The sequence below is a fragment of the Lutra lutra genome, chromosome 7, assembly GCF_902655055.1.
Source record: "Lutra lutra chromosome 7, mLutLut1.2, whole genome shotgun sequence".
Taxonomy (NCBI): domain Eukaryota; kingdom Metazoa; phylum Chordata; class Mammalia; order Carnivora; family Mustelidae; genus Lutra; species Lutra lutra.
In genome coordinates, this window is record NC_062284.1 from 47,499,923 (window position 1) to 47,785,855 (window position 285,933).

At 49.2% G+C, this 285,933-nt stretch overlaps 3 protein-coding genes across 15 annotated transcripts in view; 2 read left to right on the plus strand and 1 right to left on the minus strand.

Moving 5' to 3' along the window:
- Nucleotides 1-104,077: 104,077 nt before the first annotated feature.
- SMAD3 (SMAD family member 3) lies at nt 104,078-222,175 on the plus strand. Of its 5 annotated transcripts, XM_047738477.1 has the most exons (10): nt 160,576-160,757; nt 160,937-161,030; nt 195,961-196,154; nt 196,322-196,453; nt 197,812-197,886; nt 200,644-200,694; nt 210,333-210,545; nt 212,452-212,589; nt 215,018-215,162; nt 217,666-222,175. In XM_047738477.1, the coding sequence occupies exons 2-10, from the start codon at nt 160,999-161,001 to the stop codon at nt 217,787-217,789; spliced, it is 1,104 nt and encodes a 367-aa protein (XP_047594433.1). In that variant the 5' UTR covers nt 160,576-160,757; nt 160,937-160,998; the 3' UTR covers nt 217,790-222,175. The 5 variants fall into 5 exon arrangements, with proteins under 5 accessions (XP_047594432.1, XP_047594435.1, XP_047594436.1 ...); XM_047738476.1 differs by lacking the exons at nt 160,576-160,757; nt 160,937-161,030 and adding an exon at nt 104,078-104,835; XM_047738479.1 differs by lacking the exons at nt 160,576-160,757; nt 160,937-161,030 and adding an exon at nt 118,385-118,501.
- Nucleotides 222,176-227,961: 5,786 nt separating this feature from the next.
- Nucleotides 227,962-278,037, minus strand: AAGAB (alpha and gamma adaptin binding protein). Of its 4 annotated transcripts, none has more exons than XM_047738485.1 (10): nt 277,880-278,037; nt 260,274-260,461; nt 260,033-260,129; nt 259,611-259,700; nt 256,166-256,249; nt 236,021-236,103; nt 235,047-235,143; nt 230,892-230,996; nt 230,375-230,424; nt 227,962-229,717 (listed from the first exon to the last, which is right to left on the minus strand). In XM_047738485.1, the coding sequence occupies exons 1-10, from the start codon at nt 277,950-277,952 to the stop codon at nt 229,640-229,642; spliced, it is 945 nt and encodes a 314-aa protein (XP_047594441.1). In that variant the 5' UTR covers nt 277,953-278,037; the 3' UTR covers nt 227,962-229,639. The 4 variants fall into 4 exon arrangements, with proteins under 4 accessions (XP_047594441.1, XP_047594440.1, XP_047594439.1 ...); XM_047738484.1 differs by having other exon boundaries at nt 230,375-230,497; XM_047738483.1 differs by having other exon boundaries at nt 234,996-235,143.
- Nucleotides 277,953-285,933, plus strand: part of IQCH (IQ motif containing H) — a 189,211-nt gene continuing 181,230 nt past the window's right edge. For 4 of the 6 annotated variants that reach the window (XM_047738468.1, XM_047738469.1, XM_047738470.1 and 1 more), the window contains exon 1: nt 277,953-278,270. In XM_047738468.1, the coding sequence (XP_047594424.1) occupies nt 278,220-278,270 (51 nt within the window). In that variant the 5' untranslated portion in view covers nt 277,953-278,219. The remainder of the gene's footprint in view (nt 278,271-285,933) is intronic. The other 2 variants (XM_047738475.1, XM_047738474.1) reach the window with 2 other exon arrangements.

Genomic DNA, 285,933 nt, shown 5'->3' on the forward strand with positions numbered 1-285,933 from the left:
TCAGGAATGGAGCAGGGAAGGACTAGTCAGTATGCGGAGGCCTGGGGTTTGTGACTACAGTGCCTGCTTCCAGAAGACGGGCCCGCAGGAGATGCCTGCCATGGGGGTCAGAGAACTGCCACTCCCAGCTCTGGTCCTAGTGGACCACTGACCCAGAGATGCGCTCCCTCCTTCCCTCTTCTTCTCTCCACACAGCCATTGCTTTTGTTAATATCACTGAACAGAAACCAAAGGAGTAAAAAATTACGGCCTGGCCCCAAGGAGCTCACAGTTTAGATTTTAAAAAGAGAAAGAATGAAATCTAAATACAGGTGATACTTTTTAATCATGGTAAAATACACATGAAACAGATCATTTTAGCCACCGAAGCATGCATGCTGTATAACCATCACCAGCATCAATCTCCAGAACCTTTCCATCTTCCCAAACTGAAACTCTGTCCCCATTCAACAGTAGCTCCACGTTCTCCCCTTCTCCCAGCTCCTGATATCCAACATTATGCTTGCTGTATATGTATCAGATCTGTGTATTTGATTATTCTAGGTACTTCCTGTACACGGAATCTTGCTGTATTTGTCCCTTCATGTCCAGCTAATTGGGCTTTAGCATGATGCCTTTGAGGTCCATCCGTGTTGTAGCAGGGGTCAGAATTCCATTCCTTTTTAAGGCTGAACAATGTTCCATTGTATGTAGAGACCACATTGTTTATCCATCATCCGTGGACGGATGTTTGGGTGGTTTCTACCTCACACTATCGTGAATGCTGCTAGGAACACGTGTATACCCCTATCCATTTGAGACCCCGCTTTTGCTTCTTTTGTGTATACACCAGAGGTGGAGTTGTTGGATTAAATGGTAATCTATGTTTAATTTCATTTTTATTTAAAGATTTTATTTATTTATTTATTTTAGAGAGGGTGAAGGGCAGGGGGAGAGGAGGAGGAGAATCTCAAGCAGACTCCCCATTGAGCACAGAGCCTGATGTGGGGCTCGATCCCCTGACCCCAAGATCATGACCTGAGCAGAAAGCAAGAGGCAAGAGTCAGACATTTGACCAACTGAGCTGCCTAGGCACCCCCTATGGTTAATTTTTTGAAGAACTGCTGTATTGTTTTCCACGGTGGCAGTGCCGTTTTACAGTCCTGCCTATGGTGCACGAGGGTTCCAGTCTCTCCACCTCCTCTTTTGTTTTCCTGCTTTTTGATAATAGCTGTCCTGATGGGGTGAGGTCACATAGCTCAGCTTTTGAGCCAAGGCAAATTCCTGTGAAAATTAACCAGCAGAATAAGAACACAGCAGAAGGCTCAACAACCATGAGGGAGAGTGGGGGACCATGCAGACAGTGGGAAAGAGGGGTGTGTGAGGAGTGAAGGATGCCTCAGATCCAGGAGAAGGTGACACCCTAGGGGGCAGGGACCTTCGGGGGTGGGGATCTGGCCTTGGTTGCTATCTGGGGGAGGGAAACTGGGGCTGGGGGAGGGGAGACAGGTCATGGGTATCGTGGGCCAGTGGGGAGGGCCAGGCATTCACAGGTGGGCCCTGTCCCAACTGAATAACATTCCCACCTCAAGCTCACCCAACTTGTACCCTCTCCATGGATCTCACTGTCCTTGGCCCATCCCACCCCTCTTCTTTCTCTTTCTCTTCCAATTATATTTCCAGTGCCTAGCTCAGAGTTTGCACACACCAGGACCTTAGTGAGTGTTGTTGTTGTTGTTGTTGTTGTTTTTAAGATTTATTTATTTAGGGGGAGGAGGAAGGGGAGGAGGGGGGGAGGACGGGCAGAGGGAGGTGGAGAGAGAATCTCAAGCAGACTCCCCACTGAGCGTGGAGCCCAGCACAGGGCTCCCTCCCAGGACCGAGCCACAATCAAGAGTTGGCTTCTTAACCGACTAAACCACCCAGGCGTCCCCTTAATGAATGTTTGTTAAAGGAAGAAAGAGAAGGTGGCTGGAAGCACGGCTGTTAGCCCCCCTTTGACAGACCAGGAAACTGAAAGTCAGGCTCATTCCATAGAACTGCAGCCCTGGCTGGGTTTTCATGACGCTCAGTGCCCCAAACCATCCCCCTGCCCCGCTCTGCCACTCCCTCCCTGGGCCATACTAGCTGTTTGTAGCTCCTTAAAAGAAACTCCATGCAGAGAGGACGCAATGATTTTCCCCATACCCAAACCTTATAGGAAATAATTACAGGAATTAATTAATTAACAGCAGGAAATAATTGGGTAAATTACTTTCACTTGCATGTATGTAACAGCTTGTTGGGCGGGGGGAGGCCCTGCGTGCATGGGAGGGTGTGGGAGAGTTAGAGGGAGGCCCCAGCAGCCCGAACGGTGGGCACAGAGTCATCGGTCTGCTCCGCTCTGCCATTCATGAATCAGGGTCTTACCTGGAGAGGACTTCACCGAGTGTCACTGGGTGTCACTGGTGTCACTGAGGCATTTAAGCCGGACCGTGTAACCAGGTGGCTCTGCATTCACCCAGACTGATCCGCAAGCCGGAAGGAACTGCGTTAACCAACTGAACTGTCTGGAAATCCAGCATAATGAACACCCCAAGGTGTCGTCTTACTAGCTTGCTGTTGCCTGCCTCTACTTGTCACCATTCACACTTTTCTTAAATTTCTTGAGTGGGAATGTTCCCATAGATGCGGGTCTGGGGAAAGAGGACTCAGAGTCTTGCTGCCCGTGAAGGCTCAGAGTCTCAGAGACTTAAACCATCTGGCATCTTCCAAGACACATTCACCTCTGCTGCTGAAGTGTTCTTTTTTTTTTTTTTTAAAGGTTTTATTTATTTATTTGACAGAGAGAAAGATCACAAGTAGGCAGAGAGGCAGGCAGAGAGAGACAGGGGGACGCAGGCTCCCCGCTGAGCAGAGAGCCCGATGCTGCTGAAGTGTTCTTAGTAAACCGTGTCAGGGAGGCAGGGCAAGGACGACTTTGAGATGTGGCAACATGGCTGAAGAAAAAGGGGGTCATGGGTGTGGTGGCAGAATGATTCCAAAGGCACATTTCTCTTTTCGGGCTGTTGCTCTCCTGTGGTGTGACCCAGAGAAAGTCACTTCACCCACTTTGGGTCTCGATTTCTGCAGTGGACCGTCCCCCAGAAGTACCCTGTATGTACTCACTGCCCCTCCCCCATGCCAGGATTTCTCCACCTTAACACTATTGGCATTTGGGGCTGGAGAATCCTTTGTGTGGAGGCTGCCCTCTGAACTGGGGGCTGTTTACAGCACGTGTCCTTGGCCTCTGGATGCCAGCCATCCTCTTACCCCACCCCCCCCACCTGACACCGCAGATGTGCCAGCCAAAATTGTCTCCAGACATTGTGCCAAGTGTCCCTGGGGGAACAGTTGCCACACTGAGAACCACCAATCTGTACATAGGTGTGGGCTTTGGGTAGAGCCGCTCATCTATTTCTTAAACATCGTGAAGCAGGTGCTGGTGCTGGAAATCCCAAGTTGCCTCTCTTCATGGGGTTCCCAAGTGTAGCACGGGAGTCAGGCCATTGGGGGGATGATAGTGGGAGAGCATGAAGCACTCTGGGAACTGAGGAGAGGGCCCTGGAGGAGGAGGGTCCCAGCTGAGTCCTGGTGAGAGGCACCTGTGTGATGTGCTCTCATCCTAAAGTCTTCCATGATGCCCGACGTTAGATCAGCTCCCTTGGTCTGAGGCACTCAAAGCCCCAGGCCAAAGTCAAGAATGTATTCTGGGAGGCACAGACAATAGGTTTTTGTTAGCCATTAACAACTTGGTCTGGGCCAGTTCTGCAGGATGAACCCCTGCCACTTGCTGGCTTCCTTCCAGGCTTAGCTAAATGGCCACCTGCTCCGTGAACTTCCATGGAGGGCTTAGGTAAAATCGGTCCCATGCATCTCACCTCCCAGAGCCTACAGGAAATGAGACTTACTAAGTTAAGATGAGAGCAGTGCAAAGTGAAACTTTCAGCCTCTCCAGTACCTGGAAGGGGCAGCCCAGGTAGGGCAGTGCGTTGGCGGCTGAGTCCTAGGCAGCTGGGCACAGGAAATCTGGCTTTGGGGATCTGGGGCCTGGAGACTAACTAGAAAATCTGGCTTTGGGGATCTGGGGCCTGGAGACTAACTAGGAGGAAAGAGGAGAGGAAGGTATCTAGCCTAAGCACCATCTTCCTGACAGTGTTGTCATTTACTGATCCTGAGGTTACCCACACAAGAGGGCACACTTGATGTAACTGTCATTCAAAGTGTGGCCCAGGGGCCAGAGGCATTAGCGTCATCTGGGAGCTGGTTAGAAATATACAGTGGCCCCAGTGCTGGACCTATTTAATCAGAATCGGCATAGTCCTAAGACCACTAAGGACTCACATGTGCTCCTAGGTGCCCCTCTCCATGCCAGACATTGGAGAGGATACAAAGTGGGCAGGTGCACCTCCCCACGGTATTACCTGCTAGAGTCCCATGGCCTCCCCACCGGCCCCCTACTCTCTGAAGGGTGAAATCCAAATCCCTTTGCCCATCAGTGAAAGCTCTTGGCAATCAAAATCACACAACCCTTCCCAGACCTATCCTTCTGAATGCCCCTCCAGGTACCCTGGGCTCTTGCCAGAGGAAACAGTGAGCAGTTTGTTAGCACCGGCCTTGCCTTCCAGACTCCACAGCTTTGTCCAAGTGGCCTCTCTGTGCCTCTAAAGCAGTCTCCTGAGTCTAAAATTGCCGGGTTTACTCAAGGGTCACCTCCTCCTAGAAGCCCATCTTGGCACTGCTGCAGAGTGAGCACTATCTCCTGTGACCTCTCCCTGCCTGTGGCTGGCCCCTCTCTGAGGATCGAGTTCTCTCTCCCCTGTCCTTAGCCATGTCCCTAACCCTTTGGATCTCTGTTGTGACCTCATACAGATAAGCCATGTAGGTTCAGAGATGTTAAGCCACTTAATCCACAGCACACAACCAGTTAGATAGATGCTAAGCTGGGAATCAAACATCTATCCACTGACTCCAAAGTCTGTATCTGTTCGCTATGCCCTGAATGAGTCTCAGAAAATCCATAGTTCTCGCTGTGCTCTAACAAGCAATGCAAAGCCAAGATTTAGAGGCATGAAGAGCACGTGGAAGTCACTTGGTCCAGCTGCTCATTTTTCCTGGGGGTAAACTGAGGCCTAAGGAACGAGAAATGACTTGCACGGGGCTGTGGTGGGGCTAGGGCTGGACTCTGGGTCTGGGTGACATCGAGGCCCCATTCCTTTCCTCTGGGCCAGACTCAGGGGAGTGAAAACCCATGGGCTTGGGTAATCGGGAAGCCATTCTGGAAGGGTAAGAAGAGGAAGGAAGTTAACTGGGCATCTCCTTCATACCAGGCAGTTTGCCCTCTCATTCAGTGCCTGCAACAGCCCTTCGGATCATCCCATTTTCCCAAGTTAGGGAAAACTGTGGAAGTCTTGGCAGGAGCAAAAAAAAAAAAAAAAAAAAAGGTTACTGGATGTCCTGAATAGTATGCCTTTATGGGCAATCTGTGCATCTTATAGTGTCAGAGGTATTTTACAACTAAGTTGTAGAAAACTGATGATAATGCAAATGATTCTTGTCCGTAGACTTGCAGATAAGTTGTGTCTGTTGGATGCAGATGACTACTGCCTGAAGGGTATTGACCAGCTTGGCACTATTTGTAAATCCATTTCAGATTCTCCATATGCATGCTCTTCGGGTCCTTCTTAGAACCAGTGTTTTGTTTTTTTTCTTAAGAGGCAAATTTGTTCTTTTTTTTTTTTTTTAAGATTTTATTTATTTATTTGACAGAGAGAAAGAGCACAAGCAGGGGGAGCAGTAGAGGGAGAGGGAGAAGCAGGTTCCCTGCTGAGCAAGGAGCCTGATGGGGGACCCTGGGATCATGACCTGAGCCAAAAGCAGAGGCTTAACCATCTAAGCCACCCAGGCACCCATAGAACCAGTTTTTAATACCTTACCGGTTTCCTTATTAATTAGCGAGTTAAATAAAATCTTTTTTATATTTGTGCATCCTTTTTACTTTTAGAAAACTGTTCTTTAACATAGAATTGTTAAAAACAAGACAACAGGCCTCAAATGGAGTCACTTATGCTAAGCCCCTCATACCAAACCGAGGCTTAATTAAAGTTTCGTCTTTCTCAGAAATGGAATCCTAAACCAGTCAGTCAGGAATTACCTGATCAGCACTAGCAACTAATCTGCCTGATAGTTAGACCCTCGCTGTCTCCTAAAGGAAAGTGACCTTGCCATAACCGATTCCTTTTTGCTCCTATAACTTCCTTGTTTGCCATCCCTTCTGCCTAGAAAAGTCCTTTGTTTTGCACAGCTCCTCAGAGCTCCTTTCTGTCTGCTGGATTGGATGTTTCTTGATTCATGAATCATTGAAGAAAGCCAATGAGATCTTTAACATCTACTCAGTTGAATTTTGTTTTCTAATAGGACAAAACTTAAAGTGTAAATACCTTGCCCAGGGTCACGGCTTGTAAGAGCGACAGTCCAATTTCAAACATTTGATCCTTTCTGCTACGCATCCCCTACCCAACTTGACACTCTTTCTTCTTACAGCTCCTGGCTTACAAGGGGTACAGCTCTGTGGCCTCGTTAGCTTCTCGGAGCTTCAGTCTCCTTGATTATGGGTTGAGAATGTCAGATCTCCCCCGCTTACCCCCCTTAGTCTCCTCGAGTCGTGTCTACGGATGTACTTTGGGAAAGGTGAAGGCCCACGTAAGTAAGTGTATTATGATAAAGGTGGCCCGTGGCTGAGGACTTGGGATTGGATCTGAGGGAGAATTCTGCCACTTGGCAGCCCTATGACCTTTTTCAAATCATTCCATCCTGTCTTCCTGTCTCAGATCATCAATCCATGGAGCTGTTGGGCTTGCCCTGCCCCCACACAGAGATGCTACAAGGAGGAAAGGGCACGTTAGGTGCCATGGAGAGGTTAAGCCCTAGTGGGTTGGGACTGTCCTCACTCTGACCACTGTAGAGGGTGTGGGAGACATGAAGTTGGAATGCAGGAGCTCCTGGTCCTTCTCCCAGGCTCTTCCTCTGGGGGCCAAACTGAGCTGCCAGGAGGGAGTTCCTGCATAGGGCTCTCTGCCCCTTGCCTTCCCCTCTACCTCCCTCAGCCAAGCCAGTGGCAGCTGTCAAATCTACCTTCATCTGGAGGCACTTTCCCAATGAAAGCTGGGGAGCCAGACCCACTGCTGGGCCAGCGAAGGTGCTCCATGATGACCTCATTCACAAAACCCTTGGAGCAACTCCTATGCACGTCCCCATTTATTTATACTCACTCGATGATTCTGGAGCTCCATCCAGCCTGGATGTTTCTCCAAGATGGCTTTGTAGCAGGTGGGAGCAGGTGTGGAGTTCCTGCGAGGTGCAGGTATGCAAAGCAGAAGGAAGGCTTGGTCTGGTCCCTCCCGGTTCCTGTTCAAGAGCACATCCAGAACCTCAGGGTCAAAGGCAGGCAGAGCACATCAAGTCCAGAGGGCGCTGCTGCTAGGTTATCAGAGACACCTGGGGAGCTTTTAAAACTCCAGATTTGAGGACTCAGACCCTCTAAATCAGAGTCTGAAAGGGCAAGCCATGGCAAGCTTTATTTTTAAAATCTCCCCAGGGGCTCTTGGTGCCCAGCAGCCTACTTTGGAAACCACTCTTCTAAAGTAATCTTCTTTCTCTGAACAAGGAGGAGCCCATGACAGAGGGGTTAAGCCGAGTGCCAGGGTCACTAAGGCTGTCCTGCATTCCCCTTTGGATCCATTGTTCCAAAAGGAACCGTTCTTAAGGGGTTGGCATTTTCTTGGAGTGAAACTGCTTGCAGGAACTGCTGCAGGGGGTAGAGGAATGGGGAAGGAGCTCTTTGCCGCATTCCAGAACAGATCTGGCTGTGAACAAACGAGAAAAAGCTTAAGCGTAAGCCGGGCTGAATGGATAATTAAACAGATAGCAAAATGGAATGCAGCTCCACACACCTCCTGGGAGCTGGCTGGGGGAGATAATATGCTTTCCTGTTGTCAGAAGGCACAGGAGGAAAAACAACTGGGCCTGGCCGTTGGCCATTTAACAATATTGCTTTTGTAAACAAGTTGAAAAATCCAATAACTGTAAAACTTATGGCATGTCCTTAAAAGCCTGTCGCTGTTTTTGCCATAAATGGATGAGTGTTTCCGATTGAAGGTGTTCTAATTAAACAGTCCACATCCCCAGGGCGTTGAGGTCATCCTTGGGAAGGAGGGTCTGATCCCTTCTGGTGGCCTCGGGACCTGGGGTACGGGTGCAGCTGTGGCAGTGTTTGGTTTCCTTAGTCATTGTGCTGTCTTCCAACTGAACAGCTTACCTCCTGCCTGTGTTCTACAGCTAGAGCTACCGCCAGAGAACATTCCAGAACAAACGCAAGGAGGCGAACTTGGGATCTGGCATGACAGTAATGAGTGCTGACCATGGGCCGCTCAAAGAGGTCAGCCCTTCACCTAGGAAGGAGGAAAGGCTGTTCAAAGAAACATTTGGTGGTAGAAGCAATGCAGTAGGAGAAAGTGTAGAGTGGCCTAGAGGAGTGTGCGCATGTGCGTGCGCGCGCGCACACGCGCACACGCACACCCTGATAAGGAAACCAGAGGGAGAGAGCCAGACATGAGCAAGTGGAACAGACAATGTAAGGTGGATGCTTTGAGGTTTGGGGGTTTTCGTGGAGGAATCACAGCAACTCAAGGCTGGATGGGATTCCAAAAGCCATTTGGCCCACCAGCCAGCTCCCACTTTCAGCTTCCCCTTGAGGAATCGGGGCAGACTTCATAGGTTAAGGGCACAATGCTTGACAAGGCTCTTACTCCAGATACCCTCTGCCAGTTCAAGGATCCCTTGGGCCACCCTCACTCCGACCAGCCGGCTACAAATTCAGGAATTCCCAGAGTTCCCATGACCAGCCTCAGATCAGTAATTTGCTAAGAAGACTCACAAAACTCAGGAAAGCACTGTATTTATGGTTATGGGTTTTTTTTTTTAAAGATTTTATTTATTTGACAGAGAGAGATCACAAGTAGGCAGAGAGGCAGGCAGAGAGAGAGAGAGGAGAAAGCAGGCTCCCTGCCCAGCAGAGAGCCCGATGCAGGACTCGATCCCCGATCCCAGGACCCTGAGATCATGACCTGAGCTGAAGGCAGAGGCTTAACCCACTGAGCCACCCAGGTTCCCCATGATTATGGGTTTTTAAAAAATTATGGTAAAATATGCATAACATAAAATTTACCACCTTATGTGCTATGAAGTATGTAAACCTGGCGATTCAGACCTGTACCCTGGGCCTACTAATACATTATATGTTAATAAAAAAATAAAAAAAAATAACAATTTAGAAATAAATTTAAAATGAAATTTGAAAAAAAAAATTACCACCTTAACCATTTTTAAGTTCAGTAGTATTACATACATTCACATGGCTCTACGGCCAGTCTCCAGAAATCTTTTCATGTTGTAAACCTAAACTCGATATATCCATGAAACAACAGCTCCCCGCTGTTCTCGTCCCCTGGCTCCTGGGAACCACCCTCTACTTTCTGTCTCTATGAATTTGACTATTCTTAGGTACCTCATATAAGTGCGATCATACAGTATTTGTCTTTTTGATGACTGCAGTTTTAGCAAAAGTTTGCAAACCTGAATTGGCCAAAGGGAGAGACACATAGGGCAAGGCCAGGAGGGTTCCAGATGCAAAGCTGCTCTGTCCTCAGGGGTGTAGTACCCTTAGCACTTTTGACAGTTGGAACAGGTCACCCAAGCTCGGTATCCAGAATTCTTCTTCTTCTCCTTCTTCTTTTTTTAAAAAGATTTTATTTATTTATTTGACAGACAGGTAGGCAGAGAGGCAGGCAGAGACAGAGAGAGGAGGAAGCAGGCTCCCCACCGAGCAGAGAGCCCGATGCAGGGCTCAATCCCAGGACTCTGGGATCATGACCTGAGCCGAAGGCAGAGGCTTTAACCCACTGAACCACCCAGGTGCTCCCAGAGTTCTTCTTGAGGCTGCATGACGCAGGCGTGATGGAGTGAATCACTGGTCACGTGATCGAACTTAGTCTCAGGTGCCCCCTCTGAGGTCAGGCTGATACCACATGACTCAGAGCTCCAGCCCTCTAACCCATGGGGCTGGTCTTTCTGATGGAGCCCGCCCCTCTCATCTGAGTCATTAGCATAAACTATGGAGGGGCCCACCATGAATCACCTCATTAACATAAACAATTAGGGAGAAGGTCTGGGGATGCCTATCATGAGTAATGAAGAAATATGGTGGGAAATACCAAGGGAGTAGACATTACCTGCTAGGGCCAGGGGACACAGGCTGGCCCACGTCTTTATTACACACCCTCCCAACTTTGTTGCCCTTAACCTGACACTCACACAGGGCTTCCTGGATGACCAGTGAGCCATCTGTTGACGAACAGGCTGGGGACCCAGGGCTCGTCATTTAGCTCCTTGTGGCCTTCCGCGTGCCTTCACCTCTCTGTTCCCTGTCAGCTCCACAAGAGCAGGATGTTTGTCTTATGCCCTGGTGAACCCCCAAGTCCTGGCAGGGTGCCTGAAGGCACATAATAGAAGCTCAATCAAGTATTTGTGGAATGAATGAAAATACTTCAGTCAGGATACCTGCACCAGGAGGACTGCTGTCAGAGTCTGATGTGAGGGCCCATGGGGAGCTGTCAGGTGACAGGCAGAGTTGAGGGACAGGAACTCTCTCTTACCAGAGCTGTGGTTGTGGCCATGTTAGCCAGGTAACTGGTGTAGCCTTTGCTGAGGAGCTTTCTAGAGATTTCCTGCTTTGACTCAGCAGAGCAACTGAGGGAGGCTGACCAGGTCCTCTGACTCTTATGGGAGATCTGGGGTTCTTTTTCTAACACCTCACCAGAGACCAGCCCAGTTTCCAAAATGATCTAGTTCCCTGGAGAGCAGGTGGGAGAGGCCAACTGGCTTTTCCTCTCACAGGACAAGGAACAATAGGAAAACATGTTGCCTCCTGGTTCTTGTCAGGTCTTTTCCTATCCGTATTCTGGACTGTTTTTGGCAGATGAGGACACTGCAGCTTGGAGGTCAAGGTCTCATGGTAGCAAGTGGGAGAGCAGCCCATCCAAGAGCCTGGGCTGGCCTGGGGTGGACAGAGGCTCTGGAGTGGGCTGAACAGTGGCCCCCAAAGACGTGTCCCTGTCCAGGAAACTGAACGTGATCTTATTCGAGGAAAAGGGTCTCGGCAGATGTAATTAAGTTAAGGACCTCAGGACGAGGTCATCCTGCGTTATCCAAGAGGGCCTGAAACCCAGTCACACATGTCCTTATAAAAGACACACAGGGAAGAGAGAGGGAGAAGAGGGGACGGCCATGTGTAAATGGAGGCAGACATGAGAGGTTGCAGCCACAGGCCAAGGAACGCCTGGGGCCCTGGGAAGGTGGAAGCAAGGATGGACTCTCCCCTAGAGCTTCTGGATGGAGTAGGGCATAGGCTGGCTGACCCCTTGACTTTGGGCTTCTGGCCTCCAGAACTGTGAGAGAATAAATGTCTTTGTTTCAAGCCACCAAGTTGGTGGTGATTTGTTACAGCAACTACAAGAAGCTAATACAGAGACCTAAACTGTACCCCGTGGCCTCCCCTCAGGATGGATCTAAAGAGGGACTAGAAGGGAAACCTGGGTGGAGGGGACAGTGAGAGACTACGACATGTGTGGGGCAGTCTGTCCAGCGCACAGACTTCTCCCTCTTCTTCCTGGTGGGACAAGGCTTAGGACCTCTGACCACTGCCTCCCAGGAAAGAGACCTCCTCCTGGTAATCTAAGCCAATCACAGAGAGCCTTGTCTCCTTTGCCAGTGATTGGTTAAGGGGTGGGCATGTGACCCCCCCCATCCTGTCCAATGAAACACTAGAGGGAAAGTTCCTCGCATCTGAAAAGGGATATAGGGAATCAGATAGTCCCCTCATGTTCTGCGGGACTTGTCAGGAGGTGGATGGAACCCCAGCAGCCACCTTGTGATGATGACAGTGAGCTGGCTTGTTCAGGATGGCTGAGGGCAAAAGGAGAAGGGCAAGTGTCTGACTCCTGAGTATGCCTTCTGGCAGCCTCCAGACTTCTTGTAGTGATGATAATAAATTCCTTCCTGAACTTCTTGGGTCAGAGATTTCTGCAGTTACAGCCAAAGAACCTCCACTCAGTGTTTTCTTTTTTTTTTTTTTTTAAGATGTTATTTATTTATTTGAGAGAGAGAGCATGGACAGGGGGAGCAGCAGAGGGAGAGGGAGAAGCAGACTCCCCACTTAGCAGGGAGCCCAATGCGGGGCTCCATCCCAGGACCCTGAGATCATGACCTGAGCGGAAGTCAGATGCTTAACCCACTGAGCCACCCAGGTGCCCATACCCAGTGGTTTTTGAAGATATTTTCTTTATCAGATCTCACCATGATAACATTTTACATTTGAACCTGTTACACAGTCATGTATAGAACTGAAATAATTCACAAGGTAGTCTGAAATATTTTTTTAAAGTTTATTTTAGAGAAGAAGGAGGGGCAGATGGAGAGAGAGAGAGAATTTTAAGCAGGCTCCACCCCTGCACAGAACCCAGTGTGGGCTCAATCTCACAATCCTGAGATTTTGACCTGAGCTGACTGACTGAGCCACCCAGGTGCCCCCTGAAATTTTCTGTTTTCTATTTTTTGTTTGTTTCATTGCTAGTCACAATCTTGTAAACTGATATTATGACCTCCTTTTGGTAATGACATACAACTTGAAAAACACTATGCTAAAGATCCAGAAAGAGATGCCAGAGAGAGAGAGAGAGAGAACAAAAGGAGGCAAGATCCCACAGACCCGGCCCAGACCCTGAGATTTTACAGACATCACCGAGGTGGCTCTGGCACAAAGAAAGATGGATGGAGAGGGAGAAGCACAGAAGAGAGATGGCTGGGAAGAACGAAACATAGAGCCACTCACCTACAGACGCCAATGAAACATCCTCAGAAGGCAGAGAAGGAGACAGGTGACAGCAGATGGAAAACATAGAAGCCCAGGGACGGAAAATCTAAAATGAGATGCAGGGACAGAAACAGAGGCCTGGATAGAAGCATCTAAGACTGAGTTGCAAAGACATGGGTCCCGGACAGCCAAAGGGGATCGGAGATGGGCGTGGGCGAGAGCTGGGGTCTTGGAGAGCAGAGAGGCCAGCTTCCCGGCTGGGTTTGGCCACTGAGAGCTCTGTGGCCTTGGCTAAGTCACATGGCCTCTCTCAACCTCTGCTTCCATCTCTGAGAAGAGGAGGCAATGATCTTTCACATGAGTGTAGAGAAAGTGACTCTGGGGGTACTAGGCTTTTCCAGTGTCTGAGGTCCTGTCCTCAAAGACCCCTGTGCAGGACCGGATGGCGACTCTTAACTGCCACCCACCTAAGGCGTCCCGAGTGTCCCTCCCCAAACAGTCCCCTCCCCCACGCCTCTGCCCAAAGGAGGGAAACCCATTTCCCTAGGAACAGCTGTGTTTCCTCAACAAACAAATGTTCCCTTTAAACGTTTCTGAAGAGGAGCGGATGGTAATGAGCGAACATCTGGCCCATCGGCACACTTTTGTTTTTGGCAGCTCCGGAGCCCGCCAAGTGACTATTCCCTAATGTTCACCACGTCCCAGCACCTGCTATTCCCAATCAGGCTTGTACCACTACGCCTCAATTAAGAGCAGATGCGGGGCTGAGCGCAGGAGGAACAAGAAACCCCCTTCCCAACGCCCCTCTGCTCTGCTCCAACTCCAGAGAAGTGGTCTGAGAATACCAAGGGCACCGGCTTCTGCCTTTGCCCTGCCTCCCTGCCTCCCCTGCCTCTCCCTCCGTCCTTCGCTCTCTGCCTCCCTCCTTCCCGCCTCCTTCCTTCCTCCCTTCCCTCTTTCCCTCTTTTCTGCCTTCTCTTCTCCCCACCCCTTCCTTCCTGCCCTCCCTCTTTGCTTGCTTGCTGCTTTCCTTTCTTTCCACCCTCCTCCTTTCCTTCCCTCCCCCAGCTACCCTTGCCGCAGCCTTTGGGGATACACAGATCTGAGTGAAGCGTCCTTGCCTTCAAACTGCCCACAAGATTCTAACCGACACACTTCCTTACAACACAGGGGTTGGCAAAATTGTCGCTAAAGGGCCAGATAAGGGGCATCTGGGTGGCCTAGTCAGTTGAGAACCCAACTCTTGGGTTTCTGCTTAGGTCGTGATCTCGGGGTCTTGAGATCAAGCCCCACACTGGGCTCTGCACTCAGCACGGAGTCTGCTTAAGACTCCCTCTCCGTCTGCCCCCCGCACCCCACTTGCATGTGCTCTTTCTTTCTCTCTCTCAGATAAATAAATAAATCTTTAAAGGGCCAGATGATAAATCGGGGGCTCTGTAGGCTGCACAGTCTCTTTCACAACCAATCCACCCTGTACTTGTGGCAGAAAAGCAGCCAAGGGCGATAGGTACGGGAATGAGCATAGCTGTGTTCTAATAACACCTTATTTTCAGGAACGCTGGCGGGCTGGATTTAGGCCTCAGATGGGAATGTGGTGGCCCCTGTTATAGTCCAGCACCCTAAACTGAGTAGTCACATCTTGGGGTATCTGCTATAGCTGGCCCCCACCCACTGTCTGACCTGAGCCCTACCGGCCTCCCTCCCAGCCACAGAGCGGCTCAGCTGATTGGACCAGGGTGACACCTAACCCATGCAGGCCGGGCCACTCAGAGTCCTTCCCCCAGCTTGGGAATTGGGCCGAAGACCGATCTCACTGGGAGCTGAGCATGGCATCTGCCTCCCACCCCCCGTCAGAGGAGCAGAAAGGGCCACGTTGCAGAGCATGCTAATGGGGCAGGCCCCAGGGAGAGAGGCGGCCTGGAATCCCCATGCCCTTCCAGACTCTGCCCCATCCCTTGCTAAGCCCTGACTATACTCCAGCCCTGTGTTCCCCGAAAGCCCCCCACCCCGGGTCCTTATTAAAAAGTCTCCTTTTCTGTTTATGTTTGTTTAAGTTGGTACCGGTCTCAGATCATCAAGTAAGGCATCCCGAACCACTTTCTGTCTCTGCACGCCCTTCGTGCAGCTACTGGACACATGCCCTGGGGGGAGATACAGGTGTTAGTGGTATGTCCTTGCCCTTCAGCAGCTGGTAGGGAACATGTCCATAGTGGAGATCAGCATCCCTGTTCCTCACTCCAGCATAGCCCACCATGTGCTGATGGGGAGTGGGAGTGGGGGAATCCCAGGGCTTTGGTAGGGGAGAGGGTCCCCTGCCTAGGAAGGGGGTCTTGGGGAATAAGTTGACTTTTCAATGAAAAATGAGGGGGAGTGGCTTGAGGAAAAGCAACATTCTCCCAAGTAGGTTCACAGAGCGCCAGTCCCAGGAGGAATTTCATGGGATCCATTTTTCCTTAGCCATAGACCCAGGAGGTGTTACCCAACCAGGTGACAATGTGCCCCCTTAAAGTTGCTCACTCTTCCCGGCTCCCATGCCATCAGGGTGATCATAGAACACACGTCTGGCCAATGAGATGTAAGCAGAAGTCTGCTGGGGGAAGCTTCTGGGGTATAAAGGTTCAGACTCACCTCTGCTCTTTGCCTTTCTCTTTCTTCTTGCCTGGAGTGTGGCTGTGGTGCTAGAAAGGGCTGTACCATTTTGCAACCGGGGAGATGGGAGCTCCGTGTTAAGGATGTCAGAGCAGGAAGCTAGAAGGAGCCCGAGTTCCCAGTGCCATGTCTGAGCCTTCACATCGGCCCTGGGCTGCCTCTTTCCATACTGGGTTCCAGCTGCTCATGGGGGGATGTAGTGCTCTTGCAGCTGAACATATTCCGAACTAGTGCACTGTTCTGTGGTAAACAGAGACTGTGTACAGATAAGGTTGGGGCATGCCAGTTTCCACTGTCAGAGATTCATAAAATAGGTCATTCAAGCTCCAGGAAATCCAAATGTAAAGATCACTGCTTAACTCAATGTTTCCCAAGATGTTTGTCCACCAGCAGCTGTCCCGCCTCCTTCCAGGACAGCTGTGGAAGTACTATGGAATACACTTTGGGAAACAAGCTATAGAGGAAAGAGTATGGGGCTTTGGAGTCCAGGAAGATCTGGGTTGAATGGAGTGTGGCTTTGGGCATGACATTGAACCTCTCTGATCCTGAGGTTCCTACGCCATAAAATAAGGGCAGGTGATATGGATAAAAGATAATCTGGATAAAGGTCCTGGCACTGTACCTGGCTCCTAGTCATCAGCCATTCTCATTAACCACGGGTCATGGTCGGAGAATATGGCATTGGACGCGGAAGACTGTGGCCTGAGTAATGGCTCCAGCACTTCCTCCTGTGACCCTGGGGAAGGGACTTGCTGCTCAGATCCTGTGTGTTCTGAACCATAGCACAGAGCTGAGAAGGTCCACGTGGGGGAGAAGGTGGCCTGTGAAGATGTCTGGCCCAGAGAGAGGGCTCACCCAATGTTGGAGTTGTTGTCTGAGCTCAGGCCTGTCCGCCCTCAGCCCTGCCACCAGCCCCTGGCTGCTGACTCTACTTCCCCTACTCCCCGGAAGGCGACACATCCAGCATTTAGCTCAGGAGCTGGGGCTGGATTGCCTTTGATTTTTCATTTTGTCAACTGCCTGCCTTCCCTCTCATCCCACCTCCCATTTTCCTCAGGGATGGCCATTGGGACCCTCAGGAGAACCCCCAGCTCCCGCCTTTCCTGGGGTGTTCCCTGCCCCTCACATCGAGGCCCAGCGAGTGGTGGCGTCCCTGGCACTGCCATGGGGGGCCTTCGGGGATCACATCCCTTCTGTGTCTCAGTTTCCTCCTCTGTAAGAGGAGGGAATTGCTGTGTGTAGTCTTTTTTTTTTTTTTTAAGATTTATTTATTTATTTATTTGACAGAGATCACAAGTAGGCAGAGAGGCAGGCAGAGAGAGAGAAGAGGAAGCAGGCTCCCCGCTGAGCAGGGAGCCCGATGTGGGGCTCGATCCCAGGACCCTGAGATCATGACCTGAGCCGAAGGCAGAGGCTTAACCCACTGAACCACCCAGGCGCCCCGCTGTGTGTAGTCTTAAAAGTGGGGATGAGGACACGCTAAGACTTGCTTCCCAGGGATGTGAGGACGATGGGTTGAGAAAAACTGTAAGTGACAACACGACATTCACGGGTCACTACTGTTCATCTTTTGTCTGACTTCTCTTTCAAGGCCTTTTATGTCCTCAGGTATCCCCCTCTGCCCCCCCCACCCATCCCCGCCCCAGAGCCCAGATGTTCACCTTGCGTGGAACAGCTGCGGCGAGCACCTTCCCAACTCTCTGCAAGGCTACCAGACCAGCCGGAACCGCCCACCCTGGGCTTCCTCTGCGCCTTTCCCCTGCCTGTGCAGCCCCACCTGCCGCCCCTGGAACTCAGCTGTGCAGGCCCAGCCCTGCGCTGCTCCAGTCCTGCCCGCAGCCTGGGCATGGTGGGAGGCCCCGTTCGGCTCAGCCCGGCACAGACTCTCATCCTGCGCTTAGGTGGGCTCCCAGCTTGGGCCTTCACCTCTTCCTCCTAGCCTTTCGCACCCCACTCAGGGCCTCTCACCGCAGGCCACCATGGGAAAGGTCCTTCTGCCAACTGGCGAATTCCATGGGGACGTTGAGAGGGTGTTTGGGGCCGGGAGGGATGGGTGTCAAAGAGGGGCCATGCTCTGGGGCTTCTCCGGGGCAGAGAAAGCACAGGCTGCAGGAGCAGACCAGCTCTGAGATGACACCCCAAGGCAGGGCCAGCTCTAGGGGGCTCCTCCTGCTCTGTCCCTCCAGGCCCCACTCGCTCACACCAAGTTGGCTGCGGGCAAAGGAGGGTCTACCTTCAGGGCCAGGTAGAAGGTGGAGGAGAGAGAATGCAGGAACCCAGTATGGGGTGGGGAGGGGGTCCCTGCTAGTCAGGGTCCTACAGCAAGGCTACTGGTTCCGGCCTCCCTGCCCCCTTTGCCTTCTGATGGTTGGAGCCAAGGGCTCCCCAAAGAAGCCACTGTGGGGAACCACATTTCTCACTGTCACCCCCACCCCCAGGGCTTCGGCTTTGGCTCCAGGCCCTGGGCAGGAGGGGCACCCCGGCTGTCTCATGTCTGTGTTCACTGTGTGAGAGGGGCAGGCAGTGTCCCGGAGAGACGGCCGGCCAAAGACACGAGCTGCCAAACTACCTTCCCAATTTCAAGGCCGCTGGAGGCAAGGCGAGGCCCTGGGGTTGCTGTGCCTAGGATTGGGGTGTCAGCTGGGCACCTCTGCTCCCCCATAAAGCTCAGAGCTACCTTTCCCAGAATCCCCTTCTCTGCAGGGCGTAAGTTGGCACGATTTGCAAAATGGAGTCCAAAGTTTGGGGTCAGGCCAAGCACACAGAGGTGCCCCAGCGGGACTGATTGTCTTCAGTCCCCTCCTATACCATGTCCAGCCTGTCTTCCTGACTGCAGGCCTTGCCAGCTATCAGCGGTCCCCAGGCCACCACCACACATGCCTCCACAGGGCAGCCACTGCCCAGAAATCTCTCCATGGTCCCCCTTCTCCAGTTTCCCCACAGGCTGGGGCCAGCCTACTGCACCGGGGCCTGAATCCCTTAGATGCCCAGGGAATGAGCAGCACAGCGGGAATACGGTTCCTCCCAGAGAGGCTGTGGGGTGCAGGAGTCAGAACTCAGGCTGACAAACCCCGGCCCCAGTGCCTGCCCCCTGTAAGAGCTCAGTGTCACCGCCTCCTTCCTGCTCCCCATAGAGGTTCGGGTTCCCCATCCAGAAAATCTGGATCATAGCAGTTCTCTACAGGGTTTGAGATCCTGTCATAAGCCCCTGGCCATGGAAGGTTCCCCTTAAAGGGTCCATGGTACAATTAACTCTTATTATACAAACATTCACATTACTGGTTTTCTAGAACCTATGCCTTTTTCACAATGAATGTACTTTTGAAAAATATCAGTAAAGAAAACGAAACACCAAGTATCTGCTGTGCCCAGCCCTGGCTTCTTCTGAGCCCAGCCCCTCTTTGAGGAACTCACTGAGTTTCTGTGACTGGTCTGAGGTGTCGTCTATGCTTGGGTCTAAGACGTGTCACAGTTCTTTACTTTCCTAAATCAGGCTCAGCCTGAATGCCCATGCCCCCTGTACTGTGGCTCTAAGGGCCACTTTTGTGCATTTCTACAGCCTCCTATTTTCTTCTTACTCCCTTCTTAGATCTTACAGGAAGTCTGGTCACATGGCGTCTTGGAATATAGTACAGGGCCTGGCTGTGGCTGTTGACAATGTTACTGCCCCTTCCTCTGCCTGGGGCCTGGTCTTTTTCCTGTGTCCCCTGCTGCATGGGGCTGGCTGCCTTCATGCTCTACTCTGTTGGCTGAGCCCAGAGCCACCAGAGACCCTGTCCAGTCCCCTGACCCCCACCACCAGCCCATCAAGGCCCTGCCTATATAGGGGAGCAGGCATAGGACACTGCTTAGGAACTTACAAACTCCCATCACCTCCACCCCCAGCAAAGCATGGAGAGGCTCTCATCACCTTTCAGGTACTCCTCACCAACCATTTCACCCTCAAGGCTCTCCCCCACCACCCCCAGTCCCTGGGGAGATACCAGATCTACTCCCAGGATGGACCAGACCTTGTGACAGCCTCTGAAACATACAAAAGTCACTCTGCCTGCCTCTTCCTGACCCTGGAACCCAAAGGTTTGGGCTCCCCTTCCCAGGGAGAGGGAGAGAGAGCTTGCATTTTCTTCCACCACAAAAATATGATACTAAATCTTTTTCCAACAAATCACTTGTAACTTCACTGCCAGCCACCCAGTGCCTACCCACCTAAGATGGGCTTAGCTCCCCACTCAGAATGGGATTTGCTCTCTGTGATTTGCTAAGGGCCATGCCAAAATGAGTTCACACCCCTTGCTCCTACAAGTGTCACATCCAAAGTGGAAGGCGTGGGAAGAAAGTACAAAGGCTTAGGATCCTGGGGGCTTTCAGGAGTCCATTAAGATGTAAGCCCCCAGGTGGCAGGGGCTGTAACATTTATCCCCCACTTGGGAGATTATTTATCCTTGGTTGTGACCAAGCGATCTATCAGAGAGAAGGAGGGGTCATTCGTAATTGTGCTGGGAAACAAGTGTAGAGCAGGCCTTTCCCGGGCAGCCTTGGACTTGTGGTTACCCATTTACAGAGACCTAGGATCTATTCTTTTATCTCCTTAGCTTCTGTGAAGTCTGGGGAAGTTTCACGATCTCTAGACTGCACATGTGCAGAAAAAAGGAAGTGAGGTTGAGAGTTGGGAGGTGATGTGCCCAAAGCCAGGGGGACAGTGAGGGTCAGCTTCTGGCTTTCCAGCTGGTCTCTGTCTTCCACAGCCCTTGTCTCTGGCCTCTCCCCTCATCAGGCTGGTTCCCAGCTCCGATGTCTGTCCAGAGAACCTCCTAGGGGTCTGGTCCTCAGGGTAGGTCCCAGCATCCTAGCATCTGGGCCAGAAAGGGACACATCAGGAACTTTGAAAGCGGATGGCACAGGGATCTTTATGGTGTGGGTGAGGAGAAACTCTGGCTGGAGGCCGGGAGCTAGATGAGATGGCCTTCTTCTAGGACCCTGACCCCTGGGAAGAGTAAGGAACTCCTAGACTCCACCTGGTTGCCGAGTGCCGCATTGTGCCATAACCACCACAAGAGGGCGCCCTTGCACCAAAAAAGACAGACCTTCAAAAAGTTTTCCGAAGCCACAGAGCCAAGAAAGGCCTTTTCCACTTTTTGTTACTTGTTTGTCTTCTTTTTATTATTATTATTATTTTTTTATTTTGAAACAGTATCACACATGAAGGAAAGTTGCACGTGCAATACAGGTAATTTTTGCTTTGACCCATTAAGAGTAAGTTGCTACAATAATACTCCATGTCCGCCAAATTCTGGTGGGTCTATTTCCTACAAAAAGTGTGTCCTTGTTTGCAGAAGGTACACCCTAAAGGAGCTGGTGGACTTGGGCTAGCATTGCAGCAGCTTACTCTCAAGGACGTACCCTAACCACAGGACAGCACAGTAACTCAGAAACATCACTGCTACCCAATCCGGAGCCCCGTTTGTGTTTTGCCAGGTTTCCCCATGATGTACCTTGTAGCAAAAGTGTCCTGATGAGAAACATTCCTGAACTTCATTGTCAAGAGCCATTAGCCTCCTTCCATCTAGAACAGTTCCTTGGTATTTCTTTAACTTTTGTGACCCCCATCCTGCTGGGAGATGTCCCTCCATTTGGGGTTTTCTGACACTGTTCGTGATTGGATTCGGGTCCTGCAGACAGTGCTGTCCTCTGATGCTGGCGAGTCTTCATCGCTCCTACCAGGTGGGGTGTGACTTCCGTGTGTCTCATTCCCGAGGATGTTCACCTTGAGCCCGTGAGTTGGGTGCTCTCCGCCAGACTTCTTCACTGCAACGTTATAAAACTGATGAATGTTTTGTGGGAGGTACTTTGACATCACGTACCTGTCTTGTTCAATTTATTTGTTCATTTACTTATAGGAGTGGGGACTCATGGTTTCTCATTTGATTCACTGGGTTATAATCTGTTACCAACATTACAGAATTGGGTGCTCAGATGGGCCCAGATTTGCCTAGTGGGAGCACCTTCGGGGTGTCCTTTGGACACATCTCCATCATTCTTTGAGCACTCCTTTGCTTTCTGGTACCACAAGATGCTTTGCTCCCATGGACTTCTGGGTTCTCAATCGTGCCTTCCCAGCTCCCGAGCTGGACTGCGAGACTCTAACTGGGCACCGGGGAGAAGCTCAGAACATCTTTGACAGACAGATAGGTCTTCCCTGCGGAGGATGTGCCATCCATCATTCCTTCTGCACACCACAAATGACAGTGGCCCCACCAGGAATTTGAGACTGAGAGCCTACTGACCTCATCCTGCCCCCCCACCCCCACCCCGAGAGCCTTCAGTCAGCCCCAGGCTGCTCCGGGGCCCAAGGCAGCCCCTGTGCAGAGGTGGAATGGTGTCAGAGAAGGGGCTGGGCTCTGGAGCAGTCATGAATGTATGAGTTCCCAGCTCTGCTGCTCCCTTGCGTGGCCTTGGGTGGGCTTCCAGCTGCTGTGTCTACAGACGTGAGATGGGGAGGACTGGTGCTCTTATCCTGTTTCCAGGTGTTTCTCAGTCCCCGTGTGGTTGCGGCCATGTGACTAGTTCTGGCTGGTGACTTTTTTAAAAGATTTTATTTATTTATTTGTCAGAGAGAGAGAGAGAGCACACACGCAAGGAAGCGCGCGTGCAAGTGCACCAGTAGGCAGAGTGACAGGCAGAGGCAGAGAGAGAAGCAGCCTCCCTGCTGAGCAAGGAGCCCGATGCAGGACTCAACCCAGGACCCTAGAATCACGACCTGAGTCGAAGGCAGTGGCTTAACCGACTGAGCCACCCAGGGGTCCCGTGAGGCGCTTTGAGTCGACCTTGTAATCCTGCATGTAGGATCCTCTAGAGCCCTCCTCCCTCTGCTGATGTGGTCAGTGTTGTTTTGGATGGAGACTGCTCCTTCAGGCCGTGTCTCAGAGTGAGAAGGAGGGTGAGGTGTCTCAGAAATCCCAGCCCTGAGAAATCATAAGCGAGGGACAAGGCTGGCGTCAGCCATGGGAATGTGAGGCTTCTTTGTTCCTGCAGCATGATCCAACTTTCCTGACTGAGCTACCCCACAGAGCTGTGAGGGTCTGGCAGCAATGTATGTGGCTGTGTTCTGGGCTCTCTGTGACTCAATAAATGGGATCTTTTGAGGGGGGCTCAAAGGACCTGAGAGAGAATGTGACTCAGGCAGCCCATCCCACATCAGGCGCAAGACTAAGATCACTAAGGGATTGACATGGCCACTCTTGGGGGCAAACAGACCCACATTCATTCAGCTCCCACCTTGGTGCGGGGCTCACTGATGTGCACTGAGCAACACTGTGTGACAGGCCTGGGATGGGTGCTCATGACATGAAGGAAGAGAGCCGTGGTCTGTTTGGGGTCACAGACACAAGGGACCACGTCGTATGATGAGGCAGGTGACAGGAGGAAGCAGTAGGCCTGACATTTTGGAGTGCTGGGTCTCTCAGAGACTGCAGCGAGAGCATGGGAAGTCCCACAGGCATCTGTGTGCACACCCACACATTTCTGCAGACACTTTCGGGGGGTTCGGGCCCAGGTAAAAATGCCTGAGCCAGGGAAGCCCAGAGGCCTATGTAGGTGACAGGTACCTGGCCATGTGTGGTCTTGAAGCCACCAAGTCTGAGTTCCTACCCCCAGGAGCTTTTTGTCTAGGCATGGGGGAGAAAACCCGCCACTCAGGTGAAGGGTGGGAGCCTCTGGGCATGTAAATCCTGGCTTGGGTTTGGGGGGAATTCAGAGAGGATAGCCAAGTGGGGGTGGTACATGGGAACAGATCACCTTGAACTTCACATTCACTCATCTGGTCAGTCTGAGAAGCCCCCGAGTCTCCCCATGCTCACTTTGATGCTGGTTGGGGTGGGAAGAAGCAGTGATTGCCATCCCCCCACCCCACAGGGGTAGAAATCTGAGGCCTAGAATGGGGAACGATTTCCTCAATTCAGCTCAATGGCACAGACCTTTTCTGGCGGCTCCCTCATGCCCAGCCCTGTGGCAGGTGTTGGGTGTCTGACCACCACTGGGGACCTGCCATGTGAATAATAAATGAAGAACAAGGCCAGTGTGGAGCTGAGAGGGACGGTGTTCCTGTGGGGAGTGGAGGACAGTGGAGGCTGGGCAGGGTCCCCGCAGCAGGAGGGCTTCCCCTTTTAGGAAAGGCCTGTCTCCTGGCACCTGACCTGGAGCTCTGGGGGAGGGTATCCTCACCACTCCCTCCCCCGAGGGCCCGGACCAGGGGGCTCTCATTTGATCTCATCCCCCATTTCTATCGCCTGGTTGTCTCTGTAATGTTTTTACCGAGCTGTGACCGCATCCTGGTGTCTATCCTCCCAGCATTGCTGGGAGCCGTCCATGAGGACCTGCAATCAAGCCCAGGCTCCGCCCCTACCTGGCCATGTGACTCTGGGCCTCGGTCAGCTCATCCATGAAATGGGGATAACACAGACACTTGCCCTGCTGGCCCCACAGGAGCCTTGTAAGGCTCAAATATGGACGTGGGGATGAAAGGCCTCCCCCAGCTTGGAAGTCCTATAAGAACGGAAGTTTGTTTCAGAGTTCATTCCTATCTTTCCCAGGGAGTTAGGCAGGACAGATCATTTTGTCCCCATTTTACAGATGAGGAACCTGAGGCACAGAGATGTTAAGTGACTCACCCGTGGTCCCGCAGGCAGTGAGTGGCCGAGCCAGGGTCACAGGGCTATGAGTCTGGTCTCATCTCTTCTTCGCCAATCACTTCTGCACAAAAATCTCCACAGAAGAAAATCTTGGTGACTTCCACCCAAATGGGGGTACTTCTACCTTGGGGTTCACTGTCCTGGCGGCAAATGAGTGGGTTGGGGGCCATTGCCCAGGAGTACACACAGGAGGCTGAACCTCAGTCCATCCTGACACACTGGCGTTCAGGGACGGAGGGAAGCCCGGGCTGAGCTGCAGCCAGCCTCTGACAAGATGTGGCAGATGTGGTCAGTGTGCCGCACATTCTAGCAGGCTCTGGCTGTGCCCATCATGAAAGGGGCCTTGCCCTCTACTCCATGGGCCCAGGAGCCGGTGACTCACAGCACCCTTGGGTCTGTGGTTGTGAAGTGTGTCATTCCTCCATATGGGCCTCAAACGCAGCCCCTGTGCAGCCATCTGTGACTAAGCCCACCTTAGTCAACAAGCAAGGCAACAGGCTGGGGACATGTGGGGGAAAGCTGTCGAGGATATTGGGGGGCTGTGTGTTTTTTCTGGCACTGGGCTCAGTGACTAAGGGAGGCCTGCATAACCATAAAAACAACCCATCCCTCTTATGCCATCGTGATAGGCTTCTGAACGTGTTCCCACACAGGATCTCGCTGGTCACCGTGGCCATGAGGTCAGCCAGGACGGGCAGGTCTGTTCACTGCGGGTGCGAGCACAGAGATAGCGAGCGGGCGCATGGGGCCACCCACTCCAGTCCCATGTCTGTGGCAGACGTCACTAAGCAATCATAGCCCTCTTTCCAGTTTGGGGATCCTTTCCCACATAGCCCTCTAGGCAGAATCGGTGGGGGACCGCCAACCCTGGGGCAGTGTGTGGAGCAGGTCAAGGGTCTGACCAGCTGGGTGACCTGGGGCAAATCTTGTTGGTTTCCCGTCTGAGATGGGAAGATGGACCAGAAGTCCTGGTCTCTGTGGAAGGCTCTGTTGATGAGTCCATTCTCGTTCTTCTCTACTTCCTTCAGCCCCATGTAGCTCCGTCTCTCGTTGCGTCTGAGGGATGCCGTTATGGTCTCCTTTCTGGCTCCAGTGTGTCGTAGGAGCTCACCAGCACGCCCTTCCTAGAGCTTTCTGTTCAAACACTCCTGAAGGCTCTTCACAGCCTTCCCAAGACATCCCAGCTGCAGAGTGTCCATGACCTAGCCCTTCGGCTCATCACCCAGTGCAACTCCCAGACCCCCTTCACTCACGTTTCAGCCAAAGTGAATGCTTGGTCCTGTGGGTGGCCCCCTCTGTCCCACCCCTGGGCCTTTGCCCATGCGGTCCCTTCCTCCCGGGGAGCCTGCCCTCCCCACTCCTGTCCCTATCTACTTCTCAGAACCTTCCCTGCCTTCAAAGGCCATCTTAGCAAATGCTGCCACCCCCCCTTAACCACTTCACGGATTCCCTACAATAGGGGGTGCTCTCTCCCTCCTATAAATGTCAGCGTACTATTTTTCTATTCCTCTTCCCACATACCTATTCCTGGCTCTCCCTCAACCTTCTGACTTACTCTGGAAATTCCAGGTGACTCACAGCCAGCTCTGTGTACAAACAGAAGCTTCACCTGGCCTGTCCCCTTTCCTTCCCCAACAGAAGTCACGACGAAGGCATTTTCTGAGACCTCCTCTGTGCACCAGGCAGGGGCTCTAGGCTCCCTTGGTTATTCTTTCTCCCTCGGGCGGGGTGGCTTCTCTGGAGAGGGACCACCTTTGTGAAAGTCTGGGCCCTGGGGGAAGAGGAAGACTGAGGCCAATCAGGGGACAGGACTCTCCCATGTTCTTCCTTTGTGAGACATGGTGAGGACCCATTCACTGCCCCAACTGTGGGGACAAGGCGCTTGTAGGCCTCTGTGCCTGTGCTCAGGCTGTTCCACCATTTGGGCTGTACTTTCACTCCCTCCCTACATCTAGATCCTCCTGACTCAGTGCCACCTCCTCCAGGAAGGCCTCCCTGACTGCCCTACCTGGAAAGGACCTCTGCCGGCAGACTCCCTTAGCCCTTTCACTGTGCCTGTCACAGAGGGATCATCCAGCACCACCTCCCCGTGTTCAGGTGACGGCACTGGTCCCAGTTCAGGGAGGCCTTTGAGGTCAGGGTCGGTGTCGGAGCTTCCCTGACTCCTCTGGACTGAGACATACAGACAGGTGGTCACCCTCCAAGACCTGTGGCTCCAGTTGAACAGTGAGCATTCAGCGGAGGCTTGAGAGAATCAAGTCTCACGATGCCCTCTTCTGAGAGGCCGTCTCACCCTCAAGCCACCAGGTGAAGGGTCTAGAAAAGCAACTGAGGCCCGAGGAAGCAGCTGAGAAAGATTTCAGGCCCCACCTCTCCCCCTCCCGGCTGACTGGGTTCATGCCGAATTCTAGGGTGTGATCACGAAAACCAGCCCTCCTGCAGGTTTTTCTCGGGGTGGAGCCAGGTGGCTGGGCTTCCCCATGACTGCCTCCCACGTGTGACCCCGAACGGCCTCGGGCTCTTCCACCTGGAGCAGAGACGGTGTGCAAAGAGGCCAGCCAAGTTCAAGGGGCTGCGTGATCTTGCCGGGATGGAGGGTCTGCGTTCCAAGCCTGGCTGTGTCGACTGACCAGCTGGTGACAGTGGGTAAGTGGCTCAGTCTATCTGAGTCCCCATTTTCTGGCTTTTAAATGAAACTAGGCATCACAAAAAGACAAGTCCTATAAGATTCCTGGGGCCTGAGAGCCTAGGGTGGTCACCCTCGGAGGGGCAGGAAGTAGGGGGTACTGCTTGGGCCGAGTTTGTTTTGCGGGATGAAGGTGTCGTGGAGACCGGTCACATAGTAGGGTGAGTATAGCTGACACTCCTGAACGCTACACTTCAGAATGTCTACGATGGTGACTTGTACTTCACTTAACCTCAGTGCATTCGTTTTTAAGCTAAAAAAAGGATCTGGGAGAACATTTACATCCTGGGGTGGTTGTAAGACTTCAGTGGGACACCCCCAATCGGTTGCTCTGCAGGTACATGGTGTGGAAAGGTCACATAATGATTCCTGCACCTTCGGGCCCTTTCCCTACAAAGGGCAGTCCCTGCAGCTGTGGTGGTTCTCTGACTGCTCGCCGTGGTGGGGGTGAGCTGCTCAGCAAAAGTGGTATGCAAGTGGAGTCCAGGTAGCTAAGTGCTGCTGTGGAGGTAGCCTTGGACTCTCTTCTCAGTTAAGGGACAGTGGTTTCTGAGCTGCACCTGTCCTGTCCCACCACCATCGGCTTGTGTCTTCTTCCTTCTGCCCGTGCACCCAACAACCCACTGGGACCAGGTCCACAGCGCCTGCCTCCCTGGCAGTCCTGTGGGCTGCAGGAGCTCCCGGGCGGGACTGAGCAAGGCAGGAACCAGCAGGAGGACCAGGGGCCCCAGTTTGCTGTTTTCTCTGGACTCAGGCCCCTATGAGCCCTGGGAGGGCAGCTGGTGGGGAGAGCTCAAGGTTAAGGGCAAAGTGAGGGCGTCCGGGGAAGGCGGGCTCAGTCCTGCCCTCCCTCCTCTGTGTGAGGTCCAGATGACCCCTTTCAGAGGGTCCTTGTGATAGTAGATGACAGAACGCAGGGAAGGGCCTGGAACACAGTGAACCCTCAGCAAACTGTAATTTCTAGAAATTGTTAGTTTTTGAGTGTCTAGTGATGTGTATATAATTTGTTTCTGAGAGAGAAGGATGGGGGTGGGGGAGGAGGGGAAGGTTTCCAGGCCCAACCACAGGAGCTGACTCCTTCCTGGGGCAAGGTACCTTCCACACTTCTCCCCACCCTCAGTCACGACTCCTGTCAGAGCAGGTCAAGAGGTTCAAAGACCCAGTTCCCCAGAACCCCTGGGGAGCCCCCCAGAGGACCCCACCGCCCCCAGCTAGTCCTCTCTCAGTAGATAGAGGCCTGGAGGCGGGCAGGGACTCCCCAGGAGCTGAATCTGTGGCCCAGGGCTCTCCCCTCAGCCCAAGAGGAGCCCCCTCTCGCTCCACTGCCCACATAGAGCCTTGGGCTCTGCCCAGATTGCCAGATGTGGTTTGAAAGCCGGCTCCAGTTCCTCTGTCCCCGGGGAGTTCACTCACCTCTAGGAAGTCTCAGTAAAGAGGAACCCTCTACAGGTGTCCAAAAGCAATTTAGAAGTGACAGCTTCCTAGGAGCAGTCCTGGAAAACCCCTCGCAGGACAGCCTGGGTCTCACCTGGCAGGCGAGGGTGGGGAGGACCTGTGGTACTCAGGTCTCTAATTTCCTAGGAACTCTCTAGGAGAGAAAACCAGGAGGTTGAAACCCAGCGGGGCCAGTGTTCAAGTGAGACAGAGCCAGGATAAGTGCCCCCCCCCGACCCCCAGTTTCCCATTTGCATGACAAATTGTGCAGTTGCAACAATCATCATTTTAAAAAAGAGCTAATATTTCTTGTGCACTTGCTGTGGGTTATAACACTGCCCCAGATGCTGAGACAGAAACGATCTTTCTCGATGTTTATCACAATAGAGTCGACACTTCTACTCGCTCTGTTTTACATGGGAGGAAACTGAGCTCAGAGCAAGGAAACCAAGCCACGAAGCTGGCAAGGGGAGGGTTGGCATTTCAGACCCCCCTCCACGCCCTATAAAAGTCTGATGGGTACAGGATATGAACCACCGGCTCAGACACTTCTTATGGGGGTCAAACCAGTGTGTGCAAAGGCACTCGGGAGACTGTACATGGAGTTATTAACAAAAGAACAAGCTCCTTCTCTAGAATGTCTCAGAACAAAACATAGAACCAGCCCACTTTTTCTTCAAGAATAGCCAGTAGGGACCACCTTCCCCGAGGAGGCCAAGGAAGGGGCTAGTTTCAATGACGACCGTCTCAGAGGCCACGCTGGAACCGGTCAGCATTTCTTCGATCTGGGTAGAATTCATTTGATCCACTTAGATTTAGCCTGAATCTAGTTTTTTTTTTTTTTTTTTAAAGATTTTATTCATTTATTTGACAGAGACCACAAGTAGGCAGAGAGACAGGCAGGGAGAGAGGAGGAAGCAGGCTCCCCACTGAGCAGAGAGCCCGATGCAGGGCTCGATCCCAGGACCCCGAGACCACGACCTGAGTCAAAGGCAGAGGCCTTAACCCACTGAGCCACCCAGGCGCCCCCTGAATCTAGTTTAAAAGGTCCAAGTTAGGGCACCTGGGTGGCTCAGTCAGTGAAGCATCTGCCTTCAGTTCAGGTCATGATCCCAGGGTTCTGGGATCGAGTCCCGAGTCAGGCTCCCTGCTCAGAGGGGAGTCTGCTTCTCCCTTTGCCCCTCCCCCCACTTGTGCACGCACGCGCGCTCTCTCTCTCTCTCTCAAATAAATAAATAAAATCCCCAAAAATAAAAAGGTCTACACTAGTGTGATCCGGTCAAATAAATCACTTTAGAACCCGTTTTTCTCCTGATCTGGTCAAAATCAGAAAGAGGTATAACCAGCTCGGACTGGTCAGAAGCGGTTTGCACCTGTTGTGACTGGTTCGATGCAGTCAAATCCTGTCTGAAATGGTCCTAACCCCCGGCTCCTGTTTCTACAGGAGCAGCTCTGAGAACATGTTAGAAGTTGGGACGCAGTGGGCTCCGACATGGAAGCGAGGCATAGGCAGGTCAGGGCAGTGAGAGCCAGGTCTGGCCCTGCCTGGGGAGGGCCTTGGATGCCAAGCTGGAGAGCATGTGACATCAGAGCCACACTCACACCACACATCACTCCCTCTTCCCCTGGAGTGTTGCACAGGCCACATGCCTATAAATCAATTAGCCTTTTGCTCAATGATTAATGGGAGGGAAGTTTTCATCACTTGTTCTGGGTAAATTATTGCATATGGAAGCACATCTTTGAATTTTTTTTTATTATTTTTATTAACATATAATGTATTATTTGCCCCAGGGGTACAGGTCTGTGAATCATCAGGCTTACACACTTCACAGCACTCACCATAGCACATACCCTCCCCAATGTCCATCACCCAACCACCCTCTCCCTCCCCCCACCCCCCAGCAACCCTCAGTTTGTTTTGTGAGATTTAAGAGTCTCTTATGGTTTGTCTCCCTCCTGATCCCATCTTGTTTCATTGAGTTCTTGCTGGAGCATGAGATTTCCTGGAGAGGGTTCCCTGAGGAATGTGGAGCCCCCTGCAGCCCTCCCATGCCCCAACCCCCCGCCATGTGTACCCCATTCCCTGCCTCCCCCCTTGCTTGCCTCCTCTTGCCCTCCCTCCCCAGCATTGTCTCTCCAGGAGTCTCCGAGGTATCTTCCCAGGCCAAAGGTCTCTCCAGGGCCCAGGAGTAAGGAGGGCTGGGGGAGGTGGTGTTTGCCAAAGCCGGGGCCAGTTGTGCCTTGTAGACATCAAGTGTGATGGGGAAGGGAGAGATGGCCCAGCACAGAGACTGACGTCTCACCATGTGGGGCAGGCCAACCTACAGACAGGGAGCTGGGAGTGGCGAGGGGGTGAGCCTCTAGGGGGCTTCTGAAAGGAGGAGCAGGTCTACACAGCCGTGGGTGGCCCCAGATAGGAGTCCAAAGTAGAAACCCAGATGGATAGCAGTTTTGGGGAGGATCCTTTAGAATGCACATAGGCCCAACCCTCCTTTTCCCAGAGCTCCTGAGTGGAAGGGGCTTGTTCCAGGCCACACAACTGGGACAAGCGGCCGCTCCAGCCCCCTGTCCAGAGTGCTGCCTCCCCCAGGAAGTGGTGTCTGTTTTCAGGGCCCTTCCATCCATGCTGCCCATACCTGAAGCACAAGCCTGACCCCTCTCTAAGCCCCCCTGAGGGCCTGGGAGCTCCCATCAGCCCCGGTGTCGAAGAGCACGGGCCCTGTAGGCCCTGGAGCCAGACAGACCTGGATCTGAGTCTGTGACCCTGTTTAACTAGCTGAGCAGCCTTGGGCCAGAGTATTCACCTTTCTGAGCCTCAGCTTACTAGTCCACAAAATGGGGATAATACTAGAAGTCAGCTCATAGGATTGTTGGGGAGTTTAAATGAACTAATAAGCAAAGTTCATGCTACAGTGTCTAGCCTAGTGGTTAGGCTAGTTAGGCTAGTTAGGTTAGGCTAACCACTAGTTCGTCTAGTGGTTAATGAGTAATACTGTTAACACCTACTGCGATGATTGTTACATCACTGAGCCTCAACTCGGGTCATAGAGGCACTAGAAGATGACTCTGAGGACCTGGGTTAGCACCATCTTATTTGATGGGTGGCTGAGTGGCCTCAGTTTGCCCATCGGTAAAAGGGGGATAAATACCTCTGCTCTGCCTGCCTCCCAGGGTTGTTGTAAAAATCCAGAAATGTGAAAGTGCTTCAAAAACTGATTATTCTGGGGTCACCTGGGTGGCTCAGTCAGCTAAGCATCTGCCTTTGGCTCAGGTCATGATCTCAGGGTCCTGGGATGGCGCCCCATGTGGGGCTCCTTGCTCAGTGGGGAGCCCGCTTCTCTCTCTCCCTCTGCCCCTCCCCCTGCATGTCCTCTCTCTCTCTCAAACAAATAAAATCATTTAAAAAAAACAAAAACAACCTGGCTATTCTGGGGGACATGGAGATGTCAGCTCACTTCTTTTGGGATGCTTCCAGAAATGCAGTCAGTGGTCAGGGGGCCGCCAAGTGTCAGCCCCTTTAGCTGGGCTCAGTTGCAGACACCTGTCACACCCCAGGCCGGGCCTCCTCAGTCAGCCTGCAGCCAGGGACTGAGCAGGGGGAGGGCACAAGGACCCAAGCATTTAGGTCCACAAGGGACACTCTGTTGGGCACTGGCCAAGCCTGCATCCTCAGGCTTGTATCAAGGTTCACCTCTGCTCACTCCTCCTTCCCCCCTTTGTCTCTCTCACACACGTTGACCCCTCATAACATCTTGCACCCCAAACTTCACCTTTGACTTCTTTTGGGGAACCCAGCCTACAAAAAACTGTATACCAAAAAGGTTACCTTGCTAAGGCCACTATCCTCATTACACAGAGAAGACAGCCCCTGGGGCCTGGACCAGCCACTCCCCAAAATAGGCCCTTTCACATCTGGCTCAGATTCCTAGAAATCTGGAAAGATGGTTCAGCTTGGAGGGAGGCTGTTTGAGTAAGTTCTGTTCTAGTTGCCAGTAAAGCTTCCATGTGGGGTGGGAGGTGAGAAGAGCTCCACGCCTAAACACACACCTCTTTCTAGAAGGCCCCTGCTGAGCGAGCCTGGGCAGTGAGGGCGTCATGTATGGGGACGAACTGATTCTTGGTTACCTATGCCCCTGCTCAAACCACTGATCTCTGCCACGGCCTGTAGAGTCTTCCCGACTCACGGTGACATGAGGCAATGATGAGTGGATTTTGGGGACGTGATTATGCTGATCACAATTGTCTGTGATTAATATGACTGCATAACACTGACCATAGGTTGTAGTTTGTTATCTTTTTAAATATCCTCACTTGGCAAAAGAAACTTCACCCTGGAAATCTAGGTCTGGGCACCCCTGAGGGGTCCCAACTCTCCAAAGGAGGCTCCCTGTGCCACTGGTGGTGAACAGCAGAGGGTTAGCAGCCCCCTGACCTTGGCCTAGCAGTCCAGCTGGGCACCTTTGCCCTGGCCATGTCCGGGGCAGCCAGTGGCTTGCTGACTGTTCTTGCCGAGAAGATGGAGCTGTAGGTGGGAGTGACCTCAGGCCCCTTGCCCCTGTAAGATGCCCATGGTGAGCTTCTCAGAGGAGAATTCAAGGAGAAGGGGCTGGTAAGGACAGGCAGGCCAGAGGCACCTGCCCCTTGGACCCCTTCCTTGGGTCCCGCCAGAGAAGGCGTGAGGGCCAGAGTGGGTCAGCGGCACCCCCTGCATGAAGGGCGAGTCCCCATCATCACTCCTGGACTAATTGCCGCCCCGCCCGCCCGCCAGGTGCCGGCCTGCGTGTCCCCAGCTCTGGGGCTGCTATTAACGACATGTTGCAGCAGCTTTACGAAGCGTGGCTCGGAACAATTTTACACCTCATTTGATTTATGTTCCCGGACTCGCTCCTCTCTCAGAGGCTCCCTCCCTCTGGAGAGACAACATGTGTCATCCACGCCGGCCTTCTTGCATTCCCCCAGAGCCAGTCCCTGTGTCGGGAGGGGCCTGCCTCAGATTCTAGATCCTGAGCAAACAGCTCCGTGACCCTGCTCTTCTTCCAGGGCTTTCTCGCCAGATGTCCCTGAGCCAGGATGTCTGGGTGGAGGCCTTCACAGGTGGGCTTCGTAATGACAGAAGCCCGAAGCAGGGAAAGTCCCTGGGGATGGGTCACCAGCCTTCCCCGCCCCCATCTTACAGATGGGGAAACCGAGGGCCGGAAAAATCCTCCGTATCTTCAAGGCCCTTCTAAAGGTCACATTGCCAGTCTGTGGCAAACACCCGGCTCCCCCCTCAGCAGTAAAGAGGGCTGGGTCCTCACAGGGAGTCACCAGGTCAGCCGTGAGCTGGACTCTTTGTCCAGACCGTGTCTTTGACCTCGGCTGAAGAATGGACAAGGAAGAAGGCCATAGAGCCCACCTCCCTCATTACAGAAGGAATAAAGGCAGGCTCAGAGAGGGAGAGGGACTCCCTGAAAAGCACACAGCCAGTAGCATGCAGGGTCTGGGCTAGAACGAGACTTCACAACCCTAGGATCTCAGCACCTTCTCCTGAAGAGGCAAGAACATTTCTACAACTACCTTTTCTCATTCACTCGCTTTTGAATGAATGTCTCCCAGGAGCATGGCTGGGTGTTAAGCTCAAAGAGCATGAGGATGGACCAGAAGGAGAAGCCCCTGGCTGTCACAGCCCAGTGGAGCGAGGCAGTGGGGGAGCCCACCCCTCTGCTTGGGGAACTCCTCCATGCTGAATCTTGCTTGCAGGCCAAGCCCACCTCCCACCACAGAAGCCGGAAAGGCCAGTAACCCACAATCTCAGCCTCCCTTGAGATAACGTGAACAAGGTTTGACCAGTTAGATACACCTCTCCCAGTGTCTACTCAAGCTGGTGACACAAAGGGGACAGGGATATTCTTGGCTGCCACAGGGCTGGGGCAGTTGCAGTATGATTGAGTGCCCTGAGGCCAAGGCAGGCTGAGGTCACTGCGGAGACAGGCCCCAGCATCCCCCTGGCCAGCTCTGCCCCTCCTGTGGGTGGTATTTCCCACCAAGGTGATGCCTTAACCCACCTGGAGGACAGATGAGGATCTCAATATTCTTAAAAAATAAAATTCTTGGGGCGCCTGAGTGGCTCAGTCATTATGCGTCTGCCTTTGGCTCAGGTCCCCATCCCAGGGTCCCAGGATCAAGCCCCACATTGGGCTCTCTGCTCGGCAGGAAGCCTGCTTCCCTTCCTCTCCCACTCCCACTGCTTGTGTTCCCTCTCTCGCTGTGTCTCTCTCTGTCAAATAAATAAATTAAATCTTAAAAAGTAATAAAATTCTAATTTTAAAAACTTCCAAACATATACAAAAGTAGAACAGTACAAAGAACCCCCACATACCCCTCACTACGCTTCAAAATTCACTGACGTTCTGCCATTCTTCTTCATCTCCCCTCCTGCAGAAGCCCCAAATGCCTTTTTCCTCAAAAAGCGTTCACAAAGAATTCACTTTTCGGAAGAGTTTTATATTACAGAAAACTTGAGCAGACAATTTACAAATTCCCACAAACCCCATCCCATACCCAGACTCTCTTATTATCAACACCTTATTTTAGTATGGTATACTTGTTAAAGTAATGAACCAATACTGGTATGTTCTTATTAAATAAAGTCTATACAGTATCAGATTGCCTTAGTTTTTACCTAATACCCTTTGCCTGTCCAGGATCCCATGCCGGAGACCCTATCCCAGTTGGGGTCTTTTTGGGCTCCTCTGGGCTGTGAGAATTTCACTTCCCTTGTTTTTGATGATCTTGGACAGTTTTGAGGAGTACTTATCAGGTTTATTGTAGGATGCCCTGCTCTGGGTACTTGTCTACTGTTTTTCTAAGGATTCAATCAGGGCTATGGGCTTGGGGGAGGAAGGTCACAGAAATAAAGGGCTATTTCCATCATGCCATGGTAAGGGCACTGTACTGTGATAATGTGATACAGTAAGAAATACCTATTTGGTCTTATCCTTGGTTGCTGATGCTGAGCTCCTAAAACCCTTACACTTTTCTGAGTGATAGGAACCCCTTCTGCTATAACATTTAGCCTTCATCCATGGTTCCCAATACAAGAGCTTTAAGACCCTCGGAACAGTCCTGAGTGGTGAGTGCCTTTGTATGCTGACCAGATGACTGTGGCTGGGGACCCCTAACTAGCGTCGGGATGAGGGCTGGTTGCCAAAAAGACCAAGCCAAGATTGGAGGGTAGGAATTTCAGTCCCTCCCTGCCCCCACCCTCTGGGGCAAGGAGAGGAGCTGGAGAAGGACTTACTTACTAATGGATCATGCCTAATTGTTTAAACCTCCGTAAAAATCCCTAAACTGTGGAATTCAGGGAGCTTCCAGGCTGGTGAACACATCCATGCACGGGAATGTGAGTATGGGAGGGACCCAAGTATGTGCCTTAGGATCCTTCTGGATTTTATTCTGTGTACCTCTTCATCTGGCTGTTCCTCTGAACTCCTTACAATATCCTTTATCGTACCACCTGTAAATGTGTTTCCCTAAATGCTGTGAGCTGTCATAGCAAATTATCAAACCTGAAGAGAAGATAGTGGGAACCCTCAATTTGTAGCCACATCAGACCAAAGCAACACGGACACCCACTCCTTGTGATCGGTGTGTGAAGTGGGGGCTGTTTGGTGGGGCCGAGCCCTTAACCTGTGGCATCTGCGTTAACTCTGGGTAGTTAGTGTCAGAATAGAACTAAACTATAGGACAGCCAGTCTTTGGTGTCCGTAGAACATTGGAGAATTGCTTTCTGTGGAAAATCCACACCTTGGGTATCAGAGGTGTTGTGAGGACAGAAACAGTTTTTTCTTTCACAGACTTCCCTTGTTTTTGATGACCTTGACAGTTTTTTTTTTTAAAGATTTTGTTTATTTATTTGACAGACAGAGATCACAAGTAGGCAGAGAGGCAGGCAGAGAGAGAGGAAGGGTAGCAGGCTCCCTGCTGAGCAGAGAGCCCAATGCGGGGCTCCATCCCAGGACCCTGAGATCATGACCTGAGCCGAAGGCAGAGGCTTAATCCATTGAGCCACCCAGGCACCCCGACCTTGATAGTTTTGAGGAGCACTGGTCAGCTCTGTTGTAAGAAGCCCCCGTCGTTGGAATTTGTCTACTGTTTTTCTCATGACTATACCAGGGTTATGGGCTTGGGAGAGGATAATCACAGAGGTCGAGTGCAACTTTCATCACAGCACACTAAGTGTACGTACCATGAACATGATTTATCGTCGTTGGTGTTGGCCTTGGTCACCTGCTCATGTGATATTTGTTAGGTTTCTTTAGTGTTGAGTTACCTGTTTCCCCCTTTCTGTACTGGACTCTTTGGAAAGAAGTCCCTTTACACAGCCCACAATTAAAGAATTAAGGAAATGTGCTCCTGCTCCTTGAAGACGGAGATTCTACATAATTTATTTTATTTATTTTTATTTTTTATTTTATTTTTTTTTAAAGATTTTATTTATTTATTTGACAGAGATCACAAGTAGGCAGAGAGGAAGGCAGAGAGAGAGGAGGAAGCAGGCTCCCCGCTGAGCAGAGAGCCCGATGTGGGGCTCGATCCCAGGACCCTGGGATCATGACCTGAGCTGAAGGCAGAGGCTTTAACCCACTGAGCCACCCAGGCGCCCCTACATAATTTATTTTAAAGCAACTTCCAGACATCCTATCATTTCACCCCTAAGTACTTTAGCACGTATCTCTGACAGATACAGACTTAAAGCCCACACATTCGGCTGCGTTACCACCGCCCCCCAATACCACCGACAGTGATCCTGTACCATCTGATATCCAGACCATGCTCAGTCTTCCCTGATTGTCTAAACAAAAAGTGTTTCTATGCTTGGTTTATTCAAATTAGAATCTAAACAATACCCACTTGTTGGACTGGGCTAACATGCCCCAAATGTCTTTCCGTTTATAAAACTTTTCCTTCCTTTTTGTTTTTGGTTTTGTGTCTCTTGTTTCCTGAAGAATTAGAGTCAGTTCTTAAGAGAATTTTCAGCCTCTAGTCTTGGCTGATTGCAGTTTCACAGTTTTGTTTACTAGTCCCTCTGGCCTCTGCATTTCTTGGAAACTGGTGATATCAGAGGCTCAGTCAGATTCAGGTTCATTATTCTGGCATCCTATCAGGACATATAAAGGTCCAGCTGTCCCCTGTTTTCATGGTGCTGGGAATGACCAGGAGTTGACACATTTTCCGCATTTCTGCTCATGGGCTTAGCTACTGCTGTTCGTCAATGCCTAGACCCATAGCCTCTCCACAAATTCCGTTCCTTCTTAAAAAGAAAAGTCAGTTTCTGTTGCTCAGAACTAAGAACTCTGCTGGATAAACTCTGCTGGATAAATCCAGGCTGGTGCTTTGGGAACTCAACCTGGCAAATGCCTGATTAAGTGTCTTCTCCTGAGGTGGACGTGGGGTAGAGTTCAGAGAGAGGTCTCTGGAGCCAGAACTGCTTGAGTTGAGATCCTGCCTCTACTGCTAACTAGCTGTAGGGTCGGGGCAACTTTCTTCAGCTTCTGTACCCCAAAAATGAGGATGCTGCTGATGGTAGCAGTGCTTACCTCATGAGGTTATCATCAGAACTGAAGTTGCTCATAAGTGCACGGTGCCTCGCACACAGCAAGCACTCAATAATTGCTACCTGCTATTACAGGAACACGAAAAGTTTTTTATGTTGTTTCATCTCCTACATCTCTTCCTTCCCCCTCCCCCTATCTCCTTAGGTCATTTCACCCATCTCTGGGGGTTGGCTGTCATTTCACCTCATAACTCAGTGTCAAGAACAACCTCGACTGAGAGAGACACCATTGACATAAATAAGTGTCTTCGTGTGGAGGGGGGCAGCCTCCAGGAAATGTAAACTTTGGCTCTAAGACGTACCCATTTCAGAACCGTTGAAGTCAAGGGCGCGTGGGATTTGTGCTTAGAACTGAAACAGTTTGATACGTTCTGAGAACTTCCTCAGCCTCACTAACTAAAACAACCCACCCCCCTGAGGTTAGTGGAACTGGGGTTGTGGCCTTTTCTACTTGTGGGGCTTGATTTGCATACCTGGCTGTGTATGGCTTGGGCGAGAGACACGAGGAGCCCTGGTTCTGTGCTAAGTGCTCTGGGTGTTGGGAACCAAACAGTACCAGGAGGGAAGTAGATCTGTCCCTGTCACCCTTGGGGGAACATCCCCGGTTGGAAAAAGAGCTCACTCGTAGGTAAGGGGGTCAGTAGACATGGTCTGTGCCCCTGGACCACCAGGACAAGGCTGAGAAAGCAACCCGATGCGTGTGTCATAGAGTGGCTGTTCCCAGATACAAATCTGACGGACCTGGTCGCTTTCTGTAAAAGAGTTCTGCAGCATTATAATTGTGGCTAGGGAGTTCTCTAGGAATCCCACTTCTTAAGGGCCAGTGGAGAGAGATCCATGGGTAAAAGACAACAAGTAGTAGCTCTCCAGCACTATGGCTGCACTCAGGGATGCCCTCCCCTCCCCCAAGGACAATGGTGGAGAGAAATGCTCCCAGTGTGAGAACTTTCGAATATGTTCCTCCAGGACAGGATTAATGGTTTGGCCAGAAACTTGGAAGAACACTGTTGGAAATTTGATGGCAAGGAGCTCTCCAACTGGTCTCAGAGGTGAAGGCATTTGTGTCCTTTATGAATGCTCATGAAAGAATCTCAGTGCAGTGTGATCTTAGTAATATGGTCAACGAGATGACCCATTCTGTGTAAGTCATTGTGCTCGTACACAAACCAGCCGTGACGCATGGATGTCGGTATTTCCTGGACACAGCAGCATGGACTTCTACTCCCCAAGACCAGTCTGGCTACAGGCACTGTTGACTACCCAGCCTACCTCCCAACAGCAGAGACCAGCCCAGAGCTCCCAATGTGGCACCACTCTCCGGAGACACCAGCCAAATACCGGGGGCAGGCCCATTCCATTGGACCACTTACGTTACGTCTTTTTAACTAAAATAGGTGTTTATTCTTTTTTTTTTTTAAAGATTTTATTTATTTATTTGACAGAGAGAGAGCTCACAAATAGACAAAGAGGCAGGCAGAGAGAGAGAGAGAGAGGAGGGGAAGCAGGCTCTCTGCTCAGCAGAGATGCGGGGCTCGATCCCAGGACCCTGGGATCATGACCTGAGCCGAAGGCAGAGGCTTTAACCCACTGAGCCACCCAGGCGCCCGAATAGGTGTTTATTCTGAATATGGATTTGTCTTCCCCGTCCACAGTGCTTCTGCCCACATCACCATCCGTGGGCTTACAGAAGATCTTATTTACTGTCATGGCCTTTCACACAGCATTGCCTCTGACCAGGGAACTCATTTCACGGCTAATGAAGTACATCAGTGATTGGGCTCATGGCAGTCACTGGTCCTACCATGTTCCCCGTCTTTCTGGAGCATCAACCTAATAAAACAAAGGGGAGGGCCATTTGAAGATCTAGGTTTGGAGCCAGGCAGACCTGCATGTGAATTCTGCCCCTGACAAGTACAGTTACGGACACTGGGCGAGCTACCTCTGTTTCCATGTGAGGGAGAAGGCACACTAAAAATACAGCAGCTCTGCTCTTCAGTCTGAACAAATAAGCAGAGGTATAATCACAGGTAACAAATAATCAACCTGAGAGTTAGCCTCACGGATGTTCATCACGGTGTTGTTTATAGTCGCAGAAGAATGGAAATGACCTAATAGCCATTAATCGAGGATGGCCTGACAAATGGCGAGGCCTCTGTTGAATAAGAAGCCATGTAGCTGTTAATGTGTTCGAGAAGTATTTAACAAAATGGAGAGAGAGTCATGGTATACTACTAGGTGAAGAAAGCAAGTTATTTATGAAAAAGCAAGCCATTTTTGTGTTTTTAAAAAAGATGTATGTCGGGGCGCCTGGGTGGCTCAGTGGGTTAAGCCGCTGCCTTCGGCTCAGGTCATGATCCCAGGTCCTGGGTTCGAGCCCCACATCGGGCTTTCTGCTCAGCAGGGAGCCTGCTTCCTCCTCTCTCTCTCTGCCTGCCTCTCTGCCTACTTGTGATTTCTCTCTGTCAAATAAATAAATAAAATCTTTAAAAAAAAAAAGATGTATGTCATGCATAAAACTCATGCTTAAATGATAGAATTCTCCCTGGGAGATGGGAAATTGGGTGATTTTCATTTTTTACTTTTGTATGCCATGTTTTCCAAATATGTTTTATTTTTTTTTTTTTAAGATTTTATTTGTTTATTTGACAGAAATCAGAAGTAGGCAGAGAGGCAGGCAGAGGTCAGGGGGAAGCAGGCTTCCTGCTGAGCAGAGAGCCTGATGCAGAACTTGATCCCAGGACCCTGAGATCATGACCTGAGCCTAAGGCAGAGGCTTAACCCACTGAGCCACCCAGGCGCCCCTCCAAATTTGTTTTAATAACTATATGTCATATTTGTAGTATTAGAAAAAAAAAAAACAAATGCCTCCTCCACCTCAAAATGAAGTTTTTAAGGTAGAGAGGCAGAGGGAGGGACTCTGTGGGCTCCATGCGCCCTATCCCAGGCTGGCTTCTGCACTTGGAGGATACTGGCTGGTGGTATGATTTCGGCTGCATCATTTCTGTGACCTCTAGGTCACAGCGGTTCCTTGGCCTAACTCCACCCCTACCCGGGTGTTGCCCAGGATGCTGGGCCTGTCATGGCAGGGAGAGAATTCCCTAACCCTAGACTAGTAGGATGGGGAATGGCCCAGCAGCCACCTCCACAACCAGGACTGGCTAGGCCACACCCAGAGCATCCGACAGGAATGTGGCAGCCTGGGAGGGACGGACGGGGCTCCGACACCCCAGGCCTGCGAGTGTTGGCGACGGTTCACAAAGACACTGGACTTCAGTCTGGTGGACTGAAAATATTTTTCAATGGAGCCCCAGTATTTGACTGGAGAAACAATAATATTCCTTCTCTGGATGTCAAACATCCGGATAAATAGAACCCTTTTTTTTTTCCCCACCAGCTCTCGTCCCTGAGTGTTACAAAGGATGCTCTGACATAAATTTTTGGAAGGGACTCACCTCGCCAGGGTGAGGGCCAACAGGAGCCACAGAGAGTGCTTATTTTTAAAAAGAGAGGGAAGTATGTGGCCCCCTCACAGGTTTGCTCAGAGGGCCTGGCTTCCTCAGAGGGGGAGGGCAGGGGCTCGTGGGGCCTGCCTTCTCAGCCAGGGAGGACTGAGAGTGTGTGGTAGGTGTCCAGGCCCCTTCTCTGGCCCTGGGGGGTGGGGAGAATGTATCATACCCAGAGCTGGGGTCATGGGTGCAGCCAGAGTCAGGAGCAGTGTGGCAGTAAGGAGTAGAGAGGGAGGTCAAGGGCAGGCATTGATTGAGGAACTCCCACTGTTTTCACTCAACTGGAACCCAGAGACTGCCCAAAGACTCCCAAGCCACAGAAAGTTGATCTCCCCCAGCAGCTGGGCAAATCCAGTGGATCTGGCCAAACCTTGAAATTAAATGAAGGCATCTCTCACTAGTCCTCCCCCAAATATAACTGGCATTTGGGGGATCCATTGGGGGAATTTATGGGAAAGAAGGTAGAGGAGAAAATAATCCTACACATTCCTCAAGTTGAAAAGTGAATCATGAGAAGCTTTCTAATTCTGTAGGTTCCATTGAGCATCATCTTGACCCTGTTCAGCCAGTGGCTGGGCTTTCTGTCCCCTCACTCACTGCCTGTCTCCACAGAGCACATACCACCTGCTTCCTGACACATGGCCGCTCTGCTTGGGTTTCTGGACCCCGCTCCTCACCACCAAAGGGCCAGGGTATTTTTTTTTTCCTTCTTCCAACATTTCCTCCAGATCTGGCTCATGCTGAGGGCAGACTGCTGGCCTGTCTTTCTGTCTGATGGGACATGGTGGCCTTATCTGCCCAGAACCATGCTCTTCCTCTGGAACGATCACACGCTCACAGGCAGAGCAAGTCTTCACTTGAGGATCCTTCTATCATACCTGATCCAGAGGCAAACTCCACTGCTTTGATGTGATGGGATAAATTTGAGTCTCTTCCCTGGAAGTCTTGGAAAGCCTAGTTCAGGCCCCCTTCCGTTCGTGTGGACTGGACTGAACCCAGGCCTCAGCCACACACGGAAATCCGACTCCTCTGCAAAGCTTCCATCAGGCCGCCCTGTTCCACATGGTCATTTCCTCTGCCGGGTTCAAACCACCTTGCTCTCTTTGTTGGACCATTGCAATGGCCTCCTTCCCCTTTTCATTCTGGTCTCCAGCTGGTCTACTCACTGTGCAGTGGTTCTCTTGCTTAAAACTCTTCCAGGGTCCGCTATGGCACTCGGTTCCTCGCCCAGTGGCCCCGCCAGCATCCATTGCTTAGAGCTCGTCTGCACCCATGAGCCTCCGTACCACAGCTTGCCACGCTGGCCTTCTCTCATTTCTCTCTGTGCTTACCATTTTCCTGCCTCAGAGCCTACCTCACTACTGTTCCCACTGCCTGGAACTCCCTCTTTTCACCAAGAAGCTGGCTCCTTGCTATGCCTCCTCCATCAAGTCAAAGCTTTAGAAAGGCTTTTCCCCACCATCCGAGCCAAGAAAGTCCCTCCTAGCATTCTCCTCTGTCCCCTCATGGCACTTCCCATACTTTAACATGGGCATCTAACTGGGCATTCACTGGTTTGCCATCTGTCTTGACGGCTGCCCCATGAGCCCTGTTCATCTATCTGGGGCATCACCCACTACGATTAAGAAGTCCAGAAGTACTTCCCGAGTGAGTAGGTAAAGGAAAGAAAGAGAGTGGGATGCAGTATTCAAAGGACACCGGGGAGAGAGTGGGATCGAATAACACGAAGGTGGACCCTTGGGTTGGACGGGCCCTGGCTAGCACCTGGGCTCAGTGGCATTTTACCTGTGTGACCTTGGGCAAATTACTTAGTTTCCCTGTGCCTCAGTTTCCTTATCTATAAAATAAAGCTTAGAGTAATTTCCTTGCTAGATGGCTTTGAAAATTAAAAGTAAGAAATGATGAGACTCTGACCCAACACCTGGCACCAAACAAGTTGATTCATTCATCCACAAAATGCCTATTGAATATACACAGGGAGGGGCGCCATGGTGGCTCAGTCCGTTAAGTGTCCGACTCTTGATTTGAGCTCAGGGTCCTGGAATCGAGCCCTACATAGGGTTGCCCACTGGGCAGGGAGTCTGCTTGTCTCCCTCTCCCCCTGCCCCTCCTCCTGCTTTCTCTCTCTCTCTCAAATAAATAAATACATCTTCAAAAAAATTTAAAAAGAGAAAGCATATAGACGGCGGGATCTGTGTTTGGGCCTAGGGGCTACACAAGCCCTTTATTCATGGACCATTCAGAGACTCTATAAATTACAGCTATTCATGGTAATAGTACTACTGCTACTACTAGTAATAATAAACAGAATGGTAGGAAATTCTCTAGCCAGAGTGAATGAGCCACGCCTGATGGAAGGCGGCCCGGGAAAACCAGGAGATGAGAGAAGGGAACAGGGTGTGAAGAGAAAATACAGGAGCGAGTGTGTGTCGTTTACTATAAATTATCCTTTGATCTTTCTTTCACGGTTGGCTTAGATTTTCCATTTAACTGAATTCAAGAATTCTCTGTCTAAAGTATTCATTCCCTGGATGGATAAGTGCACGTGGGTTGCTTTCAAGAGGGAGGGGCTCTGAGGGGAGCCTGGCATTGTCTCTGCCCTCAAGAGGCTTACGAGGGAACAAAAAGGATCCTATCACAAGGCAGACTCCAGAGAGACACACATGGGGGACAACGGGCATTCTGAGACAGGAGCCGTCAGCTTCATGGGGAGGTGGCATTGGGTTAGACGGAAGGACGCGTGAGAGACAGAAGGAGGGAAAGAACATGACATAGGGAAAGAAGCTTGGGATATGGAGCCGGACAACCTGTTTCTAAACCCTGGCTTACAATTTGCACCTAGAAAAATCACAGTTTTTCTGAGCCTCAGTTTTCTCACCTGTTACACGAGGATAATAATACCTCTATATTGTGATTATTTTGTGCGGTGATCTTCACACACGCGCGCGTGCACACACACACACACACACACACACACACAGGCTTCCCAGGAAATGTCAGAGCTGTGGGGCCGAGAAACACTTCCTTCTGGGGAGCTCACCAGCCAGCTTGTCCCCACGACTGTCCTCCCTGTGCAGGGAGAGAGAGAGTCCATAGGCCCCGGGGGGCATGTGGTTCATGGTGGTGATTTGTGACCCCGGTGAAGGCGGTGGTGCCACACCCTGCTCGGCTCACTGCTCCACACCCACCCACTTAACCCATCCGAGATAGAAATGACAATTCCCAAAATCCCAAACCACTCCCATTTCCAGTCAGAGGAGTTTCAGGAACCCTAGGCTGGGCCCAGCATCTGAGCCAAGGTGGGCCATGAGCCCAGGCTGCCAGAGATGCCAGTGGGCTGAAGTCGGGCTTGGCAGAGACTGGCTAGCGGTTCACCGAGCCCTCTGCCTCCTCTTCCTGGGCTCCCAGCTAGACTCAATCCTTGGAGCTGGGTGAGTCCAGGCAACACGGTTCTGATCAGTGAAGAGTGACAGAGGAGTGCTCTTTCCAGGCCTGACCAATTAAGGCCTGTCATGCTCTTCCTGTTGGTCAGGTGACAGTGATCCCCCCCGACATGACTCTGGAAGCCATTTTAGAAGATGGCACGGCCACCATCAGTGGCCATCTCTGACTTCGTGGACAAGGATGTCTCCACATTCACCACATCTGGACCCAGGCTAGAAGTGCCCTAGATGGAAACTAACTTCTTTTCTGTTCACCCATGATATGTTTGGGTCTATGTTTCACAGCAGCAATACCTAACTAATCCTTCAGGGTGGCGGTATCTTACCTGAGGAAGACCAAACCAGGAAGGGCCAAAAAGCAGATCTAAGTCAGCATCCTTGTGAGGATGCAAGGTGTTGCAACCAATGTGCCTCGATACTGAACAAGATCTGTGGGGGTGTAAATGGAGTTGAGCGTTCGGACCTGGGCAAAGTCAGGTCAGCCGCGAAGGGAGGTGGGTCACGGGGCTGTGGAAAGCATCGCGGTTGTGCCCAGCCTGTCATCACGGTTCACGCTGACTTCAAAGTTGTGGCCATTATTCTTGTACTTGCGCCTGCTTCCTGCCTGGCTTGTTCCCCCTGCCCTTGACCCAGCCCCTGCCTCAGGCCAAAGGCCAAAGTCCCAACTGGGACCCCATATCATTTTCTTGGGCCCTGGGCCCTGACATGTACGTGATGCAGCCTGGTGGCCCCAACTGTTTTATAGATGAGGAAAAGCAGACCCAGAAAAATGAAGGGACTAATTCATAAAGCCCAAATTGATCTTTCCACCTGGTCTTGGCTAGGGAGCACAGTTTCCAGCAAAATCCTGCCTTTTGAATGTCCCGGCCAGATCCTCCCCCAAAGGACTGCTTTTCTGCCCCCTTCCTCTCTTCTGGCAAGCTCGATTTCCAAGCCTGGCCATTGAGAATTAAAAGGAGCCGGTTTCTTCTGGTCCCAAAGCAAAACAAGCTGGTCAGTTTTCTGTCGGTCCCGAGGCAGCTCCTCACTGCCCTGGAGCCAAGCAGACACTGGCCAGTCTGTGCTCAGGGCTAAGGCTGCAGCACCCACCAGGTGGTAATGACTTCTCGGAGGGAGCTGGCCTCGGCTCAGACCGCTTCGGGTGGGGGCAAAGGAAGCCGAAGACAAAACTGGGCTTCTCGTAAAGGTCTCATTCTAAAAATAAAGACGGAGTTAGCCTAGCGAGTGTCTGCAGGGATGCTTGTCTGAGTAGAGGAGTGTATTACTTAGTCTGGGTTCGCCAAAGGAACAGAACTCATAGGGAAGGTAGGTAGGTGTGTGTGTGTGTGTGTGTGTGTGTATGTATGAATTAATAGGAGATAGATACATGCGTGTGTGCATACGCGTACGCACGCACACACACAGAGTATTGTATATATAATAAAGAGTTGGCTCACCTGGTTATGGAAGCTAAGAAGTCCTGTGATGGGCAGGCAGCAACTGGAGACCCAGGAGAGCCTATGGGATAGTTTCAGTGTGAGTTCAAAAGTCCCAGAACCAGAAGAGCCAATGATGTGAGCTCCAGTCTGTGTCCAAATCTGAAGGCAGGAGGAGACCAATCACTAGAGCAATGGCAAGCGCAGAGAGCAGATTCTCCTTTACTTTGCCCTTTTGTCCCATTCACGCTTTCAGTGGATTGGATGAGGTCCGCACATGCTGAGGAGCGTAATTTGCTTTATTTAGCCCTATTGATTCAAATGTTCATCTCGGCTGGAAACAGCCACACAGACACACCCAGAATAATGCTTAACCAAATATCTGGGCACCCCCACTGGCCTGTCAAGTTGACACATAAGATTAACATCACAGGAAGGGATAGAGCCCTGCAGAAGTTCCTGAGTAGGGGAGCCAGACTAAGAGTACCAAGCAAGCTTTCTCCTAACAAGCTCTGTATCCCGACAAGATCAAAACTTTGAGCTTTTGATAAACGCATTAGGACAAGGAGGTCCTGAGGACTGAAACCAGTCTCGGGTCTAGTTGAACAATAAAGACAATTTGGTGGTTTGTGTACCTAAAAATTTCAAAAGAGTGCACTTCAGGAAAGGCTTGATCCAGTGGCTCAATGATGTCACCAGGAATCCATTTTCTTTTTGGTCTCTCTTTTCTGTCCTCCATGGAATCACTGGGTTGTCAGAATTACCAGGAAAAAATGACAGGATGTCTAGTTAAGTTTCAGATTAACAATGAATTCTTTCCTTTAGTATGAGTATGTCTCATGCAATATTTAGGACATATTTAACCAAAAAATGATTTGTTGTTTATCTGAAACTCAGATTTCACAGGGTGTCCTGTATTTCATCTGACAACCCTATGCTAAGACTAATTGTCGCTCTCCCTCTCTCACCCTCTCTCTTGTTCATGTTCTCTATTTGGTATCTCCTAGATGAGCGAGGACAGTGCTTCTCCAGAGCCTCAAGCAAACACCTCTTTGTATCTTCTTGGCTTGAAATGCCTATTTCCAAACCGGTTTCTGGGACTGGAGAATAAAATGAACTGATTGACTTGGTAAGGAGGCTACAGGCCTTTTAAGAAAGAAGAAGAGGGAGAGCAGACCCTTGAGGGCACCCAATCGATATCTGCTCTGGTGGGCTTTCCAGTGTCACCCACAGAATCCAAGCTCCTCAAGGTCGGATGGCACCTAAGGCTGACTTAGTCCAACCTACAACACGATGCCTGAATCCCCCTTACAGTATCCATCTTTATGTTCATATCTCTACCGACTGGGAGCTCCTCTCTTCCAACAAACCCCTTCCATCTTTGGCCAGCTCTGCCTGTTGGAAAGTTGTGGCTAGCATCTTTTTTTCTTGTATCTCCCACCCACTAATTGCTCCATAGCGCGATCTACAGGGCAGTTTGCTAAATCAGCTCTGGATGAATGAGCGCCTGCTGCACTCCAGGTCCTGGGCTGTGGGCCCTTTCATAGTTCATCTCATTCCATTCTCCCAGCGCCTGTGAAATAAGCCAGTCCCTTTTGATGGATACAGAGGCTGGGAAGTTAAGCCATTTGCCCTGATGACACAGCTTGCGACAGAGCTGGGTTTGAGCGCAGTATTTCACACTGGGTTTGAGTGTGAATTCCAGTGTCCCACCTACCTGCCCCTCTGCCATCATGAGAAACCAGCCATCTTTCAAGTATCTGATGACAGTGTCTTTGTTCCCTTGCTAGCTGGGGGCGTTGCTCTTCAGTCCTTAAAGTTGGTGTCCCGGGTGGGACATGCTGCTTAGATGCGGTCAAGGGTAAAAGAATTGGGGAGGAGAAGCAATCAGTCCAGAGAGCCTCAGATACAAACCACTTACCAGTTGATGTCATCCACTTGCCCGCCCACAGAAGCTGAGCACCTGGTGTGTGTGCAGATACTATACGAGGCATTATAGGGAGGACAGATCATCTGGAGCTCATGGCCCAGAAGGGGAAACCGATAGAAGACAAATAATTACAGTAAAATGTGATATAGGTTTGTTTGAATAGCGACATGAATAGAATGCAGAGAGTCTAGTGATGGGGAAGTCGAGAGGAAAAGGGCTCTCCAGGCAGGAGGAACAGCCCAGGCACAGTACAACGTGGTGAGTTCCCACATTCAGACAGGGGACTGTAGGAATGCCTGGATGTGAAGATGTTTGGTGGAAAGACTGCCATGGACACGTTCCAGTAGGATTGCATCGACAGGGAGGACCTGTTCTTCCCAAGGCTCCCCTGGCCTGGGCCTTCCTCCTTGGATCCCCATACTATTTCTATTGCAAACCCTCTCTCCATACATTTCAATAAATCTGTGCTTCAGTTCCACATAGGAAACTGTTTTATGGCATTTGAAAATACCATAAATGGGCAAAGGACACAGGCTGGTTCACACAAAAAGGAATTTGGTTAGTAAACAGGCATGAGGAGGCAGTCAGCCTGGCCAGTAGTCAAAGAAATGCAAATTAAAACAACTGAGGCGCACAGTTCTACCTATTAAGTGAACAGCCATAACAAAAAGGTTTAGATGATTATGTTCCATTCCAGGGAGGTCTGGGGGAAAGTAATAGCTCTGATATTGTTGGAAGCAGGACCAGCTGTGTGATCTGCAGGCCTGGTATAAACTGAAAATGTGGGGTCTCTTGTTCAAAAATTATTAATAATTTCAAGACCACAGGAGCAGAGCATTAAATCAAATGCTGGGCTCTTCTAAGTCCTCCTTGGTGGTTGTTTAAATGGGTATAGCCCTGTTACAGGAAAGGAGGTGTTCCTTCTCCTGCCCAAAGCCAATCCCTCCACCAGTGTTTCAGATCTTATCCCCTTCCACCTACTCAGGGACCTGGTTATGGATGGTTACTTCTCTATTGACACTTACCCGCCTGCTCTCAACCCAGGTTCTCCCACCAGCACTCAACATACACACAAGTCTTCTTTTCTGGAAAGAAATACAAAACCAAAAACCCTCCCTCAAGCTCTCACTCCACTCCCTCCAGCTGTCCTCCTACATCCCTCTCTCAGCAACCCTTCCGGAAGGGGGTGTATGGACATGCCATCCCCCTGTCCTTATGTCCTAGCCATTTCTCCCTTCTGCTTGTAGCCATCATTAAAGGTCTTGCCAAGGTCCACCATGGATCTGAATCCATTTTCTGGGACTTCCCAGCAGCCCTTGACACTAGTGACCCCGCTCTCCTTCCTGTAACACTTTCCCCTTGGCTTCTGTGACATCATGTCCTCCTGGTTTTCCTCCCATATCTCTTTCAGTCTTCTTGGCCAGTTGTCTTTGGCATGAAAGTGGGAGTTCCTCACTAACTTGGTCTAGACCCCACTCACCCTCAATCTTTCTCCTTTGATAAGCTCCTCCACACCTGTGGCTTTAGTCCCTATCTGAACGTGGCCAATTCATAAGTTCATGGCTTGGACCCAAATTCTGGTCTGGCTTTCAGACCCATGGTCCAACTGCCCATTGACAGCTCCTCTTGCATATCTCAAAGACACCTTGAACTCCTTATGTACAATCCCCTACCCCAGTTCTGGTCCACTTCTATCGTTCCATGTATCAGTGATCAGCACCACTTTCATCCTGTTCCTCACACCAGAAATCTAGCCATTGTTCTTATTTCCTATCCTTCCTTTTCCCCCACGTCTTAAATCAGATCTACAACCAAGTTTTGTCAATTTTACCTCCTCGATATTTCCTGCTTGTGCCCACTTCTCTCCATTTCTATTCCTACTCTCTTCATCTAAGCAGCTACCATCTTCCATCTCAGCCACTGCAGCAGCTGCCTGTTGGTGCCCCCCATCTCCCTGCTCAAACTCCCTCCCATCACGGACTACAGCCAGAGTGATTATTTTGAAGAACACATCCAGTTCAAGAGGGTCCCACTGCTTTCGGAATAAAGACCAATGCCCTTCCCATGACCCACAGGCCCTGCCTGGGTCTTGCCCCTGGCACCCCCAGCTTTTCGAGCTCCAGCTATTGTGGTTGTCTTAACTCTGCCAAAACCCATTCGTACGTGCTGTTCCTTCTGTCCAGAATGCTATTCTTTCCTCCCCTTTGGTTTAATTAGCTCCTAGTCATCCCTAAGTTCTTAGCTCAATCACTTTTTCCTTAGGAAATCCTTCCGTTAACCACCAGCCCATGTAGGGTTCCACCATGAAATACTTTTACAGACCCATGCCTGTCTCCTTAGTAATGCTTAGCGTGGCTATAATTTTATCCATCTGTGTAATATTGGTTTGACCTGATTGAGTCTGTCTCCCCAGCTAGAAAGTAGGGCTTATGAATGCCGACTCTATATCCTTCCTCACCATTGTAATCCCAATACTTAGTCAATGTCTGGCAAGAAAAAAATGCTCGATACATATTTGGTCAATGGATGAATGGAAATCCATTTAGCAATATATTTTGAGAGCTATGGAAATGTTCATATGTTTTGATCCAATAATCCCTCTTCTAGGAATTTATCCCAAAGAGTAATCCAAAAAAAAAAAAAAAGAAAGAAAGAAAATGTTTTATACATGAAGATATTAACTACATTTTTTCCAGTAGGTTATTTTTTTAAAACCTACAGATGTCCAGCAATAGGGGCTATTTTAAAGAAAGGTAGACCCACAAAGTAAACAACACGGTCATTTAAAAGTCATTATGAAGGCTAAGTAGCAATATGGAAAATAGTTTATAGTATTACAATTGTTTTTCAAAAGCCCAATCCAAAACTGGAGTTTTACAACTATGGAGAAATGTTTTATGCATGCAGACAAGTACCAGATGGGAAGGAGGAAAAATAAATGAGTTGATTTGTAAAAAAAAAAAAAAAAAAAGTGGATCATGATTGAATTTTCCACTTCATTTTGATTTCTCTTAGTGTAGTCGTATTGGTTTGGCTCCAATCATGCTTTAATGGATTTTGTGAGTTTCAGCTAGCAATCATAGATTGAAGAAAGCAGCCAGGTTAAGCTAAAGATCCACCAAAGCACAAACTCCTAACAAATAATGTTATTTTAGAATGACCTCATTAACCACTTCTGAAATAGACTTCATGATGATTATACTCATGTGTATAATATCTTATGAATATTCATATGCATGTCTTTTTGTGGACATGTTCTTGTTTCCTTTGGGTAAGCACCTAGACGCAGAACAGCTGGACTGTATGGTAGGTGTGTGTTTAATACATCACTATGAACCAGTTTTATCTATTTTTAAAATTATATTTTGAAAGATTTATTTATTTACTTTGTTTTTTTTTTAAGGTTTTATTTATTTATTTGACAGAGATCACAAGCAGGCAGAGAGAGAGGAAGGGAAACACACTCCCTGCTGAGCAGAGAGCCCAATATGGGGCTCAATCCCAGGACTCTGGGATCATGACCTGAGCCGAAGGCAGAGCTTTAATCCACTGAGCCACCCAGGTGCTCCAAGGTTTGTTTATTTACTTTACAGAGAGAGAATGCTGGGGGAGGGGCAGATGGAGAGGGAGAGACAGTCTCAAGCAGACTCTGCGCTGAGCATGGAACTCGACATGGGGCTTGATCCCACCACGTGGTGATTGTGACCTGAGCTAAAACCAAGAGTCGGATGTTCAACAGACTGTGTCACCCAGGTGCCCCTAAAATTATTTCATTTTTAAATAACAATTTTATACAGTGAAGGCATATACTGGGATGTTTTTGTATGTATGTTTATGAGTCTATGTACATACATATATATGCACACATATACACACCAAAATGATTACTGTAGTCAAGGTAGATCATATGTTATCTCCTTAAAAGCTACCTTTTTTAGGGACACCTAACGACTTAGTTGTTAGGCATCTGCCTTTGGCTCAGGTCATGATCCCAGGGTCCTGGGATTAAGCCCTACATTGGGCTCCCTGCTCGGTGGGGGGTCTACTTCTCCCTCTCCCACTCCCCCTGATTGTGTTCCCTTTCTTGCTGTGTCTCTCTCTGTCAAATAAAAATCTTTAAAATAAATAAATAAATAGTTACCTTTCTAAAATGTTGTGAGGAAAATGTTATGAGACGGAAAATCTACTCTTAGCAATAGAATAGTCCAATATTCAATACAGAATGATTAACTACAGTTGCCACGCTGTATATTAGATCTCTAGACTTAGTCATTAGGATCTACCTGCTACTTTGTGTCCCTTGACCAACATCTCCCCATTTCCCCACCTCCCTGCCTGTGATAACCACCCTTCTACCCTTCTAACTTCTGCTTCTACATGTTTGACTTTGTTTAAATTTCACATGTAAATGAGATTGTACAGTATTTGTCTTTCTGTGCCTGGCTTATTTCATTTAGCATCATGTCCCCAAGTTCATCCACATTGTCACAAATAACAGGATCTCCTTAAAAAAAAAAAAAGATTTTATTTATTTATTTGTCAAAGAGAGAGAGCAAGAGAGCACAAGCAGGGGGAGCAGCTGTCAGAGGGATAAGCAGGCTCCCCACTGAACAGGGAGGCCAATGCGAACTCAAACCAGGCCCCTGGGATCATGACCTGAGCCAGAGGCAGCTACTTAACCGACTGAGCCACCCAAGCATCCCAGGATCTCCTTTTTTTTTTCTTTAAACGCTGAATAATAGTCCACTGTTTATGTGTATGAGATATATATATATATATATATATATATATATGCACACATACATATGTATGCATATATATGGACATATACACAAATACACACATACACACACATATAGATCTCCCCACATAGTTACATTTTTTTGTGTGGCGAGAGAAAAAAATACATATGACAAACACACACAACGACTAGGATGGCTGCAGTAAAAAAAGATGGACAATATTGTCTCACCAACAACGTTGGTGAGAAAGCAGAACTCCCTTGCATTGCTGGTGGGGAGGCAGAATGACACAGCTGCCCTGGAAAACCATCCAGTAGTTCCTCGGAAGGTTAGACACAGAGTTACCATGTGACCCAACAACTCCCTTCCCAGGTATATACCCGAGAGAAATGAAGACACACATCCCCACGCAGATTTGTACGTGAATGTTCATAGCAGCATTATTCCCCAAAGTGTCAACAACCCAAATGTCCATTAATGATAAAAAGATAAATGCAATGTGGTATATCCTTGCAATAGAGCATGATTTGGCAATAAAAAAGGAAGTATAGAGCTCCAACATGGATGACCCTTGACAACGTTATGCTAAGTGAAAGAATTTGGTCACAAAAGACCACATATTGTATGAGTCCATTTATATCTAGTGTCCAGAATAACCAAAGCTATCGGAACAGAAGGTAGATTAGTGGTTGCTTAGGGCTGGGCATTGAGTGGTGGTGGAGGGGAATGGGGAGTGACAGCTAATAGGTATGGGATATCTGTGGGGGAGGGGATGAGCATATTCTAGAATTAGATTGTGGTGATGTTTGCACACCTGTGACTATACTAAAAACCAATGAGTTGTACACTTTAAGTGGTGGATTATATGACAAATGAATTATACCTCAATAAGACTGTTAAAAAAAAATCAGTTGACTTATATATGTGGGTCTATTCCTGGACTCTTTATTCTTTTTTTTTTAAAGATTTTATTTATTTTTTTGACAGACAGAAATCATAAGCAGGCAGAGAAGGAGGCTCCCTGCTGAGCAGAGAGCCCGACATGGGGCTCGATCCCAGGACCCTGAGATCATCACCTGAGCCGAAGGCAGAGGTTTTAACCCACTGAGCCACCCAGGCGCCCCTGGACTCTTTATTCTTGACAGCAATACCAAACAGTGTTGATTACTGTAACTTTATTGATTTGGAAATTGATTTTTATAATTTCAACATCTTTTTTCTTCTTTTACAAAATAGTTTGGGCCATTATAGGTCTTCTTTAGAGCTGCCTTGCCATTTCCTACAAAAAAGCCAGCTATGGTTTGACTGGAATAGCACTGTGTCTATAGCTCAACTTTGGGAGAACTGACACTTCAATAATATTGAGTCTTCTTTTTTTTTTTTTTTTTAAAGATTTTATTTATTTATTTGACAGACAGAGATCACAAGTAGGCAGAGAGGCAGGCAGAGAGAGAGGAAGGGAAGCAGGCTCCCTGCCGAGCAGAGAGCCCGATGCGGGGCTCGATCCCAGGACCCTGGGATCATGACCTGAGCCGAAGGCAGCGGCTTTAACCCACTGAGCCACCCAGGCGCCCCAATATTGAGTCTTCTGATCCACGAAAATAATCTCCATTTATTTAAGTCACCTTGAGTGTCTCTCAGCAATGCTATCTAGTTTTCAGTTTATAAGTCTCGCACATCTTTGTCAAATTTATCCCTAAGGGTTTCATATTTTTGATGACACACAAAGTTTTAAAAGAATTATATCAGCAGAAATACTGACTGTTTAGGCTGAAAGGGACAGAGATAGTACAAAATGAAAAGAGTCCATTTGGACTCCTCACATTCTACTGGCAGGAAGCAGGCTGACAAAACTACTCAGCTGCAAACATGTGCTTCTCTTTTCATTAAACCATATTTTTGGTTTTTTTAAATTCCTAGTCACTCATTGCTAATTTATAAAAATATAGTTGATTATCAAAAGCATTAACGTCGTATTCTGTGAATTTCCTAAATTCACTTACTTGTTCTAATAGGTTTTTTTTTTTGTAGATTCCTTATAATTTTCTACGCAAATGATTATGTCATCTGCAAATTAATAATTTCACTTCTTCCTTTCCAATTTGAAAGCATTTTATTTCTTTTTCTTGCCTTATTGTATTGGCTAGAAACTCCACTACAGTGTTGAATAGACATAGTGGACATACACATCCCTGTCCTATTCTAGATCTTAAGGGAATACATTCAATGTTTTAACATTATAAAATCATTGGTAGCCAGTGTCCTAGATCCTCACCAGATCCTCACTAGATCCTCACTAGATCACATAAGTGATCCTCTCTTATCTAGTATCCATGTCCTTGCTAGTCTTTGTGTATCTGGATTGGTCTGTAGGACCAATAGAATAATGAGAATGTGGCTGTGTGTGAATTCAGAGACTGGACAGTAAAAAGCCACCGTGGCTTCTAACTTGGTTGCTCTCTTTAGAATCAATTCTCTTGGGTGAAGCCAGACGCCATACCAAGCAGCCCTATGGAAAGGCCCATGTGCCAAGAAACTGCGGTCTACTGACAAGTACCAGTGAGGAATTGAGCCTTTAGCCAACAGCCGTAAGAAAGATGCCAGATTAGAGTGAATCCCCCATCTTCATGACCAGGAATCTTCATGACAGCAGCCCTAGACAATAAATAGGCCACAACCTCATGGGAGACCCTGAGCCAGGACCACCTAACTAAGCACCTCCAGACTCCTGACCTTCAGAAACCATGGGAGATGGTAAGTGGCTTCTGTTTAAGCAGATCAGTTTTGGGGTAACTTGTTACAAAGCAGTAGATAACTGATAATGGTTTCGGTGCCTGGAAGTACGCTGGGGCCATCAAACAAAAACTCAACATTTGTGAGTGTTTTTGGAATTGAGCAATGAGCTGGATGGAGGTGGGAGGACCTTGAGAAGGCTACTGGTGGGGGGCTTAAGGGCAAGTGAGAGCATGTTCTTGGAAATTGGAGGAAGGGGGATTCTTGATTTGTAGTTGGAGAAAGTTTAGCAACACTGTTCCTCCAGTTCTAGGCAAATGAGCTGGGTAATTGGGCTGAGGCGACTTCACCCACACTCTGGAAGGTGTTGCCTGGTTGGTTCCCTGCTGCTTGTAGTTAAAATGCTAGAGGAGAGACATCAGCTGAAGGAAAGATTGCTTAAAAAAATTTTACAAAAGGAGACAAGACTTGGTGTTTGTGAAGATTTCCAGCTCTTGAGTTATCGAACGATGCCAAGATTACAAAATGGCTTCTGAGGGTCGTTCGAATACAGCTATCTCTCAGGAAGTCACGGTCTAAAGATGAAGTCAGAGAAGGGTATGTCTGTGACATCCTTTCCTAACACTTAGAAAGATCAAGGGTAGCGCCGGTAAGTGCGAGCCTGCAGCACGTTGCTCCTCTCAAGATTTTAAGGGTGTGACCGGCTCAAAATGAGTCACCAACTGGGACAAGATTCTGGAGCCAGACTTTTGGTTCAGGTGGCAGGTGACAGTGAGAGGGGTGTGTGGACAGGTAAAAAATTTCTAGGGACTACCATGAGAGCAGAGTTTGTGGCCAAGAACATGCAGTTGTTCTAAATCCCAGTTCTGCCTCTTGCTGGCAAGGTGACCTTGGGTGAGATATGTGGTCCCTCGGTTTACCCAGCAGTAAGACAGGATCACAGTATACACGTTACAGAGCTGTTGTGAGGGTTTAAGTGGCTTAATACCTATGAGCAGCTAGAACAACTCCTGATGCACAGACTGGTAAAGAAGGGGTAGTCTCCGTTATCATTTGGAAAGGTCAAGTGAAAAAGCCTGTATTTCTTACAGTAAAGCTGGAGGTGGCCTGCACGGTTCTTTGGACACCCAAAGGAACTATAACCTTGAGATGTTGTCACGGGCTACGGAGGCTACCACAAGCTAGCTAGACATAGCAGTCACTATGGGAGGCTGCTGTGTTGTGAAAACTCTCAGAATCAGATAATCAGAGCTAGAAGGGGTTTTATGAGCTCCTCCAGTGTCTTGACTTTGGTCAGAGGAAGTAGCTCAGAGGGGAAGAAACACAGCCAAGCAGAGCAGAGCCAGACCTAGCACTAAAGGAAAACCCACAGTCTCCCGGTGCCTGTAGCCCAAAAGTGGGCCTCAGCAGCCCCCTGCTTCTCTGTACCGATCTGGGGGAGGCCTGGTCAAAAATGGCCACTCCTCACTATCAGAGAAGGGCTGAGATCATCATAAATGTTCATATATTTTCTTATACTTTTAGCTAGCATTTATGACACAGTTGTTATGCCTTAGTCACAATTATATTAGCAGAAGCCAGGTTGAGACAAAGTGATAATTTCATAGAGGTCAGCCTAATAACATTTCTTTAATCGTGATAGAACTCAATGAAGTAGATAGTCTTACTATCCCCATTTTACAGATAAGGAGACTGAGGTGCAGAGAGATTTACTTACCCAAGTTCAGACAGCTGGTAAGGGATGGAGCCAGTTTACAAATCCCAGGGGTCTGACTTTAGAGCCCATGCTTGCGAACCCCTTCTCTAGACACCAATAGTCTCGGGGGCCAGACCTGGCACCTGACCCCCAGAATCAGGGAACCAGCTTCCAGCAGGGAATTAGATCAACCTCACCCTCCTGGGGCCTTATCGGAAAGAGTGCCTGCAGGAACAGGCCTGTGATCTCACGCTGGCGGGGCTTCGGGAGACAATGGGACAACCTGTGAGCACCAGGCAAGACCGTGGAGACAATGTTCCTCTCTAAACACCAGCCCCCGGCATAACAAACTTCCACAGCACTGAAGTCTAAATATTGAAATGGAGCTTCCGTGCGTCGCCACGTGCTGTGAGATCTCAGGGGAAAGGAGGTAGCTGCTGCTATTGTCTGGATTCCCCAGAGGGAAGATCTGAGGCTGTTTCTCTAGTTCTGCAAGATTTCCGCCGCCTCTCTCTCTCTCCAGCCCCGTGTCCGAAAGAGGGTTTGTTTGATGTGAGCCAGACCGGGGGACCCCCAGCATCCCACTGTGATCTTTGCTGGTCTGTAGCAAAACAAGAAAATAAGGACAACGTGGAGAGTTCGCCCTAAACCTAAAAATATTCTGTGGTCAAGAATCCCATTTATGAGGCACAGCTTCCTTTTCATGGCTCCTGAACGGGGGTAGGGGTCACTCCATTGTCGTCTCTGTGCTGACCCTCTTCCTCTTCTCATGCATGCTCTGCTCTGCCCTGCCTTGCCCAAGAGCCAAAGAGTGGTTTATCTCAGTACCAGCTCTGTTTCATGACTTTCTGGTCTGTTTCCACTGCTGACTTCTCCACCCTCTCGATATTTCTTTGTTCACCTTCTCTCAAGGGAATCTGCTTGACCCAACATGCCTTTTACCCCCACGCCGTCTCACACTTCACTGGCCAGCCAGCCAGATGGCCACCCCTGGTTCAGTCGGCTGGTGGGGCCCAAAACATGGTTGCCCTTTGAGCAGGCAGCAATAGTGGGTCAGTTCCCCTCCAATTTATTGTGTTCTTTTTTAAAAATATTTATTTATTTATTTGTCAGAGAGAGAGAGAGAGCGAGCACAAGCAGGCGGAGGGAGAAGCAGGCACCTTGCTAAGCAAGGAGACCAATGTGGGACTCGATCCCAGGACCCTGAGATCATGACCTGAGCCGAAGGCAGAGGATTAACCCGCTGAACCACCCAGGTGCCCCAAAAGTCCTGTTTGGATTTGTATTTCTCAGCTTCAGAAAGGCCCCCTGGAAACACAAGGGGTGCCAGAGCAGGTCCGGCTGTGGGGAAGGTAGCCAAGGGGCAGACTCACCCCAACGAGGCAGGATTCAGCCCGACAAGGTGGTTGCTGAGGCCCAGGAAGACACCCATTGAGCTGTATTTTGGAAGAAAATCTGTAAGGCTTGGGGAATAATTGGAAATATGGAATGAGCACGAGGGAAGATGGGTGGCAACCTTGTTCACTGAGAAGGAACACAACAGGTCTGGGAGATGAAGGAGAAATGGGCGGTTCCTCCTGACATGCGAACGTGAGACCGCCTGCTGCATGTCCCCACAGCGAGGTGGCTGTGCATGTGTGAAGGGTGGGAAGGAAGTCTGGGTGGGAAGCGTAGCTGGGAGAATCATTGCTGGGTGAAGCCGGGGAGTGACTTCACCTGGGAAAAATGGCCTGCACAAGTGACACGTGACAAATGCTTACGGGATGAGCGAGGGGACGAATGGGTGCATGAACGTATGACCAAGTCCTGGCCAAGACTCGGGATTCACTCATGTTTCGCTCCTTTGCAAGTGACGCAGCCGCTCACTGAGCCCCTCTATGATGAAAAGCACAGGATGGTGAATGGAAGGAATACGGATTTTGAAGGCAACGCTGAGTTCAACTGCAGGGTCTACGAGTTAGTAGCTGTGTGCCTTTGGGCTTTGCCCTTAACCTCCTGAAGTCTTTGCTTCGTCCTCTCAAAGTGGGTGTAATGACCCTTCCGTCATCAGGCTACTGTGGATACTACACTAGAGAGCAAGAATAGAGTTTCGAGCACAGGGTTTGGTATATATCATAGGCACTCAAGAGCCGTTACAAACTCCTGCCTCCTCCTGAAACAGTCTTTGAAATTCTGCAGGGCATTTGGGATAAGAGTATAAGAGTGATTCTGAGGATGTCATCCCTCTAGCCCACGGCTCTCAGAAGGACTCCTTGATTGTGTAAGTCATCTCATCCAGAGCTAACGTCAGAAGTCTAACTTCAAGGCCAGGATCAAAGAGTTCTCCTGCTCTTCACCCCCACCCCCTGCACAGGCCCTCTGTGGCAGTCATATGTTCTCACTCCCCTATGGGTGCCTCCCTCTTGTAGGACTCCCTTAAGCCCCAAGGGTATGCCCACTCCCCGCCGCATCGCCCAGGGAACCTTCCTCCCACTGCCTGCAGCCATGCAGCTGCCATGTTCCAATCCGAGGCCCCAGTTTCCAAGCCGTGAAACCCTCCCATGTGCTGAGAGCGCCCATTCTGGTCCATGGACCAGTGCTGCAGAGACAGAAAATGCACAGGAAAGGGGGTTAGCATCATTTAACATCAACATTCAATACCTAAACACCAGTTTACTTCAAATCTTAAGATTTCTTCAAAGAAGATTCTAGAACCCTGTTGAGAGAAATAAAGAAGGCAAAAATAAATGGAGGCCTGTCCACTCCAGGTGAGAGAATCACAAACAGCAAAGCCAATACTTCTTAAATTCTAGATAGCTTTAATGCACCACCAGTCAAGGGTCCCAAGAGATGCTTTATAAAACCTGATAAATGAATAGTGATGTTCAGTTACCAGATTAAATAGTTTAAAAGACTACAGCTTCCCTTTTAAAGGGTATGATAGTAAATTTACCCTACCAGATTTCATTAACATATTACAAAGTGACAATTATCCAAACCATATGGTAACAATGGGGGAAAATCAGCAGAAGTAATTAAACAATCCAAAATCAATCCAATAAGTAGTAAAACTACAAGTAATCCAACAGGGAGGAAAGGAATTACTATATAATAAATGGGAGAGAACCATAATGCGTACAGAGAAGAGTTACACCTTCTACTACTACTTTCCACAATAAATTGTAGATGAGATTTTGTGCATCTCTGAAAAAACATTAAAAAACCCCAAGAATCTGCAAGTCCATGTTCATCACATTGGAAAAGAATTCATTACCAAAGACTAAAAAGATTTTCAAGTTAAAGAATAGGAGACTTTTGTTGAATAAAACACGGGATAATCACAAGAGGAAAATAACAGCCTGGAAAAAATAAACCACGGATACATCGAAAATATATTAAATTTTGCTTTTTCACAAAAAGCTAAAATCAGTGCCTAGATTCCACTCGAAAAGCAGCAAAAGAGATGAACAGACAGTTTATACAGGAAGTACAGATGGTAGATCAAAATGTGAAAAAGTACATAACTTCACCAGAAATGAGAAAAATGCAAACAAACCAGCTTTAAGGTATCAGCACAAGCTTCTCAAACTAGTCAAAATAAAAGAGCAAAACACTGTGTTGGTAGAGCTGAGGGAAGCAGGGAGGAGAGTTCAGGAAGGTTCAGAGCAGGGACCTGGGAGCCAGATGGCCGGGTTAAATGCCAGCTCTACCATGTGCTTTTCTGAGGCCTACAGCAAGTCACTTCAACTCTGTGCCTTGGCTTTCTTGTCTATCAAATGAGATTTGGATGGATGGATGGATGGATAGATGGCTGCATAGATAGATATGCTTGGAACAGTGCCTAGTACATAGCAAGTGCTATAAAATTGTTAGCTGTTGTTCCTGGGGGTGGGGAAGGGACTTCCCCATCATTTCCTCTCAGTTGTAGTGGGAAGGCCATGGACTTTGGAGCCAAAAGATCATTCATTCAACAGATATTTACCCAAGGCCAGATCCGGGTGCAAATCCCAGTTCTGATCATTATTAGTGAGGTCATCTTGTGAAAATTACTTAGCAAGACCTAATCTGAGCTTTCTCCACCTGTAAAATGGAATGGCACAATCTGGAATGGCTTAGTCTGGTTTGAGGGGTGAGGAGATGCCACACCAAGTAGCTGGGATGGGGTCTGGCATGCGGAAGTCCTAAATACATCTTCGATTCCTCACTTCTACTCCTAGAACTTCCACCCAACTCAAGCACCCACCCTGTGTCTGAGGTCATGGCATCCTGCCAGCTCCACCAGATTCAGATTCTTAGATGGCCCAGGGCTCACCAAGCCGCCTGCCTCTAAGATGAGTACATCAAAATATCGTCAGCAATCCATAAAATAAAAGTTGCTGTTTTGGGGTCCCCTGGGTGGCTCAGTTAAGTATCTGTCTTTGGCTCAGGCCATGATCTCAGGGTCCTGGGATCCAGCCTGGGAGTCCGGGCATTGGCCTTCCTGCTCAGTGGGGAGTCCACTTCTCCCTCTTCCTTTGCCCCTCCCCCCACTCATGCACACACACGCACGCTCACACTCTCAAATAAATAAATATCTTTTTTTAAAGTTGGTGTTTTGATAGGCCACAAAACGTACTCGTAGGTTGCATATACAGCTGCTTATTTCTGTATTTTCTCTCTCACTCTTGCTTTCTCGTTTTGGTCCCCCTGTTGCTACTGGCCTTTTTCGGGCGGCTTAGCCAGCCTAGCGGGTAATCCCAGCCTACTGCCAAATCATCCCTGTTCCATGGGGAGGACCATAAGGACTTTAGATTCCTCCCTCCCCGTGGGTATTTGCGTTTAAGTTGTGGGGAACAAGGGCTCCTGGGGACTGAAAGCCTGGCACAGAAGGGCATCAGTAAATATTTGTGGAATGAAAGTATGAATGGATACATGCATGGTCTCTGAATGGTGGGATTTCATCTGGGATGGGAGGCAGAAGGGGTAGCGCTCTTAAAGGGACAGACAGTGACCAGAACACCTCAGATCACACGAGAGGGGTAAACCGCTGATATTCACAATACCTAACAGGTAGAGAAGCACAAGTAATGACCATGGGCCCGGAAACCCCTACAGGGCTTTGCTTGTGGGTAACGGGAGGCCCTGGGTCCCAAAGAGAGGGGATCAGGAGAGAGGGGGCTCTGGGGCTTTCCAGTGGCTTTAGCACCACTGCAGGTGTGAGAGTAGCTCAGTGATCCCACACCCAGCAGGCTCTGAGGGGTTTAGGAGGTTGCATGCCATTCAAGAGACACCTGCCACTTCCCCTCCCTGGGCCCCAATTTCCTATCTGTGAAACAAAGACTTATTAACCTTGCAGATCCACTCCAGCTCTGACTGCCTGTGATTTTACTAGAAGAATAACCATCGGTAAAAGGCAGTGCTCTAGCAGAAAAAGCACATGCTTTGAGGCTGGAAGACCCAGGTCACATCCCAGCTGTTACTTCCTGTGTGACTTCAGTCCTAATCGGTTAACTTCTCTGAACCTCGGCTTTTTCATTCATTCAACAAATGCACACCGAGTACATTTTGTGTGCGCGGTCCTGGACATGTACTGGAGAACAAGACTGGGTCCCTGCCGGCATGGAATTTATTTAGGAGGATCCTCGGAGGCAAAGTGACAAAGACAAACCCAAGCCAGCTTAGGCAAAACCAGAATGTATTATTCTTAAGGAGGTAGGCAAGTGTGGCGCCCCCCGCCCCCACCCCCCACGGAAAGCAGCCAGCCCAGAGCTCCACCACCCGCTCTCCTGCCCCCAGCATACCTGTTGCATTAGTCATTCATTCTCTCTCCCTCTCCCTATGTCCCCCCCCCCCCCCCCCCGCTACTTCCAGACCTTACTCCTGTGGTCCTCCGTTGATAGGACATCCCAATTCTAAATTCTCAAGAAAGAGAACCTCACCGGCCCAGCTGGAGTCATCTGCACACACCCCTGATTCGATCACCTGGGACCGTGTGGCAAAGCCACTCAGTACAGACATGGCCTCAGGGACTTCTTAGGTGACCAGGGAAGGGATCCAGGTCCCAAAGAGAGTGGGGCTGGTGGATCCTGGGGTCCACACCACAGCATTGCGGAGCCACCGGGAAGATGAAACAAAATTTCACGGACGGGGCAGCAGGGGGTTGGCGGATGTGGATGGAGCTCTGGGCTGCGCCGGCCGCCGTCCTAGCTGGTGCTGGGCTTGGAGGGAACATTATTGTTAATGGCAATGTTTTTCATGTCTCCAGATGCTTTATGTCCATTTTTTCCAGTCACTTCCTCCTTTTGCCTTGATTGCGCACTGCACCTCTGGCAGTTAGTGCGGCACACGCGGCGCAAGCCTGGCCTGCACGCGGTGGCCGTGCGCTGCGCCCCTGCGCGAACGTTCTCCCATCCAGCAGTCAGCATTCCACGGCCGGCAGGGCGGCGGCTGAGCAATGAGCTTTAGCTCCTTTTGACTCAGTTCTTTGTTGGAGAACTCGTCTTTCCCCCTTTGCTTAGTATCCAGGGGTGCTCAAGAATTCGGGGACCAGGTTCAAGTGTTCCCACCTGAATCTAATGCACTGAGTATCTCTGAGCCCCTGACGTCCCTTCCCTGGGGCTTAGTTTCCCCATTGGCAAATGGATCTGTCTACGGTCATGAGGAAAGGCCTGGCTGAGGTCAGAGATGGGAAAGGGCTTTGGCAAGGCCAGGCCGCAGCCCTGCCCCCCGCCGGCCACAGGGGAATCTCAGCCCCACTGAGCTGGCCCCTGCGGCCTGGAGGGGAAGAGAGCAGAGGCCTTCCGCCCAGCTGCTCCTTGCCCTCCAGAGCCCCTCTGCCGCTGGCCGGGACCGATGACTTCACCGGCTGTGTGGTTGAAACCCGAGCCTCTCACTAGGGGCTGAGCAGGAAGTTTTTTTCCTGCGGTGGGAGCTTTTGTTCTGCAAGCCTTGATCACTGGGCAGAGGAATTTCCAGCCGGTTGACGTCAGCCCAGACTGGGGCCAAGCCCAGGGGACTTGTAGGGGGGATGAAGGAGGAGGGCTGCCCAGAGGTCATAGGTGCGTGGTTTCAGGCACTACACCCGGGGGATCGTCTCTCTTCCTGCCTTAACCAGCTGCGCCCTGGAGGCAGCTCCCCTCCATCCACTCAGGAGGAGAGCCCTGGGGAAGCTCATTCGCCTTGAAAGTATAGAGAAAGGTGGGTGGAAAATGGATTCTAATTCTGATCGCCTACTTCCTGTTAGCTGAGTGCCCTGGGCTAGGCACTTGACCTCAGTGGGACTCAATGTCCTCACCTCTAAAATGGGAACAGTAGTGCCTCAGATATCCTGATAGGGGATATTCAGTGTACAGCATTAACAGCTACCTGATATGTAGCACAGTGTATAGCAAATGCCCCCTAAAGATGAGCCGTAATTTTTGTTGTTATCTCTCCAGTGAAGAGGAAATGAGATGCCATGTGTGAGGCATCTAGCAAAAAGTCGAGCTCGAAAACAGAAGCTCCTCTTGCTCAGTAAGAGATGATACTTTTCTGCTAAAGGAGTCTGGCCATGCTTTCCTCCCGAGGATCACAAGCCTGACTGTATTTGTTTCCTAGTGGCTTAAACAACAGAAGTGCATTATCCCGCAGTTCTAGGGGTCGGAAGTGTGAGGTCAAGGTGTTCTCTAAGGGCTAGAGGACGGGATCTCTGCCAGGCCTCTCTGCTTGGCTTGTAGACGGCCGCCTCCTCCCTGTACATCTTCACCTGGTCTTCCCCCTTGTGTATCTCTGTGTCCAAATCTCTTCCTATAGGGATACCAGTCATACTGGATTAGCTCCCCCGTCCTGCCCATGACCTCATTTTTAGCTTGGTTACTTCTGCCAAGACCCCATCACCAAATAAGGTCACATTCTGAGATACTGAAGGTCAGTTCTTCAACATGTGAGTTTGGTGGGGAGGGGGGGAGGGTGTACGTATTCAGCCCATAGTAATGACCTAGGGGGAAAAGGCCATGCTTAACTGAAAGGTGGCTTTCACAGTTTTTAATGCTAGAATAGAGAAGATAGTTTGGAGCTGAAAGGCCTCCTTAAAGTCTGTTACACCCTCCCTGGAATGTGGCTGTTAATTTTAACAATAGTGTCAAGTCTTAAAAGCATTGGAACCTAGTTGTGGGGCCCAGATAATTAAATGACTTATTTTCTACCTTACACTTCCTGCTACCCATCTCTCATTTCATCTGCCAAAATCAAGTGTGAAATCCAACATCCCCCAATAAAGCTATGCCATCCTTGAATCCCTCGGCAACAGAGTTGGGTAGGAGGAGCACTGGATAGGGAGTTCATGGACCTCAATTCTATTTTTTGCACTTGCTGTGTGGCCTTGGGCATGTGACCTCCCCTCTCTGAGCCTCAGTCTCCTCCACTGTAAGATGCGTGTGTGTGCACGCGTGCGCACGCAGATGTGGGGAGGTAGAGGCCGAGGGGTCAGACCGCTGCTCTGGCTGGAATGCCATGGTACAAGACAGGTACATCTTCCTCAAGGGGCAAGGTAAGTAAGCAATTTGGAACGTCACTTTTAAAGTCCAGAACACACAAGCCCCTCACAGAGTAGCAGGCAAAATTGCATGGATCTTGAAGCTAAAACACGAGTCCTCAGAGAAACCCTGGGCTTGCAGTGGCTGCTCCAATGCTCCCCTTGGACCCCTGATCCCTGGGGTATGTGCTCTTTCCCGGGTGTCAAGAGGGGTTCTTCACAGGGAAGGTTTGAGATGCCTTGGGCTAGGATCGGGCAGAAAGGTTTCAGAGCCCACAGAGCCTTGAATTGGAACTCCCTCCAGCGCGCAGAGGAGCCCCAGGGCAGCTTTTGTTGGTGGCCATGGTCCTCCCCGAGCAATAGCAGGTGCGCTGAGAGGTGCACACAGCCCAGGTGTGCAGACGGCATGGGAGCGAGGAAGTGCAGTCAGCGACAGGAGGAAGCCATCTCTGGCCGCTCTGTGGGGAAACGTCTGGTCTTGGGGTTTCCCCCATCTTCAGTTCCTCTGTAGGTCAGCCAGCATGCCAGCAACTCGAAATCAGGAGTGTGCCGTTCCTTCAAACTCCAGCCCTGTCTCCTCGCTTCCACAGGGAAGCTCCTCAAAGGTGGGGTCTGTACTCACCTCCCACTCCCCTCTCTTCCCGGTGTATTCTAGCATCTGCTACTGACTTATTGCGGGGGGGGGGGCGTTGCTGAGTGTCCCCTGGTTCCCAAGGCGGTGGTCCTCCTCCATCCTCAAGGCAGGCTTTCCTCCTTCCTCCCCAGCTGCTCCTTCTCAGCCACCCTGCAGCTTGCCCCTCCTCAGGCTGCTCCTGCTCTGCACACCTTCCCTGTGCCACCTCCCTGGCTCCCCCAGCTCCAGCCCCGTCTTTACCTTGAGGGCAAAACCGCCAGTCTCCCTCTCCTGTTCAGAGTTCAGCCCCAGCTTCCGGCCTAGCCAGCTGGCTTGCTCCTGGACACCCTGTGGCCTTTCAGATCAGCAGGGCTCAGATGGGGTCATTGCCTTTACCTGGACCCTGTCCCTCCACCTGTGTTGCAAAACACCGGAGCCTGGTTTGGATTCAGAGCTCCATGGACTCTGAACCGGAACATTTTGCCAACACCTGGGGGTACCTTCCTTCCTCCCTCCTTCTTTCCCTCCCTCCCTCCTCCTCCTTCTCATTTCATTTGTAGATAATTGCTTATAGCTTCTGGCTCCCCCCAACCCCAACCAGTCTGTAATCTCTCTGAGCTCAGAGTTTGGAAATCACGCCTCCCAGGATGACTCTTGCCCCTCCCCCCACCCCAGTACAGTAGGACCTCAATAAATATGTGTGCCTTGATCCCTGAAGGTCAGCTTCCGGGCTTTCCTTCAGTATTCCAAGAAGAACCACCAATAGGAGGTGGGCGGAGGTGACCCAGAGACCTGGGATTTTTGTCTTTGTTCTATTACTGACATCTGTGTGCCTCTGGGAAAGCTACCCCCTGCCACTCAGTCTCAGGTTTCAAACAGTAAAATGGAGTTTGAGGGAGTGGATTCCCTCTCAGGGAAGAGAGGACTACAGGAGCCACACACTCCTCACAGGGCAGCATGTGGTAGGAAGAACATGCTAGAAATAGGGATGAATGGTCCTGCTTTGACTTGGGCCAAAGCCACTGCCAGACTCACCGGCCTCACAAGGCAGGAAAGGGCAAGGTCCCCATGTTAGATTTCACAGAGAAACACTAGGAAAGAGCCCGGGACTCAAGAACAGAATGCAGCCAAGAAATCTAGCCACTCGTCCACGCTCTCTGGCACTCTATACTTCGGTTGTGTGTCAGAGTGAACGTCCTGGGAAGCCAGCCAGCCAGATCACCCCTCGCCACAACCCCCCGCTACATTACGGAGCAAGACTCGGCTTTATCAGATGGCCTGTGGGCTGCCTTGGGGCGACTTTGTTTCCGCGGGTCCCACTGATTGTAGATGACCTACCCGATAAATGGGATTTTTAAAACTAAAAGCTAAGGACCCTTGCGAGGCTCCCTTTGGGAGGTGTGATTTGAGCCGCTCCTCTGAGACTCCCTCCTAGATGCGTCTTCTGGAACACAGCCGGCACGGTCCGGTTCTGCAGGGCCCCACAGTGAACGGAAGACACTGTGACTCAACACACCCAGTGTGGGGTGGGGGGTGCCACTGACATCTGGTGAGCAGAGGTCGGGAATGCTACTGAGCGTTCTAGAGTGCACAGGACAGCACCCCAACAAAGAATTGTCTGTGAATTGCCGTCCTCATAAGTCAAAAGGGCCAAGGTTGAAAAACCTTACTCTAAAGTCAGAGTACTTGGCTTCATAGCCCGACTCCACCTGGAGCAACACACCGATTTTTCATCTGCTTCAGTTTTCTTAGCTTTAAAATGGGTATTTTTTTTTTTTTTAAGAACAAGTGATCTGATTTATGTAAAGCACTTGAACCATGCTCGTTACACAGTAAAGCGCTCAAGAAAGTATTATTACTGATACGGGCCTTAACTGCGCTGCTTTTCAAAGAAGCACGGGTACCGACCCATTCAGGTTTGTAGTAATAACATTTACATCTGGTCTTCACAAGCGGCATCAGAATCAGGAGGCTCCGTGTCATCACGGGGGCTGGGCCTCTGATAGATGCGCGGTGCCCTCCCTGGCTTCTGCTTGCCGATTCTAAGTTAGCTGAGCTGTGCTTCTGAGACCCACCGAGGCAAGGAGCTTGTGTTTTCCACCTGGATGGATTTACTGGCTTACTTTCCTGGGCTTGCTTCCTCGTCAGCCTCTCCAGACTCAGATCTTGAAGCTGGTGGCCCCCTTCCTGGCCGAGTCCCAGGCTGGTCCAACTCAGCTTTTGCTGGAGGACCAAGTCTGGGCTCCCTGCCCACTCTCTGGCTGGCATTCTGGCCTCAGCTCACCCCAGTATTGATGTTGGCTGCCTGAAGGGCCTCAGTTGGCTTTCTGTTCGGCAAGGGCACAGTAAACATTGGGAGAGGAACATTTCTATTTTTCTAGCTTTCAGGTATACGTGACCTATACCTGAATTCTTCAAAACACCCAACAAAGCTAGTAGTGGTGGAAGTTTGTAAGAATAAAAAGAGCGGGGAAGCCTTTAAAATTTAGGAATTATAAGTATATCCAGCTTACCTTTCCTATCTAGAAAAAAAAACCAGTGCGGTGAAGTATATCAGTTATCAAAAAATAATCACCTATAATATAATACAATCATTTGTATCGAAGGAAAACAACACTTTCCTGGGAGAATTAACCTGCCTTTCCTTGTAAGGAAAAAAGATTCTGTCTTCAAAAGGAAGAGATTAAAAAGCGCTATCATTTAGGGAACAATCAGCTTTAAAAAGGATCCCAGAGGGACTCACTCCTGGGATTTGCAGTTGGTTGGTCAGAGGGGTCAACGGCATTCTCCCAGCCGGCTGTGGCTCCAGAGTGCTTGGCGGTCAGGTCCAAGGAGCGAGACACAGTCCTGCTCCAAACCTGTTTCTCCATTCGGTCAACAGACAGGCAGGAGGAGGACCGGGTTTGCCATTCCTGCTGGTCATAACAGACTGGCCTATTTCTTGCACACTGACTGTTCTCTCTTTAGGAAATTGGGCCTTTGAAGAAGCTTCTCTCACCCCATTTGATTCAGATGACAGGCTAAGTGCCCATTTTCTCACTAGCAAGCCATTAGCACGATGTTCAAGATGCAGTCATCCCCTCCATGAGGAACTGATGCTCCGTGTTACCCAGCCGGGGTTTCAGAAGAGCTGAGAGAGAGGAGAGGATGTAGCTTTTTCTGTGAGATCACAGCTTCAAAGAGCCCAAGCCCTTGGCCTCTCAGTGGGGTCAAGATAAAACTGGGCCTCTCCCCTAGAATAATAGTACTAAAGACCTCTTTATTCTTTTCTGGCTTCATTCATTCAGGGAATATTTACTGAGCATCTACTATGTGCCCCCAGGCATTATTCTGGGCCAAGGGGTTATAGCAGAGAACGAAGCAGAAAAAGTCCTGCCCTCCTCGAGCTAATATTTCCATGGTGAGAAGAAGCAGTGTGGTTGGGGAAGAGCTGATACCATTTTAGGGAATTCTTGGGAGGCCTTTCTGAAATGCTAATGTTCGAACAAAAACTTGAGAGGTGAGGAGGTGCTATACAGACACCTGGGAAAACAGTGCTCAGGCAAAGCAGATAGATGGTGCAAAGGCCCTGAGGTGGGGAGGAGGCTGGGGTGTTTGGAAAACCAGGGTAGAACAGGGCAGGAGTGAAAGACCAGGTCAGAGCCAGGGGACAGATCATGCTGGCCCTCCTGAGTCAGGGCAAGCCCTCTGGACTTTTCTCCAACTCAGATGAGAAGCCCCCAGAGAGTGTTAGAAGAATGACAGCACAAATTTTCTAAAACCACTGTTAGTTCATTTCTCAATTGTGTTATTATCCATGTCTTGCAAGTGGGGAAGCTGAGGTTTCAAGGTGAAGAGAGTTGCTAAACATGCTGACCTCTGCCTCCGCCTGAGAGAGCCGGGGAACGGGCCCACAGAGCTGGCTCATCCTGCCTCGGATTGCTGGGTCCCCACCTGCTGTGCAGCACCCTTTGAGAGCCTGGACAGGAAGAGTTCTGGAAATGATCAGGTATTGCACATACGGGAAGGGGCATAGTAGCTTATTAAGAAGCTCCTAATGATTCCTCCTGAACTCCAGTCCCCGGGGCTGACAGCCCCCCATTTGAACACTGGGTTGAGTGTTGTTGGTAGCTGGTATTTATCGAGGAAGGGGCCAGTGCCAGCTTCTGTTTCCACCTCCCCTCCAACCTGTGCGTCTGCTGTGTCACCTACAAGTCCAACCTTGCCCTGGTTCACAGCCCAGTTAGCCGGTATACGGGAGGGCCTAGACAGCTGGACATCAGCTCGCCCTTTCTGCTGGGCGGCCCAGCACTGTACCTGGCACACAGTCCCCTTGAGCGCTGGGCCTTGCCCTCCTATGTGGCCCACAGCTGCCGCCCCTGCCGCCGGGTGAGCCTTCTCCTCCTCCCAGAAGCAGCCAGCCTCCCCCAATCCAGGAAACAGGCCCATGTAAGGAGGGTGAAGGGCCCAGCCCTAGGACGGAGTGCCGAAGACCAATTCTGCTAGTTTCCCAACAGGCTGGGGGTGGGGTAGGGGGTGGTAGCAGCTGGTCCAGTGGAGGGAAACCCCCATCCACCCCAAAGAGGTCCGTCCACCTTCCTTTGCAGGTCAGCTCCTCATGATAGTGTCACCAGAATTGTTTCCTGCCCTGTGTGGATTTCATAGAGGGTCGACAGACTGGTAGGTACAGAGGGGCCCCCGTTTTAAAGGCCTTCCGTATCCTTAGCCCATCCCTTCAAAGAAAAAGACAGGGAGAAGCAAAATTAGAAGGAAAGAAAGAAAGACTGTAAAAGTTCAACAAAACCACCCACAAATAGCCAAGGGTGGGGGGGGGGGGAGGCTGTACCATATCATGGCAATTGTGGACAGTTTGGCAGCTGAGCCAAGGATGAGTCATTCCCAGGCTCTAGTTGCATAATCCTCCCTAGCCCAGGCAGGAGAACGAAACTAGGAAACTAACGCAGTGACATTTAGTAGCAAAAAGGAAGCCCACACAACATTTGTGCAAGGGCCGTCCAAAAATAGCGGGCTCCTCTGTGCTCGGGTTTGGAAACTATGCATTTCCCTTGAAATGCCTGAGTCGTGGCACATTTTTCTTGGGCCACCCACGCCCTCGTTCGGTTCATTTCGATTCAGCAACTCTTTATCGCAGGCCTACTGGGTGCCAGGGTCCGTGCTGAGGACGTGGGAGCAGGCAATCCAAGGTTGCAGGAGATGCTGTAAGGAAATGTTGGAAGGAAGAATGAAGGACCTGTGGAGCCAGAGGGTGATGGCCTCAAGCCCCAGCATGGACCCTTACCAGCTGGGCACTTGGGCTCCCTTGTCTGTGAAGTGGGGCTAGCTCTGTCCACCTCATTAAACTGGGTGCAGGTTGGCTGGATTAAGGTATGGGAGCCTCCAGCAGGCTGATGGGCACACAGTAGGGCTCCACCATGTGGCGGCTGCTGGTGGCACCTGGAAGAAGTCTCAGCATGTGTATGCCCCAGGACCCTGGAGAGGCATAAAGCCCTAAGGGGACTGGGTGAGGTAGTTGGGAGGCCCAGGAGGGAGGAAGAGGCCTGTGAAATGGGGCTTGACTCTTTTCAACTGCAGGCAACTATCGGACTCAACTGTGGAAGGTATTTCTTCAATGCTCACGGGGTGTCGGGTGTGGTGCCAGGCTGTGAGGACACAAGCACAAAGGAAACAGACCCATCCTCAAGGAATATTGCTCGTAACAATAAAAAATAGAAGTAGTAATTCAGAGAAGTGGTTTGCCATAATGGCTGGTGGGCGCTGGTTCCAGACACTCCCCCTCCGTGTATGTGTCCCAGCTATTCGGCTGCATCATGTGTGGCTCGAGCAACTTATGTAGCCATTCCGTGTCTTAGTGTTCTTTTCTATAAAATGGGGGTGCGAATAGCCACTTCCTTATAGGGTGGTTGTTAAAATTAACCGAAGCAATGCTTGCGAAGCACTTAGCGGAGGACCAAGTGCATTCGGAGAGGTCAGTGAAGGTGACAGTGTCTTCTCACCACCACCCTCTTCATCACCATCTTTATCACCATTATCGCCAGCACACAGCCCAGAAGAGAGGGTGGTGCAGAGTCCTCCAGGAGCAGAGGAGAGCTTTGGGGGTTCAGGGAGTGACAGAGAATGGAAGTGGGCTTTGAAGGATGTGTAGGAGTTTGCCAGGAGGATTCAGGAAGGAAGAAGTATTATAGGTGGAGGGATGATAGGAGAAAAAAGCATGAATGTGTACGAGATAAATGTTCAGAAAATAGGAAATGACTTGGGCAGAAAGCCAGGTCGAAAGGAAGAGCTGGACACGGAGGGAGAGGGCAAGCAGGAAGAGGGTGCAAATCCTTTCTTGGCATTTTCCAAGGGCATTCTTGGAGCACATCAGGCAGTGGGGAAGCTCTGGGCCTGGTTGGGACAGGAGCTCTGGCTCTCTCTTAGAGCCCCTTGCTTGCCCTTGGCTTCTTTCCAGGAGATGTCAGACACAGGCTTACTGAGAACAGCCGTTTTTACTGAGAATGCTCTCTCCTGTGTAGCTCTGAGCTCTTTGCAGAAGGAAACCTCAAGATAAATTCATCTCATGATTCAATCAGGAAAAAGTATTGATAACAATGATTTCTAACTTTTATTGGGAGTTTACAACGTGTCAGGCTCTGTTCTAAATACTTTACGGGTATTTGCTCATTTCATTCTCATAACGACCGTATGAAGTAGGCGCCATCATTTGTCCTGTTTTATAAATAGAGGAACTGAAGCACAAAGGGCTTAACTAATTGGGCAGAGTGACGTAACTAATACATGGAAGAGTCAGGGTCCGAAGCATCTACTTCTTTAAACCTTTGTAACATGTGAAGCTCTTTTCGTTTTTGTGTTTTTCTTTTTGCCTTGGCTACCAGGAACCTCAGTTAAGTTTTCTGATAAGGTATAGTGTCTTCCTTTAGCCCATATTTTCTGGCATAAATCATTTTTTTTTTCCCTTTCAGGCCCTCTAGTATCAAGTTCCAAGAAACCAATACAGGTTTTAGTCTCACTATACCTGTCTTTGTAATTTGCATTCCTGCTCCTCTGGACTCCTCACTTTTTCTAGACTCACTTTGCATTGTCATCCCCCCCCCCCATGCATTTGCTTATGCCAGTCCTCCTGCCTTTCTTGCTCTGTTTCTGTCTTTCTCATTTAATGACATGTGAATTGTATAATGTAGTGAATAGAAAAAGTTCTGAAACTACATGTATAGAAATATAATAAGCTCCCATCTTTAGGAAATAACAATTGAGACGTATATAGAAAAACAATCCTGGAGAGTTATGCATCAAAATAACATTATTTATAGGGATGACTGTTGGTTAAGCCTCCGACTTCAGCTCAGGTCATGATCTTAGGGTGCGGGGATCGAGCCCTGCATCAGGCTCCCTGCTCAGTGGGGAGTCTGCTTCTCCCTTTCTCTCTGCCCCTCCCCCTGCTCATGTTTTCTCTCTCTCGGTCTCTCTAAAACAAATAAACAACATCTTTAAAAGACTAAATAAAATAAAATAACATTAGTAGCTGAATGTGAAATAACAGATTATTTGACTTACTCTGTTCTTGATGATCCCTATTTCCTGCATGTTCACAGAGACTACAAATCACTATAGTCAATTGTTTTTAAAAAATTATGTTAGGGATGCCTGGGTGGCTCAGTGGGCTAAGCAACTGCCTTCAGTTCAGGTCATGATTCCAGAGTTCTGGGATCGAGTCCTGCGTCGGGCTCCCAGCTCCTTGGGGAGTCTGTTTCTCTCTCTGACCTTCTCCCTTTTCATGCTCTCTCTCTCTCTCAAATAAATAAATAAATCTTTAAAAAGATAAATAAAATAGCATTTAAAAATTAAAGTTAAATTTTTATTTTTAATTCATCCCTCAACTAATTGCCATGCCAGCCATTTTGAAGCGTACAGTTCTGTGGCCTTGCACACATTCACGCCATTGTGCAACCTTCTGGGCTGACTCTCTAATCTCATTCTCAGCCACACACACTGTCTTTTCAGGACCAGAACAATTTTCACTTTCCATTGAGAGCTTTCCCAGCCCCCACCCCCCCACCCCCAGCAGAAATGACAGCTCCTTCCTCTCCACTTCCTCATGGCGGGGCCCCCATCTGTTACTTGCACTGTTCTGCGGTCTTGGTCAAGTGAGCAGGCTCCAGAACCTTTGGGTGCTGCCCTTGACACCTGATAGCTACAAAATCCGGGGCAAGTCTCTCAACCTCTCTGTGCCTTGGTGTCCTTACCTTTAAAAATAGACACAGGGCGCCTGGGTGGCTCAGTGGGTTAAGCCTCTGCCTTTGGCTCAGGTCATGATCTCAGGGTCCTGGGATGGAGCCCCACATCAGGCTGTCTGCTCAGCAGGGAGCCTGCTTCCCACCTCTCTGCCTGTCTCTCTGCCTGCTTGTGATCTCTCTCTGTGTCAAATAAATAAAATCTTAAAAAAAATAAAAATAGACACAATTAGTCACGGAGGAGAGACTAATTTGACAGATGAGGACATCAAAGCGTATTAAGTTTAAGAAGTTTGCCCAAGATCCCAAAGCTGGTGAGTGCTGGAGCACAGTTAAGGCAAGCAGTCTGAATGTCCGTCTCCCCAAATAATAGCAATACTGCTGCTGGTTGCTCTCTTAGCAGGAGGCAGCCTCTCAGCTAGGCACTTGATGTGATAACCCATCTAATCCTGACAACTAGCCCCATCAGGAAGGTTACTATTATCCCATTCTACAGATGCAGAAACAGAGGCCCAGAAAGATGAAGTCAAGCTGACCTAGGATTTGTTGACTGTAAAGAATGCCTTCTTTGTTACTATACTATCAAATATATATATATATATATATATGAGAATGAATGACTGTTTGGTGAAGTACATAATTCAGGACTAAGATGATGAGTGAAAATTGTACCTAGGACAGAAGAGGGCAAGGCTTTAAGAGTTCAAAGAATGGGGATGGGTGAGGACTCAGGGTAGGGAGAAGCTTCCATAGAAGAGGTGAGGCTGTGTGGAGCCCTGAGGACTGGTAGTAGAGAGGCTGCCCAGCCTTGGGCCAGCAGTGAGGACGGTGGCCCTGTGGGCACTCATCTCCCTGTTAAGACTAGTGAGGCCAAAATGCGGTCTGGGCTTGGGTCTACTTCCGGGAAGAGGAGGCTGAAGGCCAAGGCCCAGTGAGAGATGGCCAGTGTTTCTACTCAGAAGATGCCAGGTTAGAGGCAGGAGGACCCTAAGGTCTGGATCCAGAGGCACAGCCAGCAGACACATGACACGACCACTGGGCATGGGGGCAGGTGAAGGATGGGACGATCCCTAGGGGTCTCTCATGGGGCCTCTGAGCCAGAGCCACAAGTCTCCTCTCCTGAAAGCCACAGCCCCCCAACCCGTGGGTGTCCCTCTGCCAGTCTTTATGATTCAGTTCTCTTGTGGGGGTGGGGGGGGGCAGGGACGGTCAGGGAGTCTTCTAGAAGCCAAACTAAGAGGTGAGCAAGGCTGTAATGTAGAAAGACTGACAGATGGAGACAGAGGGGACAAAAGAGGCAGAGAGTCTAGAACACAGACAGGTAAAGGCATTTTGAAGGAAGGCTTGGAAACCCCTACCCCTTGCAAACAAAGCTTGGTCTTCCCACTTGCTACTGCCTGCCTCTTTCTTTTCTGGTGAGCACACACTCTGTCCCACATTATGTTCCTCCTCCTACTAGCTCTGTTCCAGGCCTGGCCCCAGCTAATGATTACTACCTCATTTTATAAATAAGGAATCATGGGTCCCACAGCTAAGAGCTGGCTGGGCTGGGATTTGAACCTGGATCTGCTTGATTCCAAATCTATTGTGTGTTGGGGAGGGGTGCATCATCTTTACTGGTTTAATCCTAGGACCACTTTCAATTTACCCCATCATTCACTTTGCCCCTTAAGATGTGAACTTTCCCAAACCTAGATATGTAGGGAAGCTAAAAACCAGACATCACAATGCCATGTGGTGACAAGGTGCTGTGGAGAGGAAGAGAGAAGACCTGCACTAGATCGAAAGGAGGCTTTTAGAGGTTTCTTGAAAGATGGAATGTCTCAGCTGGAACAAAGATTGAGTAAAGGCTGCCCAAGGGAAGGAACTTAGGCAGAGATGAATCTGTGTAGAGATCTACAGGTGTCAAGGGACACTAGTGCCTTTCCAGGGACACACTAGTGATTTGGTGGGGGTGGACCCCTGGGGGCAGTAGGAGATATGGCTGGTGAAGGTAGCAGAGACTTATCCTTCTAAGGAATTTTGACTTTATTGTAACAAAGCAATAGGAAGCCACTGAAGGATTTCAAACAGGAGGAGGATGAGGTCAGATGGAGTGTTTGAGTGGAGCCCCGCTCTCCAGACATTCCGGACAGCACATGGAGCCCTGATGCTTGATTCTGAATGTGACCTTAGGCAAGTCACTTCCTCTCTTGGGACTCAGTTTCCTCATCTATAAAAACTAGAAGAGGTTGACCAGATGGCTGCTGGGCTCTTCTCCATCTTTCACATTCTAAGGCGGGAAAAAAAAAAAAATGACCCCTCCAGGGGCAACAATGAGGTTAGCAGACCTCATCCTTCTAGAAGCTCTACAGAACCAGGAACCAAGATAGCAGTTAGATACAAGAGTTTGGAGTTCAGGAGAAAGATTGGGTTGAGAAAAATTGGGGAGCCCTTGGTATAGATGATATTTGAGGCCATGGAATGGGATGAGATGACTTAGGGAGTGAGTGTTGTCCCTCATCCTTCCTTTTCAGGTCGGGTAACGAGAACGTTCTTAGCAGGGCTGCTGTGGGGATAGAATGGGGCGGTGCAGGGGTAGAAGGCACCAGATCTTGGCCACATCCAGTGGGAGCATGCAAGGCAGGGAAATCTGAAAGCTCCTGGCAGTCAGGAGCAAGGGAAGCACCAGAGGGTAGCTGGAGCAAACAGGGCCCAGGTTTTGCCTTGACAGGGCTGGGATGCCCAGACCCCCCTCTAGCTGGGTGCTGGCTGAGTGGAGTACTCATGGGTAAGACAGCCTGGATGAACGTGTCAAGGTCCAGAGGGCACCTGGGGATCTGATCTTTGCAGAAAGGGTGACCCTGCTCCGAGGGGATGAGGCTAGGCTGTACCATTAGTAATCTGTCTGCAGTCTCCCAAGGGCTTCTGGTTAGGAAGGGCTCTGCCGCTGCCCACAGTCACTTTTCCTTCCTGACCTCCCCGAACTCATCTGGAATAGTGAAATATCAGGCTGGGCACTTAACACTCACCGTCCCATTTCATCTCCACAGCAGCCCCGTGACAAGGCTTCCCTTGTTACCCCACTTCAGAGAACAGGGGTAAAGTGACAGCACTCACACCCAGGTCCTGTGGCTTTATATATCATCTGTTTCTCCCAAATTTCTCGCTGCAATCAGACCTCCCTTCTAAACCCCAAGTTCTTGTATCCAACTGCCTTCTAAGAATTCCCAGCTGGATTTCCCAGCAGGGCCCAGGAACAAAATATACCTAATACGGGACTCCCGATTGTCACTGGCCCGACCTCTGTCACCTACCTCTTCCCTATTTCAGACAATGGCAACTCATCCTTCCAGCTGTTCAGGTAAAATGTGCAAGTGTTACCCCTGATCCCTCAGTGGCCCTCATACCCCATATCCAATTAACCTTCCTCTACTCACCAAGGGGTGTGCTAAGGTCACAGGGGAGGGTGGGCAGTCTTCCCGGAAGACAGGGAAGGGGTAGCTATGAAGGGCTATTTCTCTTCCTCCATGGCTATAGAAAACTGATCCCCAATGAAGAAGAAAGGCACAGTGGGGCAGGGGTGTCCACACCTCCGCCCAGTCCTCTCCCCAGGGGAAATCTGCCCAGGAACCTTGGGCAGCAGAACCCCAATAGAAGGATCCTGGAAAGGTGGAGAACCAGAGAAATTCCAGAACTAAATAGAGAAGAGTTTTCTGCAGAAGCACACACTCAAGGGAGAGGCAGCACGGGGTGGTGGCACAACCATCAGCCCTCCCCCAACACCCCTTCCCCCTCCTGTGCTGTGTGCACATGCACCTGTCACACCTGCGCCAGGCCATGAGCACCCTGGGCTTTGTGACCCCGCCTTGGGGGTCATGGAGTGGCCCTGTAGATTCCATGACTCGGGGGTCCCCCTCTCAGCTGCAGCGTCAGGATTGGCTGCACTGATGGCCTTGCTGCATGCGATAAAAGGCCCCTGGCAGGCTGGGGACCCTGAGCTCTCTATCCTCTTGGCGGGAGAGGGTGCCTCTGTCTCCTTAAGACTCAAGATGGTAAAGGGCCTGCTTCCTTCTCCACGGGGGAGGAGTAGAGCCTGTGTGCAGAGCTGGGGAAAGGCTTTAGCTTAGAAGCTAGGACACCCAGTTCTGGGTCTCACTGCTGTCTCTCACTTGCTGTGTGATCTTAGACCAGTTACTTGCCATCTCAGATCTAACCTTAAAGTGAGCAGTGTAGATCAGATGATCTCTGCCATTCCTCCTGGATAGAGATTGTGTATTATTTACCATTTCTCATGGTTCCTGAGTTGAGGCAGGAGCATACATTTGGTTTAGAATGATTTTCTCTACTGTAATGTATTCCTGTTGGTGTGTGTGTGTGTGTGTGTGTGTGTGTGTGTGTGTGAGAGAGAGAGAGAGAGAGTGAGATTTGAACCAGATGTTCTTATTTCATGTGCAAAGTTATAAATGGCTCCCATTGTCCTGCAGCTGGGGACACAGAGCAGAGATTTCTTACAGATGCCAAATGTGTCTTAAAGTTCAGTTAAACCCCAAGCTCAGGGGACCAAACCACAACCCTCTTGGCCAAAGCCTGGCTCCCTCCAAGTTGTACTTCCCGAAAACTTCCCTGTGCTTCTGAGGAGCTTTGAGGTCCCAGCATTGTGGATCTGCCCCAAGCCCATCAAGGTCAAAGCTTGGGGGAGCACAGAGGAGCTGGATGGGGGTCAGGGTGGACTTCCATGAGGCCCCAGTTGTTCAGACAGTGTCTGCTGCTGGTGGGTGCGGTGGGAGTGGATGGGTCTTCAGAGATTTTGCTGGAACCGTCTGAAAACCAGCGTCTTTCCCAACTTCAGCTGCATCTGACCTTGCCCCATGTCACAGCTGGTAAGCCCACTGCTATGGGCAAAGGGGGCCACAGCTCAGCGGGAACCTCTCGAGAAGCATCCTCCCAGACTTGTCTGAAAATGGGGTTCAGAGAAGTTACATAGCTTGCCTGTGGTCACACAGCTGGCCGGGGAGTTGGCTGAGCAGCACCCAGAGCCCTCTGTGTTCAGAGTCTGTGCTTGTCCTACAATATTATGGACGAGTGCCTTGTTAGGGCTCTGACTTGCCAGAGGACTTGGGCCCCATTACCAAACCTCTCCCTGGAGGTGGCTCTATGTCTTACCTGGGCAGGGTCAGGGATGTCCTAAGAAGCCAGGTAGAAGAATCCCAGGAGCAGGGGAAGGGCTCCCAGTGTACCAGGACACGAGCTGGGCAAAGGATCAGGGAGGGGATGAGTCCTATTGGGCACCTGGGCTGTGGGTGGAATGGGGGTCTTGCCTAGAGGGACACACTGGGAGGCCAGGCTGCCCACCTTATTTCCCTCTCCCTGCCGGAGGCTGTGGGTCTCTCTACGACCCCACTCTCCAGTCTGATCACACGAAGCTGTGGTTTGCATCAGGAAGTTCCTCACGGCTGCAGGGAGCCTCTCCTAGAGGCTTACCTCTCCCGATCACAGAGAGCTGTCCAGCTTACCAAGTATTTTGGATCATTTTTAAAATTTTTATCTCCCCATGCCTCCTTGACATGAACAGGAAAGGCATTATCATCCTGATCTCACAGCCGCAGGGAAGGGACCCTGTGAAACATAGCCCAGCCCCCCCACTCTATAGAGGCAGATGGTGAGGCCCAGAGAGAAGTCACTCGCCCAAAGCCACACAGGTAATAAAGAACAAAGCTGGGACAAGAAATGAACTCTTCCGGCTTATGGATGGCATTCTTGCTGATATGCTATCTGACCCGGGGACCCGGGAGGTGGGTGGCGAGACCCCTAGAGTCCCCACCCCCAGAAGATGCCATTTAAAATGAATCCCCTTCACAGTATTTCTTCCAACATCTGTCTATCCCTTGTGGAAGTCAGTTAAACAGGACGCAAGAGAAAAGATTGTTCCATGATTCTGACCCTGCTTCCTCCACTGGGTTGTGTGTTGGGAGGAGGCTGCTGGGGAGGGAGGGGGGAGGGATGAGGGCTGGGATGGCAGCTGGCCTCTGTTCCCATGGTGCCCTGTGGCCATGTGGTTGGGAGTGGCTGACCCACGTCCTTCTCCTTTCCATCCCCTTCTCTGGCCCCTGCCTGTGTTTATTGATGGCCGTCCTACTCCCCCGTGGCCTACAAGAACACTCTACAGCAAGGATGCATTTAATCACAAAGGGAGGGCAGAAAAAGTGGACCCAGACATTTTTAAATAACTAGCAGCCACAAAGAAGACTGAAACAAATTGACTTTTATCAGCAGATTCCTCCATTACCCAGAAAATGTCATTATCCTGTATCTGCCACTTGAGCTTTCTGCTTAATAGAATATTGACGGAAACACACACATTTCCAAAGTCCAGCCTCAGAGGAGCAGAAGAGGAAAAGCCCCAATAAACCAGAACTACAAGAGACCTTGCTGAAGTTTTACTCTCTCTGATAGGTTTTGGAGAGTAGCTGGAAGTAGAGGAAGAAAAGAAAAAAGTAATCGAGTGCCAGGTTGAGGTCCAACTTGAAGCAGAAGTTTTGTGGACGAGCTATATGAATGACAAGTGTGGAAGGCTTTATCATGAAGACCCACCAGGATCTTCATACCGGCTCAAATGATCCCATGGTGGGTACCAGACCTGGACACCATCTTGGGGCTCGGGTCCTAGCAAGGAGAGTGTGTCCTTGCGAAATTCTGATTCAGTTGAGAAATTTCTCTTCCACTGTGTAATTTGACATCTTTGATAATGTACCCTCACCCCAAGAATGGACTTCATAAGCCACTCACCATAGTCACACCCTACCAGAGACCCTGCCCTTTGAAGTAAGTAGGCGACCATCTTGAGCTCAGTTTTCTTCCCCAATGTGACCCTGAGCATTCACTGGCTCCCTGTTGCCTTTAGGAAAAAGCTTTGACTTCTTTGCATACATCAGATTGGGACCCAGGTTATCTTTCTAGCTCCGTCTCCAACAAGTCCATGTCATCCACCATCTGCCCCAGCCCAGCTACCTTGGCTTTGGCTTTGGCCTTGGCTGCCTTCCTACTAATTTATTCAAATTCTTATTCAGCTTCTTCTCAAATCCTATGAGGGTCCGAGAAAAAGATACTCAGTGAAATCTTCTCTTTCCCTCCCGTAGCCACAGTGATTCTTCCCTGCCCTGCCTGCAACAGGATCCCCTGGGGCACCTTTTCACCCCTGCATATTACAAGTGTGACCAACTTTTTAAAAAAGATTTTATTTATTAGAAAAAGAGAGCATGCGTGTGAGCATGGGGGTGGGGTAGAGAGAGAGAGAGAAGCAGACTTCTTGCTGAGCAGGGAGCTGGATGCGAGTCTCGATCCCAGGACCCTGAGATCATGACCTGAGCTGAAGGCAGTTGCTCAACTCACTGAGCCACCCAGATGCCCCCAAGTGTGACCAATTTAATCCATTGTCTGCATATATCCTTTTTCTTCAACCATGTAATACGAATAATGAATTTTCTGAGTGAAAGTATGAACAAATTTACCATTAGCCCTTCGGCAGATGCCCCCACAGCAAGGCAGAAACAAAATGATTTGCTCGAGGGGTCTGCAGTTCAATAGTCCTTACTGAGAAAGGCCAACTGTCATAACAATCTATTCGTAGCCTGAAGGTTGGCTCATTTAACTGGCCACCTTCATTGGGGTTGTTAGCACATCAAAGCTGTGTTTATTGAACCTGGAAAGATGTCAGATTGTGCTTAACTTCTTCAAACTTCTCCAGAGCTAGGTGATAACATCTGCTTTCTTTTCAAGAGAAAAAGAGTTTCCTTTCCCTGAACACACAATATCTTTGTTCCTTCTGTTGACTAAGATGTCAAGCTGCCTTGAGTTATTTAAAGAGACAGAAAATGTCTTTGTTCCTCAGTGATAGTCCCCTTGGATTCCTTTCACTGACAGTAAACAGCTTCACCATTATAAGATGTCTTTGCTTGCTTTTAAACTATACTCGTCCACATTCCTTTTCCTGGCTGCTATCTTCCCATGGAATTGCTCTGGCCTTCCTTAAAGTCATTTCTGTGGCTGTCACAATTCTTTGATGTTGATTATGGAAAGACCCCAAGCTTTATGTCCTTTTCCCTGGGGGGATCAAACCACCCACCTCCTCCTCATTTTTTAAGGGCTAATTACTCTGTTTTGCAAACATGCCATTTAAGCCCCAGCAGTTAGAGTCGAAGGATGTGGCTGCTTTACTGAAATCAGATAAAGGGGTGGCCGCCCTGGTTACCACAGAGACAAAAGCACACTTTCCAAGATAATGGGGCCACATCTGGGGGCCTCTGGACCTTCACCTCTTCCTCTTTGTGGAGGCCTTTTGCTTTCTGTTCAAACAAGAATAGGAGAATTTCTGCTGCTGACTTCTGACTTGGGGGAGCCTCAGTTGGGGAAGCAGAGGGGAGGCAGGACTCATCTAAGACATATCTGGTCTAGTGGGTTGGGCACTGGACTGGAGGCCTGCAGGCCCAGACTTGCACCCTGACTCATGAGTAGACGACCTCCTCAGTTTCCCCAGCTTGGGCCTCAGTTTCCCCAGCTATAAAATGAGGGCAGTTCATTCATTGGTTTGGTTTCCCCAGAAGCTGACCTTGAGTCAAAGATTCAAATATATGTAATTCATTTGGGAGGTGATACCTGGAAACCCAGGTCAGTGGGTGTGGAAGGGGGGGCAGAGAGGGAAGGAAGCCAAGGCAAGGTGTGTTGTTGAGCTGGTCATCACCGTGGGCAACTGGGGGGTCAGTCCCGGGTTGGGGACCGGGGGAGCCCGAGTTAGAGCACAGCTCAGCATTCTCCTGCCCAAGTGGAGAGGAAACTGATCCCTCCCTAATAGAGGGCTGTTTCCAGGGGCATGGGCTCTTGGGCACTCTATGCTTGCCCCACACTGGCCTACCGTGCCTGTGGGTATGGAAGCAAGCAGCCTTCCATGTGGGGGTGAGTGTGGAGGTAGGGGCAAGGCATGGACAGAGTCCCTGTTATAACCGATCTTTAAATCTCCTCCAGCTCTGAAATGTTCTGAGTATGTTGGTGGATTTAGGGACTTAGTATGATAGGCAGAACAAAATGACAAGCCTCTGGCCCTTTCTCCAGATTCTGGGCCTCCAGGCTGTTTCCCGGAGGCTGACACCAGAGCTCATCCCTCACCATTCAGAATGGCCAGTTCAGGTAAGGGCTAGAGGAGAAGGTGATGTTCTTTTTTTTTTTTTTTTTTTTTTTTTTTAAAGATTTTATTTGTCAGAGAGAGAGGAGAGCGAGCGAGCACAGGCAGACAGAATGGCAGGCAGAGGCAGAGGGAGAAGCAGGCTCCCCGCCAAGCAAGGAGCCCGATGTGGGACTCGATCCCAGGATGCTGGAATCATGACCTGAGCCGAAGGCAGCTGCTTAACCAACTGAGCCACCCAGGCGTCCCGAAGGTGATGTTCTTAAGGATCCCATCCTACCGTCCTTTCCCAATGAGTCCAGGATGCTGGCCCCCCTCCCCACCCCAACTCCGAGATTTTTGATAGTCTACTTCCAAGGTGCCATATTTTCTTTGGTTTTCTAACAGAAATGCTCGCCCCAGTCAGGCTCTCTCCCTGCCCTCTTCTGTGCAGGCCACTCCTGCAGATTTCCCCAGGGTGTTTTTCATCTAACTCATCTGTAGGAACTCAAGGCCCAGCCCAGATTTCACCTTCTCAGGAAGTACTTCATGACCGCCTTAAAATTAGAAACATCCCTCTTCTCTGAGTGTCTACTGCCTGTGACATTCGTCTAGCCCTGTCACCCAAGACTGGCATTTCTCAGAGAGACATACCTAGCCTCCCTCAGATGGAAGACTTGTTCTGCCACTTGGCCACTTATCTTCCAGGGCCCAGGAAGTGTTCCAGACTTAGGAAATGCTGACACGAGGAACGAGCCAATTAATTCCATTTAGCAAGCATTAATTGAGCACCTGGGCACACAGACCCTGGGCAAGGAGCAATAGGGAGACTCTGATCAGTGAGACACCACTGTGGCGAGTACGCAGGACTTCAGAGTTGAAGTTGTCCTAGGCAATAGAAAGCCCAACTTTGTGCGGATGGCCCTTGGCGATTGCCATTCCGGATCCCTTCCTTCACAGAGAGGGGGATCACAGAGGAGAGGTGACTTGCCTAAGGTCACAAAGCAAACGAGTGGTGTTACATGTAGGGATTCACCATAGAAGGCTCTAGACTTTCTTCTCATTCATGCCAGTGCAGAGACAATCTTTTTTCCCTTTGTCTTTTTTTCCCCCCACTTTGAAGCACAGCGAGATTTAATGACTTGTCTCTCAGAAAAGAAGGGGCAAAGAATAAAAATACCAGTTACATAATAGTCATTTGCCTTAGTCATGCAGCCCTGCCGGAGAGCCGTTGGAACAGAAAGATGATTAAGTTAAACACTGCATATTTATTCCCCTGTGGTCACCCTAATTGGTTCTGCCACTGTAATTGATTTGACAGGTTATTTTTACTCGGAACGAGCTGGGTTCCTCTGCTGGCTTGCAGATTTGCTATTGTTTCCATAGTCCGGGGTGGCAATTGTCCAGATGCCCCGATATGGGCTAGTTTCTACTTAAGAATGGGACGGGGGTTGGGGGCGGGGGAGGGGAAGGAACCAGGCTTCTGTGTGCAAGTGTGAGTGTGTTTAGGGCCTGACCGGAGGGAAGAGGGTAGGGACACACAATGGAATGCTTCAAGGAATCAAATTGGAAGGAGCTGGAAAAAATGTAACATGAAGTGAAACTATGTTAAGGACTTTATCTGAAGGCCAGAGGGATTCTTGCATGGCTTAGAGCAGAGGGGTTGGGGGAGGGGGGACTCTTCTTGTCTAGGGAGGCTTCTGTAATGTCTGTCTATTCCAAGAAGCCACCTCTTCCTACTCCTGCAAACTGGTCCCCAGAGTGCAGAGCAGGGAGGACACACAGCCAGCACTGCCTGGTAGCCGGCAGCACTGGCCGCCTCCACATCCTTCATCCATGTGCACGGCTCAGTGCTTATCCCTTTGTGTTGGCAAATGCTTGTAAATCCACGGGAGGTCTCCAGAGGTGAGAGGGGACCCTGAGAGAGCTGGCCCCCTACGGAGACACAGGCCATGGGTTAGGGTCATGTTTTCATGACCATGGGTGACTTTGGATATCATCTCAGCTTTGAAGCTCAGAGTCCTAATCATCTGTCCACATGAGGTACGATGGTCTGTCCCATCCCCTCGCTGGGTTGTGACAAGTGTCATCATGAGTCATGATTACTGAGAGTGTACAACAGGCTGAGCCCCGGACTCAGTGTCCCCTGTGCACGTGTCATCTTCACAAGGTGATGGAGAAGGTGCTGTTAGTCACTTTGTCCTTCCAGGTAAGGAAACCGGGTTCAGAGAAGCTAACCAATGCTTCTGTGGGTGGACAGCTCACAAGCTGTAGAATCCAGGCTGGCCGACCCCAGCCCTTGGCTCTTCACACTGCAATACTCCATTTGGTGTTCTGTGCCAGAAAGATAAATGTTTAAAACTGCTGAATTTACAACTCCTGGGGTGCATATGCATGTGAGAATATGACCACACCCTGAGGGGTGTGATGCTGTGGAAAGAACATGGGACAACGTCTCCCTTCCGGGATGTCCCTCCTTTGCATCTGTAAGATGGGAATGACAACGTCCACCTCATGAGGTTGTCCTTGGGAGTGCAAGGCAGCCCTTGGAAAGCACTTACTATAGGGCCTAGTATACAGGAAGCGCCCGACAAACAGCAGCTCCTTGCCTCCCGTTTGCTTAACCAGAAAGCTGAGCCCTCGGAACACGCACTTCCCCCAGCCCTCCTGGACTGAGGAATTTCCTCTGTGCATTTAGTTTCAAACAAGGGCCTGGGTGTTGGACTCTCTGTACAGTGCTCCGAGCCAGGCCCTTGTGGAGCCAGAGCTGCTGCCCTCCTGCCCACCCAGCCTGCAGCATGGCTGAGGAAGTGAGGTCACGACCTCTGACAGCGGCTCAGAGGCCGGTCCTGGGGCCCTCGCAGAGCCCTAGCTTCGTGCTTGGGCTGGAATAGGCAGGGACACTCAGCAGAGGGCAGTGGGGCAAGGGTAAATTCCAGAGGCCAAGGCAACATGGTGCAGAGGAGTTTTGTCCTTGTCAGCCTCCGGCCTGGAGCCAAGGCCTTCCTGGGACTGGAAGGCATTTCTTGGGCTGGAAGTGGCCCCTCCCAGGGTCCAGGGGAAGGAGTAGGTGCACCTAAGAGGTTCCGGGCACCCTTACCCGCACTCAACCATGCCCTGGTTCCAGCCGGATCCACCGTAGGGACAGAGTCAACTCTACCTCCCCCCACCCCCAATCCTCTTTAGAATACTGTCTTTCTTCCCACTCGGCAATACAGCTTCAGGCAGGTCTTGTAGCTTATCAGGGCCCTTCTTAGTCTTCAAGACAGATTCACTTCAGGAGATAGGAAAGGTAGTCTAGTTGAATATCAAAAATGTCAGCTCTGATCTAATTACAGCTTTCCCTCCTGTAGCTCAGGCCTGCTACAGGCTAGCCCTGGGGCAGTGGAGGTCAAGGCCGTGGCCGTGGCTTGGCTTACTTGGCTCTGCATCTGCTGCCGCACGGGTCACTACTGGGGCCAGCTGCAGGGCAGACATGGGGTTCAGAAGAGGTGGGGGGCAGGAAAAGTCACCCATGGCTGGGGTGGGGTTGTTCCAGTGCCCCAGCATCTTTTGTGGGGTGCCCCACTGTGGGCGGTACATCTCTCCCTTCTGCTACTTAGGACCACCCCCCCCCCAAGCTCTCGGCTCTCTGGTGACCACCACTCTGTTAAGAGTCCCTCCCCACTTCCAGATGTCATCTGCAAGGAGATCCCACTGGAGACCCAGTGGGGCTGCCCTTGACCAGCCCACAGTGTGATGCTCCCTCCTGGAACAGCTCCTCTGTCCCTGCTCCAGCCTGTCCAACAGCCTTTCAGTGACACAGACATGTGTCACCCATCAGCAGTCCCTGTGTCCCCCAACTCTGCAGGCATGTAACCACCTCTCCACGTCCCCTCTTGAAGAGCCGCCTCCTTTCTCCTGTGGGTCCTGGGCACACATGACACACTTTCCACTCTCCTCAGAGAACTTCTCACAACTGTTCTTTTTCCATTCCATTCCTTGTTACCATGGAGGTGCTGGCAGAAGGTTCCATGATCTCTTAGCTTGTCCCACACAGATGGCCCAGGCCCTTGCTTTACGATGGGGCCATGCTCAGGACCTGTTGTGTTATTTCAAGCCTTCGGGGTGCCACCTGAGATAAAGACAGCAAGCACCCCTTCGTAGCATCTTGTTAGGAGAATTCCCGAATGCAGTGATTGTGATTGGGGGCACTCCTGGGTCCGGAGGACCGTATGCCGCCACCACACTAGGCAGCTTGCGTGCGTTATTTCCCACCACTTCCCATCTTGCAAGAGGAGGCCCTGAGTCTCAGAGGTGAGGTGACTATCCCAAAGTCACAGAGCTTGCCTGTAGTGGACCTGGGCTTTGCACTGAGATCACCAGACCCACGTCTGGACTTCTACCACGCAAGAGCCGTTCCCATCTCCTCTGCCCAGCCCTGCCCTGCACTTCTCCAGCCTCTTTCTCTCTGTTCACTAAGCCCATCTTGTGCTTTCTCACTGCCCAGTCTGTACTCTGGAAATGACTCAGCCCCCATCTCTATTTTTAAGGTCCAAGTAGGTCCTTAAAATAAGGGACCTAAGAGAAGGTCCCTTCTCCATGAAGCTGTTCGCAGTGGTCTTTCCCTCCCTGTGGAAGAAACACTTCTCAACGTCATACTTATCCTGAATGGGCCATTTGCATTCTCTGTACATGTCTCTTTGTTTTTTAAGTTGTGAATGTATCACTTGCACAAATCTTTTTTTTTTTTGTCATGATAAGTGTACTCTTTTTTTTTTTTTTAAAGAGTTTATAGAGAGAGAGTGTGTGCACAAGCAAGCAGAGAGGCAGGCAGAGGCAGAGAGAGAAGCAGGCTCCCTGCCAAGCAAGGAGCCTGATGCAGGACTCGATTCCAAGACCCCGGGATCATGACCTGAGCCGAAGGCAGCGGCTTAACAGACTGAGCCACCTGGGCGTCCCGATAAGTGTACTCTTTAATCCCCATCTCCTATTTCTCCCTTCCCCCCACCCACCTCCCCACTGGTAGTCATCAGTTTGTTCTCCAGTGTTCTGGGTCTTTCTTGATTTGTCTCTCTCTCTCTTTTTTATTTCCTTGTTTGTTCTGCTTCTTAAATTACACATGTGTGTGTGACATCGTATGGTATCTGTCTTTCTCTGACTGACTGACTTCACTTTGTGTTACACTCTTTAGCTCCAACCAGGTCATTGCAAATGGTAAGATTTCATTCCTTTTTATGGCTGAGTAATATTCCATTATATATATATATGTATATATATACATATATGCATTTTATATATATATGTATGTATATATGTATATATAAAATGCTGTGATAAACATAGAGCTGTGTGCATCCTTTGAATTGGGGTTTTTATGTTGTTGTTGTTGTTGTTTTTTTTTTGTAAATACCCAGTAATGTGATTACTGAATCATAGGGTAATTTTGGGGGGAACCTCCATGCTGTTTTCCATTAAGTGTACAGATCTTAAGCATATATCTTGAAGAATTTTACAAATTAATGTGGCTGTGTAACCACCACTTGGATCAAATATGGAACATTTCCAGGACTCCAGAAAGCTCCTTCGTGCCGCTTCACTGGCAATACCTCTCCAAAGTACGACCAGCATGACCTCTGTCACATGGGTTAGTTTTGCTGACTTTGACCTTTGCATAAATGATCTATAGGATCTTCTGTTTTGTATCTGTCTCTTCGCCTAGAGGATTCACCTACAAGATTATTGTGTATAGCATAGTTCATTCTCTGCTGTTGTATAATATTGTATGATTCTACTATAATTTATCTGTTCTACTGATGATAGGCATTTGGGTTATTTCCTGTTTGAAGATCTCATGACTGTATAAGGATTCTTGCACATGTCTTCTGATGGACCCAGTCACTGTAGAGTATATAACCAGGCGTAGAATTTCTGGGGGTTGTGTACACACATTTAGTAATTGATGCTATCAAGCAATTTTCCAAGGTGGCTGCACCAGTGTATATTTCCTCCAGTAATGATTGGGAGTTCTGGTCAACCCATATCCTCTGTTAATACTTGGTGTTGTTGGTGTTTAAAATTTTAGCCATCCCTATCAGTGCAGTATAGAATTATATTTTAATTCACATTTTCCTGATGATTAACAATGTTGAACTTTTTCAAATGCTTTGTGGCCTCTGGTTAATTCTCATTTATATAGGGTCTGTTCAAGTTCAGTTTTTAAAAATATTGAATCATCTTTTTCTTACACATTTGTAGGAGTTTATTATATACTGTGGCTAGCTAAGGTCCTTTCCTATTCTCTGTGTTCTGTTTCACTCTTCACTTGAAAATTGGATTCTGCTTTTTATTTATTTATTTATTTTTATTACTAATCTGGTTTTTTAAAAAAGTTTAAGGACAAGTAATGGGGCCACGGCATTGCTCACAAGGTTTTCCAGGTATGATCAGCCTGTGTCAGCCAGGAGGAGATGAGGGACTCCCATGCCAGCCCAGGCCAGTCTGCCCCTCGCCTTGCTTTGTGTGTTTCATTCACTCCTGGTGTGCAGAAGCCTTCTTCCTCTCTCGGGCTGGATGCTTTCCTTCCAGATTCTCGGTGTCCAGCTCAAGAAGCATTTGTTGACGGATTGACTGACAAATAACCTTTTGCATAACTTGGCACCGTTCTGCAGCTCAAAAACCACTTTCATGTCTGTTTTTCCCTTCAGACCTTGAGGACGGCTTAATGAGAAACGACTAGCCCCACTTCACAGGGGAGAATGTAGAGGCTCAGGAAGGGGAAGAGATTTGAGGTCACGGGACTAGCAGGCGGCAGATTCGGGACATGGACACAGGCCTTCCCCTCCCAGCATGGTGCCTCCTCCACAGGTGTGTGTGGCCTGAAAACACGGCCTTAAGCCAGATGTTAATTAATAACTAACCAGTGCATTGCTCTCTGCAATTTCCAAGGTACTTTCCCTTACATGGTCTCTCAATCTTTTCAGCCATTCTGTAGGGTCTGCTGTTATTATTATTTTTTTAAGATTTTATTTATTTATGAGAGAGAGAGAGAGAGACTGAGGGGGAGAAGGGCAGAGAGAGTGGGATAAGCGGACTCCCTGATGAGTGTGGATCCCAACGTGGGACTCAGTCCCACGACCCTGAGATCATGACCTGAGCCGAAACCGAGAGTTGGACACCCAACCGACTGAGCCCCCTAGATGTCCCCAACCTACCCTTTTCAAGGAGGGGGAAACTCAGGCACAGAGACTAGAGGTGTCTTACCTGGGGCCACACAACTGTGGAGTGACAGAACTGACTCAGTATCCAATTCCCGGCCTTCCTGTCCACCATCCTCAGCTCCTCCCCCATCTTTACTCCCTGTGGCAGTACTCAGAGGTGTCTGGGGACAGGCCAGAGGTGTCTGGGGACAGGCGGGCTCTTCAAGAGCCCTCCAAGGCCGCTCCACCAGCCCAAGGGCCTGGCCCTCCCAGGCAGGCCCAGGAAACGGGGTTGGCCCTGCAGTGCTGAGCTGTCCCTCCCCTGAGGCCTGGGGTTGTTTTTCTTATCTAAATAAACTGCACAAACATGGCCACATTACTCATGAGTAAGTTATTTGCCATAGCATAGCCCAGAGATGGGGAAATTAGTTCACACTGGAGCTGTGTCTTTTTTTTTTTTTAAAGATTTTATTTATTTATTTTGACAGAGATCACAAGTAGACAGAGAGGCAGGCAGAGAGAGAGGGAAGCAGGCTCCCTGCTGAGCAGAGAGCCCAATGCGGGCCTCGATCCCAGGACCCTGAGATCATGACCTGAGCCGAAGGCAGTGGCTTAACCCACTGAGCCACCCAGGCGCCCTGGAGCTGTGTCTTAACCTGGTAAGATGAATGGGGAGGTGGAGTTTTAGACCCAGGTCAAAGAAATCCTGAACCTATTTTTCTGGGCACCTTACCCTCCAACTCAGGTCTGGGGGGAGAGGGGGAGCACTTTGCCCCTGGGCAGTGGGTCCCACTGGAGCACAGGGAGACCCCAGCTGTGCCTGGGGAGGAGGGAGAGGATGCTGCAAGGACTGGGACTCCCTCTTCTGTGGCCTCTGTCATTCCCCACTGGCCCTTCTGAGGAGAGAGGAAGAAGCACCCATGGAGGAGGGGAGCTCTGCTTGGGTCTCCAGCCTTTTGCAAAAACAGTGCTTTTCCCTACATTTACCTGGATTTGTTCAAGTTGTGGAGTTGGACCTTTCATCGGAGGGCCCCAGGGTCAGGGGATACTTAAGGAGCTGACATGTAAATGAGGATACACATCACTCTGGCTGGGGGGCTGGCCTGGAGTGCTCATTATGGCTGTGAAGGTGGCCCAGAGCAGGTGGGCAGGGCCGAGAGAGAAGATGCTCAGGCAGTTTATCTGGGCCCGCCACCATGTAGCTTGCCAAAGCCTTTCCCACCTACTCCCTTGGGTGTGTTTATTACCTCATGGTATAGGTGAGCGTGTGACTCTCCGGGAAGCTCTATGACACTCTTGTCAATCGTAAGCCACAGAAAGTGGCTCTTTGTGTTTGGAAAGGACTCTTGAATGTAGGATCTCGTGGAAATCCTGGCAGAGCTGGGGAAGGAACCTTAGTTCCTGACCCCTGGATCAGCAGATTCTGGGTTTAGCAGACCTCTAGTCCCTGACATGATGGTGTTGGTCCCGGGGAACATGGGCATGGGTGTGGCTTTTGCTTGGGGCTCTGGAACGACAGTGCCCAGACGGTGTGGTCACAGGGACCTCTTGCTCCTCTTCCCGGCTTTAGACGAACAGAATGAGGCTTGGAGGGGCTGTGGTAATTGCCCTGTGTGGTCTTCACCCTAGAGAATGTGTCTGGTCACGTCTGTGCTCCCACAGGGACTGTCGCTAGGATGGGGCTGGGAAAAGACTCCAGGACGCCCTGGAGAGAGCCAGGTTTCTTGTATGAAACTCAAACAGAAACAGTTCTAACAGTTCAGTTCTAACCCTGAATAAGTGCCATCCATCCATGTGCGCTGAACCCAAAATAGACTCCTTCTAGAGATTCTGACTGCAGAATCCAGGATGGAGGCAAGGGAGCCGGGATTTTCTCATTGGGCTGGGGGCAGGTTGGGAAAAGGGGGGCAGTGGCTTTGCCAATGGCCAAAGCACGTACTAGCTCTTCCTCCTGGGTCACCCAGTCTGCCAAGGGGCCTGGTGCATAGTGGGTGCTTAGCACACGTCTTCTAGATCAGAGGAGGTATGACTGCTTCCTGGAAGAGGACTGAGGCCAAGCAGTGCTGTGTTCGGCTGTGGGCAGAGCCTGTGCTCCCCTCCCCTCGCCCCTGCACAGGTGCACACACACAGCCACATGTGCGGATGGGCTCAGCAAGTTTTCTTAGCTCCAGTTCGAAGGGAGAGCAAAACAAAAACACACCGTTCCTTTTCATAATAACCGTGTTTGGAGTTTCCTCATCTGGCCAGGCAAGGACTGATTCCTGATGCGGACCAACCCCTGTGGACAAGTTTCCCACAGACAGATCAGCTCCTAGCCCTGAACCAAAATGCTGGACTGCGGGGCTGGGAACCTTCCCCCCCAGCTTTCCACAAGATGGGGTTCCACGAAGGGATTATCGGATCCCCTGAGGCAGTCCCCATTGATGCTTGTCTATGTAACACATTCCTATAAACACCGGGCCCAGCTCTGCTTAAAAAATAACAATAGTGGCACAGATACGCTGAAGGGATGTGTAACACGCACCCGAACCGCAGAAAGTGGGGTATGAATTCGAAGGGGAGCCTCGAATTGTGTGTGCTTCAGACATCAAGCTAAGGTAAATGCGGCCTGCCTTGGAAACCCATGAAAGGAGATGTGGGAGGGAAGGATGCAAACAGGAGTCTGGTGGCTCGCAGCTCAGCACCCCGCCCAGCTCAGCTTTGAGGACGGAGAATGTCTCTTTGTTACTGTGCATGTCTGTTCATTTTTCATTCATTCAAATACTTCTTTAGAGACTACTTTGTGCCAGTGGCTGTCGTGGACACTTGGGGGCACATCCAGTAATTACATAAATGAGTTCCCACTCTTGTCTATTCAAGTCACGGGGAGCAGCTCTTACTTTGTGGCTCCCAATTTAAACTGCGTGCTCCTCAAGGGCAGGGAGTCAGCTTCTCTGGTGACATATTTCATCTACAAAGCCCCCTGAGCCAGGGTGCCCACAATGGACGCTCGGGCAGCAGGCCCGATGGGCTCACAAAAGAAAGTGGGCTTGTGTGCCTTGCTGTCCCAGTGCACGCTGGACTTCCTCTCCGGCCACCACCTCCTCCCCTAGCTTTCCTCCCGGGCTTCTTGGGTGGCCTGGGCAGGTTCAGGCCCTGAGAAGAGTTTGTGATGAAAGCTGACAAGAACATGAGGTGTTACTCTCCCACAGTCATTTGCATCCCTCTGGGGGATCCCCAGAGACCAGAGGAATGTGTCTACGGTGGAATTACAAGCTCAGAGCTAGAAGAGTCTCAAAGGCAAACAGGCTTCGACTGGAACAATGACAGATCCGAGGCACAGCGTAAAGAAGGATCCCCAGGCAAGAAAGAACTCTGTAATCCACTGGTAGTGTCTGCCGTGGGGCATGCAAGGGAGGGTGCTGGAGTTGTGTCTGTAGGGCACCCAAGGCCAGTCTGATCGCTTCCTTTCGCAGATGAGGACATTGAAGCTGCAGGTGTGACCAGCCTGTGGGAAGGGGGCAGGTCCATCAACAGAGCCAGCCACACAGCCCCCCCCCCGCCCCACCACCACCGGCACTGCGGGCTGTCGGTTCTTCCAGCTAGCTGGGCTCCTAGTGAGCACCTCACAGGAAACGTGACCCCAGTTAAAGCCATCCTCCTCCTCTGTGAGTCAGGTCAGCCCTGATTAACAGCTGTGGTTCGTCTTGCACCCCCTCCTATGTTTATTTTGGTCCCATCATTTCCTAGTCATTATCTGAGGACAGTAAAATATAGGGCAGCTAGAGTTGAATCCATGCCAGAGACAGCAAGATTGTGGGTCAGGTTGCCTGGATTTTAGCAACTGATCCCTCAAACCCATCTTCATGTAGATCCTTGCATGCATACCCCAAAAAACAGGCTCTCTGACAGCCCTTAGCCCATTGGTGGAACGAGCACTGGGTTGAGAGCCTGCCATGTAAGTCAGGAGGCCACATTTTAGTTATGAGACCTTAAGCACATCACTTAATCCTTCTGGGCCTCAGTTTTCTAATTATTAGTGATCTCATCCGCCAAACAGGTATTAGGCACCTGCAGTGTGTGCAGCCACAGGTGCTGGGGATGGAAAAACAAGACAAGGTCCTTGACATTAAGGTTTAAAAATCTAGTAGGATGAATCAGTTAAATAAACAAATACATGGAATTACGGGTGCTAGGATCAGCTTGGAGGTCTGAACAGGGCTGAGTGGGGACTCAGTTCTATCCAGGGAACCAGAGGAGTAAAGGCTTCATGAGGGGCTTGAACCTAGTCGAGGTTGAGGTCAAGGATGAGGAAGAGGTTCATCTGGTTGAAGAGGCGGGGTGTGGAGATGGAAGGAATGGGTAGGACCCGGAAGGCAAGAAGGAGTGGCCTGAGCAAAGGCACGGTGGCATGGAAGAATCAGGAGTATCTGTGATTCCTGGAGCAAGGATGTGACGTGGGGCGCAGGGAGAGGGATAGAGGCTGCCACGGGCCCGGTCACAACACTCCATACGCAGGACTGTGGAGTCCATTATCTAGACCAGCGATTTCCAACAGGGCAGCCACTGGCCACACGTGGCTACTGAGCACTTGAAATGCAGCCAGTCCAAAGTGAGATGGAAGCATGAAATACACAGCAGATTTCATAGACTTCGTATGAAGAAGACCATGAAACTGAGAACATTTTAATAATGGTTACATGTTGAAATGATAACATCCTGGATATGTTAGATGAAATAAAATACCTTATCAAACTTAACTGGACCTGTTCCTTTTCCCTTTATTTGCACACGGCCTCAGGACAATGTGAGATTACTTGTCACTCTCCTATATCAGTGGACAGTCCTGTCGTAGACACTAGCAGGTCCCTGAAAGCACCTCTTAGAAGCAGGGAGGTGCAGGTTAGATCTGTGTCGTGAAATGCTCACTCTGGCAGCAAATGGAGGATGGAGGCAACGAGAAAATTATTGTAGTGATCGGTGGGGAGCAGTGAGAGGCCCCAGAAGATGGAGGCCAGGTGAGAGAGAGGCCTGTTCAACAGGGTTTGGTGACAGGCTGCCCCCCCGGGGCTGAGAGAGGGCAGCAGTCTCTGGGTTGCTGGTGGGGCGGCTGTAGACACTGGTGATACCCTTGGAGGATGGAGGACTGAGAATGAGGTTTTGGGGGTGCTGATGAGTTCACTGACTTGAGATGACTGTGGATGTCTAATATCCAGGTGACAGTTTGAGACCGAGGCCCTTAGATTTGGGAGTTAGTGCATTAAGGTTAGGTAAGATTCCGGGGTGAATGCAATCACCCAGGGAGAGGCCGTAAAAGGAAAGAGGCAAGCATCTGGCTCTGGGGAACATAAACCCCTATGGGAGAGCAGGGGAAGAGGTCTGAAAAATGTGTCTCTATGCCACCCGCCAACAATGACAGCTGTGATTCGGTACCTTTGCAGGCAGCACTACGCTCTGCGGCCGGAGGTCTTTCCTTCAGTGGAGACCCCTCTTCATTGGTCGGTTTCAGTAGAAAACAAAAGTTACAGTTCAAGCAAAGCATGTTCCCCTTGAATGGAGCTGCTGGCATTGAATGAGACAGTGAGAAAGGAATCTGTTCAGGAGTGATCTCACCTCATAAAGCTGGTGAGGGGAGGGTAAGCCGGTCCTGCAACTTGGCAGGGGCCCTTTGGTCAAGGCATCGAAAGTAGTAATTCTCCTTCTAGGGACTTATTCTAAGAAAATAATCAAAGATGTACACAAGGCACAGGCCCGCAAACGTTTAAAGCCGCACCTTCCCTCATACCAAATAAAATTGAGAGCAACCTAGATGCCCAATCATGGGAAACGGGTGTGGATACGTTCGGAAGATCCGAGTGACAGAAGCCTCCCCAGTCACTCAGAAGAATGAAGTCAGTGTATAGTTATTGACATAGATGCTCATGATATATTCAATGAAAAAGCAAATGACTATAGGGTGGTTGTTTCTAGTTAGTGGTTGTGGTTTGTTTTCAGGGCTGTCTAGCAAGGTGCCTGGATCATCTTAAGGAGGCCACTCACTGACGCCCCCTGGCCATGCCTCAGCGTCTTCTTTCTGGAAAGGTGAGGACAATCACGCCCAAGACAGGTAGTTATAAAACCTACATGAGTTAATGTCATCCCTGTGACATGTTTAGAACAGGGCCTACCACTTATAAGACCTCAGTACCTGTTAGCCTTTATTGCTATCCTTTCCCCCCCCTTTTTCTTAATGATTTTATTTATTTCTTTGAGAGAGAAAGAGCATGAGCAGGGGCAGAGGCAGAGGGAGAAGCAGGCTCCCCACTGAGCAGGGAGCCTGATGTAGGACTCAATCCCAGGATCATGACCTGAGCCAAAGGCAGACGCTTAGTCGACTGAGCCATCCAGGCATCCCCGTTATTGCTATCTTTAAAAACATCTTAAGAGACATGATTCACATATCCTACAACCCACCCATTTCAAAATGAACAGTTCATGGGGGTTTAGCATATTCAAAGAGTTGTGCAACCGTCCCCTCCCTTAATTTTAGAGCACTTTCATTACCCTCGAAGGAAACTCTCCACCCTGCCCCCCACTCCCCTAGCTCCCCCTCACCCCCCACCCCGGAACCGGTAATCCACTTTCGGTCTCTGTGGATCAGCCTACTCTGGGCATTCCATAAAGCAATTCATACAACATGTGTTCTTTTGTAACTCATTCTTTCCCTTAGCATTAGGTTTGCAAACTCATCCGTGCCCTGGAGTGGATCAGAACCTCACTGCTTTCCTATTCACATAACCTCATTACTAATGCCGTTACAAAGCTTGACAGTTTTCCCTGCAATGCGAACGTTTGATTCCTGTAACAAAGCACGCTACCAAGCTCATTTTGGTTGAAACTCTTGGAAGAGGCACAACTTTTCCTTGTTTCTCTAACTTCTATTTAACTTCAAAGTCTGAGTCAGCTATAGGATGTTTGTTTTCAGATCCTGAGTCTATATAAGGTGGGGCGTGTTCTAGTTGTGTGTTTTGAGAGGTAAGGACTCTGCTTCTCCTTTCACATACCCACGGCGTGACTACAAAGAAGCACAGACCGGCCCCTGGAGCCCCCAGGAGCATGCGCTGCTCTCAGACCTGAACAGTCCAAAGACCCACTGCTTGGTTCCTTTCCACTTTCCAGAACCCTGGAGACACCCAACTCCCCTTTCGTCCTACACGTTGTTTTCTCACTCGCTTTTTAAATCTTCTTAAAAATTGAGGTATAACTTTGATGTGGTATAGGCTATTCATTTTTAATATATAAAAAGAGCATGCCACTATATTAAAAATAATTTGAAGGCATACAATCTCACTGCCTTTATGGAACTATGTTTTCATTTTGGCACACTCTTTGGTGGCTGTGTGTGTGTGTGTGTGTGTGTGTGTGTTTGTGCGCGAGCTTTTTTTTTTTTTTTAAAGATTTTATTTATTTATTTGACAGAGAGAAATCACAAGTAGGCAGAAAGGCAGGCAGAGAGAGAGGAGGAAGCAGGCTCCCTGCTGAGCAGAAAGCCCCATGTGGGGCTTGAACCCAGGACCTGGGATCATGACCTGAGCCGAAGGCAGCGGCTTAACCCACTGAGCCACCCAGGCGCCCCTGTGTGCGAGCTTTTAAAATGAATGCAATTATAATGAACCAACAATTTTCCAGCTACTAGTTGTTAGGTTCACATTGTAAACTGAACCATGGACTGAGGGAGATCCTGGGCTGAAGCCAAGGCTGTGTTTATGACTCTTACTCTCCCAGAAAATAGGAAAGGGGAAACACAGAGACCTCTACAAACATACATACATCCAAGATGCAAACGCAAAAACACATGGGCTCAGGGAGGAAACTCACAAAATATATCCCTGTTTCACTTACACATGTAAGGCTGGACTCAGTGAAATAATGTGATCCCACGAGATGGAACTCAGAGGCACGGGCAGATGCAGACATCACACACACACATCCCCTTACCAGGAGTCTCTCCTGGCCCCCAAATCCTGCAATTTCTGAATGCTGGGAAGGAACTCCTGCAGAACTCAGAACAGCTCTGTGAACTCTGCCCTGGGCTCCAGCCACCTGCCTGCTGGCCCTTCCTGTCCTCCCTCACAGCCCTGATCCCGTTCCTCTGTGTGCACACAGCAAGCAGCAGGTGACCGTTCCTAGCCCTAAGTCCAAGGTCCTGACCCAAATTTCCCCAAGTCAGATTTGGTCCCTCCCAGTGCCTTCCTTGGCCAGCACCTGCACCAGCTCCTTTTGCCACCCATTCTGCTCCCAGGGGCACTGTGTCATTAGCACCCTGCAGGGGGTTCTGGGGACAGAGGGGCAGTGCTGGGCTGGCAGGCAGGCCGGGGTCAGTGGTCCTGTTTGAGTAACAGCAGCTGAGCTCCAGGTGTCCCTGTGCTCTGTGAAGTAGCCACAGTGATGTGGCATCTGGGATAACTTCAAACATGACCCTATCCTTGAGGTCCGGGGCCCAGAGCCCGGCACAGAGCAGACCCACAAATGGCGCTAGTCTCCTGACCCTCAGCACCCTACGCTGTCCAATGGAGCCACCCCTAAGTCTATATGTTCCTAGGGGTGGCTACAATGTGGGACATGTGAAATAGTTTTGACTGGGCTCTGCACCATGAGAGATCATGGAAGGTTCGGGAAACTTGTGAAGGCTGAATAATATTCCATTGTATGTGTATATACCACATTTTGTTTATTCATTCGTCCACGAGCAGATTAACTAGAGTTGCTTCCACCTTTTGGTTCTCATGAATTATGCTGCTACAAACAGTGTACAAATAGCCGTCGCCATTTGTCCCTCCTTTGGCATCCCGTGAGTATAAACCTAGGAGTGGAATTGCTTGATCAAGTGGTAATTCTGTGTGTAGTTGTTCGTTGTTTTTGTTTTTGTTTTTTTTTGTTTGTTTGTTTTAGGAATCACCATACAGTTCTCCACAGTGGCTGTGGCATTTACATCCCAAGGGGGTTCCCGTTTCTCCTTGTCTTCCCCAACACTGGTTCTTTTGTTCCTTTTTAAAAATACTACCCATACGAATGAGTGTGAAGTGGTTCGACATGTTATCTTTTTGTTTAAGACATCTTTCAGAAAGCACACAGTTGTTCTGTGTATATGTAATTTTCTCCACAAGTAGCATTTGTTACTTACCTCATTCTCTGTGTTCCTATTTGCTCTCCGCACTGTTTTTAAGATCCATCCGTTTGCTTTGTGTGTGCCGCACTCATTGTTCTAATACTAATACTGGTATTCATTTTACTAGTACTAGTACTCATTGTTCTAGTACTCTGTGGTAAGCACCCACCATATCCCTACTCTGTGTGGAACGTACCGTGTGTTTGTGGCAAGCTCATGGGTTATTGGATTCCTTACAGCAACCCTGAGAGGTGTATTATTTCTATTTTATAGAATAGGAAACTGACCCGCAGGGAGTTAAGGGACTTGCCCAAAGTCACAGAGCCGGAAGTCGAACCAGCTGGAAATCGAACCCAGCTCTGTCTGGCACCATGGGGTGGGCTCCCACGTGTAAGGGGTTGCACAGAACCACAGGCCAATGTGCTCTCTCAGATGAGGCCACTCCGGTGAAACTTCCAGTCCCACCTCGAATCTGACTTAGATGTGCCAGTCACCTCCCTTCACCAGATGTCCCTTCATGTCTGTGTGACATGAAGACAGAACAATTTTAAAGCTCTTTCTAGATTTGCCACTTGTTGATTAAACACCCTTTAGCTCATGGAAAAAAAATAATCAGAAATGAAGTCATGTGTTTGTTTCTCTCCAGTGTTCTACCTGGGAGCCGCTCCAAATCTGCGAGAACCCTTTGGCAAGTCCATTTGCGAGGCGATTCCTGATAGGACTGACTATTCCCAGGGAAACAGATTCGCTGCCTCCAGCCCCATCCCACCTCTCTTGAACTTTGCACTTACTGTGATGAAAAATTAACTGGGCTCATGTTTCCCTTCCAAGGACAACCTCTGCAAAAGCTGGCCTGGTTGGGCCCCAGGAGACCAGGCGCCAGAACAGGGTTCCTATCCATCCGGAGCCGTCCTCCCATTCACGGCCCAGAGTCACAGGAGCACGCAGGGTCCTCTTGGCCCGGGGGTGGGGGCGTGTTGGGGTGGGGAAGGAATCCGTTCCTCAGTCCTCCTTGCCGCTTGGTTGAAACTGGGCTTAGCCCCTCAACTCTTCTTGTGGAGAGACTGAGCCCAGAGGAGAAAGGACTAGCCCCGAAACGGCATTGCTGGACTCACACGTGGATCTGGCCCTGTTTTTCTGCACGCACGACTGTCCCTGTCACGCGGATGACAGCTTGTGAAGAAGTGCGAGAAAGTGTATGTCAGCCATGCTAACTAGCTGCTGACTAGTTATTTCCTCCCCTTGGGAAAATGGGAGCACTGGAAGAGGAGCTCTTCCCATACCATGGTTTTAGAGTTAGGTCCACACCAGGCCCTTCCACTCCGCTTAATTTCCCGATCGCTTTGGCTCCTGACCTCCGTGGAGGACATGGCCTGCCTCCATGAGGCGTGGCTTCTGCCTCTGTGAAATGAGATGTTTGAGGGCACTTTTGATGCTTTTCTGGATTCACTACTCTACACAGTAACAACTGTTTTCTCCGTTCTGACAGCTGAGAGGAGAGGCTCCATGAGGCGGAGGGAGCCAGGGCGGAAGGTCGGGTCAAGTCACTGAGGGAGCCTGAGGGCCCCTTAGTTCATCTGACGGCCTCACAGCAGTCCCATCGGCATGATTTGATATTCAGGTTAGAATTCAGGTTTTACTAGCAGGTGATGCCTGCAGGGGCCCCTTCTCCCAGGCACATGCCTCCCATGCCTTGGTGCTTCTCTAGGCTGTGAGCTCCCTGAGGAGAGGGGCCTTCATCATCCTTTTCAGCCTTCCCAGAAACGAAGGAGAGGGCTGTGACACAGAGGCATCCTATAGACGCGTGTCTAACAGAACTTTCTCACTTAACCACACACCACTCTTCATGGCATCGGCCCCTGGGGCCCCCAGCTGTGGTTCTGTCCCTTGATAGCCCTTGACTGTTTGCAAAGATTTTCCCAGGAGATTCCCACAAGGACCACCGCCTGAGGTTGAGAGGAAAGCTATTTCTAGCCCTATTTAATCAGTGAGCAAACATTCCTTGCGGGACCACAATAGCGCACCTGCGTAAAGAACTTTTGTTTTGCAAAGAGCTCTATCCGTGATGTCACCTTCGTGGGCCAGGACTCTGAAAAGCAGCGAGGGGCAGGCACAGGCAAGAATGTGGACTTCGGCCTCACCGAGCACTGGGTTCAAATTCCAGCTCCCCAGCTTGGAAACCCGAGTTAGGTATTGTAGGCTCTACGTGCATCTGTAAATGGGAGGCACCGGGATATCTTCCCTGGGGGTGCCGTTCTGAGGATTAAAGCAGAAAGCAGCATTTGGATTACCTGGAATGAAGAAAGCCACCAATTCATGTTGACTGTTGTTTCCTTTTCTTTCTCTCTCTCTCTCTCTTTTTTTTCTGATGAGGGCTGGGAGGAACCGAATGAAACCTCACACTACAGGGGCTGCAGGTGACCTGAGGTCTAGCCAGGAAAGGGAAAGCCCCACTTGGGGTTCAGGGGTTCTCAGGGCCAAGCGGCAGGGGAGTGAGGGGGGGAGTGTGAAGAACACAGCCCTCCCCGGCAGCCGATGGGCCCGTGGGAGGCCGTTCTCTCCAAGGCAGGGACCCCTGCAGCTACCGGGCAGATTTTGTGGATTGGGCCACACCTCACAGAGCTTTGTAACTCCCCACCCGCTAGCGGATAAAGTCTTTCTCACCGGGGGGGTTTCCTGCTGTTAAAAACAAACAAAGGCTGTAGACACCCGGCTAGAGGCCTGGCAGGGGAGGGGCAGCAGGAGAAATGGCCTGAGGGTCTGGAATAACTCCCGACCGCAACTGTGGGGTTTGCGCCTAGAAGGCCCCGAATTCTGCTGGTGGGGATACAATCCCCAGGCGCCCCAATGTCCTGGGGTTTCTTTGCTTCCCACCGAGCCTAAGTTTGAATACAGAAACCTCCCGAGTACTCCCCCTCTGCCCCACTTTCTGCGAGTTCACAGCTTTGGAAACAAAGCTTTCTCCTAGTTTTGGGGGTGTCGAATTTCGGATTTTTTTGTATCATAAGATTGAAAACACCCAGTAATGCAATCCCTCCTCTCCCCCCCCCCCCCAAGATAAATTCTAAAGCGCCCCCATTCATTCCTTCATGAACTCAACAGATGTCTTTGAGGCCCATTTTCTGCCCGGGACTTGATTCACAAGGCCCAAGGGACCCCTGGCTCCGGCTATCATCCAGGGAGTCTCATGGATCCTCAAATCTCCACCCCCCCCCCCCCATCCCAACTCTCTCCTACGCACACAGGCTCGGGGGCTCTCAGCCGGTGTGATCTCACCGAGGAGAGAATAAAAAAACAATAAACAAAACCCCAACCACAACAACAAAAACAGCTCCAGGGACTCCGGCGCCGCCAAAGCACCTGGCCGGCATCATCCCGCGCACATCCAAGAGCGCGCCCCGACTTCCTGGGCCTCAGCCTTCCGCGCGCCCTTTCTCGGACGCGGGTGCCCCCATGGGTGCGCCGCCAGCCTCTGGCCGGACAGCGCTCGCTAGCTGCCAGTCTGGCCCTCTCTAGCCCGACACTGCAACGGAGCTTCCTGAGTGTGGGTGCAGAGAGTGGACGCCACGACAAGAGCCCGGCCCTCCCCTCTCGCCGCTCGGTTCCCACGACTTCCTCCCGGCGCCCGCCCGACTCGAGGTCCGGGCCGCGCGGGGTCCTGCGCGCACCAGGCAGGGCCACCGCCGGCCAGGGTCGCCCACGTGGGCGTGCTCTGCGCCGGGCGGGGGAAGGCCGGGCGCCCTCCCGGAGGTTGGGGGTGGGCAAGGCGCCCGGGGGCGGAGGCGGCGGGGCGCGGGGGAGGAGGCGGGGAGCCCCGGCGGCGAGGGGGCGGTGACAGCGCTTGGAAAGGAGGCTGCACGCGGATTTGCATGAAACACAGACTGGGAGCGGGCGGGAGCGGGAGAGGGAGCGGGAGCGGGAGCGCGGCGCACGCCCCGGCCGGCCCAGCGAGCGAGCGAGGGAGCGAGCCGGGAAGGAGGAGGAGAGCGGGGAAGCGAGGCTGCCGAGGCGGAGGGATCTGCGCATCAAAGCGAGCGAGGCGAGCAAAGTTTGGCTGGGGGTTGGACTTTCCTTCCTGGAGGCGGCACCCAAACAGCTACCCCGTGCGGAAACCCAAACTTTCTTCTGCCACTCTGAGTCTCGCGGCTGCCGCCTCCGCCCGGCGTTCGGGGCCTTCCCGACCCGGCGCCGCTGTCGGCCGTCCGCCCGCCTCCCCCGCCGCCCTCCTTCCCGCCGCGGGAACCGCTCGGGGCGCAGGGCCGCGCGCGAGCCCCGCTGGCTGCAGCGCCGCGGCCCGGCCCGGAGCACGGGCAAGTTCGCCGGGAGTTCGGGCGAAGTTTGGGCGGCCGAGCTCCCCTCTGCGCCCCCTCGGCGCCCCGCCGCGCCCAGCCCCGCCGGGGGCGCCCCTCGCCGCCCGCGCGCCCTCCCCAGCCATGTCGTCCATCCTGCCCTTCACCCCCCCGATCGTGAAGCGCCTGCTGGGCTGGAAGAAGGGCGAGCAGAACGGGCAGGAGGAGAAGTGGTGCGAGAAGGCGGTCAAGAGTTTGGTCAAGAAGCTCAAGAAGACGGGGCAGCTGGACGAACTGGAGAAGGCCATCACCACGCAGAACGTCAACACCAAGTGCATCACCATCCCCAGGTGGGGGGCCCTAGCGACCCGGGGGGCGCGCCCGCCCAGACCCCTGGCATGGCGGGGCCGGTCGGGTGGGGTTGGAGCGAAAGGGCTCGTGTGTGTGTGTGTGTGTGTGTGTGTGTGTGTGTGTGTGTGTGTGTGTGTAAGGGGGGGGCAGTGGGAGCGCGGTCCGGAAGAGGCTGGGGGGGACCCCAAACAAAACCTTCTCTGGATTTGCAAAGATTCAGAGCCTGGGGCTTCCACGGGGCACTCTCACTTCCAGACCTCACATTCGTGTTTCACCTCCGCGAAAGACGGGTGCTGCTGGAATTGGCAGCCCCCACTCCGGGGAGCTGCGGGCTAGAAGTTGAGGCCCGCTTTGTTCAGCTCCGCGGGCCGGAGCCCCTCCTCCGCCGCCGCCTCCCGCCCCCGCGGCCCGCGCTCGTGGAGGTGGTGGTGTCTCTCCCTTTCTTTCCTTCAGCCCTGTCCCCCCACTTCTTTCCTCCGCAACAGGAATGCAGTCCGTACAGCTGGGGCTGTGGGTGAGGAGCGGGAGCCTCGTGATTGACAGATTCCTTCTTCGTTCTCTTTGCCTTCGGGATTAGCATTTTTATCCAGTATTTTTAGACTCGGTTGTGCCAGTCTCCCGCCCCCTCCGCGCACACGCACTTTAGTTGCCGCGCAGTGCTTTCAAATGAGAGACAAGTGGCCGAGGTTAGGGTCTTCTCTTCTCCCCCTCCCCTGACGATTGTTTTGTCCAGCTTTCAGCCTGAGATTGCGGGCTGATGGAGGAGAGAACGAGCTTCGAGCTGATCAGATAACAACGCACCCCAAAGTGGGCCTCGCATCGGCCCTCGCATTCCTGCAGAGCCCTCCTTCCCAAAGCGCTTTGCCATCTGTCTGGACCTCCTTTCTCCTCCGCATCGCGCTAGCTAGGTCAGGCGGGAGCTCACAGATGGCTGATGGAAGGGGTCAGTGACTTCACTCCCCAGGGCTTTCTCTTAGTGTTGCTGCCCCTGGCTGGGAAGTGTGTGTATTTGTGTGTGTGTATGTGTGTGTGTGTGTGTGTGTGTGTGTGTGCGCGCGCGCGCGCGCGAGTCAGGGTAGGGGGGGACACCTTAGCCTCCTGTCTGTCCCTCTGGGCCCTCTTTAAATTCTGACTTTGCACCAAGGATGTTTGTGTGTGTGCATAGGGGTGGGATGTCCTTGGGGGTCCCAGGCTGCAGAGGAATGAGCAGAGGGTCTGCAGGGCCCGAGTCCCATAGCAGAGATTGTGGGCCTTGCTGCTGGGCCAGGAGTGGACTGCCTCCTTGGCCACCTGCTTGGGGCAGCTGTACATGGCCTGCCAGCCGTGTGAGGCAGGCACAAAGCAACATCTGTCCACAGGAACCCAGAACGGGCCTCCTCTGGAAATAAATGCCACATATGGTGGGAGAGCTGGCTTAAAAAGTAGTATATATTTTTTAACTGGGTGGATCCAGTCAATAAAGGGGAGGGAAGGTGGTATGTCGTCTGGGAAGTGCGCCCTGGGCCTGTGATCAGGAGCCAGAATTGACTTCAGAGGCGGTGGTGTGATGTGATGGGGTCGTGAGCCTTGGATTCTGGGCCCAGCTCTGGTTCTGAATTCTTCTTTATTCCTTTGGTTAGGGGGGCGGGGGTAGGGTGAATGAGTGTCATACTTCTCGCATTTGGGGAGGGGTGTGCAAAACGTGCCTTCTTACCTGTCTGGGTGCATTGAGGACAAGTGCTTTGTGCCTTGAAACAGGAAAAGAAAGAAAGAAAGAAAGAAAGGAAGGAAGGAAGGAAGGAAGGAAGGAAGGAAAGAAGAAAAGAAAAGAAAAGAAAGAAAGGCATTAGTTATAAAATGAGCAGCTGCGTAAAGTGCTTTATAGTTTACAAAGCACTTTCACATGGTTTTAATGAGACCAAGAAAGAAACTCCTGGAAAATAGATAAGGCCATCAGACTGCACATTTGTCTCCTTTTTAAAGTTGAGAAAACTGGAGGAGGGAGATGAAAAGGGTTGGCCCAGTGGACTTGGGACTCTGACCACATGTGCTCCTTTTCCTACCGCAGGCTGCTCTCTACTTCCAAAGTTCTGAATACATTCTTTGCTGAATGCTAGAGCACAGTTAGCTTGGGGCAGGGGCAGCTGTGGATCTCTGTTGGTAAGGTTGGTGATGTTCTGTCTTTGGGTTGGTGACTGCTTGAAAGAGAACGCTTGCTTTCTCTTGCCTTGGTTGGGGTTTACCCTCTAGGGAAGCTCAGCTGGGGCCTGCCCTTTCCTCTTCCAAGGTCCTCCACAGCGTGAGGCATAGGAACAGTTTGGACCTTTCTGAGTTCAGGCTGACTTGCACCTGGCCTTTGCATGACTCTCTGCTAGGAGTGCGGTATCTTCCACCTGCCTAGCAAGGGCCGAATAGGAAGGTAGATTTTGTTTTTAATCTTCTCTCCGGGAAACCCAGTTGCTTGGGTGGATCCAGACAAAATGGATTTCCATCCCCGGATTTTGTGCCCACGCCTCTGGGTCACCTTGTCTCCCTTGGCAACGGCTGCCACTGTTTTGGTCGTGGGCAGGAAACTAAAGGCCATGTCTTGGGGAGGTGTCTAGCTGGCCTCCACGTTGGTGATATCAATGTGTCTGCTAAGCCCCAAAGAGTGCAGTGGTGGTGTTTGTCAAATTGTCTGCTGTCTCTACACTACCTTGTATAACGAGGGCTTTGGAGAGCTGACCAAGGGTGATGTTTAACCTAGTTATCCCATGGTGTGTGGAGGGGGATGGGGCACTGAGTGGTTAAAACTACCCTGGGGTTTCAGGAGACCTCAGTCTGGGGAGATTTGACAAGCGTGTTTTGGCTAATGTGTAATCATGATCAACATCAGCAACCTTTGGCAAGGACGGCAGTATCCTAGGGTCTTCTAGTCGGCAGGCTTGCTGGTGTTAACGCCGGCTGTAACCTGTCTCGGCGATCAGGAGAGCTGGAGCGATGCAGGCTTACTGATACCAAGAATGTGAAAGAGACCCGTGCCAAGGAAGTGGTAAGAGCTTGATTTAGATTCACCAGGCGAGAGGCTATCCGGAGACTCTGAGGTCTGGCAGTCTGGGCAGAACTTAGACAAGTTGTATAACAGCATCTTACCCGTCACCTGCCCGAGTATCTGAGTAAGGCAGCAGGCATCTTCCTGGCCGGCTGGGAAGCATGGAGTCCTAGCTTTACCACGGAGAGGAAGAGAAGGTATGCTCATGCTGGGTCAGTGATCGGGCCAGGCACAGTTGAGAATAACTTGTTTTGATGGACACTGGTAACTGTCCTTCTACCGACGGGCTCCGTGCCTTGGCCTGGTTTTTGGGAACTGGACCAGGCTTTCAGTCTGGTTGGTTTGGGAGGGAATCTGGGCTTTCTTGTGTCAACGTCCAGAGGAAAATGGGGGAATTGAACCAGACAGCAGGTCTGACACGTGCCATCTCCTCTTCCTCTGTGACTCTGTTCTTTGAACATGACTTCCTCCTGTTCACCACCTGGAATTTGCCAGGCTCCTCTCCCCCTAGGGAGAAAGGAAAAAGATCATCATCTTTAAGACTCCTTTCTCAGACGTCTGGGGGCAGACCTATGACCAGGGCTGCAAGAGTGGCTTCTTTTTAATACCCTCTTGACCTCACTCTCTTCTGTCCACCCACCTCCCTCGCTGCCGCTCAGAGCGCCACTCTGGTCCCTCAGGAAGCAAGCCCACCTCCGGCTGCCAGGGAAGCTGTCCGTCCACTCCTTTCTCTGGTTAACCTTGATGAAGGGCGTTTCACACAGGGAGCTGGGGAGAGGAAGGGCCCCACAGACCACAGAAGCTGCCCCTGGGGGCTGGCTTCGAGCTCTGGCTGAATCTTGGAGACATTTGGTGTTCCCTTGGCATTTGGAACCTTGGAACTTGCCACTTGCACCCAGGAGTTGAATGTTTGGGCTAGTGTATCTTACAGACAGCTCTTTGCTCCCAGTTCCTGATCAGAGGCTACGGGGTCAGATCTTGTTGATTCATTGATGGTTCTTGGCCCCCTCCCAGGTCTGAGTCAATATTCCAGGCAGTGGGAGAGGATGCGCAGGTAAATCTGAGATGGCTCCTGCCTGAGAGGAGCTTCCACTTCAATAAGGGAAGGATTAACAAGGCATTATATGAGGGTCTAACTGGTATTGCTTTTTTATCCGTCCCCCACCATCAAAAGAAAAATGAGCTTTAGCATGGAGTGACTTGAGGGTGGGGGCTGGGGAATATAATGTGTCTTTTAAATATTGTGGAAGTCCCTGCTAGAAAACAAAATAATGGCCGCCATCTGTTTTTGCCAGGAAAAAAAAAAAAAAAAAAAAAGAATTCAAGTCCTGGATCTTACCATTTTCCTATCTCGATGGATTGAGGAGTTCCCTTTAATGTTTTAGAGCCTTCTCATCTGCACCTGTGAAATCAGGCGGATAGAAGGCCTATGGAAATATTTTGTAGACCAGGGAGTTTGGCAGATATGTGTTACGTATTCAGGCTTCTGTGTTTATCACTCGTTCTAACTGAATTATTCACTCATTTGTTAAATATCTAGTACCATTCGCAAGGCAGAACTCCAGTGCTTAAGGAGCTCCCTGTCCAGGGGTGGGGGTGCGGGGAGACGGACTTGGCCAAAGATACAGGAAATGTGCTACAGCCCAGGGATGGACAAAGTGCCCAGGGACATGGGGACAGACTGATAATTCTGTGGGAGGGGGTGGGGAGAGGAGGGAAGGGTCAATGCGAGGAATTATTATCCAAAGGAAGTTTCTGGACTACAAACATGATCACGTGAACTTGTGGGTACGTGGTGATACCGGTCTCCGAGAATGAGGATGTCTTTATCTTCTTGGTCTTTTGCTAAACAGTACTATTGTAAAAATGTTACTTTGTGGCCTGCATGGCAGGGTCAGTGACCAGTGTGCAATATTTACTCCACTTACAGCATTCTCTCGTCGAAGTAAGAAGTAATTTAGTATTGCAAACCTGAAATTCAGGTTTCCTCCGTGGGAACAGTGACTTTAGATATATTGGCTCAGAATGTAACAAAGAGTGTCAGTAAACACTGGGTAACTTGTTGATTATCGTGGATACTTAGAATTTCAGCATTCTGGTGTGACCTGGCTTTCTGGGTCTCTGGTTAACACTTGCTGAACTGAATCCTGTAAACCTGAGTTTCTGCGTGGACATAAGAGATTTGAATGATCTTTTTTTTTTTTTTAAAAAAAGGCTTCACAAGGATGTCAAGTTTCAAGTGACCCTTTTAATCGTGGAAGAAAGTCAGCCAATACAGTAGTCATTTAGTTCTGATGAGAAACGCAAGAAGCCGATGAAATTGAGAGAATGTGGCTCAAGCTTATCACATCAGAAATCCAATTAAAATGAGTTCTTGAAAAATAAATATTGGTTTAATAATGTAAACTTGTAATTGCTGTATTATTTTAACGGAAATAAAATTAACATGATTTAATGGACCGAGTGACCATTAATTTTCCCTTGTTAATTTATTAGGGGATTTTAATGCCATGTAACGCACAATACAGCCATTGTTCTGCGTGAGCTCCTTTATGAAATAAATAGGGCCAGGCAGCGCTGGCTTTAAAAATTGAAGTCAGACTTCATTCCCACTACCTTATTCTCCCATCTTTTTATTCCGCTTCTCCCCCCAGCCTCCTAAAAGGGAGACAGAGCTTTCTGCAATTAACAAGGCTCATGATTAGACCTAATAAACTTTTTGTCCTTCTCTGCGTCTGGGGCTGGGAGGTTTTACCACCTGGTGCAGGTGGGAATGGCTGAGGCCCAGTTGGATGGTACTAGCCACTCCCCCAGAGGGGGCGGGGACTCGTCTGCTGACCACTGAGCAGTTCTTGGCTACGGAGCCTACTACGTGTCTCCACCTTCACGCCCTGTGGATCCTGGAAACAGTTGGAAATGGCCATATCAACCCCACCCGCCAAAAATTTGGTTTCTCATTTTACTCTGTGCCAAGTTTCAGAACCATGATCCCCAGAGAACTCGTCCCCTTCCTTTTTCTGCTTTCCTGCATCGTCCGTCCCTGGAGCCAAACGCTATGCTAGGGGGCAGGAGTGACAGAGTAAAGAAGACTGGCACCACCCCTACCGTCTGGTAGCTTCTAGTCCACCGGCTGCCAACATGGGTTCTTTGGATTTGTAATAATGCCCTAGGTGTTCCCCCTGGTGAATTTGAAAATAATGTTTTCTTGATACTGGAGAGCCGAATCGCTCCAGCTCTATAGTTTACGGACTCCTGACAAAGGGGATTTGCGTGTGTGTGTGTGTGTGTGTCTGTGTGCGTGAGTGTGTAATGGTATTCTTTGTTTTTATTTATTTAATGGTTTTAGAAATAATAAATCTGTAGTACAGGTCACCCTATTCGCTGGTGATTACCCGAGGCCTCTGCTGTAAACAGAGCCAGACACAGCCGTATCTGCTGCAGAATGTTTTGACAGAGAGACTCAATTGAAAATGAAAACACAGTCGAAGCCTATTAATTAAGAAGTTTGGCTAATTCTGGACTAGGCTGAAGTTTGTTTAGCAGGCTTTTTCTCCCCAGAAGTGCTGTCAAAGAAAAATTCGTTATAAACAGGGCTTTGGGGTTCCTTTTGGAGGCAGGAGTCAGCAGACCTGGGTTAGGTTCTAGGCTTAGCTCTGTTTCGGATTGGCTGTGTGACCTGGGGCAAATTGCTTAACATCTCTGGGCCTCAGATGTTCCCAGTTCATAGGTGAGCAAAGCGTTATGGGAGGGCCTTTCTAACACTAAAGTGGTTTTCATGCAAGCATTTCAGGAGCTCTCCTTTGGATGCATTCAGTTGAATAATACATCACAGGTCTTTCTTGATTATTAATGTCCTGAGAGCCTGTCAATTGAGCCAATTAATTTATACAAGTGAAAGTAATAAAACTACAATCCAGTCTTAATTTTGATTTTGTTACCCTTCTCTCCTCCCTGCCTCTCCCTTAACTCTCTCAATCTAAATCCCCGAAATTTAACTACCAAGGAATATAAAAATGACCAAATTCAAGGCTAGAGACATGAAGGCTATGTGTCTTGAGATGCATTGAGCAATTTTTCTCCTTTTGTTGCTATTTTTGGCCATTTTCAGAGCCTGAAGTTTACAGACACTAATGACCACAGACACCTAAAAATGGCGACCTGTGAAGAGGTGGGCATTCTAAAGGATACCTGTGGAAAATGTTTGCTCATATGTCAGATCTTACCCAGGAAGCCTCTTTTATTTATTTTCAAGCATCTATATAAAGAAAGGCTATACTTTTGGAAAGCATTTTGCCTTTTGTTAGGCAATGTGGAGGTTACAAGTTGAAACCCTAGCCCGGGAATGAAAAGTGAGTTTCCCCCTGAAAAAGTACTTTTTCTGTAACCCCTGGCCCTCCATGCTAACATCAGGCAAGTTTTTCTCCTTACTGCTCTGCTCAGCAAAGGACGAGAGTGCTGTGTAAGACACATTGTGTATGGGTTTACCTCTGAAACCTCCAGAGCTATAAATCTGGTTGCTTTTGCTGCTCCGTGTTCCATCACCGATTGCCAAGCCAAGTTGTAGCTCTGAGGTGTCACCTTTTTTTTTTTTTTTTCCCTTTTAGACTGGACTCTTGAAAATAGTGATGCTTTTTGGGTGTGTGTGTTTTAAAGGTCTGTTTTTACGCTGTCACGGCTCAAAAATGCCAAAAGGCATTTTTTCCTTAAAAAATCACCTCTGGGCTAAGCCCAGCTGTGGAGTAATGGATCCAGAAAAGACTTTTTGAGTAGTTACAAGCGGCTGAAAGCAGGCCCTGACGATGGAAATTGGGTTTTTCCTTTTGCTTCAAATCTTTCCCGTTGTAAAGTCTCTCTGACCCTCGTTGAATTCGGACTCAAGGTGAGCCTTATTTCTCGGTGTGCATGGGAGGGCTGGGTGAGTTGGTTTATCCTGCTGTCCCTTTAAATTTTGCATGTAGCCATTTATTTCTAACCCAACAGATGCTTAAAATATTACCTGGGGAGCAGGGGTGGGGATGGGGTGGGTGTGGGTAGACAGGAAAAGCCTGGTAATGAAGAAAGAGCAAAGGGTGCTGGAGTCTGACAAGCCTGGGTCTGCGTCTGCCAGTTGCTGGCTCTGTGGCAAACTTGGGTACATTTGCTTCAATTTCTTGAGCCTGTTTCCTTATCTGTAAAATGGGGATGGGACCGCCATAAATCAACCCAAATGAGGTAAGAGAGATCAAGCCCTTGTCCCACATTTGCAGCTCACGGCCCATAGTAGGTGCGCAGTAAACACTCCCCTTTCCCTTTCAGGAGGGATATTTGACAGAGAGTGGCAGTCGATTGCAGCAGAGGACTCCCCCCACCTTGCTCTCAGAGCTCACCCTTGGGAGAACCTCAGTTTCCATAGTGACAGAATCCCCGCCCCCCAACCCAGCGAGGGCCCCCAAGCATGCCACTGGTTGGTTGAGGGCTAGGCCAGCCATGGAAAGAGAAACAATTCATATTCTTGGGTGGTTCTGCCCTCCCTCTCCCCATCCCCCTCGTTATTGTCATTTAAAAAATTGTTTGGTTGACTAAAAATAATAGTATTGAAAACAAACTTTGATGAATCAGGGCTCCTGGGGCGGGGGATGGGCCGGCTCCCAAAGCAGAGATGCGGTGACTCACGCCCTTGTCACTGATAGCCAGCCGGTAAGTGTGTGCAAGTGCAGGATGTTTGTTGTTGCTGGGGTTTTTTTTGTTTTTGTTTTTTTTTTTTGAGACCTGGTTGGAAAGCAGTTCTGGTCCCAACCACCACTTCATCATTCGGCTTGGTGGTTGAGTAAGAATGGTCAGCATTGGCTGTGTAGATGCGGGCAGTGGTGCCCTTTACTGCCCTTAGGTGTCCACAAGAGAGGACTCCTGCCTACAGGACCGGGCTTTGGTCCTCCTTCCGGTGGTGTTCCCGCTCACGTGACAGAGCTGTAGGGTCAAGGGGTGGCCCATCTAGGGCCCACACCTCCTCCTTCCAGGCTATGCTTTGGGTCCTGACCCTTCAGTTCCCTGCCTCGGTCATCTCAAGATTGCTTCCAAGTCCTGTGTGGGCCTTTCCTGGATCCATCTGCCCCAGGGAGGGCATACTGCATTGGCCATGGACATGTGTGTGCCCGTGGGCCTAAGGTTCTGACAAGGCGTGCAGGGCAGGGGGTTGGAGGAGTCAGAAGGAATTCACACTTGTATGGGTGTGCATGAAGCCGGTCAGTGTGTGTGATGGTGCCGGGGGTAGGCTGGCATCTGGGCCCTGTTCTCCCTGAATGTCCACATTCTCCTGTGAAACCCAGGGGGCCAGGGAACTCTAAATGCAAAGCTGGCCTTCCGAGGTTGCATTAAGGTATTTGGCAGGGTAGAAGGATAGAATATATTCTATTTATCGGTTTGTAACCTTGACTTCTATCTTTTGAACAGGACCTATGGCATGTGGGCCTTTGCACGTCCTCTGCTTAGGACCCACCAGTGGCGGAGCAGGTCTGTTTCTAGCACCTCCTCTCTATTGTGGGGCCACGACTGAGGCCCAGCCTAGGTGGTACCGCTGTATGGACAAGGCTCTGGGGACTTCCATGGAGACTGATTTCCTTCCCCTTGAACCTGGATCCAAGTGGATTACAGCTCAGGGAGAAGGCAATATGTGTTGTAGTTGCCGGTCTCAGAAGTGGGGTGGAGAGCAGGACGGCCGCTGGTGCATTTGTTTGCTGATGTGTTTACTGGGCACTGACGTTGTGTTGGGCCTTAGGGGATATGGAGACATAGAGGTGAGGTCCTATCTCTGAGTTGTATAGAGGCAGGACGGGTCCCACTGACCACTGGTAGGGAGGGTTTGTAGGACAGATGCTCTCATAAAGGTCACATCAGTATTGACTTGAGAGCCCAGAGGAAGAGCAGCTCTCTTTTTGGGGGGAAGGCAGGAGGCTTCTCAGAGGCAGTGGTTCTCCAGCAGGACCTCGATGGATGGATAGAGCATGCACATGGGGCGAAGGCTGCCTGGCACACTGGCCAGACGGAGCGCTGGAGATTTCCGGGTGGCTGGGCCGTGGAGGGCGTGTTGGCCAGGCTTCAGTAGGCCAGGCTTGGCATTTGGACCTTGCTCTTGAGCACTTTGGGGATTTTCAAGTAGGGGTCCAAGCCACCACTGGATTGGGACTTCATTTCCTCCCCGATACTGGGGCTGGTAGCAGAAGCTTTTCTGCCTGAGTTACCCAGGTTAGAGTCCTAATCCCTCACACCACCACATGGACAGCTTTAGGCTATGTCTGGGCTGGGTGAAAATAGTGTTTTGTTCGTTCTCAGGGGAGAAGACTAGCTGTCCAGCCAGGAGGGCTCTGGGAGCCCAAGTGTTCAGGTAATTAGCTGGTGAGTCACGCTTGCCTGTTCCCACGGATTCCTTGGGAAAGTGAGCCGAGTGGTGCCTGGTCCCTTCAAGCAAAGGCCTCGAGACCAGATCTCGGCGTACCCCATGGTGTCCCGTGTGCCTGGCCCAGCGCCTTGGGTGGAATGTCCCCAGACAGGGTTCTTTGGTTTCTTCCTTGATGACCATCTAGGCCAGCAGGCCTTCCACTTCCTGACCACATTGTAGTCGGCAAGCATGCCTCCCTTCTCTCCTGCAGATTCACAGAATGCTGTTTCAGTGTCTTAAAAAACCAGATTATAAAGGGGCACGTGCACCCGAATGTTTATAGCAGCAATGTCTACAATAGCCAAACTATGGAAAGAACCTAGATGTCCATCAACAGACGAATGGATAAAGAAGATGTGGTATATGGGGCACCTGGGTGGCTCAGTGGGTTAAGCCGCTGCCTTTGGCTCAGGTCATGATCTCAGGGTCCTGGGATGGAGTCCCACGTCGGGCTCTCTGCTCAGCAGGGAGCCTGCTTCCCTTCCTCTCTCTCTGCCTGCCTCTCTGCCTACTTGTGATCTCTCTCTGTCAAATAAATAAATAAAAAAAATCTTAAAAAAAAAAAAAAAAAGAAGATGTGGTATATATACACAATGGAATACTATGCAGCCATCAAAAGAAATGAAATCTTGCCATTTGCGACGACGTGGATGGAACTAGAGGGTATCATGCTTAGTGAAATAAGTCAATCGGAGAAAGACAACTATCGTATGATCTCCCTGATATGAGGGAGAGGAGATGCAACATGGGGGGTTAAGGGGGTAGGAGAAGAATAAATGTAACAAGATGGGATTGGGAGGGAGACAAACCATAAGTGACTCTTAATCTCACAAAACAAACTGAGGGTTGATGGGGGGAGGGGGGTTGGGAGAGGGGGGGTGGGGTTATGGATATTGGGGAGGGTATGTGCTATGGTGAGTGCTGTGAAGTGTGTAAACCTGGCAATTCGCAGACCTGTACCCCTGGGGATAAAAATATATGTTTATAAAAAATAAAATTTAAGATGGTACTTTGAAAAAAAAAAAAAAAAAAAACAACAAAAAAAAAACCAGATTATATTCCCTAATTAGAGAATGGCATCGTTTACTTAAGTCCGTGTTGTTCATTTCTTTTCTTTTTTTAAAAATTTATTTATGTTTCTTAGTAATCTCTGCACCCAGCGTGGGGCTCGAACTCACAACCCTGAGATCAAGAGTCCTATGCTCTTCCAACTGAGCCCGCCAGGTACCCCCGTGTTGCTCATTTCTGTCAGCCCTGAGAGCAAGCAGAGAGCCTGCTGACCATTTAGAGATTGGGTACAACTTACCGTATGTGGTTGGAGTGAGCTTTCTGTGGATGCTGTCAGTGGATGCTGACAGGTTTTCAGAAGATAGTTTTGTGTCCATGGACTGCTCGTGGTTTGTGGACCGTTTTTGAAGACACCCATGGAGCCCCGCTTCTGAAGGGACAGCAGACAACCGAGGAGAGCTCTGGGTTTATACTCAGGAGATGCACGTTGACACCTCTGCTCCCCCACTCACTGCTTTGGTGACACAGCCGGGTCCCCTCGCTTCTTTGAGCCTCCTTTCTTCATCAGTGAAACGGGAACAGTAATACCTTCCTCAGTAGGACTGTTGACATTAATTTGTGTGGATGAGCTATGCATTCAGAGCACTCGCAGACCGGAAAGTATTACAGCGTCATTTGCCATTTCTTTATGAAGCGCGGCTCTGTCATATCGCTAAAGATGCTTTCTGAGAGAGACGGACTGAGGCTTGTGAGTTCACACCCAGATTTTCACAAAGGCCTTTTGAGAAAAATCACAAAGGATGCACACTATTCAGTTGGAGTATGAACTCAGGATGTGCATGCTTGGGGAGGTGGCAGTGCCAGAAGCTTCCGCGAACTGATGCTCTGGGCCCTGCCTGAGGATTTGACTCGGCAGTGTTGACCTGGGGCCGGTCACCTGAGCCCTTTCCCCTGGGGGTGGGACAGCGTGAACCGAGTGCTGACTGTATGCCCGAGGCTAGCATGGGCCACTGATCAACTAGTTGGTCTTCTTTCCCCATCTGCCATACTCTGAGAAGGATGGGTTACTGACGGTCACAGAGGAGGGTGCTGAGGCTTTGAGGGGTCAACAGCAGAGCAGAAATCTGAGCTCAGATCTCTGCTCCCCACGCCAGCTCCCCCACAAGGGGCTACCATTCTTCAAGTTTTCAGCCTCATAAGCAGGTGATGGCCTAGATAAGTTGTTTTAGGTACCATGATAAGAGTTCAAATGAAGCTGGATTTGCCTCAGAAGCTCTATCAGCCCTTCTAGAATGGAGAGTGACGATAGAATTTATTGAACAGACCGGGACACTTCTAATAGTGAAAAGGGGGCGGTGCTGTTATTAATTAGGGCCCCAAAGCAAGCATAAGCCCAGACTGTCCAGCCAAACCTGGGCAAACAGGCGGCCTCAAGCCCCCTACCTCTGTAGCCATGGTTATGCCACCTGCCAAGATAACTGGGAGCGTTAGATCAGCCAGTTCTTATGGTACCACTAAAGGTAAAGAACTGTCTGGCTTACTTACTGTGAGTCCCAGGGAAGTGACTTTGCCTAAGGTTGTGTAGCAAGTTGGCAACACAATATTTGAAAATGGGATGAGGCCTTAGAAAGAATCACATTAGCGCTAGAGCTTCCTTAAGTGGAGCAGAATTAGGGAACGTTTGGCTCGGCTGATGGTTAGTCCGGAGGGAAGGGGACAGAGGGCAGGGGTAGGGGTTGCCGCGGGGAGACAGTGTAAGGCATTCGTCTGGCTGGAGAAGGTCTGCTGTCCTCTACAGGCCTCGTCCCTTGGAAACCCAGGAGATGCCCTCAGGCCCAGTAAGACTGAGATGGTATTTAACGGCCAGGAGCAGAGACTTCTGGAAGCTGACCTCTCTCGCTCCTCCGTTCCATTTTAGAGGCCTTAAGGATCCCACTGGCCAGCGGCTGGTGCAAGTTTAGTGGCTAATCCCTCTGCTGAGGAATTTTGGAAGGCATTGAGGAAGGAATTAAAAATAACAGCAAGCATGCCTTCTCTTTCTCTTTGATTGTGTTAAATGCATGGAATGTGCCAGGGCCTCTGTGAAGCACGTGGCCCCACATAACCCCTCTGCCAGTGGAATTCCGCAGAGGACAGGGAAGGGCTCGGAGCCATTCCACCGCTGCTTTGTGTTCTCAGGATTTGTTCCTGTGATCTTCTCTTGCCCCGAATAATTTGTCGGAAATCTGGAGAGGTGAGTCCCCTATGTTCTCCCAGTACACGGCTGTGGTAGGCCAGGCCTTGTCTGAGGAGCTCCAAGGAGAGCAGCTGGAGTGACAGAGAGGACCGGTCACAGGCTGAGAAAAGGGAAGTGTAAATTCAAGCCGAGCTTGGCGGCATTTGCTTGGAGAACTTGAGCTGATACTGTGGAGCTCTGGTCGTCATCCTTTGTGGCTATGCCGTGTCTTATAAATAGCGCAAGACGCATCCCCCCTCCCCCCGCCCCCGCCCCCGCCCCGATGCTTTCTCTGCCTCACAGACACAAGGAGGCATGTGTGTGGGTGAGTATGGGCAGGGAGTATTAATTATTTATGTTCCGGTTCTTCGGAGAGACATCGTGGGAACTGGGCCCTGGGCTCCATGGAGATGACCAGGCCGTCTCGTGGGTAAGGCGGCAGGCAGTCTGTTGCCGGGCTCCAGCAATCCGGAACGTTCCAGCCCTCTCCTCCGTAGCGGAGGCCCACGGTCCCTCGTGCCTGGTACTACACTAAGCCAGTTGGCCTTTCCCTCTCTGGTCCATCCCCTATCCTCTATCTGTATTGGGGCCAGACTCACTGCATTGGGGTACTTTGGGCTGCAAGTCACCTGAAACCCACGTACCGCCTTCAGGAGTGGGGAGGTTTATTTTCTCTAAGTCAGGAGGTGGGGAGGGTTCTGCCTTCAAGCTCCACTCCTCTGGGTCCCATGATGGCCCCAGCTGCTCCAGGCATGACCCTCCTTACACGTCCAGGGGGCAGAAAAGGCCTCTTCTCCTTGGGGGCCTCTCTCTCCAGGAAGAGCCTCCTGGGACCTCACTGACCAGCATCGTGTCCGGTGCAGTCATGGCACAAGTAATGGCTTGTGAGAAGCCTCTTGGAGTCGTGGATGTGGACTGTTTGACTCATTACTGTGCTCAGTCCCTGCTAGGCACTTGGTAAATTTCAGTTAGCACGTGCTGATTCCTGATTACCTTCTCTGAGCGGATTCCTGAGCACTCACTCGATGTCTTGCTAATTCTGAGGTTGTGGTGGAAAACCACTGTGGGAGCAGTTCCTGCCCCCACAGAGCTGAGTCCAGAGGAGACAGAGAAACAATTAAGTGATGGAGAGCCTCTAGCGTGTGGCCCATGGCTGTGTGCCATGTGGCGTCTTTGGAAGCAGTGGCAGAGATCGAGGGTTTGGGGAGACAAATAGCTGTGTGACTCACAGGGAAGACCCTTGAGGCCTCGGAAAGCTGTGCCTGAGGGTGGCATCTTGTGACCCAACCCAGGTGGCTTTCAGCAGTTCAGACTTCTGTCTCCTCCACTCCAGTCTTGTTTTCCTGTTGACAAAAGGAAGGCAGAAACTTGCCCTTGGGTGTGCAGTGGGGGAAAGGCTCAGAGCTAAGAGCCTCCTGCCCCCAGGGGAAATTTTCTAAAGGTTCTTGTGGTATTCTGGCTTCAAAACCAGGTGCGTTTTAACGGCATGCTCAGTGTCTTTGGGAGTCTCACTGGCTTTGAATCTGCTGGAAACTTTCTCTGAAAGCATGTAGATGAAGAAATGAGAATTCTATAAATGTTGTAACGGTTAAAGACAAAAGTGCTGGCTGATTTATGTAATTTTTTGTTGTTTTCTGATGGAACTTTCTGCAGAGATGGAATGCCCTGCAGTCTTCCTGTCACAGAAAGCTAATAACTTGACTTCAGGTCGGCAAGTGCGTTTTCATTCCAGTTCAGGAAAAACAACAAAAAAAGAGCCCGTCCCAAGGCCTCGTGTTTCATTTTCCTATTGATCTAGATGCTGGGATAACTCGGGACCCCGGGGAACATCTCAAAGCTAATTAAAGATGTTTGCTTGAGGTTTGCCTGTTTTTCTTGCTTGATTGAAAGAGTTGCCGTTTTTTGATTTTATTGTTTAAAAAAAAAAAAGGGAAGCTGTCACCACTGCTGATCCACGTGTGGGGGGGCGTGTTGCACACCTCAGTAAACACGTGACATCATCCTTCTGCTCTGTTCCCACAGAGAGGCACCTTGGAGGGTAGGCCTAGAACCAAAGCAGCTCCTTTTTCTTGAAAATTCCTGAGTTTCCAGGAGTCGTGGCCAGGTGACGCTGGCCTTGAAGCTGAACTAAGTTGTCCCCATGTGAGGCTGGACCTGTTTGATCAGCTCTGGTTCTGAAGTTAATAGCCCGAGCTCCCCACTCGCAGAGGGAGAGTCAGTGTGTGCGGAGGTGGAGGGCCCGACTGCCATCCTAGGGTACCCCCAGCCCTTTGTTTAACCAAGCTGTGGACCAGTGGTCTCAGATGTTTACCATCGCCTGTTTATAAGAGGGAAGTGTGGTCATATTTCTATCTCTTTTGTGGGCTGCACGGTTGCCTTACTGGGGCTCATGTGGGAAGTGGTTACCGTTAGGAGGAGGGTAGAATAACAGTACTCACAAAGGGACTTTGATCCAAGAATCCTTTTGAATGTCAACTTTTGGCCACCGTTTTTTAGTTTTATTTTATTTATTTATTTAATTTTTTGTCTATCGGCCTTCACTTAGGTCATGAAAAGAATCAAGCCACAGGCTGGATGGCAGGCTACCCCAGCCGGGTTGGAGCCAGACTGCCGTGCACGCTGCTCCCCTCCCTGGGTTTTACAGTGGCGGTGCCCCCCCGCCCCCCAGCTCTGTCTCTCTCTCCATAGCTAGAGACCCTCCGTACACTGTGCTCTGGATGTCAGCGCCGGAACGTCCCAGCTACACCTGGAATTGAACCTGTGCTTTTCCTTTCTGTCGTCCTCCCACAGCCTACGCTGGTTTTCATTCCTCTCGGGGCCTCAGGTTTAACGAAGTGTTGAATCCTTGAGAAGACAGACAGAGGCGCACATGGAGGCAACGTAGTCTTTGGGTCCTGTTGCTTCTGTGAGACCGAGGGGCCCTTGGCCACTCCCTGGTGGAGGTTGGTTTTGTGAATTCGGGAAGGTCAGCCTGGCTTCTCTGGGTATCTGTTTTTGCAGCTACAAAATTAGAGGCTCGAGAGAATCCCAGAGCTCTAAATCAACTATCATGTTTTCTGACTCCTCTCTGTCCTCTCTTTCTTCCTTGGCTTCTGGCCTTGGCTGTTTTGTTTGTTTGTTTGTTTTGTTTTTTAGATTTCTTTTTTTTTAGTATATTATTTTTTTAAGATTTTATTTATATGAGAGACACCACAAGTGAGCATGAGTGGGGGTAGGGGTCAGAGGGAGAAGCAGACTCCCCACTAAGCAGGGAGCCCGACACCGGGGCTCGATCCCAGGACCCCGAGATCATGAGCTGAGCCAAAGGCAGATGCCCAACTGACTGAGCCTCCCAGATGCCCCTATTTATTTAATTTGAGAGATAGTAAACGCAAGTGCATGCACGTGCATGCGGGGGTGGGGGCAGAGGGAGAGAGAAGCTCAAGCAGACTCCCCAGTGAGCTGGGATCCCAACTTGGGGCTCGTTCTTGGGACCCTGAGATCACGACCTGAGCTGAAAGCAAAAGTTGGATGCTTAACCAACTGCACCACTCAGGTGCCCCTGTGCTGTTTTCTGGATGCTCGTGTTTTCCTAGGGGGACGAATTAAAGCTTTCATCTTACTCTCTACCTTCAGATATGGCCCGTTCCTCCTTAATGATCTCACTTAATTCCATCATAATCCCTGTCAAATTCCCCAGAAATTTACTAAGCATCTTTAGTCGGCGGTGGTGGTGGGACCAGACACTGCGGTGGCCTGGCAGTTGTAAATGCACAGTTGACTTGGACAGTCATGCATACTTCTGCCTTTCTGACGCTTCTGGCTTATGCTGGAATGAGGCCCGCCTGATGGGGATCCCCTCCTTGCTCCTTGGCCAGGGGAAATCAGAGAGCAATTCCCACTTAGCCCAAAGCACGCTTCCGCTGCGTCTAGGCACCATTCCGTCCATAGTGTCGTAAAATACAGGAAGGAAGAGAACCACGTTCACAGGTTGGTTAGAGATTTTAAACCAACATTCAGCTCTCTCGTATCCCCAAGAAACCAGAATCCACCACTGGCTGTCTGTGCGTCAGGCCTGCAGCTCAGCTCAACAGAGTGTCCTTTTAAAACCGCAGTTAGGATCCTCTTTGCGAATGGCTTTTTTCATGAACCTCAGCCAGCAGGTATATTCTTTGAGGATTACAATTTGACTGACACAGTCAGGAATCTTTAGAGAGAAGCATCCTTTTGTCCTCAAGCTGTTTTAAGGTCACTGAGGCTTGAAACCTTCCAGAGAGGAACTGGAGAACGGCCTCTGAGAGTGTCCGGTAAGTGAACAACGAGCCTTCCTCTGATGCTGCTTTTGTTGAGTCCGTCTCCGTAGGGGTTGCTCTGTGCTATCAGGAGAGAGACCTAGAGGCAGAAGGTCCTAGTGGGCCAGCTTGGTGACCTTGGGTGAGTCACTTGACTCCCCCAGCCCCTGTTTTCCTCCTTTACAGACCAAAGGCGTTGGCTTACCAGGCTTTTAAAGTTTCTTCCACTGTAAAACTTCTGATTCTCGAGCTTGCATTCAAAGAAATGACTGGCTGCGTTACTCATTCGGATAGTTTCGGGATCACTGTAAAATCGCTGTGGGGGCTTGAGATGGGGGCCCCCAGAAGACAGAATGGAAAAAGATCAGAGGCTCAAGGTGAGCCGTGGTAACTGGGACTCCTGCCTCAGAACGTTTCACATTTGGTTGTCAGGCTCCCTGTAGAAGGTCCCTAATGCTTTATGAAAACTCTGCTGCCCAGACTGTATCCCAGACCCGTGATTTCGGAATTTCTGCACGTGGGGCCTGCAGGAATCCGTATTTTAAAGTTTTCCTGGTGATTGTGCAGCCATGTTGGAGAATCCCAGCCTCAGATCTTATGTAAAGCTGTGGTTCGGTGTTACCGACAGCTGTTCTGGGGAGGGGGGGGATGGGGGGGCATGATTGCGGTTGCTTAAAAAATAAATAAATAAAAAGCATATGCACTCAGACAGCAAAGTTCTAGATTCTAGCAGCGCGTTGGTTTGGTGAGCACAGCGGCCGCTACCCTGAGGTTTAGAGCTCCGGTTCTGTCGTATCTCTGGGTCAGTGGTTTCTCGACATCTCTGAAGGAGTGGAACCATCTGTAGTTGGTTACTTCTGCTCAGGAAACTCCGAGCACTGAGTGGGGGGTGGAGCCCAAATGGATTAAACAGGCCATTACACACACCCACACTTTTTTCGAGAAACGAAGTCAGAAGCCTTGGCCAACGTTGGTGTACCTTCGTGTCAGATCTTTGGCAGTGCCCCGGGTGGATTCCAGGGGCTATGGAGGCACGTAGGCTGTTGTCCCTGTCCTTCGGTGACAGTGGTCCTGCCCTTGGTTGAGAGCATGGGCCACTTCATGAGCTGTAACATTTAAACACTCCCCGTTGTTAGTGGTTCACAGCAGGGCAGCCATCCCTGCGGCCTAAGACATCTGATGGGGTACAGCTGTTTGGGTTCCACATTAATGGAAAAGGGCCCAAAGGGGAAAGGCCAGCTAAATGTGCATCTCTTTCAGGTGGTGGTTCGGAATGCAAAGGTGACTACTTAAGTTGGTGTGGAATGAGCTATGGAGGAAGGAGAACTTATCCATTCTGATCAACTCCAAAGAGTTTCACAAAGGGGGAGGTGTTCCAGGAGGTTCTGAGATGACAGACTTTGGGGTAGACACATGGGCTAGATGTAAGTTGCCGTTTTTGAGATGAGCGAGGAGTACATCAGTCGACAAATATTTATGGCGCTGAGCAAGACACCCAGAGAAATGGGAAATGCGGTCCCCATCTCCACAGAGCCTGTAGTCTCCCTAGGGGCTTAATACCTAAGTGGGGGAGGGGCATAGTAGTGAAGGCCTGCTCTACTGTGGTCACGTGGTGAGTACTTGGGGGTTCAGAAGGAGAGGGGATGGGACGGATGCATCAAGGAATGTGGGTGTGAACCAGTAAAAGGGAGACACACCCACCCACCCCACTGTTGTGCAAGTCCCCCCCCCCACTTTCAACATGACGTTGATGTGTTTTAGGGGAACAGCCCTAGTGGGCACCTCCTTGCTAGCAGGAATGACTTTCTGTTCTTGCCCCCATCAACATTCTTGGCTTCCAAGAGTAAATTTCCGTTAGCTTTTTCAAAAGTCTTCCTGGAAGGGAGGGGTGCGCTTGGCCAGACCCCTGCTTTGATGACCACCATCTGCCCCCCTTAATTTTCTGCATAGTTTCAGTTGGAGCGTCTTTCTTTGCTGGGCTGAGAAATACCATGTAATACGATTGGTCCTGGTTCCAGTAGCCACCTGGCACCCTCTCGGCGGTGGCTGCGTTTCAGGTATGGATGGGAACGATTCTCCGTGCTTCAGAAAACTCATGTTTGTCCCGTGCGCAAGCTGTGTGACTATCCGTCAAGGCGGGACTGGCTTCTTGAGGTCCTGGCTGTGGCCAAGGCTGTTATTTCTCTGTGGGTAATTATTCCAGGCTTCACGGTCACGAGCTGAGTGTAATCGGGGGCAGATAAGAAAGTTATATATAGAGCAAAGTACATATTTCTGAAGGTGGGTGGCAAAGCCATTACACGTGTGCGCGCGGGCACGCGCGCGTGTCTCTATGTGTTTAAAAAAAGACCTATATTTTCTGGGCAGCAGAATTTAAGTTTCCAGTAAACATCTCCCTCCCTCGTTGCTTCACCTTTTAATTTTGTGTTTACGGGCTCTGCGATTTGAAATGGTTTGGCCGTGAGGCCAGCCCTGCCTGAAACGGGTGGAGCCGGCCGGGACCTTTGGAAGCCCTGGTTTAGGTCAGAGTTCTTAGAGTTCCTCTGACCAGCTGACTGGCAGCTCAGAGGTGATTACTCGAGCTCCTCTACAACAAAAATAGAAACCTTGAGCCTTGGGGGTGGGTGGAGGGCGGGGATCTGCATTTATTAGTTTATCCCCCATGACCACCTCGGGGGCCAGGAGAATCCCCTGTGGGTCATTCTGGGCCGGGGTCGGTTTTCTCGGTTCCCCGTTCGCCCACGTGGATGGTTCTGCTCTGGAAGTCAGAACTTTCCAGAGCCCCAAGCCTGGGACTAATTTTCAGTGGGGCACACACTGGGTTTAGCTGCTGCTGAGCGGAAGTGGCCTCTCCCGGGCGTGGGGGTGGGGTGGGGGGGGTCACATTGTTGTTCTTTCTTCGCTTTGCTGGTCAGCCGGGGAAACATGGGAAAGGGAGGCAGATGAGCAGGAGAAGCTGGGGAGGAGACCCCCCCCCCGCCCCCAAACCGCAGAGCTGTCCGCAGCTGTGTGGTGGGGATGGCAGCAGAGGAAACTCAGTGGTGTTTTGCTGCTTTTCACAACACTGCCAGTTGGGTGCTGCTGGGAAGACCATTTCAGAGCTGCCCCTGCCACCCCGACAACAGAGGCAGCACCCACTCTGGGGTGAGGAGGGAAACCGCTTCTGCCAGCAGAGTCTGCACCTGGGAGTGTGTGGCATGGCCCGCCTGACCTCATCCCTTTGTCAGGGTCCCCTTGCTCTGGACAGAGAGGGCCCAGGGAAGCTAGAAGGGGGGGGGGCTTTCCCCCAGAGACCCTCAGCCCCTGACTCGCTGTTCCCAGGAGACCCCCATAGGTGTCAGCACACCCAATAGCTTTCTTTTACAAAGTGGGCTTTTTCAAAAAATTGGGGTGTGTGTGGGGGAGGATGGCTGCTTTGGGTTGTTGGTTCTGAAGAAGCTAGGCTATGATCATGGCTGCTGCTTTCAACAAATTCTCCTTTTGCCTTGAAGCCTTTTGGGGATGGCGAACAGCAGGAAAACGTGCCACGTTTTCTTCTGTGACCTCCTTCACATCCAACCTCGTGGTGGGGGAATGGTTGGCATGCTTCTAGAGCCCGCAGAGCAACTGCCCATTGTTCTGTCTTGAGACCACCTTGGATGGGGACAGGGCAGAGGGGGTCTTACCCCTATTTTGTAGGTGACCAGGGACAATTTACCTGGGAATACAGAAGCAGGGACTGAGGCTCTTCCTCTAATCCTTTGTCTGTGGTTCTTTGACTACACTGTGTGGCCTCAGAAATAAATGTGAGGATAATGGATTCTTTTCCAGCTGCTGTCACAGGGAAGGGGACACCGCCACCATGTCCTACCCTATGTACAGTGTTTTGCCATGTACAAAGCACATTCATGTATATGAATTCATTTCACCTCTGTGACAGTCCCTGGAAATAGATGCAAGTCTAGATGAGCAAATGGAGGGCCGGAGGCCCTGAGCGACTTGGCCCAGGACACCAGCCAGCCAGCAGCCCAGTGGTAAGTGGGTGGCGCTGGCTGAATGCCCTGGAGGGGGAAGCGAGAGTCCAGTGAAGCCGTGGGTGGTGTAACTAATGATTGGAGGCAGTAGGCTTGGCTCTTCTGGTCTCCTGGTTCCTGAGCGTGAGCCTCTCACAGAGGGCCTGCTTGTGCACGCCCTGCCCCATGTGGAAGCCTAGACCAGTGTGTGAGGAAGAGCTACACCCAGGTCAAGTGAAGGGCCCCCTGAGGGCGTGGTGACAGGCTGCATGGGAGTGCCTGAAATTGGGGTTCACCCTGCTCAGGGCGGGGCATTCCGATTCAAGAGGTGAACTTCAAAGGGCATGTCTGGGAATATGGCGGTTTGGGTCATGGCGCCCCTCCTGCTGTGGTAGGAAGATCGAGGAGTCTGGAGTCTGACAGGTTTGTTGGAAACCCCAGCTCTACTGTGTCGTAGCCGTGGGCTCCTGGACAGTGACTTCAATACTCTGAACCCCAACTTGGGGATCCTCAGTATGTCCTTTGGAAGTTTGAGTCCCTGCCACAGTATGGGTCTTAGAACAGTTACTCTTCTAGTCAGAAGCAGCTTGACAGGCTCTGTAGTCCAACCCCGTCGTTGACAGAGAAGGAATCCATGGCCCTGAATGGTGTGATGAGTAGCCCAAGATTGTAGTGAATTAGCAGCAAAGCCGAAGTTAGTTAAGACCAGGTTTCTTGATCCCAAGCCTGAGTGTTTTGTTCATTTGCTTGGGCTTTTCATGAACCTGGGGTTGTGTCTATTTGTTCACCCCCTCACAGATTTCCCTGAGTAGTTAGTTATCTTACAAGGTAAAGTCCATTAACACCCACGAAAGAATGTGTGAGGCCTCTGATGTCAGCGTCTTGGGGAGAGGAGCATGGATGGGAGATCAGGGCAGGGCGCTAACACGTATGCTCGTCTGACGTGAACCATCGTCGGTTGAATCCCAGTTTTCTAAGTGTGCCTGAGGGTAAGTGAGGTTCAGCTGCTGTGACGGTCCACTGGGGGTCTTGGAAAGGAGACTTAGGTTTCTCTTAAAGAGCCTCGATGCTTCCCGTTTCTGCATTCCCCACCCCCATTCCTCTAGTGCTTTCAGTCCTCTTTGGCTTGGGGTTGGAAGTAGCCCATCCTAGTGGTAAGCCTCCAGTCCATTCTGAGTGGTGCCGCTCGGCTAAAATATTACCAACAGACCACCAAACTGCTCTTTGTCCAAGGTTAAGACCCTCCTTCCCCACTTGAGCACTGGATTATCTGCTGTAGGGTTCTGTCTTGAGCTCCATGAGGGAGACTGTTGGTTCCAATGCAGGAATCCAGGATTTCTTATATCATTACCATCTGGTTTCACAGAGTCTGTTTCTTTAGACTTCTGTCACCCTCTTGGGAGAGGAAAACCCCAGAATAGTGTAAAAATGAGACACACACCCCCCACTCCCCAGCTTTGCAAGTGTGTGCACATGTCCGCCATGCTGCTTGGTGGACGGGGGCCGAGCAGAGTCCTCCCAGGTTTTCCACATCCTTGTGTGTGATTCCTGTCACCCAGTCTCTGGGACCCTGTCCCCTCTGAAGGGATTTCCCAGGAGGTTTGAGGCCTGAGCCTGGCCTGGGGTGGGAGCTGTCTCCATGGTAACAAGGCCTGAAGGTGGTTTGGGGTGTTGCCCAGCGATCTGCCCTGCCAGGGAGACCAGGGTTCCAGCGCTGTGGCACTACGACGTGACCTCTTCAACCAGTGAGTCACTCACCCCCCAGGTAACCACCAGTACTTTCAGGGGAACTGCTGGCATCATTGTGGCTGTGGCCATGGTTTCTCCAAAGTCAGGTGTGTGTAGAAATGAAAGTCCAGGGACTAGTTCCTTAGATTTGTTGACACGGATGTATGGCTCCCCTACCTTTCTCTCATAAAGACCCGTCTGGTTTTCTTATAAGTCATAGGCTCAGTACCAGCTTTACATATTATTAATAGATAGCCAACACTCTTCTAATATGTTGGGGAGAAAAACCCTTATTTTTACACCCTGATTTTTACATATTTTCTAGAGTTGCCCATCTGGGTTTGTGTTTTTATGTGGCTGTCATCAGTGCATCAGTCTGTCAAACCAGGAAAGCAGGAATTCCATCCAGTACTTACCACAGAGGGAAGTTAATCTGGGGCCTTGGTTATACGGGTGATAAAGGAGCTGAGAGCCAAATATGGGAAGGCGAGGTGACCCAGAGCTTTTTGGCAGGAAGCCACTGCCCCTTTTAGGTTGGAGGGACAAAGGGAGAAGGTTGTGTTCCCAAAGCCCAGGGTCAGGGTCACCGGTGGCCTATCTAGAGTGGACGCAGCTGCCTCTCCCCAAGGTAGGGAGAGAGGGAAGAAATGTCCTGGCTTTTCCCCTCCTCCCACCCTCCAGTCCCCTGAGTGCCTGCTGCTGTCCAGACCCCACCAGATGCCCCTGAGGTGGGGCCTAGAAAGTCAGGCTTCAGCTCTGGGGGATAAGAGCAGAACACGAGAGGATGAGGAGTGGATCAGAGGGCAGACGGGGTCCGGATCAGCCTGGGGTGCAAGCTTCTTTTCTAATTTAATACCATCAGAAGCATTTCCCTTTGTTTTTCCATGGTCTCCATACTTCTGCATGTTAACTCAAGTGAAAGTACCATGCTTAGCCTGCCCATTCCCCAGCTGTTGGGGGAGTGCTTAAAATAATGATAATTCCATGGCTCTCGAAGTGTGGACCCACCAGGAGGCTCAGCATCACCAGGGAACTTGCTAGAAATGCAGAGTCTCAGGCCCCACCCCAGACCTCCTGACTCAGAAACCCTGTGGGTGGGTCCTACAGTCTGTGCTTTAAAAGCCCTCTGGAGTGGAGGGGGGCTGCTGAGGGCCCTTCTAGTTTGAGAAACAGTTATGGGCGATGCCACACCTCACTGAAGAGGGGGACGGGATGCCGAGGGTGCTGGTGGTCAGGTCTCTTTATCCAGAGCAGTGTGGTGTAGGGCAAAGGCGCAAGACTCCAGCGCGGTATGCTTCTGGGGTCATGCTTCACCCTTGCCTTTAACCTTGTGGTTCCTCTTTCCTCTTTCGTTCAACGGCTAAAAATATCAAACCATGGCGGTAGTGTGAGGATTAAACGAAATCATGGGCACAATGGTCCCTATATGGGGGTCTTCTGGAGCTTTGCTGAGGAAGTGTGGCAAGAGCAGAAAATTGGCCTTGGTACCAGCCCTTGAAGTGTGTGGTCTGAAAGTCAATGCTGAGCGCTTAGGAAGCTGATGAGCAAGCTTCAGGTCTGTAGGAATCTTGGACGGAGCCTCGCATGTTAGGAGTCAAGCTTTCCTGCCCCGCCTTGCTTTTATTAGGGTTCTGACCTGCCCCTGTGCTTACCCCTTCTTGTCCCTCTTGTCTAGCCACTTGGTGGAGTGGAAGGAACCCTGGCTGCCTGTGCTGGCTCTGTGTTCCTGGGCAGCCCACTTAACCTTGCTGAGCTCTACTTTCTTTACCTGTAAAACCTCTGCCTTGTCTCCCTGGATAGCCCTGGTGAAGATCAGGTGGGTCGATGGACGTGACCTCTGCCTTGAATCTTAGTGGGCCCCAGGAGCGGAAAGCCTTCAGGGTCCACATCTCTGCCAGGGCCGGCTTTGCCACCCCTGTAGGTCTCGTGTTCTAGTCCCGATGTGGAAAGTACTAAATTTGAGTTTGTCAGCGAGGGCAGGTATCCGGGACCCCCCCTTGTCCTGTCACAACCTGTGGGGAAGCACTGGACCGGGGTCTTCCACACGTCTTTCTCTCAAACTCCTCCCACACCCCGACCAAGTAGGGAGTCTTATGAGAAGTAACCAGGCTCAGCCAGCTGAAGAGGAAGGATGTGAGCGAACCCCTGAGGGGACAGCAGAGGCCCACTCTGCCTCAGAGCCGTCCATGGAGTCGCTCCTGCTGAGCCGGGAAAGAGGAACAGAGGAATAGTTCCTGCTGACCAGTGGTGATCCACTGGGCCCCCAAGTCCTGTGTGTGGGTGGACTAGACAAGCTGATGGGAGCTGGTCGGGAGAAGCAAAGGCAGCCAGTCCTTCCCATCTTCCTGCCTCTGGCAGGACCTGAGAGAAACTTGGTGGAACAACAGGAGGAGGACCAGCCGCCATCCGGCCACAGACTCTGGTGCCTTCCTCACTTAATGGCTGGGGGACTGAGGCTCAGAGACCTCCAACGGTTTACCTGAGGTTAAACAGGCAAGGAATCTGGGCCCAGATCATGTGGTTTCTGGGCCAGGGCTCTTTGCGTGACACCCGAGTGCCTTGTTGAGCCGGGCATGGCCGGCACTTTTCCAGCTGGTTTCCTGATTATTCTGCGGGAGGCCCTGGGAAGGGGAGGGGGGAGTCAGGACAGTGAGTGGCTGGCATGGTGGGTCCTTGGGGGAAGGACCCAGAAAAGTCAGCCAGAGCCCCGGGCAGGGCAGAAGATGGGCCCCACCCTCCAGCCAACAACCACGATCCTACTCTGTGGGCCACACCTAGAAGTGACCTCAAACTGGGGAGTGAAGCCCCTGGGAGGAGACTGCCAGTCGCTTCTGCTAGGCCTGCATCTGGGGGCGAGCAGGTGCCATCATCCCACCCGGGCAGGGTGGAGGGCGCTTCCCCGGCTGCCTTCTAAGGTCGACTCAGCACAAAACAATCTTCTTGTTCAAGCGCGGCTCAAAATTGCCACCCTGAGGAGAAGGCTGTGGCAGGGCCGGGTGGGGCGTGGTAACATGGAACTCCGGGCCTGCCTGGGCAGGTCTTAATGACTTTATGACTGTGGTGGAGGCAGGACCTGAGCTGTTAGCTCAGTAAGTATACGTTATTGCCAGTGCAGCCAGGAGTCGAGGATCATAATTACCCGAGATCGGCTTTACAGGCACTTAGGGACGCGTACTGGGCTGCACCAAGCTAGGGAAGAATGTGGCCACATCACTTAACAGGTGTCTCAAAAGAAGCCTTCGCCTTAATTCTTTATTTATATGCCAGCAAGTTTTTTGTCTTCTTTTTTGCTTTCCTCTGCTGGATTTAAATGCTCTTGAGTTCTAAGCCGGCTCCCCAAGCCTCTCAGCAGCTGGCAGGGCTGCATGTGGGGAGGGGGTGTTTAGAAAACTCTGCTGTGTCTCCTTTAGTCTCCTACGGCATATTTTCCTTGTGATGCTTCTGGCTGCTGTGTGTGTGTGTATCACGCACGTGTGTGTATGCACACACGATTTCCCCCACACAGAGCGATTCTCAGATGCTTTGGATACTAGCAGAATGTCCTCCCTCCAGTGTAACTGAATTCTGACACTCTCTACCTGGAGACAGCATCAGATGCCACGGGGTAAGGGCTCGGTCCCACAAGACCACCACCCCCCATCCCACAGCAGATGCCCACTCCCAAGTCCAGGTTGATATCTGCTCCGACCCCTGGGCTATGGATCAGGGGTTCCCCCCACCCCCTCCCGGGGCTCAGTTAATCTGCTAGAGTGGCTCACAGAACTCAGGAAAAAACATTTTACTGGTTTGTAGGATACGAGTCAGGAACAGCCAGAAGGAAGAGACGCATGGGATAAGATAGGGAAGAAGGAGCTCTGACCCTTCATGTTCTCTGGAAGCCCAGCTCTCCTGGCATCTCCCTGGGCTTCCCAACACGGAAGTTCCCTGAATCCCATCCTTTGGGGGTTTTGTGGTGACCTCATTGTGTGAACATGATTAATTAAGTCGTTGGCCATCAGTGATTGAACTCAATCTTCAGCCCTTCTCCCGTTCCCAGAGGTGGGAGCAGAGGTGGGGAACTGTGACGGAAGGTTCCAGCTTTCTAATCACACTGTTGGTTTCCCTAGTAGCCAGCTGTCCATCCTTAGGGACTTTCCAGAAGTCCCCTAGCTTACAGAAACCCAGCTGTGTTGGAAAGGGCTTGTTATGAATAACAAAAGAGACTCTTTTCACCTTCATTGCTCTGGAGCTATTTCAGGAATTATAACAAAACAAAAGATGCCCTTAAGGCTCTCCTCTAGGAAATTGCAAGGATTTTAGGAGTTATGTGCCAGGAACAGTGGACCAAGACCAAATGTATATTTCTTATTATAAATCACACTATCACAAGGAACCTCAGCGGGGTGGTGATAAGTCCAGAAAAGTCAGCTTGAGCTGACTGGATGGGCAGGTCTTGGGCAAGTCACATTACTTCTTTGAGCCTCCGTTTCTCTAGCAATAAAATGAGGATAATGATGCCTGTCTCTTAGGGTTGTTATAAGATTGAGTTAAAATGCGCATACAAAGCTCAGCTCAGTGTTTGTCACCTTGCTAAGAGCTGGTAAATGGTCCCTTCTTCCCTTTCCTTGGTGTTGACCACATAAAAAGGTGGCGGATTGCTCACCCAGCCAACTATACTGTGTGGACAAAGGAACAGTCCCACGGTATGGCAGCCCCAGTAAGGTGAAACAAATGCCTGTGAAGTCCCCCAGCCCGTCAGGTGCTGAAGTGGGTAAGCATTTTAATCCAGACCACTTTTATGTTTCAGTATTGAATCCCTGAACCGACATTTCTGGGACACAGGGCCTCTGGGTAGGGGGACTTGAGCTAATTTGGCTTTGGACCAGCCAGCAAAGGAAAGGACAGGCGTGGGAGCGTGTCTTGAGCCTGTCCTTGACACGGGAGTGGCTGGTATCAAGGCCAGCTTCATGGGCACTGGGCCTGCGCCATCACACACAGCCCCACACTCAGGAGGGCCCCGTGCTTGGGCCAGCGTTTGCTGTCAGCATCTTGAAATTCTCGATTTTCTTTGAGCGAGGGTTTTTGTAAGCAATGTCCGGGGAGTCAGTGGAGGGTATGCCTAAGTAGAAGAGATAGGCAGGCACAGTGCTCCTTTCTGCCCTAACAGGACAGAAAGTCCTGCCACTTTCCATTTGAACCAGAACTTGAGAAAGAAGGCCCTGCCATTCTAAGAAACATTAATGACCAAGAAATCCTCTCCTCTGCCTTCTGACTTGTGTTATGCCCCCTATCAGCCAACGGCTCATGCTGAAAATGATGACGTAGGAGAGGGAAAGCCAAGTTAGCCGATAGTGCCTTTTCCTTTCAACCCTTCTTCCCTCAGGATGCAGAGGCTAGAGGCTTGGTAGGATGCGTACATACCAAAAAGTGGAGTAAGAACAGCTGAGTGAGTTTTGGGCCGTATTGCTATTATTCTGGTGAAGTCGCAGTGTGTATGTTTGTCCAAGCCGCAAAGTACCAATTGTGTAATTTCAGGGATTTCACATACGCATGAAATGCTCTTATGTTTGTATTTAAAACTGCATTGCGTAACCTAAACAAGAGTGATAAAATACATGCTAATAATTTAAAACTTTCACTTTTCTTAGAATGCTATTAAGTAGCAAATAAAAAACCACCATAACAAGTCAGGACAGAGACTGTGGAAGGAAAGGAAAAAGTTCTCTGCTTTAATACTGTTAATGTTACTTTCTTCCTACTTTCTGCCCGGAGGGCTCCACATTTTCATTTTGCCCGGGGGCCCACCAATTATGGAGCCCTTGCTGGCTGGCATCCCAGGACTGGAGGTCTCACGCTGGTCTTGTACACACAGGCCTTTTGGTAGATCCCCGGCCTCCTCATACTGTCTTCCGGGTCGCAGGGCCAAGAAAAAACATATAGACAGGGGCGCCTGGGTGGCTCAGTGGGTTAAAGCCTCTGCCTTCGGCTCAGGTCATGATCCCAGGGTCCTGGGATCGAGCCCCGCATCGGGCTGTCTGCTTAGTGGGGAGCCTGCTTTCCTTCCTCTCTCTGCCTGCCTCTCTGTCTACTTGTATTCTCTGTCAAATAAATTAAAAAATATATATATATAGACAAGTGAGCCTTGACACTTGCTGTCTCTGAGGTTTCTAGGCTGTTCCAGGGGTTGAGGGGTCTGTTGATAGAGTTCAGGAATGCCAGAGGCTCCACACACAGCCTTATAGGAGGTGTTTTGGGGCCCACTGTGCATTCACTCTTGTGAATTTTTGAGCTGTTTCGAGGCTCGAGCCAACAATGAGCTGAGAGAGGCCCCTGGTTGAATCCAGCGCTGGCTTGGTCTCCTTGGGCAAGGAATTTCTTCCTGGACGTTTCCTCATCAGGTGATCCTCAGTTTTTCTGCTGTAATGTAGCTCACACCAAGAATGTGAGCCTCTTGGAGGCCCATCCTTGGGTCACCTCTTGTTTTCACTTAAGTAGTTCTTGTGTCTGAGGCAGGTTGTGGGAAACTTGGTTTCCCTGTTTGTAAAATGGGGTTAATGGTAACTACTCATAGGGTACTGAGTACAGGGAAGGAAGTTAACATTGTGTCTGGTACATAATGTTGAATAAATGGTTAAAATGGTCAGGACATTGAGGGAGGAAGAAAAATCCCTAGAGGTGCTAGGACCAAAGTAGTAGCATCTGGGGACCCCAGCCTTCTGGGTCTAACCTCAGAGAGTCTATGAGTACAAATGCCTATGGAACCTTTGCCTCAGACTTCTGAGCAGCTCTTCAGACCGTGTGTTCCTGGAATGAGGGGAACTGGAAGTTACTGGAATGAGGGGAAAATGACGATGTTTGAACTTTGGAGGTCTGGGTTCTTTGTCTTCTCACCCTTTGTCATGTAATCAGCGGCAGTCCCTTCCCCACCAAGCCTCACTTGCTTCATCTGTAAAATGGAGCCACGATGGGTCTGCCTGCCCTACAGCACGAGGCCCCATGGAGGGGACACGTGAAGAAGTCTTTCCTAAGGTTCAGTTTGAGGTGCTGTGTTAGGAAGAGCTCTCCAGTGTATCTTCCATGTTTATTGAAATCTTGCTCACTATTGTCACGAGAGATGAAGAGGCAGTTGCCTTGCCTGGCCTTCAGTTCTTCCTCCGTGAGCTGAGTGGAACAGACTTGGATGAAGCATGAGCTGCCCCGTGAGGCAGGTTATAAAACAAGGAAGAAGGGATGGGGAGGGAGAGAGAGCAAGAAAAGCCACAGCATTTGGAATTGTCCCCTCTCTGGAACCACAGTGGCGGGCTTCAGGGACTCAGGAAGGGGTGCAGCCCAGCCTTGCGGTTGACAAATGTCAGATGATGGGAAGAGAAAGGCCCGTCTTACCATGGCAGGGGTTTCTCGCCATCCCCTGCCTCCCGAGCCCCGGTAGCTTGTTACTCCCTGGCTAAGAACTTGGCAGCACCGAGGCAAACCGCAGAGTACATCTGAGGCCCAGATCTGCTCATTTCGAGGGTGGGGCCGCGTTTTTCTCCTGCCACAGTGAGCTAATTAAAGAAAACAAGCTTTGGGAGTTGGGAGAGAACTGGCCACAGAGGACCTGGGGAAGATTTCTTTGGTTGCAGAGGTCTCCACGGTCCCGGAAGGCAGGTGGAAGTGGGCATCCGGGGGCCCCCACATCCTCGTGGTGCCTGAGCTGGGAGACCCGGATGGAGATGGCGGAGGGCCTCCCCGAGAGGGGAGATCATCTCTGTTTGTGAGGGGACCCGTGTAGAAGGAGTTCAAGCTACCCACGAAGACGGGTCGGTGTTTTGACATGCTTCGCAAACACAGACGGAGTCCTGGAGTGAATTCTGTGAATCACGATCATTCACATCGCTGGGGCATTTTGGATTCTCTCACTGGCCTCAGGGAACGTGGGTGCGCCTTGGTGTGTTCCCCAAGAGTAAACCAACACCCCAAGGTGGCTGTTTTCGTTCCAGGTCTCGGGGCTGGAAGGTGAAATAAGGACTCAGGACTTCTGTCTCCTGATGGAACATGCTAATTATGTGAGTGGGGAGGGTGGGGAAGCAAACATTAGTTCCCGCTGTCTGTCGACTGCCCCTGCCCTCCAGAATGGGACCCCAAACTCCTCTAACGGCCACGTACTGTTTTATGGAGAAGGTATATTACGGAAACATTGATGGTGTAAATTGAATTATGTCTTAAGCATGACAGGAAAACCATTTCAAGGAATCCTGTTGTGGGTCATTTTGAAAAATGAAGAATTACACTATCTCCCCAGCACTGCTCTATTTTGGTTGAGTTCACATTGCAAGATTGCTTAAAAGAGGAGTCCCACTGTTCTGTTAGCTGACGATGGTCGCTGCCTACTCCTCCGGTCTCAGAAGGGGTTCCCACAGGTGGGAGCACTGGGGGAACAGCTGATGTGTGCAGAATGTTCTGATCCATGTACCCCAAGATGTTGGGACCTGGGGGTGGCCTCAGGGGGCATCCAGGCCACGGATTCCCAAGTGAGATGTGGTGTCCCACCGCCAGCCAGACGCACGAGGAGGAGTTGTTAGGGATGACAGTGATGATAAACATGAAACTCCAGCCCATTGGGCACTCACCATGTTCCCACAACCTTACGTAGGTGATCTTACTTAATTACTACGACTCATTCGTAGTACTGAAGTTTGCAAATGACCTAGCCATTAAAGGCATGTTCCTCTATACAATGAAATATTTTTCACCCAAGAAATGAAGTACGTGGCATGGCCCAGATGATGGACGTTGGAAACGTGATGCTGAGGGAGAGAAGCCAGGCCCGTAAGACCGCATATCGTAGGATGCCATTGATGTGAAATACCCAGGATATGTAAAGCCACGGAGCTGGAAAGCAGATTAATGGCTGCCAGGGGTCCAGCAAGGGGAAATGAGGAGTGCCTGTTTCATGGGTACAGGGTCTCCTTTTTGGTGATAAAAGCGTTCTGGGACTGAATAGATGTAATGGTTGCAAACATTGCGCCTGAACCGAATGCCATAGAATTGTGCACCTTAAGACAGCTTATTTTCGCTATGTGCACTCACGCACGATATGTAGTTTTTAAAAGTGTATTCTTCTCATGGCGTCCCTCTCAAAGCTTGGGCTCTCCTAGGCCTGCATGGAATGCAAGAGAAAGGGAAGGGGTCATTTTTGTGGACCTGCAAAATAAGCTGAAATAAGCTTGGGGCTTTCTTTTTATTATTATTATTATTATTATTATTATTTATTTATTTGAGAGAGAGAGAGACAGTGAGAGAGAGCATGAGCGAGGAGAAGGTCAGAGGGAGAAGCAGACTCCTGTGGAGCCAGGAGCCCGATGTGGGACTCGATCCCAGGACTCCAGGATCATGACCTGAGCTGAAGGCAGTCACTTAACCAACTGAGCCACCCAGGTGCAGCTTGGGGCTTTCTGATTCAGGTTCCACCTTTATGAGGACCCGGAGACCCAGAAAGGACTAGTCCCTTGCACAAGGGCGCACAGAGCAAGGTACCAGAGTCAGGATTTGGATCCTAGCATCTCGCTTTCCGTCAGGAAAATTACAGTGGGAAAGTGGGTACTCCCTGGCATCCCTGGGTACATTCTGGGCTGCAGAGCTTCAGCTCTATTCACCTGGTGTTTGGTGCTTTCCTTGAGTACCTGGGGAACCTGTCCCAAGCTGGTGGGACAGCACCTGTGTTAGCTCAGCTGTCAGTAGGCCCTGGGGCTGCTCAGTAGAAATAGCCAAAGGCCTGGGCTGTGTCCCCAAGCATGTGTCTACAACAATTCCACTTGCACTACTCATGCAACATTTAGCAAAAAGAACCAATTATGTGTAAACACATACAGGCGGTGTTCAATGGGGGGGACTTAGCACGTGACACTGCTTCTTCTTCTCTTTTTGACTGTGAACATCTGACGCTACAGGAAATAAGAAACTTTCCAGTACCTAATTTGTGCTCACTCTGCTTTCAACCCCTCTTGGCCCCAGCACAGGGTAAATGAAACTGTAGCTTATAGTAATATTTATGTATGGAAGTCAATGAGCTGTTTAAATGCTTGGATGTCAGAGAAGGTTTCAAATGTAGCAAGGGGTCCCCTCCTCTTCCTGGTTGTGTAGTGGCTAGGTCTGCCTTCTCTCTTAAGTCAAGCTCTGGCATTCTGTCCTGGCGATGATGGTGACAATAGCGTTGCCATTTACGAGACTGAACAGTAGTTGAATTAAGCATGGATCTAATCCTGAGGATGTGGTGAATAACGTTTCAGAGTCTTGGAAGTCTAGTTTTTATCTCGGTAGGATCCAGGGAAAAGCAATGACCAGATGCAGACCTGGTGTCCCTCTTAGCGACGTGACCTTCGAGAAGTAGCCCGAGGCCTCTCCCAGCCCCTCCCACATCACGGAGTCGGGGGGAGCGCCCAAGCCAGCGGATGGACGTTCCCAGGCAGTTGTGAGCTGCCGAGGCTCTTCCTGGGGTGACTGAAGGAGACCGAGGGGTGGGAGGGGCTGAAAGGACTGAACTGATGGGCACACTGGTCTACAACTGCGGGTGGGGACGGGGTGGCATTTGTGGCCCTTTTCGGGGGAGCCTCTGTTGTGGGCCGCTCGGCTGGGAGGCCCCTGCTTAAAGGCCTTGTTGGGAAAACCCAGTCCCTGCCTCCCCAAGTTCACAGTGTAATTGTGTTTTTCATGGGTCACCTGGAAGGCCACACACTGAGAGGGCGTGCAGTTGGCCTGATGAAGCCTTCAGGCCCCCAGGCCCACTGTGCTGTTCAGACTGGAGCACGGGAGAAATGCGCTCTCTCTCTCTCTCTCTCTCTCTCTCTGTGTGTGTGTGTGTGTGTGTGTGTGTGTGTGTGGTGGGGGGAGAATGTGTATGTGTTCTGAGAGAGGAGAAAGCCAGGGGAGTACGATGAGTCAGATTTACCCACTGTTTTTCCCCCCTTTGAAATGTGTTATGCTCACACACACAGAGCAGTCATCCGCTTGCACAGAAATGTGTGAAAACCACTTAAAATGTGTGAAATGTGGCCCTTTTGAAAGTATGCCTTCTACCCACATGGTCTGGGGCACAAATGGGTTTGTGAATGTTCAGCTCTTTCCTGATCTACAGGAATGTTGTCTTTGCCAGAGGTGCTTGTCTCTGGCCAGCCCCAGCTGGCTTGTGTGTGTGTGTGTGTGTGTGTGTGTGTGTATGGTACACAGGTGTGGGCTGTGTGTGATGGCATCAAGGTTCTAGAGGTTCTGTTCTGTGAAACAGCTGGAATTCTGGACTCCGTGGTCCTGGTGGGACCATAGCAGGCGGCTGTCTTGGACGGTCTGGGAAGAACTCATCACCAGCCCCCTGTAGGCAGGTTCTGTGGTCCCCTAGGCCTGGTACCTCAGGTCCTCCAGAGCCTACCACTCTGTGGATTTGCCTTCTCTGTGGGCCTCTGTTCCTTCCAGATGAGTCTCCTCACAGCTCCTCCCCAGCCTGCTGTATCCCCACCCACTGCCTTGCTTTGGCTCACCCGTATGCTTCCTGGGATGCATTCCCAGACTTCTCTGTACCTTTCTGTCTTTAAAGCCGGGAGCTAGCCCTGCCTCCCCTGTTACATCTTCCTTGACTCTATCCCAGCTCACTGTGACCACCTCCCCTTTCTCTAAATGGTCTCCTGAATCACCTCCTGGGTCTGGCACAGAGTACACGCTCCATAAATATTTTTGGACGTGGCCCTGTCCATGATGGGTTACTTGCGTCTGTGTCATTCATCTCTCCGGGTGTGAGGGCCAGCATCCCTGGAAAGGAACTGTGTCTTAGTCTTGTTTTTTATTACCCCACCCCCCATCCCACCAGCTTACAGAAGCGTGGTAGATAAGATCCCGCAAGGCCTAGACACTTCTCTCCCTGTGGTGTCAGACACGGTGTACAGCCTCCTTGGCACTTACCTCTATCCTACAGAGTGAGGATAGTAAGATCTACCTGACCTAGGTCAAAGGCTACCACGAGGATCAGGAGAGAGTCTTGGAAAACCACAAAGTGCTGTGCAGATGTGAGTTAGTAATGGTCTTGTAGGTTGTCAATAACATGTGGCCTTGACATGAATGCCGGGTCCATTGTGGGGCTTGGAGGACAGGTGGAGAGCCCGTGTATGCTGCTGACCTGGAGTCCAAGACCCTTGAGATCCTCTCACCATCCTTGGGCCTCCGTTTCCTTGGCTTGACTACCCTTTCCAGCTCTGACACTGGTGGTCTTGGAGCTGTGTGGCAGATGGGGCGGCGGGGTGGGCTTCCCTCTCCCGTGTGGCTGGAACTCAGCCAAAACAATCAGGAGGGTTTCCCTCCAACCTTACTGTTTCTGAGTCGGCCCTAGCAGCTTTGATGTCCCCTCAAGGGATCACGCTGGACCTCTTTCTTTTCCTGGGCCTCACTTATTGCTAGATCCCCATGAACACTTGCTTGGACTAATGGGAGAGGCTCTTTGTACCATGTAAGGTGGCAGAATTTTTGTCACCCCTTTGTAGAGGTGTTGACATTTAAGGGTGGTTGGAATGATGGCAGTGGAGGCAGGAAATCTGGAAGAAGGGAAGGAGCTGCACAGTATGTGTAACAGATCCCAAACCAGCCTCTGCTGGTTTGGTGGTGGGGGTGTTCAAAGGCAGGAAAATAGATAAGATCGGACTTCAGGATTTTCACCACTGTGCCCCCCCCCCCATTTTGTCAGCTTGCATCTTGGGCCTGGCAGGGCCTGGGTATTCTTCAACTTTTGTAACCCCCACACGGCACGGCGCCTGGGTGTGCAGTGTGCTCAGTGAGCACGTGGCTTCCAGTTCTCCAGAGACGGTCCAGGTATACGTGACGTTGTGGGTTAAATACCTATCGGTGTGTCTGATTCTGGAAGACAGACCTTCTGGGAAGAAAGGACTGCCCCCTGGAAGCTGTCATCTCTGTCCCGTCCTTCTGCGTTTTGTGGTCACACTCCCATATTCCTGAATCCCGGGGTATCTGGGATGGGGAAGGAGCAGAGACTCCCTTTATGGGGACTTGACGTTGTTCTGCACATACTCAGGGACACAAATTCACACTGACCGTGGGCAGGGCCCTTTCTCCATAGGATTTCCTATTAGCCCCCTCGGTGCTGGCAGGTGCTGCGGGCAGGTAACCTTGGCTGGAGGCTTGGCGCAAATGACAGAGCTGACATGGGATCACTGTATTCCGTCCTAGCTTGTTATCTTGTTTCCTCGATGGTCATTGTCACACGAGAAAGGACTTCCTCTGTGTGCCTCCCTTTGCAGAGACCTTGGGTGTAGATAAATTCATCCACTGTGTTGTCTGAATGCAACCGTTTCTGTTCAGAACTGGGATCTTGTGGAAAGCAGCCTCCTCCAAGGAGCCTGCCCCCCCCGCCCCCTCCCCCACCTCCGTGTTCCCAGGAGACTCTGGTCTGTCTCCCAAGCCCTGATTCTTCTTCCTGTTTAGCACTGCTGTCTGCTTCTCCTTTGAGAGCTTCTGGGGGAGGACAGACGGTGGGGCGTCCCACGAGCGATCTTCTTTGAGAGTTTCATCTCGCAGGATGTCCCAGTGGCCGTTTATCCCGATCTGCTTTGCTGCTCTCCCCCAGGGGTTTCGCTGGCAAGCTGCCCACATACCACCTCAGCCGATCCAGCCTGGCTGCCTTTGCTCCTATGGCCAGGACCCTGGAGAGGGAGAGCGCGCGCGTGAACTCTGGCCTGGAGTTCCTGTCTGGACCCTGCTGCTTGACCTTGGCCAAATCAGCTTGGTTTCTTTGCTCCTGTTTGCTCCTCTGAAAACAAAAGGGCTGGCCTAGGGGCTTTGGAGGTTCCTGTACTCCCTGTGCTTCCTCTGCTGTCTCCAGGAAGGCAAGCATCTCCTCTGTCCTGCAATGGGAACTTGGGCTGAGGGGCTGGCTGGGTGAGGGCATGGTGTACCCCCATGCCCCAGTGGATGGCCCGGACCTCGACCCGGAGGCCATGAGGCCAGGGTGCTGAGAAGCCTCGGGGGTGTAAGGTAAGCAGAGCCCTTTTGGGAAGTGAGGGGTGTTATTCAGCCTTGTGGAATGCCGAGGCATGGCTGAGCCTGGGCAGGGCCCCTGTGGCTGTATTTCACGGCCTTGAAGAATGGCTACTGTATGTACCAGTGATAAATATTAGTCACCCTAGCAGCTGAAGGAGGTTCTGTGCTGCCTTTTTGACACTTCCAGAAAAGGGAAAGCCTTTCTCTGACAGCACACAGGAGGGAAAAACAAGAATGTGTCTCCTCTGAGCTCAGGTGCCAAGAAATTCCCTTCCTGGGATGGCCTGGCTGAAGATCCCACAGGATTTACAACCCCCCAGTGACCCATCTCTGCAGAGAGGGCCTGTGAATGCAGGCTGTTGGCCTGCTCTGTTGGGCCACCTCTCCAGGCCTTGCTCAAGCACGTCCCACATCTAAGTGTCAATCTACCTTCCTCCTCCCTGCCATCTGCCCAGCCTCCTCCAGTCTCCCCTCTTTCTGTGAAATGACCACCATCCACTGTGTTGCCTGAGCTACACCTGGGGAGGTCATCCCTTCCTGCTTGCCATCCCATCCATCACTAAGCCCTGTTGGTTCTGCCTCCAGAATATCTCCACCCATCTGCTCCCCCATCTTGACTGGGGCCACCTCCTCCAAATCAGGGTATCTCTGGCCTGGCATTCCTCCTAATGAGTCTCTCTACCTGCATCCTGCTCTCTGCTAGCTGCCAGAGAGATCTCTGTAGAATGTGTGTCCTATCATCTGGCACATGCGCTAAAATCAGGGCTCCCTGCTGCCTTGAGGGTAAGGGTCTGAATCTTTGATGAGGCTGTGATCTGGCCTCACCTGCCTGGCAGGCCTCCCCGCCCCCCACACCCAGCTTGGCTCTCCTCCCTCCCCACTCAGGCCTTTACATTTCCTTCCTCAGGCCTTTGCACGTGCTGTTCCTTCATTCCCATAGTTTGCGGCTAATGTGAGTCAGGTCTTAGCTTAACTCTCCCCTCTTAAGAGAACCCTCGCGGTTTACCCCTCTGTTTAAATCCTATCCCCTGATATACTTCCTGTTCTTTTCCTTCATAGCCCTTACCCCAGCTTGTAGTTCTAAGTCTGTGTGGTTATTTGTTTACTGTCTGTCTACCCCTCAAGGACAGGGACCATCTCCTTTGTTCTCCACCATGCCCCGGGGCCCAGGACTGAGGAGCTGGGTAAATATTTGCAGGATTGTATGTAGAGGACAGTCTGCTTGTTTGAGCTGCCGTGGCCCTGGCACCTTGGTTCTCTTGGGGCCTGTCCCCTACTCTCCAGCCCCGACTGGGTGGCCATAGAGCACCGGTGTCTCCTGGCATCACTCTTTTGGCATCAAAACCTATCCGTCCCCCTGTCTCCGTCTTCAGCAAGGTAACATGTCGTATGATTACCTAATTCACACTTAGGTGTTAAAGGTGCTAATGACCAGTGTTTAAACCCCAGGGGATGCAAAATGATGGCATCAAAACATATCATTCCCCAGTGGTTTAAGATTCTTCAGGAATATCCAGAGAGCCCAAGTAGAGGCCGGTCTCCCTAGGCAGGTTCGAAAGGCTCAGTCTGCACACTTGTCTTCCACGTCTACTCCTCTGGCCTTAGGTTTCCAGGCCTTAGTCATCTTCCTCCCCTACCTGAGGCCCATCCCAGGACCTGGCATGGGCAGGCCTTCAGTTCATGTTTACTACATGGTTTTAAAAGAAACAGATTTTACTGACTCATGTGTGAATGAAGCGTTTGGTGTAGTCAGTCGGCTTTGGATGCCAGAGGAATGACAAATAGTGGGAACTTCAGGCACCGTGGCCATGAACGTGCCAGGAGACCGGGAGAGGGAGCTTTATGCGGGCAGAGGGGCGTGGCTCTTCAGAGCCCCTGAGTCCAGATCTCTCCCCACCTCTCACACTGGTCACTGTGTTTTAGCCACCTGTCCTTCTGTCCCGCATCAGACTTATCAGCTCTTTGCTTTCCAAGGTGCCAGAGGAGAGGAGGGGGTCTTGTCACCCCATTCTTCTCCTCAGCTGGGGCAGTTTGTGGTCCTTGGCAGGCGGAGGCCCACAAAGCCCCAAAGGGCTGAAAATCATGCCTCGGAGGAGAGCAGGTTTCCCCGGCCCCTCCCACCCTTGTCAAGGTCACGTCGGTGTGCACAGTCCGATCATTGCCCAGAGGGTTGTGGTTATGGCACTGACAGGAACTCCTTAGAACCTCTGCTCCCACCCCCGCCCCACAGTCGTGGGTCCCATGCCGTGTCTGTTCCCCACCGCCCCCAACCTCCCCACCACCCCTTGTGGATGTGGCCTGAGAATGGAGGCAGGAAGGATGAGCTTTGGGTACAAAGAGGATGGCAGTTGTTGAAAATGAGTGGGTGAGCTTGGCTTAGTTTAGTTTTGGGGAGGGAGGATTATCTGGGGCATGAGGCTTCCATGACACTGACATCTGGTATGGAGAATCCCTGCTCACCTGGATGACTGAGCCTCCCCTCCCACACCTTTGGATCTGCTCTCCCTATGTGCCTGAGGTCCTCTTTCTTGCCCTGGCACCTCCCTGCCTAGAATCCATCCCCTGCTCTGGGAGCCTCGGGGATGACGTGGCGGGTCCCCTGGGATCTCTGCCTCATCTCCTACCTCTCCCCCAGACTTGCCCTCCGTGGCTCTGGTAAGGAGCTGTCCCACCTGGCTGCTGAAGATGCTGGTAGGTTCCATATTGGATGCGAATGATCAGGATCCCCGTGAACACTAGCGCAGTCTGCGGAGTCCATGATTTCAAGTACAGCATTGTAGGAGGGGTCTTTGAAAATTGCTGGAGTCCAGAATGTTCCCTCTTTGTCCCACATGGCCAAGAATTTCCACTCTGACTATCCTGTCCTGTCTATCCTGTGCCCCTGTCCTGCCGCAAGCCGTTTCTTACACCGTGCTTTGCCTCATGCGGAGCCCAGAATGTCTCACTGTCACTGGAGCAAACTTAGTTCTTAGCGGGCACCATGATATGTCAAGAAGTCCTATATTTCTGGGTCTTTCTTCTCTATCCTAGACAGTGAACCTCTCGAGAACAGGAGCTCTGCAGGCTGGTATGTGGGTCAGACGCTGGCGGGGTGCCAGCTCCCAGGTCCCATAATGCATGGTGCACCTCTGGACCCCACAGTGGTATGGGGGGGCAGTCTCTGCCTTGTGTGAGTTCTGTTCTCTGGACTGGAGTGGTTCTAAACTGAGCTTTGGGTCCAGTGTAGGCCCTGTGGTTTATGACTTAATATACTGAAAATAGACAGTTGTGTTTCATTTTCACTTGGGAAGAAATTAAAGGAGTGGAAATCTAGAGATTTCACTGACCTGGAGGTAAGGATGAAATTACAAAGAACAAAGTGCTATTCCTTAATGAATGTTACGTGAATCAAGCCTTGTTTGAGACGGGTTTATTTTCCACGGGCTGGTCTGTGTCTCACCACTGGGTTCTCCTTGAAACAGAAGGACCAGACCTTATTTACCGTCATATCCTCTGAGCCTAGCACGGTGCCTGATAGCCTGGTCACTTAGTACATTCTTTGCAAATGAACGCGCGGGATGAATAGGAACTTTGGCATTTCTAGTGCTTGGTGATGAGTACATGCCCATGGCTTGTTAATTTGTAAGACACCATTTCCACTGTAAAAATCTTTGTGTGGGGGAATACTTTTTGTGGGGGAGTGCTGGCCTGGACTGACACAGGCTTTGCAGGGGCAGTCTTGAAAGATTGAGTCATTTTGCTCTGACCCAGGCCGGGTGACCTTGTGTAAGTCGCTGCGCTGCTCTGGGCCTCATGATTGTCATCTGCGGAATGGACAGAAGGCCGGAGTGGCCATGTGGCTGTGGAGAGTTTTCTGCTCTTCATGCTCTCTGATCGGATACGGACCGGGTCCCCAAGGGTCACGCATGGAGCTGGAATTCTCCCTGGCCTCTTTGACTGCTTTCCAGTGGGTGGAATGCCTAGTTTCTCAGTAGCCGGTAGAACTGTTAATTTGGGGTTTAGGGAAGCAAGCCAAGAGCCATCGAATAATTAAAACACACACGCACACAGAGAAAGGAAAGCGAGAGAGGGGAGAAACATGCTTCATGGTCAGGGGATGAGTAAAAACCAATGACCTGCGAGAGCCCTGGAGCTGAACTTCACATGACCCCGTGTGCTACCGGCCTCCCGGTGATGTCAGCAGGCCGTGGCCCCACCGGAAGCTGGGTTGCAGTCTGCCCCATGAGCATGCGAAGTAAAGCTGGCTCTACCCCGCCCCGGCCCAGTTCCCAGCCCCATCGTGTGCCCGGAGAGCAAGATGCCACAGCTCCCAGGCTGGACGGAGCGGGGAAACCTATCCAGGGCTTCTCAGAAAAACAGAACCCCGACCCAACAGCAAGGGCCATGCAGGAAAGAGAGGCCCGCGAGGGGGTTGATTTTTTTTTTTTTTTTTAAGGGGCTCTTGGCCTGAAATCAGCACATTTCTTTAGGGGATGGTGCTGCCATGTATTTTGGGAACTCGTCTAGGTCAGCAGTTAGTGAATGGATTCATGACCTCATCCATTGCTTGGGTGTCTATCTGTAAGACCTTGGGGGCAGAGGTATAAAGATCCTGTCTCTGCCCTTGGACATCTACGCTAGCTGGGGGGTAAGACTGATAAATACGTAGAGATCTAAGGGCGCAGATCAAGGTGTGTGCGAGGAGCTATGGAGCGCTCCACCAAGAGAAGAAGGACGAGGAAATGCCTGGCTAGGTCCCCCATGACCCCAGCCTACAGCAGGAGAGATGTGGATTTACAGGTTGGTGGGTTTGGTGAAACAGAATCCTGTGTATATAAACACAATGAGATGGGTTGGGGGGGTCAGATAGGATGCTAACAGTACCTCTGGCTGGCCCTTTCCTGGGGGCGACCATGTTTACCTCACCATGTTGTGCTGAGCCTTGAAAGGAGTGAGCGGGGGAAAGGACCGTGTTTATTATGACTTCAGCCCTTCTGCCTACAGTTCATTGAGCATCAGTGGTGTAGACACCCGAATGGGCTGTCCCTTCCCCCGAGCTGCCATGGTCCATAAGGGAAGGTAAACGACAGTCATGCAAACCTAATTAAATAATTCCGTAGTTGTGAGCTCTACATGATCAGCATTTTTTTTTTTTAAAGGAACTTTATTTTGGAGTAGTTGTAGATTTGCAGAAAAATTGCAGATGACACAAAGTTCCCGTGTATCCCTAATCCAGATTTACTTCATGTTAATTTATCCCATTCCCACGGTACATTCGTCCAGACGAAGAAACCAATACCAGCGTATTACTATGAACACAACTCCAGAATTTATTTAATCAAACTTTAAAAAAATGACAGCCTTTTTTTTTTTTTTAAGATTTTATAACTTATTTATTTGACAGAGATCACAAGTAGGCAGAGAGGCAGGCAGAGGGGGAAGGGGAAGCAGGCTCCCCGCTGAGCAGAGAGCCCGATGCAGGACTCGATCCCAGGACCCTGAGACCATGACCCGAGCTGAAGGCAGAGGCTTAACCCACTGAGCCACCCAGGCGCCCCAAATGACAGCCTTTTTAACAAATGATTGACATACCATAAAATACACTTTTAAGATGTACAGTTCATTGGTTTTAGTGTATTAAGAGAGCGCTATAACCATCACTATGATTTAATTTTAGAATATGTTCATCATCCAGAGACTTCATACCTGTCAGTAACCACTCCCTGTGTCCCTCCCCAGGCTCTGGAAACCCAGTCTACTTTCTGCCTCTGTGGATTTGCTTTGCACGGACATTTCTTGTAACTGGAGTCCTGTGATATGTGGTCTTTGCCGACTGTCTTCTCTCGCATGCCATGATGTTTTCAAAGTTCATGTTGTAGCCCCTGTTGGTACTTGGTTCATTTTCATGGCCAAATAATATTCCTCTGTCTGGATGTACCCCATTCTGTGTCTCCATTGGCTTCTTCAGTGAATGGACATTTGGGTTGTCTGTATGTTTTGCCTATTATGACTAATGCTGCTGTGAACATTTCTTTATAAATTTTTGTGTGATTTCATGTTCTCATTAGATACATAGATACTTAGATACACTTAGGTATCTAAGTGTAGAATTGCTGCATCTTTTGATAACTTTGTGTTTAACTCTTTGAGACACTGCCAAATTCTCTTCCAAGGTAGCCGTGCCATATTACGATCCTGCCAACAATTTATGAGGGGACCTGATTTCCCCAACACTTGTTATTGTCTGTCTCTTTTATTTTAGCTACCCTATGGGGTGTGAAGTAGTATCTCATTGTGGTCTTGATTGGTATTTCCCCAATGGCTAATGATACTGAGTATCTCTTCATGTTCTTATGGGCCATCGTGTACCTTCTTGAGATAAGTACTTTTTCAGAGCCTTTGCCCATTTTTAAAGATTTTTTTTTTTTTTTATTTGACAGAGAGAGAGATCAGAAGTAGGCAGAGAGAGAGAGGCAGAAGCAGGCTCCCTGCCGAGCAGAAAGCCCGATGCGGGGCTCGATCCCAGGACCCTGAGATCATGACCTGAGCCGAAAGCAGAGGCTTAACCCACTGAGCCACTCAGGAGCCCCCCTTTGCCCATTTTAAAAAAAGATTTATTTATTTATTTATTTTAGTGCGTACATGTGCACATCAGTGGGGGAAGGGGTAGGGAGAGAGAGAGAGAGCAGATTCCCTGCTGAGCACAGAGCCCACCACAGGGCTCCATTCGAGGACCCTGAAATCATGACCTGAGCCAAAATCAAGAGTCAGATGCTTAACTGACTGAGCCACTCAGGCACCCCCACCTTTGCCCATTATTTTAACGGGGCTGCCTTTCTGTTGTTCTAAGAGTCCACATATATTCTGAGTACAAGTCCTCTTATCAGATAAAGGGTGAGCAAATATTTTCTCTCATCCTGTGGGTTGTCTTCTCACTTCCACAATGCTGTCCTTCAAAGTGCAGAAGTTTTAAATTCCGATGAAGCTAAATTTTTGTTTTTGGTGTCCTTTCTAAGAAACCCCTGCCTAACTCAAGGACACCAAAATCGACTCCCTTGTTTTCTTCTAACAGTATTGTTTTAGCTCTTATATTTAAGCCTTCGATTCATTTTGATTTCATTTTTGTGTCTGGTGGGTGGTAGGGGTCCAACTCTATTCTTTTGCATATGGACATCCAGTTGCTCAAGCCCTGTTTGAAAAGACTGGTCTTTCCCCTGCTGAATTGCCTGGCACCTTTGTTGAGAATCAGTGAGGGTTTATTTCTGGATTCTCCGTTCTAGTCTGTTGATTGCTGTGTCCATCCTCGTGCCGGTCACAATGACTGAAGTTTTGTAATATTAGTCAACGTTTTCAATGGATTGTTCGTAATCTTACCTTGTTCCAAAAAAGAATGTGAGGTAATTCTCGGAAGTATAGTGAATAAAAACAGAGGTAAGGAAATCGGGGGAAAGACAAAAGGAGAGGAAAATGAGATCAAAGGTAATGTTAGCAACAGTATTGCATATTATAAAGTCTTGCGAGATGTTAGATGTGGCCTGTGAATTTGGCTTTGAGCTTCCTCGTAGCCAGAAGTAAAACAGAAATGTGACCTCGGCCAAGGGTAACATAAGTGTCCATAAGAATTAAAAAAAGCAAAAACAAAAAAACCCCAAAAAACCAAAACATTTTCCACGGAGAAACCCAGTATTTTCAGCAACGACCACATGAGAGGATTTCTCCTGTGGGCCCCAGGAACCAGAGCTGCTTAAGCACATAATTATTTCATTTGTGTTTCTGCTCCATCAGATAGGAACTGTGTCTCGTTTGCCTCACTTCTCATAGTGCCTAGGACTGGACAGGAAAGTGCTTAAAAAAACAACAACACCTCAGTTGAATTCTTTCTGAAACTCAGAATGGTGACCTTTCCACCACCAGGCTGAGAGTGGTTTGGCCTAACCTGGGTGTGGAAAAGGGGCAGTGGTGGGGTTCTGGCTGCATTTTGCAAGTTATTTCTCGCATTTGGCTCCCGAGCGGCAATGACCTTTGGGCGAAGGGGCATGTGAGTGCTTTTGCGCTGAGAGATGGCGGTGACTTTGCAGAGAGGGAAGGTGGCGTTGGGCGCAGGGATGGCCACTCTGCAAAGGGGACTAGCCAGATCAGCTCCTTCACTGGTGGGCAAGGAACCAGCCACCTTCAACTGACTACCTATGTCATGTGGGGTGGCTCTGTTAGGGTTCCCGGACCCAATTTTTAGCATAGGGGCAGTTTCCTCCCACACAAGGCATACACCTTGACTGGTGCCAGAGAGTTCAACTCCATTCTGACACTACATGCCTAGAGGTAGTATCAGATTGTGCAGGTGAAGGGCTCAGTCCTACAAGGTCACGCCCCTTCCCACTCCCATCCCCCACTTCAGACACCGGTCACAAGCCCGGGGCTGTGAACCTGTGCTTCAGTTCAGTTGGCCACAGATTGGAGCCTCCAGGGACCTCCTCCTATGTTCCTGAATTTGCTAGAGCGGTTCACAGAACCGAGGGCAACACTTACCTTTACTGGTTTATTAAAGGATATGAATCAACAGTCAGATGAAGAGATACGTAGGGCGAGGTCTGGGGAAAGGGCAAGAAGCTTCGTGCCCTCACCCGCAGGCATGTCACTCTCCCGGGTCCCGCTGGGTTTTTCGGGTGGCCCGCACACGCAGGATTGACTAAGTCATTGGCCATTGGCTGAGTCAACCTGCAGCCCTCTCCCCACCTGGGAGGTGGCAGGAGGGATAGGAACGGAAGTTCCAACCCTCTACTCACGAGTTTGGTCCTCCTGGCAAAGTACCCAAATCACCTTCATTGACATAACAAAGGATTTCTTTATTGCTTCTATAGCAGAAAAATCCAAGCGTTTTAGGAGCCTTTGGGCTGGAGCCCTGGACAAATGAGAAATGTATTCATAGCATCGCAGTGGCCTTCTCCATCCTATTCCCAGTAAAAGGCTTTATTATTTTTCAGGAGAATCCTTTTTTTTGTTGTTGTTTTAAATAGATTTGAATGCCAGCCTCTAGGGAGGTGATCCTTATCCCACAACTTACAGATGGGGAAGTGGAGGCTCAGAGGAGGAAACCACTTGCTCTGAGTCTCACGACTCTGAGGGTCATGACATGTGAAGATGTGGCTCCTGGCTTTGACTTTGTTCCCTCCTTCCTCTTCCACCTGCTGGCACCACCACCCCCCTGCCATCTTTATCTAATTTCGGAAGTAGAGAGCCCAGCCTTCTCTCTGACAGGTAAGCGCCACACTTACCTTGAAAGTTGCATTGGCCTCCATGGGGGAAGCAGTCAACAAGTAGGCCCCTGGGATCACCTTCTGCACCATCGCCTGGGGCCAGGAGCAGCCTTGTAATGCTATGGATGTCTGCTGACTGCCCATAGCTTACCATGAGTATCTTACACCCTCTAGCTAGAGTCTGGCCACAGCCTTGCAACCAAGGCAGGGTGGGGACCGTTAACCCCTCTGTGCTCATACAGGGATACTGAATTGCCCAGGGTCACCAGGTGGTTAGGGCTAGGGGTGGGCTTAGAAACCAGGCCTCTGACTCCTGGTCCAGTGCTCTGCCCCAGCCGGTGAGCAAATGTGTATCAAGTTGCGCGAACAAGCTTAAAATTCCTGGAACTGGAGCCTCTCCTAGTGTCTCGCCTACCTGATGAGACAATAGCAAAGTCTTTTTCTCCCCAGAAGTGAAGTCGCACCCACAGCTGTGGATTTCTTCGTATCCCTCTAGCACATAGCTGTGTTCTCAGAAGAGGGCAGGTAGAACGGACCCAAATGCAAACAGGTGTGGCCTCCCTCCAGAATCTGCTATGATGGAAATGTGATGCTTAACACCCCCCCACACCCCTACCCCCAAGTGGTTTTGGAGATCATGCACTTGTTTCCATGTACGTGGCTGTCCAAATCTGTGTGCTCAGAGCTGGTTGCCAGAGAACCCGACAAGAAAAAAAACCGTGGTCCCCTTTAGGGTGCTTTTGCCGCAGTCTTGACCTTGTCCCTGACCCCCAGGTGACAGACTTCTGTCTTCTGAGCCACAACTGCCTCATCTGTAAATTGGGGGCCGTGATGATGTCTGGGTGACCTCCCTGCTGTATTGGCGATGAGGCTGAAATAAGATTTAATGGTATGAACGCCTTCAGCAAAATACACTGACCCCTCCCGTCTTGCCAGGCTGTGTATTCAGTGGTGAACAGAAGCAGCACCTGTCTCTTGTAGTCTGGGGAGCCCAGGGGTCACAGATGTCACATCGCAGACCTTGAATGGGGACAGGAAGCTGGAGAGAGACCTGATCCTGTTTGGGGAGGGAGTAGTCAGGGAAGGCTATCCCAAGGAAGGGACATCTGGGCTGAAGCCCAAAGGGTGAGTAGGAGTCCCCAGGAGAAGAGCAGCCTGAGCGGAGGGAAAAGCAAATGCAGAAGCCTTGCACAGAGAGGCACGGTCCATGGGGATCTCTGCCTGGAGGACTGTGGACACTGCTGTCTGGTGTCTCCTCTTCCGTTTCTTTCAGCAGGTCTCTGGAGCAATCGCTAGGTGCCAGGTTCATCTCCAGGTGCAGGAGGGCAGCTCTGAGGTCCATCAGGGCAGGAGGGTTGATGAGAGCGCCTCGAAGGCCCAGCCCTGCTCTATGCACGTCCTTAACTGCAGCATCCGGCACAGAGTGAGTGGGATTGTTGCCCGAGGATGCAGATCTGAGCCGTGCAAGGCAGCTTAGCTGTCTTCCCCGCAGACTAACCACGTGGACTCGGCCAAGGGACCTAACTAAGCTTTTGGACCGTGGGTACCTCCTGCTCCGGTGGGGTAACAGTGTTCCCATCTCCTGCGGCCATGTGGGCTGTGCCGCAGCCTTGGCCGTGCCATATCCAGCAAGCGCCTGGCTGGAGAAACACACGGCAAAGGGGAGCCGCCATGGTTAGCGCTGTTACTCCTAACAGCCCCGCAATTCGTCCTGAAAGTCAGGTGCTGCAGGAAATCAGAGGAGGAGAGGTTGCCAGTGCCGGGAGTGTTCCTCGGCGGAGCCCATGGGAGCTGGAGGGCTCTAGGTCACGGCTCCTGAGCAGTGGCAGGCGAGGACGACCTTGGGTGATGGGTGCATCCACGAGGCGCAGGGGAAATGGACACGTGTTCAAGGAGCTGGGCAGATGGCTTCACAGCTCTGGGGAAGTGACCTAGCCAGCTTTCTGCTTCATGGTCATAGAAAAATGTTGTGACTAGAGATGATGGCACATCCGATCTGGAAGGCAAAGGTCAGGGGGTAAGAGAGCGGATAAATATAATGTTTATCTTGAAAAATGTTGCAAGTTGCTTGGAAATCCCCATGCGTGCTTCTTCCAGGAAGCCTTTCTGGGCTATTCCACCCAGTTCTCCGGTGCCCTCCATCTCCCCAACACCTAAACACACATAGTGTGAATGTGTCTTTCTCTCCTGGAGGATGGGTGCCTAGAGGTCTGGGGCCGTGGCTGGTGTGTCTGGCGGAGTGACCTGGAAGAGTAATAATCCATTTTGCATGCATATAATCGGTGGCCTCCCACAGGGAAAGCGTCCCGATTAGGATACAGACCTCAAACCCAGCTGCTTTCCCACCCTCTGGCCTCGCTCAGGTGGTGATGCTGGGTTCTGCCCCTGAGGAACTGGGTAGCATGGTTTTGTTCAGTCAGACCCGGAAGGTGGAAGAGAACTGTTGTCAGAACCAGGACAGACCTCAGACCTCCTTAAGTCTGTTCCTTCATTCTTAGAGGAGGAAGCCATATGCCCAGCATAGGAGTCGTGATGGTGAAAAGGGGGGCAGCCCTCTGATTCAGGACCCCGAGTCCCAGCCCCAGGCCATACTCACTGCTCAGAGTGGACGTCCCCTTTGGATTGCCAGGAAGTCACTAGGGCCCCACATGGAGTTGGAGCAGGGGGTGCAGGTGTGAGACTCTGGTGGGTGTGTGGGTGTTTCCCACCTGCTGGGAACCAGCCCCTCCAAGCTCTTGTGAGAGAGGTGTGGTCTCTGGAGCACAGAACTTAAGGCTTTAGAGAGTTCATGTTAGCTTAGAAACACCTGGAAACGGGATCAAATGGTAATGTTTTAGTGAGTAGAGAAAGCAAATAATACTAAGCATTGCATGTAGATAATTTATAGTTAGAACTCCTCGTTGAGAATCTGAAATCCATTCTTTCAGCAGGCCTGTTGTGGGTGCTGACCACACGCCTGACGCGGGGCTGGGCACCCTCAACAAAGTAGGGATGGCTGAGCATGTATCATGTGGTCCACTGTGGGAATGGCCAAGGAGGAACCCGGTGAAGAAGCCCAGCCCAGCTGAGAGGGACCAAGATATGCATGGAGTTTTTCTCTCCAGAGCATTCCCTACCAGGGTTAGGGTAAAGCAGATCTACTGTATTCTCTGCTAATGTATGTCGGTTCTTGTTCTGCTTGATTTCTGGTGGTCTTTGATATTTTCCAAGAAGGTAATACCCTATTGCTGAGCGAGCTGGGGGTGGGGTCAGCAAACTCTGGCCTAAAGGCAGGTCACTTTAAAGAAAAAAGATTTTATTTATTTGACAGAGAGAGAGAGATCACAAGTAGGCAGAGAGGCAGGCAGAGGGGAGAAGCAGGCTCCCTGCTGAGCAGAGAGCCGATGCGGGGCTCGATCCCAGGACCCTGAGATCATGACCTGAGCCGAAGGCAGATGCTCAACTGACTGAGCCACCCAGGCACCCCAGGCAGGTCACCAGACTAGAATTTGAGGGAAAATATCTGTTTGTCACAAAAAGCCACCAAAAGAGCTCTGCTTCATGTCCAGCACCGTGTTCCCCTTGAGCTCAGGGGCGCGCATCTCCTGCTGTGCCTAGAACAGAGCCATGCACAAAGAGGGCCTTAATAAACGCTGCCACACAACAGCAAGCTTTTATGGAGCGCCTGTTATGTGTGACATAAACCAGGCAGCTAGGTGGAGGAGTGTGGGGTTTGGGGCAGGGGTCTGAGCCATCTTCGCATTTGGGAGCCATCACATGGAGGCAGCCAGGTTGAGAAGCATGTAAGGGTGGGATGAGGAGGTTCAGACCAGCAGCTGAGGAACAGCCGCACTTAGGGGATAGGGAGAGAGGAGAAGCCAGACTGTATATGGGGACACTGAGGACGGGAACAGTAGACGCTGCAGAGAGAAGATCCAGGGTGGTAAGGTGTGAAAAGCACATGTTCTGGGTTTTTTAACCGGGAGGTCAGGGTGGAGAGCTGGGGATAGAGGCCCATGCAGTGTCAGGTGAGAACGTGGGAGTCAAGGGCCTGGGGGACCCCTGCCAGTGGCTCATCCACGTGGGGAGGGAGCAAAGGGGTGGGCTACATGGGGGCCTGGGCAAGGGATGACCCAGCGAGGTGTGGGGGGGAATCCTCCAGTGCTTCACAGCCCTGCTGAAAGGAATTGTGCTTTAAGTAGACGTGCGGAACCCTGCCCGAGTTGTATCTAAGACTTGGCAAAGACATCTGTGAAATTCAGACCAATACACACTCAGGAAGATGGGGCAAACGGATTATTTGGTAAGAAGTTTATAGTCCAAAGGTAAAATGGCCTCAGAGAGCTTCTGAAAGTAAAGAGTCAGGGTGAGTTGGTATCATTCAAGTGAAATAACATAGGTCAGACTTTTGGTGTAATTTCAAAGGGTCAAGACATTGGATTTAGTGAACCTCTTGCATCTCGCTAGGAATTTTTTTTTTTTAACTTTGTTACTTCTTTTTGTTTCATAATAGCCATGGGCCCCTGGAATAGACTGCGTATATTTTAGGCGGGAAAGAAGATAAGCATGGGGCAGCAAGGCATGGAGATGGCGGGAGCCTCTGCAGCCCAGCTGCAGCGGCGCTGGACAGCTGCCATCTCTTTGGGTCAATACAGGAAGGGTTTGAGAGACTCCTCTATGTAGCAAACTCCCTTTGAAGGCGGTGTAAGGCACGGCCTCGGTCCTGGTGATGTTCGTTCGTATCTGAGGGGAGGCCTGGCAAAATGTCCACAGGGTGATTCACGTCATGGGACGAAGACTAGTACCGGCCACAGGATGGTATGGGGAGGGCACAGGGGCTGGGAGGAGGCAGGAGGTCCTATGGACTGGGCTTGCCTGGGAATGCTGCGTGGTGGGGGGGGGGGGGACGACGGGGTGTGCCTTGCTCTCGAAGGAGTCAGGCTGCGAAAGTTTAAGCAGATCTCTTGGGCTTTGTGGCAGCTTCAGGACTTGAACTCAGACCTCCCTTTCGAGAAGGCACGTTCTGCTGTTGTAAATGGGCCTGGAACCCCCACCTGGCATGTTGTCAGGCGGGGCATGATGGTATCTGTAATGGTAATGAATACTGTTGAAGCTCTTGGGTGTCTTAGTCTGTGCCCAGACTGCCGCCCAGCCCCCTGGGTCCTGGCCGAGGGGTGGGAGAGGGCAGCTCGCCGGCCAGCCCCACTGAGTCACTCTCTGGCCTGGAGCCTGGTGGGGATTTCCACGCGGCCTGTGTTGTCTTCTCCTCGTTTCCTGTCGGGCTGTGACGCAGGCCAGCTGCCAGCAAGTGCTGGGGGGCACTCCTGACCCGGGCCGCTGCCAGCCTGCCTTGTGACCCTAGTGAGGCTCCGTGGGCAGCTGTCTCTCACTGTGGTCCCCGCCAGGGTGTGCCTGCTGGCTCTATCCTGCCCAGGGCTGGGTGGGCAGCTCCCTGGAGGGCCCGGGGGAGGCTGCAGCTGGGCCTGGGGTGGCTGCCCTTTAGGATGGAAGGTTTTGTTGAGGAGCAAGAGTTTGCTCAGGGGGCAGTTTGTATGGAGGGGTGTTTAAGGTTATAAAAACCCAGGTTGGCCTAAAACAGCTTGCTCTTGTTCTGCTGATGAGAGCATTTGTAAGTAAAACAGACTTTGAGCCATTTCGTTCATGCAAAGGAATGACTCCAGTAGAATATCTTATCTCTTTAGGTCTTTCTAAAATGTCTGTGTATCTCTCTATCTGCTTCTAGCCTCCCCATTTCTTGTTGTGCTTAAAAAAAAAAAAAAAATCTCCACTGGTAGGATTTCCACATCTTCATGGATTTTTTCCTTCCAGGACTTGTGCAAGGCAGCTTATAAATGCTATCATACGTAGTTCTTATCACCACAGTAGAAAGCGGTGTTACGTAATTCTGTGGCTGCTACCCACATGGGGCTGTTTAAATTTCAGGTAGTTAAAATCTAGAATCTAGTTCCTCAGTCTTATGAGCCACATTTCAGGTCCTCAGCAGCCACATGTGGCTAGCCACTACCACGTGAGCCAACACAGAAGAGGTCATTTTCATCCAGACAGAAGGTTCTAGCCCTGGTCTAAGGTCTGAACGCTATAGATGAGGAAACGGAATCCCACAGAGATTAAGTTGTCAGGACCACAGATAGCCGGTACATGGCAGAGTGAGAGTGAGGACCCAGATTTGCCTGACTCCAGAGTCCGTCTGTCCATCTAGCCATTCATTTATCAAAGCACGTTTGTGATGAATATTTCAGTGGCTTCATATAGCTGTCCTTTGTCTAACGACCAAATGAGAGACTTTCGCTTTACAAATAAAGAAACCAAAGGTTATACTTTCTTTTTTTTTTTTTTTTTCCTCTTTCTCAGAGAAGAGAAATGGATCTGGAAGGTTCAGGGGCCCTTCAGGTAGCCTAAAGGGTGCTGTGTGCGTCTGCTCTCCTGCCCTTTTCCCAGACCCCGTCCAGCTGGGGGTGGCTGGTTCCTGTTGGTGTCCTCATCAGGGTTTGGGAGTGAGTAAGCTAGCAGTGTTTTCCTCACAGTAATCCTTTGGCCTGTTTCCTGTTGGAGGATTTGTGGATGTTGGTGATCTCTTGTGGGGCTGGGGTGGGGGGTGCCTTTTATTAAAGCCAAAAGAGGCCTCAGGAAATATACACTAGTTTTGTAGCCAAAAATACTGACGTCCAGAAAGATGAGGGGACTGGGAGGGTCATGCAGGTAGCTAGGATTCTTAAACTTGTTTTCAAGGCAGGATTTATGTGATAATCTTAAAAATGTAATCACTTTGTGCACTGCAGTGATGTTCCTCTGATCTGAGACCATTCAGGAGGGTGGAGAAGCGTGGGGCTTTAAGGTTATACAGACCAGGGTTCAAATTCTGGACCTACCACTTGGAAAAAGTCATGGGACTTTAGCAAAAACTTGACCTTTCTGAGCATCCATTTCTTCATCTGTAAAGTAGGGGTAAAATAGCTCCCTGCATTTGTTTTAAGGATTAAATTGCAACCTGTGTAAGAGGTTTACAATTCTGGGCATATTGTAAATGCTCATTAAACCGTTGCCATTCCCATTATGATAGTATCATCACCTCCTTCCAACACTCTCATGTTATAGCCGGTGTCCTATCTGTAAAGCACTCTGACCTATAGGACACCACAAAGTTGGGAAGCAGGATAAACTTATTTTGAAAGGGTCTTTTAATTATATTTCTAAATGATACATTCAATGTTTTCCTGCAACCCTTGGGATTCTTTTCAGGTGGAGGACTTCTAAATTTTTTTTTTAAAGATTTCATTTATTTATTTCATAGAGAGACTCACATCGAGAGAGCCAGCACGAGCAGGGGGAGTGGGAGAGGGGAGAAGCAGGCTCCTCATGGAACAGGGAGCCCAATGCAGGGCTTGATCCCAGGACCCTGGGATCATGACTGAGCTGAAGGCAGATGCTTAACAGCTGAGCCACCCAGGTGCCCTGGATCTCTAAATTTAAAGAGATGGGTCTAACTGCTAATCTGGAAAGTACAACATCTACATCCCAGAGTGTCTAGAAAGTCTAGAAACAGGGAAAAGAGTATATCCTGTTTACCAACTTTTTGGAGACCCTGCCGACTAAGACAACAAAGCCCTAGAAATAGGTTGCTTTTATGTTAAAGCTTTTGTTCCTTTGGAAGAGAAATTGCTGGTGACTGTCCTGGGGTGTCTCGGCAACCCAGCCAGCTGTCTCCCTTGGCCGCTGACCTAGCTCGCTGACCTCTGCCATGGGAACTCCCTTCCGCATCTGGGCCTGAGGGGCTGGAGGCTCCTTGGTCTTTAGAAAAAGAATCTGTAATCTCTGGGGAAAACAGCTGAAGGTAAAGTGTCAGTTTAACTTCAGCTTTCAAAGGTATTCCTCTCAGTGTGGCCTTGGAGCACCTTGAAAAACCTCACAGTCTGGTGTCCAGAGGAGGATGCACCTGGAGGGTTGGAAGGAAAGATGGGATGTGGGGGCAGCCAGTGGGAGGCTGGTGGCCAGAGGATGGCCCTGACCTTTGGGAATTTACCTGGGAGCTGGGCCTGGCCTTTTCAATTCAGAAACCTCTTTGGGGGTGGGGGGAGTTGGGGTCAGGCCTGGAGTCAGAACTCCCAGCTCCCACTAGCAAGAATCTGAAACACGGATCAAACCACTAGTTTATTTGTTGGAAAGTATAACCACTGTGGGGTTCTAACCAGGGCGTTCTCTCCTGGTGGGCACCCTACCCAGGAAGCCAAATGGTCAGAGGCGTGGGTGGGTCAGGATGGGGGTGGGGTGGGGGAGGGAAGGCTGGGAAGCAAGTGCCAGGGCCCTTAATGGTGGCGGGGCCCCTCCCTGCTGGACAGGCTTTCGGGGCCCTGCCCTTGGCTGTCCCCCTGCACCTCTCAGCCCCACACCTTCTGACCTGCCTTCCTTCTGTAGGGATGGGGACCCGCTGTGGCCGGCGACAGAGAGCCTCTCTGAGGCGACCTTGCTCCTCTCTGCCCAGATTAGCCTCCTGTTTTCTAGTGGGATCACCCCACAGAGCATTTTCTTTCCACCTTCTCCAGTCCCAGTGACCGCGAGAACCCCCGACCCCCCTGTGACGGCCGGCGACCTGGCCTCTCGCGGTCCTGGCCTCCACGAAGGCCACGGGGACAGGATGATCTGAATTAACCACTTTGTCGTCCTCCCCAGGGCCTTTTCCCTTCACCGGCTCCACAGAGAGACATCTGTGATGGCTGGCGTCCAGAGTGCGTGGTATTTATTTTTGATTTGAAATATGAAAAGCATTTTTTGAAGACAACTGACTCTCTGAGTCACGCCCAGGGGAGCAAACGGCCTGAAATGCGAGCTGGGGCCTCACATAACAGGAGAGGCTCCCGACTAAACCGGTGCTGGGGGGTCAGGTCCCTGCTGGACGGGGCGCGCTGGCCGGAAGGGCAACATGTGGACTCGGGCCGCGGGCCATGGGGTCCTCTCCCGCCGCCGCTCGCCTCACCGGGGGCCCCACATGCGGGGTTCCTGCAGGAGGGGCTGACTGCGTGGGAACCCACACAGCCTGGCCAGGTTGAGCAACTGCGCTTGAGTAAGAGTTCTCGTCCTTGGCTCAGGGGGCTCTGTGTGGGGGTGTTTGTCCAGAGCAGCTGCACATGTGACAGGAGCCCCCAGGTTCCCAGGGGTCGCTTGCTGGGCTTCTCCTGCATCCTCTTCCCAGGAGTGTGATCTAAGGATGGACACAACTCTCCTCTGTTCTGCCCTTGACAGTTGACCTTCTTGGGCTTCTTCGTGTCTCTGCGCTGCCCTGCGAGGTAGTGCAGGCCCAGGTGATGAAGCTTTATTCAAGGATGAGGACCTTGGAGTACGTGTTGTCATTCCTGTCCATGGGGCCTCCGTGTGGTGGGACGAGCCCAGAGCCCGGGGCCTCTCTCTCCCAGCCCGCTACTGAAGATGGGGGTTTCCTGAAGCCTTCTCCTTCCACTTTGAATGGAACCCCTGGGGTACCAGATGGGAATATGTACTTTAAATGTGCTTCGTGGTGACTCGTACAGACCTTCCTGCTAAAGTGACCAAGTGGCTAACTCTGCCTAACCCTCCGACCTCAGACCTGTAGGGCCTCCTGGAATGGTCCTAGTCTTGTGTGTTGAGGGCCAGGCTCCTCATGTGGAATGCCAGCTCCCCCAGGACAGGGACCTCCCCGTCCTGTCCATGGGGGTATCTTCGTGTCTGGCACGCAGTAGGCCCTCAGTAAATATTGGTTGGGGGCATGAGTATTTCCCTCCGCTCCATGGTTAGTGCAGGAGAGTGGATAATGGAGTCTCATAGGGCTGGGCCAGGTCTTCCTTCTGGTAAGTGTGTGTGATTGGTACAGCTTTGCTGCGTGTCCGTTTCCCCATCCAAGGAATGGGGGGCAGTATGCCTCCCTCCCAGGTGGTCCCTAGCGAGGGTAAGATGAACATTGCCCACACACAATGGAGTGTCCCCACATTGCTTGGTGGGGGGGGGGCAGGTCATGTGCTGCGGCTCCCTGGTGTCTTGGTGTGAGCGATAGGGTCATCATAGCCGTCACTTTTTCCACTGCCATCAAACGGGATCCGTTCAGCCCGCAGACAGACAAGGTGTAGGGCCGGACTCTGTGCCACGGGCCTAAACACTGGCTACCTCCGGCCTCCCCGATCAGGACCAGACACCAGCATAAACCCAGGTGGCTCAAACCTAGAGCCAGGCTCATGAATGCATGAGTAAATATTTACCCTGTCTGAGGTCAAATGTGAGCCGTCTACCAGGAGGTCTGTTTTTCTCTTTCTCCTGCCTGCCATCCCTCCCTCCTTTTTAAAAAAGGAAACTGAAAGGTTGAGAGGTTAAGTGACGGCTTGACATAGTCAACCATCAGAATGGCTCCCGGTCTTGTCTGAACCCTGCTCCTCATGCAGGTGCGTCCTCCTCCTGGAAGCCTTCCCAGATTGGCATGGGGTGGACCAGATAGGACCGTCACTCCTCCTCCATCCCCTTCAGGACTCATTTGGCAGGTAGTCTGGGGCAGCTGACACCTGGTGCTTTCATGGTCCCCATCCTCTGTACCCTGTCCTGTGAGTTCCTTAAGACACAGGGCTGTCTGTGTCTTCTGTTCCCTTATGGGGTTGGCTTATACATTCGCCTCCTCACCTGCTCATCCGACAATACACACTTACCGGCAGCCTGTTGGGCATCTGGCTCGGGGCCTCTCCTTGCCGGGAGCCAGAGAAGCCTGTGCCTGGGCTGGAGTGGGCAGCCAGAGCCCAGAGGATATTGTGGGAGTGTCAAGGAGGTGGTTTTTATACACATATTTTTATTTATTTTTATTATTTATTTATTTATTTTTAAAGATTTTATTTATTTATTTGACAGACAGAGATCACAAGTAGGCAGAGAGGCAGACAGAGAGAAGGGGAAGCAGGCTCCCTGCTGGGGGCTCGATCCCAGGACCCTGGGATCATGACCTGAGCCGAAGGCAGAGGCTTAACCCACTGAGCCACCCAGGCACCCCATACACATATTTTTAAAAGATTTTTATTTATTTATTTGAGAGAGTGAGCGAGCGAGAGAGTGCACAAGCATTGGGGGAAGGGCAGAGGGAGAGGGAGAAGCAGGGAGCCCAACATGGCGGGGCTCGATCCCAGGACCCCGGGATCATGACCTGAGTCACAGGCAGATGCTTAACCCCGTGATCACCCAGGCACCCCAAGGAGGTGGTCTTTAATGGAGTTGGGAGGGATTGAACTTCTGTAGCTCAGGAATACTCAGCCTTGCTGATGAGTTCCTCTGAAAAAATACCTTATCAGGCCCTTTGCTGTTCACTGGATCCTTATGTCTGCAGGTTCCTGCCTGTACCCAGGCCAGGAAGTTCACAGGCACAAAACAGAATCCACCTTCCGTACCACTCAGCCTTTTTAAAAATGTGACTAATTGTGAGCTAACCGAGCCTGGGCCAGGTGTGGACATGGTTATGCACGGACTGTGTTTGGTGGTGTGTCATTTCTGACTTGCTGGGAAGGTCTTTGGCAGTAGGGGCAGGGATGGGAAGCTGAGCATCGCCGGGGTAGAGGTCTTCTAGGAAGTTCATGATTTCGAGGCCTCACATGGACGAGGAGTGTGGATCAGGTGCTTGTTTCTTGGATAACCGAGAGGAACCTAGACTTAGGCTTGGGCTCCCAGCTGGTCCTGACCGTCAGGTGGTCTTGGGCAAATCTCTCAACGTTTCTGAGCCTCAGTTTCCTTACCTGTAAAATATGGGGAGTAGGATTTACCACCTGGGTTCTCCGAAGAATCAGACGAGCCAGTGTATACTTTCCACACATGGGCATGGCTCCTGGTGCGGAGTGACCATGTGGTCACTGCTAAAATCTTAAAGATCGCTGAGAGTATTTTAGTGTGCTGTGTGTTACATGTTAGGAAAAAAAGAATGAGGGCAAACAGGGGTCCTCTCTCTAGAGGGAATCGGTCTCTGTGGGAAGAGAATAGTTTCTATAACAACTGCTGATTGATTGCTGTCCTAGAGCAGTGCTGTGTTCTAGAAATATAATTGAGCTAATTTCAACTTGAAGTCTTCTTGTGTTAAAATGTAGAAAGAAAAAGGTGAGTTTAATTTCCAGTAGTATTTTATTTAATGCAGTATGTCAAAAATCCTTCCTTTTGGCATGTACACAATATAAAACTTGGGAATGAGCTGATGTTCTTTTTTTAAAACCCTACTAAGTCTCTGACATTAATGTGTTCCCCACCCTCAGAGCACATCTCACTTTGGACTGTCCACACTGCAGGCGCTCTGTGGCCGCCTGTGGCTGGCAGCCGTTATGCTGGACAGCACAGTTCTAGGATTTCTTTGTTAGGTCTGCTGACATCACCTGCATTTTGGAGGGAGAAGGTGTGCTCACGGCGGCAGTGACCTGTTTGGGTGGAGAATGGGGCTGATGGTCAGGTCTTGTCTCCACTGAGGAGCAGGAGGACTTAGATTTGCTGAGTGCCTGCTGTGTCCCAGGCCCTGTGCTAGACACTCTACCTTTGTTTCGCCCTTTAAGCCTCAGAGCGGTCTTGTGTGGTCGGTATCAGATGCGTCTTACAAATGAGGAAACAGGCTCAGAGAGGCCAAGCAACTTCCCTGAGGTCACGGTCAGAGGTGGGAGTGGGAATCTGGGCCTGCTGGCTTCAGAGCTTTCCATTCACTGGTTCTGTTCCCCCTCCGCAGAGAGCGGAGAACTTGCACACTGCGTGGTAGGCAGGCTGAGTACTCCAAGAGAGCACAGAGGCCTGGGCTGTTGGGGGGGTGGGTGCACTGCAGCTGGCCTGTTCAACCGGGGCTCCAGGTTGTCCGTTCAGAAAGCCTGGGCCTGCTTTGGTTGAAGTGATACGTGCATAAAAGCAGCATTCTTTCTAATTCTTTCCAACAGGTTCTGCTGGAAAGGCACCCTAGTCTGCCGCTGGGGGCTGGGGCTAGTAACAGTTGGGGGATGTGGTGAGCTGGGCCCCGCACCCCGTACCAGCTGAGAATGCCGTGCACTTCACGAGCCTCCAAACAGCTGAGAGTTTCTGCCTAGGAAGTTCCCAGGAGTTCGGGGAGGTTGGTGTTGAGTAAGTTCTGGAAGGCGTGTGTGTGCTCCTGTAGTTACTCTCTCGCTCACCAAATATTTACCGAATACACGCTTTGGGCAAGAATGATTGGGTGTTATCTTGTGACACTCCCTTTACCTCAGAGGATCCCGGTCATCCGCTTGGGGGGGCCTCATGGCAGGTCTTGGAAGCACTCACGTTCTCCCCCCTGCCCAATACAGGACACTGAGGCTCAGCATACAGATCTCTATCGAGGCTGCTGAGTGGCAAATAGAAGTCCTCAGAACTAAGGGGTCTGGATTCATCTGTCCATCTGTCCGCCTGCCTGTCTAGCCAGCAGTCAGGCATCGAGCTCCTTCTATTTCCTGGCATTGAGCTACATGCTCAGATTTTTGGTTTTTAGTGTGCTTGTTTGGTTTTATTTTCAATCACCGCAATCACAGTCACTGGGTGTTGAATCATGGCTGCTGTCTGGTGTGTTCCAGGCACTGGGGAGTCCTCCCAGGGCTCTTGTAAAGAGGGGGAACGCAGGGCACAGAGACGATACTTTCTGAAGTCCCACAACTCTCCAGAGCCTTGAGATAGCCACTGATTGCTGCTCTGTCACTGGGGTCCCATACGGGTCCTCATGTGAAGCCCCACTTGCCGATACTTCTTGTGAAGCCCTGTCTAGTCTTCAGGTTTATCAGCCGGAAGGTGGGGACAGGGCCAGCTGGTCTGCCCCTCAGAAACAAGCCTGCCCAGGAGACGATGCTTCTTTGGGATCCTGTCTAGCCAAGGACGCTGTGTTAGTGCGAGAGAGGTCCCGCATGTGCGCCCCATCAGCGTATCTCTCTGCTCCTCTGTTCTGCCCCTCTTCCTTTGTTAGGCATGGTGTAGTACATGGGGTGTGCTTCCTTAACTGGGGGCATCTGGAGCTGCCCTCTTCCAGAACCAACAGCCTAAGCAGGCCTGCAGAGAACCCAGTCTCTTCAGAGATCCTACACTTTGTGACACAAAGGGATCTTGGAGAATAACTAGCAAACCGTTGACTTTATAGAGGGGGAAACCAAGTCCAAGAGAGATCAGCCATAAGGACTGATGTAAGTACATGAGAATGTATCCCCTTTCTGCGTCTGAACAGCACGTTCCCATGCCGGGAACCTCAGCCTGACCCCTCACTCTACCTTACAGGAAGTGACAGGCTTAGAACTTAGTACTTGCTAGGTAAACGCCTCTGTCCCCACCACTCTTGCCAGGGGACTTTGGGAAGGCCACCTCACTCTTCGCCCTTGTCCGAGATGGAAAACCAAGGGGACGTGCACACTGTGTGTTGTTTGGCCCCCTTGGGAATCCCTCCATGGGCAAGATGGAGCTAGACCAGGGTGGATACCTTGTGGTTCCCATCGGGAGCCGAGAGGACAGGACCCCCAAGCCTAGCCTTCGGATCCAAGAGGCAGGGGTTCCAAGGCTCTGGAATCAGAGGAATGAGAGGGAAAGAGCACTGGGTAGAAGGTCTGGGTTCAGGTCCCTGCACCTATGCTTTTTAGATGCATGACCTCTGAGTTCCCATTTCCATATGGAGGAAGACGAACTTTCCAGTAGCTTTGCGTTGTTGCCTTTGCAGAAGTGGCATGCGTCTCAGAGGAGGAGACATGCCTTGCAGTCCTGAAGAACCAGGAAGCATGGCTTTGATGTCAGGCGGGCTCATTATCACCTGCGAGCTGCAGGCTCCCTCCACTCATCACCCTAAGGCAGGGCCATGTATTTTGTCTCCTTCTAATAAACTCCTGAGCTGAGCAGAAATCATCCTCCCTCTAACCTCTCCACCCTTGAGGACAGCCCACTATTACATCTTCTGCCCTTTTGGATATTCTGTCCTGTCCACTCGGACTGCTTTCCTCCCTGCAAAGCATCGCACACATCATTTGCTCCTCCTCTGACCCGTGTTTTGTGCCTCCTCACCCTCCTGGTCACTCCCTCAAAACACTTGTGCAGCCTGTTGATGGCCTATGTAGTGTCACACACAGGACACCAGGCACCAGTCCTGTCAAACTAGCAGAGACTGGGGCCTCCCTGTTGTGGGGGCTGTGCCTCCTCTCGGGGCAGGTTCCTGGGACAGTCTGATTTTTTGGAAGGGTGAACTTGACCCATTTTCTGAACTGCTGACAGAGATGGGAAAAGCCTTCCCGGACCTGTAATCCGTGTTCTTGCCCAAGGAAAACCATGTCCCCTTTGGCCTATTGACGTACTTCCCGGCTTACAGCTGTAATCTCCCACATTGTAATGTAAGTTTGCCCCAGATGCCAATATATATTGCCTTTTCTTTTCTTTTTTTAAAGAAAAACTTAATTGGAATTTTTAATGTATTTTTTGGAGAAGAGTGGGCTGAGTTTCCATTCGCCTCTAAAAACAATGAGAAGGAAAACAAAGTATGATCTTATTGCCAGAAATTATGGAGCTAGATCTGAAATTAATTTGCAAAGTCATTAGTATTTTCCATTTGTGACCCAAAAGTGAATGTAAGTGCAGTTCCTTGTAATTAACGACAAATTAGAACAGGATTGGGAGGACTTTTCAAGGCCCAACTCACAAACTCTAGCAGAAGCAGATGGGTTGGGGGCCACCCAAGAGTGGCTTTGGTTTTCTCTCAAGTCTATGATTTCGGGAAAGTAAGACCGACTCAAATATTCCCCGGAAGAAAGTACTTTTCCAATAATCTCAAAACTGGCAGGAACTTCAGAATGATGTGTTCTAATCTTCTCGTTTTCTGAACGAGGTACCTGAGAGACTCCAGAGAGTGTAAGCAGCCTGCCCAAAGTCACACAGCAGGAAGGCCAGAGCTGGGATCTGTGCTCTGAGGCTCCGGCCACCATTGCCCGCCATCCCTCCCCCGCTTCCCAGGTGTTGGTCAGCTTGAGGCTTTCACTCCATTGAGCCCTGAGATGGGCTCATGCCCCAAGCAGGGCTCCTGGTGAGACGGGGCGGGGTGATCCGGTCATAATCCCCACCGCCCCCCACGAGCTCAGGGTGCAGACGTGCTAGTGCCTATGCCCTGGCACACTTTCCAGAGCCTGGTTTTTCCCCAGGCTCACCCCCAGCCCCGCCCCAGCGCCGTGCCCATGGCTGTGCTGCTGTGTGAGGGACATTGGCCTGTGGTTAACAGGCGGGGAATGTGTGTGCAGAAGGAGCTCTTCCCAAGGCTGCCCCACCAGAGGAGCCTGGCCGTTGAAATGCCACTGGGCCATCGGAGGCGAAGCGCTGTGATGTCCCCTCTCCTGCTTGTTGCGTGTGTGCGTGTGTTACACACACAGACCTCGAACTGGGAGAACACCCTGCAGAGCGGCTGCTGTGAGTTCCCGGCCCAGCTCCGCCATTTTCCTCACCAACAGGATGTCTTCAGGGCTGGGAGGAACCCTTCCTTCAAGAGGCACAGCTAGCTCCCCTCCTATGTGGACCCTTCACTCCAGCCCAGCCTCTGTGGCTTCCTTCCCATTCCCTCTGGTGCCAGGTGCCGTGGGGAGGGGCATCAGTCCCTTTCTCGAAAGTTATGAAGTCCAGGTCTTAAGAAAAACCATCTTTCCATGTGGGTGTTAAGGACCATGATAGTGATGGTAAATATTTGGACTGGACGGTGCCAGGCCCTGTTCTGAGAGCACCTCCTTCTCACAGTGACCATGGGAGGCAGCGCCGGGCCTCCTTTTTTTGACAGGGGACTGTCAAGGCCCGTAGAGGCCAAGTGGAATGTGGTGGCGATGCAGAGGCCCAAGCCATCAGCCCTTCAGACCCTCCCAGGACATGCATGCAGGGTGGCCCTGTCTTGGGAGAGCAGCGTGTAAGCTGGGGAGGTGCCAGGACTGGAGCTGGCCTGGTTCTGGAATGACAGAGAGAGATGGCGGGGAAGGGCTTTGTTTGGGAAGGCTCCTTGTCTGTCCCAGGGGTTGGCTGTCCAAGTGCTGGCTGTCCTATGGGACACTGTGAGGGGGGCAGGAGCCATGGGCAGAGGAGAGAGGGTGGCTCTGGTGAGTCCTTCTCACCAGAGGCCCCCTCCCTGTGCCAGAAGTCCAAGAGGCAGCCCCAGGCCAGCCGGCTGCCTCTGAGCCACTACTGTCTCTATAACCCTTCATTCTCTAGAAGCTCCCTTTCCTCCCTTAGGAAAAGAAGGGGATCACAGCACCTTCTTCACTGTCAAGATTACAGGAGCTAATACCCAGCCCTTCTTGCAAAGCACCTGGTACCAAGGAGACCCTCTAAAATAATAGTTTTCTTTTTCCCTTCCACTCATTTTTTTTTAAATAACCTCCCCACCCCTGACCCCGCCAGAATAATAAAAATTTTAGAAGACAGAGACAAGTTAATATGTTGCTGTATATACTCTCCAGCCAAGAATGTCCTAAGTGTTTACATACCACACGGGACTGTGAACTTGGATTTTCTCAGCTGGGTCTATGCTGGCTCAGACGTTCTCTCCAAGACGCCAGGAGCAATTCCCGGCCTTGGTCTATTGTTGCTGGGGTTTTGTGCGTGTCCTTTCATTGTAGCCTACAGATGTGAAATATGCTGGTTATAGGCAAATTACAACTTGTCCACTTTCCACCAGAGTTAACAAATGTCGGTGTTTTTCCATATTGACTTCAGATATCGATAATGTCTTATTGCTTTGCTAAGAAAAATAAGACTCTGCTCTCTTCCTGTTCTTCTTCCTCTTTCCTCACAGGTGTTTACTCTCCTGAAATTGGTGTGTGTCCTTCCCAGCCAGGACTGGGTAGCCTGTTGTTTATAAACTCTAGTTGCCTCCTTTGGAATGTGTTTGAACCACCAAAGCAAATGATCACTACTGGGGAAGAAGCGTGAATACCTAAGGCCAGGGGCGTGTGACTTCAGAAAGAGAGCGTAAACCCACTTGTTCCCAAATTGAAATTCCCAAATTGTAAGTCTACTGCTTTTGACGTAAAACTTGACCCCACCCACATGCTTGATGACCAATTTGAGCTTGTACCATCCTGAGCTCCCGGGGTCATCTGGACCTTTCATGTTATTCTTAGAGCATTTCATGTTATTCTTAGAGCATAAGTTATTCTTAGAGCAGGTGTTTTGGCTTTTTTCTGTAATGCTTCTCCACTGCCTGACCCCTTCCCACTGCCTTGGCCACAACTGTGACATGGGCTTACTGTAGAGAATTTGGAACATAGAGAGAAGGAATGATTAAACTCCTTCACTGCCCTCCTCCTACTCTGAGCTCTACCCCATCCTTCCCCAAGTGTGGAGACCTAGAGGTCACTGGGCCTTCCAAGCAGAGCCAGTCCCATGGTCTCTTAAGGTTTCCTGAGCAGGTCCTCAGCTTGTGTGTATCCCCAGGATGAGAGAGATAGTCACCTGCCCAGGGTCAGGTCGGTGGCACCACTTGGACCAGAAGGCCATCTCCTAGTGGCTGAAGGCGTTTTTCTTGCCATGTCTACTCTCCATGCTGGGGTCTAATCCTGCAGCATGATGATGCCTGCTCCCTGTCCCCATCTAGGCATGGTGCCAAGTGCCCACCAGAGTGGGGAGAGGGGTCCCGCTTCCTCTTCAGGGAAACTGGGAGGCATTCTCTGGGGCTTGACCTTTGACTGTCTTTCCTGAAACGGTCTGGGACAATTTTCATTTTACCATTTTCAACTGACTACAAATCAATTTAATATCTTAGTCCTTTTGTGTATACCACAGTGAAACTGTGCCAGAATTCGTCCTTTTGTTTAAGCTGAAATTATTTTCATTAGTATCCATTCATTTCCATGTGCATTTTACAACAAAACTTTCTTCTCTTTTTGTTTGCTTTTTTATTGGTACTGATTTTAATGTATGCCATTTTGGATTTCCTTTCCTTTTCTTTCTTTCTTTCTTTCTTTCTTTCTTTCTTTCTTTCTTTCTTCTTCCTTCCTTCCTTCCTTCCTTCCTCCCTTCCTTCCTTCCTTCCTTTCTTTTTTTGTTTTTTGTTTTTTTGTTTTGCCACCAAGTCCAGTTTTTCTGGGGAAAATGTTGCATGTCTGAGTTATTTAATTTTTTTCATCAGTTTTTAGTCAGTGAGTTTCACAGCCTGGAGTTTTAGCTACTTTCACTTTCATGTTGACCTTTTTTCTCCTGAGACTTATTTTTTCTCCCCTTGTGGATTTTGCAGTTTTTCATTGTGGACAACAAGATAGGATTCTTCAACCCACTTTTTATCTGCAACAGATGTTTCAGGTGTGTGATGTTAGCCATTTCCAGTTTTGTTTGGGGTCTCATTTTTTTTGGTAATCTGACCATAATGCCCGTGGGGACCAGAATGACGGGTCAAAATGTCTTTCTTCTTCATGAGTGTGGAACAGTCTTGTGAAGTATGATTCTCCCTTGGATTTCTCCTTTCTGGGGGACTAGTGCTTTCTTCTTCGTGACAGAGAAAATGGGAGGTCTCGGGAGTAAGACCTCTCCTAGGAAGGGCGGTGTCGTCTGTCATCAGATCCCCTGCCTTCTACCCTGTGACCTTCCGAATTCGCACTTAGCAGACATTGGAAGGGACAGCCAGGGCCTGCCAGGCCAGGAAGCCCCATGGATGGGGACAAGTGCTCTTTCCAGTATGGGCTGGCCTCCCTGTTGGTCCACAGTGTTGCTGGCCAGAGATCTGTCAAAGGCCTCCAGGCTTCATCCTGCTCCGGGGGCGGGGGGGGATGTGGGTGCTTGGGGTGTCAGGAAGCCACTGTTCCCATAGGAAACCCCCTGCATGAGTGAGGCCGAGGCGTTACTCATGGCCCGCTGCTCCGTTCCGGTCACCCGAGACTCTGCTCCGCCGTCTGACCTTAGGGCCAGGCCTGCCATTGGAGCAGGGTGTGCAGGGGGAGCCTGCTGGCAGGGGTTGCTGTTCCTTCTTTTCCAGTCACGGCCTTGCTGAGCGGTTCCCTGGGACAATTGGACCCAAGGGAAGCGAACTCATCTGTGTAAGTAAACATCCACCTCCCCTCAGAGGAAAAGGCCCTGCTCAGCCTCTCCAGGCAGCTGGAATGGTGCTGTGTGGGTCAGGGTGGGTTTTTCATTTTTGTTTTTGGTTTTTTGGGGTTTTTTAATTCCTCCATTTGTGTGTCCTTTGATTTTTTTTTTCCCCCTGTCTCCTTCAATTAGGTCTGTGACTGTTCTCAGATGGCTATTTGTATATACAAGTCATGTCTGGCATCATAATTTGTGTCTGTCTAGATCAATAAAAGCAGCTCTGGCCGAAGCCAGCTGAGAACGTATAAATGCCCTTCGACTCCTCCCCTCCCGCAAGATGGTTAAAAGCTCCCTCCTGTTAACCCTCCAGACCAAAGCTGTTGGTTGACTCAATCGGGAAAGATGTAACATATCATTTCTTTTGATGTGTTTTCTCTCTATCCTTTTTGTGGAATTTTAGTCCGTGTTTAAACAACTGTGGCCGATTGCCCACTTCAAAGCAAAAACCCTTCGCTGGGCCTATTTACAGGGCTACCTTGGAGAGAGCAAAGTGTCAGGAACCCATTGGGACACAAATTGTGTCTTCCACAAGCTCTCCCGCCCGCTGCCCGCCTGCCGCCCGGTAAAGTGAGCGTGGCCTTGTCTAAGACAGCTACCAAAGGAAGCCAGGAAACATATTCTTGTGTTATGCTCACTTTGGAGGAAAAAAAGATCTAACTTCCAAGTCTAAATTCACATTGTACCTTAAGGATTTTAAGAACTGGGTTTTCTTCTGTTTGCTCACGTTAAGCGGGGGGGGGGGGGAGATGAGCCTCAGATGCCCCAGGATATCTAGTTATGTCAAGTTTTTCTATAAAATGTCAAGATTTATGACGGGGAGGAGGCTCTTCTGCTATTCTCCTCCCTTACTGAGATCTTTCAGGCCCTGGCCTTTAACCCTTTAAAGACGGGGCAGGGAATGCTTTGATTTTAGGGTTAAAGATAACTCCTCTGCTCACTTTCCTCATCTATAAAATGAGGATAACCTTTTAGGGGATTCAGAGAGTTAATACTATAATATATCTGGCACACTGTAAGTACTATGTAAGTTTTTTTAATTAAATAAAACTGTTGAAAATACATTAAAAAAAAGAAGAAGAAGATAAAGCCTCTGTATTAGCCTAGGCTGGAATTCAGGTGTATTAGGAAATCCTTAAGAATGCAGCAGCACCAGTAGGTCCTGGTGCCGGCCGAGTATCAGTGTTTGGTATGAAAGGTGGCTCACAGCGCCCGCTTTTCCTGTCCCGGTGCCTTCGTCAAGTATCCCTTCTAAAACGAGGTACTCCTAGTCTAAACTAAAAGGCCCCCAAAATGTTGGGTAACTAGATTTTTTTTTTGGGGGGGGGTGAAACCCTGACCCACCTTCTCCCAACTAAAGATGTGGTAAATCTGTCTGCAGGCACAGGTAGAAATGGTGCCCTTGACCCTGACAAGTCAGTGGGTTTAATCCAAGAGGATGCAAGATTCTAGAAGGAACAATAAATAGGAATGGATGACTCGTCTTTTCATAAACGACACCATCCTCTCTTCAGTCCCCCACTTCTGAAAGGGGGAATGGAGGGTTGTCCCTTTGACTTCAGGCAAGAGAAATGGTTTCCAGAGGCGGGATTGCTAATTAGACTACTTTCTTTCTCTGTCCTCCTTTCTTCTCCCTATGCTGCTTCTTGACCTCTGCCCACCTCAAGGGCACTGGCCATCCCTCCACGGCCTCCTCTGGCGCTCAGTGGGGCTGGCTGCTGCCACAGCCTCGAGAGAGCCATGAGGAAGCACTGCGTGAGCTCTGCAGGGTGTTTGAAAGTGGCCTCGTTGGTGGAGTGAACTGTCCCAGAAGGTCAAAATCTTCAGGGTAGGAAGCTGGGTAGAGAGCAAGTGGCCTTCTGAGAGCTCTGGGTACAGCATCCTCGAGGTGAGCCAGACTGGTGTGGAGCTGGTGGAGGCCCAGGGCAGCCGTACAGGTTGCTACCCCAGCCTGGCCTCTGAGAGCGAAGGGGGAGGCCGTCACTAATGACACCAGCATAGTCAATGTGACTGCAGCTGTCCCAACAGGCGGGCATGTGGTCGGGCCCGCAAAGGCAGACCCTGTCCTTCCAGGTTCCGTTCTGTTTCATGAGGACTGATGCTTCCAAGGCTCAGGAGGACAGGGGGAAGTGCAGGAAGCGGCCCCTGGTATAAGAAGACGGAGCTGGAGCCAGTCAGAAGGGGCTTTGGTGACTCGGAATCAGCCAGTGGCCAAGCATTGCCAGGACTTCTGATTTCTTTTCCAGAGATGCCCCAGATTTACATTTACATATGAAACCTCCCAGCTTTGAAAAGATGGCAACTAATGAAAACATCTTAAAAACACGGTTGCAGTCCAAACCCAACATCTGTAGGCTGCCGCCTGTTTTCGACCTCCGGCCTAGACCAGTTAACTGGTGGCGGTCTTCTGAGTTCCGGCAACGGGAAGTTTCTTATGGAAATTGTCCAGATTGACCACAAGTGAGGTGGGGAAGAGGGGAGGGGAGCTTGGCTTGGCCTCCACGGAGCATTCATTTGCACAATAAATATTTATCAAGCACCTGTTGTGTTCAGCGCGCTTTCTCCCCGTTAGGCTGTATTCTCTTTTTAACGTTTGGGGATGAGCCGTGTCTTACTCATGCCAGTGGGCTGTGTGTCGTGCACTGTTGGGATTCCGTGGCTCTCTCCCTGAGATGGGAACCGGGCTGAATGCGAACTTAACAACAGGACGAGAGGATCCGCGTCAAAGGAAAGAACCGGAGACGTGGAACCTGGAGCAGAGGGATCCCAGCCCGGGGACTCTTGTTCTGCCTGGTCCTAGAAGGTCATGCTAGGACCAGGAGGCAGAAGTCACTGAGGAGCAGACTGTGTTCAATGCTGGACGTGGCAGAACTTTCTAATGGAGCTTGGCATCCTGTGCTTGTGGGATTAGAGGACCTCTCTGCTAGCCTTTCCTTGCCAGAAAGTCTAATGCCTTGAGGCTACCTGCCGCATACCCCTAGACTCCTGGGCCTCCATACCCTTTCTGGCTTGTGGCTCTTATGTCTGATGGACGCCCAGCGGGTACTGGCTTATTTCTACCCTCTGGCAGATGAATTTGGAGCCAGGAGCCCCCCTCCCAAGAAAAAACAGTTGAGCTCTTACTGGGAGAAAGGCTCTGTTTGCCCAGGAGTGAGGGTTTGGGGGAGCTAGCGGCTCTTGGAAAGTCTGTTCCTGACGCTGTGGAATGTCACTCCCATTTTCCAGTTTCCCGCACCGGGAATTTCAAATTAGGGATAATAGCGACTGCTAGGATAATTGGAGGCAACCAAGGCACAGAGAGCTTAAGTCATTTGCCCAAGGCCGCACAGCTGGGCAGTAAGAAGCCAGGCCCTAGACCAGGTGATTGGCTTCCCCTGCTCTCTTACACTTTATGCTAACCTATTTGATTTTTTCATTTCTTTTGTGTGTTCATTCTTCCATGTGTCTTTTTTTCCCCATTGTTTCAGGACGATCAGGATTCAGGATTCAGATGTTTAATAGCTGGGGTGTTTTTTGCCCTGTGTACTTGGCCAGAAGTAGGAATTCATCACCATCTGTGAACATTTACTGAGCCTCCATGGTTTGCGTGGAATTGTGCTAGAAACCCTCGACCCCAGGGCTGGGTTGGCAATAAACTAGGTCTTTCTGTAGAACTTTTAAGGACAAATCACCAATGGATTGGAAGGCATTTCCTCTAGGACTGGTGACACTCTGTTTTTTACCTTGTTAATGTTGCCCCCCACTTTTGCTTCTCCCCATCCCTCAGGTCAGTCTTGAGTATGTGCCGTTCTTTTTCTGCTCCGTGTCCTAGATAAGAGGCTTCTAAATGATATTCCTTGATATGCACCCCTCCAAGCCCCAAATCTCAGGCTTCTTGGTGGACCGAGAATTAGGCATCTGCTTGGCTTGGAATAGGAGGCTGGCGTAGGGGAGTCCAGAGGCCTGAGTAGGGGCTGCCAGCATCTGAAGACCTTCGAAAACCATGCTAAAAAACAACAAAGCTGTAGGGACTTCAAATTGTAAAGGTGATTTTTGCAAAAGCTTACACAATAGCCTTACAATGCTCACAAAAAGGCCCCTGCGGCTCATCGGGTGGGCCCACCGTGTTGATCTGGAACAGGAGACATGAACCCATGTGCAGGACAGAGCTCAGCATCGGACACACCCAGCCGTTTCCTCCTGTGCCTTAAACACCTGCTCATTTTCCCCGGCACGTCCTTTACTCACTGGGTCATTCCCGGCCTGACCGGACCTCTAGGCAGAAGAGCCAGGTCTCTGGACCCCAGCCCCAGCATCCCTGCAGAAGGGGTGAGGGTCTCTGGGTACGATCGATTCTCTAATGCCAGCCTGAAATTTGGTGACCCACTTTGGGGATGCTTTGCCCCTCAGGGCTTTCTGTTGGTGAACAGTTATTAGGAGCAGTGTTGGCCCAGAGTGATAACTTTTCATGTCAAGTGAGGAATCTGCAGACGTTTTCAGGGGAGTAATGGAATAGAAGAGACATTAATGTCAAAGATAGGCCATAACTCCTTTCTTACGGAGATCTTTAGCACGTTATGTGTCACACTTTTTTAGAACATAATGCAGCCTGCTCGTGTTTCAGTATGGGCTCTTTTCAGAGTTTGTCATGCAATGAGCAGAGGATGATATTTTTGACAGAATCTGTTGGAATAATATGTCTGGGCCTTTTGCTTCTTTGCTACATTTTAAAATCTGGCTTCTGATCACTTTCCCTTTAGAGTTGAGACATTTGTATTGAGATATAATTGACATAAATCCAGGGCACATATGGAAAGTGGATAGTCTGATGTGTTGAACATATGTGTGCCCCCGTGAAACTGTCCCCACCGTCAAGATCGTGAGCATGGCCGTTGCCCCCAAATGTCTCTTCCTGCCCCTTTGTAATTTTACCAGTCCCTTAGGCAATCACTGATCTACTTTCAGTCAATGTACATTTGTTTTAATTTCCTAAAATTAATGGGAATCATATGGGATGTACTCTTTCCTTGGGGAGGGGTCTGCTTTCGTTCACCTAGCGTCATTATTTTCAGATTCCTTCATGTCTTTGTCTTGTAATCGTGAATTCCCTTTTACGGCCTGGCATTATTTCACTGTACAGATGTAAACAGGAGTTTTGATCTTAATGTTTGCATAAGCAGAGAATTTCAGCTAAAACTGTCAGAAGTAAGGAAGCTCTATAAAATGTGTATGATCATGTGGTTTTTTTTGTATTTCAAGTTTCTGATAGAGGAGTATTTTTTTTGTTAAGAATGCTTTGAAAGTTCCAAATATTTGTCTGGTACTTTCTTGGCCCTGAACGTTCTCTTAATTCATCAACCCCCGCCAGTATTTAGTGATGACGGAGCTGGACTTGTAGAGCACAGAAGGACTTCGTGTCATGGTCAGGAGCAGACTCCGTTCTGAGCTTTCATCAGCAGTTAGCAGTACCACACCCTATGTGTGAGGGCCTGCCATGCTTGGAGACACGGAACTAGGCCAGCTTTGCAGGAAGGTTGAAGTCTCAGGATGCTGAGTGGGTTAAGCGTCTGCCTTCAGCTCAGGTCATGATCACAGGGTCCTGGGATTGAGCCGCAAGTTGGGCTCGTTGCTCAGTGAGGAGCCTGCTTCTCCCTCTGCCTGCTGCTTTTCCCTGCCTGTACTCTCTCTCTTTCTCTCAAATAAATAAATAAAATCTTAGGCGGGGGGGCGGGAAGAAATACTGAAGTCTTGCCTTCCACTGTCCTGTAAGGGCCGGACCTTGTCTTCTAGCTCTATAGAAGGGGAGAGCAGAGAGGCCTTCCTGCCCTCGGTTCCTTTGTGGTCGGGCATTTGTGATTTCTGCAGTTGCGTGGCTCCTGCCCAGAGCATCGCGTGTGTGAGAGTGTGGCCAGGACATCCGCCTCGGGATTCCCTCATCCTCACAAAGCCTCCGGCCCACGGTGAGGGCGGGAGGGCACCATGGCAGCTGTGTTCCTCCCACGCTTTGGGGATTTGGGCAGCCCCCAGCAGGTGTCTGAGCGGAACCGTGTTTTGTCGGGACGGGGCGGTTGTGGGGCGGGTAGTTGGAAGTGTGCTCTCTTCGTTGTTTCTTTCCGGAGAATTTTCACTGAGTGGCCGTCTGTGTGTGTGAAAAGCCGGTGAGCCTCTGACTAACAGTCACAGATTGTGAGAACAGTGACCCCACTTTACAGATGAGTGCTGAGGCTCAGAGAGGGACTACTTGGGTAGTCCCTAATAGCAGAACTGGGACTTGGGGGACCCAGACAACTGCCTAAGACCTTCATCTGTGAGGTAGGAGTTCCAGGAACACTTGGCAAATTTTGGGAGGCTTGGGAAGGAAGTTATTAATCTCTCAGCCTGTGTCGAAAGCTGCTCATACTAGTTTTAAAAAAGCCACATAAATTGTCCCCAGATGATGTTTCTAGAATGTTCTCATATCTTACAGTCTCCTGAGCTTGTCACTAATTTGTTCCAGGAAGAAGTTAAAAATTCAGGGGTGGGTGATCAGCCTTGTCTGGCAATATTTTCTGGCACACGAATGAAAGGTGATAGGTGACACCATAAATTTGTGTAGCATTTAGCACAGGAAAAACCTACCTGGAGCCTCACACACGAACCCTTTGACAGTCTTGCTGGATAGCCCCTTTCTCCCAGGAAACCAGCCTAGGCTCACCCAAGCTTCAAAAGGGAGCCAGAGTTGGAATCCACGTCCTATCTCCCAGTCTCCTCCCATTTCTGCCCGTCTCCTTTCAAGGCACGGAGGTGTGCCGGGACAACAACATGACACAGTGGGAAGACCCTGGGCTTTCATGTTTGGAATTGAGAGTTTAATTCTGCTCTCGCTTGCTGTGTGACCTTGTGGGATAATCTTAATCTCTCTGAATTTCTTTGTCTTTTGGGAAGTGAGATTAAAACATATATATATGTATATAAAGTGTGTAGCAAAAAACTTGCTTATAGAAAGCAGCTGGTTGATGTTGCTTTCATGAAGGTGAGGCAGGTGCAGGAAAAGCAAAATGAAATGAAATGAAAAACAAATGCCTGTAAAACAAAAATTAGGGCAGATTTGCACCAACTGTGGAGTGCTCTTTCTTGCACTCAGAAGCTTAAATGTTTTCTGGTTTGGTCCATTAGTCCTTGATCCTTTGCACATTTAAGAAAACGGAGGCACTCACCAGGTGCCTTGCACACGGTAGGTCCTTGTACATAGTAGGCCCTCAGCAAGCACAGACTGGCTGGTCAAGCCCCCTCCCTGTGGATGCTCAGAGCACCCGTGAGTGTGCCTCTGCATACCCTACACACACTCTTAAAACGGGACAAGATCCTGGCAGAGACTAGACTTGAAAGGTGCTGTTCAAGTCCACGGCAGGTGGTCAGTCTGTGGCGATGGGGCCTGGAGGCGAGAGATGGTACCGAGAGCTGGCAGTGCCTGGCCCCAGGGCTGAGTGGGAATCAGGGCAGACCCAGGGGCATGGGAGGCAGGGAGGAAGGGCAGGAGAGGACGTTTCCTTCAGCCATTTAGATGCAATCTGGATTCACGCTCAGTCATTGCGAGTGTATGTGTGTGTGTGTGTGTAGAACATTGACATTCGTGTAATGAATGCTCTGAGCCCAGCCCATTCTCCTTGCTGGGAGAGCCAGCAGCCACCTCTTCTCACGTTCGAGCTTTTTAAGGGGTGTGGGGATAAAGTGGGGTCAGTGTGTGGAGACCCAGCTTTATCCCCCTCCTTCTGCCTGACCCAGGGGACAGAGAACACCTGGTTCCCTCAAGAGCGTGCATTCAGGAACCTGATGCCCGAAGCAGCTCCCTGGTCACAGGCAGCCAGAGGGTGAGGGCACCATACTGCAGGGCAAGAAGAGAACTCCCAAGACTCCCCCCTCACACACACACACACACACACACACACACACACGCATACTCTAGGAGGCCCCGGGAGTGGCCCCAGGCTCTTGCCACCCCTACCTCCTCCCTCCTTCTTCCAAGGAGCCTGTTTGAGACATCCGTGATTCACTTCCTGTCTTCATTCAGCTCCTGCTTAATGTCCCCTGAATTGTTACCAAACAATGCAGGCCCCGTGGCAGGGGGCGTCAGGCCAAGGAAGGAGAGAGTGGGAGATGTTTCTAGAACCTGGGAGATGGGCCCTGGCTGACTTGAAATGCAGTCTGTGGGGGCCCTGGGGACCCCACAGCTGGGCTGTGGAGGGTGAGAACGGCGGGAATGCTGCCACTCTGCACAGAGCAGGCCCTGGCCTCCCTGCTCTGGATGGGCGCCCTGCCATTTGTTGTGGTATTAGCTGCTTTGTCAGCCCGCAGCTGTGATTTCCATTTGGGGTCCCAGAGAGTTTGGGATCATGGGTTCCTAAACTAGAAGAAAGACAGGGGCATTGGCTCAGACGCTGTCCCCTCCTGAGCCTAGGTGTCCTCATGTGTGGGGGAGGGCCGGGGAGGGGGCTGTGAAGGGGCTGAGCTCTAGAGCCCTCCCCACCCCCCACCCTCAGTTCCGGGGCCCTGTGTTTCCCGAGTCTGGGAGATAGCGCAAGAGGGCATCTGTGTGCACTCCTGCGACCAGCTCGCACTGCACCCAGGCCAGCCCCGACAGGAGCCCTTCTGCGGCCTGTCACACTCACCACGGCTCATCTTTCCCCTTTGAAGCCACCTTCTCTCTCAGGACGGTGTTTGATAGCCACTGGATTCCTTCATGTCCCATCACAGCCGTGGCTGCTGGGTTGGCTGATGCTGCCGTGACCTTGGGGGTTTTTTGTTTGTTTTGCTTCCCCTCGCCGAAAGAGTCAGCCTCCCCCTCTGCCCGGGGGTCCCCCTTCTGGTAGAGGAGGAAGGCATTTCGGTGGGCGTCCTCACTCTCGGTCACACATTTGCTGGGCTTTAGTTGGTGCCGCAGCTTTGTTCTGTCCAAGGCCCGTGTGCCTCAAGGCGGTGAAGGAATGGCAAGTTCAGGCACGGCCACCTTGAAGCCACAGGTCTGCAGGATGTCGGCGCTTGGAAAGCAGGGAGCCTCCAGGGGTCGGTGACCCCCATCGTGTTCTAGCTGGGGTGCCCCGACCGAGGGGCCCTCTTTTTCGGCAGCATTGCTGCAAACGCTCCACTCCCCACCACCGCCCACCCCGGGGGACTGCGTGCTCTCCCTTCTGGGATGTCTCAGGCTGGTAAAGTCTGCAGTCAAGAGATATTTGTGAAGGAAATGTATCACAAAGCCTTGTAACTCCTGCCGGCCCGCAGCCCGCCACAGATGACCTGGTGCTGTCTGGGGCGGCAGGTGGAGTGGGAGGAGCTTCCTCTCTCAGCGGCGGGTTAGCTTCTCGCTCTTTCCCATGGGCTGCTTCAGCATGAGTGGCACCCGCGGTCGTCATCCCTTGTCCTCCTTTGCTGTTCCACCTGTGCCTCTCGAGCCGCTGGTGGCCTAGAGAACGTGGCCGAGACTGGGTCTCGGGCTGTCACGTGGGGCTGTGGACCCCTGCGCCCAGAGGCTTGGCATCTTGATTGGGGTCACAAGGAGGGTGGGGTGCGGCCTGAGGTTCCTGTTGGCTTCCCGCATCTTCTGCTGGTCTGGAGGTGCCGACCGACCATTGCACTGACGACCTGCTTTGTGAGCAAAGGTAATATGCAAGTCTTGGGCTCCTTCCTTCCTGGCTGCAGGGAAAGCCGAGCTGGGTCTCCTCGCCCTCAGGGAGCTCCTGTCTTAGTTGGGAGGGGAAGCCAGAAACACCTGGAAGTTCCTTCATCTCACCAGGCCATTGGGGCAAAGTGCTGATGGGTTAGGGGAACATGGGATGGCAGTACCTGTGACTTTGAGGAAGGAGGTCAGAGAGAGGGCATTCTGCAGAAGGAGCCACAGAATGGGCTCTGTTTTGAGCTAGAGACAACATGAGGCCCTTCGGAGGGCTGAGGAGAGTCTCCGGACCCATATGTCACAGTGGCACGCCGCCGCCGCCGCCAGCTGCAGATTTCTGGCTCAGGGAGCAGGGGCCCCACGTTCATGTGCTGTGGCTGCATGTTCCACTTTTGCTGCTCGGCTCGGTTAAGCACTTTGAATTTCTGTCCCTGCAGATCAGGCCTCGAAACATTTGTCTATCTGCAGACAGCGGTGGGGGGAGGTCTGATGAGGATTAGGGAAGTGGGTTGCTTGCAAAAGTGGGTTGTTGCAAATCTTGGCTAGGACCGGGTGGGCCGAGTATGGCGGGAGTGGTAAGTGCCGGGGACCCACCCAGGGGAGGCTCTCCTGGAAGCCTGTGTTCCTACCTGGGCTGCAGTTTTCAGCCAAGGGCCATCTGGTACATTCCCAGCACTTGCCTGGCTTTCTGAAGTCCTCCCTGTTGACTGAGAATTCTTACCATCCTGCCCATAGGGGTTCTTGGCTGTCTTAGGTGAAATTGCCCCCAATGAACCAGAACCTTTTGTTAAGGTACAATAGGAAGTCTGTCCCCTTAGACAGAAAGGAATGCTAATTGGTGCTTAACTGTCCTCAAGATACCGGTGCCCAGAATAGAGGGACAGCCATCCTTTGTTCCCAGTTAGATGGAAACAGCTTCTGTAAGCCTGTAAACCGTGGTCCAGAGAGGAGGAGCCTGTTTGGGGAAGGTCAGGGACTGGGGGCCAGCAAATGCTGTGTTTTCTACATACAAAGGTAGCTATTTAATCTCAGGGTCCTTACACTTTTTCTAGAAATGGGATCATTCTTCCCCATCCCCCCTTACTTCCGGCTCCCCCACAGTGGCTGACCTGAAAGGTTTGAGGATTCTAAAGGCTTTGGGGCCTCTCTTAAAAACAGGGAAAGAGCTGTAAGTGTGGTTAAGACTGAAATGCGGGAATGTTCTTTTCCAACCCGTATTATATGGTGTTTTGTGAGGAATCGTAAATTTGGAGTTCGAGTGAGCGCTGCCTCAGTGGGAATGTCCCCACGTTGCCCCATTTACCCTTTGCATGTTCTCTAACATTTGTGGCATTGTTTTATCTCCCTGGCCGGTGACTCATAATTAAGGAAGTCAAAACTGTGCAATTAACACAAAACCTCCTTACTTGCCCTCTTCACCTCTGCACCCCACCCCCACCCCTTGCCCTAGACACGAACACCAGCCTGACATTTTCTATAAGTCTTTGGAAACTTTGATGTGTTTTGATAGGACAAGGCAGCCAGTTATCATCACCATCACCTGGTTCCACTTGTTTAACCCTTAGTGTCTGTGAGATCTTCTAAAAAAAAAAAAAAAAGAAGAAGAAGAAGAAGAAAAGAAAATGCCACTCATAAACGTGCAGTCTGCCCACAGGAAGTGATTCACGGTGCTCTATTCATGCAAACCTGATGGGGCAGGAGGTGGGAGGCTGGGAACTGGGTCTGGGAAAAGACAGCCTAGAGAGGACACTCAGACCTTAATGGTTTCTGCTTTGTGGAAGAAAGTGAAAAACAGAATGACTAAGAGTCCTGTAATAAGAATTGTTTGTTTAGTGAAGTGAGCTAATGTTGAAGTTCACTGGCAGATAAGACAAGAGAAATAGTAGTTGTCAGGGGAGAGAACCTTCTGGTACGCTGCCCTTTTTATTTTTTAGGGAGCAAAGATATTTCTCAGTCTTTTTTTTGTTTTTTTTTTTGCAAGAGTGTGTGGGAGGAAGAGGGTGGGGGTGAGGCAGCAGAGGGAGAAGCAGACTCCCTGCTGAGCAAGGAGCCCACCACAGGGCTCCCTATCAAGACCCTGAGATCACGACCTGAGCCGAAACCAGAGTCAGATGCTTCATTGACTGAACCATCGAGGCGCCCCGATCTTTCTAGTTTTAAAGCATTTATTCGGGGCAGGTCAAGATCTGTATTTCAGCCCCCTTCCCCGCCCCACCTGCTGCAGAGAAAAGAGCTCAAACCAAGATAATTCTCTAATAGTCCCTTTTTCTTTTCTGTTTGTCTTTCCAGCCAAGGTTAGACTTTTGAGGCTCGTAAAAACATTTCTTTCCCTAACTACTCATTTTTGTTTCCCCACCTGGAGCAGCACATTGTCAGAGCGGAGGAATCCTTTCTGTTCTGGCTGCTTCCGTCTTGTGGGTATAGCCTGGCATTATATTTTGTTTTCTCCTGAATTGAAAAAATACAAATCCATCCGTTTCCCAAAAGCAGTTTGGAAACCAAGCCTCTAAGTGTTGGTTACGGGCTGTAGGAGGCCTGAGGCCAGAAGCACCCAGTAGGATAAGAGGAGGTTTCTAAACACACCTGGATTTATGATTCCAGTTCAAGCTGCCTGTGTTTTATGAGGTGAGCTTTAGGGATGGGGGTTGTAATAAAACTTGGGCTCAAGTGTACTTTTTGCCTTGAGGCCATCAGAACAGCGCTGAGGGCTGTGAATTTCCTGAGTGAGCTCTTTAAAAATAAACGATCTTCGGGCTTAATTCTACTCTGAGTGAATGTTAACTGGCAGAGGGAAATGGCCTTCCAGAAAGTTCTGAGAGGCTTGGGAACTCTTCTTTCCCCTTCTTCCAGTAACCAGAGACCAACCCAGATCTCTGGCATCTTCCATGGCCTGAAGTTTCTATGATCCTGAGGATAATCAGGAAAAAGCAGCCCATCAGTCTGGTGCTTGGCAGGGGTGGGGGTGGGGGGCTTCAAACACTGAAGCTGTTAAATAGAAAGATTTCAAAAGCAAACTCCTCCTCCTCCTCCCCCTTGTCCTCTTCCTCCTCCTCGGCTGAGATTTAATGACTTTATTTGCACAGGGGGAAGGGAGGGGACAAGCACAGTTGTCTCACCAGAGCCCAAGGACAATCTGTTAATTCTAACACAATGAACACTGCATTTTGAGATCATAGGGAACGGGGTTTGGGGGTGTGATACCCAGATTCAAGGCCAGGCACTGTTTTTTACTGCTCTGGACAAGTCCCCCAGCATCACGTGCATCTTTTACCTGGAAAGTGAAAGTGAGGATACCAGCCACACAGGGCCCCTGTAGCCAGTGAGATAATGAGGAAGAAGTGCCAGGTAGACACCTGCTCTGAGGTAGAAGTTGCTTCTGTCCCTCATGCCTGACCTGGGCCAGAGGATTTCCTTAACCCACAGGTTCTCAGGGGACCCAGGGGAGTGAATTTGCCTGCAAGGGGACATTAGGCAATGTCTGGAGACACTTTTGGTGCTTAGATGATCATGATTAAGCTGAGCTTTCTCCACACACCAGCCTTCTGGGTTTTTCCCCCGCAGAAAGCATGCATTCTGTGTCCAACCCGGCCCCTGAGGAGGAAGGAAGAACCCGAGTTCCCCCATGATCTTCATGTGTTTCCCACCGGGTCCAGCCCCTTGCAGACGGCAGGACGAGGTGTTCCTGCCTTGAGGGTCTGCCCAGAAGGTTCTCTCAACCTCTGGGGCTCACTGTCAGGGCTCATCTGCCTGTGGTCCTCGTCCTGGACCTGAGCAGCCTACCCCGGCAGGCTAGCAGGGAGAGGGGGGACCCTACATATGGGGCGGAGACGTGAAGAGGAGGCTAGCTGCCACACTGGGGCAAGGCACAGGGGCCCAGCCCTGGGCTGGGCCTTTATGGGGCAGTCACCAAATTTGACAGCCTGAAGCAACAGATGTTGCCCATTTGCAGGTTCCGAAGGAAATTGAGTTGTCCTTGGTGGAAGTGGTGTGGAGGATTGTGAAATCCTGTGTTGAGCTCCTCCCAGGCCAGTCTAAAGTGGAATGTTCAAAAACGGGCTTCTACTTTCAGAACTTGCTGAGAACACATGAAACCGGGCAAGAACGTGTGGTCCGTGTGGCAGAGCTCATAGCGAAACCTCAGTTATCCAGAACCTACCCCAGCGTACACTTCGCCAAGCCAGCTTCCTCCTTGATGGCCCCAAATGACAAGGACAGGCTGATGTCAGAAATTTTTCTTTTCTTTAAACTCCACCCAAGACAACTTTGCACATGTCTGGGAACAGTGTATTCAGCAGACAGCTCGATTTTCTTAGTTTGTTGGTAGCTTTTTTACGTTTGTGTAATTTCAAGCCTTCGCAAGTTGCCATGGTAAGACAGAATCCTGTCTCCACTGGAGTCAGCCTTGGCTCAGTCCTGTGTTTGAATATGAGTCCTCCCGAAGAGGGAGACCTTCGGGCCCCTTCAGATGCAGTACAACAAAGAACATCTCACTGTGCTGGATTTCCCAGGGTGGGAAAGTAGAATTGTACACGTTACAGACTTTGTCAGTGCATTAGCTGGGAGCCTGGCTCCAGGGAAACCCTGCTTGGGGGAAGAGCCTCACTCTGTGTTCATTTGCTGGGTGGCCTGGAGATGCTCAGTCCACCATTGTGTGTCCTCAGCCACCAGAAGAAGGGATTGGACAAGATCACTCTCAAGTCCCAGCTGTGGGTAATTCTCTACAGTAGGTTTTCAGGTTTTTAGCTGACATGGGACACATTGTTCCCTGAATGTTGGGCCTCTGTGCTTTGTCCCCCACAGCCAGGAGACTCTGCATAAACCCCCCCCCCCCAATTCCCAGGCAGAAATTCTGCCCAGAACAAAGGATGCTTTGATTTCAGCTGTGTTTGTCAAAGGGAATGGATCCTGGGTAGACCCCCAAATCCACTGACCCTCTCAGTAGCAGGTTTTTCTGGGCTTTTTGCATTTGCTGCGCTCTCATAGCATTTCCAGGGCCGTCTGTGGCACAGAAGAGAGGAAAGTGCGTTCTGATGTTGGTGTGGTAAGGAGCAGCAGAGAGCAGGGCTCTCAGGCATTCTACTCTGGCCCAAAGGCCTGACAGAACCAGTGCTCAGGGCCTTGTGAAGTCTCCAGAATGTTTTCTGCCTTCTTGGATGGTCTGCTGAGTGAGCACCTAACCCAAAGCCGAAGTCACTCAAGCCTACAAACTTTTAGTTTGTACCAGGAAAACAAAACAGAAAGAAAACCCACATAGATGGCAAAGCTCAAGAAAAGTGTAAAGATTTTATTGCATGTGAGTGGTCTCGTAGTTCGTGGCTGGCTGGATTGTCGTCAAAGGGAGTAAGGGGAGGCCTCATCCCACTAGTGTGGGAAGGGAATGCAGCGCACGGTCAGAGCACATGGACCCGACCTGTCAGTCATAGCATTTGTGTTCAGGGAAGTGTGGGTGTGGGTTTGTGGTATTAACTGGTAACCCCAAGATGGGAAATAACCCCTTCTTCCTACACTAAGATATAGCAGATATTTTGGCAGGGAGGAATGTAAAGGTAGAGAAGAGATTGAGATGCTGTGGATACCAGAGGTTTGGGTTTGAGGTTAATGGGCTAGTTGAACCACTTCAAAAAAAGAGCAGTAGTTGAGAAATTGTGGTAAGTTCCCATTTAATTCAAATGGGCTCTGAAAGCCTAGAGAAGGTTGTCCTCCACAAATAAAAATGAAGACCTTCTGAGATGGTTACGTCTTCTCTCTGTGTCCTCTTCAAGGTCAGGAAAAAGCCATGATGCCCCATTTAGAGTTACAGAAAAGTGTCACATTGTCTGACTTCACTTTGTATTAACCCCGGGGCCTTAGCAAAGTTGGGAAACCTTGTCAGCGCTCTATTTCTCCATCAGGATGTGATGATAAGGATACTTGCAGGTGTAGCTGGAAGACCACTGGTGGCATATCAGTTGGCTAGCGTTGAGTAACAAACACTCCAGAAGCTTAGGTCAAAACAGCCATCTTGGTGCTGACGCTGGCTTCTGTGGCTCACCTGGGCTTGGCGCCTTGTGCAGGTTTGGCTCAGTCTGCTCCCCCCGTGTGAGAGCCTGGGCCCAGGTGGCGGGCAGCAGCTTCCCCGGGGGAAGCTCTTCTCGAAGCAAGGTAGAAGAAGACAAACAGAAGCGCACAATGGCTCTTGACCTTTTTGCTCTTGTTCCCTGGGCCAAAGCTAGTCCATAGCCGAGCGCAAAGTCAAGGGCCTAGGAAGTTCACTATACCCATGGGAGGAGGAGCAGTGGAGCCATCTAGTTAAGGGCATGGACATAGAGAAGGTGGCTAACTCATTCTGAGACCAGCACGGTGCCTGGCATACAGTAGTAGCAATGATAACTTCTATCACTGGTATTACTGTTGTGACTCAAGAGGCAGGTCCAAAAAAGAAAGCTTATCTCTGGAAGAAGCTGGAAAGGTTAGTATCACGTGTGTTAAACAAAATCGATTTTGACTGAACTAGGATAGTGTTAACAAATCTACTTTTTGTTCACTTGTTCGGCTGCTGCCTGGCCTGTGGGAGGTATGCGGTCAGTATTTGCTGGTTGGTAAGAGGCCCGTTTCCCTGAGAGGCATGCAAGCGTAGAACAGCAGAAAAAGCCCCATTGACCCTCCCTCTCCTGAACTTCTCAGCGCTGCCCTGAGTTTGAATCCCGGGTCCGTCCTGCGCAGGTACAGGACTTGGACAAGCCCCTTCAGTTCCGAGCTAGGTGGAGGGTGGGCGACCCGGGGTGTTGCCATATTTTGTATTCTCATATAATAGCAGTGTACCTGGCTCACAGCTCGTGCAGAATCGATCTTGGCGTGTTTCTGGAACTTATGTGCTGTGCTCCCAGTCTTTTGTGGGACCCCTATGTCCAAATCCTCCCGTACTTTGTGGGGGCTCCCAGGTGGCTGTGCATTGCAGATCACTGGTGACAGAGGCTGTGAATGGCCCGTGGCAGGCAGTGGGCCCAGTCCCACCCTGTCCCCCAGGAGCACTCTGGCAGACTCTGCCTTGCCATCAGCTCTGGGCTCTGGCATGTCCACATCCTTGGCTCTGGCTCCCACCACCATTTTGGGACACTTCATGGGTCCCACTTGGAGCCAATGGGAGGAAACCTAATTTCCTGCCACAGGAAATGGTTCGGCTGGTGAAGAATATATTTAAGGATTAAAACCTCTGTCAGGGGAGCTGGAGAGGGTTGCTGGAGAAAGACTTGAAGGTCTCTCATTAGGAAGCCACTGGGTGTGGGAAGAGATCTCTGTCACAAACGGGGAGGAGGCCCAGAGGCCCAGAGGCCGGCTCCTGGGATATTGCTCTCAGCCTCAGCCACTGGTTTGGGGCTACAAGGAAGGCTGGGTCAGGGGGCAGAGTGGGTCGTAAATAGGCCCTCTTTTGCAACAGAGCATGTTCATGGTGTAAGATCAGCTTGGAATTAAGACCTATTTATTGGATTTACCTAACATGGGACCGGTGCCCCGTGAGCTCGGGAGGGCGTATACGGGACACATCCGCTAAATCAGATCCAGCCTCTGAAACGCCTGATTCACTGTTCTGACTGTGGCAAGCATCAGGGAGGATTTCGAGTGGGATGGAGGGAATGGGATGGAGAATTAACACCGCCAGGGCTGGTTCTGGGCAGCCCAGACTCTGAACCAAGAAGAGTAGCAGCCAATGCCTGAGAAGAAGTGAATGGCCCTGAAGCAGGGGCATGGACCAGATGACTTCTGGAAAATCCTGCCAAGCCAGGCCGGTGGTCACGTGCTCGTGAGCTGGAGAGTCTGACCATCTCCCCGCCATCGGGGCGCAGCCTGGCAGCCAAGAGGGTTTTTAGCGGCAGCCTGGTACAGACTGTCTGATCCCAGGCGAGGAGCCTGACGTCTCAGACATCATACCAGTGTACCGTCCTCACAAGCCTGGCCTGAGCTGCACTGTCCCCCCACCGCGGTCTCCCCACCCCCTGCACAGCACTGTGGGGGTGCTGCTCTGAGCAGAGGAGCACAGAAGACTTGTAGACATCAGCAGCACCGGGCTAAACAAAGCCATGGTCCGGATGTCCAAGCCGGGGAGGGGGCTGGGGTTTCTGAGCGCCCTCCTATGCACGTCGCCAGACACTGTCCCGGCGATCGAAGTTAACAAGAGCCGAAAACAATAGTGAAGGTAGGACACCTTGATTGTGTCCAACTCTCTCCCAAAGGCATTCTGCACCGAGGATCCATGGATCTTTCTGGCAATCGAATGAAGGGGTTTACATTTCTGGTGGTAAAAAATTAAGACCAAGACCTGAAGCAATTTGATAACGTTTATATGGTCCTCGAGCACAGTCAGTTTTTGAATCCAGGTTTATCCAAGTCCAAAGCCCCAAAGCTCTTGCCTTTTCTTTCTTTCTCTCTTTCTTTCTTTCTTTTTTTTTTTTTTTGAATAATTGTGTCACTGACGTACAACAAACTGCATGTATTTAAAGTGAACAACTTGAGAAATGTTGCCATCTGTCTCCACCTGTGAAGCCGCCTGTGCTGTAAAAAGAGTCCACATAACCTTTAGCCCCTCATCTGCCCCTACTCCCGTCCCTTTGCCCTACCCCCAGGCCACGGCTGATCTGCTTTCTGTCACTCTGGAGAAGCTGGCATGTTTCCTTTAAGTTACTCCGTCATGGGGCAGAAACCAAGTCCTGGCTGGCTTTCGCTCTGCATAACTGTTTTTAGATTTGTCTGTGTTGCATGTATCGATCGTTTTTACGGCTGAGGAGCGTTCCTAGGTGTGGATGGATCCCGGTCTGCTTGTCCGTTCACCTGCTGAGAAACACGGGGTGACTTCCAGTTTGGGGCTCTTCCTGGTAACGTGGCTGGGAACGTTCGCACACAAGTCTCCTAACGGACAGATGCTTTCACTTCTCCTGGGGGAGGAAGCACTTAGTGGGATGGGGGGATCGTGTGGGAAGTTGATGGTTTGAACTTTTGAGGAATGATTTTAAACTTCCAAACTGTTTTTCCAAAGTAGTTACACCGTGATCTATGCCCACCAGCAACGTCTGCAACACAAGGCGCTCCCTGCCCTCACCAGCCTGTGGCCCGGCCCTTAATTGTAGCCGTTCGGACAATTACGAAGGGTTGTCTCATCGTGGTTTCAATTTGCACTTCCCTAATGACTAGTGGTGTCAAGCATCATTTCATGTGCCTCATTTACCATCTTTATATCTTTTTGTGGCATGTCTGTTCAATTCCTCTGTTTTTGTTTTTGTAGTCAGGTTGTTTGTTTTCTTAATACTGAGTCTTTGGGGTTCTTGATCTATTCCAGAAGTAGGTCCTTTGTCAGATGGAGGCTTTGCAGATATTTTCTCCCAACTTGTGGCTTTTTATTCTCTTAACGATGTTGTTCAAAGACCAGGAGCTTACATTTCGATGACAGTCCGATTGGTGAGCTTTATTTTTTTTAGCAGAATATGCTTTGGACGTGGTGGTGTGTGAGCCACATGGGCCTGGCCCAAGGCCACCAAGATTCCTTCTTGTGGTTGTAGTTTCAGGCTCTGTATTAGGACCCATCTCCATTAATTTTTGTGTAGAGTGCAAGGCGTAGGTTGAAGGTCATTTGTCTTGCATACGGATATCCAGTTGTCCTGGCACTGTTTGTTGAACAGACAATCCTGTCTCTACTACATGGTCTTTGTCGTTTATTGAACATCAGCTGTCCATTTACACGTGACTATTCCTGGGCTCTGTTAGGCTCCATTGATGTGTTTCTCAGTGGTTTGCCATTATCACACTGCCTTGGTTACTGGGCTTTCCTTGATTTCTAAAAACTGGTAAATCATGTATACAATGGAAAAACTCAGGTCTTTCCAGAATTTTAAACTTATTTTTATTATTTATGTATTATTATTATTTCCAAGAGGGCTTTTTTTGTTTTGTTTTTTTTTTTTTTTTTTTTTTTTTTTTTTGGTTTGGTTTTGAGCAGTGGGGGGGGCGTATGGAGAGGGACGGGCAGAGGGAGAGAAAGAATCCCATCAGACTCCACACCCAGCACAGAACCCAACACCGGGCTCGATCCCACAGCCCATGAGATCATGACCTGAGCCAAAATCAGGAGCTGCATGCTTAACCAACTGAGCCACCCAGGCGCCCCTCTAAGTGTTTTTTATAATAGTTTGTAAATGTTCTGGTTTTAGGATTATAATATCTTGTCTCCCTGAGAGTAGTTTTTGTTTCATTTTGTTTGAAAGGTTCTCTGCTCCCTGCGTTGTCTGAGACTTCCTTTTTCTCCCCCACTTACTTTGGTCCCTGTGCTTCTTGTTGGAGGCTTTCTTTAAATGGTTGAGGCTTCTGGCTGTGCGTTCGTATTTACGAGTAAAGCAGTAAAAAGCAGATTGAATGCTCCGTGTTTGACGTTGGCAGGTGAGCCCCCCTGTAGGGTGAGCTGGCAGGAACAGGGCCATTTTGTTGGGGGTTCCCCAAATGTCAGTACTGTGTGTCTTGCGGGCTGGGCTGTTTAATGTCTCCAACAGGTGGGGTGGGGGGGGACGTGCCTGCCTGTCACCATCCTGGGTACCGCGTGAGCAAGAGACGGTCGACAACATCCTGTTTCCAGCCCTCGCCTGACCCTGGCTGTGCCGTCGTGGTCCCATCTGGAGCCCTGCTCTCCAGTTCATTTTCTGCAGAGAGCAGACCTGTTTCTCACTAGTTGGGGGGCTCAGGGAGGCGAGCTGACCTGCCTGTCTCTTCCATAGACTTTCAGGCTATCCTCCTGTTTTGGGGCCTCATCTTGAGAAGTGCATGGTGCCCCCAATTCCCAAGTCTTTCCCAGGTTCTGAGAAGCAAATGGAATCCCTTTTGTTGGGTTCCTCTGAGAGGTGCCTTGGTTTCCGCTCACTCCACTCCGAAGTCGGTTCCCACTTGGCCGGCTCTGAGTGAGATTGCGCGCTTCTCCTACTGGCTGTCTTGGGCAGGACAGAGGTAGACAGATTGTTTCAGTTTGTTGTAGGTGATGGAAGTACATTTCTTCCCCTCCCTACCCCCTTCATCCGTTCCTCACCCCTCCCCTTCTCTCTTCCTTCCCTCCACTACCTTCTTCTACCCACTCCCACACCCCTCCCCTTTACTGTCTCTCCTCCTTTCTCCCCCGTCTTTCCTCTCCCTGGAGCCTTCTATGCGATAATCCTTTGGGAAGACAGCCGAGCACTTTATCTTTGAGAGGAAACAGCCATGAAATGCAGAAAGGAAGAGATGAGGGACGAGCAGACTGAGGTTCTCGACCTACAAGTGCAGTGCACCTGTCCTCCTTTGCCACCTCGATGCCCCTTCCTGTCCCTCAGCGGCAGAAACCTGTAGCGACCCCATCACAGCCCACCTTACATGCAGACATTGGCCCCGTCAACCTGTATTGTGTCAGAGCTGCACATCTGCGTGGCCATCACATGTGTGCCCTCTCCGTGCCCTTTTCCCCCTCACAGGTCCCCGAGCAGGTGTGAGTTCTCGGGTCCAGTCCTATCTCTGGGGGGTGAGCTGCCAGCCGAGAGTGTCCTGGTTCTGGGGGTTTCTGATGTCAGGGCTGTGTGTGAGGGTCTGTCCTCCTCAGGAGCGCCCAGAGCATCCTGTCCCCTCCCCCTTCTCTTCCTAAAGGCTCTGGCCCAGATACAGAGTTGCCAGGAGCTTCAGCTCATGCTCTCTTTCTGGGGCCGTCTGCCCCATGGAAACCGAGACCCTTCTCTTGTGTTACCCCCCACCGCCCCTGCTCTTGCCCTGTGTTATTGTTAGCTTTAAAACAAGAGTGCCATCCCCTTCAATCAACTAGGTGGGGGCTGAGGGGCCCTCTCCATAGCCCCAGCCCTCCCTCACTGCCCACCTGAGCCTTTCTCCAGGGTCGCCCCTGGAAGAGGCCGCTTGGTGTTCAGCTGGCTCTTAGCTTGGACTTTTTCAAACACCGAGTGACCGTGGCCGCTGTCCTCATCTGCAGGCACTCAGTGGCTTTGCAGGAGAACAGGAGCAGCTGAGTAATACTGTCTCCACTTATCCCTTCCCACCCTCCCTTCCTCTCCTCCACAGTCTGGTCACTCACCCCATTGCCCCAGGGCTGCTGTCCCGTGGAGAGAGACTGCTAGTGCTTCTAGTGGACACTGAGCTGTGGGGGGTGTGGGGGCGGGGGATTTGGATTTTCCAGACGAAGTAGCTGAGAGTCCCAGAGACCTCATGACTTGCCCAGGGTCTCCCAGCTGGGAGAGGAGAGCCTCTTGTTGACCCCAGGCCGCATGACTCCATATCCTATAGTCTTCCTTCTCTGCCTCAGGGGGTGGGGGCGGTGGCGGGGAGGGTGGGGTGGTGGGAGGTGAGTCCCAGGCTGTCCTCTCTCGCTCTGCCTGGTAATTACTGTTTTTTGGCTGAAGGGGTTCCTTGGTTCAAGCCCCACAGGAGGGAGGTAATTATATCCTTGGAGATGCTCTTCGTCAGCAGCTACTTGTCAATCCCTGTAACTAAGTCTTGCTCTGACCTTTGTCCCTTCCCCATTCCCAGGCCAGGGGCTTAGGGAGTTTGACTGGATTCCTGTTTCTTTCCCCTCGATGGGTGCTTCTGGTTGCATCTGGCTCGTCCCTCCCTCACGGCTTGCCCTTGGGTTCTGTTTAGCCAGGCAAATGGGTGCCTTCAGTCCTGGGTGGGGGCCGAGGGCAGGGAGAGCTTGTGAACTCTTCTCCACTGGCCCCACCCAGCTATTAAGGAAAGTTGCACCCACTGAGCGGTGGGATCCTAGCCTGGGCCTTCTTGTAGGGAAAGTCGTCCCGCCATGTACCTCTTTATTCACATGTACCGCCAAGTCACTGTCCACTCCCATGGTCCCCGGTCTTGTCCGGGCTGCCAAGTCTCACGGGGCCAGTCTCGTGCACACACATGTGTGCTGAAAACATCTCAGCTGAAACATCTCAGGGACTTCCTTGGCTTTTAGGAAGAAGGTAGAACCTTTTATCACGGCTCCCAAGGCCCTGCAAGGTCAGCCTTGCTCGCTCCCCTACCTCATCTTACACCCAGTTCTCTCCCTCTCTCCTCCCCAGTCACTCTGGCCTTTCTGTTCTCCCTCCTTACCATAATTTCCACCATCACAGGGCCTTTGCACATGACCTTCCCCTTACATGGAATGCCCTTCTCCCATGCACCTTTGCCTGGTTAGTTTTCCTTGTCCTTTGGACTTTCAGGCCAACCATCCCCACCCCAGAGGCACCCTGTCCAGCCCTTTAGTAAAACAAGGTCCCCGGGGTCATGTGCTCCCTGCACTTTGCCTTCAGAATCCTTGCACGGTTGGTGATTGTAGCTGCGTAGAATGATTTTATTAATATTTGTCTTGTCCATTGGACTGGAGGCTCATGGGATCAGGGACCACTCTGTGGTCTGTTTGACTATGACATCTCTTCCCATCCCACTGTGTCCCCTGTGCCACACGTAGTAGGAGCTCATAAAAGGTCTGTTAAAGAAAGGACTGTGTGAACAGGATCTCCTCACCTGTAGGACACTGGGCGTCATCTTCAGAAGCCTCCCATGTCCCTGCCTTACTCTTGGCAGGGATTGAAATTGCACCTGCCACTCCCCGGCTCCCAGCAGGCAGGCCCGGCGCCCCCGCTCTGCCTTTCTTCTCCTGCACTTCACTGGGGGGTTTGTGAAGAGGAAGGATCTGACTTAGTAGGTTGGGGAAGCCTCTGAGAGTCTTCCTTTTAACCCACTTCCGTGGCCCTGTGCTGCTGGTCAGGGCCCACGCTTTGGCCTGGCCTGAGAGGTGGGGGCGTCGGGTCACCACAGGAGACATTGTTTGCACAGGGAAAGGCCCCTTGGCTGTGGTGTTTGGTCCAGCCAGGTGGGGGACAGTTGCAGAACTCAGCCTGGTGTAGAGCTGGAGACTCCCTTTCTCCTCAGCTCCAGCTGGAGGCTTCAGGCCTTGGCTCTGAACTAGGAGCACTCTGTGGACAGTGATACCCGGGTGACACCCTCAACCAGAATGGGGTTCCTGAGAGGTTGCCGCTGTAGGCTCTTACCATTTGAAATTCCCTTCCATTGCCCTCTTTCCTTCCCAGCTCTTCACAAATAGCAGCTAGAAGGGAGAGGGGTTTCCCCGTTTTTTTCTGATGTGGGGGGAGGGGCTGCATGTTGGGAGGGGTTAGATGCAGCCTGTGCTTCGTCACTTCCACATCCCTGTAGTCCTCACACATGCACATACCTCAAGAACTCCCATTTTCTTGCTCAGGCCTGAGCCCCTCTGCACACCTCAGCCCGGCCCATGGACCTGCTCAGAGCACGAGTCAAGTGCCATTCCCTTCATATGGGGGGGTGAGGGCTGGAGAACTCACCCCAGGGCTTGGTGAGGTCAAGGTCCACCCTGCCAGCCCAGGGAGGCCCTTGGCCTTCCTTAGTGGGCCTCTGTGTTCCTCTCCTGGGACCCCTGCCAGCCCTAACAGGATTCTCTGGTCCTGAGGCCTGTGCAGCTCAAAGAAATGGGGCAGGGGGGCTTCCTGAGGCTGGGCCAGCTAGCTCCCAGGAGCAGCAGTGCGGGCCGATGTCAGGGAGCACGTCAGCCCAATCCACTCCGCTGTTCCTCTTCGCCCCATCTGCACAGGTCCCTGGATGGCCGCCTGCAGGTGTCCCATCGGAAGGGGCTCCCCCATGTCATCTACTGCCGCCTGTGGCGATGGCCCGACCTGCACAGCCACCACGAGCTGCGGGCCATGGAGCTGTGTGAGTTTGCCTTCAACATGAAGAAGGATGAGGTCTGCGTGAATCCCTACCACTATCAGAGGGTAGAGACCCCAGGTAGGCGCCCCCCCCCCCACTCCGGGGTTCTGCAGCTATCTGCCAGGTGTCTCCTTCCCCTTCCTGGGGAGGGGGTGGGTCCAACCGTGCCTGTGGGCCAGCGACACTAGGAGGGCTTTGGTGCCAGCCCAGCCTTGACACTGACCCACCTCTGCTCTTCTGGACAGTTCTACCTCCTGTGCTGGTCCCACGCCACACAGAGATCCCGGCCGAGTTCCCCCCGCTGGACGACTACAGCCATTCCATCCCCGAGAACACGAACTTCCCTGCGGGCATCGAGCCCCAGAGCAATATTCCAGGTAGGCGCCGGGGTGTGTAGGCCACCAGGGGCCCTGCCTCCCATTCCCCCAACTACCCCCCGCGGCTCTCCTGGCCCCCTTGGCCCCGCCCCCCCTGCACACAGCGCTGGCCCAAGGGCCCCTGACTCAGAACTGCACACCCATTGGGAGAGGACCCGTGGCCTTGGCTCCCCGCTCACTAATGATGCTTTTCTTGGCACGGAGGAGCGGCGGCGTGACCCTTCCGCCCGGGCTCGGTGCAGTCATTTATTTTGGAAGCGGAAATAGCAACGTTGTGTTTCTCTCACCGCCCTCGCGGCCGAGGCTGGAGTTTGGGCAGGATCCCCTGACGGTCTGGGGGCCTGCAGAGCCGTGGGGGAACCGAGGGCCGGGCGGCCAGTGCGGAGATCCGGGGCCCTAAGTAAGTAAGCTTGGTGGGGGGACTACAGCCTGGGCGGGAGCTGCTGCCCACTGGAGTCCCGCTGGAGTTTTTACTGTGAGCGGGGAGAAAGTGGGCTCAGCTGTCAGAGTGCAAATGTTTTTAGAAGCCCCTCATTTACATGCAAATAAGGTGTGAATCACCAGCCCTGGGGCGTCCAGGAAAACTGCTTGTCGGTTCTTGGGCTGGTCTCAGTGGCAGGAATCCTACTGCCTGCTTTTCCGAGAGCTAGAGCGCTCTGGTTGGAGGGAGCCTCTCACTCTGAGTGAGTTAGCGCAGTGCTGAGGTTGACCACAGGCCTGTTCGTTGGGGCAGAGCGTTCCAAGAGACCCCTTTACAGACCCAGCCTTTCCAGGTCCTTCACAGGTGGCTCTGGTCCCTGGCGGTAGGTCACTGTGTTCACTGAGCAAACCTTAGAGAGCTCAGTCACCGTCCAGGGTCAGAGAACTAGATCATGGTCATTGCTGTCAGTGAACTTGCAGCCACCCAGGGAGGCCAGGACGGCCCCTAGAGGGACGACAAAGACCAAGGTGTCCCTGCAGGAGTAGACAGCAGAGCCAAAGGGCACCATGAGATGGTTGTCCTTGGGAGGACAGAGATGGGCAAGATTGAGGCAAATCCACAGCCTCCTTGGAGGGGTGGGCTTACACCTGACCTTCCAGGATGGGGAGCACTTAGTCTGGCAGAGGCTCTCGGAACAAGCATGTCAGTCTAGGGAGTCAGGGCTGCGTGAACAGAGGTGGTCCCCATCCAGATGAGGAGCCAGGGGTCGACGGGTATGATGATCACAGGATCCAGGAGACAGTGACCTTGCCCCGGGGCTGAGTTCCTGCAGCACCTGCCTTGGGCAGAGTAGCGTGACTGTGTGATGTGTGTAGCAGGGTTCTCCAAGCCAAACACTGGAGGCCGTTTAATGAACCGCCTTCCTTCTGATTCCCAGAAACCCCACCCCCTGGCTACCTGAGTGAAGATGGAGAGACCAGTGACCACCAGATGAACCACAGCATGGATGCAGGTCAGTCTTAATCCTGTCTGAGTGCCTGTCTCTCCTCCATCCCTCTATCCCTCCAGCCCTCTCTCAGGCATTTACAGAGCAACCTCTGTGTGCGGGGTGCTGGGGATAGAGGAATGAGCCTGAGCTGCTCCCAGCCTGAGAGGGAGACAGCGGGCAATGATCTGCCTTGTGCCCCTAGGGCGTGGGGCACAAGTAGGGAGGCCCTGGGGGCGGAGCAGTGCCTCACAGTGTAGGTCTCTCTCTCTCTCTTTTTTAAAGATTTTATTTATTTATTTGACAGAGATCACAGGTAGGCAGAGAGGCAGGCTGAGAGGGGGAAGCAGAGAGCCCGATGCGGGGCTTGATCCCAGGACCCTGAGATCATGCCTGAGCTCAAGGCAGAGGCTTAACCCACTGAGCCACCCAGGCGCCCCAGTGTAGGTGTCTCTTGAGTTGAGTCTTAGAACTGGGCAAGTGTTGGCCAAGTCGTCGGGGCAGTCAAAGGGTATGCCAGGCAGAGTCCTGGGGCACGTGGGCAGGACAGCCTCGTGCCTTCCTGGGACAAGGAGAGCTCAGTGTGGCTGGAGAGTGGGGAGAGGCGGGAGGACAGTCATTCGGGGTTTGGGAGTGGGCAGGAGTCCCCTTGGGCTGTAGGCAGAGTCCCCCACCCCCACCCCCGCCCTGCCGTGAGGTGTTGCTGGTAGTCCGCTGGCAGGGGTGGGTTCCATCACCCAAGATCGGGAGAGCCCGCGCAGAGGCAGGGTCTTTGCTGGAGGATCTGCGTGTAGTGACCAAACGTGATTGAGGTGTTCCTGTCAAAAGGGACCCAGCCCCCCTGTCTCCAGATGTCCTGCGTCATTTGTTACGGGACCAAATTGGCTCCCGGAACCGAAGCCCACCTGCCAGCCACATAGACTGTGCTCTCGCTGGGTGTGTGGTGGGGTGAGGAGGAGCCCGAGCCGAGCGGATGTCCGTCCCGACAAGAGCGGGCATGCCCGGGCCACACAGAGCCATGGTGGGAGACAGAGCCAGCCGCCCTCGCATGCGGCCCAGGGGAGGGTGTGCGATTCCAAGAAGCAGGAAGGAGACGTGCCCATTCGCCGTGAACCTAGTTGCCGGCTACCTAGCCTGGGCATCGTGGCACGTGGTGGGTGGCACACACCCTTCGAGTGGCGGGCGGCGCGGCCCGGCTGGAATGCGCCAAAGGCCACCTGTACTTGGTGCAGAGCGGCCGCTGCAAGCTCGCGGCTGAGGTGCTGGCGGGGGGGGGGGGGGCATTGGCTGAGCAGCGGCTCCTCGCTCCTTTCTCTCCCCTCCTTGCTCTTCTTCCTGTGCGGTTGTCAAAACCAGCCGAAGAAGGGGGTCCGGGCACCGAATGAGCAGCCTGCCCCTTTCCCCCTCAGCTCTCGTTTCTCGGCCCCTCCCTGCCCTCCTTTCTGCCCGGTTGTCTGTCCGCTCCTCTTTCCTCCTCTCCCCACAATCAGGGTACCCGCGGGGCCCTGTTGGGGGCGCCCATCGTCTGTCAGAGGTGGACATTGGGCTTCAGGGACCCCCCCCGCCCATGGGTGGGGTCTCTGGCTTATCCTCTGTTCTCCACTTGACATCCACGTGGAAACCAGTCAAGTTGGTATCTTGGCAGCCGAGTTGTGATAGTGTATTAGTTGGGGCCTGAGGACCACCTTTTCCAGCCCTGTGGCCCCCAGGACACGCACACGGGCCCCTCCAGGCCAGGCCTTCCCCAGGCCGCCTTGATTTGGGCTGCCACGAAACAGGAAAGCACTTATGGAGCGCCCACCGTGTGCCAGTCCCGGGACAGCTGTTTGTATGCGCACGACCGCCCTTCACGTCTGCAGATCACACGGGGGATGCTCTTATTCGCATTTTATACCTGAAGGGGGGGGGGAATCGGGTCTCAAAGAAGTTAAACCACTTTGCTAAAACCCCACAGCTGATATATTGGGCGCAGGCCTGGACTCCGGGGCCAGTTTGGAAACTCTGCCTCTTCCCGGGCTCTTCCACATTCCCTGATGGACTGGGTTCTGGAGGAGGAAAAGAAGCCCGTGGCTCCTCCCCCACTCTCGGGGAGGTTACAGCCGGGTTGGGGAGCAGGAACAGACCCCCTTTAACAGCTCAAAGCACCTCTGCAGGCAGACTGGCAGGTGGTGGTGGTTGGGGGCTGCATCTCCCACAGGCTGTTCCAGCTGGGGGCAGGGACACGGGGATGAGCCAAGTTGCTCTGGGGAGAGGCACCCTCTGGGTTTTCTGATGCCATGCGGTTTTCTCTGTTCTGGGAGCAACGGGTGGAGAGAAGGGAGCAGGACAGGAAGAACTGGGTAGGTTCAGACATCGTTCCCCAGGAACCATCATGCCTCACATCAGATGTCACTCTGGTTGGAGGCCTGTGGGATTTCTGAGGCAGCTTGCGGCGTTTCCTGAGACCTGGGAAGGGGCTGCATTTGGGACGGACAGCTGCAGGTCTTGCTGTGCAGGAGGTTGAGGCTTTGCTGCCCCTGAGCAAAGCTGGGGAGAGGGCCTTCCCTGCCCATCTCGTTTGCCTGGGGGCATAGCTGCAGGGGAGCTCCAGGCCCTGCGCTGTGGGCTTGGGCAGGACTCTCACACCATTGAGTCCTGGGAGAGACCTCTGAGGTTATCTGATTATCCATCTGTGCCGCAGGCAAAGACTGGGACCCAGGAACTGGGTTGAGCTGGCGTTCAGTAATCCAGCTCTCCAAGTCAAGAATGTTCTATTAGTTCTCACAACTGTGTCTCACCTCGCAGGTTCTCCAAACCTATCCCCGAATCCGATGTCCCCAGCGCACAATAATTTGGGTAAGTATCTCCCTGTCTAGCAGTAGCCCTGGCTGGTGGCCGGTGTGGGGAGGGGGCCCTGAACGTGAGGCTCTCTTCCCCACCTCCACCCCACCCCCACCATCAGCTGAGCTCAGCCCATCAGGTTTCTGGTTACAGTGATTCTGGGGTCACCCATGGAACAGAGTAACCTGAGAGCAGTGGTGGCAGGAAAAAGGTGACCATGTGCTGGGTTTGTATTTCCCCTGAGTGGCTGTCAGACGTGAGTGAATGAAAATCCCCCAAACCTTGTGCTCAGGAGCCGAGAAGCTGTGGTCAGCCAAGCACTCGTGTGTGGTTTGATGCAAAGCCACGGACGGCTGTGTGGACTCTGGCCCCCTGACTTCTGTTGACTGGTTTCAAGAGAGACTTAGGGTTTTATCCTAGTATTTCATCTTATAATTATGTACTTTTTAGTTTTATTTTTTTTTTAAAGCTTAGTGTTTAAAAGAGTATTTACTTATTTGTCAGAAAAGAGACAGAAAACACAAGCAGGGTGGGGGGGGTGTGGCAGAGGGAGAAGCAGACTCCCCTACTGAGCAGAGAGCCTGATGTGGGGCTCGATCCCAGGACCCTGGGATCATGACCAGAGCCAAAGGCAGATCCTCAACTGGCTTAGCCACCCAGGCGGCCCATGTGCCTTTTATTTGAAATAGCGAGATATAAAGAAATTGGGGGTGTGGGAAGGGTGAGCACAGTTGCCCCTCATCCCCTCACCCTCCCACACTGTTCTTGTTTTGTTATGGTCCTTCTGACGTTTGTGGATCAGGGGTCTGTATTAGTGCCTCAACAGTGGTGACCACAGTTGTCCACCCATTTTTTTTTCTTTCTTCTTCTTCCTTTGTAAAGGCATTTCTGTATTTAGATGCCCCCTCTCTCCTCTTGCCTTGTCTCCTGATGTTTTAGAGCAGGTGGACCATCAGTTCTGTGGGAGGGCGGCTTCTGGGCTCCAGGAGCAACCCTCTGCTCCTGAGTGGGGCCTGCTGAAAGGCTCAAGGCAAATGGAACTTCCACTCTGTCTTTATTGGGGGCTGTTTTTTTTTTTTAAATGTGCTGGTCTGGTAGTTTTGGGAAAATGTGAGTTTGATTTCGTTTGGGCCTTGACTTCTGGGGTTTGGTTTATGGCTCGGGAAAAGAAAGAGTTAATATTCAAGTTCCGTGAATGGGGTGGAGGTTGGTCTGGCTTTTATTCCTAGTTGTTTCCAGGCCTTGACTGATAGCATCAGATGAAGAAAAGCATTTAAAACCTCGGGAGATGCCTGAAACCCTTTCATAGAGGCTGACAAGTGGGCAGTGTGAAATGGGACTTTGGGCGAATCTGTTCTAACATCTTTGTAAAATAATATCACTGTGAGTGTTGGGCTTTGCAGAGGGAAGGTCACATTCCTGATGTGAAAGGACCGATTGAGTTATTAAAAACAAACTCTGAAGGCTAGAAGCTGTGTTAACACTTGAGAAATTAAAGGCCAGGATCTTGAACTCGACTCTGAGTTTCCAGCTTTGGAGGTTAGCTGGTTTAAATTTCATGTGGGGGCCGTTCTACTCCCCCGGCCTTTGGCCAAGGCAGCCCCATGAGTCCGCAGACCCTGAGGCAGGCCCTTGCCTCGGAAGCTGTGCTGCCTCAGTGGTTCAGAATGAAGGCTGTCCCAGGTGGTAGCTTGCTGGGAATTCCCTTCTGGTTTGGGTAGACCAGGACGACAGGATGGTTTTTGAACTTGGACCTGGGGCAGGGGTGTCCCACGGACTCAGTTCTCCCTCTCTGCTGCCCCATTCCTCAGGCCCCTGGGGTGAGGGCTGAGAATGCTTCGGTCATTTCTCCAAAGGCTGGAATAGCCCCCAGGCCGGGTGGAGGGAGAGTGGGTGCCGGTGTGCTGGGAACACCTGCGTGGGGGGGACGAGTCAGCTCATGAGTCAGGGGCAGGACTCGTGGTGAGACATCAGTGTTTCCTGTCCACTTGTGGGGACCCAGAACCACCCCCCCCACCTTCACCTTTTCAAAACTCTTGGCTTCGTCCCCACCCAGAAAATCTCACGGACTCCAGGCATCCTCTCTGGAAGGGAGGGATGAAGGTGATGATGATGGCAAACATTTCTTGACAACTTAGTGTTTGGAGCGCTTCATGCACGTTAACCCAGGGTTCATAACCACTGCACACAATGGCACACTATGATTCTTCACTTGCCTGATTAGGAAGCCAAGGAGCAGGCTGGTCACCTCACTCCTGCCAAGTAAATGGAGAAGCTTCGAACTCAGGCCTTTGGAATTCAGAGCACGTGCTTCTGTCTGCAGCAGGACACGGTCTCACTGCATTGTTTAGACCAGCTCCCCTGTCCTCACCTCCTCCTTAGGACAAAGCTCTAGCAGGGCTCTTATTGGCGTTGAGGGCGGGTCTCGGGTTTAGGAGCCAGGGTGGGAGCCCTGCCCACCAGCCTTTGTCTTCCTTCCTCGTTGATGCCCCAGGAACTTCCTGCCAGTCCAGGTGGGGCGGGGGGTTCAAGGAGGACTCACAGACCCTGCCATCAAGATACTATGGCCTTGGGGCACCTGGGTGGCTCAGTGGGTTAAAGCCTCTGCCCTCGGCTCGGGTCATGATCTCAGGGTCCTGGGATAGAGCCCCACGTCAGGCTCTCTGCTCAGCAGGGAGCCTGCTTCTCTTCCTCTCTCTCTGCCTGCCTCTCTGCCTGCTTGTGATCTCTGTCAAATAAATAAAATCTTAAAAAAAAAAAAAGATACTATGGCCTTGTGGGGAATCAATAAGGCAGGAGTAAACGTAATTCTGAAATGAGAAGTAGGTGCAGTTGAAATAGCCAGAGGGTCCAAAGGAGGCAGTGATGGCATCCCGGTGTGGACCTGCCCCCAGGCTGGCCTGTGTCCCTGTGGAATTCATTCAGTCAGGTCTGCTGTGTTCCCAGTATGTGCAGATACTGGGAGTCCATGTGGGCATTCACAATCTGATGGGAGTGGTGGGAGGGGTCTCTGTCCCCCCCGTGAGGCATTGTGCCAGATCTCAAGGGAGTAGGCAGAAGGGGAACTGTGTAGGCCAAGGAGGAAAGTGCCAGATCAGGTAGGAAGACCTCAGAGTCATGGTGACAGGTATGAGCTGGCCCCGGAAGGACAGGTGGGACGCTGGGAGGCAGAGAAGGAGGGAAGGACATCGCGGGTAGAGGGAAGGGCATGAAAGGGGAGGGGGAGCTCAGAGGACAGCCACTGTTGTGGTTGGCTGGGATGAGAGGGGCAGATGAGGCTGGTGATGCAGTGGGGGCACTGAGCAAAGAGCTTTGAATGCCACACTCAGTGGTTCCCTTCTTGCCTACGAATGAAGTCACTGGGGGAAGGGTCATTGGTTATCAGATGACAGCCTCATAAAGATTAACCTGGCCACTGTATAGAAGTTAAACTCTAGAGGAAATGGCTGGTGGCCAAACCCCAGCACCCCCCAGATTTAAAAAGAAAAACCTGCCCTTAGAAAGCTGTTAAACTGAAGGAGACCAAGATGAACGCTTTGGAGCGATGGCGGCGGGGCTGGGAGGGTCACTGAGAAAGGCCATGGACCTGAATCAGCAGGCAATTATTGACCAACTTTAACTGGGAAGCTGGTGAGGCAGGATGTCCAGGAGCCGGAATGGGCTTGGGCGGGAAGGTGGCAATGAATGGCCGATGTCTAACTGTGTCCAGGACACAACCAAGCTGTCCGGAGAGACGCCGGGGCTGGCCCTGCTGACTTTGGAAGCCATTAGCCTGTGGGCAGCCTTTCCCAAAGTGGGGTCAGGGAGACAGGGTTTTGTCATCACCGGAGTTTGGAAACCTGTGCTGTAAGCCCCCCCCACAACCCCCCCCAGCCCTGGGCACCCAGGGCACTCACGTGGAAGGGCCTCTGAGCAGCCCTGTGGAAGGGAGGCCCGTTGGTTGGAGCCTTTCACCTCCGCATCTGAGCATTGCCGAAACACTTCGCTCTCATAACCTGTCAACCATCTGTAGGATCTCACCCTGGAAACTCTGACAGAGATCCGGCTGAAGTCCTGGGAGTGGATGAATTGGGAGAGGAAAACCCAGCTCGAGGAGGACGGAAGGCCAGAGAGGGACTGATGGGGTGCCCTGGGAGGGAGGAGGTTGGGGAAGAGGCTGAGGGTCAGGGGAGGGCTGGGTCCGGCAGCCAGAACAGTGGGAGGCCAGTGAGCAGGTGGGAAGGAGAGGCCTTGAGGTGACGTCGGGAGTTTAAATGCACCCTCGGAGCACCTGCGAGGAAAGGTGGGGGCTGAGGTCGTATGGGCGGGGCAAGTAAAAGGCAAGATGACAGTAGGGAAGGATGGGGACATCTCAGGACATTGGACTATTTCCTGCAAAGCAATTATGTGGGAAGAGAGGAAACAGAGGACATCTGGCTTGCTCCTCATATCCTTCCCACTCTGGGCAAGAGACTGAGGCTCCTGCCACAGCGAGGCCACTCCTGGTGACTGGGGGCGGGGCCCAGATGAGTGACTGCCCGCCAGCTCAGCTCCTTGTCAGAGGCAGGCTCTGGGGAGACCCGGCGGTTCCGTCTTGCAGGGAAGGGATGTGAGCAGGTGACGAGCCTGTGCTTCCACATCATGCTCCATGAGTCACCTGGGCTTTCCTGAGCCCTGAAGTCAAGGATTGGGCCGAATGGAGGGGAAGGAGAAGGGAAGTGGGAAGAGGAAAAAGATAAGGAGCTAGACCCTGCCGGTAAGTGGTTCTTGCTTTAAAGGGAGACATTTGGGAAGGGGTCTTGACTGATGGAGAAGAGGTACCAGGGAGCACCTCCGGGATAGCGGCTACACTGGAGCTGGACCAGGTGACAGTTCCCAGAGTGCCTCTCATGGAAGCTCTGAAGAGAGCTCCTCCCTGAAAGAGGCCGTGGTCCAGGTGACAGCCTGCCTGGTTCCAGGTGTCTTCCCGCTGCCACATAGAGCTCTTGCTATGGTCTCCTCAGGCTCTGATCTCCTCAAGCTAAAGAAATTACAGGCATCTTGATGACAGCAAGGCAGCCGCTGGTCTTGGCTGCAGCAAATTGGTCCTAGCTGGAAGAGCAGGGGGCTGCTGTCCGTGCACACCTCGTTTTGTTGTCCTCCCCCTTAAGGAGCTAGGTTGGAACTGGAGCCCCAGGTGTGGGGAGCCCGCCATCCTGGGCCTGAGGGAACTAACCTTGGGGGACACAAGTGGCTCTGATGCACAGAGTGGTGAGGGAATGTTCCAGAGCCATGTGAGCCAGGGCTGAATGGTTGAGCTTGGGTCGATGAGGGGTGGGCAGCCCAGGCAGCAGGGACGGCAGGGACTGAGCTAGGACCTTGGGGGTGCCTGGGGACTAGAGCGTAGTGGCATCTCCAGGGCGGGAAGTCACACTGCCTTCCACAGGGGAGGAGGGCCCAGGCAGTTTGTTCACATTCTGACCTTTACCCTTTGTGACTCTGGTGCTCTGCCCGCTCCTAGCTTTTGATTCATCGTAGAAAGTTAATTTCCCCCTGCCATCCCCCACTCCTTTTCCTTTACCGGATTTGAATCTCTTGCACATGTTTTTAATAGGCATCCCTTAATCCAAGCGTTGCCTTCTGGGTTTTATTCTGTTTTCTTTTTCTTAAACAAAACAGAAAGTCTATGCCAGCTTGGAATAGGGCTTAAAAGTGGAGCCAGCCAGCGCCGTCAGGCTGGCGGGGAGCCAGCTGTGAATGAAGTGCCCCACGCCCCTCGAGAAGTCTGGCTGATACCATGCTGGTGGGAGCAGGGGCCGAGAGCGGTGGGAGCGGGGGGCGCGGGAGGTTCCTGCTGCTCCAACACCTCTGCTCTAGGAAGAGCGATGAGCCCAGACGCAGCAGTCTGCCCGGGAGCAGGGCCGTGTGCAGGGGCAGCCTTGGGCACACACCATTGTCTAGCATGCTAGGTGTGCCGAGGTTGTGGCCTGGAGATGCAAAACTACTGTCAGGGAGGCAAGTGCCCTTAGCCCTGGGAGAGTCATCCTCTCACAGGAGCCTCTGTGTGGCATGTCTTCAGGTCCTTTGCAAGGAGCGATCTTATGCAAAATGGCCTCTGCATTTGTTGGAAGACTCTTGGAATTCAGTCTGGCTGGCTTGATGGATGTGGGAGGAGATTCAGGTTGCCACCTGATTTCTTAAAAGATTTCTTTTGAGACTTAGGGCCAGGGCAAGCTTTGATTCCCCTGCAGAACTTGTCAGCATTGTCTGTACACAACCAGAGACACGTAGCATGTGATGTTCCCTTTTTGCCTTGTCTGCTAGGGAGCTCAGAGCCAAGCTGAGTGCTCTCTCAGTAACTATAACCCCTGATTTTACTGTTTATAATGTTCTCATTTCCAGCATCCTGACTTTACATTTTTCTTGTACTTAACCATGATGTGGATAAATCTTTGGGAACAAATGAGGAAATAAAAATGAGGATACATGTGCTGTTTAAGAATAAGTTGCCGTTCAAGGGAGAACCCAGAAGTGGCGACCATACATTTTGGTCTGCAGCTCCCTTTGCAGAGGTTCCTTGAGGAGGGGCAGCTGAGAGGTGCCGGGAGGGGCAGAGGTGAAAGGCACGGCTGGGTCTTAGGTGTTTCTGGAGACTTGTGACTACATGGCTGGGGGCACTGCCCCAGCTCAGTCCTGCTTCCAAACACAGGCCAGCTCATCCGAACAGCACTCAGGAAAATGGTACCCTTCAGACTTGGCCTTGGCCTGACTGCCCTGCCCTCCCCCACACCCCTAACTCCTCAAACTAGCATCTCTTTAATTATGTGTCAGGCTCCCGAGTCCAGCGTTTGCCACCACATTGTCCAGTGTGTGTCTGTAAGTTGCAGGGATGTTTAGATAAGGGCTCAGATCTGCTTGGGGGGGCCTCTTGGGCCAGGACCCCAAGCCTCTCTCTGGTCCTGAGATGCCTCAAAGCCCACATTTCCCCTGAGTGGTTCTGGCACCACGCTGCCCAATGGGTGGCCTGTGGCTTTTCTTCTTTTGATGGGTAGGCTGTGCCAGGCTTCCTGGGAGCCAAGCTCTCTCTCTCTTCTGTCTGCACTAAACCCAGGGGGTGCTGGAAGGCTTTATGATTTGGGGTGAGGACTCTGTTCTGTACTTTGCTGGAGACGCCAAGGCCAGTGCAGAGCAGCCCCAGCTGCCTCTCCAGGCTGACCCCCGCCAGATGCACAGTGACCTGGATGGTCTGCACTAGGCGTCTTCCAGGAAAGTTGCAGTGGCTGTCCAAGCCGGGAGAGCTCACAAAGCAAGGCCAGCAGAGCCAGCCCCTGGGCAGTGGTGGTCGGCAGCCCCTACTCAGGACTTCTTGCCTCCGACGCGTTGCCCGACCCTTTTGAGTGCCTGGATTATACTTGGATTTCTTGGGGGTTTTTTTGTTTTTGTTTTTTTTTTAAGGTCGCCAAAGCAACATAGCTCACATTTTAGTGACCACATTGTTTAAAATATAGCTTATCTCATTGGAATGTCGGAGCGTGGAGTGACACCAGAGCCGGATGGGGCCCATGTGGCTCAACCCGACCTCCGGGGCCCAGGCCGCAAGCCACGGTCGCCCCTGCCCCATCACTCCTCCCCTCCCCCATTAAAAGTAGCCCCTCCCGTCTCTCATCTTCCCTGGGAAGAGAGGAGAGGGCCAAGGACGTTTTGCTTCCCCACAGTGGAGGCCGGGGCAGGAGCAGGACGTACTCAGGTTCTCGTACATCCTCAGCTCTAATCGTCAGCACCACGTATGGAATGCTTGATGCGTGCCCCGCGCTTTTGGGATTTCTCCCAGTCGGTCCGCAGACTGGGCAGCGTTGGTGAAGAGGGCCGCCCGTCCCGTGGCTGTGGAGAGCCACGTGTCAAGCTGAAACCCTCAGAACTGGTTTGGTTTGCTCACAGTCACACAGCCGATCCGTGTGGAGTGCCGAGTGCATTCTGGGCCGCCTAGCGGTAAAGCCTGGGCTCCATAACCTGGCTAAATCTGGAAGGCCGTGGTCTCCACGCAGGGGCTCTTCTGCCCCTTCAAAGACAGCTGGCAGTGTCTGGAGCCGTTTGTCCTTGTCCCGGCTGGGGTGGGGGTGATGGATGTGTGCCACTGGCATTTAGTGGGTGCTGCTACACAGCCTATAACAGACGGTGCTCCCCCCCCTGCCCAGTCCAAGGATCATTTGGCCCAAGATGTTGATGATGCTGGGGCGAAGAGGCTGATCTAGGTGTCCCAGCCCTCCCACGGACGCTTTCTGGGCCTGTGCTCAGTGCAGGAATGTTACCGATCTGCATCTTCTCACACACGGGGTAGGTGTTCTCCTTCCCCTGAGAAGGGATCGTAGGCACAGACCCCACAAGTAGATCTGGGCCCTCGGCCCTGCAGGCCCCTCCCAGAACAGTTTCTGATTTTTTTTTTCCTCTTGTGCTTCACACATTTCCAAAGGCCTGGTGAGCAGATTTCCCCATGGGTTCTCACTCCAGGCAGTGAGCTGGGGTCTCTGGCCAGGGCTCAGCGCTGGCACGGTGAGCCTTTCCTGTCCCTTGTACCCGATCCCGCAGATGCACCCTAAGTACTCAGGGGACTCCAAATATATTTAATATCAGGCTGGAGGTCTAAGACGGAGGAGTGAGAAGGGGCAGGGCCTCCTTGGTTCTCCAAGAGGGAGGTGGATTCACATAGGCAGTGAGGGGGGTCAGGACGATACTCCACCCCCATGTTGGGGCCATGTGGGGCAGGAGGCTGGATCGGAGTGTTGGGGAGTCCTGTTACGATGCTGCAGCACTGATGGCAGGGAGGAAGGATGGGGGTCATGGACCCAATGGGGTATCAGAGATGGTGCAGGGAGGGCCAGGGGCCCGGACAGGTGTGGACTAGGGTGGCCGGAGGTGACAGGAAGGTGAGGGAGTTCCAGGAAAGATGATAGGGGGATTGTGTAACGGGAAACCTCTATTTCAGGGTTCCCAACTCTTATTAGAAAGAGAACTGGTGTCTCCCAAGATGGCAGTTTTGCTTTGAGGAGCCCTTGGTTGAGACCACAGGACAAATGGAGAATTTCTTTTAGGTGGCTTTGTGTCTTAGCCATCCCGACAGACAGCACGTGGAGACATTTGGAAGATCATTTCTATAATAGCTGTGGGTTCACTCTGTGGACCATGCGCGTGTGGTCGGAGGCCCAGCGCCCTGTGGGCCCCCCCACAGCCCGGGCTTTGCCAGCCTTGTCATCTTACAGGCTCAGAGTGCCTGAGACCAGGCAGAGCCGAAAGCTGAAAGCCCCTCTTGGAGGCCAACAGGCCAGGAGGTGGCCATGTGGGTGGCATGGCCACCCCTGGGGAACCTGCCGGGCCTGTTCAGCAGGCTTGCCCAGGTGCTGGGTGATGCCTGGCCCTCCTTGAAGACAGCACGAACCCAAGGCCAGCCAGGCAGGATGGGGCCCTTTATGAGCTAAGACTAAATGAAAGCGGCAAGGCAAGTGGAGAAGCCCTTTTCCAAATGCTAGAGGCTTTATCACATTGGATCCCGCAGGCTTCGGTAGAACAAGGCACAAGGTCTGGGGATTGTAACACCCTCGGAGAGGTACAGAAATAGCCTTGCGGAGCAGCCAGGGGAGCTCGCTGGGGAGCAGGCGAACTGGGGGCCCCTGACCCAGTAGCCTGGCTTGTCTCCCCAGACCTGCAGCCTGTCACCTACTGCGAGCCGGCCTTCTGGTGCTCCATCTCCTACTATGAACTGAACCAGCGCGTTGGGGAAACATTCCACGCCTCGCAGCCTTCCATGACCGTGGATGGCTTCACCGACCCCTCCAACTCGGAGCGCTTCTGCTTGGGGCTGCTCTCCAACGTCAACAGGAACGCGGCCGTGGAGCTCACGCGGAGGCACATCGGTAAGGGCACCTCATCCACTCCCCCTCCCCACCCCCAGCGGCTAAGCAGCCTGGGCCCAGAACCCACCTGCCCCTCCTAACCCCCCTCCCCCCTCCACTGTGCTGTACCTTCTGCTGGGACCTGGGGAAAGGACCCACTTCCCCAGCCAGCCCCCGAACTCTGTATTGCCCTATTTAGGGGCTAGGCCAGAAAAGTTCACATTGCTTGGTCACTCCCATTCGAAAACACAGATTAAGTCTGAAGAGGGGAAACCCAAGTACGAAAACGCTCACTTGAGGGGATAAAAATGGCAAATCTATGAAAAGGGCAATATGTGTGATTATCTTAATAAACATACCCGTAAAGGACTGACTGCTAGGTGGAGAGGTAGGTAGTGTCCAGAGTGATCTTTTATTAATTTCATATAGGCTGCCACAACCTTCTAACACCCAGAACATACTTAAGAGACCACTTTGTTTATGGAAGAGGGAGCTGTGTGTGTGTCACCTGGATATTCATAGTTTGGGGATCCTGAGTCCCTCAGAAGACCCTGGAGATGGTATAATAGGGTATGGGTAGTCCAGAGCCCCTCCGGGCAAACCCCGGAGCTGGGCAGGGCACCAGCGGGTTGGTCCTAAGTGCACCAGAGCACCCTTGATCTTGTCCATATCATGTCTTGAGTTTTCACGGAAAATTTCATTTGAAGAGAGGATTTTATGGTTAAAAGATGAAACGGGAAGCCATGGGTCTGGGCCTGGGTTCTCGTTCTCCAGGGGAACAACTGATGCCCACGAGAGAGCAGAGCCTTGCTGAGGCCACACCGTGAGTGTGACCTAGTTGGTGACAAACAGCCCCCTGCCACTGAGCCCTCAGCCTTACCCGACAGCATCCATATTTGTTTTACTTAAAAAAGATGGGTCCTGAGTGGCATCCATAGGTGTTTACTTATTTTCCTTACGCTTTTCTATATTTTAAAAATAGTGGTTCAGAAACTACCAAAACAAAACACATTTTTGTTCTTTTTGTCGGGGTCTTTCCATCTCTGCCTCTGCTCTTGACAGACAATCCAGCGGCCCCTCTTTGTGGACCCCGAGTCCCCCCACACCCCTCGTGTGTCGTGCCAAACTAAGGAGAAAGGGGCTCTGGGGCCATCATGGGACGAGGAGGCAGAACTCCCAGCGGCCCCCTGGTTTCTGTCCCACTTGACCTCGTGCCTGTAGAATCTGGCTCCGTCTCCAGCCCTCTGGGCCTCTTCCCCAGAAGCGGCAACAGAGGCCGTCCTGTGCGGAAGAGAGCCTCCCCGGGCTGAGAGCAGCATGTTTACGTCATGTCAGCGTGTTTACGTAACTGCTTGCTCGGCTTGCAGAGCCAACTTAAAAATAATTTCTGTCCAACTGGAATGGATTTAAGAGATGGAGGAAAAGTGAATGACAGAAACCTATGGAATGTTTTAGAAAAATGCACAGAGGGGAGAAGGTACGGGGGTGGCATGAAGCCATCCCTGTCATGAAGGGCCCTTGGGATGTCTGCTGAATGAGTTTCTGTTGTAGCTCCCACTCAGTGGGCGCTGTGTGGGGCTCGGCCGCCCTATGAGGTGCGTGTGAGTGTCACCCATCTTCCGAAGAGACGGACGCTCAGAGGCTGAGGCACTTGATGTTGGCCCATGGCTTGTCTGTGGCCAAGGCCGTCATGCAGACTTAGCCCATGCCCCTTCCCTGCGTCACTGGCCGCCCCGCGTTAGGGGACCCGGTGTCACCCCCCACACCCCCTGCGGGTTTAAGCTTGGGCTCTGGGTCCTGTTTGTCCGATGAGGCTGGCGGGGAAGCAGTCACTCAGAGCACTGGCTGCAGCTTGGGCCCCTTGGCATGCCTCAGCTGGCCTTGGGGCCAGCCCCACCCCAGTCCAGTCTGACCCTCATCTCTCCAGGGCGAGGCGTGCGGCTGTACTACATTGGAGGGGAGGTCTTCGCAGAGTGCCTCAGCGACAGCGCCATCTTCGTCCAGTCGCCCAACTGTAACCAGCGCTACGGCTGGCACCCGGCCACCGTCTGCAAGATCCCGCCAGGTATGAGCTCTCACGGCCCCGCCCCGTTCGTGCTTCCGAGATGCCGGGGCTTTCTCCGTCCTTACCTTTTCTCCTCTTCTGCGTTTGTACTGCCAGCCTGGAGGGGCTTCATAGGGGTTTTGTCTGTGTCTTACTGGCCGACCGCGCTCTCCTTGACCCCCCTGGGAGCAGACGCAGCCTCTGATGGCTCTGCCTTTGATCCACGGCCACTTGCTTGCTCCACTTGCACAGGCATCATGCTTTCGTCCTTCACTCCACAAGCTTGCACGGCATGTGGGCGCCATGCCAGGTGCTTGAGGGAGACGGAGGGGTCCGGGAGGCCCTGCTGCTGTCCCCACAGACCTTACAGACAGGCTGAGTGTATGAGACAAAGACACAAATGGGTTTAATACAAGGAAGGGTACTAATCACCAAGGAAGCAGCAGAGATAGGTGCTCTTGGATCCAGGGAGAAAAACTCATTTAAGTGTTGGGATGGATCGGGGAAGGCTTCCTGAAGGCAGCGCACAGGCATTGAGGGCTGGCTGGCATTCGGCACAGAGTGACGGTTGAGGTGGGGACCTCGAGGGTACATTATGGGTCAAGGCCCCGGGGGTGAATGGAGAGTAGGGCACATGCGGGTGGAACTCTGGCTGGAGAGGCCATATAAGAAGCAGGAAATGTTTAGAAAGCATGATGGGGCCAGGCCCCAGAAGGATGCAAGAAAGTTCTGCTTTGATTCTGGGGAGCTCTTGCAGGTTTTCTGAGTAGAACTGATGAATCCCACCTGTATTCCAAGAAATGGCTACAGGCTGCACCCCAGAGGGGGCTTAGATAGGGCCACAGCTATGCAGCAACACAGGCAGAGACAGACCCCATCTGGGCCTCCGGACCTAGAAAACCCAGGCGGAGAGCCCCTCCAGAGCCCACTTCTCACAGGCACGCAGCCCCGGGCCATGCTGCTGGCAGAGTGTGGGCTGTGATAGGGCTGGTACTGGGTGTGGCATGTGTTTCCTCCTCCTGGTAGCAGATGATAGCAGAGTGATGAGCTTTGGGCAGGGTCAGCTTGAGAATGCAGAAGCTCTGAAAGATCAGCACTCGCCATTTCCTGCGTATTGTGTAGTTGTGTCTCCAGAGGACATCTCTAGCTTTGCTCTCACACAGTCTTCTCCCATTATCCTGGCTCCTCAGGTGAGGAGACAAGTTCAGAGAGGGTAAGCCACCTGCCCCGAGGCACACAGCTAGGGAGTGGCTGAGCTGGGATGAGCCTAGGTCGGTGGGACCTTGGAGTCCAGTGGTCCTTCTGCTTCTTGGCTTGGCTGGGAGTCGGACCGGAGTCGGACCCCACCTGCTGTCCCGTGTCATCAGACTTCCCCTTGGAGAAAAAGAAAACTGGAAGCTCGGTTGTGTTCCTGGCCTTGTGGCTACTCCCTTCCCCAGCCATCCCACACCTTTCTGGGGAGGGCTGACTTGGCCCTGGTGGGGTTTGTTATCATAGACCATAGGAGCTAGGAGGACCCCCGAGGCCAGCCTCCCATTTTACAAAGGAGACCCAGGCTTATGAAGAGAAAGTGACCGGCCCAGAGTCACACAGCAAGATTAGGAGTCCGGTGTTGGCCTGTTAATAAATGTCACCTTAACTCACCTGTTGGGTATTTCTAGCATGTGCTATTGTTATTTTTCTGATTGACATATTCAGGCATTCAGGCAGTACAACTTCAGGAGATTATAAACTTTATTTGGGCCTGGCTCGGGTTTTACTGCCTGGAGAGTTAGACACACACCTTCACTTTGCTGCGAATGTCACCCTGACCCAGCCATGTGCCCCAAGGCCAAACTGTGGCCTGAGTCTCTTGCTCCTTCCTGGTCCTGGGTGGATTCAGCAGGGAAGCCCGGGTAGAAGGTACTCTGGGACCCTCTGGGAGCCACCTGTTGGAGCAGCAGGCTGCGGAGCCTTTCGTCTGGCCTGTTTACCCTGTGCCTACTGTCAAGGGCTCCTGCTTGCTGGGTGGTCAGCCATGCCCCACACAGCCATGGGCATTCTGGCTTAGGTACCTTATGTCTCTGGTCCCTGGAGTCCTGCCTTGGCCCTTTTGCCCAGGGCAAGGCCCACCTCTCCAAACCCTTCCTCAGGTTGTTAGGTCACTGGCTTTACCGTCTTCCTCAGCCTTCCCTGGCTCCGGGAGCTGGAGCTCACAGGCCAGTGTTGAACCCAGCCCTGCGTGTTGGCCACTGAGGTGGGGACGGCTTCAAGGGCAGGGACTGAGGGGGCCTGTCCTTAGTGTGGTGCCGAGTGCGGAGTATGGGGCTAACGCACGGAATCACCGTGTGCCACTTGAGCTGGGTGAGGTATGCTGTTCTGGATGACGCAGGGGTGGCTTCAGCCAGGAGTGGGACACTGGACACGTATGCCTCTGTCCCCACAAGCACTGTTTTTGTTCTCTTGGTAGGGTGCAACCTGAAGATCTTCAACAACCAGGAGTTCGCTGCCCTCCTGGCTCAGTCCGTCAACCAGGGCTTCGAGGCGGTCTACCAGTTGACCCGGATGTGCACCATCCGCATGAGCTTCGTCAAGGGCTGGGGAGCGGAATACAGGTCAGGTCTGGGTGCCACCTGTTATGGGGGCCCGACCGCACAGGACTCAAGCAGCAGAGCAGGGGCCCCTTAGAGATGAGCTAGGCCACCCTCACCCCAGAGAGCAGAGACCAAGGATCAGAGGCCGTGGCTTGGTGGGCCGGAAGGGCCCAAGCCACGCTGGGTAAGGAAGGGCTGAGCATGGCAGTGTCTCACGCACCAGAAACACGTATGTTCTAGTTCTTCTCTTCCTCACCATCACCCTGGGCAGGGACACTGGCACCACCGCCGGTGCACAGATGAGGGGACCAAGGCCCAGGGAGGGAAAGTGACTTGCCTGAAGTCACATCATTAGCGGAAAAGCTGAGCCTAGCACTCTGCCTCTTGGCTCCTTGCTTGTTGTTCATTTTGGGCGGATGATTTTAGGACCATTCTCTCCAAGGAGTTGTTCTGCCCTTCTCTGGGGCTCTGGCTCTGATGGAGGTGACCCTGAGGATCTCAGGTATTAAAATTGAGACGCAGATGGGAGGAGAGAAGATTTGGGTAGTCAAAAAGGAACAGAGTTTACTCGCTAAGAAAGGAGTTTTATTTTTTTTCAGAATTTCAGATACTGGTTTAAACATAGCACTGGTCAGGTCTACCTGGTCTGTTCTGTTGAATCTCCCAGAGCATCTGGCTTGGGTTTGGCGAAGCTGGTCCCTTTTCTTTCCACACCTAGACTGGAGGGTGTGAGGGCCAGAGCCCTGTGGCCCTCCGGCCCCCAGGTCTCGTGGCAGACACAGAGGAGCCCGCAAGGCAGCCTGGGCCAGCGCCTTGCGAGTAACTGCCCCTTTCTCTTCATTTTTCCAGATGTTTGGAATCCATTTTGTTTTGTAGTCATTCTGCACCCAGGCCAAACCCATTTCAATATTGGCTCTGGGCCACCGTTTGTAATGAAATCCAGATGAGCATGACTTATGGAAAGTCAGATTCTCATTAGAGGATTTCGGTCCGTAAAGCCCTCTCCTATTTACCGTATTTGAGCTGCTGTTCCCTGTGTCTGCCCCACAGGCCCAGGGAACACAGCACCTTGGTCTGGAGAGGGGGGGCGTCTCTGTGAAATCCAGGATGAGTGACTAACCGAGTAATGAAAGTAGTCAGGCCTCTCAGGAGAACTTACAGCCCAGTTATGATGGCCTGAGGAGATGAGCCCAGGCCCGAGGGCCCAGCCCAAGAGAGATTTTAGCCCACATTTTGGCCCTGGCTAAAATCATTTATGGGACCAGAGTGAAAGGTTACAAAATTAGTATTTTTCTTTCAGTGGGGAAGGGAACTACTTAGCTGGACACCAATGGAAAAGAGCCAGATAGAGGTCCTTTTGCTCTTCCTACACTCAGACTTCTCAGAGGACTGTACTCAGGCACTTCAGGTCAGAGAGGCACCCTGGGGTCCACAAGCCCATCTAGAAACCTCCACTCGGGCCCAGCCTAGGCCAAGCAAGGAGGGCAGTGGCCTCGAGCTTGCACACCACAGTGGCCCTCCAGCTCCCAAGTGCTGGGAGGAGGTCCCTTGGTGGTGGAAGCCTTTCCCTGGGGGCACTGTGTCACCATGTGGGACATGCTGCCAGCACGTGGGGTCCTGTGCGGCCTACCATGTCACTGCCACCTGGCAGCCCCACAGAGCTGCCTAATGGGCGGGTGCGGCCCCTTCCCAGAACAGTCTTGCCCTCCTTCTGCCTCTTGGGCCAAAGAGAGAGTAAGGTTTCATCCCTCCTGTCAGACGGCCAACAGCGGGGAGGGCCCCGGGCCCAGGCCTCTCACCTCCAGCTGGCACTAGCACCTCCGGCCTCAGCAGATAGCCTTTGCTCACTGGAGGCCTTTGGGAGCTCGCCTGTGGGCTGCATCATCAACCAGCCTGAATTTAGACAAAGTGCTTTGGGGAAAAGAAACGTGTGGTGTGCCTTGGTTTTTTCCAGTAATTGTTCCATGGCTTGCTCTGCTTGTAAGATTTTCCAAAATAAGACCATAGATGGGAATTATATCAGCATATTGGGAACTGATGGCATGTAGGTTCTGTCGGCGCTGTGCAGAAAACACCCCTCCATCAGACAGACACACGTCATCAGGGCCTGCTGGGACTGGACCTGGCCCTGGAGCTGAGGCTGCCCATTCAGGACAGATGGGACCCAGGGAGACCTTTGTTCAGACTGGAAGTTCTTTACAGGGGGGCCCGTCACAGAAACGGGTGGACAAGTAGGATACCCTGGAATTTGCCTCACACATTTAACCCTTGAAGGGCTATTTCCTTCCCTGGCGAGAGAACCGGATTTGTCAAGGCTCTTCCTGGTTGGAGGAGTTTGCCCTGGCGGTCTCAGCAAGTCATTGGATCCTCCTCTAGAGCAGGGTCTAGGAAGGCCCCATGGGCCTATCTCTGGCTCTGGCTAGAGGACTCTCATCAAAGCAGGAAGAGGTGTTCTGACTTATATGTGTGTGCTTCTACACATTTTTGAAGTCTCCCAGCCCACCCCTCTCCCTATGTCTTGCAGGAGACAAACCGTGACCAGCACCCCCTGCTGGATCGAGCTGCACCTGAATGGGCCTTTGCAGTGGCTTGACAAGGTCCTCACTCAGATGGGCTCCCCAAGCATCCGCTGTTCCAGTGTGTCTTAGAGACACTGGGTGTGAAGGGGGAGGGTGGGGGGAGGGTGGGCTTTGGGGGGAAAGGCCGCATAGGAGGAGAAAATTGGAACTCACTATTGTCAATGAAGAAGAAATTTTTCTCCCTCAATCAAAGCGGCACTGACCTGTTTTCCAAAACGCAAAAGCAAACCCAGAGATGGATTTTCTGAAACAGCTGTGTCTGCCAAACACAAGTGTCCTCTGGCCCCCATTGGAAGGGCAAGAACCGGCTTCTGCTCTGGCAGCTTGAGCAAACAGGTAGTAGTTCACCACCTGCCCCCTCCTCCCAGCCCCCTTCGGATTTAATGACAGCAATCTGGGATGTCACTGTCCAACAGGAAATGGCCCTGGGTTCCGGACTGGAGTGTGAAACTCACCTTGGGTGTTCTAGGTGGGACAGAGCCTGCAGGGGCGGGAGCGAACCTCAAGCCTAGCTCTCTGGCGCTTCTGACCAGTGCTTCAGCTGAGCATTCCTGAGCCCCAGCACTCCAGCAGACCCTGCACCTGAGGAGCCGGATTGACTTGGGGTGGGGAGGGGAGCGCATCTGTCCCCTTTCCTCTGACAGCGTCCCGAGAAGGGTGAACCAGCGTGCTCAGAACATGCGCTCGCGGACAGTGGGGAAAGTGGACAAGACCCCTCCTCTCAAATTTGTCCTTTCTCACTTGGAACGGTTGGGAGATCTGCTGAGACTCAGCGCTTATGCAATGTATATTTTCTCTTCTCGCGTTAATCTCAGAGATTTGAAGCACGTGAGATGGTCACGTGAGGCAGGAGGCAGCTGTCGCATCAGTGGGGTCTGAGCGGAGGCGACGCTCCATTCCGTGGGTCTGCAGTCCTCTGTAAGAGCTCACTTGCTATTCTCATGCATCCGGCTCTCTTGGTTTACGTAGTCAGTTGCATTAATTAAATGAGCTTTGTCGTATGCTCGTTTAAATGTTTATTTTATATTTAAAAAAAAAATCCTGGGTTGGCACATTGACGGGGAAACCAGCATTGTGGGGGGGCTGGCAACCTCTCTCTCTCAAGGTGAAGCTTTTCCAGGTTTTGTTGAGAAGACACCTGCCAGCACTTCTGGAAACTGAAATTAACAGAAGCAAATGCACCCGAAGGGAAAAAAAATCTCAGGCCAACATAGGCAAATGAAAAAGGGCTAAATTTTTTTTTTTTTTTTTTTTTACACCTTGGAAAATTGGAGCCTTGGAGCACAGAGGTGTGCCGTCTTCCCCCCCCAGGGATGTAAGATTATCTGGCTCATGGCCGAGGATCATCAGTGACGACTTCAGCAGCTATACTGTGTAAGAAGTACTGTTCCCAGTGGCAATTAGTGAGGAAACTGGTATAAATTATTTCAACTGGAAAAAATCCCTTTTCAACTGGCCTCTTGCAGAATACAGCATTGCCACTTGTAACTGGGACTTTATTCTTCGTCACTGTTTTTTTATGAAATGACTTTATCCCATCTTTTTGCATGGATTTCTACCAGGAAAAGCCAAGGGATTTCCCATGGAAGTCCTGTCTGATTCCAGGTGAAGGGCAGAAAATGTCTACTTCTGGCGGGTATAAATATCAAATGTGATGCCGTTTCTGATGCCTTACGGAGACAGTGGGAGCTTCCCGGCGCCTCCCCGGCAGGATCCTAATGCCCCTGCAGCTCCAGCCGTGTGGTTTCCAGGTAGGAGGGCTGCTTTCCAAGCTCCCCGAGGACACAGGAAGAGATGGGAGGAGCACCTTGCCAGACCAATGCTGGTCTTTGACTCAGAGCCCAGAGACCCCACACAACCGCCCTCTCCCTGAGATGGTCAGACACTGAGGGGCCGGAATTCACCTGCTATGAAGCCATCTGCCAACTGCTGCTCCCAGGAAGCTGGCTGGGCGTACCTGGACGTGCACGCGAGCTCCTGGTCAGGTCTGAGACTTGTGGTGCGGGCACTCCACTGTGGCCTCCGCTGGTGCCGTGGTGCCCTTCCCCGAAGCCAGGGCAGCGGTTTCCGAGGGCCTGCGTTCTCCATTGGCCTCCGGCTCCTCCTAGGCCTTCCTGTGGCACACAGCCATCCTCCTGTTTCTTGGGGACTCGCTTCAGATACAGCATGGTTTGAGCGATCTGGTGGCTGTGCCTGGATGGTGTCTTGGCACCCCTGATGCTCAGGGCCGAGGGCTACTTTTAGGAGGTGTGAAGTCGCAGTCTTGTGTTTCTACAAAAGCTTACTTGGCCCCTCTTCTTTATAGACTAGACCCCTGGAGGAAGATGTGAGAGGAAAATGTAGGTAAGTCCACCTCTAGAAGAAATTCAGTCAGACTTAGAGGTGAGGACTTGGTGCCCCTCCCATCAGAGAGGCTGCAGCTGTACTGGGGGTGGTGGTCTGCAGGGGTCGGGGGGGACTTGTGTCCTATTAGTGGCCTTTAAGTCACAAAGCGGTTTTCTTAGTTTGAAAATCCTGTTGTAGGAATGGCATTTTCATGTTAAAGAGAATTTTTAAAGGACAGTTGATAGGGGCAGGAGAAAATAGGGTAGTCCGGGGGCAGGGATGGAGGGCAGTTTTAACTGTCCTGTCCTGGGTGGGGTTCCCCACCCAATCGCCTTCACTCTGGGGCTGATGCTGCCCCGAGCCCCCAAGGAGCTAGCCCGGGGCCTGAGGTCCTCAGCTGTGCACCACCCCCAGGAGCCAACATCTCTGCTCTTCCTTTCCTCCCCCACCCCTCTTCCCAACTTTATTTAGTAACTTAGGTCCTTCCAGCACAAGCCCAGTAGGTAGCTGCCCCAGCGGCTTCGGGTTACAGGCCTGTGCTGGAACATCATCTCAGCTGGCCACCTTCCTGGCGGGCTGCAGACGATCTGACATTTTGAGACAAGCTGAGAGTCAGGAGCGGGGACTCTGACTCTTCTTAGGAAGCGCGCACGCACACAAGGGCAAGGCTGCTGGCAGACTTTCCCATTGTCCTTATGTTGTCTGTGTTGTATTTTTTTATTGACCGTGGTGATTTTTTAAAAATCATTAATGTATTGGAATGAGCTGTAGCACGTATCTTGTGCTTAGTTTTTTTTTTTAACTCCATCTTCCCTTGGCTTCCTAGTGTTTGGACCTATCCCGGGGCTAAGTGCTTTTACTCAAACTGCAGGAAAAGGCTTTAAGTAGCATGTTCATGTCACACACGCATGTATGTAATCTGGGGAGAAGGCAGATGGGGTTTCAGCCTGGGCCCCCAGCTGCTCTGAGACTTCATACCAGTCTTTCCCCAGGCCCAGAGCTCACCTGAGGCCCATCTCTGTTGTCCTTAAAAGGATGAGGAAGATGAATCTGGGGACTGTTCACAGGCCGGTTTCCCAGGGGGGTTACCCATAGCAAGAGTGGGCCTGAGTTTAATGCTGGGCTCTGTGTGACTTTAAGGGGCAGAGTTGGCTCCAAGATCTATAGTATGTCCCCAATTTACTAAAAACGCAACAGCTGTGTTGTACCATTTTTCTTTTTGGGGCCTGAACGTTCCCTTCTAGATCATCCATCTGAGGAGTATCCACTACTTCTCAAGAGGGTAGAAAAGCAAAACACATACCCAGCAGGCTGTGGCTCTGACACGAAGAGGAAGGGTCTCTCATGGAAGGGTGGCAGGCAGTGGGGACATGATGAGGTCCAGGCAACTTTCTAGAAACACAGCTAGCCGATCATGTAAACTGGATTGAGAAATGCTCTCAGTGATTCTGTAATTGATTTTTTTATGCTGAAATAATGTACACTCTAGCATTCTGGTGTTTTTATATTTATGTAATAATTCCTTAAAACCATTCAAGACAGAGAACTATTTAATTGTTTTGGAGAAAGTCAGAAAGGTCTCTCTGGGCAAGAGTCAGGGGCCCAGCCCGTTCTGAACGCTGCTGGTTGAGGGCACAGCGCTCAGCGTCCAGAAGCTACCAGCCTCCCCCCCCCCCCCCCCCCACCAAACTGGCTAAGCACATGGCAGCACGCACAAATGGGAGGAGGGGCTGCAGGCTCTTCCCCAAGGGACCTCGGAACCCAACCCCTATCCCTTCAGAGCAGTGAGATCTCCAGCCACAGGGATGGAGCCGGAGCCCACTCCCTCCCCTTCTTCACTCACCTCCCTGCTGCTGTGGCAAGGAGGCTCTTCCAGACTCTCTGGGGTGGGGCTGGGGGGGGGGCGGGGACAGAGTGTGGAGGGTGTTGGGTGACCTTCACTTCTCAGCCAGCCTGACCTTTGAACACCTTTGTAAAAAGCATGTATGTATTTATAGTGGTTTAGATTTTTCTAACTTTTGTATCTTAAGAGCAGAGCACCTGTTTAAGCATTTTACCCCTATTGTTAAAGATCTGTGTCATCTCTTTCCCCTGTAAGTGCCCTTCTAATAAACTTTTCATTGAAAAGCTCTTGCTGGGTGGGGAGATTTTTAAAGGGAGCCCCCAAGAGGGTCCCAGGGGCTTCAGAAACATCTTCATCCCCACCCCCCATTCTGCCCCAGCCTTTTCCACTTACCCAGGGTACCTTGCAGTGCCAGCCCACCCTCCAGGGACAACAGGAGCCCCAGCTCAGCCCAGCAAAGGTCAGGCGTGTCACACCAGGTACCTCTCCCTCACTTCCCACATCTAAGCACCACACCAGTCCCAGCGCTGCCATCCCTGTGTCGGCATTTTGCATCCAATCTCTCATCCAAGGCCTTCAAGTACAGGAAAGATGAGTGCCACCAGATTCATCCCCCCACAGGCATGGAGGTAGTTTTAGATTCCTAAAGGTTTTCACACTGCAGCTCCAAGGACTTGGTCAGTGCCTCTGAAAACTCCCAAGGAGAAATAGACTACTTGGTTGAATCTTCACTGACCCCAGATAATGTGGATTAAGAAACAAGATTAAAATGGATAAACAAGTTTTTCAGGGGTGGGGAATGGCATGGGGCTAAAATAATCCTCTAGCCGGGCCACTTGTCCAGCTTTTTCCTGCTAAGGAACTCCCCAAATACCTCCCACACCTGAACAGAGGCCAAGTTCACAGGGGCGGCACCCCTGGGCCTAGAGATTGGGCCCCCACGGCCTGCAGTGAAGTCCTACCTTCAGAATTACTAGTTCTACCATCCTGTCCCCGTCTTCCCCAAGGTTTTAGCCAGTATTTCTCAGCAAGTGACTCAAATCCCCAACTCTAACCCAACCTGTTCCTTCAGATCCACAACTTAAAATTCCAGTTGCCTAGTAAATGGGACCCAAATCACAGCAGCCCCAACCCGTCCCCTCTTCCAGCTCGTTCAAGCTAGCACTCTCTAGGGACTCCCAGTTTTGATCAGTAGCCTGCCCCCCTCTCCCCCACCCTCCCCCTCTCCAAGTCCTAAACAGGTCTGAGGCATCTTTCCATCCCCTACTGAGCAAGCCTCCGTTTTCTGGAAGGCCCCACCCCCTGACGGTCCCTGCCTCGCAGGCGAACTTCTCTTGGGCCTGTGCCTACTCTGGCCGGGCTGGTGTTCCCAGACCACTGTAGGCACTCTTGACATTCCTTCCTCAGTGACCTCATCTCCCCGCATGATTTCAAGCCACATTAATGCTAATGACTCCCAAGTCCGTATTTATAGCACAGACATCAGTCCCAAGTTTCAGACTTGTATCCCACAGCCCGCTGGCGCACAGAGATGCCACAGCACCTCACACTCACGATCGTGGAAGTGGAATTCATCCTTGCCCTCGTTAAACCACAGCCCTCTCCTCTGGCCTACCAGCCCGGAAGCCACAGTCACCCCACGCTTCCTCACCCCCACGTCCACCCAGTCCTGCTCGTCCAGGCCCCCTGCCCTGGACTTCAGGTCCTTAGCACCCAGACCACACGGGCTTCTCAATAGCTCCCCACCTCCGCCTGTGCTCCCGGGAAAGCATCATCTGCATGTCCGTGTGATCCACATGACCTTAGATGCCCCGGGCCACAGCACAAGCTCCGAAGCCTTTATCAGGGACCCCCGGCTCTTGGCACTTGGCCCCATCTGGCTGTCACCGCTCACTGTTAGTCTGCAACCCGGCAGTGAACAGGCGGTGGAGCTCCTCACGGACTCCCCTCCATGAGGACGAGCCCTCTTCCCCAGTCCACACCCACACCCCGGGCCTGCCTGACACCCCAGCAGGTCACCCAAGCACTGTCACCAATGCTCTGGGACTCAGGGCGGATATCCCCTCCAGGAAGCCTTCCGTGGTTATACTGCCAGTCAGCCCCACTGTGTGGTAACCGTGTTTGCTTTCCCCTCGAGGCTGAGTTCCCAGAGAGCAGCGTTTGCATCTTCTCATAGCCCTGCTTTTTTGGGCCCCCAACTTTTGCCGAATTAATGACTCAGTCAGTGGCCGCATCTCACAGGTTCTACCTTAGCAATGTCTTTTGCATCTGCTTCCACTGTGCTACCCTGCAAGTCCTTACTCATGCATGAAGGCAGGCCACTCCAATTCATTCCTGATTCCTGCTGATCCCAGCTACTCTACTGTCCTGCTAACATGTGCCCTCCAGTCCGGGGACCACCATGCCATTTCTTTACCCACAGCAAAAACCACAAATCCCAGTGCGGGGTCCGTTCTCAGCCTCAGAATCCTTCTCAACACAGCTCTCCAGGCAGGTAGTGCTAATCAGTTAGTTTTGGCTACTACTGCTGCCAGATTTCCCAGCAATGTAATTGTGGTTAGAGGTGTTTTCCGCTCCAGACCCCTTGGCCTCCATGATTACCTCCCGAGTAGGCAATGGCACCACACAGCAGCATTTTAAGGTTTTCTCCACGTTTCACTCCATCCCTATTTACCACCATTTCTCTAACTGGATTATGAGGGTTTTCCAATTTTTAAAGATTTTATTTATTTATTTGACAGAGAGAGATCACAAGCAGGCAGAGAGGCAGGCAGAGAGAGGGGGAAGCAGGCTCCCCACTGAGCAGAGAGCCTGACGTGGGGCTCAATTCCAGGACCCCAGGATCATGACCTGAGCAGAAAGCAGAAGCCTAACCCACAAAGCCACCCAGATGCCCTCCAATTGCTTTCTCTCCACACCTCTGTCCATGCTGCAATTTCCACTAAGAACTTGCTGCCTCCACTCGCCCATCTGCCCCAATTCATACCCGAGCCTCCAGCTCAATTTAAGCATCACTTCCTCAACGTCAGTGGGTCTTTAAGTGTGGACCCTGGCCAACAGCATCAGTGAGCACCCGGGCTGGTCAAAACATACTTCCCCAGGCTCCACTTGGGACCTAGTGAACCAGAAACTCTGGACTGGGGCCCTACAGGTGGCTCCAGTGTGGTCCCAGGTTTGAGAGGATTGCTCCAAGGTGCGCTTTCCGGTCTTCCCTTCCCATGGCAACTGAGGCTGGTCACACCGCACCTCACCTGCTCCCCCAGCATGCTACCTTTGTGGCCTCGTCTTGCTTGCCCCCTTCTGTCACCTGGGTTGGATGAGGAGCTTCCAGAGAGAATCCACATCCTTCCCCAAGTCTGTGGTCTCTGCCACACCTGGCCCACCCTGGCACTAGGAAGGTTCACAGGCAGTGCTGGACCCTGAAACCAGGCTCATCTCTCACCTGGGTAAAGGAACGCCTTATGGTTGCTTTTCCTCAACTCCAACCTTGAAGCCTTCTAACTTCCCCACTGATGACATCCTGAGAATTTTCCAGAGTGGCAGGATTGGTGCAGACTCTGTCCTTGGGCTTCAGATGAAGAGGATGGCCTCCCAAACTGTGCCGTTTCCTACCCCAGACCTCACTTAGCCCCCATTTTGTAGCATGGAAGCCACCTGGTTGGTAAGAGAAAAGGGAAAGGCAATGATTGGTCACCTCCTTCACAGGCGAGAACCAAGGAGGCTGGTCAAGAACTGCTTATGTGACCTGTTTATGCCTCCCAGATTTGTGCTCGTGGGGAGAGAGGCTTTAGACCTACCAACAGAAGATACAGGTATGACAGCTTGCTAGACGGAAAATTTTTTTTCTTCCCAAACCTGTGTTCTAAAGTTGCAGTAATAACCACGAGGTCCAGGTTCTGAATCAGTACTTTTTCAAAAGGAAACGAGGTAGAACCACGGATCATTCACGGCTGGAATGGGGCTCAGTGGTGTTCCAACAAAAGGCCCATGTGGTTGCTACCACCTCTCTTCCTAATTGTCCACTCTGCGTGTCAGAGAAACACCTCAGCATCGAGGAAACTGCTTCCTAGTCTAGACTCTGGCTTTAGTGCTACAAACACACACACTAAACTCTGCATAAAGATATCTGCACAAAGAGCAAGACTCAAGGTGTTAATAACAAGCTAGATAGTGCCAAGAATGTGAAACCGAGAATTTCTAAAATCTTTTCTGCAACAGCTTCTATGCCAGAGACTCAAGGATGGAGCTCTACACTAAACCCTAAGTGGAATCTAAGTCAAACCATGAACTTCACCCTGCACATTCAGCCTGCTTTTAGGAGACACACAAATTCCAGGGAAGTTCGTCAGGGTGTTCTCCTGCATGAAGATGGTACACACTTGACTAGATTTTCCATCTCCTCCACCTGGAGTCCTCCAATAAGATTTGGTATTTAATGACAGAATGCCGTACCTAAATTGTGTGACTGCTTTAAATCTGGGGTTGCGGGGGGCGGTGAAGGACTCTAACTCATTACACAATTCTCTGAAGCTCTGTCTCCATCAATCAGAACGTTCAATGAATCAGAGCCTCTGACCACACTAGACACATGTTCGCTAAATTTAGCTCTGCGTCCGCAAGCACTCAGAATAGTTCACGGAGCTCTCAGCTTACCCTCAGACAGTAATTCTTCTAAGGCTGCTTTTCTGTGGCAGGCCAGCGCAAAGCAAGGGGCACTCCACGTGCTCTCTCCATGGCCATTGTTACGAGACTGGCCCGAGGTTAAGGGAATCCAACAAGCCACAGTGACGGTGTTGATCCCCTTCTCTCCACAGTGGGGAACAGGAAGGGAGCCACAGATCACATTTCATGAGTTACAAGTAGTCTGCAGTGATGGCCTGACATGCTCGATGGTCCTTGAACCACATCCCATATTACTCAGCCGTCCAAGTCTAGCGTCCCTGAATCTCTTGCTTCTCTGAATTAGATGTGGCCAAGTTCTATAAATAAAGAGAAAGCAAACTGGTTCTGTCAATCTTCTCACACTCTGGCAGGATAACATATTTTAAAATTATAAAAATATCTATGTCTTCATCACTCTAAAATTATTACATAACACATGATTTTCTCAGCGGGAAAAAAAAGCTTATTTTTGTCTCTCCTTACCTTCCAGTACTCGTGGACCTTCAAACTTTTTGTCATCAGTTTTTTCAAACTAGCATATCCAAATCAATGCCAAAATTCAGGGCCTACTCCATGCCCGACTCTGTTACACAAATAGAGAAATGCTGGGGGGAGAACCCGAGTCTCACTTAAAATCCCAGACTGTCCATTGGAACTTGTGTTGGCATGTACATAGATCACATTAGATAGACTGCAACTTTTTCTTTTCTTTTTTTTTTGGGGGGAGTGGGAGAGGGGTGGGGAGGGGCAGAGGGAAAGAGAAAATCCTAAGCAGACCCCTCGCCCAGTGCAGAGCCCAACTCAGGGCTTGATCTCACAACCCTGAGATCATGACCTGAGCCGAAATCAAGAGTCAAACACTTAAGCGACTGAGCCACGCAGGTGGCCAGGTAGAATACAACTTTTATTACACTATTAGCTCATGATCACTCTCCTTACCATGGGCCTTTAGGAGACAAGCACTGGACACTTTATCCCCGATGTCCCCTGGAAGGGGCCAACAGCCCCCAAAAGCTGAGGTCTTCAAGTTTTTATTGTTTTTGAGAGAGAGTGTATGTGTGTGTGTGCATGCATGTAAGCTTGCACACACACATGCATGCTTGCATGAGCAGAGGATGAGCAGAGGGAGAAGCACTCCCCGCCAAGCACGGAGCCCAATGCGGGGCTCGATCCCAGAACCCTGAGATCATGACCTGAGCCGAAGGCAGAGGCTTAACCCCATGAGCCATCCAGATGCCCCGAACGCTGAGGTCTTGAAAAGGTCAGTTGACACACATGTATGTGGGAGACTCCAAAATTGTGAGTTTGACCTACTCTCCAGTTATTCACTACCTACACCCAGTGTGAAGGAAGCCTTCCCCAACACAGGCCCTGCTAAAAACAACAATCATAACACACATTAGCAGACTTTATAAATATTTTAATCACCTGGCTTTGTTTAATCCAGAAAATCACATTCACAGCTTTTTCTAGTCTGTGTTCCCTAACCATGTGACCTGATATATTTTCTGAAACCCTTCATGTTTTAAGAATATTCTGCCTTTCATTTTGCAACCCCAGAGCCAACCTCCCTTGCATTCTTATCAACAGCTAATGCAGCCACCTCAAAGATGATGGAATGGTGATCAACTATTGTCTCAAAGACCTTCAGAATAGTTAAAAGAGGGAGGGGGGAAAAAGAAGGAAAGGGGGGAGAAAGGGTCACCAAGCAAGATAACTGCCAATGTTGCCTGCAATGATGGCTCTTCCTGAATGCTCCAATCACTGAAACCGTCCCCTCCTTGGTCAAGGCTGCCCTGGCCCAGGGCCTGGAGCATTCCACTCCTCCCGCCATTCCTTCTGCAGAGATTAGCGGGGCACAGAGGGGTCTGAAGCTTGTTTCTGCTGGTGACCTAAGGAGTTCGCAGTCCACGCTAAGCCAGGAGGGGCTGTCAGCCTGTTCGCCAGCATCAGCCAGTTGGGGCACCATGCGCCAGTCTAGAACTGTGACAATGGCTACCACAGTGAAGGTCAATGGCATACATTCCCAAGTGTCTACAAACACAGAAGTAGGGATTTTTATTTGCTGTATTTCCCACCCTTCTTTAGGAAACGTTCCCTGTGGGGATCGGCTCCCCCGAAGCTGAGCCCCCACTCCGAGCCCTGCACGTCACACTGACCTCTCACATCCTTTCCCTCCTTCTCTGGCTCACGCACCCTGCAGTGTGACTGTGCTGGCAGTGATCTGTTGGGTTCTCAGAGACAAAGAGGGGAAAGTTGCCTTGTTTTGAGGGTATAAAGTGTGACAGCACAGCTCTGATGTCTCACGAGCTCTCAGGAAGACGAGTTTCCTCCTGGTAGGACTAATGCAAAAGCCTCCAGATTAAGGTCACAGACCGCTTCAGTGGCCCAGAACAGGGAATTCCTGAAGTTTCTTTCTCTCTCTTAAACACAAACCACGCCCCCCACAATAAGAGCAACCTGGTAGATGGGTTTGTTTATCCCTACCAGAGGAGGACACCTTGGCCTCCTCTATCATTGTCTAAAAATTCACCCTCGTTTCTCAGTAGTTTCTGGTGTGAGCTGAGACACTCTTTCACAAGAAACAGCCAGAGACATTTTTTTGCACGAGACTGAGCTGAGAGCCAGTGACTCCAGGCCCACCTATTGCGTGGCACAAATCAAGTCTGCTGCTTCCTTCCCTACCATCGAAAGCACCAAAGCTCAGGGTGGGCAAGCTCCCTGCAGGCGGAAAATCCAGAAGCCTGAGGAAAGGCGGCACCAGTTCCTGATCCACAGTGACAGAGTGTGACTGCAGAGGACACTCTGCGAAAGGTGGGCCGGGAATGGCATGGTGGCCTCCTCCTGCAGCTGGGGCAAACCACCCAGGCCTCTGTACTGGGAAAACTGTCACTCCTTGCTGGCATTACCTTCCTCACTCCCTTCCACTATACTGAGGGAGAAAAGCCCCACTACCCCCTACTAAAAACTAAAAGTAAGGCAGCCCTAGAACTAAGTCAGGAGGCCAACAGGATGCTGGGAAGTCTGGCCAAACAGAACTGAGTGCAGTAGGGAAGAGTCTGAGGCAGTCAAATCCTAGTGTGGGCGACTTAGTGTTCTTCATCAGAGGAAAGGCCTTCGATTTCATCTCTGTCTCCCCCAATTGCCATCCAGAAGGCTTTGGCCACCTGTGGAGAGAAGCATGCAGCACATTTTAGGCAAGAGCTACCCTGCAGCTTGGTTCATGAGTCAGTCAATACACTGAGCTGATCAAGGCCTAACACTCTACACCCTGCCCTCCAGCCCTCCAGCCCTGGGTAGCCAAACCCTTGGAGACCCTGACCTGGGACTTCCACTTTGAGAAATTTACACTAAGGACGAAATCAGAGTGACATACAAAGGTGATGGTGTGTAAGATTATGCATAGCTTCTCTACTTATAGAAGCAAAAAAACGCACATGACCTAAATGTCCAAAAGGGAAATGGATAAATGAGGGCACATTCATACAATGAAATACCATAAACCACATACATTTCCTGCCAAGAACATGTGTCGCGTTGGTAATAACAAAACAGAACAAAACAAAACGACTAAGGGTTTTCCAGCCCAACAGTTAGGAAGGCAAACATCCTGAGTCTCAATGAACGTTCCATGTCACTCAACATTTGAAAAATCTTGGTTTGACTACAGCAATTATATTACTACTGTGTAAACATTCAATTAGTTTCAAGCTACCATCCAATGAAAAGTTCACACTGAGACATCTAAAAGTCAATGAGTGGGATACCTAACAGCACCAGACGTTCTCATAGATACTCAATAAATATGTGGCTGGTCGTCTCACCTTTTCTGCATGCAACTTTCTTTGCTCGTGAGGAAGCGTCGCAGCCTTGTCTAGGGGGAAAACAGACCTTAAGAAATTCGCTTAATAGCACAGGAGAGTCTGGAGTGTACGGATGTTCTAAAGCTAGAAGATGGGAGATGGGTTTCAAAGACAAATACTTATGGTGCAGTCATTACAGCTGTTAGGGAGTTTAAGTCTTCCCGATTTTCCACATGGGGATGATGTGAGAAAACTGGCAGGGATCTTACTGATTCCAGGTTAATGAGACACACTGAAAGAAACCGAGAGAGGCAAGAAAAGAAGGGAAAGTAAGAGGAGAGAGAGTGAAGAAAGAGGAAAACTTTCCTCGGGGGAATTTCTACCAACAGAGGATGGCACAGTCCCCCAGTCACCAGGTGTCTCCAGACAGCTGAGACCAGAGGATGGAATCCAATCAGTGGTTACAAAACAAAATCCTACCATATAAAATAGAGGAGCGCCAGGAGAGGAACATGTTAGACATGATGGAGCCAATTACCTTTCATTTCCTTTAACTTTGAAAACAGTCTTTCAAAATTCTCCAAATCTCCTCCACCAGTAGTAAGACTGGCTAATTCTTGAATATCCAGATCTAACATGGGATCTGAAAAAACGATTTGTCACGTTATTTGCCCGAAATGACTTCTGCGTGTGCTAAATACACAGTCATACAGCAATCGATCTTAGCTTTGATGGGAGTCATCACTGAATGATTCCTCCATGTGTCCCCGCTTTCCTGTGTGTGGTGCTCCCCCTGCCTGGCTGCTAGTGGGCCTCCACAAATGAAGAGTAAACTTATTTTATCCTTACAACATTACACTGAGGCAAAGAACTTGGTTTCATCTTAGAGATAAGAAAGGTAGAGCTGTGAGTTGAAGTGACTTGCTCATGGTCACAGCCGGTGTGAACGCAGCGGATTCACACTTAGGTGTTTCCAACTCTAAAGGCCACCCTCTCCACTGAGGGGTACCGATCAACACAGACGTCTGGAAGTTATAACATTTTTCCTGTACGACAAATATTTTCCCATTACGGACAGCCACTATATAAGGTGGTTAGGGCAGTAAGCGATGCCTGTGATTTACACATGAAGAAGCTGGCTTTAAAAATGAACTCATCTAAAATTATAGCTACTCGGCAGGAAAGCCAATGCCTACCTATTTCCTTACTACAAATCCTTTATTATTTCTATCACAGCCTGTTATATCTTTACACAGTTTATTTTTAATCAGCATTCTTACTCTCCACTCTATGCTGAACACCTCTAGGAAGTCTTTCCTAGCCAGCCCAGTTCACAGGTCTCCTTCTCTAGAATTCATCCCATACTTTTTAGAGAGGGAGAGAGTGTGTGTGAGCCGGGGGACAGGGAGTGGGGGAGGGAGAGATAGAATCCTCAAGCAGACTCCTCACGGAGCGTAGAGCTCACCTGGGGTGGGGGGCTCAATCCCACGACCCCAAGATCATGACCTGAGCCAAAGTCAAGAGTTGGATGCTTCATCAATCGAGCCACCCAGGGGCCCCATGATTCCATTTCATTTCTGCGACAGATTCATGAGGAAAAATTTTATTTTATAGAAAGGGAAACTAGGGCCTGTAGAGAGGCTAAATAACTCACTCAAGGTCATCTCACCATTACTGGCAGAGCCATGATTTGAACCCAGTTGTCCGGGACTCCGAGTCCACGACCATGAGCATTATACTGCAAGGCCCATCTCTACAGTTTTAAGGTGTAAGCTGCTTGAAGACAAGGACAGCTTCTAATTCTCCACATCAACTACAATGCCATGCAGATAATCTGGTGTTAAGAATGCACTTTAGCTCATAAATTTGCTTTGGTTCAGGGGAAGTTTCATGTAGGCAGCAGATGCACAGGGCTGGCGGTTAAGAATCTGTGATTTATCTACGCATACATGGTAGCTGGACGCGCACAGAATCACTCCATGCTTAAATATGGGTTTGGCAGAGGAGTTTAGATGGAGCACCGAGGAATGGCAATCTTGAGAGGCCGGATGAAGGAGGGTCATCTAACAGAGAAAGGAAAAGAATAACCAGAGAAGTCAGAAGAAAACGAGGAGACGTGTCGGGTCAGCAAGAGAAAAAGCTTCAAAAAGGGACTGATCTGGAATATTGAAAGCTGCCAAGAGGTCAAGACAAGGACTGGGAGGTGCCTATTACCTTTAGTGGTCTAGAGGTTGCTGGTGAACTGCTTTAGTAGCAAATGGGGCAAAAACTAGGTGGGAGTGAGCTAAAGAGTAATGGGAGGTGAGGGATGGAAAGAAGTTCACCCTCCAATAAAGAGAGGAGGAAGATGTGGGATTGACAAGTGTTTTACCCCTGTTGGCTTGGTTTTTACTTTTTTTAAAAAAATTTGAAACAATTTTAGCATTACAAAAAAGTTGCAAAAACAGTAGGGTTCCACCTTCATCCCCTAGCTTTAACCTCTTATCTAGCCGCAGTACGACACACGTCGAGAAGTTAATAATGGTACAGTGCTATTAACCAAACTACAGACTTCATTCCACCTTCGTCACTTTTCTCCCTAGCATCCTGTTTCAGAAGCTTACACAGAATTCGGCTACGATATCTCTGTAGTCTTCTTCAATGTGTGACCATTCCTTATAGTCTTTCCTCGTCTGTCATGGCTTTGACACTTCTGAAGAGTGATTTTGTAGACAGTCCCTCCGTATGGGTTTGTTGGATGTTTTCCTAGGAGACTGAGGTCACACACCTCTGGCACGGAGACCAGAGGCATGATGAGTCCTTCTGGTGCCCCAGCAGGGGGCACAGGATGTCCGCGCACCTTACTGCTGGTGAGCTTCAACACCACTGAAAGGCTACCTGCCGGGTTTCTCCAGGGCAAAGTTACTATCTTCCTTTTTGTATTAAGTCAGTATCTCGGGAGAGCTACTTTAGTAGCTGTCACGTTTCTTCGCAAACTTTCATCTACTAATTCTAACATCCATCGGTGGATTCTGATCGTGGCTGACAAGGACTTTTCTTTCCCTCATTCCTTCCACGTGTATTAATTAGAATTCTTCTGCAAGGAAGAGCCGCCCTTTCTTGCCCAGTTATTTCTTATATTAGCCTGGATTTACAGATATTTATTTTGTTCTATGGGTTACAGCCCAATACTAAATTCGATCTCGCTGGTCACACTGCTCCAGCGTCGGCCACTGGAAGCTCTCTCCAAGGTTGGCTTGGTGCCCCTTCAACACACTCCCACCCCTTCTGTCAGTAGTTCCTTACTTTCTGGCCCCAGGAGATGGCTCTAGGTTCAGCATCCTGCATTCTTCCTGCCCCGGACCTAGAATCAATTACTTTTCCAAGTGCCCCTGGATCCTTTTATTGGCAAAAGGTATTTAAAAAGCAAGATCTGAATGCTAAGGGTGTCAACGTCTATTGGGAGTGTGAGTGCTTCCAGGCCCTCTCAGTGGAAATAGGTAGGAAACACACACACACACACACTAACATGCACACGCCTATCTCTGTTTATTGCTCTATCACTCTAACTGTAAGTATGTCATCATGCTAATACCTTGAGTTCCAGCCCAGAACCAAGGGTTCATCCCAGCTTTTTCCTTTCCTTAGATTTGGCTTCTTTCTCAGACAGTGAGAAACCAAGCTCTCATTCTCTATATTTTCTGATTTTTTCAACCCTGATATATACAAAATATACATAATTTCAGCATTTCTAAACCATACCCTTATGACATTCAAATGTATTAAACAGAGTTTGCTATTTCTGTTCCACTGTTTCTGTTTGGGGCCTCCTGGTATCCGGTCAGAATGCTATTTCCCCAAGTTATTTAGGTTAGTGTGGTGACTGTTTTTTTTTCATGGCAGAGACTTTAGTGGGTCTAAAGCCAATAGGAGAGACCCAAGTGAGAAGACAAGGTTGAACATGCTAAAGAGAAAAGAGATTATACGTAATTTTTCCTTCTTAATATGTGTCTATTACCAAACACTTAAGTTTTCTACATGGACTCTCTTCTAATCAGAAATAGTTTTGCAAATCCTGCATGTTGGGCTCTCTGTGGCATAAAAAGAAAGCAGAGATGTTAGTAGTTTCCCAATAAAAGGACATTTACAGTTACTGTCAACTACATTTCTTGGCTTTTGGACGTCAGAATGGATTCTAGTCTCAGTTCTGGGACCTTCTTGTTAGATGCCCTTGGACAAGTTCTTAAACTGCTCTGGGCCTCAGCTCCATCTCCATAAAATAACTTCTCTGCCAAACTTCATTACCAAACATGAGAAAGTAGATCTAAAAGAACTTTCAAAGGATGTGAAAGGGCTTATAAAGTTGTATTATTCTTGTTAGCATCAATCCTGCCAACTGTTAAATACTATGAAAAAAACTGGAATATGGAGATATAAAGCTGTTTCACCACCTGGTTCTGTCTGTCTCCGTTAAGATGATCTGAACCAAGATCCTGCTACAAGAATCAGAGAAAATGGTACCCACAGTCTGCTTCTGTGGTTATTCTCCCTCCTTTTCTGATAGCCGTCCACGAAGCTCACATTCACTTGGGGTACACTATCGATTTTCTTCCCTTGCTCATGTTTCAAGTCAATGTCCCCCCAGATGATTTATGCCCCATACCTCTTCCAAGTTCCACAGAGCAGTCTCCTGGCAGCCAAAGGAGGAACTTACCCGCGATGGTCTCAGCCCGAGTGTCTGTTGTGTTAGATGCACTGCCCCGATGATCCAAGGGAGATTCAGTCCTCGCTGCTGCTGGCAAATGGGGCTGCTGTTGAGGAAAACAGACATGAGCACTAATTTAATAGGAGGCTATTTCAGAACTAAAGCCAGAAAGACTCACACTTCCCCTCCCTGGTTGGCTTTAGAGAAGCAGTAACAGAAGCTAGAGACAAGGAGAGATGGAAGAAAGAGCAATGTCACATTAAAAAAATAAATAAGAGGCTAAAAATTCACTAACTCAGGAGTATTTTCCCTTCAGGAAAAACCAGAAAGTATTATGATTCTGCTGTTGGCTACTAAAACACGCCTTTTGTTTAAGAGCCACGTTTTATTCAAAATGTGAAAATGGACATAAGCATATCACAAAGTGGTCGAGACTGATGAAAAAGATGCCTGGGGAGACAATACGGCAGTCTGCTGTGCAGTCTGCTCTTGGTTCCAGCATGCTGACCCACGTACACTCGAACCCAAATCCTTGAGGACACAGGTCGAAGTCAGACGATGAAGCCCACTGAAGGCAGGGACCCTGCCTCAGATTGGTACAGGGCTTCAGACATAGGAATACTGACAAAGAACCATCAATTCTATTTTATAAAGATTCGGGAGGCAACTTTATGTCTCAAGGAAATCCTAGCACGTTTTTTAAAGCCTCTAGCAAAACCAAACTAAACCAAACCAAAACAAAAACCCCATGGAACAGCCCAAACTGTAAACATCTTGAGAGGGCTTATTGCTTTAATGCTGAACCAGCCTTCTCGCAACAGGTACCAGGCACAAGAGGACTGTTTTAGGTTCTCTTTTTACCCTTGGTCTACTATTGTCTGCTGCCTCTTAAATGGAAAGGAAAAAATGACAATGGTATAAAGACTTACAAAGACAATGAGAAAAAAACCAAAGCTCTGAAGGGATCCAGGAAGAAACTTTACCTCTGAGGCACACATATCTGCTGATCCAATGCTATGGTTTGCTCCAGCCAATGAACTAAGAAGGCTAAAGCCTTGGTTCCTATCTGAAAAGAAAACAATACAATCACTGAAATTTGTTATTTACATTTTAAAATGTTAAAATGACCGTGATGAAGAAACAAACAGTGGCTATTGCCTCATTATAAAAGTTTTAACTACAGAAACTTTTACTGTTGGACGACATCAGGAATGTATAGGTCTTAACTCATGCTTGCATTTTCTTTATAATTATTATATGAAAATACGAATTTTTGTGAATAAAAACTTCTTAAAAAAAAAAGTCACCAAAAATTACCATACTCTTTCAAATCTGAATAACTTAAAACTCACAGACAGGGATCTGGGTCTAATATAATGGCAGGGCCATTACAACAAACAAGACCACTTGGTGGTTCTTTTGCAAAGGTTAAGAGCACCCATGTTTCTTTTTTTTTTTTTTTTTACTTTATTTATTTGAGAGAGAGCAAGAACATGAGCCAAAGGGGAGGGGAAAACAGAGGGAGAGGGAGAAGCAGACTCGCAACTGAGCAAGAAGCCCAACAAGGGGCTCGATCACAGGACGCTGGGATCATGACCTGAGCTGAAGGCAGATGCTTAACTAGCTGAGCCACCCAGGCGCCCCTAACAGCACTTATGTTTCAACAGTCACTATGAACCAATATTCTGGTGTTTTAAACAATATTTTAAATGTCCAGAAACATTTTTAAAAAATCAACACAAAGGCATTATTATCAGGGGAAAAGGAACATGCAGCCAGAATCTCTGGGGCAGATGCCAAGGAAGCTGAACTTTCATTTTATTTTTTTGTTTTCAAGTTGATTTATTTTTAGTAATCTCTACACTCACAAACCTGAGAACGAGAGTCAACCCCAAGATCAAGAGAGGCATGCTCATCGAACAAAAAGAAATAAAAGGCATCCAAATCGGCAAAGAAGTCAAACTTTCACTCTCCAAGATGACCTGGTACTCTACGTAGATAACCTGAAAGACTCCACAAAAAAATTGCTAGAACTGATACAGGAATTCAGCAAAGTCACAGGATACAAAATCAATGCACAGAAGTCAGTTGCATTTCTATACACTAACAATGAAGCAGAGGAAAGAGAAATCAAGGAATTGATCCCATTTATAATTGTACCAAAACCCAAAAGATACCTAGGAATAAACCTAACCAAAGAGGTAAAGGAGATATACTCAGAAAACTATAGAATGCTTATGAAAGAAATTGAGGAAGACAAAGAAATGGAAAAACACTCCATTCTCATGGGTTGGAAGAACTAATATTGTTAAAATTTCTACGCTACCTAGAGCAGTCTACACATTCAATGCAATCCCCATCAAAATACTGTCAGCATTTTTCACAGAGCTGGAACAAACAATCCTAAAATTTGTATGGAACCAGAAAAGACCCAAATAGCCAAAGTAACACTGAAAAAGAAAACCAAAGCTGGAGGTATCACAATTCCAGACTTCAAGCTGTATCACAGAGCTGTGATCATCAAGACAGTATGGAACTGCCACAAAAAGAGACACAGGTCAATGGAACAGAACAGAGACCCCAAAAATGGACCCTCAACTCTACGATCAACTAATCTTCAACAAATCAGGAAAGAATGTCCAATGGAAAAAAGACAGTCTCTTCAACAAATGGTGGTGGAAAAATTGGACAGCCACATGCAGAAGAATGAAACTGGACCATTTCCTTATACCACACACAAAAATAGACTCAAAGTGGATGAAAGACCTAAACGTGAGTCAAGAATTCAACAAAATCCTTGAGGAGAACACAGGCAGCAGCCTCTTTGACGTCAGCCACAGCAACTTCTTGTTGCTAGACCTGTCTCCAAAGGCAAGGGAAACAAAAGCAAAAATTAGCAACTATTAGGACTTCATCAGGATAAAAAGCTTTTCCACAGCAAAGGAAACAGTCAACAGAAGTAAAAGACAATGGGCAGAATGGGAGAAGGTATTTGCAAATGTCTTATCAGATAAAGGACTAGTATTCAAAATCTATTAAGAACTTAATCAAACTCAATTCCCAAACAAATAATCCAATTAAGAAGTGGGCAGACGGACAGGAACAAACATTTGTCCAAAGACATGCAAATGGCCAACAGACACATGAAAAAAGTGCTCAACATCACTCCACACCAGGGAAATACAAATCAAAACCACCATAACATACCACCTCACACCGGTTGGAATGGCTGAAATTAACAAGTTAGGAAACAACAGATGTTGGTGAGGATGTGGAGAAAGGGGAACCCTCTTACAGTGTTGATGGGTACAGTCACCCCGGAAAACAGTATGAAGGTTCCTAAAAGGTAAAAAATAGAGCTACCCTACAACCCAGCAATTGCACTACTAGGTATTTATCCAAAGGACCCAAACATAGTGATTTGAAGGGGCACGTGCACCTCAATATTTATAGCAGCAACGTCCACAGTCACCAAAATATGGAGAGCCCAGATGTCAATCAACAGATGAATGGATCTCTCTCTCTCTCTCTCTCTCTCTCTCACACACACACACACACACACACACACACACACACACACACACACCGAAATACTACTCAGCCATCAAAAAGAATGAAATCTGCCATTTGCAACAACGTGGATAAAACTGGAGGATATCATGCTAAGCGAAATGAGTCAGAGAACGACAAATGCCATATGATTAAACTCATGTGGAATTTAGGAAACAAAACAGATGAACACAGAGGAAGGGAAAGAAAAATAAGATGAAAACAGAGAGGGAGGCAAACCACAAGAGACTCTTAACTATAGGAAACTGAGGGTTCTGGGGTGGGGGGTGGAAGGATGGGTAATGGATCTTAAGGAGGGCATGTGATGGAATGAGCACCAGGTGATGTATGCAACTGATGAATCATTGAACTCTACCTCTGAAACCAGTAAGAGACTATATGTTAACTGAATTGAATTTAAATAAAAAATGTTTAAAAAACCACTTCTAACTTCACTAAAGATGTTATTAGTTGGGGGGCATGCTCTTCTGACTGAGCCGGCCAGGTGCCCTGGAGGTTGAACTTTAAGCAAGTATCCCCAAAGAATCTTAGGATCAGGGAAGTTTGGGGGGAAAAAAAAAATCACTGCCTTAGAGTAGAATGTGAAACCCACTCTCTAACAGTCTAATGGTATATGAGTCAAAGAACGTCTCTCAAAAAGACAACTTCCCTCCCCTTGTCTTTCCTCTCTCCCTCTCTTCCCTGAACCCATTCTCAGCTCTTTAAACCACCTATAATTTCCGGTGTCCTCTCCCCTCTCAGGTAAAACCTCTTGTCACACAGTCACACAGACGTAGTGAAAAAAGAGAAACACTTGCGGTCTCCGGCCTCCTTCAAGATCTGTCTTGCTGCGCAGAGGCCGGCAGCTTTCTCCAGCCTGACCTCTTAGCACACGGGCGGCTGTGCATGCCCTGCTTTTCCCACGCCACACTCCCAACAGTAGCAGCAGGGTCAGCGGCGCCCTGGTACCCCTGGGGCCCCTTTCACCTCCTCGTACAACTTGCTCACTCTGCCGGGAACGTTCCAGACCAAATGCTTGGGTGCACCCATCCAAGGACCAAGCCCTAAGGTGTCCTCAAGGTAGGCAGCGGAGGCTCAGAGGCCAAGAGAAGTAGGTCCATATGGTGTCTCACACTGATGGCTGGCTGTACAGAGGCTCAGGAGGTTTATTTAAACATCAGCGTAATTCCTTCTTTTTGGCCAGTGTGCTAATTTTAAAGCTGTTGTACCCAGTTCAATACTCCGACAGGGATTTTCCACATTATGAGAGCTCTCATACTCGAGGCTCTCTGTATGAAGGGCATTATCTGAGTCACAGAGTCCTGCTGTAAGAGAGCCCTCACTTCGATTACTGGAAAAGCGTTGGGCTTTGGGTAATTTTCAAATGCAATTCATAAATCTCTCCATATTCCAATTCTGCACCTTATGTTTTTCCTCCGTCAGGCATTACCTAAACTTGGCAGGCCAAGTTGCAGTTTGGGAAGAATAATGTAATATTGTGTCAGTTTAGACAAGTCATTAGATCAAAATGGTCTATTCTTTTTTATAGTGGCTGCTTCCAAGGAGAGATCTGAGATGGATAGGAGTTAGGAGAGCTAGACTCAGCATGGCAAGCCACGAACCTTTGTGTGCCTGTGGACTTTGCTTCCACGTTCATGTGTTTACCTACTCAAAGGGACCTTTTTTAATGTAATGATTATATACTATGTGTATTTAATCAATAAAAAAGTGAATGCCGCACTTCTAATAATGAATAAGATGATGAAAAAGTCTGAATAGTGGGAAGAGAACTGGGTTACAGATCAGAAGGCCTGGATTTCACTCCTGGCTCTGCCTACCAGTGTGACAAAGTGGGCAAATTCATCAATCTTTCTGCGTCTCAATTTTCTGCTCTATAAAATAAGAGGGTATTCATGGTTGTTCCAGTCCCTTCTGCTCTAGAAGTCTGTGATTTTATGAAAAGACACTCTTTCACCCTGCTAACAGTAACTTCGAATCAGCTAGACTTTTTAAAAGTTTATTTACTAAATAAAAAAACCAAGAATCTTAAATTTCCTAGTCCTTTTAAGGTTCACTGATAACTACAAGTTTATAATCAGGTTTCAAGCTAATTATAATAAGCTGGAAGCACTTTTGCTCAGAATTTTCTTATAAACAATGGAGAAACATAGTCAAACTGACAGTCCACTATGTTCTACTGCTTATATTTTAAGGAGGTTAGAAACATGTCAATTTTCATGATTAGAAAAACAATTCATTTTTGCTCACCCAAAGCAGATTGCTTGCACATTCATTTGGCTCCAAAAAACTTGGGTGATATTTTATACACCTATGGTTTTAAAGAAACTTTCAATCTTGCCTAGTTTAAAATGTATTTAGCAAAATTCTGCCTATGAGCACCCACTGTAAAACTATTCTCATAGGAAAGGACGACATAAAGCTTTTCTTGTTTGCCAGACTTTTCGCCCCAGGACCCAGGGCATGGAAATGTCATCCCTATTAAGAAGAATTTATTCCTTTAGCAGGTAGCTGTTGAAATTGGCTTTAGCATCTCTGGTTTTATTGATGCCAGAAAATACTAGACTAGGAAGAAATAAATTAATCTACCTATTGAACTGGTTCTTCTCGATGTTCAGAGGTCCAGAATAGGAAAGTTAAGTGGTATAAAATAAGTTATTCTGGAAGGCACAGCTAAGTGTATTAAACTCTGGTCTTAAAAACATCTGATTCAGTTTCAGACTACTAAACTGGCACCTGCAGAATACTAGACATTAAAAAGTATGGTATCATGAAAAAAAAATCTAATGGTGCCAGTCAGTAGCACAGAATTCTTCCAGAAGCATCAGAAACAAAGCTATAGCACTAGAATAAAGATGTGAAGTCCCTTGAGGAGGAGCTCCTGTTTATATACTTATTTTTAAATAAGAAAATTCCAGAAAATTTCATATATATGACACTGTTTGGATATCTTCTTATAAATCTAAAAGCACAGTATTACTATACAAGACATAAAATGCACTTCACACAGCAATTGTGTGAACATTGCATGAGACGCTTGGAGAACTGAAAACCTGGGCCAAAAGGGAAATTTTAGCATAGTGCTAAATATACGAAAGATGCTGCAAAATCTGCTGACAGCTTGAAATGACTCAGACAGAGGCTGCAAGCATTGCTGAATAGAGAAGTGTTTACTTCAAATGTATACACACGGCTACTAGTAAGAACCTCCAGGGCCACACCCCCACCATGTCTTAGATGACCCATTAAATATTTTTTGTCTTCATATTCAGCTTTTATTTCTTTAAAGCAGCAATTATTTGGCATCATCTTAAGAAGTTCAAGTGTTCCCCATATTTTAAGTCTTCTTTACATCCCTCTTCTCTCCCCACAAAAAAAAATTTTTTCTACAATGTGATACACATGACCAAACTTATACCACAACGAAGACAGCTCAACTTACTCAGAGAAGCCGTGCCTATTTTTTGAATGGTATTTTTAAATCATACCATACAGTTTGCATAAAAACTTATTTTAAGCGCGTACTGCCTCAGAAATGATTTCGCTAGTATTTGGGAAACAAGCCTACACATTTTTAACATACTCCACTTCTGCTTGTCATACTGAAAGGAACCTTTCTGAAATCAAAAAGAATTATTCTCTTTTAAGAAATCAGTGCTTCAAAAGACAAAACTTTGATGTCCTGTAGCTGGCGGTAACCCTGGCTTTGAGTGCACAAAAGTGAATCTGTGCTCCCCCATGACACCTGCTCAAAGTTAAGAACGGTTTCTGACCATGCTTGAAGACAGAATGAGCATGTCCACAAAGTCACCAGACTATGCTTTTCCCCTTTTTCCTGATTGTAAAAAAAAGTTCATTGTGGAAATTTTGGAAAATAGAGAAAAGTATAAAGAAAACGAAATCATGAAACATGCCAATCGATCCTTTGACATATGTCCTCCTGATCTTTTTTTCTTTGCATGCATACACACAAATGTCTTTTGATTTTTTTAAATTTGTATACACACAAATTCTTAATAAACTGAACTGAACAGCAGAATGAGTTCTGTCTTTCCCAAAGTTCTAAAGGAAAGCATTATACTAATTTCATTAATGGCTCCATTGTAGTCCTATCTCCAGAGTCAGAAGCACACTCTTAAAAAAAATCCTCAAAGGAAAGTTTAGAATCAAGTCTTTTTGATTTTGACAATTTTTTTTTCATTCAGAACTAAGTGTGAGGAGTAATAAGAGTAAGGAAACAAGATGTTACCATAAAGATGACTTTTTTTACGTGGTTTGTAAACAGCTCTAAAAAGAATTCCAAAGGAAAACTACCAAATATGTTTTGCAAGGTGGCTACACAAGGAAGCCCCACCTCCAGGGGGGAAAACCTGAACAGATCTCCCACTTTTTATTTGCTTATGGACAATTTGGGGGGTGATATTTTAAAAAACAAAGTCTAATCACTGGACTCATTTATTCCCTTCTATCTTCTCTAATTGTTCACAATTTCTTCTTCCCCTTGTTCTCTTTACAACACAATCTCTTCCATCAAATCATGCCTTCAACACACACCCCCACACACACACGAACAGAAATCTATTTATTTTATTTTTGACCACAACACTGACAGACAAGCATAGGAGATTGTTCAAATCATTTCTTCAGAAGTTCCACAATGTTAGGCATGTAATAAACAAGAGGAGCAACTCAGTCTGACTCAAAGAGTGCAGTTCCACAGAATGTGATGTTGGTAGAATTCTACCCTAACCAGAGATGAGGAAACTGGAATCCAGAGCCATGACACCATTTTCTCAAGATGACCAAGGCAGAGACAAACCCCACTAAAACCCTCTTCATTAACCATTCTTCCTCTTAGTTTGATGTTGTTTTATTTTCTGTAACATTAAATTTAATGACTAAATATTTAATCATTTTTGCCCTCTCTTTAAAAAAAAAATTATACAAAAGGCATTAGCCATCTACTTTCTCAGGAGAGTAGACCAGGTATCGGGCAGCCACATAAACCTTGTGTTTTGGTACTTATTTCTCACCACCGCTCTGTACATCAGTCCCAATTCATCCTTAAACTGGAATCTGGGACTTCTACTTTGGTATCTTGTTACCAGTAAATTCAGGAGGACCTGCATTAATAGATGAATAATTTTTTACATTTATAACGGGAACATCGAAAACCATTAAATGAAAAAATCATTGTTTCCATGATTAAACATCACTTAATCCTTACCCACCTGCATCACTAGAGATTAAACTATAATAGATACACTAAAAATAAATTCTCAGCGCTTTTGAAATTCAATCTCTACAATTATTGTTTACCCCTGGGGGGATCAAAGTCACAACTGTAGTATTTGTACAGTGTAATCCCTCCTTCACTGATTAATAACAGCATAAGATAAAATCTCCCTTCCTTGCCCTTCACTCAGTGGTGGTTATTTGTTATAAAAAGGCCACTGAACACCCAAGAGCCACAAGTACAGACTACTCCCCCGCCCCATGGCCCTCACCAGTGCTCAGACGACAAAGCCAGGGATGGGGACCTCGGGGTAACACTACAGGGTAACACTAACTGAAACCTGAAATAAGGACACTGTGTATAATGCTACCTTCTTATGTAAAACAGTAAGTGACAACTTCATCTGAAAAACAAACTCATCAGTCTTCTACTACCTAGCTTCTTTTCCCTGCCCTTAAAACCAAGTCTTATTTAACAAGTGCCTCCCAAGTTCCAGGCACAGCACTGAGTATGATACCCAGCCCTTCCAGTGATAACAAAGTATGGTGCAATGAGGCCTTCTGATGTACCAGACAAATGGAAAGAGAAGGCACTCTCATTGGAGACCAGAAAAAGGGTAGGAGGAGTCAACACTTTTTTGGGGGGAAGATTTTATTTATTTATTTTACTTGAGAGAAGGAGAGACAGGAAGAGCAGAGGGAGAGAGAGAGAGAGAGAGAGAAAGAGAGAGAGAGAATTTCAAGCAGACTCCATGCTGAGCATGGAGCCCAATGTGGGGCTCGATCCCAAGTCAGATGCTTAATGGACTGAACCACCAGGTGAGGAGGGGTCAACTTTTAAAATCTGTCATAGCTGGTGTAAAGTACTGACCCTCAGGTTCTCCGTTCCTGATGCTCATAAAGAGATATTATCAAATTATAAACAAAGATGACCCATATGGTAGGCCCCCCTACAGCCATGAGCCCCCTCTGACAGGGGCTGAGGGTAACTCAAGTAGGCAGCTGAGATTTTATCCACATCCCTTTTCCTGAGCCACAGCCAGCCTTTCAGGTCGAGGAAATGTGAGGCAAGACATTACAGGAAAGGTTACGCAGTGATCAAGTTGATAGAGAAATCTAAAAAAAACACGACCCAATTATAAAGGCAGTCCTAACCACTTCATTTCCTGGACCACTGGAAGTCACACCTTTAATGCAAATATTGGAAACCCTAACCTCCCTAGAAGTTTGACCTTTACAATGAATACAGTGGTATCTGGGGATTTCCTCTAAGGAAGAGCTTATAATATATCCTTCACCTCACTGTTTCTCAAACATTTTCATCATGGCCCCTAAGGGAAAAATTTCTGTTTCCTTCTTTACTCATAACCAACACTTCTGACACCAGATGTGTGGGTTTTTCCAAACCACACAACTCTCCAGTTCTCACAGGATGCCAACTGGATGGGTGTCCTACAATTTATAATTCTGACACTAACTGCCTAGAGTTAGCACAGACCCCTCAGGTTAAGGGCTCAATGCCACAAGGCTGCCCTCCTTCCCAGCCAACTTCAGACACCAACTGCAAGTCTCCGGTTGATACCTTTACTCCAACTGGCTACAAACTGGGAATTTCCACAACCCCTTCCTCAAGTTCAGTTATTTGCTAGAATGGCTCACAGGATTCCAAAACACAGTTTACTTACTAAATTACCAATTTTCAATACAAAAACGTAACTCAGGAACAGCTGGATGAAAGAGAGGTGTGGGGTAATGCATCATGGTGTGTTATCTTCCCAGCGCCTCGGGGGTATTCACCAACCTCGAAGGTTGCTCAGAGTTTTTAGGGAGGTTCCATTACACAGGCACAGCTGATTAAATCACAGGCTCTTGGTAACTAATTCAACCTCCAGTCCCAGGAGTCAGGGGGCGAGGTTAAAGGTCTAACCCTCTCATCACAAGGCTGGTTCCCTTAAAACCAGCCCTCATCTTCAGGGGCTTTCCAAAGTTCACTTCATTAACATAAACTCAGGTGTGGTTGAAAGGGGCTTGTTATTGAATACCAAAAGATGCTCCTTTCATCTTTATATCTCTGGAGCTATATTAGGAGCCAGGACAAAAACTAAATATTAATTGATTATATTACCTTAGGAGTTCTGTGCCAAGAACTAGGACAAAGATGCACTCTACTCAAGGCCTTTTTAGACATTTTTTTCCCTAATTATGACACACCTTCCCCACTGAAATATTAATTACACAAATATACTGACTGTATATATGCTTATAGAGATATATATGTATCTGTGCTTTATACATAAAATGAGTAATTCTTTTGCCTCCCCTCCCCAGGAATCAATTTTCACCCCTTTGTGGGCAACAACAATGCCCAATTAAGAATGCATACCTTAGTTTATGAAATAAGACACTGGTAGAACCAAGAATATAAAACTAGGTTACTATAAGATAACCCAAAAGTTACATCTTGTATTAGGAAGATTTTCAAATTAGGAAAATTTTTAAATCTCTTTCTAGGATAATAATTTGCCTACAATTTTAGTAGTATAATAATATATGTTATATATATAATATATATAATATAATAATAATAATATTGTATAAACCTGTTTTACAATATGAAATTAAGTAACAAAAACGACGTGGGGCTTGATCCCAGGACCCTGAGATCATGACCTGAGGCGAAGGCAGAGGCTTTAACCCATTGAGCCACCCTGGCACCCCTATATAAGAGTTTTAACACAAATTGAAGAGAATACTCTCTTGAGACACTAAATAATTTAAAATAAACTTTCTTTCACTCACAAGTAATGTGTAAGTATTTATTACATTAAATAACGAGCTTCATCTATGGTTTGGATTAAGTGCAGGACAATGGAATAGAGGTAGTGTCAACATCATTTCAGACAGCCTTTTAAAAGGGATTTATTTTAAATCCAACGAGAGAATATGACATTGTAAATATCTATGCATCAACATTGGGGCACTTAAATACACAGAGTAAATATTAACAGACATAAAGGGAGAAACGAACAATACTACAATAATAGGGGGGACTTTGGCACCCCAGTTACATCAATGGGTAGATTATTGAGACAGAAAATCAATAAAGAAATGGTGTCTCTGAAAGACGCATTAGACTAGATGGATTTAACAGATAATGTACAAAGCATCCAAAAATGACAGAATATTCTTTTCAAGTATGCATGAAACATTCTCTAGGACAGATCATACGTTAGGCCATAAAACAAGTCTCTATAAACTTAAGATTGAGATCCTATCATGCATCTTTTCTGACCACAATGATATGAAACTGGAAATTAATTACAAGAAAAAAAAAACACTGGAAAAAAACACAAACATGGTGGCTAAAAAACATGCTACTGAACAACCAAAGGGTCAATGAAGAAATCAGAGGAAATGAAAAGAAGGCATGGAGACAAATGAAAATGGAAACACAATGGTCCAAAATCTCTGGGATGCAGCAGAAGCATCCCTCCAAGCAAAATTTCCCTTAGAGAAATTTATAGTGATGGGCCTACCTCAAGAAACAATAGAAATCTATTTTCTATTTTCTTGAAATTGGTGCAGTCACTGTGGAAAACAGTATGGAGGTTCCTCAAAAAATTAAAAATAAAAATATTATATGATCCAGTTATTCCATTACTGGGTACTTACCCAAAGGATAAAAAAGCACTAATTTGAAAAGGTACATGCACCCCTATGTCTACTACAGCATTACCTACAACAGCCAAGATGTGGAAGCAACCCAAGTGTCCATCAACAGATGAATGAATAAAGATGTAGCATATATACACACAATGGAATACTTCTCGGTCATAAAAAGGAATACGATTTTATCATTTGTGACGACACGAATGGACCTAGAAGGTATTATGCTCAGTGAAACAAGTCAGAAAGAAAAAGACAAATACCATATGATTTCACTTATATGTGGAATCTAAAAAACAAAACAAACCAAACAAAAAGTGAAAACAGACTCATAGGTAGAGAACAAACTGATGGTTGTGGGGGCGTAAGGGGTGGGGAAAATGGGTGAAGAGAAGTGGAAGGTACAGTCTTCTAGTTACAGAATGAATAATCTTGGGGAGTTTCGGCACAGCATAGAGAATACAATCAGTGGTACTATAATAGCGACATGGTGACAGGACCACACCTGTGGTGAGCACAGCATAAAGTATGGACTTGTTGAATCACTGTGTTGTACACCTAAAACTAACAACATTGTGTGTCAAATATATTTCAATAAAAGCATATAAAATTTAAAATAAATAAAAACTCTAAAATTAAAAGGATTTTTTGAAAGGGTTTATTTTAAATGCAATAAGCAAAAAAGTCCAAATCTCAGATATGATCACTACTTCCAGTCTGTCTTATTAAAATCCTACGCATGCCAGAACACCTAAGCTGAGGAGGGTCTGTAGGGAATGAACTCATATGACTCTACCAATAATTTCCCATGTGCAGCCTGGATAAATTACCTAACTACTCTGCGTTCATTTCTCTAACCAGCCAATAATGTAAATCGACACACTATAATGGAAGAGCACACAACAATCCTGGTCAGAGGATCTGCCGTCTGGTCCTACCTTAGCTACTGACGCACTGTGTGAGTATGGCCAACTCACCGACCTTCCCTGAGGCCACCCCTTCCCCATCTGTAAAAGGAAGATATCCCACCAGAAGCATGCATGGAGATTCTACATCATAAGTGCCTTTACTTGGCTAAGCCATGTACACTATCAAACTAAATAAAACAATGCCCTTTATTAAATTCTACCAAATTCAAGAACATGAGTCAGTCCAGCCAGTATAAGACTTGATAGAAAAATATACTGCATAGAAAAACAGTGGGAAGAAAAACATGATTACTCTCCAAGATATAAGCCTTAAAAGTTCAGGCAAAGTACCTTCCCCGCTTGAATGAGGTACAACAGCCATTCATGAGAACTCATTGCAGGCCCTTTTGGAACATACCCATTTTCTGCTTAGATCGCCGCTTAATGTAATGCGCTCCATAAACTACCTCCTTCCATGTTCAATAATGCTTTCATTTTATTTGAAATCAAAGTTATAATGGTCTGGGCTTTGGGAAATCCAATCTGAATCTACCCTATACATATCCTATACTACAGATTCCAGTTAAATCCCTTCTTAGCTTTGGTTTTTCCAAACTTAACTACTTTAGACAATCTCCATTTTTCCCATTCCCTTGATTACTTCAGTAGCCCGGAGCTAAATTTTTTCCCAATTCCGCTGGAATTTTCTTCACCTCCTAGGAAGACTAGGAAGACAAGGGATCAAAAGGAAAGCTAGTAACAGTGAGAGGCAGGGAAAATACATCATCATCCAGAGAGAAAACTGTCACCATTTATTCTCAGCTCTGTGACAAAGTAAAGCAAGTGTCCTCCCCCCAACACTACTAGCATAAAAAGATTCTGCATCTGCTAGTAATTATAAAAACAGTTCTTTGATTTCTCTATGCAATGAATTGCATCTAAGACTATTTTACAAAGTACTGAAGTACCTATTATTTGAAGCATTTAACTAAAAAGGATGGATGGTCATCTGGCAAGGACGCTATCATAGCCATTCCTAAACTGGAGAGAAGAGACTAGCTCAAAAGTGTCTAACAGTTTTTAACCCAATGTAGTTGAGAGAGTTGTCATCCTATCCGCCAACGGGGAATACAGGCTTACTAAAGTAACTGTCACTGGGAGCCAGGCAAGTACCTTGCAAGGGAGGGTGTAGCATTTGAAATGCACTCCCCTACCCTCAGTGGGTCTCAGCTGAGAAACGATGAATTAAATTATTCCTAAAATCCCCCCAAATATAAAAGCCTCCTGATAGTTTCACAAAGACTATGGCAGGTGTCCAAGAACTTCACTACCATCATCCAACAAGACCCTCTCCCCTCCATTTTCCCCTCATTTCTTCATAATTTTAATTACTGGTTCACTGTCATTTTCTCCAATACTGAAGAATTCCTAGCAAGTTCAATAACCACAGAGATGACCCTTCCAACAATTTAACTCTCCGTTCACTAAATGTCTTTTACCGATGTTGTCCTCTCCCCCACTTTGGCCATGTATTCCCAGTCATGCCCTAAGACTTTATCATTACCAATAGCTACAACACGGTAGGAAAGAGAAAATCAGTGGGGAGAGGGTCAGTGCAAAAGTGATAGTTTTGAAGTCGCAGTGGAGTTGAAGAATAGTTGGACTGAGGCACTGTAGGAAGGAAGTGTGCTGGAAAATTCGGTTGTGTTCAGAGAGTGGGATGCATGAAATTGCGATTATGGAGGTTATAGCTATTGGTGTCACTAGTGACAGCCCACATTGCTAAATCCAGAGGTCAGTTTTCAGTTCTCATCTTACTTGACCTACCAGCAGCATCTGGCATAGCTGACTGTTCCTGCCATCTGAAGAACACTCAGCTTGATCCTAGGATTCTACTGTCTTGGTTTTCCTACCTTGCTGGTCATTCTTTGTCAGTCTCCTTTGCTGGTTCCTTCTCTTCTCCTGATGGTGGAATGTACCTAGGCTGAGTCCTTGGTCCACTTTATCTACTACACTTACTCCCTTGGTGATCTCATCCAGGCTCATGGTTTTAAATGCCATGCATTTGCCTCTCTTCTGAAACTCCACATGTCTATCCAACTGGCTACCTGTCATCTCTCCTTGGAAGTCTAGTAGCCATCTCAAACTTAAAGGTCCAAAGCTTAATTACTCGTATGTTACCTTGCCTCTCAAAGTCTGTTTCATCTGCAGTTTCTTCACTGCGACTGATGGCAACCTATCCTTCAAACTGCTCAGGTCCAGATCCTGGAGTCCTTGACTGCTCTCTTTCTCTCATATCTCACACCCAAACCATCAAGAAATCATGCAAGCTCCACCTCAAAATATATCCAGAATTTGACCGGTACTTACATCTTCCATTGCTACAACTCTCATCTGGGTCACTACTGTCTCTCTCCTGGATTACCGCAATGGCCTCCTAAGAGATCTTCTTGGCTCCTCCTCACCTCCATCACCTATTCTCCACCCAGCAGCCAGAGGGGTCCTTTTAGACCTAAAGTCAGATCACGTCACTCTTCTATTCAATGACCCGCAACAGCTCCCAGCTGACTTTAAGTAAATGTGAAAGTTGCTCTGATGCCCTACAAAGCCTTAAATAATCCGGTCCTCTGCTTTCTCTGACCTTCTCCCCTTAGCCACTCTGCGCTCCTAAATGTGCTTCAAACACGTCAGGCATGCTTTTCCCTTAGGGCCTTTGCTGTAGCTATTCACAATGCCTGCTCTGCTCTTCTCCCAGACATCCACATGGCAAAGCACCTCATCTCCTTCCTCAAATCTCAAGCTCTCAAGGAGACCAACCTGACTACCCGATTTAATAGTGCAGTCTATCTGGCAATCTCGACATCCCAACCCTGCTTTATTATTTTTTTTCCTGTATCACTTAACATCTTCTTAACACACTGTGTAATTTATTAATTGTGTTGTCTGTTGACTACTGCCTCCCAACAGAATGAAAACCACAAGGACAGAAATTTTTGTTCATTTTCTTCACTGATGTATTCCAAGCATGCAGAACAATGCCTGGCACATAAGTACTCAATAAATATATATTTTTTTAATGCATGAATGGACACTTGAAACTGGATTTAAATTGTGGACCAGAGAGAGAGCTGAGGTCGACAGGGAAAAAACTCAAATGGCCCAGGTACACCTAGGGTCTCAATTATGCTCCGAGACAATTAGCTACTTAAAAAGGCTGTATTATTTCTTTCAGATCTGCAGGTGGATTATGTAATGCAAACACTGGTGACTTTACCATAATACCAGCTCCTACTAGAAAAAAGCACCGAGGACAGATAAAAGGCATGGCCCACAATTTTTGTCTTTGCCACTTGGTGACTCTACAACTACTCTCCTGTCTTTAGCCAGCTTCGTAAGTCAGAAGGGTGACTTGCAAACACCCCACAATTTAGGAATCGGAGAGAGCAAGTCCATCAGGGCTAATGCCACTTTTGGAATGCCTGATTTACTCCCATGGATTAGGCACAGACTCTTACAAGTTAGAACTAGATGACAATCATTTATGTCCGTAGTTTCAGCCATGGCCACAGATCTGAATTCCCAAGGAACTTACAGTAAACTACAGTTGCGCACCCCCCCTACCACCTTTCCGAGAGAAACACTCCGGGTGAGGCACAGGTAAAGGTGTTCCAGGTGACTGGAATGGGTAGCCACATCGGGGAGCAATGAATGGAGCTCAACTCCATTTTCCAGATTACAAATGAATCCCAGGCAAAATGAGATCCAAGGTCACAGAGCTCGGTGACAATGTTAGGACTGGAAACTGTCGCTTGATTCTTTAGAGAAACAGCAGTAAAGGAGAAATTCCACTACAACATAATAAAGTGTAAGGCCATGTATTACAGTAGTTAAATGCTATTCTTTTTATTAAAATCATGGCATCTGTGTTCACGAATGAGAAATTTTCTTTACCGGCCCCTATCTTGAAGGGCTTGGGTTGGAGTTTGTTATGGTAGCCTTGGAATGAATTAGGTATACTACACTCTAAGATCTTGTGTAAACATTTATTCCTTCATTAAAATAACTGGATGGACTTCCAGTAAAAAAAAAAAAAAAAGAAGAAGAAGAAAAAAGAAAACCTCTAATATCTTTCTTTGTCAACCAACTTATTGATTTAAACACTTTTCTGGTTTAAAAACCCTACAGTAGTCATGGCTGCAGAACAATGTGAACGTACTTACTGCCTGCCTCTGAACTGTACATATAAAATGGTTAACATAGGAAATTTTATGCTACATATATTTAGCCACCAGTTTTTAAAAGCAAGAGAAAGACAAAAGAAGAAAAAGAGAAAAGAGAAAGGATTGGGGGTGTAAGAGAAAAAGATCTAGAGGAGGAGATGCCCCAAAACCAAATTTAACTACTGTGAGCACCTGCTGGCAGACATTCACGAAAAGCCTGGTGGGAGGAAGGAGCAGTTCCCTGGGTCCCCAGACCACCAGCAAAGCAAAGTCCTGCAAAGAGCACGGGAAGTAGGTCACTCTGGAGGAGTAACATGACCCAACCCATACGCACACAGTGCTCAGTCTCTAATCTAAGATGTGGAGCTATACAAGGATGTCCTTGACACTGCCTAAGACCTGGGCTGTATTTCCACATCCAGGGCTCCTCCTAGAGAGGAGTTAAGTCTCCTTCATACCACACAGTTCAGGATCCTCTTAAACATGGAATTAAGCTACTGGTAGTATTTCGGCTTTTTGTGAATTGTAAAATCAGCGTACCAACACTGAAGAGAAAAGGTTAGAGATGCTCAGGGCAGAGTCATGAAATCTCCACAGTATGCCTCCTTGCTCTGCAATTCTCTTAAGAATATTGTTTGGTGTCTAAAACAGGTAGAACAGCCTTTTTTCAGAAAACACCTTTGACCATAATTCCAAAGTAATAAAGTGTATTCAGTCCCGCCTCTAAATGTATAGCTATAAATGTAAATTACAAGGCAGTACTTCCTGAATGTATGAACTGACGGGGTCAGGTGGGGAGGCAGATTTTCCAAACAGTGATTGAAGCCGAGTAAGCTTCTCTGAAAATAGTTCTCATAAATTTAACAAGCACCACTGAATATAATTTTATTCCAAATTGATTCAGTTTATGTACCATACCTTAAACATATTTTTATAGTGAAGATCGTGTACAGCAATGCTGATGATAAATGCTCAAGAAGGATTTGCTCAATGAAGGAATGAGAAGGACCAAGCCTCATTCTGAGTTTGTTTCAGTAACAGGGAGATGACAACATAGGCTAAAATCTAAATCTAGCAGGGCATTATTTTAATCGCTACTGTAAAAGAATAACATCTATCTTTGCAACTCAATGTGACAGATACATCAGATTCCCCCTAGAAAGAGTAAAGTGGGGGAGAAGAAGGATAGAAGGGGAGAAAAGGGGAAGGAGTAGCTTACTATACCAGAAGGAGATTCTCCAGAATGACATGGGTCAGGTCAGATCTCAGGCAAGCAAAAGGGCCCCAATCTCACTTAACACTCAAGTGCCAACCAAAAACTGAAATGAAGTATTCTACTTGTATAAGGCTGATTTTCCACTTGACTCTTAGGGGACATTGGGTAAGCTCAGTGTAAATAGGCTTTTTCTCATTCCTTTCTGTAGTGTTTCACCTACCATGGTGTACTTGTTGAGACATCCAAGTGCTACATGACAGAAAAATACCACACAATTAGCAATTCCTAAAGGACTATGTTATGGGTTGAACTGTACCCTCCACTGAATTCACAGGTAGAAGTTCTAACTCCCAGTACCTCAGCATGTTACCTTAATGTTACCTTATTTGTGTGTATAATTAGTTAAGATGAAATCACACTGAAGTAGAGTAGGCCCTTAATTCAGTATGACTACTGTCCTTATTTTATTTTTAAGATCTTATGTATTTGCCAGAGAGAGAGTACATGCAGAGGGAATGGCAGGCAGAATAGGCAGAGGGAAAACCAGATTCCCCACTGAGCAAGGACCCAGATGTAGGACCTAATCGCAGGACCTGAGCCGAAGGCAGCTGCTTAACCAACTGAGCCACCCAGGTGTCCCGGTATGACTATTATCCTCATACAAAAAAGAAATGTGAACATAGGCACATGGGGAGAAGGCTGTGCGAGGACGGGAGGTATGCATGCTATCACAAGCCAAAGAACTGGTAGCAGCCAGAAGCAAGAACAGAACAGATCTCTCCCGGGCACCTTCAGAGGGAGCATGGCTCTGCAGACACCTTGGTTTCACATACCTGGCTTCTAGAACTCGGAGATAGTAACCACCTGCCGTTCTACGCTCCCGGTGTGCTGTACTTCTCTATGGCAGCCTCATTAAACTGATACCAACAGTCAGGGGCCAACGTGCACCAACCAGCCCACGCCCTTCTCGCTGCATCTCAGCTCTGGCTTCCCGCCCCATGGCCACTTGCCACTGTATCAGCCCAGGCCCCACGACCTCACTCTCGGGTTGCCGCCTGGTGTCCCTGACTTCAGGTCTACCTCCACCTGCTCCAACTGCCAAACTCACATGCACACCACCATGACGTTAACCTCTGAAAGATGCCAACTTCTTTGCATCACTCTCTGGGTAAAATAGTGCTAGTGACTCACCAATTCCTATCAGGAAAATTCCAGATGCTCTTGCCCAGCCTTCAGGCCTCCCTCTTCTAAGCTAACTCCAACTGCTAAGTGACCCTTGAACACACCACCATTATTCTTCATGCCATGCTTCCTCCCCTGCTTGGCACTCTCCCCCTTCAACTACCCAAATCTTGACCATCCCACGAACACTACGGCCAAGACTTGCTTTCACCTTGATGCACTCTCTGTATACTCATTCCCACAACAACGGCCACATATCTGACCTCTATGTGTTTACTACTTGTATCTGTCATTCTGCACTCATCAAAGACTCCCTTGCATGGTTACATAGCATGTTAAAGGTGCACACTTCGATTCCATAGCTGGACCATGAGTTCCTTAGGGACAGGGTTCATGTTTTACAATTTTGGGGGTATTTCTCAAACCCAAAGACAATGCTAGGCTTTCTTTTTTTTTCTTTACGATTTTATTTATTTCAGAGAAAGAGAGGCAGAAAGTGTAAGCATGAATGGGGTGGGGGAAAGGGGCAGAGGGAAAAGCAGACTCCTCGCTGAGTAAAGCACCCAACGCAGGGCTCAATCCCAGGAACCCAGGATCATGACCCGAGCCAAAGGCAGATGCTTAAATGACTGAGCCAGGTCCCCCATGACAATGCTAGGCTTATTATAAGCAAGCTCTAAGTTCCTAAATTCTTATCAAATTAACTATTAAACATACATTACAAATTCTTAGAAATCTTACTTTTGGCTTTTTTTAAAAGATTGTATTTATTTATTTGACAGACAAAGATCACAAGTAGGCAGGGGCGCCTGGGTGGCTCAGTGGGTTAAAGCCTCTGCCTTCGGCTCAGGTCATGGTCTCAGGGTCCTGGGATCGAGCCCCACATCGGGCTCTCTGCTCAGTGGAGAACCTGCTTCCTCCTCTCTCTCTCTGCCTGCCTCTCTGACTACTTGTAATCTCTATCAAATAAATAAATAAAATCTTTAAAAAAAAAAAAGATCACAAGTAGGCAAAAATTGAACAAATCTATAGATTTTATATGAGCCAAATGGTTCCACATATACACAAATAATTTAAAACCTACAAGGAAAAGGAGAACAAAAACCCTCAGGTTTTTAGTCCTAAGTTACTTACCATTCTTCATCACCACATTGGACCACACGTTCGCATTCAAGGCTTGAACGATTCGCTTTACTCCTGTAGATTCTGGGAAGTCATCTAATCAGGAGGAGAAACAGATATATTTATACACGTATTTGAACACACACACACACACACACACACGTGTGTGTGTGTGTGTGTGTGTGTGTGTGTGTCACCCAAACCATACTTTTAAATAACTGTGGCTTAGTTATCTTGTTTAGTTGGTACTTAACATTGTAACTTACCTAGTAAGGAAAACAATACAGAGCTTAGAGCTCTTGATAAGAATATCCTAGAAACTAAAACAATGATATAAATGCACTTTATAAAAGGTTTCTATGATAAAGTCATCTGTATCACCTCACCAATGGAATCTACTCATATTTTCCTGAAAATGTGAGTTCCTGTTAATTATACAATCCTGGCAAAGCTTTGGAAACACCAATTTTGGCTATTTAAGGAGAATGAGTTTCCTGAAGGCAGGGATGGTCCTCTTGGTATGCCACAAAATGCTGTAAATGCCCCTACCTTCTCCTGGGAATCACAGAGTAACAATTATTATTTATAGTAGATATTCAGAGAACAATTTTCCTGATTGGAGAAAGAGAGTTTAAGAGAAGTAAAATGACTATAACCATAAATGTAGGAGACAGGCAAGGATCATTAAAAATAAAAACCAACAACTTAGTTCAGCTGGGTTAGTATTGGTACTATTTTGCTTCTGGAATTTAGCTGATACTACATAAAATAACAGGGCAGTAATCCCAGTTAGCATACTAACAAGGTGATATGCTCAGCTTGCAGATATGTGTACGATGGAAATGAGTGTTATAAGACTGGATACGGTAAATGACGGCAGAAGTAGTTTCCATGTGCCTGAAGGAGAAAGTCTCCTAAGAGCCTATGGAGCACAATCCACATAGAACCCGTGTCTAGTGGCCTGGCCGGGCATGGAATTAGAAGTCCGAAAATCTGATCTGGAACTCAGGCTTTTTTTTTTTTTTTTTTTTTAAATTTATCTGACAGAGAGAGAGCATGAATAAGCAGGGGGAGCAGCAGAGGGAGAGGTAGAACTCAGGCTCCATAATTTGTTAGCTATTTGATCAAGGGCAAATCATGTACGCTATTCTCAAAGAAAAGTGGGGCTGATGCCACTCTGCACACACCTCTCCCAGAAGAAAGAGGCACTGGAAGTGACGATTCACCCCTGTAAACCCCCCTCTAGGCGGGGCTCACCACCCAACACAGTGCCTGAAGGACAGCAAGCGCTCCATAAGGACTGAGAGCTGGATGAGTCATCCGAAGAACAGCAACCTACCATCCTAACAGAAACAATGGCAAGGATTAAACTGAAAATACAAAGTGAACTTTCTCACCTCGATGTTTAAATAAAGAAATAAAAGGCATGTTTACCTGAACTATGAGTGATTCAGTTCTTAAAAGGATAACTAACACTTCAGATGACAGAAACCAAAAATACGGTCTGAACTAAAGAGCTAGAACCAGTAAGATGAAATCTAGTCCAGACAAGCAGGAGGTCTCATGCTGGTGTTAGGATACACACATACAAAGCTTATGGTTTATTTTTAAAAATTCTAGGGAGGATTTCATTACTTCATCTAAAGATCTGTCAAAATCTATTTCAATATTAAGCGATATTAATGCAAGAACATTGTTCAGACGAGGAGCAAGGAGATGTATGGTGGTATAAGGGAGAAGAAATTACAAAATAAAAACAGATTTAAAGATTTTTTAATTTTTATTTAACAGAGATCACAAGTAGGCAGAGAGGCAGGCAGAGAGAGAGAGAGGAAGCAGGCTCCCCGCCGAGCAGAGAGCCCGATGCGGGGCTCGATCCCAGGACCCTGGGATCATGACCTGAGCCAAAGGCAGAGGCTTAACCCACTGAGCCACCCAGGCGCCCCTAAAAACAGATTTAAATAAAAGACTCAAATGTGGACTCTGAAGGACAACGGGATAAAGAGAAAATTCTAGTGTCAGAAATAAGCAATTATGTACATGCTCACATACATAAAACAAGGCCCAAGTTTAGGGGACCTGTAAGACATGGGAAGAGAAATTGTACTTGTTAATTTTCAATTATTATTAAAAATGTAGAGGGAGAAAAATCAACCTTTTTATCCTATTCTTCTCTGGAAGGGCTTTATTCCCAAAGGTAAAATTCTGGAAAAATTCTAAATAAGGCAGAATATAAAAAGAGATTTCTTAATTCCCTTTAAAATAGGTTTCGTATGGGGCGCCTGGGTGGCTCAGTGGGTTAAAGCCTCTGCCTTCAGCTCAGGTCATGATCCCAGGGTCCTGGGATGGAGCCCCACATCGGGCTCTCTGCTCTGCAGGGAGCCTGCTTCCTCCTCTCTCTCTCTCTGCCTGCCTCTCTGCCTGCTTGTGATCTCTGTCTGTCAAATAAATAAATAAAATCTTTAAAAAAAAATAAAATAAAATAAAATAAAATAAAATAGGTTTCGTAGAATGATTACTTATATCCTGTCTATGTACTTTAATTCATATTGGCTGTCTCTTAGAATGTCTTTTGCAACAACTGGCATCTTAACGCCACGTCCCTACTGGTCCCCTCACTACGAGCCCTGTGCCTTTCTCATTTCTTCCCCACGGAGCAAGTGACATGTGAAAGTTCATGATGCCACGACAGTCTTGGAATTTCTAAACAGAAATAATCTCTCACATCTCTGAAATACCACAGGACCCATATATTTTTAAATACTTATGACATTCCATTAGGCAATTCAATTGTTCATGTATGTGTTTATCTCCTGTACTGGACTATAAGGTTTTGGTGGCCCAAAACCTGTCTTCTCTTGGCAGGTCCCGCCACAGGTAGATGCTGAAGGACAGAAGGTGAGAAGAGTAGTGAAGGAAGAGAAGAGAAAGGGTGAAGAAATGGAAGGTCCAAAGTATCACAGAAGGCAGTTAAGTGGAGAGCTACCCTGGGGTTGGCGCTGGGGGCATTCTGAGTCTGTTTTTAGTCTCACATGTCTAAAGGACATAAAAACAGGGCCGACATGCCCCCTACGGTTCCTGGGAATTCGGCCTCAGGATGTGAGAAATTCAAAATAAGGAACATAAATTTTAACTATTTAGTGCATGGGTCAAATCCTCTTTTTTTTGGCAGAGGACAAAGGATAAGAGACTCAGGAAATGACTAAGATTTAAGGTAGAAATCCTCTACATTTATCTATAAGAAAAACAGTATTTGAAAAATCCTAACATGTGTGGTAAAGCAAAAAATATGGATTATTTGGTTAATAGTAAGACCACACCAGTGGGTTGTGCACAAATCTCTTTAAACAGCTGAGGAAAAAATGTTTTTTGAATTTCACTTTGACTCTTCTTCCCTGCATTAAAATACTCCCTCACATCTCCAAAGCCATGTTTCTCCTGACACATAAATACTTACCATCCTCCTCAGGCAACTCTTCTGGACTAAGTTCTACCAATTCAAAGCCATGCTTGATACACCATTCTTGAGCTTTTTGTCGGTTTACACCTAATGTGCAGAAGAATCTTCATAAGTAAAATTTTTTAAAACAGCATATCACTGCAACGCTTCCATTAATCTCAGTGTTACCCTCAGTGTTAGGCATCCAAAATAAAGGCATCCAAAATAAAGAAAATGATTTCTCAAACCCGAACTGTCCATTCTTAAAAAAATAAAATGTAAATATTGCAAGATTCCAAAAAGAAATAGCTAAAAATACTTTGTAAAGTAATATAATCACAGGAGATGTACTGTTCTAAGTTAAGAAAACAAAAGTATATTTTGTTTACCAAGGGACAGCAATTATATGAACCAACCATGGTCCCATTGGCATGCCTTACCATTTTCACACACTCTGTCACAAACCAGGATCATGACTTCAGGTAACCATGCTTCTGCCAGTGGAAGCCATGAGGAGACACTATCAAGACCAGACTTCTAGAGGGAGGAAAAACAAACATACAAACAACCAGAAGAAGAGACAGTAAGAGAACTCATGGAAAAGGCGTGCGGGGGGGGGGGCGGGATAAAGAAAGCACCAAATAATTTCTCACTCAAGGTCCCTAGCAAACCAAATCTTACTTGTGTGCTGTCAAAGTACACCACAAATGCTTGGACAGACTCCGCGATCTCTGCAGTGATGAGAAATTTGTTCGGCACCACGCACAGATTGATATCTGCTGAGTAGTATTTATTATCAATGGTCCAGGGATAAAACCTCACAGCATCGGCAGCTGCTTCCACAACAAGATCTTCTGTTCCGAGGATATCTAAACAAAGGACACAACGTTACCATGGGAAGTGCAACACCGATACACACTGATCAAGTCTCTCAAAAAGATACCAGATTGGGGCGCCTGGGTGGCTCAGCCGGTTGGGCGTTCTGACTCTCGGTTTCAGCTCAGGTCATGATCTCATGGGTCGTGGGGTCAAATCCCACGTCAGGCTCCACTCAGCAAGGAGTCTGCCTGAAGTTTCTTTCCCTCTGCCCCCAGTTGCTTGCTCTCCCTCACTCTCTCAAATGAATGGGTAAATCTTGAAAAACAAAAACCAAAAAAAAGGTACCAGATTAATATGGTACCTTTGCCTACTCCTCTTTGTGTACGGATTTCAAAAGCCCCCCCCCCCATTTATCAGGGCATTTTCTTCTCTAGCATTTGATTATAAAAGTAACGATGACATAATTTAACTCGTTGGCTTTTATTCTCTAAGAGCACAAAAACGATTGTGACTAGGTTAGACAGAAGACAAAATAGTCATGTAACCATACACCCAGAAAAGAGCAAGTAGAAGAGGAAGAATAACAGCTTACATTTATTTTATTGCTTACGGACTTCATGTGAGATGGAAGGTTACAAGAATCTTCAACAATCTATAACTATCTGTGCTTATTGCAAGCTACAAGGAAGGTAGCAGTAAGGCTAAGCCATTAATAAAATAAAAGCTAAACATCTTCCTTGGGCCAAATGCTTACACATTAATTCAACTAATGATATAAAAGAAAGGATATTGATAAATGACCCCAATTCCATTTATAGTCAGCCTTGTTCAGATTCTTTGAAAGCCAACTCCAATTTTTGTTTGATAAAGATACTTTTGGCATAATTTAAATACATAATAGCCAAGCACATTTAATTATTTAGAATATACCTAAATCTTTCAGAAACCCCTGTGCAACATGGCTAGAACCAACGAAATTCTTGTAGTAAAAGCTAAGTCAATGAAGAACAAATAGAGATGAGGTCCCGGAGCCACCAAAGCAGTCTGCTTCCATAATGCCATAAAATATTCACAAGAGGAAAACATTAGAAATTGTTCTATCCTAAACTCCCATCTCTCACATCCATACCCACAGCCTCTGTCTTATACAAAGGTGGAAAGTAAGCTTAGAGAAGTAAAATAACACTCCAATGAAACTGGGTTATAAGAATATATGGCAAAATGGCCACACACTCCTTTTCGATGCAAATGAAGATGAACATGGGAAATATCCCTCAAACTCACAATTAGCAGGGCCCAGAAAACTAGGAGCTAAACTTTCAGTTCCAGAGCTGAGATTACATATGTGGACCACTGCCATAGTTTTTGGTCAACAAAAAGATAGAGGAAAACTGTTTAGTCCGAAAGACTGCTGGGAATAATGTATAATAACATATAAAATGTGTGTGTGACATATGCATACTTTTCATTGGTAAACTTTCGTCATGTGGTTACTAGGAGGAACAAGTCTGAAAACAAAACCCCTTTTTTAAATTAAAATAGGAAACTAAATTTAAAATAGATGTAAGACTACATTTGACATATGGTACATTGTGAAACTAACTTTCTAAAATTTTTCACCACAACCAGAATTGTTGCTTTTTAAAATTATCATGAGGTCTGTGCCAATATTTGAAACCCTGAATTTATCTTGTCTCTTTAAGAAATCAGCAGTTGTTGCTGCTTAATTTCTACCTGGAGTAATCTTTTACTAATTCTCCATCAACAGCAACCAGCTGCGATGTCCTTCACGGAGCCTCATGACCAGTTCAGGTAGGAAATACACAGGAGGAACAGATAAAGTATGACAATCAAAGACTGTTTTCGTGTAAATGTCTCACAGGAAAAAAAAAAAAAAAAAACAACAACCCTCCTAGATCAAAGTCTATGCTGCATTCAAAGCTAATCTCCCAAACTTCAAGCAGGCGGCACAGCGATATGCCGATAAAAGCACATATGGAAGAAGGCAAACTAAACCAAGGAAGTAGCAAAAAATGTATACGCTGATTTTTTTTTAAGGGTAGGAGGAGCCACCATATGGAATCAGTTTTCTTCATTCCTGGGTAATTTTTTAAAACAACAAATTAACATTTTTTTTTTTTTAAGTGGGCAAACACAAAGGGTAAAATTTGTTAAGGGGCAAGGTACGAGGAGTGTGGGACGAGGATTCCTACCATTGTCACAACCGGTTCATGATATTTCCTAAACTGGTAGTATCGTCAAAAATTGGAAGAAAATTTCAGTTATGCTTTTTTGAAATCACTGTCTTCAACTAACATGAAAAAATAAAGTCAATGGAGCGGTCACCTACTTACTAGCTGCAATTTAGGATATCTGGGTCCATGAAGGGTGCTTCATCTTATTAATCAATCAGTGCATAAACTACAAGACAACAAACCGAAGTATGTTATTCAGAGCTCTTAAAATTTCAATTTTATACTGTCTGATTTTCAAATGAGGAAGATATTTACTGAACACACAGAAAGAAACAATTTCTCTTTTCTCTAAACCTAGATGAGAACAGAACTGTAAGTTGGGAAAACAAACTTCACCTTTTGGTGTTTTCATAGCTCTGTGTATGTATGTATGTATGTATGTGTGTGTGTGTGTGTGTGTTTTCATACTCCTTGTGCTGCTTAGAATAACTTGATAGCTCAATTTACTTATCAGATTCTTTTATTTTTAACATTTTATGTCTAATCAGATACTTTCAGCGAGGCTGCATATGGACTTTATTATCACATCTGTGCCATCTCACAACTAGAGAAGAGTGAACGGTCTCATTCTTCTTGTCATCAATATAATAATGTAGAGTTTAATTTAAAAAATGTAAATGTCTACATTAAATATAGCTTTTCTCACTCATCTTTTTTATTTGGTTTCAAGCGTCTAACACGTTTATTCTTTTCCAGATTAAAACAAAAATTGCTCAAATGCTCATGCACATGACTAAGAGTTTCTGGAGATCAGCCAGTATCATTTACTCATTTCACAGATGGGAAAACTGAGGGCCAAAAAAAAAAAAAAAAAAAGAAGCCATTTGCTTAAAGGAGAAGGACGTAAAATGAAATTCAGGTCACCAGTTTTATTTCTTCCTACTACACTACAGCATGTGATGTTTAGAATCTGAGCTAGATCACGTTCAAGCGTCCAGTGGTCACAAGCCAAAACTAACCCATGGGCCTACAGTATCCCCTGCTCTTTTAGAAAAACTAAAAATAACAGCCAGAACTAGGGCACCAGAATATACGAGCCCGAAACACAAGTAACTCATTCAAAAACTCTGCCTGGGTTTGGGGTTTTTCTGTGTCCGAAATTGAGTCACAGTGATTGTGTGGGGGTTTTCTGCCAGACTTCCTAGAAAGCCCTACAGTGTTCTTTCCCCCTTCTTTGCCCTTCCCTGAGCTGACTTTTGATGCAGTCAAAATGATGCACAAATAAAATCAAGAGCAGCTTCTCCCTCCTCCTTGCGGGTGTTGGCCTGTCTCATTCACACTGTTGGCAGCCACCTGGTGGGGCTGTAATACATCATTTTTGAAGAGACAAATACTAGATGATTAATTGCCAGTCTGTTACCACAGACTTGGTCTCACAGCTTAAAATAGTTAATCTGTAGTGTTTTCAGATGAGAAGTTAAATGTCAACCCAGTTCCAGTAGCAAGTATAAACCTTTCCCGGGTTCTAAGTGCAAGTATAAATCTTTTTCCCTGTTTGAAACTGTTAGACAGCCGGCAATAATCCAGCAATTCCTATTTACTTCTCAATTCTTCCATGAGCTTATTTCCCTGATAGTCCCACATGGCAAGTGAGTGACAAGAACGATTCAAAAGAGCTGAAGAGAGCTGCACGCCCGGGAAGCATGTCAGCTCAGCAACCCAACCACTCCTCTGTCCTCAGGCCCCCTCCGTGCTTCCTCTGTCATTACGCTGCTACCCTCAAAGAGGGTAAAACCGGCAAGCAATCACAGAGGAGGAGGCAGCTAGCTTTCTTTAGTTCAGAGTCAGTAAGAGGTGATATTCTCTGTATCATTAATTAGGAAAGCAAACCTAAGTTCCAAGGTGAATTCCCAGAACCCCGAAAATATCCATTTTCTCTCTCTCTCTCACACACACACACACATATACACACACTACCCTTACCTTACCCCCTCACCTATCCACTCTAGCGCAAAAAAGGCAAAAAAAAAAAAAAAAAAAAAAAAGTCCCTTCTATTGTGCTGTGCATGTGTAGGCTCCACGGACCCAAGCTGGGGCTTGAACTCACAACTCAGATCAAGATCTGATCTCTAAACAAAGATCAAGAGATGACCGCTTCACCAACAGAGGCGGCCCAGGTGCCCCCAAAACAAATCTATTCTAAACTAAGTGCACTGATACTACTTGGCTTATTCCTATCTTCCTTGGTCGTAGAATTAAGGACACTTTTGACTCCAGCTGAATTAATGTTCCCCTAACTAATCAAGTCATTCTTTGTGAAGAGAAGTTGTCTAGTGGTTAAATCATATTTTCTATGCCCAGAGGGAAATGGTAGCTGCCATTCCGAATCAAAATGATCCTTCTGGAGACCAGTACTCACCTGGTTTTATCCTTCCTCATGGAACTGAAACTGACCTTACAGCGAGATATCATGACCTCCCACCCCACGCACAAGTGTCCTTCACAGGATCCACTCTTCTGGGGACCAAAGGTTCCTCTCCCCCGACTCTGTGCTGGTGGTACTAACCGCAACAGAGAAGGCCATCAAACAGAGACAGCTCAGACCTGGGATCAGACAACTAACTTCTGTGTGTCTCATTTCCTCAGTGGTAAAAGTGGACACACACACACACACCCTTCAAATGGCTTCTTGCAACTTAAATGAAACAGTGCATGAGAAGGCACAGGCAGGCACTGGACACAGAGTGGCCCTCAGGAATGCTCCTTTCCTCCTCCCCAGGTCAAGTTTTTGCCTATGGGCAGGAGGCTAGGTCAGAGATGCACTGAGAGGAGCTGGTAAGAGAAAGTGGAATTAGAAAATCGCCACCTCCTTAAGCTACTCAGGCCCCTCCCTTCCCAAAATACACCTTCTCAAACGTTTCTTTCCCATTGTTAAGGCACAGACTAAAACAGAAGAGAAAGCAATTAGGAAAATTATAGGAGGCAGTAGAGTCTGACGTCAGCTGAAGGGGAAAGTAGCCATTATGAAAGAGAAGAATTGAGTAAAATGTGATTTAGGAAAAAAATATGAAAGCCAGAGTTTTCATTAGCAAGCAAGGAAAGAGAGACCTTCGGAAATCATAATGAGGGGCACCTGGGTGGCTCAGTGGGTTAAGCATCTACATTGTTGCAACTTGTTACAATGTTATAGCCAGGATTTCATGAGAAGGGCCCAAAGGTGGGTGCTGCTGTCCAGTACTTAGTAGCCGCTATGAAGAGATTATTCCCCTAGTTCCAGGGGCAGATCAGGGGATAGCAATTCTGCTTTGCTTACAACGCTTAATTACCCTTTCCTCTCACACCCCTCCTCTCCGGTGGCCCTTGAAATCCACATCGCCTGACACTCCAGGGCTCTTTGTATCACAATGGGAGCATTCTGAAGTCAGAGCAGAGGAAATCTCACTCAGCCCTCCTCCTTTTCCTGAAGTTTGCTTGCTCCCAGGAACCATCTGGAATCGGTCACCACAGCTGCATCTTAAAATAACTGGGGGTGGGGGAGGCAGGGGGCAGGGCGAATACTACATGGTCTGCCCTCAGAAGATCTCACAGTGCAGTGAGACGAACTTGCACAAAAGAACAGCAAGAAGCTGGCAGGAAAGGGAGAAAGAGCATGGAGAAGTGCTTTGTGAGGGCCAGGGAGGAATCACCAGCCCCTACATTTTACCAGCTGCATGCAAAGACCATTTTATCAACCCTGGGGGCAATCCCCACCTATGGAAACGGAAGAGAGACTTCTTTGAATTCTGTTACTATTATTTATTCAAAATCACAATTCTAGATACACATCTAAAGCTGTGGTTCTTTATGGGGAGGAGGGGTGGCCATGCCCCTGCAGGGAACAGGTCAGCATCGGGAGACATTTTTGGTTGTCACAAGTTGGGAGATGCTACTGGCATCTACTGGGCAGAGGCTAAGAATGTTGCTAAGGGTCCTCTGATGCCCAGGATAGCACCTACACGATACAGGATTACCCGGCCTGAAATGTCAACAGTGCTAAGGCTCAGCAACCCTGATCTTGTGGAACCTGAGGAACTGACATAGCTGTATTTATGAAACACAATACAGGTTCTGGAATGCAAAGTTGGTTTTATACTTTCTCACAGAACTGAAACTAGCCAGGCATTACAACCTTTTAAAATCTACCTCTGGTAAAATCTGCCTCAAGTGTCTTAGTTATTGTAACCATAAAATGTATTTAGCAATTAACCTTAGACGTTTTCAAAATAATTTGTGAATGGTGGCTTTCTGGAAAAAAGAAGACATAAGCCTAAATAGGACCATTATGAAATGAAAATACTTTTCACATTCAAACGTTAATTTTTCAAACCTCACCCAAAAAAACGTCAATGTCTGCTCGGGATGACAACAGGATCTGCGGCAGATGCTAACTTATTCTGAAAGAAGGTAAATGTGTCTGTGATGAATTTTCCAAAACAGAGTAAGTTTAATGAGGAACATCTACTCTGTAGCCCCTTTATTCAAAATAAGCCTGATGCATGGGAGAATACCATAAAGCTAACACATCCCACGTCCAGGACCTCAAAGCTCCTTCAAGAAGGGTAAAATGATTGGGCAACACATGAAAAAAGAACACAATGACATGCTGGACTTCATCAAAATTCAAAATGTTTGCATTTCAAAAGATACCATCAAGAAAACCAAAAGACAAGTCATAAGACAGGAGAAAATATATGTGAATTATTTATGTAACCTGTATCCAGAATATATCAAGTACTCTTACAACTCATTAATGAGATGACAAAAAAAAAACTATAGTGACATACTGCTTCACACCCACTAGACTGACCGTAATGGAAAAACACAGTAACAAGTGCTGTTGAAAAGGAGGAGAAACTGGAACCTCCATACATTGCTGATGAGAACGTGAAATGGTTCAGCCACTCTGGGAAATAGTTTGGCGGTTTCTTAAAATAGCATAGCAATTTCTTTCGATCTCCATAACTGCATTACTCCTAAGAGCCAAAAAGTGGAAACAACTTAATGTCTATCACCTGATGAAGGCATAAAGTGTGGTATGTCCATACAATGGAATACGAAGTATATGTTATAATCGGATGAATCTCAAAAATGTTAAGAGAAGGCAAAGTCGAGAGACTACATATTACAGGATTCCTTTTAAATAAAATGCCCACAAAAGGCAAATCTATAAAGTACATTTGTGGTTGCGTAGAACTGGGGGGTGGGAGTGGGGAGTGACTGCAAATAGGCAGGAGGCTTCCTTCCAGAATCACAGAAATGTTCTGTACCAAAACTAAGTGGGTTTTAGGATATTTAAATGATATCCCAAAAAAGCTGGAAGAAAAAAAATCATGGAAGCTCAAAGATAATGTCCTTTTTTTACTGAGGAGGTAGGTAACCTAAGGCACATGATGTTTTAGAGACTTAAAACAATGACAGCAAAGGTAAAAACACTACAACTTATTTGTGGGAAGGAAGTTAACTTGCTTAAAGTCAAAATAGCCAGGAAAAGGGTAGAACTCAGTGCTCAATTCACAAAGTCTTTCTCCCATGCCCCCATAAAACCCCTGAACAACCTGAAAGGAATTCAGACAGAATGGCAATTTTCTTAGTTCAGCTGTTTATTACCAAATAATTACACATTTTCCTGCTCTGAGCATACAGATTTGGATTTTGATTGAAGGACGATAATACTTTTCCCCATCTTCACGCAGAACCGGCTTCAGGTCAGTGTGGAAAATTAAACCCTAAATAGGTGATTTGTTACTGAACCCACAACATGACACAGGCTGAGTTTCACAATGGTCCTCTTTGTCTTAAGCTCCGTCAGTCTTGCTTTCTGGATGAGTAATTGTTAGAGATGTGTTTGTGGTTGGTTATCTATGTGCACGGGCTCCAACACAAATACAATGTCATGTCCAGATTATCATTTCTGCCAGACATATTCAAAACAATTTTCATACCTTAACCTTTTAAAAAACGGTCCTGTATCAGATTTCATTATTTAGGAAGCACCACTATTTGTTGAGGAATCACAGGGGACAAGCTGTTTAAACCAAACGACGACTGCACACTTCCTAGATGTTTTTACTTTTTGCTGCACAAAAATAAGCAGCTGAATGGCCCAGAAGCAAAGGTCTGGGTCTGGATACATTTAGACTCGTCCAGGACGGTACAAAACTCTCTGTACCATAAATGGCTCCGTGCAACAGGGGATAATGCAGAATTCTGTTCCTCTCATGTGTCTCCTCGGACTCCTCTCCCTCTTTATTGGAATGCCATTTGTTGGAAAGGCAAACACCTTATGACCATTCCCTCATCTACAGTAAGTTCACACAAAAAGTCAAATTCTCTACTCCACAAGGAACCAAACTAGGACACCCATAAAGGTGTATTATTTAACCTATGAAAGGTTCTACTCTACTAAGGTTCTAACTACCACGAAGGAAAAAGTGTACACTTAATGTAAGCCATAAAAGTTCTCATGTTAGTGGTAAAATCTTTTACTGTAATTTTTCCTATCCCTAACTCCACCTTGGATACACACAGTTTTAGCTGCCAAGATACTTACGTCTCATGTATATAAAAGAACTAGAACTAAATCTTGGCTCCCCAGTGTTTATGGGCTGAACAACCTTGTAAAATCACAACTTGTTTGAGCTTGAATTTCTCTCTCTCTCTCTCACACACATAAATACACACCCCCACACGCATGCCATGCTCACACTAGAAGGATAACACAGGCACATTTTGTAAGTTCTTTTGGGTCTGGAGAGAATATGAACTTGTATTTAATATTTTTCCTCCTTAGGCTGATGACGTAACATCTCTCTTTTAATCAAAATAAAAATCTGAAGGCCTCTTTTACTGTTAATTGAAAATTTAAAAATATATTAAGTATAATAGCTAAAAACAATCCTCTACCCCATACCAGTTGAAATCACTGCTTTAGTCAGACCACTTATGGTATCACTCACTGTCTGATGACAACCTTAAACCGTTCATGGAAGATCTTGTTAGCCCAATCATTCTTTCTTTGAAGAAAATAAAGCCTTAGAAATATACAATCAAATCAAAGGCAGAGCGATCCTACCACAACAAAATAAACAACTTAGCTTAAGCAAAAATTATATCTTATTCCCAGAGTAAAAGAGTCCCCTCAGAATACTAAAGCAGCTAAAGAAAATGTAAATTTTTAAAAACCCAAGCTTTTATCCTCTTCCCTGCTGGACAATGTCGGTCAGCTAAGTTGGATGTATGAAAAGACCCCATTTTTTTTTTTTAAGATTTTATTTATTTTGACAGAGAGAGAGACAGGCAGAGAGGGAACACAAGCAGGGGGAGTGGGAGAAGCAGGGGGAGTGGGAGAAGCAGGCTTCCCGCTAAGCAGGGAGCCCAATGCTGAGCTCAAACCCAGGACCCTGGGATCATGACCTGAGCTGAAGGCAGAGGCTTAACGACTAAGCAAGACCCTACCTTTAAAATAAGAATGTTCTCCTTGGGGCACCTGGGTGGCTCAGTGGGTTAAGCCTCTGCCTTCGGCTCAGGTTATGATCTCAGGGGCCTGGGATCGAACCCCACATCGGGCTCTCTGCTCAGCAGGGAGCCTGCTTCCCCTTCTCTCTCTGCCTGCTGCTCTGCCTACTTCTGATCTCTCTCTGTCAAATAAATAAGATCTTTAAAAACATAAAAAAAATAAAACTACTCCCTTCCACTGTTTAAAAAAAAAAAAAATGTTCTCCTTAGTAAATTCCTTTAAGATCCTTTTGTAAGTATAGGGGTCTAATAGGGCAAGAAACAAACGCCCAGTCTTGAAGAAGAATGAATGTTCCCCAAAGAAACAATGTCATAAGTGATGGCTGGCTTTGCCTATGGAATTCCCCAAAGCCTAGTTTACCCATCATACATAATTGAGCTATCCGGTTCTGCAGGTTTAAGGACTAAGGACCAGAGAGCACTATTTCCATGGTTAAGAGCATCTGAATTCCAAACAAAAAAAGTCAAATTCTCTACTCCAAATGTGGACTGTCTTCTGCAACTTTAAAATGCAACATGGATGGATCTAGAAGCTATTATGCTAGTGGAAATTAGTCAGAGAAAGACAAATACCGTACAATTTCACTTCTACATGGAATCTAAAAACAACAAAAACAGAAACAGGCTCATAAATATGAGAACAAACTGGTGGACACCAGAAGGGAGGGTTTGGGGAGATAGGCAAAATAGGTGAAGATTAAGAAACACAAACTTCCAGTTATAAAATAAGTCAAGGGATAAGAAAGTACAGCACAAAGAATATAGTCAGTAATACTGCAATAATTTTTTTGCAGTGACAGATGATAACTACACTCTTGTGGTGAGCATTTTATAATGTTTATCATTGTCAAATCACAAGGTCGTACACCTGAAACTAATATATGTCAACCATACTTCAATTAAAAAGAAATCCTCGGGGTGCCTGGGTGGCTCAGTCAAGCGTCTGCCTTCTGTTCTGGTCATGATCCCAGGGTCCTGCGTTCCAGCGGGAAGCCTGCTCCTCCCTCTCCCACTCCCCCTGCTTGTGTTCCCTCTCTTGATGTCTCTCTCTGTCATATAAATAAAATCTTAAAAAAGAAAGAAAGAAAGAAAGAAATCCTCAATCCTGGGAAAATCAAGATAGCTGATCATCCTAAAGGGAGACCCAGATCTCAGCTGGGCCTAAGTCTTCCCATCTAAAATGAGGAAAAGAATGCATTTTGTTTAAAAGCCACCATTTCACATCCCCCCTAGTCCAGGGAGGTTTCTCTAGGACCAGGTCCCTACTTAACTGCAAATCCTTGGGAAAGAAGCAGAAGAAAACAATGGCTCTGCAAATTTTCTATTTGCCAGGGGAGCTGTGGGAAGCAGGTGACCAGGACCTGAGGCCTGAGCCTTAGTTAAACCCCGGAAAAATATAGAAAGTCCTATGTGGAATTGCTACATTCAAATTAGTGAGAAATTTTAGCTCTGTTCCAAGTATTATTCTCCTAAGAAAGCAAATGACCACAGGCTAAATCCCATTATCCCTTCAGCCTTCAAAGAAAACCCCCATGGCTCAGCTGCTGGCCCTCTGGTGCCTTTCCTGTTTTCAGTTCCCCTTTCTTGAGTTAATTGAGAGCAGGACTGGTTAAGAGGCAGTTCCCAGAGCCAGACTGCCTGGGTTTTAAAACCTGGCTCAGCTATTTGGCCTTGAGCAAATTACTTAATTTGTCTATGCTGCAATTTCTTTGCAAAATGATTAGAATGATCATAACAATAGCATTCAAATGTTCTAACAGTTAAGCAGATTACTACACGCTTGTACACATGCTCAGAACACAGGCTGTCAAACTTCTTCAAAAAAGGGCCCGATATATTTTAGGAAATATTTTAGGCTGTGGGCTATATGGTCTGTGGTGCAATTATTCAACTCTGCAACGCAGCTACAGACAAAATGTAAATAAATGGACATGCCTGTGTGCCAATAAAACTTCATACAAAAACAGGACCAGGAACCAAAGACTGGAACCAGCCTGGAAGTGCTTCAACAGGTAAATAAACTGTGGCACATCCTTACTGTGGAATACTACTCAGCAGTCAAAAGGCATGAATTGACACACACAATATGCATGAACCTCTAAGGAATCATGATGAGCAGAAAAACAAAAAACAGAAAAAACAATCCCCAAAAGTAATCTACTCTATGGTTCTAACTGTGTAGCATTTTTGAAATGACAACATTTTGGAAATGGAGGACAGATTAGTGGTTGCCGGGGCTAGGGATAAAGACTGGGAACATAACCTGGAAGAGAGGTGGGTGTGGTTATAAAAGAGCAATACAAGGGGATCCCTGTGGTATTCAGGATCTTGACTGCGGTGGCAGATACACAAACCACAGGTGACAAAATTGTGTAGAATACATACACATACACAAATGAGTAAAAGCCAAACTGGGGAAATCTGAGTAAGACTGGTGGACTGTATTAATGTCAACGAGCTGAATGTGATATTATATTACCAAAAAGGGGGGGGGCAGTTTTCAAAAAAAATGCATACACAAAAATTAAGAATGCCTGAGATAAGAAGCGCTATATAATCTAGCATAAAAATAACATGGTAACATAGGATTTTATATCTAGAAGGGATGGTAAAGATGATCTTGAATAACTTTCTATTTTTAATGTTAATCCTGGATAGGCGTGACTAAGATATAATATGCCTCTACTATGAGTACACTCAACTGAGAAAATAAAAATCCAGATACTGTTCAAAACTATCAGGCATACATAATGCTCTTTTTAAATATAGGTCCTGGGGCGCCTGGGTGGCTCAGGAGGTTAAGCCTCTGCTTTCGGCTCAGGATATGATCTCAGGGTCCTGGGATCAAGCCCAGCATCCGGCTCTCTGCTCAGGGAGGAGCCTGCTTCCCCGCTCCTCTCTCTGCTTGTTTTTCTGCCTACTTGTGATCTCTAATAAATAAACAAAATCTTAAAAATAAAAATAAATAAATAAATATAGGTCCTCTAGACAAAGCTATTTATTCTTCACTCAGAATTTAGATTTCAAACCTCCTAAATAGAAATGCAAAACCCTCTATTTAAAACCTCCTACTTTAAAACCTTTACTCTTTTACGGGTCAATCTTCTCTGTCATTTCTTACACCAATGCCACCATCTTAAAGTTAAATAATTCTGATTGCTAAGGAATTCCAACACATTGCACTCACGTATCCATGCAAACAAATCCTGAAGCGAACATATGCTCCAACACTTAGTACTTGATCACTTTGGCCAAGTCACCTGGTATTTCTAAGCCACGATTTCTTCATTTAGAAAATGGAGATAATCTGACTTCATGACTTCACAGGGATATAAGAACCAAATTAAAAGACATAAGAACACGTCTGAGAAGAGTACTGATATACACACAAATGTTTGCTATGGTTTTAAGATCTCCAAATTTCCACATTTTGCTAAAAGCAAGAATTTTGCTCCAAATGTTCAGATGTAAAACCCGAGTGCCTTACAGTTGCTGAGTGGGCGTTACACATCTCAACAACATCAAGCAAGTCTCCAGGGACTTTTCTATCTAAAGCTCCTTCTAAGAGTAGAAAAAGGTATTGAGATTCCTCAAAAAATTAAAAATAGGGTTACCGTAAGATTCAGTAATTCCACTACTGGATATTTAACGAAAGAAAACAAAAAGGCTCGTTCAGAAAGATACAGGCACCTCTGTTTATTGCAGCATTATTAACAACAGCCAAACTATGGAAGCAGACCAAGTGTGCACTGATCGATGAATGGATAAAGAAGTGAATATATATGCAATGGAATATTATTCATCCATTAAAAAAAGAATGAAATCTTGTCATTTGTGACAATATGGATGGATCTAGAGGGTATAATACCAAGCAAAATAAGTCAAAAAAGACAAATACCATATGATGTCATTCACATGTGGAATTTAAGAAACAAAACGATGAAGAAAAAAGACAAACCAAAAAATACTCTTAACTACAGAGAACAGATGGTTACTAGAGGGCAAGTATGTGAGGGGATGGGTCACACAGGTGAAGGGGATTAAGAGTACACTTAATTTTTTTTTTTTAAGATTTTATTATTTATTTATTTAGAGAGAGTGTTTCCGCACAAGAAGGGGGAGGAGCAGAGGGAGAGAGAAAATCCTCAAGCAGAATCCGCGCTAGCCCCAAGCAGGGCTCGATCTCATGACCCTGTGATCATGACCTGAGCCAAAATCAAGAGACAGACACTTAACCGACTGAGCCATCCAGGTGTCCCAAGAGGACATTTACCTTCATGAGTACAGAGTAATGTATAGAATCATTAATTCACTATGCTGTATACCTGAAACTAATCTAAATACTGTATATGAACTATACTGGAGTTAAATAAAAAATAAAAGTTCCTTCTATGAAAGTAGTGTAAAATGTTAAAACTTAGGTATTCACACTAATATATGAACAAGTATCGCACATGCTCTCTCTTAAGAGAAGGAATAGCACCTTGTCATTTTAGCTGCAGTAACTGGCACAGAGACCAGCTCTGTGCTTAATATCAGAATATACTTTCCCAGAATGAAAGTAAAATCTTCATATGCATATATTTGAGGTGGAAAGAGGTCTGGCCTGGAGTACATACACTTGCTCTCATACCTGAGGTCCTCAAGCATCCTGAGCCTTCATTCCCCTTTAAAAGTCTACAATGTAAGTCTGAAATGCCCTTTATCTGATGTCGGACCCACTCAAAATACTGAAAATAAGGCCTTTGAGTGACACAATGTAAAAGTTTTTCAGAAAATCCATGCACGCACTTTATCCACAGCAGAGGCCTATTCGCTTTTATTTCACGTGTATTTACAACAAACTTATTTGATTATGAAATATCTCCCATTAGATAAAAGCGGTAAAACAGATGAGATGTTGAAAGAAACTGGAGAAACCCTAACGTTCCTCTTCCTGATGAATGAAGTGAAACCAGACCTTCCCCAAAAAGCTCAGATTCAATCCAAAATCATACTGTGGCCTAATACGATGGAACACTTGACAAACATCATTCATTATGGTCATCTTTATCTCTTACATCAAAATTAGACTCCATTCATGATTAATTTAAGGCAATCCTTAATTATAATAAAACAGAATCGGTGCTCAGCGAATACTGCTGTCTAGTGTTACCCACCCTTTCCCTATCAAAAACCTGGGAAGAGAAGATAAAGCCCTCTGTTCAAGTTCCCTTCTCCTTACAAGTACTGTCTTTACTAACTGCTCTTATTTCTTCCCTACACAGCATTAATGGAATCACAAAGGAAAGGCCACCTAATTTTAATCAACACAAAAGTTGACTAAGAGGGATTTTACATATAGAAAAAAAAAGTGGATTATTTTACAGAATTAATTTTACCCCTAAGGATGCCAATGTACTTTAAAGAAATACAGTGTTACTATTTGCCAACTATAGGTCATCAGCTCTTTCAATGAAGTGACCATGTCTGCCAATTCTGATCCTTAAAGTGCACAGAGGAGTACCATAGCCATCAGAATACTTAACAAATATTTGAGACTGGCTTTGAAAGGCCTTTATATATCAGTAATGGAAATCTAAATACATGTAATTATTTTATAAAGTTAAATACACCGAGAATTTTAAGAATCTTGAGCAAATTTTACATTCACTAGAGGCAAAGTATGATGGAAAGCATATTAGATCATAAATTATGTAATACTAAATGAAAAATATCAGGGTAAAAATTATACACAGGGGCATCTGGCTGGCTCAGTCAGTTAAGAGTCTGACTCTTGATTTCAGCTCAGGTCATGATCTCAGGGTGGTGAGATCAAGCCCCTCCACTCTCAGGGCTCTGTGCTGAGTGTGGAGCCTGCTTAGGATTCTCTCTCTTCCACTGCCCTATGCATGTGCATCCTCTCTCTCTCTATCTCAATAAATAAGTAAATAAATATATGTATATATACACACACAAAAATATTATATGTAAAATATAAATTATATAAATTGTTATATATTTTATAAACGTGTTAATTATGTTTATATTTATATATTTAAAAACAAAAATATTTAAAATTTTTAACATACAAAATGTAAAAACAATGTATAAAACATAAAAATTATACATAAAATAGGCTAAAATTATGTATGAAATGTAATTATAATTTTTTAACATAAGCATAGGAAAAAAGACTAGAAGGAAATGCACAGAAATGTTAACAGTATTTGTGTTTGGGTGATGAGACAGACCATAGCTGACATTCTCTTTTCTGGTTATGCTAAATGTAAATGCTTTTACAATGAAAAAACCTTTTAAAAAGAAAAGAAAGGGAATAAACGGGAAGGAGCACTACTAAGGGGTAAGGAAATGGCAGAGAACAGTTACTTCATTTATTAAGTGCTATAATTAGATTTCTACCCTGGCGAAGAACTTTTTAAGTGGTCATAGGTGATAACTAAGTTTACAGAATATCTGTGTTGGAGGACGTCCTGCCTGTCACTCGACAGGTACAGAAAAAAATATATATAGCCACGTGACGCTTTACAGTTTACGAAATGCTTTCAAAATGTCACCTGTCCTTCAAATAATTCTGTGAGATGGGCTCATATGACCCATTTTTAGGAGACCAGGACACTGGGCGTTAGAGAGATAATGTGCTTTAAAAACAATGACTACCATTTATCAAATCTATGCCAGCCTCTGAGTTAAGTACAATGCAGTGAACATCATCACCTTCTTACAGATAAGAAAACCGCAGGGTGGAGGTTAAGTGCACTCACTCTCACGCAGCTGAGAGTCACTGCTCTGACTCGCAGCCATGCACTTAAAACAGATGTCTTGGGTTACAATCAACTTCACAGAATCCTTTACTCAAAGAGCTGAGCCCGGGACCCAGTCCCGTGCTGTCTATAACACTGGTCTCGCCTAAGTTTTAAGAGTTCTTTAGTTTGGGGCGCCTGGGTGGCTTAGTGGGTTAAGGCCTCTGCCTTCAGCTCAGGTCATGATCCCAGTGTCCTGGGATCAAGCCCCGCATCAGGCTCTCTGCTCGGCAGGGAGCCTGCTTCCCTTCCTCTCTCTCTGGCTGCCTCTCTACCTACCTGTGATCTCTGTCTGTCAAATAAATTTAAAAAAAAAAAAAAAAGAGTTCTTTAGTTTGACAGCGAAGGTCCAGAAGCCAACAAACTAGGCCCAGGAACACCCAAAAGCTAACGCTGCCCGAAAGCCTACGCCTCAGGAGGAAGGCACGGCAGACAACAACTGCGGTGGAAGACACAAGGTTAAATCATATACATCAAGCGGGGGGCCAAGAGGAAACTTACTCTCCACCTTGGAGGCAGGGACGGCAACAAGCATCCCAGTTTCTGCACCTTACACCCGAGTAACTCGGTACAATTTCCAGGGCGCCCTTCGGTTCAACTCAAAGGAGCCCGCAACGACCCGTGGGCTGGGCGGGGCAGGGATGAGTCCCACTTTGCAGAAAAAGCCGGAAGAAAAGCAACAGCGCGCTGGGCCGGCAGACAAGCAATGAGTGTGAGAGCTAGGGGAAGGCAGCTGCGGGGCCTGGACACCCGCACCGGGTCGAAGCGGCACCCGAGAAGCCGCGAGCCCCGGCGCAGTGAAGTAAAAGCCCCGGGCCCGCGACGACAAAGGCCGACAGGGAGACCGCGGTTCTAAGGCCGGAGCCCGCTGAGACTGGGGTGACTTGGACGTCGGCCCAGGAGCCCCGCTACTCACGCTGGACCAGCCGGTCTCCGGAGAAGGTGGAGGAGCAGCTAGTGACAACCGCACAGGGGACGCCTGCAGCCATAGCTGCGCTCGCGAGCCAGTGGCGTCCGAGAGCCGCTTCCGCCTTGGGCTATACCACGGCCGCCTGCGCGCGGGGGAGACGCACAAAGAAGGGCGCGTCGACGGAAGGAACCGTTTTGCTCTGACTCCTCCCACACCCCCTCTTCCGCTCCCGGCGTAGAACAGGCTGGGCTGCGCGTGGAGTTGCCATGGGGACGGGCGCTCCAGGCACCGGGCTTCAGCGCTCAGAGACCGCTCCTCGGAGAGGTGGTACTCCCCTGTCCCAGCCATGGCACAGGAGACTGAGAACTACGACCCCATCGGAACCATCCTAATCCAGGTGGGAAACGGGCCCTTCCGGGCCCTGCCCCAGCTAAGACACTTCCGCGCGAGGCCCAGCCGCGCCGATCCACTGGCGCCCACCCTCTAGGAGTACCGTTTCCAGACTACCTCCTGCGTGCAGAGGGCACGGCCCCTCCGAGAACTCCCAAATATGCCCACCTAGACCTCCGCTGAGAGCCTAACACGCCCCACCCCCCACCCCGTACCTTCCCCTGACGTTTCGCTCCAGAAGCTCGACCATTCTGCCTCTGGCAAAACTCCAAAACCATACACCTCACCCCAGAACCTTAACTTCCGAAAATCCATCTTACACTGAGGCACTTTTTTAAAATGTTAGTTCTGAAAAATTGGAACCCGTGATATGGGGCAAATACAAGTCAGACACTTTAGGGAGATGATAAGAAATCTGGAAAGAAGTTGAAATAGGTAAACCACTTTTCTTAGGCACCTAAATTTTTTGGATATGAAAGTACCTTGCAAATAAGTCTTGGGGATGTAATATACAACATGGGGACTGTAGTTAGTAACACTGAACTGTTACATTTGAAAGTTGCTTAAAGAATTCATCTTAAAAGTACTCATCATAAAAAAATTATAACTGTGATTATGGATGTCAACTAAACTTGTGATCATTTTTGCTGTTTATACAAATATTGATTATGCTGTATACCTGAAATATAATGTTATATGTTGATTATATCTTAAATAAATAAATGAATTAAAAGCCCCTGGCTTGGGAACACACAAAGAAAAATATAATAAAGATAACTTGGATTGCCTAGCAAGTTAAATAAAGTATTGAATATATAAATGTGCCACAAAAAGAAAAAAAAAAAACCCTCCTGGAAATGACTCTTTCTAACCTAAGGGGGGAAATATAAAAAAAAAGTCTTAACTTCTCCAGTATAACTCAGTTTGTGATAATTATACTCATATCTTCCCATAAAAATTTTGTTCTTTCATATTTATGTATGGTAGTTTTAAAACATTTCTGCATAAATCATCACTTTTAACTGGTATTTAGCGCCATTTGTCAGGGCTTGAAGTAATTTGCCTAAATTCACTCTATTTGGACTCTCACTCGGATCTACAGTGGATTTTCCTGCCAGGATGTTGGTCTCTTACCTCTCATCTAGGAGAGACTGCTTTAAATGCATCTTTTTCAAAATATAAACCCTTAAACTCACCAGTTTCATAGAGTTCCCCATTATGAATAATACCCAAATCTTCTTACCTCACATTCTGTTATCATCTGCCACTAGCACCCTAGATGAATTTAGCAAACTGCAAAGTCTGAGGGAACATTCCCCACAAAACTGCCCTCATTTCTACTCCAGCCTAAGTTCAGAAGTCCCCAGAGTCAAGCTCACTTCAGGCCTGCTATCTACAAATTTGGGGGCCCCTGACCACCTTCACACTGGCTAATTTCTAGAGCAACACAGAATTCAGGAAAGTGCTATGCTTATAATTACAGTGTTATAACACTGAACGGATACAAATTAAAGCCAGCCAAGGTAAGGCATGCATAGGGCAGCATCCAAGAGGGATCCAAATGGAGCTTCCAGTCATCCTCTCCCTGTAGAGTCATGGATGGCTTTATCTCCTCCCAGCCATGATGTGTAACAATATACCCAGAATATTGCCAATTAGGGAAGCTCACCTAAGACTTTGATGTCCAGAGTTTTTACTGGGACTTAATCACACACTGCCCAAGTTCTGACCTGTCATCTGGAGTCCTTCCCAGAGGTCACACTAATGCCTTTAGACTCCACTTCCTCTAGAGGTTTGAACAGATACCATGTGGCTCAAAGCCCCCAGCATAAATCACATTGTTAAATTATCTGGTGACCAAAGCCCCCAAGCAAAGACACTTATCACGCAGGACTCTCCAGGGCCCTAGAGATCACCTCCCAGTATCCAAGGGCAAAGGTCAGAACTCTCATTGGGAAAAGCTGATTCTTTACTACATATACCCCCTCTAAATGCAGGGCCCGTGTTTACAGGCTCCAAACAATTGGAACACTAATAGAGACTCCTACCCAGAAACAGCCAGTTTTCCCCCACGGTACACTTTGTGTTGACTATAAGAACAATTAGGTTATTCCTTAGTTTTCTCTTATTTTCCCCAGACCTGGAACATCTCTAAAAAAGAGACCAGAGGGGCGCCTGAGTGGCTCAGTGGGTTAAGCCGCTGCCTTTGGCTCGGGTCATGATCCCAGGTCCTGGGTTCGAGCCCCGAATCGGGCTTTCTGCTCAGCGGGGAGCCTGCTTCCTCCTCTCTCTCTGCCTGCCTCTCTGCCTACTTGTGATTTCTCTCTGTCAAATAAATAAATAAAATCTTTAAAAAATAAAAATTAAAAAAAAATAAAAAAGAGACCAGAATCCAGGGAGAATTCTCTCACCTAATTTCACGCTTTCCCTTAGGAGAATTCTTTTCCCAGGTCTTCTCCCCTTGTGGTTTGGAATAGTATAGAATAGGGGATCGGCTGAAAAGCCAAAAGACTTTTCACTTCAGAGTAGGATCCAGAGGTAGCTATTCGGTCAGCCTAGGATACAACATTACAGGGTCTGTGTCTGTCGTCATCGGATTATAAAACAGAGCAGGAGAGCTAAGAACAGTCACATCCATGTTGCTCAGTACCTCTGTCTGCTGAAAAGGGTTATTCTGGACAGAGTAAGTGAAAGGCAGTGTAGAGAGAGCAAGCCTGCGTGTTACCCTGATTACTGAGGCTGGCCTCTGGACTCAGTAGGACATTCTCCCTGGTAATATGGAGAATTTACATAACAAGGAAATAAGGAAGCCTTTCCCTACTTTCTCACCGAGTCCGGAGCATCTCTAACATACAGCACTACTCTCAGGCGCACAGCACGGATTCCACTTCTACCTGGGGCAATGATTTGTGTCCTTCAACCAGGCTACAAATAAGCAGTACCTCTAGAGGGAAGCACTCTGTGGGGTGTCAGAATACTGAGGACTGACCTTGGCAATGACATTCTTCCAGGTGGATAAGTTTAGGCTAATCATTTCACCTCTCTGGGCCTAAGTGTTCTCTTCTGTAGGATACATAGCGTGAATTAGATCTACCTCTGACTCTAAATTGACCCAATTTACCAAAGCTACAAAAATTTCTTTTTATCACAAAGTGGTCTTCCTTAATTATCAGCCTAGGCAATCAAATTGTTTCTATCAATTTATATATGTTTGATATATATAAGTTATAATAATATAATATATTAATATATCATAAATTTATACATATAGAATATATATATACACACACACAAAGTTGCCAGAAAACAGAGGCACTTCAAATCTCTACCTGCTTCACCTTAAATGGGTATATCAGGCCTGTGTTTCAATCAGATACATTAAACAACTTTTTAGACCAGTGATTCTCAAAGAGTAGCCCCAGGACCAGTATCTTCAGCACTGGCTGAGAACTCGTGAGAAACACAAATTCTCAGACCTCATTCTAGACCTATTAAATCAGGAGTTCCGGGGGTACCCTTGCAGTTAACTGTGATGCATGCCCAATTCTGAGACCTTCTACCTTAGATAGTATTGTAAAAATATAAACTGTAATATAATTTCCAAGAAAAATCCCAATAATCAAAGCGAACAGTATTTGCTGGGTATTGTGCACAGTTCTAAGTGTTGTACATATTTTAACGCATTTAACCCCCTACAACAAAGCTATCCGATAAGGACTATTATTATTTCACATTATGGGAAAAAAAAACCATCAAAGATGAGTATTGCGGGCAGACCCCTATACATAGAAAAATGCAAATGATCTTCTCAAACCCTTTCAATCTATCAACCCAGTTAAAAAAGAAATTCTTAAAAAAAAAAAAATTCTTGGGGCGCCTGGGTGGCTAAGTGGGTTGAGCCGCTGCCTTCGGCTCGGGTCATGATCTCAGGGTCCTGGGATCGAGTCCCGCGTCGGGCTCTCTGCTTGGCGGGAAGCCTGCTTCTCTCTCTCTCTCTCTCTGCCTGCCTCTCCGTCTGCTTGTGATCTCTCTCTGTCAAATAAATAAATTAAAAAAAAAAAGAATTCTTCCCTTGGCCCTTTTGCTCCTCTCAATATTTAAATCCTGCCTTTTCCACTGAATTTTCACCAACCTTTAGCTTTGTATAATTATAAATACATGTTTGTATATTTGTAGATATTATGCACATACTGGTTAGTGGTTAGGCATGAAGGCTTTGGATTCAGACTGCCCGGATTGTTCCCCAATTAACCAGCTAACTTACCTGGCACAGGGTACTTAACCACTTTAAACCTTGGATTCCCTCAAGTAAAAATAAAGATGATAATATGAAGTCCCCCGTAGGAGTCTTGTAAGGGTTAAAATATTGGGTAACATATAATGTGTAACACTCAATAGATGTGAGTTGTTATTAGATCTGGTCTCTTGCCTTTTAATATTACTTAGTTTTCTGTTCATTTCTAAGTCTTTTTAAGAGGAGCCTGCTTTTTACTGGAAGATAAGGAAAAAATTAATTTTAGCCTGTCTTTTTAACCAGGCATACTCCATTCTTAACTAAAACTTCATGGGTGATGCTATAGGGCAAATGAGGTATGCCTCGTTTCCCTGTTACACCTGGATCTTTCGGAGATCCCATTTTACCTAGCACAGAATTAGGTCCATTGATCCTGAACGACTGGATAATGATCTCCTCATTAATTCATTCTCCAGGAATGTACATCCCCTTTAAAACTGAAGGGAGCTGCACTAACACACACTATTATTTAGAAAGCACAATAGGTGATACAAATTGATAATAAAATATTTTGATAAAATATCTAAAATACTTGAGAAAAAAATAAATACAGATAGTCAGTGTTCTAATTATAAACTCATTGTGTGACTTGTTATAAAAACATGCGCTTTGTATGTCTGGATTTCCTAGGACATACAAACATTGAATATTCTGTCCCACTTTCTGATCCCATCCCAATGCCCATGTTTTCATTTTTGATTCAGGACACGTGATTGTTATCTCCACACAGAGTTCTACTAGGCAGCCTTTTGTTAACTATTTAACTTTTTTCACTTTTAATTCTGTCATTCAAACCTTTTATGGTTTCAGGTGGATCTTTCCTCGACTGATCAGAACAGTGGGGTTCTAACTATAGTGATGATAATCACTGTTATAATTGAAACAGTAGTCCACTTTATTGACAGTGAAACACTCTGCAGTAACTCTGCTAGGCAGGTGTCATATTTAGCCCCAGTTTACAGAAGAAGAAACTAAGGTACAAAAAGCTGAAGTAACTTGCCCAAGAGGAGAGAGAAACAGGTCATGGCATGTTTGTAAAACAGTCTTGAAGAAGTGGGGTTGTGTGTCCGGGAGGTTTCCTTGGTGCTTTCTTTTATTGATAACTCTTACAAGCTTTCTGTTTCGACTTTATTAATGATCATGTGATATCTTTTTATTACATCTTTTAAAATGCTTACTTGACCCAACTATTAAACAAATGTTTGTGCAACAAAGATAATCTAGTTGCAACCAAAATTAGCTTTTTAATTATTATTGGAAATCCTGTTTTATGTTAACACCAACTTTGGCAATATTGGAACTAATCAACAGCTTGGTATCATCGCTATCTTTCTTATCTACTCCTCCATCTGGTTTGCCAGGAACATATAAAAAATGAAGGCGCAAGTGGGCAAAGTGTGACGAGAATGAGTCAGCCAAACTCTATCTTTAGCAGAGATGGATAAAATACAATTATAGAACTGCTTTTGACAACATGGAATCTGATTGCATGGCTAGACTTCTAAATTCTAGAGCAAATCTTCACTGCATTAAATCTTTCAAAGCCCTCTCATTAAGCAGCCTTGTCCCCACACTGTCCTCCAAGTAGGAAATCTATGGAAAGCAATGCATTTGATAATCATAGAGATAATGGGGAACACGTAACATTTCAATATGGTAGACAGGAACCATTTGAAGAAGAACAGAGATTTGTTCCTACCCAAGTCTGGTGACACATTTCCTACTTGTCTCTATTGTAATTACTATACAAACAGATGGGTGGTTATTGAGAGGAGAGAAGAAAATATCTGGCAAGAAAATGAAAAACTCTTGAGGAAGAGGAAGAGAGCAATTCAAATCAATGAACATTTATTAAGTGCCAGTTATGAGCAAGGAGTTTCACTGGGCTTGACAATTCAGAGGAAGAGCATTAACATTTGTTTGGTGCCCTCCTACGTGGCTGGCCCTGTATGAAATTCTCTCTGCACTTGAACTCATTTTATTCTGGCCGCTATTCCAACAGGTAGCTGTTTAGCCCCCTTTCAAGAAAGCACCAAAGTCTCTCAAACCCTAAGTAAATGTGTCAGGCTCCGTAAAGGAGGAAATAGGATTCGAGTTCATATCTGCCTGGTTCCAAAGCCTACATTCATTCATTTCCACACACATATTGCCTTATTTTTACTCAACAATTTAATGAGGTAGAATAACTCTTTTTTTTTCTCCCGTGGTAAAGAAATCAGAGAAAACATGTGTGGACATCATGTGACCAGCGATAAAGCAAGGAATTATGTCCATTTGCCTTTTACTGGGACCTCACTATGTACTAGACTTGTTACATATTATCTCACAACTCTGGGTAGAAGTGTAATTGCCCACACAGGGCAGATAAAGAAAGAAGCCCTTTGGTTCCATGATAAATAATCCAGGACAGTTTCACTCCCCCAGCTGTTGACAGGCATAAATACAGAATGATACGTGAAGTTACAAATACCACAAATAATAGAGCTACAAGAAGGAAATGTAGTGCATTCTAAGGAAGAACCAAGAAATGTGGGTCTGGAAAGTGGCCCTTGCCTTGAACGGCCTCTTTGTACTTCGCAAATGCCTTTAGACAATAGATGGTAAATCAGCTTGTAGCAGTAACTTGGACAAAACAATGGAAAGAAGTACATCTTCATCCTTAGTGCCTACAAGCAAACAGTAGGTGTGTTCCGATTTCAATCTGTGAGCCCTGAAGGCTTTCCATGACAATTTGTGCAGAGCACAAATGACCAGATGTGTCTACCAGACTGTGATGCCCATCAGTGAAAAGATGCAAATTCTGATCTTTTGAATACTTGGCTTCATAGGAATTTTCCAAAGTAATCGATAACACAGGCCGGATCAACGTTTGTGTGTCCAGTTATGCTAACAGAGGAAAGGTAACTGTTTCAAAATGCCTTTAGCAACCCAGTCTGCAGATAGTTATTGGTGTGACTATTGATGAAACAGGTTTTGGGTTCATAAATTTGCATAACAAAATGTTTTTCTTGTGGCAGCAACCCATACAATAATTGTTGCCATCTGTATTTATCTATTGAAGTTTGGTTTCTGATATGAATGCAGAGAATCTTGTGATGTCTAATTTCATAGCACCCAATTTCCTCGGAGGGTGATCGACATTAGAGAGACGTTCATCATTTCCAAAGAGAATACAGATTGGAGGAAAATGTTGAGGTGATAATGCACGCTGCTTTCTCTTCACCGATCATTTCCATTTCTGACTATGTAAAACGGAATCAAGGCCACACACCTACAGAACTGCTTCTTCAAGAGCAGTACGTGGGGAAGATCCAGCCAAAATGGAAAACCAAAGGGCCCTGTCAACCTATTTACAATTCCCTTTTGAAAGGCTCTG

What these genes read in the sequence shown, in the direction of transcription:
- SMAD3 (XM_047738476.1), top strand. Translation starts at nt 104,630, where the DNA reads ATGTCGTCCATCCTGCCCTTCACCCCCCCGATCGTGAAGCGCCTGCTG. An exon ending in GCCCCAGAGCAATATTCCAG is followed by an intron (nt 196,454 to 197,811) that starts GTAGGCGCCGGG and finishes TCTGATTCCCAG; the next exon opens with AAACCCCACCCCCTGGCTAC. An exon ending in GCTCACGCGGAGGCACATCG is followed by an intron (nt 210,546 to 212,451) that starts GTAAGGGCACCT and finishes TCATCTCTCCAG; the next exon opens with GGCGAGGCGTGCGGCTGTAC.
- AAGAB (XM_047738482.1), bottom strand. Translation starts at nt 277,952, where the DNA reads ATGGCTGCAGGCGTCCCCTGTGCGGTTGTCACTAGCTGCTCCTCCACC. An exon ending in AGAGTTGCCTGAGGAGGATG is followed by an intron (nt 256,250 to 259,610) that starts GTAAGTATTTAT and finishes CCTCCTGATTAG; the next exon opens with ATGACTTCCCAGAATCTACA. An exon ending in CTCTGTGGAACTTGGAAGAG is followed by an intron (nt 230,997 to 234,995) that starts GTATGGGGCATA and finishes TCGTTTTTTCAG; the next exon opens with ATCCCATGTTAGATCTGGAT.